Source organism: Oncorhynchus clarkii, chromosome 16 (assembly GCF_045791955.1).
Source record: "Oncorhynchus clarkii lewisi isolate Uvic-CL-2024 chromosome 16, UVic_Ocla_1.0, whole genome shotgun sequence".
Taxonomy (NCBI): domain Eukaryota; kingdom Metazoa; phylum Chordata; class Actinopteri; order Salmoniformes; family Salmonidae; genus Oncorhynchus; species Oncorhynchus clarkii.
This window is the reverse complement of record NC_092162.1, coordinates 56,692,415-56,936,207: the sequence shown is the minus strand read 5'-3', so window position 1 is coordinate 56,936,207 and position 243,793 is coordinate 56,692,415. Positions and strand designations below refer to the sequence as shown.

The 243,793-nt window shown below is 42.3% G+C and overlaps 10 protein-coding genes across 21 annotated transcripts in view; 3 read left to right on the top strand and 7 right to left on the bottom strand.

The window, feature by feature from the left end:
- Positions 1–15,788: 15,788 nt before the first annotated feature.
- LOC139368795 (haloacid dehalogenase-like hydrolase domain-containing 5) lies at positions 15,789–21,870 on the bottom strand. The gene is made up of 8 exons (XM_071108145.1): positions 21,607–21,870; positions 20,149–20,352; positions 19,730–19,842; positions 18,837–18,930; positions 18,709–18,742; positions 18,417–18,591; positions 17,998–18,186; positions 15,789–17,458 (listed from the first exon to the last, which is right to left on the bottom strand). Exons 1-8 carry the CDS (start codon positions 21,724–21,726, stop codon positions 17,062–17,064), a joined length of 1,326 nt encoding a protein of 441 aa, XP_070964246.1. The 5' UTR covers positions 21,727–21,870; the 3' UTR covers positions 15,789–17,061.
- An 884-nt stretch (positions 21,871–22,754) lies between these two features.
- On the bottom strand, positions 22,755–26,606 carry LOC139368796 (CCHC-type zinc finger nucleic acid binding protein-like). 2 transcript variants are annotated; one of them, XM_071108146.1, is made up of 5 exons: positions 26,499–26,606; positions 25,131–25,253; positions 24,674–24,739; positions 24,149–24,347; positions 22,755–23,767 (listed from the first exon to the last, which is right to left on the bottom strand). In XM_071108146.1, the coding sequence occupies exons 2-5, from the start codon at positions 25,249–25,251 to the stop codon at positions 23,650–23,652; spliced, it is 504 nt and encodes a 167-aa protein (XP_070964247.1). In that variant the 5' UTR covers positions 25,252–25,253; positions 26,499–26,606; the 3' UTR covers positions 22,755–23,649. The 2 variants fall into 2 exon arrangements, with proteins under 2 accessions (XP_070964247.1, XP_070964249.1); XM_071108148.1 differs by having other exon boundaries at positions 26,504–26,594.
- A 2,169-nt stretch (positions 26,607–28,775) lies between these two features.
- On the top strand, positions 28,776–53,516 carry LOC139368794 (RAF proto-oncogene serine/threonine-protein kinase-like). 3 transcript variants are annotated; one of them, XM_071108143.1, is made up of 18 exons: positions 28,776–28,864; positions 29,237–29,270; positions 35,257–35,483; positions 35,896–36,008; positions 36,369–36,471; positions 38,416–38,573; positions 40,390–40,482; positions 45,061–45,214; positions 45,963–46,005; positions 46,146–46,261; positions 46,652–46,769; positions 46,979–47,063; positions 47,554–47,730; positions 47,904–47,950; positions 48,115–48,233; positions 48,725–48,856; positions 51,557–51,691; positions 51,880–53,516. In XM_071108143.1, the coding sequence occupies exons 3-18, from the start codon at positions 35,283–35,285 to the stop codon at positions 52,018–52,020; spliced, it is 1,935 nt and encodes a 644-aa protein (XP_070964244.1). In that variant the 5' UTR covers positions 28,776–28,864; positions 29,237–29,270; positions 35,257–35,282; the 3' UTR covers positions 52,021–53,516. The 3 variants fall into 3 exon arrangements, with proteins under 3 accessions (XP_070964244.1, XP_070964245.1, XP_070964243.1); XM_071108142.1 differs by having other exon boundaries at positions 28,788–29,015; XM_071108144.1 differs by lacking the exon at positions 29,237–29,270 and having other exon boundaries at positions 28,783–28,864.
- A 3,376-nt stretch (positions 53,517–56,892) lies between these two features.
- Positions 56,893–71,425, bottom strand: LOC139368793 (peroxisome proliferator-activated receptor gamma-like). Of its 3 annotated transcripts, none has more exons than XM_071108139.1 (8): positions 71,287–71,425; positions 69,661–69,700; positions 67,883–68,426; positions 67,256–67,449; positions 66,810–66,948; positions 61,828–62,024; positions 60,841–61,318; positions 56,893–58,480 (listed from the first exon to the last, which is right to left on the bottom strand). In XM_071108139.1, the coding sequence occupies exons 3-8, from the start codon at positions 68,409–68,411 to the stop codon at positions 58,233–58,235; spliced, it is 1,785 nt and encodes a 594-aa protein (XP_070964240.1). In that variant the 5' UTR covers positions 68,412–68,426; positions 69,661–69,700; positions 71,287–71,425; the 3' UTR covers positions 56,893–58,232. The 3 variants fall into 3 exon arrangements, with proteins under 3 accessions (XP_070964240.1, XP_070964242.1, XP_070964241.1); XM_071108141.1 differs by having other exon boundaries at positions 67,895–68,426; positions 71,287–71,421; XM_071108140.1 differs by lacking the exon at positions 69,661–69,700 and having other exon boundaries at positions 58,098–58,480; positions 71,287–71,409.
- A 7,098-nt stretch (positions 71,426–78,523) lies between these two features.
- On the bottom strand, positions 78,524–94,299 carry LOC139368792 (synapsin-2-like). The gene is made up of 11 exons (XM_071108137.1): positions 93,638–94,299; positions 84,219–84,276; positions 83,927–84,018; positions 83,521–83,677; positions 83,329–83,418; positions 83,154–83,216; positions 82,930–83,072; positions 82,631–82,705; positions 82,199–82,301; positions 81,376–81,525; positions 78,524–81,050 (listed from the first exon to the last, which is right to left on the bottom strand). The coding sequence occupies exons 1-11, from the start codon at positions 93,988–93,990 to the stop codon at positions 80,922–80,924; spliced, it is 1,413 nt and encodes a 470-aa protein (XP_070964238.1). The 5' UTR covers positions 93,991–94,299; the 3' UTR covers positions 78,524–80,921.
- Positions 94,300–97,089: 2,790 nt separating this feature from the next.
- Positions 97,090–110,351, top strand: LOC139368791 (transcription cofactor vestigial-like protein 4). 2 transcript variants are annotated; one of them, XM_071108136.1, is made up of 6 exons: positions 97,090–97,382; positions 97,726–97,878; positions 105,314–105,479; positions 106,953–107,178; positions 107,280–107,391; positions 107,521–110,351. In XM_071108136.1, exons 2-6 carry the CDS (start codon positions 97,797–97,799, stop codon positions 107,724–107,726), a joined length of 792 nt encoding a protein of 263 aa, XP_070964237.1. In that variant the 5' UTR covers positions 97,090–97,382; positions 97,726–97,796; the 3' UTR covers positions 107,727–110,351. The 2 variants fall into 2 exon arrangements, with proteins under 2 accessions (XP_070964237.1, XP_070964236.1); XM_071108135.1 differs by having other exon boundaries at positions 105,296–105,479; positions 107,521–110,183.
- A 28,041-nt stretch (positions 110,352–138,392) lies between these two features.
- LOC139368790 (sodium- and chloride-dependent GABA transporter 1-like) lies at positions 138,393–153,535 on the bottom strand. Of its 2 annotated transcripts, XM_071108133.1 has the most exons (15): positions 153,271–153,535; positions 151,814–152,192; positions 151,409–151,540; positions 151,122–151,222; positions 149,727–149,836; positions 149,437–149,569; positions 148,652–148,786; positions 148,444–148,547; positions 146,936–147,060; positions 146,683–146,795; positions 142,376–142,507; positions 141,826–141,928; positions 141,321–141,421; positions 140,855–141,022; positions 138,393–140,649 (listed from the first exon to the last, which is right to left on the bottom strand). In XM_071108133.1, the coding sequence occupies exons 2-15, from the start codon at positions 152,040–152,042 to the stop codon at positions 140,128–140,130; spliced, it is 2,208 nt and encodes a 735-aa protein (XP_070964234.1). In that variant the 5' UTR covers positions 152,043–152,192; positions 153,271–153,535; the 3' UTR covers positions 138,393–140,127. The 2 variants fall into 2 exon arrangements, with proteins under 2 accessions (XP_070964234.1, XP_070964235.1); XM_071108134.1 differs by lacking the exons at positions 151,122–151,222; positions 151,409–151,540; positions 151,814–152,192; positions 153,271–153,535 and adding an exon at positions 150,022–150,034.
- A 28,668-nt stretch (positions 153,536–182,203) lies between these two features.
- On the top strand, positions 182,204–194,429 carry LOC139368789 (troponin C, slow skeletal and cardiac muscles-like). Its single transcript, XM_071108132.1, has 6 exons — positions 182,204–182,419; positions 188,436–188,466; positions 188,766–188,912; positions 191,210–191,324; positions 191,974–192,110; positions 192,366–194,429. Exons 1-6 carry the CDS (start codon positions 182,396–182,398, stop codon positions 192,395–192,397), a joined length of 486 nt encoding a protein of 161 aa, XP_070964233.1. The 5' UTR covers positions 182,204–182,395; the 3' UTR covers positions 192,398–194,429.
- A 22,982-nt stretch (positions 194,430–217,411) lies between these two features.
- Positions 217,412–225,703, bottom strand: LOC139368788 (dual specificity protein phosphatase 7-like). The gene is made up of 3 exons (XM_071108131.1): positions 224,982–225,703; positions 223,938–224,366; positions 217,412–220,236 (listed from the first exon to the last, which is right to left on the bottom strand). The coding sequence occupies exons 1-3, from the start codon at positions 225,346–225,348 to the stop codon at positions 219,926–219,928; spliced, it is 1,107 nt and encodes a 368-aa protein (XP_070964232.1). The 5' UTR covers positions 225,349–225,703; the 3' UTR covers positions 217,412–219,925.
- Positions 225,704–230,971: 5,268 nt separating this feature from the next.
- LOC139368786 (5-aminolevulinate synthase, non-specific, mitochondrial-like) overlaps positions 230,972–243,793 on the bottom strand; it is a 45,216-nt gene continuing 32,394 nt past the window's right edge. The window contains exons 1-13 of one of the 5 annotated variants that reach the window (XM_071108126.1): positions 241,056–241,091; positions 240,293–240,401; positions 239,820–239,949; positions 239,275–239,474; positions 238,709–238,885; positions 238,399–238,530; positions 236,121–236,343; positions 235,751–235,935; positions 235,398–235,577; positions 235,037–235,201; positions 234,567–234,835; positions 231,499–231,661; positions 230,972–231,258 (exon numbers count right to left, since the gene is read on the bottom strand). In XM_071108126.1, the coding sequence (XP_070964227.1) occupies positions 231,098–231,258; positions 231,499–231,661; positions 234,567–234,835; positions 235,037–235,201; positions 235,398–235,577; positions 235,751–235,935; positions 236,121–236,343; positions 238,399–238,530; positions 238,709–238,885; positions 239,275–239,458 (1,839 nt within the window). In that variant the 5' untranslated portion in view covers positions 239,459–239,474; positions 239,820–239,949; positions 240,293–240,401; positions 241,056–241,091 and the 3' untranslated portion in view covers positions 230,972–231,097. Of the gene's footprint in view, positions 231,259–231,498; positions 231,662–234,566; positions 234,836–235,036; positions 235,202–235,397; positions 235,578–235,750; positions 235,936–236,120; positions 236,344–238,398; positions 238,531–238,708; positions 238,886–239,274; positions 239,475–239,819; positions 239,950–240,205; positions 240,402–241,055; positions 241,092–241,509; positions 241,646–243,793 lie in introns of those variants that run through there. The other 4 variants (XM_071108127.1, XM_071108125.1, XM_071108124.1 and 1 more) reach the window with 4 other exon arrangements.

Below are 243,793 nucleotides of genomic sequence, written 5' to 3'. Positions count from 1 at the left end.
CAGATACTGACCATGGAGTCGTCCAGAGCCAAGGACCGGTGCTGATAGTTCAGACGAAAGATCTGAAGGAAGTGATTGAGGTGGGGTTATGGGGATTCCAACCTGTGGTTAGAATGGATTCAGTATACAGCCAGATCAGTAGCTAAAGAAGAATGTTATGCCTACGCCACAGCCAAACCTCAGTTGACCACCATCCCCTTTCCCCTTGAGGGAATTGATTCACCCAGGGGAATGGCCTGTATGGTAGAGCTGTTCGTGAAGGCAGGAAAGTCAGACAATGACAGTTGCATTGATCTGCATTATCTTTATCCCCATGTGCCCATTACATCTAGACTTCCCCCTTCCACAGTTACAGGAGGAAATTATTATTGTATGTCTCAATACATCACACACAAATGGGACGTAGGGGAAGTAAGAACATGCAATAGGACAGAGAATGTTACAACAGACAAGACAATGAGGGAGGTTGGTTGACCTCAACTGGGTGGTTGAGGTCCGAGGACTTTAGTACCCCTAAAAATTAAAAACATTTCTCATAAGAAACTAGCTCCCATATGTCATACAATAAAATGCAAATGAATTACTTAAAAATCATACAATGTGATTTTCTTGATTTTTGTTTTAGATTCCGTCTCTCACAGTTGAAGTGTACCTATGATAAAAATGACAGCCCTCTACATGCTTTGTAAGTGGGAAAACCTGCAAAATCGGCAGTGTATCAAATACTTGTTCTCCCCACTGTACATGTATTGGTTTGAATTAATCTTGGATACCATTTAAGTTTTCAGATAATACATGAGGTATCAGTGTGTATTATTTAGTCATTAAGGGTGGATTCATAATGGGATTTATATGTTCATATGAATGTTATTAGATTCCACCCTGAAACCATATGATTGTCTGAAATTGATTAGAATCATGAGATTATTCTAATGATGTGTGTGGTTTTAGTCAGTAGAATTATATATCCGTGTGTGTGTAGTTTATGTCAATTATAGTATCTTAAAAACAGTCTGATCAAGATTCGGTGCCGACCTTGGCTGGGGCCACTGAGAGTACTTCCCAGGGTCTCCCTATCTTGAGAGAGGATGGGGAGTAAGTCTCACGGATTCCCCTAATCTTTGTCGGCTGGGTAGCAGGACATTGTGTGCTAATGTTAGTGTGAATGTGTGTGCGTATGTTTGTGTGAATATGTGTGCGTATGTTTGTGTGAATATGTGCGTAAGTGGGCGTAAGAAGCCAGTATAAAATGAATGGTTTTGTACAACAGACCAGCGCTCTCGTGAATTAACCTTATTGACTATTTTAGCTGGGCCTCCGTCTGTCTCATTTCAATCAGTATCTTACAAATCCTGATTAGCAGACTGAGTAGTTTAATTGAATTGGTTTATGAACATTGAGAACATAATTCTCGTATCAGTGTGGCTGAAAGACTATGCAGAGTTAGTTCAACCGCTGCAGAATTGTATTTGTGGGAGAAAGATGAATGCGAGTGAAGTTGTGGTCTGGACCGATGAGGCTGAGATGGCATTGGTAAAATTGAAACAAACATTAATGTCTACATCTTGCTTGGGTTTGCCAGACCCTAATAAACCCTTCCATCTCTTTGTTTCGGAGACAAGTGGGTTTATGTCAGCAGTTTTGACACAGTATCATGGTGTGGGATATAGACCTGTTGGTTATTATTCTCAACGATTAGATAGTGTGATTAAGCTATTTTGGCATGTTCTGATATTGTGGCTATGTCTCCCCTAACCGTCCATGTGCCCCATGCTGTGCACGCAATTATTACACAGGCAAGAACGGCTCATTTGTGACTGCTAGATTATCAGAACATTATGTTGACAATGTCTCATGTTACTTTGAAACGATGTACATTTCTTAACCCCTCAACTCTTCTCCCTACAGCAGATGCCGGTGAAGATCATAACTGTGACGTAGCTTTTGAAATTGAAACTGTAGCCCTAGATTAGACTTGAGAGACACCCCCGTTAGGCAATCCAGACTTTGAGTATTTTGTAGATGGGTCTGCCCAGAGAAATGAGAAAGGGGATCTATTAGTTGGTTATGCTGTTGTGATTGTTTTGAAACTGTGGAGAGTGCTCGACTCTCTTCACACTTATCAGCCTAGGCGGCAGAACTTTTTGGCTTCACTAGAGCTTGTATTTTGGGAAAGGACAGCTCTGTTAACATTTACACTGATAGCAGATATGTGTTCGGTGTTGTGCATGATTTTGGAACATTGTGGAAGAATAGATGCTTATTGACCTTGTCTAGAAAACAGATTGCACACAGTAACCTCGTTTCGTCTCTCTTACAGGCTGTCTAGCTACCCTCCTCTGTTTCCATAATCAAGTGACAAGCACATTCTTCCTCTAACGACAACATTTCTCTGGGGAATGCTAAAGCTGACCGTGCAGCTAAATTGGCTGCTTCCTCTTCTGTTTCCGCCCTCCTACAGATGGCAGCAGTTTCAGCTCCCATCAACCCTTTCTCTGTTGATGACATGGTTGCTTTGCAGGCAACGGCTGATGAGTCAGAAACTTGCAAGTGGGCTGGGTGCTGTCGTAAAGACGCATCGGGTGTATGGCTGGATGAGAGGGGCAGACCTGCCATGCCCCGTTGTACTTTTCATGTGGTGGATCTTGTAAATAAATGTTGGTGTACAGTAGGTTTTACTGTGCTTGCAGAACATTTCTGCAAGAAATGTTTGATTTGCATGACTAATAATATTGGACGCGGCATTTTAGTATCCCCCACGTACCATCCAAGGCCTGAAGGATCTTTTGAGCACTTAATGATGGACTTCATTGAGTTGACCCATTGTGAGGGGTACAAGTATTGTTTGGTGATTGTTGACATGTTTTCTAAATGGATTGAAGCTTTCACTTGCAGGAGAGCCACAGCGGTTGCTGCGGCGAAAGCAGTTGTGCGAGAGATCATACCCAGAGAGATCATACCCAGAGAGATCATACCCAAAGAGACCATACCCAGGTATGGTCTGCCATCTAAAATCTCTACAACAATATTTTACATTTTGTGAATGAGTTTGTCCAGTCCCTGTCAGGGGCTTTGAAGTTTAATTTCATCTTCAACCTGCGGGTGCAGTCAAAAGGGCGAATCAATCTCTGAAAATGTAATTGGTTAAGCTAATTGGTGAAACAAGCCTGACATGGGTGAAAGTGCTTCCATTGGTACTGATGAGTATGAAGGCAGATCCCATATGGTCACTGGTCTCTCTCCACACAAGGTGCTGACTGGCCGTCCTATGCGAATGACAAATGCACCTTTCACCCAGAACAGGTTGTCCCTTCAAGGGATGGAGGAAGACATGGTTGAGTATTGTGTCACCCTTAGCAGTGTTCTCAAGACTCTCTTTCCTCAAATGAAGGCATCTTTGCCGAACCTGGCAGGTGGAGCTGAGCACTGTTTGAGCCCAGGGGATTTTGTGGTGGTCAAGGACTTCAGGAGAAAGAGTTGGAAGGACTCCCATTGGAGAGGGCCGTACCAAGTTATTCTGGGTTGCTGAGAGAGATGCCTGGATCCACGTGTCACACTGCAGACAAGTTCCTGATCTAGGAGAAGATAGGGCTTTGCCAGTTCCAGTGGTGCAGTATGGCCCTCCTCTGCATTAGTACAGGAGTGCTAATAAGAATAGTAGGTTGTCCTCTTGTGGGAAACCTGGCAGAGGGTGAGATGAGCCAAAGGGGAACCTGGCAGAGGGTCCAGAGCCAAAAGGGCTAACGCCGGTCCGGAGTAGTGGCCCAGAAGTAGATGGTCATCGTAGAAGGAGTCCTGAGCCAAAGGGGCCAATGCAGGTCCAGGGCATTGACCCAGAAGTAGGAGGAGAGCCCTGCTGGGCCCTCATAACCATGAGGACAATCTGTTCTTCTCTAGAGCAGAAATGTTTGCTAATCTTACATTTGGACAAAGAGTGTTGTTAAAAAAAACATTTATTGGTCTCATACACATGGTTAGGAGATGAAAGTGTAGCGTAATGCTTGGACTTCTAGTTCCGTCAGTGCAGTAAAATCTATCAAGTAATCTAACAAATTCACAACGACTACCTTATACACACAAATGCAATGGGATGAATATGTACATACATATAAATATATGGATGAGCGTTGGCCATGCAGCATAGGCAAGATGCAGTAGATGGTATAGAACACAGTATTAGATGAGTAATGTAGGATATGTAAACATTATATAAAGTTCCATTATTTAAAGTGACTAGTGATACATTTAAAGTTGAAGTCAGAAGTTTACATACACCTTAGCCAAATACAAGTTTTTCACAATTCCTGACATTTAATCCTAGTAAAAAATCCCTGTCTTAGGTCAGTTAGGATCACCACTTTATTTTAAGAATGTGAAATGTCAGAATAATAGTAGAGAGAGTGATTTATTTCAGCTTTTATTTATTTCATTCAATTCCCAGTGGGTCAGAAGTTAATATACACTCAATTAGTATGCGGTAGCATTGCCTTTAAATAGTTTAACTTGGGTCAAATGTTTCGGGTAGCCTTCCACAAGTTTCCCACAATAAGTTGGGTGAATTTTGGCCCATTCCTCCTGACAGAGCTGGTGTAACTGAGTCAGGTTTGTAGGCCTCCTTGCTTCCACACACCTTTTCAGTTCTGTCCACAAATGTTCTATAGGATTGAGGTCAGGGCTTTGTGATGGCCACTCCAATACCTTGACTTTGTTGTCCTTAACTTCTTGGATATAGGGGGCGCTATTTTAATTTTTGGATGAAAAACGTTCCCGTTTTAAACAAGATATTTTGTCACGACAAGATGCTCGACTATGCATATAATTGACAGCTTTGGAAAGAAAACACTCTGACGTTTCCAAAACTGCAAAGATATTGTCTGTGAGTGCCACAGAACAGATGTTACAGGCGAAACCCAGATAAAAATCCAATCAGGAAGTGCCACATTTTTTGAAACTGCCTCATGGCGATGACTCCTTATATGGCTGTGAAGGAGCTAGGAGTCAGCTTACGTTTTCCACGTTTTCCCCAAGGTGTCTGCAGCATTGTGACGTCTTTTTAGGCATTTCCATTGGAGAATGGCTGTAAGAGACCTTATAGGGCGAGTGGACGCATGGTGTCTCCCGGAGAAAACGTTGCGTAAAATACTGAGGTAGCCATTTTTCCAATAGTTTCTTTTGAGAAACCAACTGCCTCCACGGATATATTATTGAATACATATGTTAAAAACACTGAGGATGGATCCTAAACAACGTTTGCCGTGTTTCTGTCGATATTATGGAGCAAATTTTGAAAAAAGTTTGGCGTTATAGTTGAAGTGTTTTCGGTCGATTTCTCAGCCAAGCAGGATGAACAAACGTGACGTTTTTTGCCTACAAAAATATTCTTTTTTGGAAAAAAGGAATATTTGCTATCTAACTGGGAGTCTCCTGAGTGAAAGCATCTGAAGTTCTTCAAAGGTAAATGATTTAATTTGGTTGCTTTTCTTATTTTTGTGAAAATGTTGCCTGCTGCCAGCACAGCCTAGCATAGCATTATGCCATGCTAAACTTACACAAATGCTTGTCTAGCGTTGGCTGTAACGCATATTTTGAAAATCTGAGATGACAGTGTTGTTAACAAAAGGCTAATCTTGTGTTTCAATATATTTATTTCATTTCATTTGCGATTTTCATGAATAGGAAACGTTGCGTTATGGTAATGCGCTTGAGGCTATGATTACGCTCCCGGATATGGGATTGCTCGTCGCTAGAGGTTAAGCCATTTTGCCACAACTTTGGAAATATGCTTGGGGTCATTGTCCATTTGGAAGACACATTTACGACCAAACTTTAACTTGTCTGATGTCTTGAGATGTTGCTTCAATATAGCCACGTAATTTGCCATCCTTATGGTGCCATCTATTTTGTGAAGTGCACCAGTCCCTCCTGCAGCAAAGCACCCCCACAACATGATGCTGCCATCCCCGTGCTTCACGGTTGGAATGGTGTTTTTCGGCTTGCAAGCCTCCCACTTTTCCACCAAACCAGATGGTCATTATGGCCAAACAATCCTGTTTTTGTTTCATCAGACCAGAGGACATTTCTCCAAAAAGTACGATCTTCATCCCCATGTGCAGTTGCAAACCGTAGTCTGGCTTTTTTTATGGCGGTTTTGGAGCAGTGGCTTCTTCCTTGCTGAGCGGCCTTTCAGGTTATGTTGATATAGGACTTGTTTTACTGTGGATATAGATACTTTTGTACCTGTTTCCTCCAGCATCTTCACAGGGTCCTTTGCTGTTGTTCTGGGATTGATTTGCACTTTTCGCACCAAAGTACGTTAATCTCTAGGAGACAGAACGTGCTTCCTTCCTGAGCGGTATGACGGCTGCGTGGTCCCATGGTGTTTATACTTGCGTACTATTGTTTGTACAGATGAACGTGGTACCTTCAGGCGTTTGGAAATTCCTCCCAAGACTTGTGGAGGTCTACAATTTTTTTCCTGAGGTCTTGGCTGATTTCTTTTGATTTTCCCATGATGTCAAGCAAAGAGGCACTGAGTTTCATGCATAAAGTAGATGTCCTAACCGACTTGCCAAAACTATAGTTTGTTAACAAGACATTTGTGGAGTGGTTGAAAAACAAGTTTTAATGACTCCAACCTAAGTGTATGTAAACTTCTGACTTCAATTGTATTACATTCATTTATTAAAGTGGACAGAGATTTGAGTCTGTATGTTGGCAGCAGCCTCTCTATGTTAGTGATGGCTGTTTAACAGTCTGATGGCCTTGAGATAGAAGCTGTTTTTCAGTCTCTCAGTCCTAGCTTTGATACACCTGTACTGACCTCAGCTTCTGGATGATAGCGGGGTGGACAGGCAGTGGCTCGGGTGGTTGTTGTCCTTGAAGATCTTTTTGGCCTTCCTGTGACATCGGGTACTATAGGTGTCCTGGAGGGCAGGTAGTTTGCCCCCGGTGATGCGTTGTGCAGAACGCACTACCCTCTGGAGAGCCTTGTGGTTGTGGGCGGTGCAGTTGCTGTTCCAGGTGGTGATACAGCCTGACAGGATGCTCTTGAGTGTGCATCTGTAAAAGTTTGTGTTTTAGGTGACAAGCCAAATTTCTACAGCCACCTGAGGTTGAAGAGGCGCTGTTGCACCTTCTTCACCACGCTGTCTGTGTGGGCGGACCATTGCAGTTTGTCTGTGATGTGTATGCCGAGGAACTTAAAACTTTCCACCTTCTCCACTACTGTCCCGTCGATGTGGATGGGGGGATGCTCCCTCTGCTGTTTCCTGAAGTCCACGATCATCTCCTTTGTTTTGTTGACGTTGAGTGAGAGGTTATTTTCCTGACACCACACTCCGAGGGCCCTTACCTCCTCCCTGTAGGACGTCTCGTTGTTGTTAGGAATCAGGCCTACCACTGTAGTGCCGTCTGTAAACTTGATGATTGAGTTGGAGGCGTGCATGGCCATGCAGTCATGGGTGAACAGGGAGTACAGGAGAGCGGATAGAATGCACCCTTGTGGGGCCCCAGTGTTGAGGATCAGCGAGGTGGAGATGTTGTTTCCTACCCTCACCACCTGGGGGCGACCCATCAGAAAGTCCAGGACCCAGTTGCTCAGGGCTGGGTCGAGACCCAGGGTTTCGAGCTTAATGATGAGTTTGCATGGTACTATGGCGTTAACCTCTAGCGTCGAGCAATCCCGTATCCGGGAGCGTAATCATAGCCTCAAGCTCATTACCATAACGCAACGTTTCCTATACTCCGGATGTTTTCAATGACGAGACTCTTAGTTAGATAGCAAATGTTAATTTTTTCCAAAAATATTATTTGTGTAGACGAAATAGCTCCGTTTTGTTCATCACGTTTGGCAAAGAAAAAGACCGGAAAATGCAGTCACTTACAACGCCAAACTTTTTTCCAAATTAGCTCCATAATATCAACAGAAACATGGCAAACGTTGTTTAGAATCAATCCTCAAGGTGTTTTTCACATATCTATTCGATAATCTATCAGTGGTGGCAGTTGGCTTCTCATCAGAAGAAAACGGAAAAATACTGCAGCTGGAGATTACGCAATAATTGCAACGGAGGACACCAAGCGACCACCTGGTAGATGTAGTCTCTTATGGTCAATCTTCCAATGATATGCCTACAAATACGTCACAATGCTGCAGACACCTTGGGGAAAACGTGGAAAACGTAAGCTGACTCCTAGCTCCTTCACAGCCATATGAGGAGTCATTGGCATGAGGCAGTTTTAAAAAATGCGGCACTTCCTGATTGGATTTTTATCTGGGTTTTTTCTGTAACATCAGTTCTGTGGCACTCACAGACAATATCTTTGCAGTTTTGGAAACGTCAGAACATCTTTTCGTGACAAAATATCTTGTTTAAAACGGGAACGTTTTTCATCCAAAAATTTAAATAGCGCCCCCTATATCCAAGAAGTTAAATGCTGAGCTGTAGTCAATGAACAGTGTTCTTTCATAGGTATTCCTCTTGTCCAGATGGGATAAGGCAGTGTGCAGTGTGATGGCGATTGCGTCATCTGTGGATCTATTGTGGTGGTAAGCAAATTTGAGTGGGTCTGATGTATCAGGTAGGGTGGAGGTGATTTGATCCTTGATTAGTCTCTCAAACCACTTCATGATGACAGAGGTGAGTTGCCTTAGCTTTCTTGGGAACATGAACAATGGTGGCAGACTGGGATAGGGATTGATTGAATATGTCCGTAAACACACCAGCCAGCTGGTCTGCGCATGCTCTGAGGACTCGGCTAGGGATGCCGTCAAAGCCGGCAGCCCTGCGAGGGTTAACAGGTTTAAATGTTTTAATCACATTGGCCACGATGAAAGGGAACCCACAGGCTTTTGTAGCGGGATGTGTCAGTTTCACTGTATTTTTCTCAAAGCGAGCAAAGAAGTTGTTTAATTTGTCTGGGAGCAAGACGTCGATGTCAGTGACTGGGCTGGTTTTCTTTTTGTAATCCGTGATTGACTGTAGACCCTGCCACATACCTCTCGTGTCTGAGCCGTTGAATTGCGACTCTACTTTGTCTCTATACTGATGTTTTACTTGTTTGATTGCCTTGCAGATGGAATATCTACACTGTTTGTATTCTGTCATGTTTCCAGTCGCCTTGCCATGATTAAAAGCATTAGTTCGCGCTTTCAGTTTTGCGTGAATGCTGCCATCAATCCACGGTTTCTGGTTAGGGAAGGTTTTAATAGTCACTGTGGGTACAACATTACCGATACTCTTGCTAATAAACTCACTCACCGAGTCAGTTAATGTTGTTATCTGAGGCTACCCGGAACATATCCCATCCACGTGATCAAAGCAATCCTGAAGCGTGGAATCCAATTGGTCAGACCAGCGTTGGATAGACCTGAGCATGGGGGTTTCCTGTTTTAGTTTCTGTCTATAGGCTGGGAGAAACAAAATGGAGTTGTGGTGGGATTTCACGAATGGAGGGCGGGGGAGGGATTTGTATGCATTGCGGAAGTTAGAGTAGCAATGGTCCAGAATGCTACCAGCTCGTGTCGCACAGTCGATATGCTGATAAAATTTAGGAAGCCTTGTTCTCAGATTAGCTTTGTTAAAATCCCCAGCTACAATAAATGCAGCCTCAGGATATATGGTTTCAGTTTACATAGAGTCCATAATCGAAGAGAATTCTCTTGGTAGATAATGCGGTCGGCATTTGATTGTAAGGAATTCTAGATCAGGTGATCAAAAGGACTTGAGTTCTTGTATGTTGTTGATTACACCATGAGTCTTTAATCATAAGGTATACACTCCCACCCTTCTTCTTGCCGCGTGAAGAAACCGGGTGGCTGTACCGACTCTGACAACATATCCCGAGTGAGCCATGTTTCCGTGAAACAGAGAATGTTACAGAGATTGGTGAGTAATATGGTCAGAAACGGTGGATGGTGTGCTCGCCTTCTAAGTCTAACCAGTAGGCCGCTCCTGCGGCACCGCGTTGTTTTGGGTCGGCCTCTGGGATAAGATCACATGTCCATTGTGGAGGTCCGAACAAAGGATCCGCTTCGGGAAAGTTGTATTCCTGGTTGTAATGTTGGTAAGTTGACATCACTTTTATATCCAGTAGTTCGTCCTGGCTGTATGTAATAACACTTGAGATTTTGCTGGCTAACAATGTCAGAAATAATACATAAAAAACAAATTACTGCATAATTTCCCAAAGACCTGAAGAGAGGCGACCATCTCTGTCGGCGCCATTATTGCTGTCTTTTGAGCGTGAACTGACAGATACATTGAATTATGATGAAATCATCACCATATTCAACTCAAAGCCGTCTATGCCGTGATGTAGGTCACTCCTGTGTGGGTTGGGGCCAGTTAAAGTAAGAGCAGGTTTGTCACTTTGCCAAGTAAATCTGACTATGCAAGTTGACTAACCATTCCTAGTAGAGATGCCACGTAACCCTGACCCATGACGTTTTTTGCATTATACAACCACAGAGCCTTACCACTGTATATACTACTTTTATAGCCTCACTACTGTATATAGCCTTTTTACTGTTGTTTTATTTCTTTACCTACCTATTGTTCACCTAATACCTTTTTTGCACTATTGGTTAGAGCCTGTAAGTAAGCATTTCACTGTAAGGTCTACTCCTGTTGTATTCATCGCACATGACAAATAAACTTTGATTTGATTTGACATGGCCGAACTCCTAAATCCCCAAAATGGGAGAATGAAACAATATGTCCACTTGTGAGAATGGTCAGTGGACACTTAAGGGAGAGTTATGTTGAGTGTGCTTAATTTGGTGACCTCACGAAGGACAGGAAATGTGTACATTTCTCAATTATGGTGTTTGCATCTAATTCTTGTATGAAATGAATGAGTAAAGATGAAACTATTTGTGAAATTATGTAATGTGATGTTAACCTTTAATTTTGTGAGAATTGTATTCCCTGTAAAGTTTAACTAGTCAGCGGCCACACCCCCGTGAGCACAGACATGATCTGGCGTCATGGAACCGCCCTTTCTATTGTTACAAATTAAACTCCCCCTGAAGAAATCCTCTTCAGACTAAGCAAACCCACAGTGGAAGCTGTGATTATGAATAGTTGAGTACCAAGACTAGAGAACTATACCACGTGGAGCATTGGCTACATGGCTGAAAGAGGTTCAATCGATCCCTACAGAATAAGAGCAAATCTTAGATACTAATTACTAGTCTGCAGATAGAAATTATGTAAACCTGGGATGTGAATACCGACAGCCACGAAACATCTACTCTAAGAACAATGGACGCCTGACGTATCCATTACAACAGACACTATCAGGAGCAGACGATAGCTACAACCGTGAGAGACATTGTGACTTCTGGAGAAGTAACCAGAGACTCTCTGATGAACTGACTCTCCAGCAGACTGACCGACAATTCCAACAGAGAAGACAACAACGACATATGGGTGTAAATATATTGTTTGCAATTATTCCCGAATGAGCGAGCGTTTATGTGCAAAGGATTAGCATTCCAATTAATATAATTATCCACTGTGTGTAGTAAATCCATTTAGTCTTTCCCGCTCCTTTATCAGTCCACACCCCCTTTTCTTTGTATACCAAGCCATCATATCAGTTTAGCCCACTAGGGGTTCTTCCCTATCATTGTTTGTAACCAATATCTACTGTTTGTTATGCATTTCTGTGATTATTTAGTTAGTTAGTTAGTAGATAAATGATTAAGCCAATTGGTGTATGGATGATTCATGATTAAGGCTGGGTTCGTGTAGATAACCAAGAATTCTACGACGTTTGAAATGAGACTGACGTAAGGTAAAGAATAATTCATTAATAGAAGACTAATTGATCAGATATTAAAATATCTGAAGAGTTATATTCGGAAAAGTATAACTTTGTAATCTGAAGATTTTCCGTGGTGCCCCGACTTCCTAGTTAATGAAATGTACATGATTAGTTTAATCACGTAATAATAATTACAGAGAATTGATTTGATAAAAAAACAGTTTTCACCTTCAATGATACTAAAGACACGACACTGTACATAAGACAACTGTTGGGACCGCCCCAGCTGAGTTTTCTGATAGACCTGTACAGTGTGCAGTTTGTTGTTGTAACCTTTCCACTTCAGGTGTCCCTGGTGTTGAATTTCCACCACAGTAGGCCTCACTCTAGCCTTGTTGTCAATAACTTCACACTTAAAGGTAAGGCCTCACACTTTAACATTTATGGCTATGGCTATGATAAGCCTGATCAGCCCATAGGATACTGTATATGACATGACAGACATGTTTTCCCACCCAATGTGGGATAGATCCCTACATTTTATCAGCATATCGATTGCGCAACCAGGGGTGGAAAGACCTTGGATCATTGTTACTCTAACTTCCGCGACGCATATAAGGCCCTGCCCCGCCCCCCTTTCGGAAAAGCTGACCACGACTCCATTTTGTTGATCCCTGCCTACAGACAGAAACTAAAACAAGAGGCTCCCACGCTGAGGTCTGTCCAACGCTGGTCCGACCAAGCTGACTCCACACTCCAAGACTGCTTCCATCACGTGGACTGGGAGATGTTTCGTATTGCGTCAGATAACAACATTGACGAATACGCTGATTCGGTGTGCGAGTTCATTAGAACGTGCGTTGAAGATGTCGTTCCCATAGCAACGATTAAAACATTCCCTAACCAGAAACCGTGGATTGATGGCAGCATTCGTGTGAAACTGAAAGCGCGAACCACTGCTTTAATCAGGGCAAGGTGTCTGGTAACATGACCGAATACAAAACAGTGCAGCTATTCCCTCCACAAGGCTATCAAACAAGCTAAGCGCCAGTACAGAGACAAAGTAGAATCTCAATTCAACGGCTCAGACACAAGAGGCATGTGGCAGGGTCTACAGTCAATCACGGACTACAGGAAGAAATCCAGCCCAGTCACGGACCAGGATGTCTTGCTCCCAGGCAGACTAAATAACTTTTTTGCCCGCTTTGAGGACAATACAGTGCCACTGACACGGCCTGCAACGAAAACATGCGGTCTCTCCTTCACTGCAGCCGAGGTGAGTAAGACATTTAAACGTGTTAACCCTCGCAAGGCTGCAGGCCCAGACGGCATCCCCAGCCGCACCCTCAGAGCATGCGCAGACCAGCTGGCCGGTGTGTTTACGGACATATTCAATCAATCCCTATACCAGTCTGCTGTTCCCACATGCTTCAAGAGGGCCACCATTGTTCCTGTTCCCAAGAAAGCTAAGGTAACTGAGCTAAACGACTACCGCCCCGTAGCACTCACATCCGTCATCATGAAGTGCTTTGAGAGACTAGTCAAGGACCATATCACCTCCACCCTACCTGACACCCTAGACCCACTCCAATTTGCTTACCGCCCAAATAGGTCCACAGACGATGCAATCTCAACCACACTGCACACTGCCCTAACCCATCTGGACAAGAGGAATACCTATGTGAGAATGCTGTTCATCGACTACAGCTCGGCATTCAACACCATAGTACCCTCCAAGCTCGTCATCAAGCTCGAGACCCTGGGTCTCGACCCCGCCCTGTGCAACTGGGTACTGGACTTCCTGACGGGCCGCCCCCAGGTGGTGAGGGTAGGCAACAACATCTCCTCCCCGCTGATCCTCAACACTGGGGCCTCACAAGGGTGCGTTCTGAGCCCTCTCCTGTACTCCCTGTTCACCCACGACTGCATGGCCACACACACCTCCAACTCAATCATCAAGTTTGCGGACGACACAACAGTGGTAGGCTTGATTACCAACAACGACGAGACGGCCTACAGGGAGGAGGTGAGGGCCCTCAGAGTGTGGTGTCAGGAAAATAACCTCACACTCAACGTCAACAAAACTAAGGAGATGATTGTGGACTTCAGGAAACAGCAGAGGGAACACCCCCCTATCCACATCGATGGAACAGTAGTGGAGAGGGTAGCAAGTTTTAAGTTCCTCGGCATACACATCACAGACAAACTGAATTGGTCCACTCACACAGACAGCATCGTGAAGAAGGCGCAGCAGCGCCTCTTCAACCTCAGGAGGCTGAAGAAATTCGGCTTGTCACCAAAAGCACTCACAAACTTCTACAGATGCACAATCGAGAGCATCCTGGCGGGCTGTATCACCGCCTGGTATGGCAACTGCACCGCCCTCAACCGTAAGGCTCTCCAGAGGGTAGTGAGGTCTGCACAACGCATCACCGGGGGCAAACTACCTGCCCTCCAGGACACCTACACCACCCGATGTCACAGGAAGGCCATAAAGATCATCAAGGACATCAACCACCCGAGCCACTGCCTGTTCACCCCGCTATCATCCAGAAGGCGAGGTCAGTACAGGTGCATCAAAGCTGGGACCGAGAGACTGAAAAACAGCTTCTATCTCAAGGCCATCAGACTGTTAAACAGCCACCACTAACACTGAGTGGCTGCTGCCAACACACTGACACTGACTCAACTCCAGCCACTTTAATAATGGGAATTGATGGGAAATGATGTAAATATATCACTAGCCACTTTAAACAATGCTACCTTATATAATGTTACTTACCCTACATTATTCATCTCATATGCATACATATATACTGTACTCTATATCATCGACTGTATCCTTATGTAATACATGTATCACTAGCCACTTTAAACTATGCCACTTTGTTTACATACTCATCTCATTTGTACATACTGTACTCGATACCATCTACTGTATCTTGCCTATGCTGCTCTGTACCATCACTCATTCATATATCCTTATGTACATATTCTTTATCCCCTTACACTGTGTACAAGACAGTATTTTTGGAATTGTTAGTTAGATTACTTGTTATTACTGCATTGTCGGAACTAGAAGCACAAGCATTTCGCTACACTCGCATTAACATCTGCTAACCATGTGTATGTGACAAATAAAATTTGATTTGATTTGATCCAAAATGTACCCACATCACTATTATGTAAATAGATTGATAAATGTTACAGACACCCACATGTAATTGTATGCTGTAGCGTTAAGATGTCCCTTTTACTGGAACTAAGGGGCCTAGCCCGAACCATGGAAAACAGTCCCAGACCATTATTTCTCCTCCACCAAACTTTACAGTTGGCACAGATTTCCCTGAGACAAAGATTTCCCTACCGGCCAAACCTTCCCTAACCCGGACGATGCTAGGCCAATTGTGCGTCGCCCCACGGACCTCCCGGTCGCGGCCGGTTACGACAGAACCTGGGCGCGAACCCAAAGTCTCTGGTGGCGCAGCTGGCGCTGCAGTACAGCCCCCCTTAAGCACTGCGCCACCCGGGAGGCCGACATCGCGTCATTTTTGACCAATCGATGCTCACTATAGCTTCCAGCCCCTACTGGATTGGCTGTTGATACTTAGCACAACACATCTTGCTTGCTAGCACCCACATGAGGGTGAAGCTTTTTTTTTTTTTTGACCTTTATTTAACTAGGCAAGTCAGTTAAGAACAGATTCTTATTTACAATGACAGCCTACACCGGCCAAACCCGGACAACACTCGGCTAAATGTGCGCCGCCCTATGGAGTTGTGCTCCGCCCTATGGGACTTCCAATTACAGCCGGTTGTGATACAGCCTGGATTCGAACCAGGGTGTCTGTAGTGACGCCTCAAGCACTGAGATGCAATGCCTTATACAGCTGTGCAATTCGGGAGACATTTAGGTGTTGTACAATTTGCAAATATTGTTAACACTAGATAAGTGAGAATATTTATTTCTGAAACTGAAGATGTGTGCATGAGGACAGTAAAGAAGAAAACCGGTAGGATATATGACAAGAAGATAAGCATGTTTTATTTTCTATGGAGGCGTTTGTTTTCATGTTAACAAACCCATGCTATATCATCAGCACTGAAGAACTGGTAGCCAGCTTCTTTTTTAAGGCTACGCTATTTTCATATCTTATAAAATATGTAACGCATCAACTGAAATGCATGGTTAATACACCTATGATAAAATAGCTTCTCTTCTATTCCTATATTTTATAGAAATATAAGTGGCTAGATACAGTCTTTGCATCTGTGGTCAAAGTTTAAACACATACGACAAATGGTACATTTACAACAAAGGGCAGGTTTACTAGCTCGGCAAGATATGGTAACATTAAATGAGAATGAATCGTTTTGTTCTGTGCAAATACAGGTTACATGGTTTACATTGCTAGAAATAATGTAGACAGCACAGTTGAAGGACGGCATTGCACCCTAAATATCAAATAGGTATTCTTACAGTACAGGGCCCGGTTTCCCAAAAGCATCTTAAGGCTAAATGAATATTAGAACCATCTATGGTTCTAACGATAAAATTGCCTTAATATGCTTTTGGGAAACCGGGCTAAGTACAGTATAATGCATTCAATCTACCTTAATGAAATGCATGCATAGACGTAACAGACTAAATGTATGGTAGACAGTGATATGGTCAGTTTGAGAAGGAATTGAAAACATATGAATTACATAGAATTCATAAAAATATTTATAACTTATTGTAGTCGTTAAGATACATAAGACCACTTAAATCAAATTAACAATTTGAAAGATTGTCATAATCTTTGTACATAATCACAACTAAGAAAATACTTATTCATAATACTATTAAATAAGGCTTTCAATAAAAACAATTGCCATTACTTAAAAACGGGTAATTGTGCAGAACTTAAATCGTTTTAAGCCCACTATAGAACAATACAACAGAATGAATAACAGTTAAATCTCACTACAGTACTTTACACCGTTATGAGTTTGAATATGACCTATTAAGTTCCTTCAATGCACTGCCAAGTTGTAAACACTGTCCAACGTAACTCAGTAAGTGGTGTTTCCCAGTTAAGACTAATCTGGTCCATCGTATCATACAAAACAAATCTGCACAACACTGGATATTGATCAGGTCTGCTCTGTATCAATTTTTAGGAACCCCCTCCTTTTTAACCCAGAACCATAGAATTTGAATATAATCAATTCTAATTCTATGGCCGGCACAGGCAAACCTGAGACCTCTACTAAGGAGGTCTCCATGACGACACCAATCTGAAAACATTACTAAGGCACAAACTTCTCCTGCTCAAAGATGAGCTCCACGGCGTCAGCCACGTCCTGCACGATGTGCCCGGGCTCTACCAACGCCGGGTCGAAGCGGAAGTCGCGATGCCCGTGAAACACAGTCTCCTTGCTGCACTTGTTGGCATAAGTGGGCACCTCCGTGTGGGGGTTGTACACCCCAGTGCACACCAGGATGGACTTGCAGGAGGTGGCGGAGGGGGGTGCCAGCTCGCTCTCCCAGGCGTTCTCTACGTGGTCATTGTCCTGGGGAAGGGCTGCACTAGAGCCAGTGCCAGTGGCCATCTTGGCGACAGCTTTGGAGTTCTTCCTCCTGTTCCTCTCCTTCAGGTAACAACTGTAGAGGTTGGCCCCATAGATGTCAGTCATCAGGTTATCCCTGAGGGAGTAGAGAGGCAAAGGAAAGGAAATCAAGGAGAGGAATCAGGCAGTACAGAAATGACATCCCACATCATGGACATCAGCACATCCAGGTGCAGAATCTTAATTTGACCAGTATTGTCGCATCAATATAATCCTGTAACAACAAGATTTGAACATTCACATTTTTCCACCAATGTAATGTTTAATCTGTGGTTAGGCTATAATTAGGCTATATGAAAAGTGCAATACTGGTAATATAACTGTAGTGCGGGTTTCAGTGAATGTATCTAAATCTCAAAGCTCATCTGCATTTCCTGCGGTGCAGGAAAATTCTCAACCACAACAGTGATTAAATTAAGAGCCCACACTTATAACAACTACTTTAGCTTGAAGGTGAAATCTAGCTGTGCTTTGAATCCCAAAAAAACAAACAAGTAATTATAATGATATGTTATCATTATGCAATTACCCATGTTTTACCTAGTAGTATATTTGTTCACGTAAAATAAATGGCCACCATTTTTGCTGTCAACAGTGAGATGACAGGGGTCTTACCCAATAGCATAGAGGGAGGTGATGGGCTGTGTCCAGTTTCTCTCCACAGCCTGGCCTCTGATGAGGTACTCAGCAAAGTGGTAGGTCAGTTCACTGGGCTTCCCCATCAGAGCTTTGTACTTCACCTCTTTACCCGTTATCTTCTTGTAGATGTTCTCCAGGCACACCAGGAATGTCCCATGACCAAACCTGGAGTTGAGATCATATAAAGAAGCAAACATGTAATGAAAACATGATCCATTAAACTAATCAAACTCATTTCCGTTTTCTTGAAGGCCAGACTTCAATGAGCTTAGTCCCGTTTTGCATCCAGGACATTAATAGATTCTATGGTGAAAAAAACAAATGTCTTTCTTCCTATTCATATCTGCCTGCCTTTTCACCACATTTCAATAACAGCTCTGATTCACTGTGGTTACCGTGGAGACTGGGCCTCAGCCATCCACATGAGATCCATGTTGCAGGCCAGCAGGGGGAGGTGGGGAAGCTTTTGGGTCTGGTGGGCTCCGCTCAGGTTCCCATTGGTCAGAAGGATATCAATTATCAGCTGGAGGTTGGTCTCCCATCGGATGGGCTCCCCAAACAGAATAACAGCTGGACCGGGAAGAGAAAAGATGTGGAATATGATGGATATGATATACAATTGCGATTACGGTGACAGTTCAACAACAAGATCAATCAGAAGAAGAGAATCCATTTACAAGCCCTCACCTTCTACTGTGGGAAGGTTGGCAATAGGACTGGACTGAAAAGAAAATAAGAAATGGAAGGTGCTTAGGAAAGCCTCTGAAATATAGCCTGTCTATGGTTCTTGATGTATACATCGGCTCGAGTCTCACCGGCAGTTTGGGCCGTCTGTTGTGGTCCACCATGTCCAGCAGAGGAAAGGATTCTCTCAACATGTCGATACTGACCACATTCTGGAAGCCCAAGCTTATAATTTTAAGGATTACACCACCAATGTATAGCATGGTCATTATAATCTGTCATGTTTTACCTGTCATTGTGCTTATCTCCTTATAATTTTATAGATTACACCACCAATGTATAGCATGGTCATTATAATCTGTCATGTTTTACCTGTCATTGTGCTTATCTCCACCCCCTCCAGGTGTCACCCATCTTCCCCACTTATCCCCTGGGTATTTATACCTATGTTTTCTGTCTGTGCCAGTTTGTCTTGTTTGTTCAAGTCAACCAGAGTTCTCTCAGCTCCTGTTTTTCCCCAGTCTCTCTTTTTCTCGTCCTCCTGGTTTTGACCCTTGCCTGTCCTGACTCTGAGCCCGCCTGCCTGACCACTCTGCCTGCCCCTGACTCTGAGCCCGCCTGCCTGACCACTCTACCTGCCTTGACCTTTTGTTTGTCTGCCCCTGTTGTTGCAATACACATTGTAACTTCAACACGGTCTGCACTTGGGTATGATATACCTGATATAATCAGCTTGTTAATTCATTTCTAGGTCATTTTTATTTTTTATTTACCTAGGCAAGTCAGTTAAGAACAAATTCTTATTTACAATGACGGTCTAGGAACAGTGTTAACAGCCTTGTTCAGGGGCAGAATGACAGATTTTTACCTTGTCAGCTCGGGGATTCGATCTAGCAACCTTTCGGTTACTGGTCCAAAGCTCTAACCACTAGGCTACCTGATGCCCCGATATTCTCTTATCAAGCTAAGTCAAGTAGATGCTTTGATAATGTCTGACAATACATATTGTATTTCAAAAGGATACTTTTTGGCAATATCCAGGACGGGCCCTTGTCCTGACACCAGAACACACTTGTCATGGTATTTCTTGAACATCCTCAGTGGACTGTGTGACATCATCACCTGGTCCATGGTGATCTGGTAACAAAAACACCAGTCAGATAGGCTGAGCCAGACTTACAGCAAGCAATATCTTCAAGAGGACCTAATTGGTTTGATTTTCTGTGCAACGAGACACACATACAGTTGAATTTCATGTCAAAAGACCTCTGCTGGTCCTAATATTTAGCCATCATATGGCTGAGAACTCGATTAAAGTCAAAAGACAATGCACCACATTAACATGTACAGCATGAGTGGCTAACTGCCCACACAGGGACTAGAATTAAAGTATGTCTTAATCATTACAGATTGTGTGGCAGAAGAGAGCTGTGAGACACTTACAGGCACTCCCAGGATGTGCGAGAGCTGGTCTGCTTTCATCTGCCGCATACAATTCCCTGCGTTGGTGACAAAAACAACTGGTACCACAAATTGTCCCTGGGAGTTGACCAGTTTTTGGAAGGCCTTTTTTGCAGCAGGGATGGGTATCTTTCCCCGGACAAGCACGCCATCGATGTCAAACAGCAGGCCAAAGCATGGCTGTGGCTGGGATAGGAAGAGAGAATGATTCATATGCCACATTCTAGATCGCAACATTATGACACAAAACTGTAATGTTGACATCATGCATCATTAGAAATATTCCACTCAACAATATAAGACCCATCCCCAAAGCATGGGTCTGAGTTGACACACAAGACAGGATGCAGGACCATGCGTGTGGTTCTGTTTTAAATATGAATCTAGACTAGTAATGATTTAGTTTCTGTATGTTACAACACACAACTATTTCCAGGGTGTTGCTCAACAATCTTAACCTCATACGACCATCCTGAAGTCCCGTAAGTTTACAATCTGTTTTGCTATTGGTGTGGATCAGGCTACAACAGTCTGGCCTCTGGTAGATGTGGAAGGAAATGTGAATTGTGGAGGCAGCTCACATAAAGAGAAAATAAACATAATATGTGATGTGAGGGTAGAAATTCATAGGCCCTGTGATTATTGGGACTTTCCTCTTATCAAAGCCACTTTACTGACAGGCCCAATATGCCATATGGATATATATGCACCTCTGAGGCCTATTATTTAGAGAGAGAAAAAACCCTGATGTATTCAATTCATTGTAGCCAACATTACAGAAGGAGCTAATGATATGGGATTGTGATGGAACTGCAATCTCTTTTCCTATTCAAATGGCCCCTACCCACATTTAAACAAAACAACGTGGGGATGCAGAATTGACTGCTAAGAACAGTGCAACTGTGTGACTAAAGGCAGAAGAGCCCCCCTGTGAATGACACAGCAAAATGCAACATCAGAGGCTAAAGCATCCACATTATAGGCAAAATAATAGCCTAGGCTACTATAGGCCTATCGATTCAAGATCGCGATTTGGCATAAACAAATGAGACGATGTTTTGGCATATTATGGAAAATCTGATGTTTTTTTACTGCCCATGTTACAATTCAAATGTGCATTTGTCTATATTTTGTCAATCGTAGGTTTAATTCTCCAGAAAAAAATACGATAGGTTGTGGGTGTCTTTATTAATTTGTTTGTTTCAAGAAAATACCCACTCATCTTGAGCGATAACATTCGGAGACATAAAAATGTACCAGTTTGGATTTTGAAAACTGATTGGGAAAAAACATTTGGGGACCCAAAGCGCACATCCCCAAAAATACCAGTGCAATTCTACATTCTTTGGTATTCCTATTACAAGGAAACATTGGCTACAATGTATCAGCTGACAGTGCAGAATTCATTTGGAAGCAACAGCTTTGCAGTTCGAATCGTACCTTGCTAACAGACACGATTCCGCTAAACCCGCACTCAGAACCGGCAAATCCAGCTCTTCGCCTGACTTGTCGGTTACACAGGGCGCTCAGAGCTCGGTAAAACGGCAGGAGTCCCTTCATCTCCGCCTACTTTCACCGGCGACCGAAAAATAATGAAGCACCAAATAAAAAAGCCGGCTTGGACTGAGCTTGTTTTCTTCAGACTTTTTTTCTATGCACGGCGAAATGACGACATATGAGGACTTCCTTTTAGCGCTTTCAATACAACTGGGAACACCGGAAAAAAACGAGGTCAAATCATGACGTCAGTCGTGTTCAGGTCGCAGCTCTTGAAAGATGCTCGCGTTTCCGAACTTCCAAATTCCGAGTTGGATTATCGTTCGAAACGATTATTTCGAGTCGGTGCTTGTTTTTTCTCCACGTCAGTTGTCTTGACCGCACGGAAGTCGGAGATTTGAGTTTTTTTGAACGCGGCATTTTATTACGCACTGTTGAAAATCGTAAACAGCAGCAGAACTAGACTGCGGCCCCAGCTGCCATTTTGAACATCAGGTGGAGCAATAGAAATGCAGGGAAAAACAGCAGCAAGGATACTGGCCATTTTAGAAGTATAGATTGGTGCAGTGCAGTAGACAAAATTCCTCAAAGTAATACACATTAATTGACTTAATCCATGTTTTCAATTGATTTATTTCCATTTTCTGAGACCAAATAAGGGCCAAACTGACTGCAAAATCAACAACCGGAGAGCTGAAGCACAAGTGGGTCTTTATATATAGGTTGGCTAAATTTACACTGCAAGTGCCACCCAAGGGTAATTTGACATGGAAATCTGAGCTATGGGTTAGAGATGACAGGAGGATTCCCTATGGAGTTCACCACAACCTGTTCTATATTCTCTCTGGGAAGAAAAGTCTGCCTAGGTCTGTACTATAACTGTTGACAATGTGGGGCCACCCACAATCAATGAGTTTGTCAATTTGGAAAGAAAATGTTACATGACAGTTCTAGGGCAGGGTTTAAGTTGTTCTACAAACTCAGAACTGCTGACCAATACAGAATATATACACACACAACTACATTCAAGAAAGCAATACAAGACCTTGAAGAAATAAGCATTGAAATAAATGCAATCACAAGAACCTTCCTCCCCGTGCTCCTCCTGCTTTATTGATAGTTTAAAATTACATTTCTATGTTCTACGACTTCAGATGCGTTTTCCTTCCGACTTAAAAACTGAGTACAAGCAAATTTGATTTTTTTTTTTTACAGTAGTCTAAGTGATATTGTACAAAAATAACATTTGATTTCTGTGAAAACATTCTCCATTCCGAAATAACTGCTAATTCTGATGATCTGACAACTGTTTTTGTTGCTAATTGTTCCTCCAAGGTAAATGTTCCCAAAATAATTTTTGGGGGAAACACCTACCATGGTCTATTTACTGATACTCCTTTAAATTGTAAACAGATTTCTTTTTATAAAAGAACAGAAGATTCTTTAAATTCTTCCAAAATGTAATGGCATTTATCGATATAACATGCAGTTTGTTATCGCCCGGCACTTAGCTGCTTGTTGGGCCCAGATGCAAACAGCTCATATGTGTGAACTGTTTCCCATGTCATACTCTCTTGGCCAACTCATGTTATCCCACTAAAACAAACCAAAAATAACCATACATGGAAGTTCAGGTTTCTTTTTACTCCCTTCTTACTGAGACTCGCTTTCCACAAGCCCAGAGGTCCTCTCTATCCCATATATTTAGTCCCATTCATTCATCTCTGTTCACCAGTGGCTTGGAAAGGGGGATTCTTTAACAAAGCATTATACATAACACCGCTACCAAACTAAACAAACATTTTTTGTATTGAATGCAGAAAGATTTTTTTTCCCACCCCTTTCTTCATATTACATGTTGAGAGGCTCACTGGCCCGGGACTAGCCTCTGTCAGCCAACCTTTGGCCAGTGAAGAGGATTCAGAGAAAAATAATACAACCAACCATCAATCAGAAAAAAATAGGAGGGGCAACAAAGGGCACTGATTATGCGGTGGCTTCGATGGTGCACTCTTTCGCCAGGTGGCCGGTGTTGCCGCATTTGTAGCAGTTCACCTCACTGGCTTTGCTGCACTGCACAGCAACATGGCCAATCTCACCACACCTGGAGAGAAAACATTAGGATTTCAGTTGACCAAGCATAAGAGTTATCATTTACATGGCTTTGGCGGAGACGGGAACTAATCTGCAAACAAAAAGCGGAAGGACCACATACACAGCACAAACATATATCTTGATACACTGCATAACTACTGGAAAGCCTTTAAGACTACAGTAAACCCATTTATGTCCCCAAAAGAAGGGGGTACCAGAGGCTGCATGTCACCCTCGAGAAGACTTGTCGAAACACGTTGTGCGTTTGTGCTTTCAGCAGTTGTTAGTCAAGTTTGCTCTGTACATGGAAACATGCAAGTATGAGTCGTTACCATGTGTATTAATTATTTTATTTTTTTACAAAAAATATTTTTACTAAGTGGCCACTCACCTGTAACATTTGACTTTATCACAGAGTTTCTGGATGTGACCAAAGCCACCGCAGGAATAGCACTTCTGCTCGTTGGCATGGTCACAGTCACGGGCCACGTGGCCAGCCTTGCCACAGCTGTAGCAGCACTGCTCCCTCTCCTTTTTGGGCTCCTTGCAGTCCCGGGAAATATGGCCACTCCTGTGGCAGTTGTAGCAGGCTGACGAGAAAGAAAAAGTTATTACAAGATTTGTTCTTTAAATTAAAGTGTAACATGGCATTTTGTCAGAACTACTTCAAAGCAATTAACAGCATTGATATCATGTAATAAACATTCCAAAATACCACGTGCCCCCAGATCCTGAATAACAGTAGGACCTAGTACATAGTGACAGTCACAAGAAGGCTGCAACTATTGCTCACTGTAAAGCTGAACAAGTCCATATTGGAACGACAAGTTTAACGTTAAGAAAACTGGGAGTTGGGTTGACATAAAACCATTGGCATGTACTTAGCATTCAATAAAGGAAAGAAAAGTATTCTCACCATCCTCAGTCTGTTCACAGTCCCTGGCAATGTGACCTTGCTCTCCACAGCGATAGCAGAACAGATCTAGAAGAAGAAAGGTGACCGAGGTTTACTATATTCTCATCCGTGAAGAAAACTGACTACTAACTCGGAGGAACATGTATCGTTCTGCTGCTATGTCAGCTAAGTTCACATTGAACTATGCAATTGTGAACTAAACCAACAGAATCACGTAACAGATTGTGACTAAGACAACCATGCGTTGTCATTTTGATATCCCAGTGGCAACAAAGTGATAGGACTATGTGAAAACCCCGAAAGCAACCAACAGTGAGGTTATTCCCCATAGGAGAAGGCCTTTGTGCCCAGCAAACTTAAGGCAGCTGCTGATAATCGTTCATAGATCTCAGCTTGACAAGCCAGTCTCACACATGGTGTAGAATGTGTGAGGTGTCCCAAAAACCAAGAAAAGTACCCTTTCCTCTTCCTCTGCCCCTGCCGCGGCCACGCCCCCCACTCCCAGCTTCAGGACAGTTCTTGATCCAATGCCCAGGACGGCCACATCGAAAGCACTCACTGCTGCTGCTCATCTCCATATCTGCAAAGAAAACAGAAAATACTTAACTAAAACCACACTTTTGGCAAGTCACTTCCAAAGCTGCAGGAATTCTAGGGGTATGGGAAATTATGCATTCAACAGTGGAGTCAAAGGTAGGATTGGCCAATAAAAGTTGGGCCAATCCATGGCTTGTTCTGACCCAATCAAGTGACTGACCAACTCAATCAACTATGTGCTGTTAGCTTGATTATCAGCCCTGCCTACAGACGTTTCAACTTCTAGTTTTGTTTTTTACTTTGTCAAGTTGTTAACTAAAGTGAATTAAACAAAAAAAATGTATGTCACAATTGTGCACGCCTGTGCAGAAACGTTGATTTATTGTCATCACAATTGAGGCTGAAATGACTTGGAAACAACGTTGATTCAACCAGTAGATGGGATCAAGCTAGCTCGTGGCTACTATTTTAAAATGTAAAAAATAATGATCCGTATGCCACCTGAAATAAGCTACATTTCGTGGTTGTTTGGCCATGTCTACCCCTGCTTGAGCAAGCTGACATGCGGGCATTAACTATGAAAGGGCCTAACACGTTACCCTACAACGCTAGCGTAGATAGCTAGCCAACTAGCTAGCAACGTCGGTAGCTAATGAAACACATGTCACGTCTGGCCAATTGATTAACGTTAGCAATGCTAGCTACCTAGCAAACACAAACCTGATTAACTGCAAAATAAGGCTTATACTCCCTGACAATTTGATCTACCGAGGTACTTTCTATACAGATCCATTAAAAATGTAGTTATCCTCCGTAAAAACATGACCAGTGCAAAAGGCTTTCTGGCCTTGTCACGTTGAGATTGCATTTTGCTACAGCTAGAAACTGCTGCAAACACCACCTCTTGAATGTGGCATTGCTAGGCCGCGCAGCAGCCATTCAACGTTCTAAAAATTGCAGTTATCAAACACATTCACAAATACTTCGTTTCAATAGTATATTGCTAGACACATTAATCGGTCATATTTTAACGCGGAAAAATTATAATTTAATAGGGCTAATTTCCCGCGCATAACGAAAAAGTCGAAGTAGTAGTTAGGCCACGGACCCAATAACGTTAGAAAAGGCTAATGCTACCCGTTAGCTAACATCAGCGAGCCATTATCGCAATGAAAACACATGATTTCGGATATTTATTTTATGGCGCCTCTAAGTTTGACACTTTAACTAAGATCGAACATATTACAAATACTCCGATATTCTCTAATAAAACGTTTTTATTACTCACCTTACCTAGCTACGAGATTCTCTGCTGTTTACGCCTCCTCTCTCCGTTGCGCCACATGCGGTGTGAACACGAGTTTCTAGTGATCATTCACACTATCCAGTCAAAGCTAACGCAGCACTTGGGCATGGTCTTTTTCCAGGACCAATAGCAAACGAGCGCACTTGGACACCTCCTCCATGGATTGGCAAATCACTGAATAAGACAGCAATTATGTCCCGCCTCCCAAGTTTCTAGTTCCTGCTGTCTGCTGTCAAATCAAAGGTGATCTCATATTATGATGTTTCATTTGCCATATATTACACGTATAATTGCTAGAATTATAGCCTAATACAATCATGTATCCTAAGAACTTATCATCCCTCTATGGATATATTCTAATAGCTTTCCACCTCCAAATATCACATTAAAAGAGCTGTATGTAGGCTAAAATGCATATTATGCATCAGTGTTGACTGACACCAATCTTCTCGTGGGCATGCAGGTAATCAATCAAATGCAATTTTTTGGTATTCAGTATTGAGCATAGCCAATGACCTTGGATCATTTTGATATAAGGTTAAAGGGTCTATAAAGTGTAAGAATAATAGTGTATGGGATAAATGGATGCAAACTGACCCATCCCGTTCCACACAGAGGTTGCATCATAGATAGGTTATTTGAACACAGTGCTGGTCAGTGAGAAAGACATTACACTGAATCTTGGAGGCTAAGCATTGCAGCTCACTGCTCTGAGTGCATGGTCAGATCAATAAGTGGGAAAGATGTAATAATCCATATCTTAAGGTGGCCTGCACAGTCATGAACGTGGAAGGGATAGGCTGATTTCACTAGGGTGATGTGGGATATTGAAACCCTCAATACATTGTTTTTCAAAACTATAGATTCTCTAAATTGAGTTTCATAATTTTGGTTTAGTGAGTACCAGTGACTGGACACTTTCCCCCAAAATAATGGTTTTCTGTTTTCCTCCCAACACTGCAGCTGACGTTGCACTGGGATGGATGATTAGACTGCATCCTAATGGGATACCTTAAGATCGTACAGTGATAAAGCCCTGCCCTCTTCCTCTTAGGCTGCTTACAAAGTGCTTGCATTGGTATTTCCTGGTATTTGTTGCTGTCAGGATATGAATTAGGTAGTTGCTGGAATGGAGATTAAATCAGATATATGATCAGAAAATGGTGAGCATTTGACAGGAGAGAGAGGATATGATATGCAACTATAAAATTAGGATGATTATAGCTTTTTTTATAAGGATGTCATCTGCCCGTACATTCAATGTGTGCTAATAGCATTAAGGAGAGCAGGCTGCTGGTCTGTGCTGGTGAGGAGAGCCACATCACCAAAGCTCTGATCTTTCTCCACAATAGAACTCTGGGCTCTTTGATGTCGTAATCTACCTCAGGGGACCATTGGCTGGGGACCTGATCTTGAACACATGGTGAGTAGAAGGTTTGAAGGTAAGATAGGACCCTAAGATCCTATTTCTCCATTTAAGAGCAAACACTTTTAAGCTTGTTCTTTGCTATGAGAAAGGACTTTATTTCATGATGAGAACAGCATGTCTCAAATAAGATAGATGCAGTACATTTAAGTTAAAAAGATTTGCAGGTTTTATATATTTCAAGTCACCATGCAGGTTTTATCTATTTCAAGTCAACAAGCAGGTTTAATCTATATCAAGTAACCAAGATTTTAAAATCTCTTGTCAAAAATCTAATAGACAGGCCTGAAAAGATAGTGTAATTGTAGATGCTCACTGAACTAGGCTATGGGTAGTGCCTTCTTTTTACCAGATGATGGGGTGCTTTCTGTTCTTTTGATGGATTTCTCCTTCTGCAACTGAATATAAGCATATAGTCTACAAAAAATATAAAATCATATAATTGGCTGCATTTTATGCTGATTCACCATATATTGAGCAATGTCCTTTTTGTTTTGAAGTTTTGATATAATTACATATTTTGGTGTAGTCTGCCTATTGCAATCTCAACACATTTGAATCATCCTGAATGCCTACAGCTAGGCTAAATCTAGTCTAATTTGTGTGCTGTTTGTCAGTGCCCAACCTCCATCACACATTCAAAGTTCATTAATAACATAAGTGTGGTTGTTTTCTATTAACCTACACCTCCACTTTTTGGACTTTGTTTACTTTTCACTAGTTATTCACATAAAAAGTAAATATCATATTGTCAGAGTGGGTTGGCTGACTTAAATTTGTGTCCTCATTTTTGCGCAGTAAATCGTATGGCTGAAATTCGTGTTATGACTGTGGGGTCCTGTTTCAGTCACTGGCGTCAGGCAGGCGCACGACATGAACTCAAACTCTTTCACCTTCTGTTTATCGCCGTAAATATTGATTGGTATGTGAACAACATAACTACAACCACTTTTTTAAAGTTTTAATTTAGCATCAGGCAAATAGAAGCGGGCGGTTGTATAGTGTCATTCACATGTGACTTTGGGAAGGTGTCTGTTGGACTCGTAGGCTTGTATTTTTTTTTCTCACCCAGGGTAAGTAATGAAAGGAAGGCTAAAGATCTTTTTAGGGGTTGGTTGAGTAACACATCGGGGTTCCTTTCATGTGGGTTATTATTTCATGGTTTGATACTTTGATACATTGTTACTTTCTTTCCGGGCTAAACATTTTGGATTGATCATAACCCGCTACTTTTTTTTCTTTCTTGAATGCGTTGCAAATATGACGATGTCATCGACTCCACATTTTGCTCAAGTTATGGCGGAGCTGAAGTTTTCTAGCTTGTGTTGGTGAGTTTGCTCTGGCAGTGCCATTAATTCTGCACAAAATTGGATTGCAGCTGTCGTCTTTATCACTAGTCAGATCACTTTCAGTCTTGTTGGAGTCAGTAGAACAAATATGTGTATTTTAATGTGATAGGAAAATGGTGATAGATCTGTCTAAAGTTTCGGTTGATGAAGGAGTTTGGATCGTACGGAAAAGGGCCCTAGATAGGCTACTGTCATATTTTAGACAGCGTGGCATTGTTTATGCTATTTCAACCTATGTTTAGAGGAAAAGTTGAAAATAGACTCTAAACTTGTAAATTAGAGGACTGTGTTCAGCCATTTCTACCACTATTCTCCTGCACAAATATATTTACTTATTTTGTCAAATGTAAATGCATTGCATATAACACATTCTATTCTCATTCTATAACACATTGGCATTTGTAATCTCTACTTTTTTTGAAAGATGGAATATGTAGTTATAACCCACTGGGCACAAACTGGTTGAATCAACTTGTTTCGACATAATTTGTCAAGGTATTTTGACGTAGAGAATCTATGTGGACGATACACTGCATTTGCAAAAATTGTTTTGAGGGTGACATTTTAACCACAGTATTATGTCATCATGGTAACCAATTTTCAACATAGGCAAGCCTTGTATAACATACGTTGGATTTGTACCTTTGAAACAACGTCAGATCATCAACGTTATATCCACTATCAGAAGAAAAGAAAAAACAATAGGCTGGGCAGCACCTCCTACTGAGAATTGACCTTTTCTACAGCTACTTTTATCCATTTGATCTCTCATCAAGGTTTGATATTTGACACTGACTACTACCAATGTGCTGTCATGAGAATGATTATTGAGAGATCCCTTAATAGATTCACTGTTGCCATTAAAGTCATTCCAAAGGTTACGTTTTTAAAGAGCAAATTAAATGTAACCATACACTATAAATCATATATTACCAATGGTACTACACTGAACAAAACTATAAATGCAACATGCAGCCAATTTCAAAGATTTTACTCCGTTACAGTTCATAGAAGGAAATCAGTCAATTGAAATACATTCATTAGGCCCTAATCAATGGATTTCATGACTGAGAATACAAATATGCATCTGTTGGTCACAGACACACGATACAGTTGAAGTCGAAAGTTTACATACACTGAAGTACACACACTGGAGTCATTAAAACTCGTTTTTCAACCACTCCACAAATTTCTTGTTAATAAACTATAGTTTTGGCAAGTCGGTTAGAACATCTACTTTGTGCATGACACAAGTCATTTTTCCAACAATTGTTTACAGACAGATTATTTCACTTATAATTCATTGTATCACAATTCCAGTGAGTCAGAAGTTTACATACAATAAGTTGACTGTGCCTTTAAACAGCTTGGAAAAATATGTCATGGCTTTAGAAGCTTCTGATAGGCTAATTGACATAATTTGAGTCAATTGGAGGTGTACCTGTGGATGTTTTTCAAGGCCTACCTTCAAACTCACTGCCTCTTTGCCTGACATCAAGGGAAAATCAACAGAAATCAGCCAAGAACTCAGAAATAAAATTGTAGACCCCCACAAGTCTGGTTCATCCTTGGGAGCAATTTCCAAACACCTGAAGGAACCACGCTCATCTGTACAAACAATAGTATGCAAGTATAAACACCATGGGACCACGCAGCCATCATACCGCTCAGGAAGGAGGCACGTTCTGTCTCCTAGAGATGAACGTACTTTGGTGCGAAAAATGCAAATCAATCCCAGATCAACAAAAAAAGGACATTGTGAAGATGCTGGAGGAAACAGGTACAAAAGTATCTATATCCACAGTAAAATGAGTCCTATATCGACATAACATGAAAGGCCACTCAGCAAGGAAGAAGCCACTGCTCCAAAACCGCCATAAAAAAAGCTAGACTACGGTTTGCAACTGCACATGGGGACAAAGATTGTACTTTTTGGAGAAATGTCCTCTGGTCTGATGAAACAAAAATATAACTATTTGGCCATAATGACCATCGTTATGTTCAGAGGGAAAAGGGGGAGGCTTGCAAACCGAAGAACACCATCCCAACCATGAAGCACGGGGGTGGCAGCATCATGTTGTGGGGGTGCTTTGCTGCAGGAGGGACTGGTGCACTTCACAAAATAGATGGCATCATGAGGATGGAAAATTATGTGGATATGTTGAAGCAACATCTCAAGACATCAGTCAGGAAGTTAAAGCTTGGTTGCAAATGGGTCTTCCAAATGGACAATGACCCCAAGCATACTTCCAAAATTGTGGCAAAATGACTTAAGGACAACAAAGTCAAGGTATTCGAGTGGTCATCACAAAGCCCTGACATCAATCTCATAGAACATTTGTAGGCAGAACTGAAAAAGTGTGTGCGAGCAAGGAGGCCTACAAACTTGACTCAGTTTCACCAGTTTTGTCAGGTGGAATGGGTCAAAATTCACCCAACTTATTATGGGAAGCTTGTGGAAGGCTACCCCGAAACATTTGACCCAACTTAAACAATTTTAAAGCAAAGCTGCCAAATACTAATTGAGTGTATGTAAACTTCTGACCCACTGGGAATGTGATGAAAGAAATAAAAGCTGAAATAAATTATTCTCTCTACTATTATTCTGACATTTCACATTCTTAAAATAAAGAGGTGATTTTAACTGACCTAAGACAGGGAATTTTTATTAAGATTAAATGTCAGGAATTGTGAAAAACTGAGTTTAAATGTATTTGGCTAAGGTGTATTTAAACTTCCGACATCAACTGTATATACAAAAGTATGTCAACACCCCTTCAAGCTAGTGGATTCGGCTATTTCAGCCACACCGTTACTGACAGGTGTATAAAATCGAGCACGCAGCCATGCAATCGCCGTAGACAAACATTGACAGTAGAATGGCCTCACTGAAAAGCTCAGTGACTTTCAACATGGCACTGTCATAGGATGCTACCTTTCCAACAAGTCAGTTCGTCAAATTTCTTCCCTGCTTGAGCTGCCCCGGTCAACTGTAATTTCTGTTATTGTGAAGTGGAAACGTCTAGGAGCAACAACGGCTCGGCCACAAAGTTGTAGGCCACACAATCTCACAGAATAGGACCGGCAAGTGCTGAAGCGCGTAACACGTAAAAAATAATCTATTCTCGGTTGCAACACTCACTCGTACCAAACTTAGTACCAAACTGCCTATGGAAGCAACGTCAGGGCAATAACTTTTTGTCAGGAGCTTCAAAAAATGAGTTTCCATGGCCGAGCAGCTACACAAGTCTAAGATGACCATGCGCAATGCCAAGAGTTGGCTGGAGTGGTGTAAAGCTCGCCACCGTTGGACTCAGGAGCAGTGGGAACGCGTTCTCTGGAGTGAGGAATCACACTTCACCATCTGGCAGTCCGATAGACAAATCTGGGTTTGGTGTATGCCAGGAGAACGCTACCTGCCCGAATGCATAGTGCCAACTGTAATGTTTGGTGGATAAGGATTAATGGTCTGGGGCTGTTTTTCATGGTTCGGGCTAGGCCCCTTAGTTCCAGTGAAGGGAATTTGTAATGCTACAGCTTACAATTACATTCTCAACGATTCTGTGCTTCCAACTTTGTGGCAACAGTTTTGGGAAGGCCCTTTACCTTTTTCAGCATGACAATGCCCCAGTGCACAAAGCGAGGTCCATACAGAAATGGTTTGTCGAGATTGGTGTGGAAGAACTTGACTGGCCCGCACAGAGCCCTGACCTCAACCCCATCAAAAATCTTTGGAATAAATTGGAATGCCGGCTGTGAGCCAGGCCAAATCGCCCAATGTCAGTGCCCAACCTCACTAATGCTCTTGTGACTGAATGGAAGCAAGTCCCTGCAGCAATGTTCCAACATCTCGTGGAAGGGCCTTCCCAGAGGAAGGGAGGCTGTGATAGCAGCAAAGGGGGGAACAACTCCATATTAATGCCCATGATTTTGAAATGAGATCTTCGACGAGCAGGTGTCCACATAGAGTGGAGTGTATATTATCACTTGTGAATGATGCCCAGCTTGTATGCAGTATGGGCAGAAACAGCACATGGCTTTTTTTGTGAATTTTTCAAATCATAGTTGCACACCTCATGTAGACTAGCTCATAGACCTATATGTTTTGGTAAGGTTTGTATCACAAATAAAGTGGCCCAATAACATCTTAAAATTAAGCACATTAATCCACTTTACAACCGATGTAGAGCCTAACTGGCATACAATACATAGGCAATGCTTGAGTTTCAAGTTTGAGGAAGATAATTTCCCTTTATAATAAAGCATTACATGCATAATCACATTTGCGGTCACTTTTGAGAATGGTGTTTTCCCACTAGTTCATTGCATTTTGTAACATTTGCGGCTTAAAGCCTACTGCCGTGTGCTCATTGCTGTGCTTATGATGTGAAGAAATAGCCTAATAGGTTATCAACATTTTAAGCTAAATGTTCTGATCTGTTGCATCAGCCTTGTTGCTTTTAAACTTTTTTGATGAGAGTGGTTGCATTATTTTGGGATCTATCGCATCCCACAGCTGTCCCAGACTATGTTTGGAATATTTATTTCTCGCACAGAAGGACCGGGATATTCAAGGCATTATCAAGTGCTTGTGAAATTGTGAATGAGAGACTGATGAAGAGTGTACAGCCTTGCACAAAAAACAAAGCAGAGTTCATGCCTTTCATGCAACTTTTGTGAAATCATCATTAGAGTCGCATCATGCAGCCTTAGAATGTATGAAAAATCAAAACACATTGCCCAATGTTTGAATCACCGTTGCATAAATAACTCTAAATTAGGCATATAGGAGCACCAGTTTCTTTGTTAACCTCTCAACACAGAATAGCCTCAAGTGCGCGCTCCCTCAGAAATAGTTTGGAGAAAATATCCTTTCTATTTTTATTCAGCTATGTTCAATTGTATTCTTAATACTATAAAATAATATAAAATAATGCCACGGAATTCAAAGCAAATTGTGTCTGCTAAATGAACTAGTGTAGCCCACAGCCATATGGCATAGCCATATCAGGGCCTAAAGACATCTGAAATAGACTACATTTTCTTTGTATCATTTTAGACCTGTCTAAAATAAGTCATTGATTTATTGTGAAGGTGTAGGCTATATTACATGGATTTATTGTGAAAGTGTAGGCTATATTACATGGATTTATTGTGAAGGTGTAGGCTATATTACATGGATTTATTGTGATGGTGTAGGCTATATTACATGGATTTATTGTGATGGTGTAGGTTATATTACATGGATTTATTGTGAAGGTGTAGGTTATATTACATGGATTTATTGTGAAGGTGTAGGCTATATTACATGGATTTATTGTGATGGTGTAGGCTATATTACATGGATTTATTGTGATGGTGTAGGTTATATTACATGGATTTATTGTGAAGGTGTAGGTTATATTACATGGATTTATTGTGAAGGTGTAGGTTATATTACATGGATTTATTGTGAAGGTGTAGGCTATATTACATGGATTTATTGTGATGGTGTAGGTTATATTACATGGATTTATTGTGAAGGTGTAGGCTATATTACATGGATTTATTGTGAAGGTGTAGGTTATATTAAATGGATTTATTAGACTTTTTAAATGTTCTAAAGGTCTGCATCAGGGGCTTGTAGGCTGTGTGGAAACCAGGAGATGCCAAATGTGTTTATGTTAATTAACGGTCAATTACCGTGAGACCGGCAGTCATTTGCTTGACAATCACCGGCTGACAAAATGGCATGACCGCCACAGCCCTAATAGGACCAATAAAATCACAGAATGTTTTGGAGGACTGTCAAATCCTACTAGCTACTACCACTACTACTACCAGGTAGACTCCTTTCTAGTTTTCTCAGCTACTTTTCAGAATATGCAATGTATTGGGAGTTGTGAGGGAATGAAGACAGACACTGCATAAACATTGCTATATGATGAATTTCAACCCAACACTTTGACTCCCACTATGTCCCCAGAGCGCTGAGAGCACCAGTGTTTGCTGATGGAGCACCTCCAGGGAGCATGGAAGACCCTGAGCAACGGCTTTGGGATGAAGGACTCTGTGTTCGAGGGCCCTTGCCTTTCCCCGACCATAGTGCAGGGCTTCCCCTCCCAGCGCCGCTCCTCCGACGACAGTAAGATCTCCGACTCCAAGACCAGCAGCACCATCCGCGTCTACCTCCCCAACCAGCAGCGCACAGTGGTGAGTCCATTAGAACAATAATAATAATAGTACATTACTAATCATACATTTCATTTGAAGAGCCTTTCAAAACACCCAAGGACACAAAAAAAATGGAAGCAATGAAATACAGTAGTTTAGGGGACGGTGAGTGAGTGGGATTATGGAAACAACAATACACTGCTGTGCTAATGTTGTTTGAGTGGGGGCTTAATTAACTGAGTCACCTAAGTGCAGTGTGGCAGTCTGTTAGTGGAAAATTGCTACCTAAATTGATTGTCATCATCATACACAGACCAAAGGGCATACCATTATTCCAAATCATCCCATTATCCCAAAAGATAATATATTATACACATGCTTGTGTTTTCACTGGTCCCAGTAAGTGTTGTTGTTGTAGTTGTTGTTGAGTGTTTTAGTTGTGGTCCCTCAGGTGAATGTGAGGCCAGGTATGACCCTGCACAGCTGCCTGATCAAAGCGCTGAAGGTGCGGGGTCTGCAACCGGAGTGCTGTGCTGTCTTCAGACTGCACCCAGGACAGAGGAGGTATGCTCTGGGCGCTGGGGAACAGAGGGGTGTCACTGGATCTCTGCAGTGTAGGTGAAATGATCCCTAACCACTGATACAGGGTGAGGTATTATTTCACCCACCTAAGGTTAAAAGCTAGGATTTGGGGTGGGACAAGCTGATCCTAGATCTGTGGTTAGGGGCAACTTCTACCTTGAGGTAGGTCCATATGATGCTGTAAGAAAGTGTTTTATTTTTTGCAAAAAAAATAATTCTGCAGCTATACAACCTTTCAGGCTAAGACATGTTGAATGACCTTTTCTTGTAAAGGTTGGTTGTGTCAGTCTGCTCTCTAGTATTTGTTACTTTACTTAATGTGTCATGTTCCTTTTTTAACAGTAAAAAGTCACGTATGGATTGGAATACCGACTCTACCTCACTAATTGGGGAAGAACTGCTGGTGAAAGTCTTAGATCATGTCCCCTTGACGACGCACAACTTTGTAAGTAGCCCATAAAGCAGGGGTTTCAAATTAATTTTACCCCGCGGGCTGCATTCGGTCTTAACCGAGGTCCGAAGGGCCGCTTTTAAAATGTATTATATTTCCTTGTTGTACACATTTGCACAAAATAGTCCTCTATCCATCGCTTTTGTATTTTTGATGCTCCCTGACTGTCTAGCTTTCATTTTGATAACAGTTAGCAAGCTTGACAGAGTGAAAAGACTATACATTTGAAGTTGGAAATGTACATACACCTTAGCCAAATACATTTAAACTCAGTTTTTCACAATTCCTGACATTTAATCCTAGTAAAAAGAGAGAATGATTTCAGCTTTTATTTCTTTCATCACATTCCCAGTGGGTCAGAAGTTTACATACACTCAATTAGTATTTGGTAGCATTGCCTTTAAATTGTTTAACCTGGGTCAAATATTTTGGGTAGCCTTCCACAAGCTTCCCACAATAAGTTGGGTGAATTTTGGCCCATTCCTCCTGACAGAGCTGGTGGAACTTTGTAGTCCTCCTTGCTAGCACACGCTTTTTCAGTTCTGCCCACAAACTTTCTATAGGATTGAGGTCAGGGCTTTGTGATGACCACTCGAATACCTTGACTTTGTTGTCCTTAAGCCATTTTGCCACAACTTTGGAAGTATGCTTGGGGTCATTGTCCATTTGGAAGACCCATTTGTGAACAAGCTTTAACTTCCTGGCTGATGTCTTGAGATGTTGATTCAATATATCCACATAGTTTTCCATCCAGAGCCGCAATCCCTCCTGCAGCAAAGCACCCCCACAACATGATGCTGCCACACCCGTGCTTCACGGTTGGGATGGTGTTCTTCGGCTTGCAAGCCTCCCCCTTTTCCTCAAAACATAACCATGGTCATTATGGCCAAACAGTTCTATTTTTGTTTCATCAGACCAGAGGACATTTCTCAAAAGTACAATCTTTGTCCCCATGTGCAGTTGCAAACCGTAGTCTGGCTTTTTTATGGCAGTTTTGGAGCAGTGGCTTCTTCCTTGCTGAGCGGCCTTTCAGGTTATGTCGATATAGGTCATTTTACTGTGGATATAGATACTTTTGTACCTGTTTCCTCCAGCATCTTCACAGGGTCTTTTGCTGTTGTTCTGGGATTGATTTGCACTTTTCGCACCAAAGTACTTTCAGCTCTAGGAGTGTTTTTACTTGCGTACTATTGTTTGTACAGATGAACGTGGTACCTTCAGGCGTTTGGAAATTGCTCCCAAGGATGAACCAGACTTATGGAGGTCTTCAATTTTTTTCCTGAGGTCTTGGCTGATTTCTTTTGATTTTCCCATGATGTCAAGCAAAGAGGCACTGAGTTTGAAGGTAGGCCTTGAAATACATCCACAGATACACCTCCAATTGACTCAAATGATGTCAGTTAGCCTATCAGAAGCTTCTAAAGCCATTACATAATTTTCTGGAATTTTCCAAGCTGTTTGAAGGCACAGTCAACTTAGTGTATGTAAACTTCTGACCCACTGGAATTGTGATACAGTGAATTGTAAGTGAAATAATCTGTCTAAACAATAGTTGGAAAAATGACATGTGTCATGCACAAAGTAGATGTCCCAACCGACTTGCCAAAACTATAGTTTGTTAACAAGAAATTTGTGGAGTGGTTGAAAAACTAGTTTTAATGACTCCAACCTAAGTGTATGTAAACTTCCGACTTCAACTACAAATGTAAGGACTATACATTTCTATACAGTTTCGATCTGGTTCTAGTCATTTAAAGGTCAATTTAATATCTCCCCCCCCCCAAAAAAAAACAACATTGAAAAAACAAAAATCCGCGGGCTGGATTGAATGGCCATATGTTTGACACCCCTGCCATAAAGGATTTTACACTGTTTACCCAGGCCGTTAGCATCGGCTGGAAAATAATGAAATACTTAATTTTCCTCTTTAACTTTCAGGTTCGGAAAACATTTCTGAAGTTGGCCTTCTGCGATATATGCCAGAAGTTCCTTTTGAATGGTTTCCGTTGCCAAACATGCGGCTACAAATTCCATGAGCATTGCAGCACCAAAGTGCCCACGATGTGTGTGGATTGGAGCAACATCAGACAGCTCCTGTAAGTCTCCTCTCCTCTTCTGTGCAGCACAAATCAAAATGGTTGCTAACACCTAACTGTTTGTATTGAATAGCAAGAACACTTACAAAACAATATAAATCTTAACAGTACAAGTATACAGCAATGGGTGAATAAACAAAATAAGGAACATACTAACAAAAGAGCTAAGTAAGAAAAATAATAGTGGTGCTCTCACAGTCTGCATTGAAGATAGATATTTACATAGAGAATTGTTTTGCATGCAGGCTTTAGTTCTCCATATTTCAACAATAAGCATTTGCAGATGGCTATCACTGGCCATGAAGAGATACATTTGCAGATGGCTATCACTGGCCATGAAGAGATACATTTGTAGATGGCTATCACTAGCCATGAAGAGATACATTTGTAGATCGCTATCACTGGCCATGAAGAGATACATTTGTAGATGGCTATCACTGGCCATGAAGAGATACATTTGCAGATGGCTATCACTGGCCATGAAGAGATACATTTGTAGATCGCTATCACTGGCCATGAAGAGATATATTTGTAGATCGCTATCACTAGCCATGAAGAGATACATTTGTAGATGGCTATCACTAGCCATGAAGATATACATTTGTAGATCACTATCACTAGCCATAAAGAGATACATTTGTAGATGGCTATCACTGGCCATGAAGAGATATATTTGTAGATGGCTATCACTTTCCATAAAGAGATACATTTGTAGATTGCTATCATTAGCCATGAAGAGATACATTTGTAGATGGCTATCACTGGCCATGAAGAGATACATTTGTAGATGGCTATCACTGGCCATGAAGAGATACATTTGTAGATGGCTATCACTGGCCATGAAGAGATACATTTGTAGATCGCTATCACTGGCCATGAAGAGATACATTTGTAGATGGCTATCACTGGCCATGAAGAGATACATTTGTAGATCGCTATCACTGGCAATGAAGAGATACATTTGTAGATGGCTATCACTGGCCACGAAGAGATACATTTGTAGATGCTATCTCTGGCCATGAAGAGATACATTTGTAGATTGTTATCACTGGCCATGAAGAGATACATTTGTAGATGGCTATCACTGGCCATGAAGAGATACATTTGTAGGTCGCTATCACTGGCCATGAAGAGATACATTTGTAGATGGCTATCACTGGCCATGAAGAGATACATTTGTAGATGGCTATCACTGTCCACGAAGAGATACATTTGTAGATGGCTATCACTGGCCATGAAGACATACATTTGTAGATGGCTATCACTGGCCATGAAGAGATACATTTGTAGATGGCTATCACTGGCCATGAAGATATACATTTGTAGATGGCTATCACTGGCCATGAAGAGATACATTTGTAGATCGCTATCACTGGCCATGAAGAGATACATTTGTAGATGGATATCACAGGCCATGAAGAGATACATTTGTAGATGGCTATCACTAGCCATGAAGAGATACATTTGTAGATGGCTATCACTGGCCATGAAGAGATACATTTGTAGATGGCTATCGCTGGCCATGAAGAGACACATTTGTAGATCGCTATCACTAGCCATGAAGAGATACATTTGTAGATGGCTATCACTGGCCATGAAGAGATACATTTGTAGATCGCTATCACTAGCCATGAAGAGATACATTTGTAGATGGCTATCACTGGCCATGAAGAGATACATTTGTAGATTTTTTGTTTCTTATTTATGTTGGATTGTTGAGAAGGATCCTGCAAGTAAGCATTTCGTTGGACAGTGTATACCATGTGTATCCTGTACATATGACTAATAAAGCTTGAAACTCTCTCTCTCTCTCTAGGTTGTTCCCGACACCAGGTGAAAGTGGGGGTCCATCTCTTCCTCCTCTTACTTCTCGGCGAATGAGAGAATCGCTGTCCCGACTCCCCAGCAGGTAAAGCCACCCCTCCTGCTCTTGAACTCTGACCTATCACTTCCGACCCATGGGTGATACGGGTCCCATGGACCTCTTTCACCCTGGTACTGTGAGCAAGGCTATCTCCAGGCAGCAACAGAACATCAGCAATCAAATAACTACAGAAGTACAGCCAAAGTCTTCCTCTTGACTTAACATTTAATGACGGCTAAGGGTTGCGTGTGGTTGTAATTGATTTAACTACAGTACAGTAAGGTTTACTAAGTCTTTGGCTCTCAGAGGTAATGGTGGCCAAATGTTAAGGGTTCTTTGGTTGCCATGTTTGAATGGCCCTCAGCTGATGCAGCTGTAAGTTGTAAAGCACCTTAACCAAGGCTTCAAACCGAATCAATGCCTAATTCTGGCTCTAGCTTTATGATGTAACCAGAGGTGTGAAAAGAGGCTATTGTTTCAGAAGCATTTATTACAGTTTAAAAGCACTCAGATCATTGCCAAATTAGCTCGCACACAGTATCAAGTTGTTTGGTGCAGAACAATCTCAAATGCTCTTCGAAACAAAGTCCTGTTTTGGCCAAAAGGGGGATTTGTTCTCATAGAGTGCTTTACAGGGTTAGAGGTGTGGTCTAATACAGTATGAGTGCTGTTATGCTATGTCACTAGCATGGAGTGCCACTTTCACCAGCAACTGACAGTACAGTACAATATACTTTCCAGTCAGCAGTGAACCAAGACCAGAATCACACTAAGCATCACTGAATCAACAAGAACTTTAATGAGAGTGCAAGGAGAATTGTCACCTACCGCCATTCTGAAAGGCTAACTAGCAATCATGAGTTGCATAGGCTCCTAGAAAAGCATGGCATATGCAAGAAATGAAAAACCATATGCTTTCCCTCCAAGTTATTGTGAAATATGTACTACTCTGAGATTGGATCTTAATTTGATTACTCTGTTGTTGCTGAGAATTTTCTTGCGCTGCAGGAAATGCAGATGAGCGTCGATATTTACATAAATTCACAGACATATATGTAAATCTCCCGCACTAACAAACTGTTATACTAGCAGAATTGCACTTGTCATGTAGCCCAATTTTGGCCAGCTAATAGCCTAATTACAGATTAAACATTACATCGTCGGAAAAGTGTGAAAGTTAAAATCCTGTTGCTGTAGGATTCTTTTACTGCGACAATACTGTTCAAATTTAGATCCCACATCTGTGCCATGTGAATTGTTTTGGTAGGATTTGTGCTAACTTTGACTGGTGAGCTTTGTAGCGTAACATCATAGCAAATTCTTGGCAAAAACTGAGGTTGAAATACTTCCCCTAGTGAATGGGGTAGTATTTGTAGAATGGAAATCCTAATACCTAGAACATTTTCCTGTTATTGAATTTAGTAGAATCTCAATGTGTGCAGGACTGTGGTTGTTCAACTATCAAGAAAGTAGAGGATAGATTTTGAGATGTAGTGTCAAACGGTCACTGCCTGAAACAGAAATGGCCTTCTAACCATGTCACATAGTGACCATGTCACATAGTGACCATGTCACATAGTAACCATGTCACATAGTGACCATGTCACATAGTAACCATGTCACATAGTAACCATGTCACATAGTAACAATGTCACATAGTAACCATGTCACATAGTAACAATGTCACATAGTAACCATGTCACATAGTGACCATGTCACATAGTAACCATGTCACATAGTGACCATGTCACATAGTGACCATGTCACATAGTAACCATGTCACATAGTAACCATGTCACATAGTGACCATGTCACATAGTGACCATGCCACATAGTAACCATGTCACATAGTAACCATGTCACATAATAACCATGTCACATAGTGACATAGTGACCCTGTCACATAGTAACCATGTCACATAGTGACCCTGTCACATAGTGACCCTGTCACATAGTAACCATGTCACATAGTAACCATGTCACATAGTGACCATGTCACATAGTGACCATGTCACATAGTAACCATGTCACATAGTAACCATGTCACATAGTGACCATGTCACATAGTAACCATGTCACATAGTGACCATGTCACATAGTGACAATGTCACATAGTGACCATGTCACATAGTAACCATGTCACATAGTGACCATGTCACATAGTGACCATGTCACATAGTAACCATGTCACATAGTGAGGGTGTTCTAGGGTGTGCCTTCTAACCATGTCACATGTGACCATGTCACATAGTGACCATGTCACATAGTAACCATGTCACATAGTAACCATGTCACATAGTGACTATGTCACATAGTAACCATGTCACATAGTGACCATGTCACATAGTGACCATGTCACATAGTAACCATGTCACATAGTAACCATGTCACATAGTAACCATGTAGTAACCATGTCACATAGTAACCATGTCACATAGTAACCATGTAGTAACCATGTCACATAGTAACCATGTCACATAGTAACCATGTAGTAACCATGTCACATAGTGACCATGTCACATAGTAACCATGTCACATATTGACCATGTCACATAGTAACCATGTCACATAGTAACCATGTCACATAGTAACCATGTCACATAGTAACCATGTAGTAACCATGTCACATAGTAACCATGTCACATAGTAACCATGTCACATAGTAACCATGTAGTAACCATGTCACATAGTAACCATGTCACATAGTGACCATGTCACATAGTAACCATGTCACATAGTAACCATGTCACATAGTAACCATGTCACATAGTAACCATGTAGTAACCATGTCACATTGTAACCATGTCACATAGTAACCATGTAGTAACCATGTCACCTAGTAACCATGTCACATAGTAACCATGTCACATAGTAACCATGTAGTAACCATGTCACATAGTAACCATGTCACATAGTAACCATGTCACATAGTAACCATGTCACATAGTAACCATGTCACATAGTGACCATGTCACATAGTAATAACCCTGTCAAATAGTAACCATGTCACATAGTAACCATGTCACATAGTAACCATGTCACATAATAACCATGTCACATAGTGACCATGTCACATAGTAACCATGTCACATAGTGACCATGTCACATAGTGACCATGTCACATAGTCATGTCACATAGTGACCATGTCACATAGTAACCATGTCACATAGTGACCATGTCACATAGTAACCATGTCACATAGTAACCATGTCACATAGTAACCATGTCACATAGTAATCATGTCACATAGTGACCATGTCACATAGTGACCATGTCACATAGTAACCATGTCACATAGTGAGGGTGTTCTAGGGTGTGCCTTCTAACTATGTCACATAGTGAGGGTGTTCTAGGGTGTGCCTTCTAACCATGTCACATAGTGACCATGTCACATAGTAACCATGTCACATAGTGACCATGTCACATAGTAACCATGTCACATAGTAACCATGTCACATAGTGACCATGTCACATAGTAACCATGTCACATAGTAACCATTTCACATAGTAACCATGTCACATAGTGAGGGTGTTCTAGGGTGTGCCTTCTAACCATGTCACATGTGACCATGTCACATAGTAACCATGTCACATAGTGACCATGTCACATAGTAACCATGTCACATAGTAACCATGTCACATAGTGACCATGTCACATAGTAACCATGTCACATAGTAACCATGTCACATAGTAACCATGTCACATAGTAACCATGTCACATAGTGACCATGTCACATAGTAACCATGTCACATAGTAACCATGTCACATAGTGACCATGTCACATAGTAACCATGTCACATAGTGACCATGTCACATAGTAACCATGTCACATAGTAACCATGTCACATAGTGACCATGTCACATAGTGACCATGTCACATAGTAACCATGTCACATAGTAACCATGTCACATAGTAACCATGTCACATAGTGAGGGTGTTCTAGGGTGTGCCTTCTAACCATGTCACATGTGACCATGTCACATAGTGACCATGTCACATAGTAACCATGTCACATAGTAACCATGTCACATAGTGACCATGTCACATAGTAACCATGTCACATAGTGACCATGTCACATAGTAACTATGTCACATAGTAACCATGTCACATAGTAACCATGTCACATAGTAACCATGTCACATAGTGACCATGTCACATAGTAACCATGTCACATAGTAACCATGTCACATAGTAACCATGTCACATAGTGACCATGTCACATAGTGAGGGTGTTTTAGGGTGTGCCTTCTAACCATGTCACATAGTGAGGGTGTTCTAGGGTGTGCCTGAGAAAAATGTCACATAATGGCAGAAATGAAACTGACAAGCTGCCATCCACTACACCCCTGTGAGATTGATTGTAAGAAGTTGTAGAATTATCTCGTGTGTGAATTATTATTATTTTTTGCATTAGAAGAGCCACTCAATGGTATCTCAGACTAAGATAAACAAAAATAGTAATTATTCAATCATGGTAATAATATTTGATGCTTTTTTATCCAAACAATTGTCATGACAAAACCATGACACTATTATATCTTACTGATGCACTTAATGTGTTGTGTTCAGTGTCCCTACTTTTCCTAAGCCTGATGTTGCCCCTGTATTCACCCCTCAGCTCTCTTAACCGCTGCTCCACCCCTCACGCCTTCAACTACACGGCCCCCTACCCACCCACGGGGGGCGCTCTGTCCCAGAGGCAGCGCTCCACCTCCACGCCCAACGTCCACATGGTCAGCACCACCATGCCCGTCGACAGCAGCATGATGGAGGTAACAACACACCACGCGGGTCCCCAGGGGACTCTTGGAAGTCCAGGCAGCCCATCCTAAAATAACCTCCCTGCCCGATCTGGCCCTTCTTACACGCTCGGAATCTCAACCATCTTCTCCGTAACTTCTGTCATCCCTCCCTCCCCCTTACTGTTTCTACTAAGTAATGAATCTATAGCATGATTACAATTTACTTTAATATATAGCATGATTTCCTTGATTGTGTTCTATTATCTTTGTTTCATTTCACTTTTTATATGCTGCACTTTACTGTATTCCTTTCTGATTCATTAGTTTCCATACCCGTGTAATTTGAAAAATGATAACTTGATAGCTGTATCTAATATGCCCACAAAATGTAACACCTGGGTAGCACTCTATCTCTCCTCATCTCCCTTTCCTTCCCTGTCCCACTGTGTTGTGCCCTGATGGGGACTAGCTAGATGGTCTGAATACCTCCCCTAGCTCATGGTGCAGGTGTTTCTGGCTGAAGAGGAGAGTAGGTATTATTCGCTTCTCCAACTCTTTTGTTGAGGCGACGTCAGAGAGCCCAGACAAGGCTAGGAGGCAGAGTGTCAGAGTGTTGTGTGATAAATAACATGACATGCCTTTCAACAGACTACTATCCACATGCTTTTATAGTTTCTTTAACTGAATGATCTAACTGAATGATGAAACTGTTGAATGACTTGTGTTCATTTGATATGTGTAAAAATCTGAAAGAATATTTTGTTTTGTGTTTTCCTAGGAAGCAATGCGTAATCATGAAGCAATGCGTAATCATGACTCTGGTAAGATTGTAAAAGGTGGTTACCCCACATGAGTGGCACAGTTTCTGCTAAGCTAATGGAAACATGCACAACATCCCACAACAACACTTTCTGTCATAACCTGCCATTCTAAATACCATTGGTCCATCTTCCCTTCCTAGGCGGGAGTTCCCCCAGCCAGAGTCCCACAGGCTGGTCCCAGTCCCAGTCTAACACCCCAGCTCCAGACAGACGAGAGAGGGCTCCTTCATTCAACACTCAGGAGAAACACAAAATAGTAAGTTAGACAGCCCCTGTAGTTTGTACACTGACTGTGAATGAATAGCATCTCAATAGTACTTTTAATTCCTACATTCTTTTAAAAAAGGGTTTCAAAAGGGTTATTCAACTGTCCCAATAGAAGAACACTTTTTGGTTCCAGGTTGAACCATTCTGTGTTCCATGTAGAACCCTTTCCACAGAGGGTTCTACATGGAACTCAGAATGGTTGTATCTGGAACCAAAAAGGGTTCTTCAAAGGGTTCTCTTATGGGCCAGCCGAAGAACCCTTTTAGGTTCTAGATAGCACCTTTTTTTGTAAGAGTGTAGGAATAACTGTATAAGTGAATTGTATGTAAGATCTACTTTAGATGGAGAATGTGGCCTTCTATTGACTATCCCACTGCAGCGTCCGAGGGACAAGCGGGACTCCAGTTATTACTGGGAGATTGAGGCCAGTGAAGTGGTTCTTCACTCCTGTATCGGCTCAGGGTCCTTCGGAACGGTGTACAAAGGGAAATGGCACGGTGAGCACGCTTCTGGATGGCACCTGTTGGATAAACACAATGCTTGTAATGCTTGGTTATGCTGTTGCGAAGGTCTACAAAGGTTTGTGAGGAGTTCTGGATCTTCCAATCATGCCTATGAGTTGACTTGAACACTTGTCCTGAGCCTAGTCTACATGGTCACACAGCAGCGTAGACCGTTTCTGTACCACGTTGTTTGTCTGTTGTAGGTGACGTAGCAGTGAAGATCCTAAAGGTGATTGACCCCACGCCAGAGCAGTTCCAGGCCTTCAGAAACGAGGTGGCTGTCCTTAGGTAAGAGAGGGTGAGAGCAGTGAGAGAACTATAATAATAATAATTTGGTGGGTGCTTATATTTGTCCTATTGCATACATGTACAAGTGTGTATTTATTGGAAATGTGTTTTTTGCATATCCCAAATCCCACTGAAACACTCTCAGAGAGTGGGGTCATGACCTGGGTCTGCCATTATTAACAATGACCCCTATAGAGTTAAGTGTCTTGCTCAAGATTTTTCACCTTGTTTGACTAGCAACCCTTCGGTTACTGGCCAAACGCTCTAACCACTAGGCTTTCTGTTGCCCTATAGTGATATTCTTATTGTATTCATCACTTTAGAGAGAGCAATATATTGACCTTATGTGTTTATTGTTGGTAGATTATCTTCATGCAGCATTATCTCATCTTGTTTTGGTGATTTCCTCTTCCTGTGTTTCGCCCTCTCACTCTTGCTCTCCCTCTCTCTCTCGCTGTCTGTATGTCTCTCTCCTTCTTTTTGACCGCAGGAAAACGCGGCACGTCAACATCCTGTTGTTCATGGGCTACATGACGAAGGACAACCTGGCCATCGTGACCCAGTGGTGTGAGGGCAGCAGCCTCTACAAACACCTTCACGTCCAGGAGACCAACTTCCAGATGTTCCAGCTTATAGACATTGCCAGGCAGACAGCTCAGGGCATGGAGTGAGTCCACACAGCAGGGACAAGCTTAGGAATACTAGGTTTACAAGGGTGTTAGCTTTAGATTGACGCTATAAAAAGGCGATAGCTTTAGAAGGATATTATGTTTATTATTGTATTATTAACATGCAACTGAAATGTCGTAAATTCCCATTTTCACTGTATTTTACTTTCAGCTATTTGCACGCCAAAAACATCATCCACCGGGACATGAAGTCAAATAGTATCCTTTTCTTCACTGTTTTAAGCTCTGTCACTTTGTTGTGACAACTGAATAGAAAATAGTGTTGGCTTGAAATTAGACAAATTATGTATGAGTTCAAAGTCATAGTATTTTTCACAGATTCAGCAGTCTGCCACAGCTATGCTTCCTTGACAGTGGTACAGATATCTTCCTACATGAGGGCCTGACGGTGAAGATAGGAGACTTTGGTCTGGCCACGGTCAAGGCCAGGTGGAGTGGTTCTCACCAGGTGGAGCAACCCTCAGGGTCCATACTGTGGATGGTCAGTAAGCGGAAAATATCAATGTCACGCTAGAAGAAAAGTACCTTACTTTCGTTGCTGTTGAGATTGGGCCTGAGAGATGGGGTTCAGGCAGGGGTGGGCAACTCTAGTCCTCGGGGGCCTGATTGGTGTCACACTTTTTCCCCATCCCTAGCAAACACAGCTGATTAATCAAATTGCATTCTAAACTGAAGATCATGATTAGGTGATTATTGGAGTCAGGTGTGTTAGCTGAGGCTGGGGCAAAACTGTGACACCAATCAGGCCCCCGAGGACTGGAATTGCCCACCCCTGGGATAAGGGGAGCAGTTTCTTAATCTGGGAAAATGTGTTCGTTTTGGTGGCCGTGCACTCCAGCAATCGTTTGACTTGTCTCTTTTGAAAATGAAACTTAGAAGCCACACCTTTGAGATGTACTCATTATGGTTCCTGGAATTAAAAATGAAATCAATTTAAACAAGTTTGTCTGTTATTCTATCCTCTGTTCTCAGGCTCCTGAGGTTATCCGTATGCAGGACAACATGCCCTATAGTTTCCAGTCTGACGTGTACTCCTACGGTGTTGTCCTCCATGAGCTGATGACGGGAGAGCTGCCATACTCACAGATAGCCAACAGAGACCAGGTAAACCCAGCCTGCCACACAGCCATCTCTAAAACCATGGTAGTCTATATTTCAGTTGTGCTAAATGTAGGGACAGATACTGTCCTGCCTTGTTTGATTTTAACAAATCAAATATAACTAAGATTGTGTGACCCAGTTTCAGCCACGGGCATAAATGTACTTATTTTGATCTAGTATCTCTCTCTCTCTCTCTCTCTCTCTCTCTCTCTCTCTCTGTCTCGCTCTGTCTCTCTCTCTCTCTGTCTCTCTCAAATCAAATCAAAGTTTATTTGTCATGTGCGCCGAATACAACAGGTGTAGACCTTACAGTGAAATACTTACTTACAGACTCTAACCAATAGTGCAAAAAAGGTATTAGGTGAACAATGGGTAGGTAAAGAAATAAAACAACAGTAAAAAGACAGGCTATATACAGTAGCGAGGCTATAAAAGTAGTGAGGCTACATACAGACTCCGGTTAGTCAGGCTGATTGAGGTAGTATGTACATGTAGAATGGGTAAAGTGGCTATGCATATATGATGAACAGAGAGTAGCAGTAGCGTAAAAGAGGGGTTAGCGGGTGGTGGGTGGCGGGACACAATGCAGATAGCCCGGTTAGCCAATGTGTGGGAGCACTGGTTGGTCGGCCCAATTGAGGTAGTATGTACATGAATGTATAGTTAAAGTGACTATGCATATATGATACACAGAGAGGAGCAGCAGCGTAGAAGAGGGGTTGGGGGGGGCAGACAATGCAAATAGTCCAGGTAGCCATTTGATTACCTGTTCAGCAGTCTTATGCCTTGGGGGTAAAAACTGTTGAGAAGCCTTTTTGTCCTAGACTTGGCACTCCGGTACCGCTTGCCATGTGGTAGTAGAGAGAACAGTCTATGACTGGGGTGGCTGGTGTCTTTGACAATTTTTAGGGACTTCATCTGACACCGGCTGGTGTAGAGGTCCTGGATGGCAGGCAGCTTAGCCCCAGTGATGTACTGGGCCGTACACACTACCCTCTGAAGTGCCTTGTGGTCAGAGGCTGAGCAATTACCGTACCAGGCAGATGTTGCAGCTGTAGAACCTTTTGAGTATCTCAGGACCCATGCCAAATCTTTTCAATCTCCTGAGGGGGAATAAACTTTGTTGTGCCCTCTTCACGACTGTCTTGGTGTGCTTGGACCATTCTAGTTTGCTGTTGATGTGGACACCAAGGAACTTGAAGCTCTCAACCTGCTCCACTACAGCCCCGTCGATGAGAATGGGGGCGTGCTCGGTCCTCCTTTTCCTGTAGTCCACAATCATCTCCTTGGTCTTGGTTACGTTGAGGGATAGGTTGTTATTCTGGCACCACCCGGCCAGGTCTCTGACCTCCTCCCTATAGGCTGTCTCGTCGTTGTCGGTGATCAGGCCTACCACTGTTGTGTCGTCTGCGAACTTAATGATGGTGTTGGAGTCGTGCCTGGCCATGCAGTCGTGGGTGAACAGGGAGTACAGGAGGGGACTGAGCACACACCGTTGGGAGCTCCAGTGTTGAGGATCAGCATGGCAGATGTGTTGCTACCAACCTTCACCACCTGGGGGCGGCCTGTTCGGAAGTCCAGGATCCAGTTGCAGAGGGAGGTGTTTAGTCCCAGGATCCTTAGCTTAGTGATGAGCTTTGAGATTACTATGGTGTTGAACGCTGAGCTAGTCGCTGATCAATGAATAGCATTCTCACATAAGTGTTCCTTTTGTTCAGGTGGGAAAGGGCAGTGTGGAGTGCAATAGAGATTGCATCATCTGTGTATCTGTTTGGGCGGTATGCAAATTGGAGTGGGTCTAGGGTTTCTGGGATAATGGTGTTGATGTGAGCCATTACCAACCTTTCAAAGCACTTCATGGCTACGGACGTGAGTGCTACGCGTCTGTAGTCATTTAGGCAGGTTGCCTTTGTGTTCTTGTGCACAGGGACTATGATGGTCTGCTTGAAACATGTTGTATTACAGACTCAGTCAGGGACATGTTGAAAATGTCAGTGAAGACACCTGCCAGTTGGTCAGCACATGCCCGGAGCACACATCCTGGTAATCCGTCTGGCCCCGCAGCCTTGTGTATGTTGACCTGTTTAAAGGTCTTACTCACGTCGGCTACGGAGAGCATGATCACACAGTCGTCCGGAACAGCTGATGCTCTCATGCATGCCTCAGTGTTGCTTGCCTCGAAGCGAGCATAGAACTGATATAGCCCGTCTGGTAGGCTTGTGTCACTGGGCAGCTCGCAGCTGTGCTTCCCTTTGTAGTCTGTAAAAGTTTGCAAGCCCTGCCACACAAGACGAGCGTCGGAGCCGGTGTAGTATGATTCAATCTTAGCCCTGTATTGACGCTTTGCCTGTGTGATGGTTCGTCACAGGGCATGACATGATTTCTTGTAAGCTGTCTGTGATAGCAAAACAGTCCTGTAGCTTAGCATCTGCTTCATCTGACCACTTTTTTATAGACCGAGTCAATGGTGCTTCCTGCTTTAATTTTTGCTTGTAAGCAGGAATCAGGAAGATAGGGCCATAGTCAAGTTCTGTCATAAGGACTGTCTCATAGGTATTATTAGTGACTGGTTGTGACCTCCACAGAAAAGAACACCCTTATCTCTGTCTCCATTGTCAGATCATCTTCATGGTGGGCTGGGGGTACCTGTCTCAGACCTCTGTTCCTTACCCCTGACCTCTAACCCTTTTTCTCCCTCTATAGATCATCTTCATGGTGGGCCGGGGGTACCTGTCTCCAGATCTCAGTAAGCTTTATAAGAGCTGTCCTAAGGCCATGAAGAGGCTGGTGGCCGACTGCATCAAGAAGATCAAGGACGAGAGGCCACTGTTCCCCCAGGTACTAGCTAATGAGTTTTCTCTGTACATTATCTTGACACCTTTATTGACTGAAGTGGGTTGAAAGGTCTCTGGAGTTGAATGTAAATTACACTGTAGCAAAGGCCTCCAAATTTGATGGGAGCGCTGCCCGGTACTCATCCAATCTACCCCTCTTTCTCTCTCTCTTTTCCTCTCCCACTCTTCCAGATCCTGTCGTCAATTGAGCTGCTCCAGCACTCCCTGCCTAAGATCAACCGCAGTGCCTCAGAACCCTCCATGCACAGAGCCTCCCACACCGAGGATATTAACGTCTTCACTTCCACCTATAGCAGACTGCCTGTGTTCTGAACTACAATACTCAACCTGTCCCTCCTACCTGCTCCTGTTCTAAAACATACACGTGTGTGCATGAGAACACACACACACACACACACCCCAAATATCTACAGTGGGTTATGAAAGTATTCACCCCCCTTGGCATTTTTCCTATTTTGTTGCCTTACAACCTGGAATTAAATAGATTTTTGGGGGGTTTGTATCATTTGATTTACACAACATGTCTACCACTTTGAAGATGCAAAGTATTTTTTGTTGTGAAACAAACAAGAAATAAGACCAAAAAAATGAAAACTTGAGCGTGCATAACTATTCACCCCCCCCCCCCCCCCCCCCCCAAAGTCAATACGTTGTAAAGCCATCTTTTCATTAATTACAGCTGCAAGTCTCTTGGGGTATGTCTCTATAAGCTTGGCACATCTAGCCACTGGGATTTTTGCCCATTCTTCAAGGCAAAACTGCTCTTGCTTGGATGGGTTCCCCTGGCGTACAGCAATCTTTAAGTCATACCACAGAATCTCAATTGAATTGAGGTCTGGGCTTTGACCATTCCAAGACATTAAAATGTTTCCCCTTATACCACTCAGGTGTTGCTTTAGCAAAATGCCTAGGGTCATTGTCCTGCTGGAATGTGAACCTCTGTCCCAGTCTCAAATCTCTGGAAGACTGAAACAGGTTTCCCTCAAGAATTTCCCTGTATTTAGAGCCATCCATCATTCCTTCAATTCTGACCCAGTCCATGCCAATGAAAAACATCCCCACAGCATGATGCTGCCATCACCATGCTTCACTGTGAGGATGGTGTTCTCGGGGTGATGAGAGGTGTTAGGTTTGCGCCAGACATAGCGTTTTCCTTGATGGCCAAAAAGCTACATTTTAGTCTCATGTGACCAGATTACCTTCTTCCATATGTTTGGGGAGTCTCCCACATGCATTTTGGCGACCACCAAACATTTTTGCTTATTTTTTTCTTTAAGCAATGGCTTTTTTCTGGCCACTCTTCTGTAAAGCCCACCTCTGTGGAGTGTATGGCTTAAAGTAGTCCTATGGACAGATACTCCAATCTCCTCTGTGGAGCTTTGCAGCCCATTCAGGGTTATCTTTGGTCTCTTTGTTGCCTCTCTGATTAATGCCCTCCTTTCCTGGTCCTTGAGTTTTGGTGGGCAGCCCTCTCTTGGAAGGTTTGTTGTGGTGCGATATTCTTTCAATTTTTTTATAATGGATTAAATGGTGCTCTGTGGGATGTTCAAAGTTTCAGATATTTTTTTATAACCCAACCCTAATCTGTATTTCTCCACAACTTTGTCCCTGACCTGTTTGGAGAGCTCCTTGGTCTTCATGGTGCCGCTTGCTTAGTGGTGTTGCAGATTCTTGGGTTTTTCAGAACAGGTGTATGTATATATACTGAGATCATGTGACCGATCATGTGACACTTAGATTGCACACAGGTGGACTTTATTTAACAAATTATGTGACTTCTGAAGGTAATTGGTTGCACCAGTTTATTTTTTTTAAATATATAATAATTGAAGAAGTAATTTTTTTCATTTCACTTCACCAAATTTGGACTATTTTGTTTATTTCCATTATATGAAATCCAAACAAAAATCTATTTAAATTACAGGTTATAATGCAACAAAATAGGAAAAATGCCAAGGGGATGAATAATTTTGCAAGGCATTGTATGGCGTAGAAAAAGACGAGTGACTGGGGTTTAAAGGAACAGTGACGGTGGATGGGATCAATATGGGATTTCAGTCACTGACTGAGTTTTTCCAGTGACTGTTTTGGTATGGAGAGAAGAGAAAAATATTGACTACCCATTGGGTTGGAGAAGATGATTGATGGTGAATGAAATTCATGCAAAGTATAGGGTTAATCAGAGGCCTACTGTAATTTTCTCCATTGCTAAAATGGGTGCAATGGACAGTGGCAATGCAGTTAGTGGAACATGTAAATATGTGAAAGAAAGCACACCTACCTGGGGACAGAGAGGCAGAGACAGTGAAGGAAATGCCTGAGAGAGAGTGAAATAAGAGGCTCTCTATCTCTGAGCTGTGAAGCACACCTTTCTGTCTGACAGGACTGACTGCCCTAGTTTCTTATGAAGAAGATATTCTCTAAGCTGACCTGCCTGAAGAGGAGATGAAGCCTAGACCAACCACCTTCTAGGATGATTCTTATCAAAAACAGTGTGATCCATCTATTGGTTTTGCAGGGGTATTTGATTGTACATAGTCTTAAATCAGATAGAGATTTGAAATTATTATCAATGTCTTCATCTTCATGCTTTTATAATTGTTTTCCTTAATTCTGGAAAAAAATTATAACTTGTCAGACAGTCAAGCATGACTGATTGATTTTTATTTGGACGTTTTAACAAACGCAATGGCTATGTTTCTACGGTCCATGTGATTGGTTCATGGCTTTGCAGAGTGTTCTGCTCAGTAGTTACCCACACATTTTAATCAGCCTTCTCTTTGGGTAAACCATCATGAGCTGGATATTGGGCAATTGTCTTTAATATTAAAAAAATGATTTGAAATCTAATTTACATTTTGTCTGCCATGTCTCTTCCAGGAGGTACATTTCTTTTTTATTGTAAACGTGAGAATGTTGTTTATTTCATGTTATTTTAATAAAATGAAGTTAAACTAATGTGCGTAAGTGTTCAACACCTTCCATTCTTTGTTGCTACTAACTGGTAAAAGGACTGTGTTCACTCATAACAATAACTGTCAATCAAAGTGTATGTTGCCTGTGCACGAACAAGGGCATTGGTTGGCTATGAAAAATTGCGATGACACAGACTTTGGCCATCTACATTAAAATAAATATTAAAAAGATAGACATTCATATAACACAAAAATGATAACCCTGACACTGATTGTGTATGCCGTAAAGAGCTTCTTGTTTTAATGTGAATTGTCCCAGGCAGGTACAAAAGACGTTGAGACACTGATCTCCACCATTAGACTCACCTCAGTAGGATACATGTGCAAGACTTTGTAGCTGGGTACAATGTTTGCTGTTGCAGTAGCAGTGTGGTGCAATCTCACTGTGGATCCCATCTAGACAGGCCACTAGGGGATTCCACCATTGGGAAATGGCACTAGGTGCACCACAGCTATTGGCAGTGAGGATGGGACTAAATGATAACACAATCTCAACAAAGCTATTGGGTAACACATACGTTGAAGCTCCTTATGTTAAATTCACAACACCTTTTACAGTCATAGACCATTATGTTTTTGTGTTCTATAATGTCTGATGGCCCTGATTTTTTCCTTTCAGTTGGTCATCAGACCTAATTCGGGGACTGATGACAGGGCGTAAGTTTTAGCAATGTGTTTTCCTGTATCTTATGAATCATGTGTGTCTCAGAAAACTTCAGTGAAGGGAAAAATAGCCCTGGGGTCATCAAAAGTGGTGAAACACAAGACCAAAACCATCTCTGTCTTCTGACCTCTTGGCTTCTATTTCTGTGGAGTTTTGCTGCGTGTGTGTTTAACTGTTCTATTTCTGCTTTCTGACAGGCCATAGAGAGCGACTCCTTAAAATAAGACAAGCAATAGAATACAAAGATCTAATTCTGATCTGACCCTATGGTGACAAGAGCTCCACCTGGTGGGAATGCTGCGATCATGTTGCTGTCTACGTAGCTTTGACACATGCTTCCGATTCACCCTCCTTACACAGTGGTGGCTGTAGCAGATCCAGCGGACTCTAAGTGGGCTACACTATCCACGACCTACAAGCACACGCATGTACACAGCATCCTCTTGCACATACAACGAATCCATCTCTGCACCCCCCCCCCCCCCCCCCCTCTCAAAACAATAACTGTCAATCAAAGTGTATGTTCCCTGTGCATACAAGGCATGTTTGTCTATAAGAAATCACAATGACTCTGACTTTGGGCACCAACATTAAAATAAATATTCAAAAGATAGACACTTATACAACATATAAGATTATAACACTGTAGATAAGTGTACTGCAAGGCTACTTACTACCTGTGATGCACATTAATTCACTTTGGCAGAATAACTATTGTACCATTTCCCCAATTATGTTTGGAATAAACTAAAGAATTTGAACCATGCCATATCTCATTGTAGATAGAATACACTATGTATAGCAATAATCACAGCAACGAATCCCTTTGAGAACTGCCTATGTAGCATCAATATGAGTCAGAAACAGTTATTCTAGTGTCAAAATGTACTAAAGAGTAAATACGATAATTTTGGTCATAAAGTCAGTATTCGTCTAAAATGGATTTTGTATCATCCGTGCAACACAAAGGTTAAATTAATGTTGGGTTTTGATTTGACGATGTCCATTTGCCCACTAACATGGGGTGAACAGCTGCGGCGATTGTTCTTTATCCAATAGCATAGACAGTGAGACAGACCTGCCCAGCAGCTCCCACTGTTTATATAAGACAACGCGACTTTGTTTACATAAAACAACACACCGCACATTTATTAACTTGAGAAATACTGCACCAAACATCTTAGTTAGATGTAAAATTGAGCAACTAAAATATAATCAGCAAAAACGTTACCATTTATTACTGATATCTTGAGTTATCATAGATTCATTCTTAGGATTTTGAGGAAGTGAATACGATAATAGGCTTCTGCGTCTACAGTGGCTCATGGGGGACAAACATCATTAACCAAACGCGGAATCGGCCAGGAAACACCTCCAAGACTGAAATCTCGTTTTTCTAGTGAGCAACAGAAAAACACGTACCAATCGTTACCTTAACACGAGCACTGACACGTTTTGCCTCAGCAACAGTGGAATATCAAGACATTGCATAACATCATGAAGCGATGGCAGCATCTCTGACATATTCACCACTAGATGGCAACATTAAAATGTACTTTAAGTATTTATCAGGAAGGATATTAGTATTGTTTATACAGGTGATTTATACATAACACAGGATAGCATATTTCCATGGTAGTACATGTTACATTATACACTGAAATGTTTAGAGGGGGTGAAGTTGAGGAAATATAAACTAATAGACGTTTTCACACTCATCTAACCTCTCAAAAATTCTTCAAAGACATGGAAACTTACATTAAAAAAAGACATAATGAACAATGTATTACGATAACACACATTGTTTTTCACAGTATATAACACCTGTAGGTATCTGCTTATTTTATTTTAGGATGCCCCAATAAATGTCGTGTAATTAAAAGCAATTCTCCTTTCATCCCTTTAATTAAAAAGCATGGTAGAAGACATAATAGCTGCAGTTACAGCAAGATGGTAGGAAGCTCAGTAATGGATCATTCATAATGTATTATAAACTGGGTGGTTGGGCCCTGAATGCTGATTGGCTGAAAGCCGTGATATATCAGACCGTATACCACTGGTATGACAAAACATTTATATGTACTGTTCAAATTACGTTGGTAACCAGTTTATAATAGCAATAAGGGACCTCGGGGGTTTGTGGTTGTGGCCAATATGCCACGACTAATGGCTGTATCCAGGCAATCAGCGTTGCGTCGTGCATAAGAACAGCCTTTAGCCATGGTATATTGGTCATAAACCACACCCCTCGTGCCTTATTGTTTAAATAGAGTTCACAGATCCTTCTATTAAACAACAAGTCCCAAGAAAACAGACTTAACCCTCACTTGTCATGGAGGTCACTTGTGAAGCCAGACATTTGCTTTAACTGAGAGCCTGATGAAAACTAGCCTGGTCTCAGTGACTATTGCTGCTATGATATACATGACACAGAAGAGTTGACCAAAGCACCAACAGATCTGGCTAGATAAAGACCTATAAGGTTCTGCATATTGTTATAATAAACACACTAGTTGGATAAAACTGTACTGTATAGCACAGGATGTTGGTGGTACCACCAATATGGGCAGCAGGTTGCCTGGTGGGTAGGAGCATTGGGCCAGTAACCAAAAGGTTGCTGGATTGAATCCCAGAGCAGACAAGGTCAAATCTGTCGCTCTGCCCCTGAGCAAGGCAGTTAACCCACTGTTCCATCAGCACAGATGACGTGGATGTTGATTAATGCAGCCCTCCGCACCTCTCTGATTTAGAGGGTTGGGTTAAATGCAATTTCCATGTGTTTGATTCCATTTGCGCCATTATTATGAGCCGTCCTCCCCTCAGCAGCCTCCACTGCTGTATAGTCTTCTTTTCTTCATAGCTGTTAAACTGAGTCTCCCACTACTCTAGTACAGGTCCCTCATGATTTCCTGTAGTAGGGGGTGCAGACACATCTCCAGCTCCTGCTTCTTGAGCAGGTGGATGAGCCGGATGTGGTCAGCCACCAGCGGCCGCAGGTCGGTCATCTTCTGCAGCAGCCTGGCAAACAGCTGGGGGCAGTCTGGGTGGATGGTCTTCAACTGCAGCTCCAAGGCCTGCAGTACTGCCTCCTGGAGGTCCTCGATGGGCTTCACATTCACCAGGCCTGGACGGTCTAGAGTAGAGCACAACAAGGTCAAGGTTAGAGGTCACCAGAGAGTGGAAAGTGCAAGAGGAGAGAGGGAAATAGAGGAAGATTGGACATACAGTATACATCAAATGATCTGAAGTTGCAATGTCCTGATGAGCAAAGTCCAAGGTCAATTGAAATGATACAGCATAAAATTGGTCACCATTGTTTTATATCTGGTCTCAAGCCCAATCAAGCCATCTCAGAGCAATAAAACACCTAATCCTGCAGTTGAGGTCAATGGAAGGCAGACTGTTGGGGATAGAAGAAGGATGCCATATTGGCGCACAATCAACAAATCTGATCAAACAAAGTGGATTTTCGTCAAATCCGTCATGATTGATGTATTGTAACAGGCCCACAATGTGTTTTCTAAAGTCTGATTTTGATATATATGACTGTTTTTGCTGCATAACATTGAGAAGTTCCTTTTCAGGTTTAGAAAAAATGACTGCTAAATGCTAAATCCGGTTTGTATAAACTGGTAGAATAGCTAGCATACAAAAATTGGTGGTGGTAGCCAAAGTCATTTTGAACTGTAATGCAGTTGATTGGTGACGATAACATGAACATGTATTGGGGTTGACATGCATACAAGCAATATACTTTGATATTTACCTCAACATAGTGTGAAATACACATACTGTATAAACAATCGCCTTAAGGCAGGCTAATTTTGCTAGAGGGCAATGAGAAGAATCTGGACCTTTTCCCCAAAGCATCTTTCCCCCACGCGTTTGGGATGAGTTCCATTGACCTCTTTACCGCATCTATCTAACATACAGTTGAAGTCGGAAGTTTACATACACCTTAGCCAAATACATTTAAACTCAGTTTTTCACAATTCCTGACATTTAATCCTAGTAAAAATTACCTGTTTTAGGTCAGTTAGGATCACCACTTTATTTTAAGAATATGAAATGTCAGAATAATAGTAAAGAGAATGATTTATTTCAGCTTTTATTTCTTTCATCACATTCCCAGTGGGTCAGAAGTTTACATACACTCAATTAGTATTTGGTAGCATTGCCATTAAATGGTTTAATGTCTCCTTGATTGCACGCACTTTTTCAGTTCCGCCCACAGATTTTCTATAGGATTGAGGTCAGGGCTTTGTGATGGCCACTCCAATACCTTGACTTTGTTGTCCTTAAGCCATTTTGCCACAACTTTGGAAGTATGCTTGGGGTCATTGTCCATTTGGAAGACCCATTTGCGACCAAGCTTTAACTTCCTGACTGATGTCTTGAGATGTTGCTTCAATATATCCACATAATTTTCCATCATCATCATGCCATCTATTTTGTGAAGTGCACCAGTCCCTCCTGCAGAAAAGCACCCCCACAACATGATGCTGCCACCCCCGTGCTTTACGGTTGGGATGGTGTTCTTCGGCTTGCAAGCCTCCCCCTTTTCCACCAAACATAACGATGTCATTATGGCCAAACAGTTCTATTTTTGTTTCATCAGACCAGAGGACATTTCGCTAAAAAGTACTATCTTTGTCCCCATGTGCAGTTGCAAACTGTGGTCTGGCTTTTTTATGGCGGTTTTGGAGCAGTGGCTTCTTCCTTGCTGAGCGGCCTTTCAGGTTATGTCAATATAGGACTTGATTTACTGTGGCTATAGATACATTTGTACCTGTTTCCTCCAGCATCTTCACAAGGTCCTTTGCTGTTGTTCTGGGATTGATTTGCACTTATCACACCAAGTACGTTCATCTCTAGGAGACAGAACGTGTCTCCTTCCTGAGCGGTATGACGGCTGCGTGGTCCCGTGGTGTTTATACTTGCGTACTATTGTTTGTACAGATGAACGTGGTACCTTCAGGCGTTTGGAAATTGCTCACAAGGATGAACCAGACTTGTGGAGGTCTACAATTTTTTTCCTGAGGTCTTGGCTGATATCTTTTGATTTCCCCATGATGCCAAGCAAAGAGGCACTGAGTCTGAAGGTAGGCCTTGAAATACATCCACAGGTACATCTCCAATTGACTCAAATGATGTCAATTAGCCTATTTAGAAGCTTCTAAAGCCATGACATAATTTTCGGGAATTTTCCAAGCTGTTTGAAGGCACAGTCAACTTAGTGTTTGTAAACTTTTGACCCACTGGAATTGTGATACAGTGAATTGTAAGTGAAATAATCTGTCTGTAAACAATTGTTGGAAAAATTACTTGTGTCATGCACAAAGTAGATGTCCTAACCCGACTTGCCAAAACTATAGTTGATAACAATACATTTGTGGAGTGGTTGAAAAACAAGTTTGAATGACTCCAACTTATGTGTATGTAAACTTCTGACTTCAACTGTAAATGCATAAATGTAAAACGGAAAAACACCACCTCCACTGAGGATGATGACAGCGAGGAAGAGCGCCGTATCACTATCGTCCAGCTCCAGCACGTTGAATTTTACCGCAAACTCAAACTTTGGCTCCATCATCTCACAGAAGGGCTTCCTCAGACTCTTGAGGAACTCCCGGGTCATGAAGATCTGTCCGTAGGCGAACAGTGTGCCATCCTTGTTCATCAGCGGCGCCAGCATGATCAACATGACCTCGATGACCCCGTACTTCAGCAGGGTCACCTGGTCATTTATGTCCAGCTCTGTCAATCCAGGGATACTCTTGGCAAACTCTATGATTTCTCGTACAGCTTCGGCGGTGCGGAACTGAACCTGCCGGAAAAAGAAGAGCTCCAGCTCCCCGGCAGGCTCTTGAGGGGGCAGGACAGACCTCTGGTGCTCCAGGAAAGGGAACTGTCTACTGTTTATAAAGTCCTGACCCGCTGTCAGGGACTTCATGTCATGGATGACAAATGGCTGGAAGGAAAGAGAGACATCCCTTAAAAACAATGTATTATGAAGCATTGCCATCCATTGCCATTCATTCTATTGGCAATTTGTAGTGATTCAGTATTCGGCCCCTTGCTGATGCACAACGGGTTAATCTAACTAGGAAATAAAAGATCAAGTAAAATCCTGACTTTTAGTGAAAATATATCTGATTCTCTAAAGTATAAATAACTGTCTATTAGTTATTTCCTCTTAGACAAGCTGAGATGACCCAATATTACTGCTTCCTACTGTACACTGATATTTTGCTACCAGTTAATCAGGACAGAGTGCATTTTCCAAAAACTGTGATATTCAAATATACAGAACCAAATGTCTGGTGTGTGTGAGAGAGAAAGAGGTCAAGTGGCTTTCAATGGCTCTGTTCTGACTCATATTACAAATGTTCCATTGACATCAATGCAAAATTTATGCAAAACTTTAAATATTATGTGCATGTAGTTGTACAGTATCTCAAGTAACAATTGGGCCCTTACTGAGTTTCCGTGGGTCTTCCCAGACAGGATGGCTCTGGCCCTGCTCTTGGTCAGGGGGAAGTGTCTGTGATAGGACAGACACAGCTGTCTGGACAAGGCTCTCAAGTCCACTGACTCTGGGCTCCTGGGGGACACATCCATAAACTCAGCCAGCAGCTTCTCTCTCTCCTCCTGGGGCATCCGGCCGAAGCGGATGGCTGCGTGGGGACATCAAAATCATTATATTCTAGCCTGGGTGCCAGTCAGACTCTTTCTGTATTGAATAATGCTACACGTCACTGGCTGCCCAAACAAGACAATGACAAAGACGTTGGAGGAAGGAATGTACTTCATCCTGCTGTGTAGAAACCTTTCCAAAGACTTAAGGCCCGGTTTCAGACAGCATGACCTGCTGTTGAAACAGTTCACATTGAATATGTTTAACATCCTTGATTAAGCCTGTGACAGTCATGGAATTTTGGATGACGGTCATTGGTCAGCCAAATGACTGGGTCACCTTTATAACCGTTCGAATAGCAACAAAAAAATAAAGACGCACATTTTCTTCTCTACTCCGCTCCTGACTGTGCTGCCATAGAAATATAATTCATTAAACGGGTGTCCCTGTTCCAGTCAATAATGGCATAATGGGTGGACTGACAGCTATTGCGAGTGCACCCATAGGAGAAAAGCAGGAAGTAAAAGCAGAAAGTGTACCCATCAATATGTGCTGTGATTTGTTGATTCAACTCAACTTACATTAGAAAAAATACATTCCATTACATGAGCCACATCAGTTAACATCACCGAAGCAATCATTTGAATGAACATTCTACATTACCATGGAAATGATTGCTTAAGTGATAATGTCCGAGAAGCCGGTGTTTGGAGGATATATTGGCACGGATGTTGTTCGTTGAGGGCCAACAAACCGTGCCAAAATATCCTCCAAACATCGGCTTCAAGGGCATTATCACTTAAGCAATAATTTCCATGGTAATGTAGAATGTTCATTCAAATGATTGCTTAATTAAGTGATAATGCTAGAGAAGTCGATGTTTGGAGGATATATTGTTGTTAGGTCTGAGACAAAGTCAAAATGTTACATTTGTTTAAGCTGTCTTCTAGTGACAATTATTTGGATACATCCATAACAATGAGCTAATGAGGCACGACTTCGCCTGGCATAGAAAATGTGCTCACTCGTTAGGACAGTGTTGTTCAAAGGAGCTAGCCAACAACACAGCTACAGTAACATGATCACTTCAAACTGAAACTGGAAAGACCTCAAATTAGCTGTGTTTCATGTGAAATTCTTTCAACATTTAAAAAATATTTTTTGTATATCTCCATAAAAATGATGCCAGCTTATTCATGATTTCGACTGGCTGAGAAACGCTGCCTGCTTGTCCGTTTCGTCCTGACTCCCAACACGTTCATTACTATGGGACAGCTGGAGATCGAATTTTAATATTGTTTCAATTTTGCAAATGTCGGAGAGACAGACAGCTAGGTTTATACAAATCTCCGCTGTTGAAAACAAAATGTTAGTCTAAAATAAATGTGAGAATGTCTAGATGCTTTTTATAGTGGAGATCAAGTTTATATGTTGCTTGGCTGGGCTGATGAGACAGTGGATTACAGAGTCAGATGGAACAGAGAAAATAGGCATTTTAACATCATAGATTTAGCCAGTGGCAACTTGTGGAATAGAGATCGGCTGGAATGCAGTTTTACCTAACCAATCAGCATTCAGGATTAGACCCACCCATTGTATAAATCCCAATACCATGCAGACATTGCGAGTGTACCCATGAGTTTACCAGTCAAATTGCCATGATTAGAGGTTCCAAACCCATTCTATTCATTCTATTTCAATGCGTGCTGGTGCTGCAGGGAGGGGGACGTTGCCTAGGAGCAACAACGTTTCATAATGTTGTTAAGAGTCCATGTTATTGCAAATTAATAAAAAAGAAAACTGAAATATCACATTTAGACTTCCATTCAAAAGTTTGGGGTCACATAGAAATGTCCTTGTTTTTTAAATAAAAGCACATTTTTTGTCGATTAAAATAACATCAAATTGATCAAAAATACTGTGTAGACATTGTTAATGTTGTTGAAAACGGCAGGTTTTTTATGGAATATCTACATAGGCCTACAGAGGCCCATTATCAGCAACCATCACTCTTCTGTTCCAATGGCACCTTGTGTTAGCTAATTGATCATTAGAAAACCCTTTTGCAATTATGTTAGCACAGCTGAAAACTTTTGTTCTGATTAAAGAAGCAATAAAACTGGCCTTCTTTAAACTAGTTGAGTATCAGGAGTGTCAGCATTTGTGGGTTCGATTATAGGATCAACATGGCCAGAAACAAATAACTTTCTTCTGAAACTCGTCAGTCTATTCTTGATCTGAGAAATGAAGGCTATTCCATGTGAGAAATTGCCAAGAAACTGAAGATCTCGTACAACGCTGTGTACTACTACCTTCACAGAACAGCGCAAACTGTCTCTAACTAGAATAGGAAGAGGAGTGGGAGGCCCCGGTGCACAACTGAGCAAGAAGACAAGTACATTAGAGTGTCTAGTTTGAGAAACAGACGTCTCACAAGTCCTCAACTGGCAGCTTCATTAAATAGTACCCGCAAAACACCAGTCTCAACGTCAACAGTGAAGATGCAACCCCGGGATGCTGGCCTTCTAGGCAGAGTTGCAAAGAAAAATCCATATTGCAGACTGGCCAATAAAAATAAAAGATTAAGATGGGCAAAATAACACAGACACGGGACAGAGGAAGATAGGAAAAAAGTGTTATGGGCAGACTAATCTAAGTTTGAGGTGTTCGGATCACAAAGAAGAAAATTCATAAGACGCAGAAAAAATGAAAAGATGCTGGAGGAGTGCTTGACGCCATCTTTCAAGCATGGTGGAGGCAATGTGCTGGTCTGGGAGTGCTTTGGTGGTGGTAAAGTGGGAGATTTCTATAGGATAAAAGGGAAAGCTATCATTCCAATTCGCAAAACACCATGCCATACTCTGTGGATGGCACTTAATTGGAGCCAAGGTTCTACTACAACAGGACAATGACCCAAAGCACAGCTAAAAACTATGTAATAACTATTTAGAGAAGAAGCAGTCAGCTGGTATCTGTCTATAATGGAGTGGCCAGCACAGTCACCGGATCTCAACCCTATTGAGCTGTTGTGGGAGTAGCTTGACCATGTGGTACATAAGAAGTGTCCATCAAGCCAATCCAACTCGTGGGAGATGCTTCAGGAAGCATAGGGTGAAATATCTTCAGATTACCACAACAAATTGACATCTCGAATGCCAAAGGCCTGCAAGGATGTAATTGATGCAAATGATTCAATTAAAAATCATTATTTATAACCTTGTCAACATCTTGACTATATTTCCAATTCATTTTGCAACTTATTTCATGTGTGTTTTTATGGAAAACAAGGACATTTCTAAGTGACCCCAAACTTATTATTCAGACCTTTCACTCAGTACTTTGTTGAAGCACCTTTGGCAGCGATTACAGCCTCAAGTCTTCTTGGGTATAATTCTACAAGCTTGACACACCTGTATTTGGGGAGTTTCTCCCATTCTTCTCTGTAAATCCTCTCAATCTCTTGTCAGATTGGATGGGAAGCGTTGCTGCACATATATTTTCAGGTCTCTCCAGAGATTTTGGATCAGGTTCAAGTCTGGGCTCTGGCAGGGCCACTCAAGGAAATTCAGAGACTTGTCCCGAAAGCACTCCTGCGTTGTCTTGGCTGTGTGCTTCTGGTCATTGGCCTGTTATAAGGTGAACATTCGCCCCAGTCTGAGGACCTGAATGCTCTGGAGCAGGTTTTCATCAAGGATCTCTCTGTACTTTGCTCAGTTCATCTTTCCCCTGATCCTGACTAGTCTCCCAGTCCCTGCCACTGAAAACATCCCCACAGCATGATGCTGCCACCATCATGATTCACTGTAGGGATGGTGCCATATTTCCTCCAGATTTGACGCTTGGCATTCAGGCCAAGCGTCAAATCTGAGTTCAATCTTGGTTTCATCAGACCAGATAATCTTGTTTCTCATGGTCTGAGAGTCATTTAGGTGCCTTTTGGCAAACTCCAAGCGGGCTATCATGTGCCTTTTACTGAGGAGTGAATTCCGTCAGGCCACTCTACCATAAAGGCCTGATTGGTGGAGTGCTTTAGAGATGGTTGTCCTTCTGGAAGGCTTTCCCGTCTCCACAGAGGAACTCTGGAGCTCTGTCAGTGTGACCATCAGGTTCTTGTTCACCTTCCTGACCAAGGCCCTTCTCCCCCGATTGCTCAGTTATGCCGGGCGGACAGCTCTAGGAAGAGTCTTGGTGATTCCAAACTTCTTCAATTTAAGAATGACGGAGGCCACTGTGTTCTTGGGGACCTTTGATGCTGCAGAATGTTTTTGATATCCTTCCTCAGATCTGAGCCTCAACACAATCCTGTCTCAGAGCTCTACAGACAATTCCTTCATCCTCATGGTTTGGTTATTTCTCTGACATGCACTGTCAACTGTGGGACCTTATATAGACAGGTGTGTGCCTTTCCAAATCATGTCCAGTCAATTGAATTTACCACAGGCGGACTCCAATCAAGTTGTAGAACATCTCAAGGATGATCAATGGAAACAGGATGCACTTGAGCTTAATTTCCAGCATCATAGAAAAGGGTCTGAATACTTATTTAAATAAGGTATTTTAGTTTATTATTTGTAATACATGTGCTTACATTTCTATAAACCTGTTTTCACTTTGTCATTAAGGGGTATTGTCATTAAGGGGTATTGTGTGTAGACGAGGGAAAAAAAGAATTGAATCCACTTTAGAATAAGTCTGTAATGTAACAAAATGTGGAAAAAAAAGTCAAGGGATCTGAATACTTTCCGAATGCACTGTATATGACAAACCATGACTCTTAAAAATATTGGTAAGCAAATATACTTTTCACAACAATGTAGTGGCTTACCATCTTGTGACATGCCCACAAGCAGACATTTCTGAAAGCGACAGTACTGGCATTTATTCCGGCTCTTTTTGTGAATCCGACAATGCAGATCACAGTGGTCATACACCAGTTTTAACCTCATGGTTCTTCGGAAGAATCCCTAAGAGAAAGGCAGAGAACATGTAGATTGTAGAATCATAAAGCAGCAACAGACTATAATTATTTTACAGAATTTAAAAAAAGAAATGTGATCAATGGAAACAGTGGGCTTGATATGAATACAAGGTTTACGGTGAGTGTTTATGTGTCAGGGTTAAATCCTTACTAATACATGACCCCCTGGAGGTTAAATAGCAAGACGTTTGTTTTGTTTTTATGCTCAAATGTGTAACAATGCATTTGTGTAGCTTCAAGCAAACACATACTGTCAAGCCACCAGAACCTCATTTGGTAGGTCTCAGTCCTACCTTGCAGCCCTCACAGGCATGGACTCCATAGTGGAAGCCTGAGGCCGTGTCCCCACACACTCTGCAGTCAATGTAGAGCAGAGTGCTGGGGTCTGTGTAAGTGGGGGACTTGGAGTGAAGAGTGGGTCTGGACAGGCTGACAACGCTACAGTTGCTAGACCAAAGAGGGGACATGGACTCCTCTTTTAACGAACCTAAACAAAGACAAATGAGAACACAATGAGATACAGATGTAGGATCTTCATTTGAGCCTGTTTGCTACAGCTGGAAAATAATCCTGCAGCAACAGGAAATGTGAATTATTATGTGGATTATAATTAATGAACATTTTTGTAGGGGTTGATACATTTTTCGTAGGGGAATCAAGTCTGAAATGTCAAACTTTCAAACTTCAGAAGCCTTTTTAAACCTTAAATACACTGCATATTTTACATTTCCTGCATTGCTGGAAAGTTCTCTTGCAACAGGGTGATCAAATTAAGATCCTACATCTGTATACATAGCATCACAGGCAAGAGAAAAGACTGTGTGGCAATTGCTTTAACATAAGATTACCTTTATAGATCATTAAGTTATTACACTTTAGTAAATGCCAGATTTAGTAAAAGTCCCTTACAGTAGACTTACATTGGTACTCACTGTATGTGTAGTTGTATGGGTAGTTGAATGAGTGGTTTCTGTGTGGGCTGTGGTTGGATGAGTGATTTCTGTCTGGGCTGTGGTTGAATGAGTGGTTTCTGTGTGGGCTGTGGTTGAATGAGTGGTTTCTGTGTGGGCTGTGGTTAAATGAGTGGTTTATGTCGGAACTGTGGTTGAATGAGTGGTTTGTGTCTGGGCTGTGGTTGAATGAGTTGTTTATGTCTGAGCTGTGGTTGAATGAGTGGTTTATGTCTGGGCTGTGGTTAAATGAGTGGTTTCTGTGTGGGCTGTGGTTGAATGAGTGGTTTATGTCTGAGCTGTGGTTGAATGAGTTGTTTATGTCTGAGCTGTGGTTGAATGAGTGGTTTATGTCTGGGCTGTGGTGGTGGGGACTGTTGAGGCTGTGCTCTAGGGAGGAGAGGTAAAGGTGGTCCAGGGTTGACAGGGTCTTCATGTCAGAACTATTCATCCTGTTGTCCATCTCTGCCAGGTCCAATGTGCCCAGCTCAAAAGTCATTATAGGTCACCATCTCTGGATAAGAAGACAACAGTGAAGAGGTCAATTAACAGTATGAATCTCTCAATTTACTATAAATAAAGCTATCAAGGAGACCACAAAAGAGGCAAACCATTCATTACCAGTGCTACTATAAATTGGTGTAATTATTATAACTTCAGCCTGTTAAAACTAAGAAAAACAATTGGACTAATTCTACATTTGCACTAATTTGGGCAAACAAAGGAATGCACTTTCATTCAGCTTATTGAAATGTTTAAGAGATAAGAGAGCGACAACTAACTAAGCGGCCCGCTGGTAGGAACTCTCAGCCCCACAGTAAGTCAACACAACTTTCTGTACTGTACCATTTCAGAACATTTCTCCACTTTCTCACATTAGGTGAGAAAGGTGAACATAGCCACGTTCACTTCAACTCAAAGAAAGACCTTTAGAATTGACAGGTACAACTACCCCTCTCTCTGTCTCTGTCTCTGTCTCTGTCTCTGTCTCTGTCTCTGTCTCTGTCTCTGTCTCGCTCTCTCTCTCTCTCTCTCTCTCTCTCTCTCTCTCTCTCTCTCTCTCTCCCCCTCCCTCCCTCTGCAGAAATCAAGATAAGATTTTTTTTTGAGTGTAGGATGATAAATGGCCGCCTGTCATCTGTAGCTAATCTTTCAAAATTAATGAGAAAACTTTCATAGGCAGCATATGTGGGTGTGTTTGTGTGTGTGTTTGTGGGTGTGTTTGTGTGTGTGTGTGTGTGTGTGTGTGTGTGTGTGTGTGTGTGTGTGTGTGTGTGTGTGTGTGTGTGTGTGTGTGTGTGTGTGTGTGTGTGTGTGTGTGTGTGTGTGTGTGTGTGTGTGTGTGTGTGCGTGCGTGCATATCTGAGTGCGTACGTACATGTCTTGCATAATGTATAAAGGATATTTAATGCTGAAACCCTCATATTAAACACCAATGGTATTCACCAAGTTGATGGTTTATATTTAGGATAATGTTTTACTGCTTTGTCATCCTATTTTTGATTTGAAAATCTTCTTATCAAATATTTTACATATGATCAGGATACACAGAAGGCCAGAGCTAATTACAGACACCAGTAAAATGTTTAAGTACCCAAAGGGGCCACTAGATGTCTTCTGATAGATTACAAAAAATCCTTGTAAAATTCAACAATTCTAGTAGTTTATCAGTAAACTTGAAACGTTTCAGTAATATACCCTTCCTTTGCAACCCTAATGATGAGTGCTGACAAATCATCTACACATACCTTAACAGAAGACTGACGTCCTGTGGAACAGTCTTGTTACCTAAGTGGTATGATTGAAAAGGTTTGTGTGTTAGAAGTTGGTAAACAGGGAACACCGTAGAATTACGGTGATCATATTGAGGTCTGGATACTACATTGTAAAAAGTCATTAGTTCTGCTAACATTTTTTTTTTCTCGTGGACACCCGTTGCTTAGAACCACTCGAGTAACCTAATTTAAAGTATTTCAGTATTCAATACTTTATAGTAATACAGTGACATCTCCATCCATATGATTATCTTTTAAAGTTGTAAATACTTAATTGTTATGTGTTTTATGAGCTTTTTGCGACTAAATTAAATGATGTACGATTTAAGTTACTTGAAGAGGAAAATTTGTTGTAATGAACATACAAATGTAGGGTCCCTTCTACTTAAATTGTTAACCTTCATTTAAAAAAAAATCTCAAGTAGTAAGTAGTTCTGATTAGTCATTTTCAGTGGTCATGTCTTAGTGTTTAACATTGTTTTAGGTATTTGACCATTTGTAATTTGAACCCCCCTTAGCAGGCATTTTTGGGCACAGTGATCATTCCTCTAGCAGTAACTGGAGGTAGAGCTGTAAGCCTTACAGGATGCAGCATTATCCTCTGTCATTAAGACTGGTGAACATTACCGAGTTGATGGTGGGAATGGCTTGTCTCATTATTGAACGTCAATTTGATATCCGTTCATCGTGATCAACTACACCTCATAGCACAACAAACTGCTTAATACTATTTTAGAAATATACTTTTATTTCTTCAAACATTAATACAACATTGTGTAAAAGTACCATGAAGTCTAAACATTTTGAAATACCCACAATTCTTTAAAAAAGAGCCACGTGCCACTATTATGAATTAATAACTTGTAAAAACGTAATAATTCTATATCAGCACAACACAGATAATCAAGTGTTTTTTACGTAAATATCAATGTCTTATTACTACCTTATTATTTTAAGTAAAGACGTAAAACATAATAGAATCAGGTATGAACAATTTATTTAATACATGTTAGATTGACTTTAAAATATTAAACAATCATAACTGGTAAAACTCAATAACTAGATTATCAGAACACAAATAAATAAAGATGTATTTACTCAATAACCTAATAATTGTTAACAGTACTCAAAAATGACATATGAGTTAGTATCACTTTTATGATTTGAGTTCTACTGGCTGTTGGAGATGTTTGAGTAAACACTACACAATTTATTTAATGAGTTAGGCAGTTACTTTATAATAATAGAATAATAAAAATACAATTGTATAAATTGATAACTTGGGTGGAATAAAATAAACATTTATCAAACTGTCAAAAGTTGACAGTAGCATATATTCGAATTACAGACAAACTAGCATATAAATTGACAAAATAAATCCTTATTGTAATCCAAAAAGGTTTTGTATGTCCATGCAAATAGGTCAAGATAAATTGTCAAATGAAACAAAATAAAGCCTTTGATGGATTTAAAACCGCTATCAGTAGTGTTCATGAACAACCTTGACAGACAGTTGCACTTGTTCACCTTTTGAAACTAGATAGCAGTCTACAGTCTCACGCAATCAGAATTATTAAAGGAAGATGTAGCTTAGCCTACCTGTCTTGATCTGCAACACAAAATATCAACTCGTTCTTCACTATTCACATATTCAGCAATATGTCTTCCTTTTTCTTGATCACGGGGTTGCTTAATAATAGGACAGGTTACATGTGGGTCACGCAACCAGTGTTTGAATAGTTCCCTTCGCGAACTGCATGGCTTCCCATCTTCCGTCCCGCCTCCATTTACGGGTTGGACTTTGGAGTAATTCTTCACTGAACACTGGGCACAAACCTATTGCACTGAGGGATTATCGGATTTCATAGATAGTAGAATGGAATAGTAGAATGATGTAGGCTACTGTAGACTAGTTTATGAGATGTAGACTGTAGACTGTGTTCATGAATAGCCTTGACAGACAGTTGTACTTGTTCACCTTTCGAAATTAGATTGTCAGAGCACATTTTACATTCTCACGCAATCAGAATTATTCAAGACAGATGTAGTTCAGTTGGCCTGTCTTGATCTGCAACACAAAATATCAACTCGTTCTTCACTATTTAGTTGGAGTTGGACTTTGGAGTAATTCTTCACTGAACACTGGGCACAAACCTGTTGCACTGAGGGATTATCTGATTTCATAGGTAGACTGGAATAGTAGAATGATGTAGGCTACTGTAGACTAGTTTATGAGATTGTATAATTATCATATGAATATTGAAGTAAATAACTATTCAGAGCAGCAGTACATATAAATCCATAGGTTTACAGTAGACATAAACTCACAGGCCAGTTTTTTTAGGTACAACACCCGGTTCACAAAAATGGATCCTCCAGACAGTGAGTCACATGGTCGTGGCTTGCTATATAAAGCAGGCATCAGGCATTCAGGAAAAGGAGGACAGAGCATGCCTCCATTCTCATTGACAGGGCTGTAGTGGAGCAGGTTGAGAGCTTCAAGACCGTTTGTGTCCACCTCACCAACAAACGAACATGGTCCCAGCACACCAAGAGGAGACGATAAAACCTATTCCCCTCAGGAGACTGAAAAGATTTGGCATGGGTCCTCAGATCCTCAAAAGTTTCTACAGCTGCACCATCGAGAGCATCCTGACGGGTTGCACCACTGCATGGTATGGCAACTGCTTGGTATCCGACCACAAGGCTCTAAAGAGGGTAGTGCATACGGCCCAGTACATCACTGGGGCTACTGCACGGCAAGCGGTACCGGAGCGCCAAGTCTTGGTCCAAGAGGCTTCTAAACAGCTTCTACCCCCAAGCCACAATACTCCTGAACATCTAATCAAAAGGCTACACAGACTATTTGCATTGCACCCCCCCCCCCCCCCCCCTTTTACGCTGCTGCTACTCTCTGTTATTATCTATGCATAGTCACTTCAATAACTCTACCTACATGTACATATTACCTCAATCACCTTGACTAACCGGTGCCCCCGCACATTGACTCTGTAACGATACCCCCTGTATATAGCCTCGCTATTTTTTCTTAAAACTGCATTGTTGGTTAATAAGGGCTTGTAATGAAGCATTTCACTGTAAGGTCGACACCTGTTGTATTCGCCGCATGTGACAAATAACATTTGATTTGATATGATTATGTTTGATTGAATGTTAGAATGGGAAAAACTAGTGACCTAAGCAACTTTGAACGTGATATGATAGTTGGTGCCAGGCACGACACACCCGAAATGGTGTGACAAACAAAAAACATCCAGTCAGCGGATGAGAGAGGTTGAAGGAGAATGACAAGAATCATACAAGCTAAAAGGCGGGCCACAAATGTGGTGTGCAGAAGGCGACCACTCCGGGTTCCACTCCTGTCAGCTAAAAGGCGGGCCACAAACGTGGTGTGCAGAAGGCGACCACTCCGGGTTCCAATCCTGTCAGCTAAAAGGCGGGCCACAAACGTGGTGTGCAGAAGGCGACCACTCCGGGTTCCACTCCTGTCAGCTAAAAGGCGGGCCACAAACGTGGTGTGCAGAAGGCGACCACTCCGGGTTCCACTCCTGTCAGCTAAAAGGCGGGCCACAAACGTGGTGTGCAGAAGGCGACCACTCCGGGTTCCACTCCTGTCAGCTAAAAGGCGGGCCACAAACGTGGTGTGCAGAAGGCGACCACTCCGGGTTCCACTCCTGTCAGCTAAAAGGCGGGCCACAAACGTGGTGTGCAGAAGGCGACCACTCCGGGTTCCACTCCTGTCAGCTAAAAGGCGGGCCACAAACGTGGTGTGCAGAAGGCGACCACTCCGGGTTCCACTCCTGTCAGCTAAAAGGCGGGCCACAAACGTGGTGTGCAGAAGGCGACCACTCCGGGTTCCACTCCTGTCAGCTAAAAGGCGGGCCACAAACGTGGTGTGCAGAAGGCGACCACTCCGGGTTCCACTCCTGTCAGCTAAAAGGCGGGCCACAAACGTGGTGTGCAGAAGGCGACCACTCCGGGTTCCACTCCTGTCAGCTAAAAGCAAGAAAAAGCGGCCCCAGTGGGCACGTGATCACCAATACTGGACAATTGAGGAGTGGAAAAACATTGCCTGGAACATGACAGCGAGTTCAGTTTACTTGAGTGGCCTGCACAGTGGCCAGACCTCAACCCAATAGAGCATCTTTGGGATGAGATGGAAGTGATGCCATCGCGTCAGCATCGACCACCATCCCTGTTGAACGTTTCCGAACAACTTGTAGAATGCTGTTCTGGAGGAAAAGGGGGGTCCGACCTTGTACTTAATGGGTGTACCTAATAAACGGTCCGAATGTAGCTCTACATGTATAATCTATTGATTTTAAACTCACACGAAACAGCACTTTACATGGAATTCTATAGGTTGCTTCTGCATTTCTAATGCAGAGACCATAGGCCTTTAGAGAAACAAATCAGTGGATTTAATCATGCAAACAATACGGTTTACAATTTATTTAACCTTTATTTAACTAGGCAAGTCAGTTAAGAACAAATTCTTATTTACAATGACGGCCTACCCCAGGCAAACCCGGACAACGCTGGGCAAATCTGGCGCCGCCCAATGGGACTCCCAATCACGGCCGGTTGTGAAACAGTCTGGAATCGAGCCAGGGTTTGTAGTGACGCCTCTGGCACTGAGATGCAGTGCCTTAGACCACTGTGCCACTCGGGAGCCTGAAAGACAAATGTTTATTACTATTCCACTAAAATAGCCTATATTTAATATTCTGTATGATTAATAGTATCCCTTAATCATGTGTACTTACTATATAATATACTGTAGAATACTATGCTACACCCTGTAATATCTATTGTGTAGTGCTTACTACAGAATTTTGTATTATACTCGAGAATAATATGCTCCACATCATGTGGTGCTTAAAGGGATACTTCGGGATTTAATCTACTTCCCCAGAGCCAGATGAACTCGTGAATACCATTTTTATGTCTCTGTGTTCAGTATGAAGGGAGCCAATGTTAACTAGCATTAGCGCAATGTTGGTACAGTATCTGCTAGCATAATAAAGGGCCTCATTGCCAAAATCTCGAAGTATCCTTTTAATATAGAATTTTGTAGTATGCTGTAGAATACTATACTCCACACTGTAGTATCACTCAATCATGTATTAATTACTTTATAATTTGGTAGTGCACTGTAGAATACACTACACACTGTAGTATCCCTCGATCATGTGTAGTACTTACTGTAGTATTTTGTAGTATACTGTAGAATACTACAATTTTATCTACAAAAAATATTAGTGTTCACAAAAACACTACAGTTTTTAACTATAGTAATACTACAGTATTTCATTTGCATATACCTCCACCCATTCCCTTCCCGCATATCCCAATTGTTTGTGTGAAAAAAATATGTTGCGTAAAGCTTACTTCTTCATTTTTATCATTTTATTGTATCAGGAGTGTAACATACACAGACGTTTCTGCTTTTGCCTTCTTCAGTGTACAGATTCAAAGCTTACAATCAGAACAACATTTGTAAGATTCAGGTGAGCACAGTCCAGGTGCTTCTAATCAGGGTAATTGATCCTTTATCAATCAGGGATGGCCTCTGTGGTCTACCTGTACACGTGTTACAAGGTTATATAGAATTATAGACTATGGGAGCGGGTACGAAGGGGTTAATATCCATTGCGAGCCGTTCATGAAACAATTGCCTTAGGCGTCCGGTCACTTGGGTGCCACCCATGAGTGATAAACCTACATGCGAAGTATAGACCATATATTGTGCTCCCTACAGGTCATAGAAAAGAGCAGAAGCACTGAACTAGACTCCAGTCCTATCTACCTACAGGTCATAGAAAAGAGCAGCAGCACTGAACTAGACTCCAGTCCTATCTACCTACAGGTCATAGAACATTTGTTATTTTAGTGTTTGTCCAGTAGGTTTCCTCAAGGAGAAAGCAGCCACTTCTATGTCAAAGATAATAAAACAAAAACACTATTGTAAATACTACAGTATACTACAGTAATGTTTGCAAAAACACTATTGTAAATACTACAGTATACTACAGTAATGTCTGCAAAAACACTACAGGAAATACTACATTCATGTCCGCTAAAACACTACAGTGAATACTATAGTATATAAATATCAGGGGCACAACTTTGGTTTTAGAAGTGGGGGGGGAACATCATTTATTTATTCATACATTTTATTTTTCAGTCAGATAAACATTCCAAACAGTCTACCTGACCGCTTGGATGCATCTGCATGGTCCTAAAGCACACCGTTGCCTTGTTTTGTATCACATTCCAATGCAATTTCAGAATGTGGGGCAGCTTTATTAAATAAATAGTACCTGCAAAACACCAGTCTCAACAGTGAACAGGCGACTCCGGGATGCTGGCCTTCTAGGCAGAGTTGCAAAGAAAAAGCCATATCTCAGACTGGCCAATAAAAAGAAAAGATTAAGATGGGCAAAAGAACACAGACACTGGACAGAGGAACTCTGCCTAGAAGGCCAGCATCCCGGAGTCGCCTCTTCACTGTTGACATTGAGACTGGTGTTTTGCGAGTATTATTTAATGAAGCTGCTAGTTGAAGACTTGTGAGGCATCTCAAACTAGACACTCTAATGTACTTGTCCTCTTGCTCAGTTGTGCACCGGGGCCTTCCACTTCTCTCTCTATTCTGATTTGAGCCAGTTTGCGCTGTTCTGTGAAGGAAGTAGTACACAGCGTTGTACCAGATCTTCAGTTTCTTGGCAATTTCTCGCATGGAATAGCCTTCATTTCTCAGAACAAGAGTAGACTGACAAGTTTTAGAATAAAGTTATTTGTTTCTGGCCATTTTGAGCCTGTAATCAAACCCACAAATTCTGATGCTCCAGATACTCAAATAGTCTAAAGAAGGCAAGTTTTATTGCTTCTTTAAATTGAGACAACAGTTTTCACCTGTGCTAACATAATGGCAAAGGGGTTTTCTAATGATCAATTAGACTTTTAAAATGATAAACTTGGATTAGCTAACACAAGGTGCCATTGGAACACAGGAGTGATGGTTGCTGATAATGGGCCTCTGTAGGCTTCTGTAGGCCATAACAAATCAGCTGTTTCCAGCTACAATAGTCATTTACAACATTAACAATGTCTACACTGTATTTCTGATCAATTTGATGTTATTTTAATGGACAAGAAATGTGCTTTTCTTTCAAAAACAAGGACATTTCTAAGTGACCCCAAACTTTTGAACGGTAGTGTACATCTCAGGACAAATATAAGCACCCCTTAAATCATGTCATTGATTGTAGCCTTAGCCTGCATCACTATGTTGTTTAACCTTACCTCTGAGCACACTCAATATTCCTATAATGAAATAGCACATATGTATCTAGATAAACAGGAAGAAGGTTATTGTAACACTTTGTGATACAGAGGTCAATGAAACAGAGACTGGTTTCGTTACACCACTTTTCATACCCTCTGTTTCAGGGTTAGTCAACCTGCACTGTGTCTAGTCAGAGAGCCAGACCTGCAAAAGACTTCCTCAAGTTGCGTATGGTCTCGGCCTTGGCCACGTCTTCACTGGCTGTGCAAAAGAAGGATGTTTCCTTCAGGCCGAAGGCATTGGTCAGGGACTGAGATTTACTGAAAATGTTTTTGTAGTGATTATAATCAGAAGAAGTAGTAAGCCAAAGGCCAAATAACATCACCAATTGACTGTAGAGTATTATAGTTATTAGATACAGGCTATTATGTTTGGTTTAACCTTGTAATTACGTCAAAACAAGGTATATTCAAAGTGTTGCTGCCAATGTACTCTTACTTCAGCGGTGGATGTGCCTGTGCCTTTTCCTCTACTGTTGGCTGTTCTACCACTGGAGGCTGGTTCTTCTCAGGACTGGTGGCCTTTACTTGTGCCTGAGTCAGTGATTCATTTTGGGGTTGGGCCTGTGGCTCAGGCTGGGGTTGGACTGAGGCCTGTGGAGGAGCCTGGGACTCGGGTTGGACCTGAGGTGCTGAGTTGAGCTGTCTTGGTTGTGCAGGCTTGTCAGGCTGTGCTGGAGGTGGTAGTGGTTGTTGAGCATCCAGTCCTCCTGGTCTGGGCTTGGCCTGACTCGCTGACTGGGGATGGGGCTGCTGTGTGGTTGAGGTAGGCCTCTGGCTTGAGTCTTTAGCAGAAGCTTTAGGCGATGACTTTGGAGCAGGCCTGGGACTTTGTAATAGGGATCCTTGGGGTTTCAGACAGCCCTCTAATTTTAGTACAAGAAATACTTAATGATATGATCACACTTTTGCAGTGGAGAGAGTATATTGAATCATGTACCAAAGGCTTTGAATTTTAGTCTGTACCCTTTTCACATTTGTATTGGTCATTTTGTCCCTAAAACCATGTGACAATAACAGTAGACAGTCTAGAATCAACACTGGTCAATGGAGGAGGTAAAAGTTACAAGATAAAGAAACACAAAGCAGGGAGGATGGGATGTTACAATAATGCAGATATCTGTCATGCATGAGAAGCAATGCAATGTGGGGTGCACATGCTTCATGAGGGTATAGATGGAGGGGTTTTGACAAACCAATATGTTTGCTCATTTATTTGGTTTTCCAAACTTTAATAATATGATATGATAAATACATACTTTGACTACCATTAGTAGGCCTTTCTTCACCTGTGTTTGTTGGTCTTCTTGCTCCACATATCTTTCTATAAACTGACATTTTAAAGGAGTCTCTCTTTCCAATATATATACTGTACATAGTGACACAATATAGGCTGATTTGCTCGTTGATATAGGCCTAGTATTTTTTATACAACCATAACAAATACGGCAACACAGACTGAACATATATTGCAAAGGAAGCTTTATTGCCAGTGACAGGGGGAAAATATCAATGTGGGGTCTGTTTCTATAATATATTGTTATCTGTACTGGACTTTTTCAAACAGTTCAACACTAGTTCCAAGAGTGCACACTTAACAGGTAGTAGCAACCCTGGTCCCAAATAGCTGCAACCCAGCAGGTATGAAAATCTCAACTAGCAAAGGATTTTCACCTGGGCAGGATGGCTGATTTTGAATTTCCCCCGACAATAACTCCTTTAAATCAATCAATTACACAACAACTATGTCACTATGCAACTATTAAGGACCTTGGTGGCGCCGCTCTATCCTCACTTTTGTAGATGGATAGAGCGTCATGGCATTTTACTCCACAAATGAAAACACAAAACCATAAAGCCACAGGCAAGGCTTTTACAGGGTTACTCACTGGGTTAGGCTATCTGCACAGACACAATGTTATTTCATACACCTAGGAAAAGAACTTGCACACTGAGCTTGACAAACATAGTTTGTTTGTACAATTCTGTTAGTAACAAAGTGTTTTAGAATGGGACACACATTTACAATTATCTTGATGTAGATGTATTCTTAGTTTCACCAAATAGGACACATGCATGGCTTCTAATAACTACTACTTAATGCAAGTGTTTTTCATTTACAACCGTGTTAGCTATGGGAAAATGTTTGCATCCCACTTGTGAATATAGCTCTATGAATAGATTATGGTAGAAGATCTGGTACTAAAAATATAAAGAATATAAAGTTAAAAACATATATATATTGCACTCTCCATTAACTCAGTATGAGTATGATAAGGCAAATATGTCAAAGAATCTTTAAATGGCAGTAACATAAGCATAACTCCACGCATATCATCACTGCAATACACAGCAGCATCACCATCATCATGGCCACGCCACTACAGTCATTGATATTAAGCCTGGACGGTATGTGTATGGAGATATCAGAAACCTTATACCTAGTCATTTAAATATATTGTGTAAAACCTTGACTATTTTACTGAAGCACAATTTAGTTTTTCTACTTGACAACATAATTGAAAGTGACAGGACTAATTGGATTACTTCACTTCCTGAAATATCACAAACACATGCATCATAGGCCTAAGAGGAAATGGTTATTACTGTAATCTTATTAGATAATGGACACAACTCTAGAGTCATTCTGTTAACAAATCTTAATGAGAGCATTCTACTATCACAGTTACTCTCTAACTCTACCACAAGCTCTCCTCTTTCCTGATCCAACTGCAGCTGCCACAAACCAATCCCATATATTTACAGTGGGGGACTGTGATTATAAGTGCTGAGTGATAACAAAAGTCAAATATTTATTTTCTCACAAAAGCTAGAGTGGTCTATTGTAATTTTGTAAGTTATCTAATATGTTTGTCCTCATACACATGAAGACATATATGGCTGTGTTCTGTGCATAGAGACAGTTTATAGAACTGTCAAAGAACTGTCTTGCTAGGAGTCGGTTGAATAGCAACCTTCACTGAGCGTAGTATGGGTAGTCTATCTGCTAATCATGGATAAAGGAACAGCAACTACGTTTCATGTCTCCAACCTCCTAATCAATAAAGGTCTACTTAGATGTGATCTGGCTGTATGTATTGGTGTGCTCATCAGCTTTCTTGGCACTAACACTTGGTTGTTTATGTAGAACTTATACAATATGTATTCCATATTATGACACATTCACAATGCATAAATCACAGGGACAGTAGTTTGGAACTATACCAGTGATGTCACTAAAGAAACATCCTGATTGATCATCTGACATTTAAAAACATACTGTTACCTTCCTTCGTATCATTCATGCAAAACCAAAAAGAAATACCTATTATATTAGTAAATGTATGAAAATAATCACCAATACAGTCATACGCACACACATTTACATATTGACATATACACAAACGTCAAACTGCACGATAAACCAGTTTGACAATATCTAAAAGTACACACCAAAATGGAGAAATAAACAGGGGGGTTTAGAGGGAGGTCAGATTATGAATAAGGACTGAATTAAACATTGGGCACACACAGCAGCACTGGACTCAGTGTAGGCACAATCTGCTTATTACACCGTCAACAACAGCCCCAAAGAAAACCACGGCTACAGAGATACAGAGGCGACCGTTACAAGCACACTAAATCAACAGGGAAACAAGTGGACAGTACATCTTGACACTGCATAGAGGAAAAACACTGTCCATGCCAGCAGTACATTCTGGACCAAACTAGCACCAGCCAGATCTCAGTCCGTCTACCATCTCTCCACTCCCCAACCCCCTCCCCTCCTCTCTGCTTTGTGTTCAGCTAATGTACGTCATCATCATTTCAATATTACATAGACTTCCTCTCTGGCGGGCTAATTAGTTGGCCTGGACGGGTTTTGGTCCCACTGCAACGCCATTACAGTCGAGAATGTACTGCAGACAACCTTGAGGAGGGCGTGTAGCGCCAGTCTTGGGATCAACCACCAGGTCCTTCTGGCCACCACTCTGCAAACACATAAAACTAAGTGATACTCCCAGAGACACTACAGTTAAATGTCCTTATGACACAGTTCTGTTTTCATACTGCTTTAAACAATGTACTTTTCAAACAAGAATATGGATCCAATGTTGGTTTTATACAAATCTGGTAACACACAAAGGCTATAAACAAAATGTAGCTATACACTAGTTACTAAGACACAGTAATATGGATGTTATACACTGAACTGTAATACAGGTGAAGGCTCTCAAACAGGATTTCCTAAAAGCCTGTGAGACTATGACTGATCATATTCCCATACAGTGGTGTATGTAGCCTACTGCACCATACCTGTGATGGCTGCATGGTGGTTGGTCTGTTAGAGGACCCCGCGGGTGTCCGTCCTACTGCCTGGTTCATCTTGGATATCACCATGTCAGTGATGAGCTGCCTGTCCTCTGCCTGATGCTCTCCTACCAGCGACATGGACGACCCCACCACCTGACACACACGGAAGATGGTAATACTACCAGAGGAAAATAATGGATGGACGTGGAGTAGGTTATGGAGGAAGGACAGTAGATTGTGAATCACATTTGGTTAAAGTGAAGGTTTAACTGAATGGTTCGGAACTATGTTTGGATACCATCAAATCAAATCAAATCAAATTTATTTTATATAGCCCTTGGTACATCAGCTGATATCTCAAAGTGCTGTACAGAAACCCAGCCTAAAACCCCAAACAGCAAGCAATGCAGGTGTAGAAGCACGGTGGCTAGGAAAAACTCCCTAGAAAGGCCAAAACCTAGGAAGAAACCTAGAGAGGAACCAGGCTATGTGGGGTGGCCAGTCCTCTTCTGGCTGTGCCGGGTGGAGATTATAACAAAACATGGTCAAGATGTTCAAATGCCATCCCATGTTCTCAACAGTTGTGCCATCTGTGAAACATGTCTAGGCTGCTGTTCCCATAACAACCAGATAGCCACCTAACAAGGATATGGAATACATCAATACATTGGTTAACAAAGATGTTGAATATTTCAAAATATTTAATAAGAGAACTGCCTCAGTGTGTTGAGAGCAGCTGAATAATTAAATAATTAAATAATTAATCATAAAAATTCCTGCAATATTTCAGGCGCTGTGAATTTTACTCTTACTAGGGAACACCTACCTCAGTGATGTAATCTTTCGCATCCTTTCCATGAATGGCTTTGACAGCACAGATATCCAACCCTCCGAAGATCTCTGAGCAGGTGTCAACCCACAGCTTGTACCTGAACACAGGCCAAGGAGTACAGATCTGACACTAAGTGGTCTTACATAGTGTCACATACAAGGAGAAGTGTGATGCTATTTAATAGAGATAATTTGCATGTAGGAGTGTAATTACTCAAATGGCTTATTAATTTAGTATCATTCAGAGAGAACACAGTACAGAGTGCTAACTTGTATCAATACAGCCATTTACATTGTAGCATAATGAGCTACATGAATGATAATTGACTTTGGTAATGAGACAGGCCATTGTCTGAGATTCCCTTGTCTTGTCCTTTTAGAAAGGAAGCATTGTCAGTGATGCTGTACTGCTGTTAAGGACTCATACCTGTCAGTCATGGCCACTTGTTCCAACATGGCTGAGCCTGTGTTGCTCTTCCAGTTGCCAGAGATTGAGGTCCTCCTATAACGTATGAGACATTATACAAATGGTAAACATCCCTGTTGATTGTTAATTCAAGGATTCACAAATTCAATAGTCTTGGATTAATTCGATTACACTTCTGGATTATTGGAAAAAAAGTCAGATCCTTATGCTAAATGTAGAACATTTAAAGGTTCCCAGATGTTTACATTTGCTTACAACAGAGGAATAATCATGAATACAAAATGAGGAATAGTACGTACATGTAAGCCTTGTAGTCACTGCCAATCTTCTGAATTCTGATGTCGTACTTGGAGTCGATGAGGGGCTCTGTGGTGGTGTAGGTCTGGGTGAGAGCCACCACACTGACTATGTCCTGGAACTTACTGTGGTTATCCACCTTCACCTGGACACAACACACACCACCTTCCACTAGCAGCCCCACAGTCTACAGAATAACAACATCAAGCCTTAATAACATCATTACCTTTCCTACTCCCGAGTGAGCGTGTCCAATTTTCACAACTACAGGAAACGTTGGCATGGTAACCTGAGTGATAAACCGTCAGACATGATTGTTTTATGCCTGGTTTCATGATACAATGAAGAAAAACAAGTCCACATTAACGGCTATATTTCAGAAGACATGATTACGTTCTCACCATCTCCTTGTAGTTGGGATAGAAGGTCTGTTCGATCAGAGGGAACTTCTCTGCACCAAGCTTCCTGTAGGTGCTTATTAGCTGTGCAAACTAGAGACAAACAGACATCCATTAGTGAAGTTATGCCACTGACTTAAGACACAAATAAACAAGTCTCACGCATTGCACGCAGCCAGCCTTCTGTCTGCCTACCGCCCAGGGCTTGTCACACAGGTTGTAGATGGACTCCAGGGAGTTGATACTGGGGATGCCCCCATACTGCAGACCAATGATCATGTTACGGAAGTCCTCATTCTGGGTCATACTGAAGGCGTGTTGGCGGATGAGGACAAAGTCAGGCTTGAATGACCTGTAAAACATAAATACACAGATGCGTCAGAGAGAAATTAAAACTGGGTTGACCTTCACATGTAAAGTGAACCATGGCACATTTTCAGATTCCATGTTGGAGTATTGAGTGTGTTGCTTATGAAAAATTGTCTATGTGGTGTGTGTCTTGTGGTGTGTGTGTGTGTGTGTGTGTGTGTGTGTGTGTGTGTGTGTGTGTGTGTGTGTGTGTGTGTGTGTGCGTGCATGCGCACATCTGCACGTGTCTCACCTGGCCACCCTGGTACCGTTCCTCAGAACCTGCATGTCCACATTACAGGACCCGTTGGAGTGAGCTATGACGTTGATCTCACTGAACTCAGCCTGCATGGTAGAAAAACATACAGATACATCTGATTAACTGAACGTATATCAATAGTTATGAATACGGCACAGATCAGAGGAGGCTGGTGGGTGGAGCTATATATGTATTGGCTGGAATGGAATAAAAGTTTCTATGTAGACAACTCTATCTGAGACAGGTGCCAAAAGTAAATGGATGCAGTTTGCCAAATGAGGCTTACCTGTTCGACTTTGATGTCATAATCTCTGTGTACTTTCTTCCCTCTGAAGAGTTTGGCCCTAGGCAACAGGGAAGATAATTGATGAACCTTTAGAGGACATGATGAGATAACACTGATAGATCCTTCTGCTATTGAGTCCTTGTGATCACATTTCTCTGTGAACGCCTTCCATCAATTTACAATCACAAATATTGAATAAGACACTTCATTGACTTTAAAATGTATCAATATGGATTTTATGGAGCAAAGACTTTAAATACACACCACACCATTACCCAAACATTCTGTCTTGTGACACATTCCCCTCAGATAAACATGTCATGGAGAATTGTTAAAGTGATAAAGTCAAGATATTCACTACTAATCACTTTATGTTTTGATTTGTTTTTGTCCTTTATGATATGTAAGTAGTCCCCCGTGTTGCAGCGTTTGCTTCCATCTAGTGGATCGTTACTGAATGGTGCATTGTAGTCAAAAGCCCTCGGAACGAGATACATTTTATAATTCCATAAAATGATCTGGTTCAATAGCTATGGTCTTTGTCCAAGAAAAAAGTGTTTGTTTGGTGGATCTTAGTCTACTGAATGCATCCAGTGTTAATATCTGCTTAGCATCGAGCTATGTCTATACAGAGGTACTGGCACTCATTCCCTGCAGACAGGCAGGCTGGCCATTATTGAACCCACACACAGTGCATTTATTGATTTTTTATTTAGTTAAGTCAGTTAAGAACAAATTCTTATTTTCAATGACGGCCTAGGAACAGTGGGTTTACTGCCTGTTCAGGGGCAGAACGACAGATTTGTACCTTGTCAGCTCGGGGGTTTGTACTTGCAACCTTCCGGTTACTAGTCCAACGCTCTAACCACTAGGCTACCCTGCCACCCCATGGACAAAGAGAGGAGACCTTCGTCATGCTCTTAAAGTAATGAGCGACGGGAAGGGAGATTAATCAATGGAGACAAACTTAGTGACCTGAAACAAACTAGGTGTCAGGGGACTGTTGAAAGCATTGCCTCTCCTCAATGTTGCCACGGTGTTGCTCCTAGCCAATGAACTATGTCAAGCTTTTCAACGGCCAAAACCTCAACTGGAACCGTGCTGTAGAGTAGTGTACAGATTTCAATGGGATATTCCTCCACTAAAGATTACAAAATGGCTGTTCTCTATGGAGGTCTAAAAACCCAAATAGTCCTATGACAAACCTTCTCTAAAATGTTGCTGTATAGTTCAATGGCCAAAGTAATCTAAATGTGATGCAATTAGGCCTACAGTAGAGCCATACAAGGTTTCAATGACCAGCATATTTTCCACTTTCTATTGAAATGACACATAGCAGTGTGCAGCAAAGTCTACTAGCAGAAGAAAAATACAATGGGAAAAATTATTTGATATATCTGCTACTTGTTTGTTTCACGTCAGTACCGTATGTCAAACACACCCTAGTGAGGACTGGCTGAATAATTTATTGCTGATCTAATTTGAGTCGGGGATTTATCTGTGGCTGTGGAGGAAAACAATCATCTGAATACGAGTCACAGCAGCAGAGACACAGGGAATGAAAAGCCTGTAGATGATCTGTGTTATGATACATGGATATATGTGGTGCAGCCTAAGACACGACTCAGAGACAGAACCACAATGACAATGTCTGACATTTTAGATAGGTCCGTGTTGGTGTAAGGAATGGGTGTCACGACTGTCTCCCTGATTCAGTTCCTACTTGTGGAGGATGAATGTATGTGTATAGCGGAGGGGGTTCAGAATCACACTCACATGATGAGTAACCGTCGCTGACTCCTGAATACCTGCATTAGTTTCCCTAGCTAATGCTTTGGATTTAGCGCAGCAAGTTAACACAGTTTTATTGCGACCAGGAGGCCCGAGTTCAAACAGCAGCTGGCTACTTTACATAGGCCTATGCATTGACAGAGATGATTAAACCCTGACCACCCGGACCACTGCACATGCGAATAACACCTTCCAGCATTGAATGAAGTACATGCCACTTGTGTAGGGCCATAATGTGTCTATCAATAACAGCAATACAGTGGCTAGATATTTCAAAGTGATCCATGTAAAATGTCTGGAAAACGACCTGTGCTCAGAACAACAGGTGCTCTGTAGGTAGAGACATGTTTACATGATTTATAAATCAGTGTGGTTCCCATAGTGATGAGTAGTTAGAGATCTAGATAGAGGGAGGAGGCTGATATTGTGATGAAGGTTGAGGTTTGTCCTCTAGAAGAGGACAGTCTGATGCAGCTACTGACGAGTATTAGTTCACTCCAGTTAGAGGAGTACAGCTCAAGTAATGCCTCCTGTCTCTGTGAGAGCTTTTATCCAGCCATCCATTATAGTCCTATGAATGTATAATTACAATCTACCCTTTAAATATTAAGGAACATATTATGTGAAGAAGCATTCGTAAGGAGAAAAAAACAAATGGTGCATACCAATGTCCTGTAATAGCTCTAATACTCAAATGATCTATGCCCAAGTCCAAGACGGGACAGAAAAGACTGAGTGAGTGAGTGGGGGGGTAGCAGCTACTAAGCTAACATATGGAATTATTTTAAGATGGTCATACCATGGATCATAGCTATTTGATGTAGAATTTTAGGACCCCTGTAGTTATATAAAAATAAATATTGATTTGATGAAATATTGAATGTGGCCTTTACTACTAAGGCCCATAGAAACACATTGAATAACACATTCAGAAATGGCAAAATAGACAGTCAAAAAATTAATCATAAGGAATAAGGTTTTGAAGTCTCTTTCCTGAAAGCTCAGGATATGTTATCTTTTTTGGACACATATTTAACCCCTTTTTTTGTTGGTACAAAACTACCTCCATACACAGATCTGTGGTACCGGCTTCAGACGGGTCCTGTTGAGCTTGTGGGGGTCGTGGAGCAAAACGGAGAAGCAGCATCGCGTTCGTGTAAGTATCATCTTTTCATTGAGTGGTCATATGAGTTCAGACGCTACAGATGTTTTCGTGAAAAGACCCATTTTCGGGATGTCTCCTGGTCTTACAAACAGCGCTGTAGCTCTGTCACGTTCCACCCCAGATGCGGAAGGCCGACACAGACGCATACTGTGGATTGAGAGCAGCTCATGCAAAAAAACATATCTCTGTCTTGAATTGACAGATTTTTATGGGGATTTTTGTGTTATGTTAATTAGATAGACTTTTAACGATTATGAGTGTGAGAGAGAAAGAGAGAGAGGGCTGGGCAGGACGACAGAGCGGCTGGGACTAACTGCCTTTGTTGATTAGCTGTTTTAGATTAATATGTCAAACAAAGGCAAACTGACTAACAGGCCTATTTTGTCTTAATTTTCCTAGTCAGTATGTGACCTCCACTTTACGACACTGAGTGAATGAGTAATGGCTATCGCTGTCTCTCTACTGTAAGAGGCAAGAGCAAACCTCTGACACTTGTCTGATAAGTGAGACAGTTCCATCTGTCCCTGTATAGCACAGCATTCCTGTCACAAGACAGACCCAATCCTAACTGTAACCATCTGATCCTTTATCAAAGGTTAGGGGAAGCTTCTATTCCTGATTGCCACTCGAATTGAGCAATAAGGTCTGAGTGAGTGTGGTATATGGAAAATATACCACGGCTAAGGGCTGATCTTATGTACGACCCAACGCGGAGTGCCTAGATACATCACTTAGCCGTGGTATATTGACCATATACTTTAAACCCCTGAGTTGCCATATTGCTATTATAAACTGGTTACCAACGTAATTAGACCAGTAAAAATACGTGTTTTATCATACCCATGGTAAACGGTCTGATATATCCCGGCTTTCAGCCAATCAGCATTCAGGGCTCGAACAACCCAGTTTATAATCTCCTATATATCGGTGTTTATTTCTGACTTCAGGAAATTACTTTTATTCTACGTTATCTCCAAACCTCTGAAACAGAGAAGCTCAAGCAGTAGTCCAACTCATCTCACCATGCTAGTATATCAATAAGATCTGAAGAGGCATCTTCAGCATGCCATATTTGTGATACTTCCAGCATAATGGTAATGGTGATCTCGCCTACATGCTTCATTCCTACAACGCACAAAGTCAATATAGAACCACTAGTGAGTATGCAATCTTAAAGCTATTTGAAAGTCTGTCAGTCGAGGGGAAATTGCCATGCCACTTCCAACAGGTAGCAGGCAAAGAGCAGCTAGGGAATAGAAGTGCTGCTTTATTTGATGTTTCCTTCTGAGGCAGGATGATATTGCACTGAGCAGCCATTCTGTGAGTGAGTGCTGTCCCATTTCTGTCAGGGTTTCACAAAGGAAGACTGTTCCCTAGATAACACTTTAATAACAGATAATGTGTTGTCCTGGGCCCTTGGCTGTAGTGCATCTTAGACAGATCAACTCCAGCTCGACAACCTCTGACACCACGGTACTGCCTTCATACACAGTCGTTCACGGAGTCATGCTAAATGTGTAGAAGGCAGATGCAGATATACATATTTGGACAAGGGAATTGTACACTTTGTGGCGTACATGGAAAGAGGAGTTCATGTAAATGTAAAGCTAGCATAAGAGGCATTTGAAGGCAGCAGTGTCAGACGGTCGATCTGATATACAGGCCTAGGGTCAGTCCTAGAGCCATGATCTCTCCTACAAGGACAGCATAATATATATGTGGTACACAGTGGGAGAGTGTCATCATGCTGAAAAAAATGCCCTTTCATATGAGTACAGGAGCCAGGATGTATTCACAAAAAAGCTAGAATATCACAGTTGCTATGCCCCAGAAAGACAAATGGCATTTCCACAGAGAACCTGACACTGTGAATTATTTTACCCATTCTTAGAGCAATTACTTCGAAATCAATTTTCATTAGATTAGCTAAATATATAATCACACTAATGGAGGGATGATTTGGCACAATCACTGTCACTGAGGCTAGCTTTGGTCATTATACTAGTGTGCTATTCTCCAGTTTATCACATTTTCAGAACATTCTGTTTTCATCTCTGTTTGGTTTCTAGCAAGTTAATTTGTCCATAGCAACAACTAATCAACAGTCTTATTAAGATAGTTGAGTAGGAGAAAAGGTTTCTTAAATCCCTGAAGTAATAATGCCAAGAAACAAGGACTGTTAGCAACAACATTCATAACTATAATAATAAGGACATAAACTGTGAAAGATGTTTTAGCGCATTGATACCATAATAATCAGCAGCAGGTTTGTGTTGAGGCCTGAAACCAGTGATCATAGCCTAGCTTAGCCTTCTGTTGTGTGAGTCTGAAGTATTCCTGTCAGATTCCATTTCAGTCTCTGTCCTAAGGCTACTATACTGCGGCTTGTCAGCCTCTGTCTTTATCTCTTGCACAGGGCACAACATTTCTGACCCAGATCAGCCCATCTCACTCTGAAACACAACCCTCAAACCCCCTTTAGCCAATAGTTCAGAGCTGATACCACATGAGGTTGGCCTACAGACTAAAAACGATCAGATCTGAAAAGAGAGGAGATGCTGGAAACACTAAAGTTGTAATATATTGTCTGACGTAGATATCTGATCATTTTATGGGTTGAATACTATTCTTGTTCAAACAGAATATCCTGTATTCCAGAATTCTAGACTCAAAGACAATTACGTGATTATATATTCATCACGTCCATATCTGTAATTGGGCCTATGCTCTTCATGGTGACATCCGTAAACTAAATGAACAATGAATCACCACCAGACATGCTAATACATATATTTTATTGGGCGCTGAAAGACAAGCTAATGTCGACACAAAAGTACAACCCTACAGTCAGAAACAGCTCACCCTTATGAAATACAACCGCAAGCTAAAAGGCCAAAGTGTAACGAGAAATGACACAATCAATGGAGCAATCAGACAGAGGCAAACGTTCCCTAGCTAGCTCTCCTATTGTTTAACACATTGCTGTTGTCACCAATCCCAAAGAGTATAAAAGTTGAGAGGGCCTCAGAACTGACTCACTGTTATTGTAGACACATGTAATGTAGCCGTGATGCTGAGCCTGAGGCAGGCATTGGGAGCTAGTGGCAGGTCTCTCTAGTGGCGGAAACATGAAACAGGGAGACAGCCAACGATGCCAGGAGAGGCTTCAAATCAAATCAAAAACAATCAAATCAAATTGTATTATTCGTCGCACGCTTAATAAATAACAAGTGTAGACTAACAATGAAATGCTTAGCTGGAGAGATCTTTCAGATGATTTGTGAAAGGTAACATAATTTACTCAGATGTCTTCAATGTTTCCATAACTGTTGACCTTTTGATAAATTCCAGTCTTTTGATGTCAAATCAAATGCTATTTGTCACATGCGGTGAATACAACAGGTGTAGTAGACCTTACAGGGAAATGCTTACTTACAAGCTCTTTCCCAACGATGCGGTGTTCAAAATAATTGAGTAAAGACACAAGAGAAATAAAAACATGCAAGAATGGTGCTATATACAGGGAGTACCAATACCATACCAATGTGTCAGGGTATGAGGTATTTGAGGTAGGTACTGTATATGAATGCAGGGGTAAAGTGACTAGGCATCAGGATAGATAATAATAATAGTTATTATAATAATATTTAAAAAACAAATTAGCAGCAGTGTATATGATGAGTGAATGTGTACATGTGTGAAAGTGTGTGTGTGTGTGTGTGGCATCTGTATGCGTGTGTATATGTGTGTGGGTTATGTGTGTGTGTGTGTGTATGTAAGTGTATGTGTGTATGTTAGTGTAAGTATGTCTGAGTGTGTGGATAGTCCTGTGAGTGTGCATAGAGTCAGTGCAAAATGGAGTCAGTGCAGATAGTCCGGTCATGATTCGCATTACTGTATGTGGTATTAGACCGAAAACAATCCAGGTACATTTAATGATTATAGATGCATTCCCATATCCCATAAGAAAACAATGATTACGTTTCTTCTCAGGTTGTTGACTGTCTGCTGTTATGTGGAGCCAAAAGACATGGCATCATTTAAAATGACATGAGTATGATCTTACTAGGATTTATCTGGGTTTCTATTACCTTAATGGGCACCCTCAGACGTGATACAATGTGACGTGTATTCAAATATCTAGCATTACTTAGGCTATATCCGCAGTGCAAGCATAGCAATCATTATTGTTAAAAGGAGCTTGCAATGATTCAACATACACATCAATATCACAAATGCATCTGAGGTATGCCATATGCCAATAAACAGAATCTGTCCACTCTGCCTTTGTTATTGTGATAGCAGCCATTTTGCATGGTGAGATGAATCATACATACACACAGGACTCCTAGAATAGCCACTCTCCAGAAAGCAACATGTCATCCAAATGCAGATGTGTCCCTCAGGCTACAGTTTCCATCTGCATATAGACCACTGTATATAGAACACTGTATATAGACCACTGTATATAGCCTACTGCACATTGACCACTGTATACAGACCACTGTATATAGCTGCACATGTCTGAGGAAAATCAGCTGATGCAAATATATCTAGTTAATTTGAATTCACAAGACAAAACACATAGCAAGAATCACAAAATCTAAAAACATCTTCATGCTACCTTCTTCAGGACTCTGCTATGTGATAATGTAGGCCCACTATCTACAATATATCTCGCAATTACCTCTTCAAAGCAGGATATGCGATATGAAGAAGGATGTCTGGCGTGGGATGCTGTGCAGACAGTTATGTAAGTTTGTGTCTGTCACTGAAAGGTTCTGTAGAATTCCTTACTGCATAAATCCGCCTTGCCACCATATAGTATATAATAAGTAAATCCTCTCACTCACAACACTGCAGTTGCTATACATTTTACGGAACATTGGAAAAAGAGGCTTGATGTAAAGTAGCTCTTATAGGTGAGGCAATAGCTACCTGTCAGTGCTGCTGTGCCATCCCTTTAAAGGCCCAGTGCAGAATTCAGTTTTCCTGTGTTTTGTATCATATTGTACAACAGCTGATGAAACATACTTCTAAATCTGCAGGGCTGCCTGGTGACATCACCAGGCAGTATAAGTTTATATAAACCAATAACAAAGAGAGCTCCAAACCTCTCTGCCAATAACAGCTAGTTTTCTGATTACATATCACTCCCCCTCCTTACTCAGACCACTCCCAGACCATCCTAGCTAAATTCTTACTTGAGAAACAGTTATTTTGCTTAGAAGCTATTTCTGTTTCTTTTTGACCATTTTAATGCAAAACTATTACAGCAAGGTACTTAATTGTTGTCCAGAAATGATTTGATATTGACACAAAAAACAGCTGCATTAGGCCTTTAATATATGCTATTTGCTCTTTGGATTCATGTCATGATCTGCCTTCTCTCCTGCCTGCCTCCTCAACACACAGCATTAAAGAGAGGTGTCCGTCTGAACTAGCATTGTAACGCAGAGCACACACATACCATCCCTTTTAGCTCCATTTCTATTGCTACTACTAGCCTATGTGTATCACCTATTCCTACAATGATGCCATGTGTTGTCTTTGCATGATTGGCCAAAGATAAATTCTGTGGATTGACTCTCTGTAATTGTGGACAGGTGGTCATGTGACCAGGGATCCTATCATTGAGCGGGAAGGGAAAGGAAACCTCACTGATGACTGGAAAGCACTGCAGTCTTTACTCAATAGCGAAAACACACATGCATTTTCCCATGCTCTCACTGGCTGTTGAATATCATGAAATTGCCTTTCTCAACAATGATGCAAAGCCGTGTTAGAGTACATTGGGTTGATCAGACTCATCAATTAAATGGGTTTAAGTCTGGCGCATGCTCACAGGTGGTTGCAAGAAACTGACCTAATATTAAAAATAGCAGCAGAATTCACATGGGTTTCTTGGAATACCAAGTCAAACATCCTCAAAACATATAGAATTTTCCTCCTGCTGCAATGCCAATCTGTAATTTTGAAATTTCAATCATGTCGAAAAGGGCATAAACCCCTGAATGCCTGTCAATTACTGCAGGAAACCACCGTATTTGGATGAGGCAAGCCATAAAAAGACTCCCTGATGCTGTAATGTCATTAACATGGTGAGTCAGTGGACTTTGTTTCCTCGTCTCCTCCTGAGTAGCTGCATCTGTGTTTTGTTATTAGAGCGACCTGCACTGGCATCAGACCATCCACAGCAGTAACCTGTTCAAATCTTATAAGCGGAGTTGGACGCCATACTTGTTGGCTGACAGGTTGTTTTAACCTTTTCTTTACCACAAGCCAGGACCATCTGAGAGCTCCTCTTTTCAAGAAGGAACCTGAGCAGATGATCAGTTTCACACCAGTGACCTGGCCAAGAGCGGCTCCAATGTTACAGAACACAAACAACACATACATCAACACAATAATTCACATAATTACATTACATCATTTTGCAGCAAGACACAGCATGTTGCCTCACCATTCCTGTTGTGGTTCGTCGATGACCAGGAGGATCTTAAACTTCTTGGGTGTCGTGACCGTGGTCTGCTCCACCAGTCCTGCTGAGGCCGCAGTCTGCTTGACTACGTTGGTGATGGAGCTGAAGAAACCTGCCCCACTGGACTGGGACTGCTGGGGTTTCCTCTCTGGGGCAGGGGAGGGGGTAGGGGAGGTGGCGGGCGGCGTGGTCCCAGCCGTGGGAGACTTGGCTGGGCCTGCTGTAGCTGGGGGTGGAGGCTGAGCAGGGTCAGGCCTCTGGAGGTCTGTCATGTAGCCATTAGGCAGGTTGGAGATGAAGGTGCTGTCAGAGAGGCGTCGGCGCAGGTAGTTCATGGCTGGAGAAGATGGAGGGCTGTTAGAGCAGACAGAACAGACGAATCAACGAGGGCTGGATGTGAAGAGTCCTTAGGGGAACGGTAGAGGCCAAATGATGTCACCTGAGGGACTGATTAATTTGCAGAAGCCGCCACTTCCCAGGGTGCAGCTGATTGAAGGCTCAGCTCTTCTCCATGCAAACTCCCAGTGAATGTAATGTTTCCTCCCAGCTCAGCCGTGCATCCTCAGAGCTCCCCTCACTGTGGCCGTGACGCTATTCTCCCCCTCAGCCAATCGCATGCCTCTCTGCTAGCCTGAACGACTGCAAGAAATGCTCACTCTCTCCCTCCCTCTTCTCTCCTCCCTACTCCCACTCATTCGTATTGTGTCGTGTCTGCCTCCTCTACCCCTCCCCCATTATGTACTGCCTCACAGGCATCACGTCTTTTCATACCACTGCAAAAAAAAGGGGAAGAGAGGTTTCTAAAGGAAATGCACGAGGTAGTAATATAGAGGAAACCTCCAACACAGCCTGACCCTCTCTCTTCTTATGTTATCTCTGTGTCCGCAGTTGCCTATGCCTAATACAAGCTATGAGAATGGAGAGAGAAAATGGCTGTTTGGTCTGCTCTCAGTGTGGCTTGCAGAAGGAGAGGCAGGCAAGTGGCAGCAGCAGAGGACACCAGCGCATGCTGTAGTGTTAACCCCCTCCTTCATGTTGCCATGTGATGGATTCCTCCCCATGCCTGTTAAGCAGCTAATTTAGCTGAGGAAAGATCCCATGCAGACATTCTGATTCATCCATGTGGATTTCCCACTAGAGGTGTTTTAAACACAGTATTTTTGGAAATATTTACCTATCTTTACTATTGCACATGACGAGCATGGTTTTTAATGTGGGTGTGTAGAGGTCTGCACAATGTATGATTGCCGGAGATTTGCTCTTGCTGCCATTAGATTAATTTGCATAATACCATGCTCTCTAATTCTTTTTTTCAGACAGGCTACTGATCATCAGTCTTTTCTATGGCTTTGATGGTGTAAAATAATATGAATTAGTATAGTCAAATAGTATACAATATACTGCAGCACTGTTTAATATTTGGGGGAGTATTTGTAATAGTATTTGACAAAAGTTAATAAAAAATACAAATGGTTCGCATACACAAATTAAAAAGACTTAGATTCCAATAAAAAATGTGTATGGTATTGCTGTATTAGCTGGTAACCCATTTTGTCAATTGTACATATTGTGGTGTCAATATTTATAAAATGCATTACTCTTGGAATTGATCAACGAATTCACTAGAAAATATAGACTTAAGACATTAAATGCAAAACCTTAACATGGGTTAAATGCTGTATGTCACTGTGCCTATTGCCAATTTGTATGTAGGCTTCTTGTTCACTTGAGATATCATAATGAATTCCCTGCTCTGTCTTGAGTGTTTGATAACGTCCTTAAAAGCCATTGTCAGACAAATTATGTACTGTGAAATACGAAGGAAAACACTAGACTAATGATGACGCTGTACTGTATTTTACGTCACTATTATAGTAGGGCATGAATCTTGTTCTCACACCTAACACATTGGCCTCAGAGGTGCTCTTTCCCTCAGGCAATGTCATTAAATGTCATGCTGCTCCTCCACAGCTCTAAGCTATATGCTGCACCAAGTGTAGAACGCATTGTAACAAGTGGCAGAAAATGTATCTCCATGGAAACTGGCCTTAGAAATCTGCTATTCTCTCGGGTAGGGTGATAATTGTAGAGATTGTGGTCAGACCTAATTTATCCAGAAAGGAAGGACACAAGTCTTAATGAGTAGGAGGAACACAGTGGTTGATGTGAGGGTAGAGACTTCTACAAACAACACTAGTAAATGATTATGATCATCCCAGCCCAATAAACACATAGCCTACAAACACATTATACAACATATTGTAGCAAATTCAGGGGGTAGCCCCGACCGGGACTTGAACCTGCGTCCAGTGACTGTCAAGCCAAAACCTTAACAGTTATGCAAAGAGGTTACGAACCTCTTGACAAAGTCGCTACATTACCCCTTTCCTTCAGAACTGCATGTCCCAAAGCGTCTCTATACCAATTCCCTCACATGAACACGCCTCTCTGATGGCCTCACAGGCACTATCCCACCTCTGATACCAACAGCGAATTTGTGGGGTAGCCCTAAACGGGACTCAAAACCAGGTCCAGCGACTGTCAACAATTACGCCAAGAGGTCCGAACCTCTTGACAAGGTCGCTAGGTTTTGTCTCTAAATTAATGTCTTCATTATAAACCCGCTCATTAAGACATAATCCCGTCATCTTTATGCAACATCTCTAGTTAAACATACAATATCATTAGGCCTAATGACCCATAGGCCTGTGGTATCATATTTCACCTGCCGTTTATTTTGTAGCAAGGATCCCATTCCCATAGGATTATAATGGGTTTAGATAATGAGTTGCATACCATCCATAGTGCAGACCCCTCTGAGTCTGGTTCCTCTCAAGGTGCTATCCTTCCAGAGAATATGATCCTTCCTATGTGCTTGGGGAGTCTAGGCCAGGTTACTGTCCAAAAAAAACAAGTTGACCTACAAAAAATGTACATGGACACTATTAAATATGTAAATCATGTTAAGTAGCCTAATAATGAACCCATGTATTGATGTGAAAACAGATGTGTAATTATATGGTTGAACCTATTATGTTTGTAAAATGTTAAAAATTGCTTTAATAAAGATGATTTTAAACAAAAAAATAAAGGTTCAAGCAGAGGTTTTTAACATTTTCCATTGCGAAATGTTTGAAACACCAAAAAATTATGGGAACTCCCTATATCAGAAATTACATTTTTAAGAGTAAAATGTGTGCTCAATATTCACTGTAAACACTCAACATAGAAAATGACACAATGTTTTAAAACAGCCCCCCCCCCCCAGATGTCGAAACTTAACAATCACTAGGTTTATCACTAATCTAAATACAAAAAACAATCATCTCTCAGGGGAAAAAAAGATTTGCTTCAAGTGAAAAATATTCTATTTGCTTTAAGTGAAGCGTTACGGAAGATTGTACATCTCTCTTGCTTGTCAAAGTCCTCCCTTTGTGTGGCCCCTTGGTTCAGTCGGGCCTGACGCACAGAACCTTGCAGTAAATTGAACGGGGTCGTGGGAGAGAAGATAGTCAGTCACCAGGGGTAGTTGGCTAGCTAACTAGCTTGGTTAGCAGCTTCACTGTGTAGCTAGGCTGAGTCTGAGATGTGGCGCAACATCCCTTTTGTCTGAAAACTGTTTGCGGAAAAATATATAATACCGATGGAGCCAGCCAACTGATTTTCAGAACATCTATCTACAGTTCGTTTTGACTATCGGTCATCTGATCTGGACCTCGAACACATTGTAAGTTTGTATTTTTTGGTTTTTACCAACTTTGAAAAAGTGAGTTAGCTTCTTAGCTAACTTTAGCTGCTTGTACTAGTTTAGTTTCTTAGTAGCTTACTACCACGGTAGTTAGCTAGCTAGCCTAGCCAGTTATCCAATGTTTACAGGCGAAGAGGGCCATTTGACATGGATGCATTGGCTAGCTAGTTCATAGAGGTTGCTAAACTATTAGCTATAACGTTAGCTAGCCAATGGTGTGTATTTGGTACAACAACGCGTGTAATCGAACGTTGTCTTTACCTAGCTAGCTAGTTGGTTAACCTTAGCTAGCTACTAGCTAATATTTTATATTCTATTCTAGGACGGACACTTACTGGCTAGCTGGCTAGCTGGCTGCTAACTTTGATGTTAGCAAGTAGCCAGTACGAGTAAATGGTTTTCACGAGAATGGACCTGTTGAACTATCAGTTCCTGGACAAAATGAACAACAATATCGGGAGACTACACTACGAAGGTAAGATACTAATTTTCAATAGCTAGCTAAATCTGTTATCGGCCTAATCCTAGCTGATGGTTAGTCACTAACGTTAATTTTATTATTTCACCTTTATTTAACCAGGTAGGCCAGTTGAGAACAAGTTCTCATATACAACTGCGACCTGGCCAAAGCAATGCGAAAAAAACAACAGTTACACATGGGATGAACAATCGTAGTCAATAACACAATAGAAAAATATATACAGTGTGTGCAAATGAAGTAAGGAGGTAAGGCAATAAATAGGCCAATAGTGGCAAACTAACTACAGTAGCCAACGATCCGTATATTAAGCATACCAGACGGCACTCTTTTAATGTATTTTTTAATTTACGGATAGCCGGGGGCACACTCGAACACCCAGACATTATTTACAAAGGAAGCATTTGTGTTTAGTGAGTCCGCCAGATCAGAGGCAGTAGGGGTGTTCTCCTGTCCTGCTAAGCATTCAAAATGTAACGAGTGCTTTTGGATATCAGGAAAATGTTAAAAAGTACATTAAAAAGTTACTTAAAAAGTACATTATTTTCTTTAGGAATGTAGTGAAGTAACATTTGTGAAAATAATGTAATAATAGTACAGATATCCCCCAAAAACGACTTAAGTAACTTAGTACTTTAAAGTATTTATTATTTAAGTAGGCTACTTTACACCACTGCTAGCTAACGTTAGCCAGCTATCTATGCTATGGCTTCCCCCATTATTTGTTGATCAATCCATTATCACCATAACAAACCATACCGTGTGTTTAGTTAACTAGCATTAAAAGCACAATTGAATGTGTTGGATTAGTTTGGTAACCACTAAAAAATTCTAACCAGGTCTCCATCCAACCTTCTTATTCGAGTAAAGTACATGTCGGATAAAACATGTAAAGACAGGCCTGATGATTGAAACAGCAAATTTGTCGGTAAAACAAAATACGCATGACAATGTGGGATCTTATTGTCTGTAAAATTAATTATGTGAGAAATGGCGGTGAAAATGTTGATATAATAACCATCATATCGAAGTAAACTTGGAGTCACGCGATGGCATGTTGTGTGGTCCTACAACACGGGAACACATGCAGTTTATTAGGATACAGATAAAATAAATTCTGATGAACTTTTATGTAAAAACATTTATTTAATCTTTTTATTTAACTAGGCAAGTCAGTTAACAACAAATTCTCAACTTCAATGGATGGTGAAAGTGTAAGGTGATAATCTTTATTCTCCTTTCCAATAAAGGAGCGGGTCTTATTGTGGTGAACATGATCGATGCTTAGCAGCCATTTGACAAATTAAAATAATGTCGTTATTTTGTCCATAATAATCTCACGTAGGCTATACCCGCACTGTATCAGCGTATGGAACGCCGTTTGGGTCTTTGCGTGTCAAAAAAAGATACACGTCAAATTGTGTTTGACGTTTCAAACAACACTATTTGACGTGCCAGATAAGCTTATTGACCAATCAGGATCTGAATATGACTGCACGTCACATAATAATTTCATACATTTTTTACGTAGTTATTACACATTGATTACACTGACTCGTATTTCATATGTCACAAGGATTCACCAATACCTATGCTATGACGCTGGTAAAGTTGTCTCGCGCGCACCTACAGTGCTGGTCATAAAAAAGCTAGCTAGCTGATGGGTGAAAACAATGTTCTTCCCCAAACACATAGCAACACGACATCTGTTTCAGTAGCAATAGTTAGCTTGCTAACTATATAGCTAGTTGTCATCATTTAAAATAACCATAATTTACAAGACAGTTTTTATTTGATTAATGGTGGTCGGTCCCATCTATGTGAAGCTAGCCATAATAAGGATTAGCCACAATAGTGGACTTTGCGGTTAGCCTTCAAAATAAAAGTATGTCATTGACAGTGATGCAAATGAATTCAAAATAGTAGAATTATGCCATAATTGAATAGATCATGCTAAACGAGGTTGGAATGTTGTTATATAAAATCAGTAAAAGACAATTTGTTAAATTTGACAAATCTGCTGAAATCACACTGGATGTATTAGACTTTAGCATTGCATTGGGGGGCATACTTATTTCACTGTACAGCCTTACCTATGGATTGTGGATCAATGACATGGGGTATCAGTCTACTCTGACACCCAGATAGCATTAGCGTCTTGGCTCTTATTGCGGGAATATGAAGATCTGTGATTTGAACCACATTTATTGTCAACCTACTATTCCTGAGGAAAAATAATACTGAGTTTTGGAGTCTGATAACTCTGAGGAGGACCTTGGGAAAAAATATCTTGTGTAAAGATGTACATTGCAAAATGAATGTCAATACACACAATAGGCTGACTGGGGAGGTGATTTCACACAGTCACAGTCCCACGATTAGCGCTACAAAGTTAATATTTGCATAAACTCTTCACAGTTGTGTTCTGTGGGTGTCACCGAGTAGACTGATACCCCATTTCATTGCTTCACATTCCAACCTTGTTTAATATTATCTAGTCTAAATATGTCACGATTCCACCAATTGTAACCTTCTGCGTCACTTTCAAAGAGCTACTTTTAATTTGAAGGTAAACCTCAAATTATACTTTTGTGCCTAATCCTTATTGTGGCTAGCTTCACACCACAACCCGGTCCGGTCGAGCCTCACTAGCCAGATGAAGCTAGCTGGCTGCTTATAACGTTAGCTTTGGGCAACAGGGTTAAGTAGCTGGCTAGCTAAACTCAGCAAAAAAAGAAACGTCCTCTCACTGTCAACTGTGTTTATTTTCAGCAAACTTAATGTGTGAGTACTTGTTTGAACATAACAAGATTCAACAACTGAGAGATAAGCTGAACAAGTTCCACAGACATGTGACTAACAGAAATTGAGTAATGTGTCCCTGAACAAAAGGGCGTTCAAAATCAAAAGTAACAGTCAGCATCTGGTGTGGCCACCAGCTGCATTAACCTTTTGTGACTAGGGGTCAGTATTTTCATTTTTGGAAATAAAACGTTCCCGTAGTAAACAGGATATTTTGTCAGGACAAGATGCTAGAATATGCATATAATTGACAGCTTAGGATAGAAAACACTCTAAAGTTTCCAAAACTGTAAAAATATTGTCTGTGAGTATAACAGAACTGATGTTGCAGGTGAAAGCCTGAGAAAAATCCAATCCGGATGTGCCTCGTGTTATGAAAGCGCTGCGTTCCAATGTGTAGTGAATGGGCTATCAACCAGATTACTTTTTCTCTGTATTCCCGAAGGTGTCTACAGCATTGTGACGTAGTTTTACGCATTTATGTTGAAGAATACCCGTAGGTGGCTACATTGCGCAAGTGGTCACCTGATGCTCCCAGAGAGATTCTCGCGTAAAATACAGAGGTAGCCATTACTCCAATCTGTCCTACTGGAAAAACAAATTGTCCTGATGGATATATTATCAAATAGATATTTGAAAAACACCTTGAGGATTGATTATGAACTACGTTTGCCATGTTTCTGTCGATATTATGGAGCTAATTTGGAATATTTTTCGCCGTTTTCGTGACTGCAATTTCTGGGCGATTCCTCAGCCAAACGTGAAGAACAAACAGAGCTATTTCGCCTACAAAAATAATATTTTTGGAAAAAAGGAACATTTGCTATCTAACTGGGAGTCTCGTGAGTGAAAACATCCGAAGCTCATTTGACTGCTTTTCTGATTTCCGTGACCAAGTTACCTGCTGCTAGCTGGACAAAATGCTATGCTAGGCTATCGATAAACTTACACAAATGCTTGTCTAGCTTTGGCTGTAAAGCATATTTTGAAAATCTGAGATGACAGGGTGATTAACAAAAGTTTAAGCTGTGTCTCAGTATATTTCACTTGTGATTTTCATGAATAGGAATATTTTCTAGTAATATTTATGTCTGTTGCGTTATGCTAATTGGTGTCAGATGATGACAACGGTCCCGTTCACAGGATGAGGTGTCACTAGAGGTTAAGTTCTGCAGTGCATCTCCTCCTCGTGGACTGCACCAGATTTGCCAGTTCCCAGACATTTCTGGGGGGAATGGCCCTAGCCCTCTCCCTTTCCTTTCCATCAGGTCCCAGACGTGCTCAATGGGATTGAGATCCGGGCTCTTCACTGGCCATTGCAGAACACTGACATTCCTGTCTTGCAGGAAATCACGCACAGAACGAGCAGTATGGCTGGTGGCATTGTCATGCTGGAGGGACATGTCGGAAAGAGCCTGCAGGAAGGCTACCACAAGAGGGAGGAGGATGTCTTCCCTGTAACGCACAGCGTTGAGATGGCCTGTAATGACACAAGCTCAGTTCGATGATGCTGTGACACACCGCCCCAGACCATGACGGACCCTCCAAATCGATCCAGAGTACAGGCCTCGGTGTAACGCTCATTCCTTTGACGATAAACGCGAATCCGACCATCACCCCTGGTGAGACAAAACCGCGACTCGTCAGTGAAGAGCACATTTTGCCAGTCCTGTCTGGTCCAGCGACGGTGGGTTTGTGCCCATAGGCGACGTTGTTGCCGATGATGTCTGGTGAGGACCTGCCTTACAACAGGCCTACAAGCCAAGCCCTCAGTCCAGCCACTCTCAGCCTATTGCAGACAGTCTGAGCACTGATGGAGGGATTGTGCATTCCTGGTGTAACACAGTTGTTGTTGCCATCCTGTACCTGTCCTGCAGGTGTGATGTTAGGATCTACCGATCCTGTGCAGGTGTTAACACGTGGTCTGCCACTGTGAGGACGATCAGCTGTCCTTCCTGTCTCCCTGTATGGCTGTCTTAGGCATCTCACAGTACGGACTTTGCAATTTATTGCCCTGGCCACATCTGCAGTCCTCATGCCTCCTTGCAGCATGCCTAAGGAACGTTCACGCCGATGAGCTGGGACCCGGGGCATCTTTCTTTTTCAAAGTCAGCAGAAAGGCCTCTAGTGTCCTAAGTTTTCATAACTGTGACCTTAATTGCCTATCGTCTGTAAGCTGCTAGTGTCTTAACGACCGTTCCACAGGTGCATGTTCATTAATTGTTTATGGTCCATTGAACAAGCATGGGAAACAGTGTTTAAACGCTTTACAATGAAGATCTGTGAAGTTATTTGGATTTTAATGAATTATCTTTGAAAGACAGGGTCCTGAAAAGGGGACCTTTTATGTATTTCCATGAACTGAAGTTCAGTTTTAGTAGGTGAACAACAAGTAGCTACCTAGCTATTACTTCCTCACAAGGATGCCTAAATCATTTCTAAGATTAATGAAAATGACTGCAGTTTCTACTGCTCATTGTTTTCAGGCTAGTTGTGTTGGTGCTATATGGGTACCAAGCTAAAGCGGTCGAACAAATGCCTTATTACCAACGTGGTATTGTAAACACATCGTTCGTGTATGGTGTGTGTTCGTTTACAGACTTCTTATGTACAGCTTTGACAGTGCTACTGATAGTAGTGGTGGCGCTTGGCTTGCACGTGCAAATTCAGCACACACAACATTCTCTAATAGAAGTGTGTTATTTCACGTGTCAAATTAAAAGCTTATTTAACGCGTCAAATAGTGTTATTTGACGTGTATATATTCTTTGACACGCAAAGACCCACTCGGCGTTCCATATCTGCAAGCTGTTGGCTAGAGCCAATACTAGAGTGGGCACATTTGATATACACTGAGTATACAAAACATTAAGAACACTTGCTGGTTTCCATGACATAGCCATGATCCCTTATTGATGTCACTTGTTAAATCCTCTTTAATCAGTGTAGATGAAGGGGAGGAGACAGGTTAAAGAAGGATTTTTAAGCCTTGAGACGGATTGTGTATGTGTGTAATTTCAGAGTGGGCAAGGCAATAGATTTAAGTGCGGGGTATGGTAGTAGGTGCCAGGCGTCACCGGTTTGTCAAGAACTGCGACGCTGCTGGGTTTTTCATGCTCAACAGTTTCCTGTGTGTATCAAGAATTGTCCAAAACCCAAAGGACATCCAACAAACTTGATCCAACTGTAGTAAGCATTGGAGTCAACATGGGCCAGCATCCCCGTGGAACACTTTCGACACGTTGTTGAGTCCATACCCCAGCGAATGGAGGTTTTGAGGGCAAAAGGTAGGGGTGCAACTCAATATTAGGAAGATGTTCCTAATATTTGGTATACTCTGTGTATAACCACATTTTAATTTTGTGACAAAACCATCAGTAAGGTTAAAATGAGATGGAAACCCAGGGCCTCCCGGGTGGTGCAGTGGTCTAGTGCACTGCATCGCAGCGCTAGCTGTGCCACCAGAGACTCTGGGTTAGCAGCCAGCCGCAACCGGGAGGTCTGTGGGGCGACGCACAATTGGCCTAGCGTCGTCCGGGTTAGGGAGGGTTTGGCCGGTAGGGATATCCTTGTCTCATCGCACACCAGCGACTCCTGTAGCGGGCCGGGCGCAGTGCACGCTAACCAAGGTTGCAAGGTGCACGGTGTTTCCTCCGACACATTGGTGAGGCTGGCTTCCGGGTTGGATGCGCTCTGTGTTAAGAAGCAGTGCGGCTTGGTTGTGTTTTGGAAGACGCATGACTTTCAACCTTCGTATCTCCCGAGCCCGTTATGGGAGTTGTAGCGATGAGACAAGATAGTAACTACTAACAATTGGATACCACGAAATTTGGGGTAAAATATATATATATATATATATATATATATATATATATATATTTTTTTTTAAATGAGATGGAAACCCATTTAACTTGTATTCGGTGCATAGCAATTTAAGCTCAGAACATTTTTACGTGTCATCACGTCATCCGCAAGAAGTCATTTTGATGGAAACACATCTCTGGTAGGAGAATTTGCACATTTTATTAATGCATTTTTTAGAATATTTGCATGAATCTGTCACCAATTGGATGGAAACCTAGCTAGTTTGACTGCAAGGCTTGACAGACAAGGTAAAGCTAAACCTTGTCTAGCCGACTAAACTCAATTCCAGGATTTACAATGGATTTGAGTGGCGACTACTGTGGGTGGACTGGAGCTCCAATGTCACATTTATTGAAGATTTTTATCAAAAACTAGCTACTGATTTCAGCACCTAAAGAATATCCCGTGATTACACAGAACAATGTGTGTAATTGTGGGCTATTCTTTGGGTGCGTAAATCAGCCGTTTCTGATTAAAAACTACGTCGGAGCTCCAGTCCCCCCACACTAGTTGCCGCTCAACTCCATCGTAAAATCGTGGATTTGAGTTTAATCGACTAAACCTTTTCTAGTCCCCATTTCTCAGGTAATGGTCACAGCAGGTAACTAGATCACGTGGGGGAGCATGGCAAACTCCTATTATTACTGATTTAGTGTTTTAAAATGTTCTGAATACTCGGTAGTTCTACATTATTGAGACATGACCACCTTGGTTTGCATGCAAAGTATAAACAGAGTGTTCTCTACAGCTGGATCTTCTCTCACAGGTGAGTCCAGGATGCCGTCGCTGCCCTCTCCAATGACCAACATGAGGACCGGTCCTCCCCCCATCTGCCCCAGCAAAAGGAAGTATGGCGAGGAGCAAGTAGACGACTGCGTTGACTGTGACAACAACCACATGACCAAAATGAGTCGACTGTTTGCTGCTCAACTGTAAGTATAAACATGTCTGTCTTAATCTATCGTTACGTACTTTGAAATATATTTTTTTACATTACAATATTTGAATGTCAAATGCATCCAAACATTTGCTGGCATGAAAATCAGATAAATATTGTACACACGAGGAGTGTGCATGCGTTTCTATTTTTGTCCAGCATACAACATGCAAACATTTCAAAGATTTTACCGAGTTACAGTTCATATAAGGAAATCAGTCAATTTAAATTCATTAGGCCCTGATCTATGGAATCCACATGACTGGGAGTACAGATATGCATCTGTAGGGGCGTGGATCAGAAAACCAGTCAGTATCTGGTGTGGCCACCATTTGCCTCATGCAGCGCGACATCTCCTTCACATAGAGTTGATCAGGCTGTTGATTGTGACCTGTGGAATGTTGTCCCACTTCTCTTCAATGGCTGTACGAAGTTGCTGGATATTGGTGGGAACTCGAACATGCCAGTCCAGAGCATCCCAAACATGCTCAATGGGTGACATGTCTGAGTATGCAGGCCATGGAATAACTGGGACATTTTCAGCTTCAGCTCATGCTGAAACATGAGATGATGGCTGCGGATGAATGGCATGTCAATGGGCCTCAGGATCTCGTCACGGTATCTCTGTATCTCTGTGCATTCAAATTGCCATCGATAAAATGCAATTTCGTTCGTTGTCCGTAGCTTATGCCTGCCGCCCATAACCCCACCGCCACCATGCGGCACTCTGTTCACAACGTTGACATCAGCAAACGGCTCGCACACACAACACTATACACGTGATCTGTGATTGTGAGTCTGGGTGGACGTACAGCCAAGTTCCCTAATTTGGCGTTCTTATGGTAGCGAAATGAACATTAATTTCTCTGGCAACAGCTCTGGTGGGCATTCCTGCAGTCAGCATGCCAATTGCATGCTCCCTCAAAAGTTGAGACATCTGTGGCATTGTGTTGTGACAAAATTGCACATTTTAGAGTGGCCTTTTATTGTCTCCAGTACAAGGTGCACCTTTGTAATGATCACGCTGTTAAATCAGCTTGGTATGCCACACCTGTCAGGTGGATGGATTATCTTGGCAATGGAGAAAGGCTCATTGACAGGGATGTAAACAAATGTGTGTACAATTTGAGAGGAATAAGCTTTTTGTGCGTCTGGAAAATTTCTGGGATCTTTTATTTCAGTTCATGAAACATGGGACCAACACGTTACATGTTGCCGTTTATATTTCTTGTTCAGCGTAGTTACATGTCCCGAAGAGACAAGCGTGTCGTAAGTAAACACTGTCTACTGCTCTTTAAAAATTCCATGCACTGAATCCCTGCACCCTCATTAAGTGACAGTCTGTAAGGCCCAATCTCCTGACTTTTAAGGCGGGGTTGATTTAAAGTGGCCTATGAATAACTGGAGCAGTTGGTGGTCTGTGTCTGGCTGTCGGGGGTAATCTGCCACTTGTCCTCTCTTTAACAAGGGGACAGCCTGCCGGCGGAGACAACCGCAACGACCCTTGGATCCTCGGCCACAGCCCCGTGGAGTGCATCACTTCCTCCTCCAACGGCCTCCATGGCAACCACTTGTATGACTCCATCCCCTCCTATGCGATGGACCAGCCTCTGGCTCTGACTAAAAACAGCATAGACTCTGGATTGGGTGGCACAGAGAGGCCTACCATGCCCGGCCCTGTGGACAGACCACAGGTAATTCTGACAATTCCGAAATACATTCATGCATTGGTCAGTTGCGCCTTACATACAGTCTCGTATTGTGTGTCGCTAACGTGTTTGTTTATATCTTATAGAATCGTCCCTCTGTGATCACCTGTGCTCCTGCAAGCAATCGCAATTGCAACCTGTCTCACTGCCACAAGTCTCACAGCCCCAGCCCACCCATGGATCAGAGGAGGGCTGATGGTAAATGTTTATCACCACATTACCTTACTAACGTGATAAATCTGTGCATAAATTTGATATAATTTTAATCTTTGTTACCATGCCACACTTTAAAATGTTGATTTATTCTCCGTTCCTCTGTAATCCCAGATAACACTGCGGTCGACCCTGTGATCGAGGAGCACTTCCGCCGCAGCCTGGGGAAGAACTACAAGGAGCCCGAGCCCGTCTCCAACTCTGTGTCCATCACAGGCTCGGTGGACGACCACTTTGCCAAGGCCCTGGGGAAGACCTGGCTCCAGATCAAGTCCAAGGGGCCGGGGGGACACCCCCACAGTCCAGAGGCCAACTCCTGAAACACTGGCCGGACCTCCCTCACTGTTGAATGGTGAACCACAGCTATTTCTTTGTCTGTGGCATCAGACAAGTGCACCGATTGACCTCCCTATACCATTCATTGTCAAGCTTGACTTCCCTGAGCTCAGAACAACGCTAGACAAGACAATGAATTTCCAGTTTGAATACTGTATTATACACCAAAGCTGGCCTTTTACAGACCTTGGGGGGTTCTCCCTGCTCTTATTGTTTGACTGACACTCCGATCTGGGAGGATTTGATACATTTGTTCAGATAGGGTAGTTTTGGTTTGAGTCCAAGTGTTCAAATTCTTCATTTTGAAAGCAGAAATATCAATTTGAGGAGCTCTCTAGGACCCGTATTGTCAGCTTGTTTTTATTTGAGGTGTATCATTTTATATATTTTTAACACTTACCCTGACAGAGATTCCCAAAATGACCAATTCATTTGGCCTTTGAGAAGGCATACTGTTCGGTCTTAACTCCCTCATGCCTTTCTTATTAACCAAAGAACTTGCCTGCTGCTTCAAACAAAAAGCCATTATCTGCTTTGCTTCTCTTCTGTTTTCATCCTCCTGCCATCTCCGTTAACTCTCCACGTGACCCTGTGTGTGTGTTTTTACTTGGAAAGGAAGGCCAGCTCTGATTTGCACTCTTATGTGTTAGATTGAGGTAGTGGTAACAGCATACCTGTTTCATTTGGAGCATACAGTACATTTGTAAGAGTGCGTTTTTTGTTTGTTTTAACAATACTAACAGTTGTAATGCTATCAAGGCTCTCGTCTCCCTCTGGTCACAATGTTTCTCTCTCTTTTTTTCTCCAACTATTCAGAACTGGACTAACTTTCTCTTTTGTGAACTTTACATTTTTGTTTTTATCTTTTTGTTCTTCTAGTACTCACTAGTTTATTTCGTAGATACAGTTAGTAATAATTATAGTATTCTGCTTACCGAGATGCATGTTTCAAATAGCTGGTATCTATTATAATAAGCCTTGTTATTCTATTCTATTTACCCTCAGAATTTATTTTTTGTCAGTAACCATTTTAGAAATACTTACTGCTGGTACAGTCGTACTCAATATATTTTTTTGTATATGATTTTCATTAGTATATGTATACACTAGCATCCATCTACAAATCGCAGCCTCTGGCAAGGCTGTCTGAATGCAGTATAATAGTCTACGTTGTTATTATGTGGTTGGTACGGGATGCTTTGGCATAGACGCATGACTGAATAGTCAACATTTAACATGTAGACCAGTCCTGTCTTAGAGTTGACTATCTTCACCATAATGCCGTTTAGTTGTGGTTTTATTTATTCCAATCTCATGTTTAGTTGAATACTGTTGACTACATTTTGACTAACTTTTCTTTTGTTAAATTGACTCTCAATGAGCATGTCTACTTGACATTCTTCACTTTGGAAATGTAATGTTTATTTCCCCTAAATGAAAATGCTGATGACTTCACCCACATGTGTCATGGCTGGCCTTGAACGAAAGCCTTGGCATGAACATTCCACCATCACTACCCAGCTTAATACTTTTGTTGTTGTCTAAAATAAGATCTAGTAAGAGTAAGCTTTGAGGAAAGAGGGATAGGTTCTCCTACATTTGTGGTGTTTCTATAGTGTAAACTGTATGGGACTTTAAAAAACATTTAACAGAATCAAGGGGAGTAGCAACATCTAAAGTACTTTATAGAGGCAGTTTGAGGATGAATGACCTTTCTGTAGTGTTTTCCATTTCCTTTAGTAAACAAATGAGTTAACACTGATAGAAAATTGTATAGTGCATTGAGATTGTTTTAGTCAGCTCTTTGTGAAAAAATTACATATTTACTTGCATCCTATATTCTACACTGTTTTGAAAATGACTATATAAACTCATATTCCCGTTTTATTTTTTACTTTGATATCGAAAGACTATCATTGCGCCGTGCGTAATGATCCTAGAGAAATTTTTTTAACAGAACAATGTACTCATGATATGTAGCCATTGGATATTCATGATCCTCTAACCATACATTTGTATCTATCAAAAAAGTTGATCTTTTTCCAGAGTTCTGAGGTTTGATAAGTGCAGGAACACCAGTCGTTCTAAGAATAAGGCTCTCTTGGCATGATGTCAGGGTGACATTACTGCTGCAGGTTCTCTGCTTGTTTCTGTACCACAGTGGAACTGTAAGGGTTTATCACAAGTTGAATCTCAGTGATATGTTGGGGTTTAATGTTCCAACGTTATTTAATTGGTATTTGACTGCTTGTGCCTCTAAACAACAAGTTGCAGGAACTAACTCCTCCACTTGTCTCTTAACATGGGAAACTGCATTGCCTTAGATGGTTTGTTAATCTGTATTTTGTTCATTTTTGGTCTTATTTCTCCAGAAGAATATACCACTTTTTTTTTTAACTTGATTTGTCCTAAATAAACTTTAAATGCTCTATCACAGTCCAGTATGTGAATGTTTTTTTGTTTTGGGTCACCAAACCTTGTCCAACAATGTGATTCAGACTTGAGGCCATTTATACATATTGCACAGGACCCAGCCCATTGCCATGAAACCAGCCACAGAGGCAGCTCTGGGTTGACTTTTTATAAATAAAGTTGTATTTGGCCTCATGGGTGTGGTGGTAACATACAGTAACTAGTTACAGCTGTGCTGTGTGATTGTTGTTTCTCAGTGCTGTCAGGGAGGGATGATCATTCTGTCTTAAACACTATCTCTGTCTAAACAAGAGACCCCCATCATTTTAAAAGCCTCTTCAGTGAAATAATGTTAGGAAGTTGAACATAAATCTCCAAAGCAAGTCCCTTGTCTGAACATCAAGAAGAAGAAAAATGTGTCTAATTCACATGAATAATTGGGCCAGTGGGATGGGGCAGTTGAAGGCAGCAGTTTCTAGGGTGTTTTAGGCCTGTTTGGTCCACAACAGTATTACCGAGTAGAATCAGCCCATGGTGAAGTCTGGAGGCTGATGCTGGTCCAATCACAACCCTGTCATTTGACCATCAGCGTGTTGGCAAACTTCATAATGCTGCTGCTTATTTAGAAATGTCAGAGGAGAACTGCGTTGGGGGAGCTGTGGTCAGTCAGTGGAAAGTGAAAGGCCACAGAGGAAGCCAGAGTATGAGGGAGCTCAACAAACACTGTCCTCTAAGAGGGGTGGGTTTTTTCAGGAGAATATATTATTCAAACTGCAAGAACATAGAATTGTGTCCTCTTTTGGCAAACTGATTTGAATTGAAGTTAATTTACTCTGCCTGGTGAACCAAATTGTTGTTGAATATTTATTTGAGCCTTTATATCGTGATGTTATGAACTATATTATTTTTGTGTAATTACAATTTGTGGTGTGTAACTAACCTCTTTTCAAATGCTAGTAGGGATCACAGAGACATACGTCATGAAATAGACTACATTTTACATCTCAGGAGTGTTATGTATAACTGTAGGCTTTGGCTGAAAGGCCAAAACAGCGTGTCACACAACCACAACATCTGTTTTGTATTATCCTCTTGCTGTTGGTGGGGTTACACCCTCCCTTTTAATGGTTCCGTCTTTTGCAATTGTTTGGAGAAGCTACTCTGGGGGATTTTTCCCAGTAAAAAGGGTCAAATTGGCTAATAAGTTTTCCCTGTGAGGTCGCTGACTCGGGTGGCAATCGTAGTAAAACTGTTTTATAGGGTTTCCATGACTGCTTCTAAATGATGGTATCTTTATTCCTGACTCAATCATATAAATGGTGTTGACTTGAGCAAACGCACATTCTATCTTCACCCACCAGATGGCAGTAATTAACCACGATACAGACGTCACCATGAAACTCCTTCCACTCCCCAGAGATTAAACGAAGAAAATGTACATCACTCTGGGAAGGCTGATTTGAATGAAACATCTCTCATCTCTCATATTATTTATTCTTACATGTGGTTTCCACTGAAACAAATGCAGGTGACAAAGCATAATTGCATGAGAGATAGGTAAAGTACTGAAGGTGTCATTCTCCCAGCTCTGGGGTTGTGTTTGATACTGCTGCTGCTGGAGAGATAGTTTAATTTTGCTCTTTATCGTAGCTGATGTTTTTGTCAAACAACAAGCAAGCGTGCAGTGGGAAAATGTATAGGATTAACACATTTATTGTTCGATTTTATCATTCAAGCGGCATCTTTCTGATGGCCTCGTTTTTTGGGGGGCAATGGATTTAAGACAGTTCTATGTAGCCTAGAAACCAAAGCCCCTCTAGTTATGGCAATTTTGAATTCGCCCAACACCCCTCGTTGTAACCCACATCTTCTTACTGGGAGAGGGAGAAGATCCCTGGGATTTCTGTGCTCTCGCCCCTCAGGCTCAAAGCTGCTCTAAAGCCCCTCAAACAATAAAAAAATAAATAAAAAAATAGACCCCTGCCTCCACGAGATTAGACCCAACCATAGAAACAACACAATGTCACCGCAGTGCTCCCACTACACCAAGCCTTCCAAGGAAGCCCGCTCCCCAGGGATTACTGCGACAAGAGGAGAGGAAGAAGAGGAACATTTCTCCTCTGTATGTAAAAACCCAAATGGCAGACACACAGAGTATGGCAAATCCCCTGCATGGTGGCACAGCCATCAGGCCACATTGGTAGCAGACACAGAGAATAGGGTCTAAATCAGAACGACACTTCAGGGTCAAGCCAAACCCAGGCCTGGCTGCTTCAGTGTGCAAAGGCTGCATAGTGTGTGACATCTGCAGTAGAGACAAAGAGGACCCTGTGTCTCCTACTATCGTTGCACCACCATGGACTCCCGCTCTCAGACATGGTCAAGACATACATCAGTTGAAATTCTAAAGGTTAAAATGACTCGTTGGCATATGTGTAGCCTACATGTTGGCGTGTGCAAAGGGCTGATAGAGATCTCGCTCGTTTGCATAATTAAACATTTGCTGTGGCTGATGAGGAAGTAGGGCTGCTCTGCTATCTACATCCCTGAGTGCACCACAGACGGGGAATTTGCATGATTGCCTGTAGATGATTTGAACATTATCTACCCCCCCTACCCCTCTTTTTTCCTTGGCTATCTGCTGTTAGGATGCACACACATCCTTGGGCTAGAGAATCTAAAATAGATCATACAAGCAACTGAAGTAGATGCACAAGCGCAGGAAGCGGCTCACGGGCAGACTTGAGTCATGCTGGCAAGATCATGCACCCTGAGCTGACAGCCCAACACACCCGATTACAAGGCATGTCATCTTCCAAACGCAGTGGCCACAGAAGCGGTCCCTATGGGTCACAAATGAATGGGGAAATATATGGAGATCTAACCCTGTGATTTACCGCCATCCCAACCCCACGTGACTGGGATGTGTGATGAGTGATGTGTGTATAGGTCCAGTACAGGGGGGTTGAGAGGACTTGTGAATTACCTTCAGTAGGCTGACCTGATGAGGGTCTCTCTGTGCCTCTGCCTGTCCCCAGCCAACCATGTAGGAGACTCATTCATTGTGTCATGTGGACTGCTGGCAATAGCATAACCTCGGTGGAGGGAAAGGAAGACAACGCGGTCACTCCGGATAACAGTCCTCCAATGAGCAGAAACAGAACCTGTCAGGCTGTCTCAGTGTCGGTGGGCCGCACACCACCTCACACCACAGTACACAACCATACACCACAACCATACAACACCACTGTACACCACCACTGTACACACCATACACCACCGCACACCACTGTACACCACCACACACCACCACATCTGTACATCACCGTACACCACCACCCCACTGTAAATCACCATAAACCACCAATGTACACCACCATACACCACCACAATCGTACACCACCAACAACCACCACCACTGTATACCACTGTACACCACCTTACACCACTACCATACACCACCACTGTACACCCCCTCCATACACCACCACCATACCCAACCATACACCCACACCCCCACCGTATACCACTGTACATCACCGTACACCACCGTACACCACCACCCCACCATACACCACCATACACCACCCCCACCATACACCACCACCATAAACCACCATACACCACCACTGTACACCACCACCATACACCACCACCATACCCAACCGTACACCCACACCCCCACCATACACCACTGTACACCACCATACACCACCACCGTACACCACCACCGTACACCACTGTACACCACCATACACCCCCACCGTACACCCCCACCATACACCACTGTACACCTCCTTACACCACCACCATACCCAACCGTACACCCACACCCCCACCATACACCACTGTACACCACCATACACCACCACCGTACACCACCACCGTACACCACTGTACACCACCATACACCCCCACCGTACACCACCGTACACCGTCACCCCAACCATACACCACCATTCACCACCACCACCGTACACCACCATACACCACCACCCTCACCATACACCACCATACCCAACCGTACACCCACACCCCCACCGTCACCCCAACCGTACACCACCATTCACCACCACCACCGTACACCACCATACACCACCACCCTCACCATACACCACCATACACCACCACCCTCACCATACACCACCATACACCACCGGACACCACCATACACCACCACGTACACCACCATACACCACCACCGGACACCACCATACACCACCACTATACACCACCATACACCACCACTGTACACCACCATTCACCACCACCCCAACCGTACACCACTATACACCACCACCCTCACCATACACTACCATACACCACCGTACACCACCACCGCCACCGTACACCACCACCCCCACCGTACACCACCACCGTACACCACCATACACCACCACCGTACACCAACATACACCACCACCCCCACCGTACCCCACCATACAGCATACACCACCACCGTACACCTCCATACATCACCACCCCCACCGTACCCCACCATACAGCATACACCACCACCGTACACCTCCATACACCACCACCCCCACCGTACCTCACCATACAGCATACACCACCACCGTACACCTCCATACACCACCACCCCCACTGTACACCACCATACACCACCCCAACCATATGCCACCACCGTACACCACCATACACCCCCATCGTACACCACCATACACCACCCCAACCATATACCACCACCGTACACCACCATACACCCCCACTGTACACCACCATACACCACCCCAACCATATACCACCACCGTGCACCACCATACACCCCCACTGTACACCACCATACACCACCCCAACCATATACCACCACCGTACACCACCATACACCCCCACTGTACACCACCATACACCACCACCCCCACTGTACACCACCATACACCACCCCAACCATATACCACCACCGTACACCACCATACACCCCCATCGTACACCACCATACACCACCCCAACCATATACCACCACCGTGCACCACCATACACCACCATACACCACCACCACACTCTGCCAATCGCTCCTTCCCTCCCTCATTTCGTTCCTCCATCAGTGAAGACAGCTTCCCTTTGTTATCCTCTCTGTATGGTGAGAGTGTAACATTGATTTGTCAGGATCTATTAATACCTTTGTAATTTCCAACCCGAGAGAAGAAGCTTAATGTAAAGTCTTACTGTGTCAGCTTGGTTCAGTTCAGCACTTGTGTACTGTACATCTCTGTCCTCCTTTGTGGTGTACATTAGACAAGACAATTAGCAGCCTATATTGATAGAGGTTTATGGACAATATGGTGTTTGGGAAAGGCCATTTCCAAAGGATAAAAGTGACACACAATTTTCCGATTTAGAATGATTCATTATTATTGAATAATTGATTACGAAACCCATCTGCTATACAATAGCATGATTTGGCCTTTACCGTTTGCCTCTCTCCAAGATAATGAATTGTCCCCAATTAAGATGAACAAATCATCATGATCAGTCAGTATGTTTTTGTCATTAGCCAGAAACCATATATTTTTTTATATCTTACAAGATCAGCACTCCCCTGTAATTCTACGATCTTTTATTATTTGGTAAAGACTGCCTCAGAAAGGGATGCTGTATCGAGACAGCGGAACTTAACGTTGAACCATCACTAAGGGGCATTCTGATGTCTCATTATCAGGCTCATTAGGGGCCATGTTACAGCTGCTCCACTAAACAACCTTAATAAGGAAAGTGACCCAACGCCAATATGAGCAGAAATGTTGCTCCTCTCATGTCTTCCATCTTCCTCTGCCTCACTGTCGGTCTCTCTGTCTTTCCATCTCTCTCACTATTTCTCTCTCTATTTCTCTTTCTCTCTCACTCTCTCTCTCTCTCTCTCTCTCTCTGTTTGGCAGTCACACACTCAGCCATGTGTGTGCTGAAGACGGTTACATAATGACCTCCTTTCACTGCACTCCAGATCAAAGAGAACAATCTTCCCCATTTCTTCCTTTCCTCTCCTCTTCCAGGGCTACATTGTTTTATCAGACTCCAGAATCCTGAGACGATACAGTACGCTGCTCCAGTAAATGCTCTATCATTCCCCTTCATGTTGCAAACCAAACAGAACAAAAGGGAAACGATCAGAGGTTGACTATAGCAAACAGCCAGCCAGGTTGAGACGTGATGGACAGGATGAGATGTAATAAAGAGGCCTAGGAGGCTGAGATCTTAAACCTCCTCATGTGGTATTTTTCTCCCATTGATTTACATGTACTTATACTGTATGTTCAAATGAAGGGATGGTCTCTGGAGATTGTAGAGGAGTTACCTTGTGTGACTCAACGTGCAAACACTCTTACCTACCTAAATAAACAGGTCTGACATTTTCTCCAAAAGGGGACATTGTGTATGAGCCAAGAGAGACATTCAGTTTAGTTTTGATGCACAACAAAAGCCTTTTTTGCTGCTGCTCTATTTCCCCCCCCCCCCCTGGCTATTTCTACAGGTTTTTATCATCAAGAGAACAGAAGAAAGGGGAGGGGAGGGGAGAAAAAGAGAGGGAATGAAGGAGAGAGAAATAAAGAAAAATAGAGCGAGAGGAGAGAAAGGGATGGGGAAAAACAGAAAAGAGAGGGAGAAAGAAAAAGAGATGCGAAAGAGAGAAATAGAAAAATAGAGGAGAGATAGAAGAGAGAGAAAAGAGATATCAAAGAGAGCGAGAAGAGAGAGAGAAGAGAGATAGAAGAGAGATAGAAGAGAGAGAGAAGAGAGAGAAGAGAGCGAGGAGAGATAGAAGAGAGAGAAGAGAGATAGAAGAGAGAGAGAAGAGAGAAGAGAGAGAAGCGAGAAGAGAGAGAAGAGAGAACAGAGAAGAGAGAGAAGAGAGAGAGAAGAGAGAGAAGAGAGAGAGCGAGGAGAAAGAGAGAAGAGAGAAGAGAGCGAGGAGAGATAGAAGAGAGAAGAGAGAGAAACAGCATCAAACGCTGTCAGGGAGGCTGTGCCTGTCCGCAGGCTCATGAGGATTGAAATAATGATTATGTGCAAGGGAATATTACCCCCAATGGCAAATGTAGGCAGCACATATTTGGGACCAAGGGGCATGGAGGACGCCAGAGGACATAGAATCAAAAAATAATAATTCCACTCCAGGAAGCAGGTCCTCTGGCATGGAGCGGAATACTTATACAGGAAATATACAGTGCACTACAGGACCGTTACATTCAGTTAAACCAATTAACCTTGTTCTAAACACCTCCAAAATAAAGGTCATGTGGTTTGGTAAAAAGAATGCCCCTCTCCCCACAGGTGTGATTACTACCTCTGAGGGTTTGAGCTTGAGGTAGTCACCTCATGCAAGTACTTGGCTAGATGGTACACTGTGCTTCTCTCAGCACATATCAAAGCTGCAGGCTAAGGTTAAATCTAGACTTGGTTTCCTCTATCGTAATCACTCCTCTTTCACCACAGCTGCCAAACTAACCCTGTATCAGATGACCATCCTACCCATGCTAGATTACGGAGACATAATTTATAGATCGGCAGGTAAGGGTGCTCTCGAGCTGCTAGATGTTCTTTACAATTCAGCCATCAGATTTGCCACCAATGCTCCTTATAGGACACATCACTGCACTCTATACTTCTCTGTAAACTGGGAATCTCTGTATACCCATCACATTCTGTTAAAGGTCCCCAAAGCACACACATCCCTGGGTTGCTCCTCTTCTCAGTTCACTGCAGCTAGCGACTGGAACGAGCTGCAATAAAAAACTCAAACTGGACAGTTTTATCTCCATCTCCTCATTGAAAGACTCAATCATGGACACTCTTACTAACAGTTGTGGCTGCTTTGCGTGATGTATTGTTGTCTCTACCTTCATGCCATTTGTGCTGTTGTCTGTGCCCAATAATGTTTGTACTTTGTTTTGTGCTGTTGCCATGTTGTGTTGCTACCATGTTGTTATTTTATTGTGTTGCTACCATGCTGTGTTGTCATGTGTTGCTGCCTTGCTATATTGTTGTCTTAAGTCTCTCTTTATGTAGTGTTGTGGTATCTCTCTCTTTTCTTTTTTTTATGTCCCAGCGCCCATCCCCGCAGGAGGCCTTTTACCTTTTGTTAGGCCGTCATAGCAAATAAGAATTTGTCCTTAAAACTTCTTATGGCTGCAGGGGCAGTATTGAGTAGCTTGGATGAAAGGTACCCAGAGGTGCCCAGAGTAAACTGCCTGCTCCTCAGTCCCAGTTGCTAATATATGCATATTATTATTAGTATTGGATAGAAAACACTCTGAAGTTTCTAAAACTGTTTGAATGATGTCTGTGAGTATAACAGAACTCATATGGCAGGCAATAACCAGAGAAGAAATCCAAACAGGAAGTGGGAAATCTGAGGTTGGTCGACCCAGCCCCTATTGAATGCACAGTGGGATATTGGTTATGTTGCACATCCTAAGGCTTCCACTTGATGTGAACCATCTTTAGAAACTTGTTTGAGGATTCTACTGTGAAGTGGGACCGAATGAGAGAGGAATGAGTCAGAGGTCTGCCAGCAGTCACGCACTGGTCATACGCATTTCACATGAGAGGTAGCTGCGTTCCTTTGCTTTTCTGAAGACAAAGGAATTCTCCGGTTGGAATATTATTGAAGTTTTATGTTAAAAACATCCTAAAGATTGATTCCATACATAGTTTGACATGTTTCTACGGACAGTAACGGAACTTTTTGACATTTCATCTGAAACTAGGGAACGCGCTTCATGACTTTGGATTTGTTTAACAAACGTGCTAACAAAAGTAGCTCTTTGGACAAAAATGATGGACATTATCAAACAAATCAAACATTAAATGTGGAACTGAGATTCCTGGGAGTGCATTCTGATGAAGATCCTCAAAGGTAAGTAAATATTTATAATGCTATTTATGATTAATGTTGACTACCCAATATGGCAAATATCTTTTTGACTGCTTTGTTGTCTGAAAGCTGTACTCAGATTATTGCATTGTTAGCTTTTTCCGTAAAGCTTTTTTGAAATCTGACACAGCGGTTGCATTAAGGAGAAGTGTATCTATATTTCCATGTCTAACAATTGTATTTTCATCGACATTTATAATGAGTATTTCTGTAAAATGATGTGGCTCTCTGCAATATCACCGGATGTTTTTGGAACTAGTGAACATAACGTGCCAAGGTATACTATATTATTTTATACAAATATGCACTTTATCGAACAAAAAATACATGTATTGTGTAACATGAAGTCCTATGAGTGTCATCTGATGAAGATCATCAAAGGTTAGTGATTTATTTTATCTCTATTTGTGCTTTTTGTGACTCCTCTCTTTGGCTGGAAAAATGGCTGTGTTTTTCTGTGGCTTGGCACTGACCTAACATAATTGTTTGTGGTGATTTTGCTGTAAAGCCTATTTGAAATCGGACACTTTGGTGGGATTAACAACAAGATTACCTTTAAAATGAAATAAGATACATGTATGTTTGAGGAATTTTAAGTATGAGATTTCTGTTGTTTGAATTTGGCGCTCTGCACTTTCACTGGCTGTTGTCATATCAATCCCGTTAACGGGATTGCAACCCTAAGAAGTTTTTAACTTACTTGCCTAGTTAAATAAAGGTTAAATAAAAAATATAACAAATAAGCTGCATATACAGTCAACCATTAACCTTTGGGTAGTCGTTTTTTTAATGACATACTGCACATTATGCATTCAGCTTAAAATTGGTGTGCTCCAGTATCCTCACAGTGAACCTTGCATATGCGATAAGGAGAGGAAAGGTATTTGATCCCTCCACAGAACAGTGGTATCGTAGCAGTTCTAATCTCTCCTAAAACCCCCATGTGGAGGTAGAGTCTCTCCTCTAATGGCGCGGTAATGGTCCAGTTGAATGGAGTAAAGCAGGGTTGTCTTTGGGCCTCAGCAAGGGGGGCTGTTCCTCAGTGTACCTACAGGTGAACCAGGAAAAGTTTTTTCAGGACCCGGCACTCAAAGTGGTGCATTGTGGTCCGTGGGATGTGCAGCAGCATCAAACCGGTTGTGGGGAAATGGGGGAGGGCAGGGTTTCAGAGTTGGACCTGTTATCCCACCTCACAGTGTCTGTTTTGGCATCCAGTGGTGCACACAGCATACATAAGTGGCTGGTCAGTGGCAAGGCAGAGTGATAGGGTCTGACGCGTCACACTCCGCATTACGCCCGCAGAGGGGATGTGTTTGACAGCCCACAGGAACTTGATGGCCCTGCTTCCACCGCACAGGGAGATGTACACTTAGGTCCAAAAGTATTTGTACAGATGAGCAAAAAAGACTGTATAAAATAAATAATACAAATACTGAGTTACCTATTGTATGCTCCAAAAAAATTGAAAATTGTATTATTTTGTTTAACAAATAATGTTTTTTCTCAAAAATATAGGGGTCAAAATTATTGCCACCTCTGTTTTCAATACCTTTCAATACCTCACCTTGTGAGGATAATGGCACGGAATGTTTTATGGGATTGGAAAAGACATTGGGAGACCATTCCCCATACAGAATCTTTCCAGATCCTTAATATCCTGCCAACACTGTTATTTTCTGCTTATGCATACTTAGTTTGACTCCAAACCTAACACTGATGTACGTGGCTAAAGAGCTCTATTTTCATGTCATCCTTCAAATGTAAATGCCTGGAGTTTGCTAAACGACATTGGCACCTGGATTAGAACCGTGCTATGTTCAAATGACATGAAAATAGAGCTCTTTAGCCACGTACATCAGTGGTGGGTTTGGTATCTATATAAGGATGCATAAGAAGAAAATAACCCAATACCTACTGTAAAATATGGTTATGGGGCTATTTATCTTCCACTTGTACTGAGGCCTTTGTTAAGGTTAACGGCATCATGAACTTTACCCCCAAAAACAGGACATGTTAGCCAAAAACCTTGTAGTCTCTGCCAGGAGACTGAAACTTGTCCCCAAGCACACATCAAAATGCACAGAGAAATGGTTAATTGACCTCAAAAGCAATATTTTACAATGGACATTTTAGTTTCCGGACTGTAGTTTGAATTGGGCCTGTCCATAAGCACAGACAAAGGATATCAAGGATCTGGAAGGAACGGTCTAAGAACCCTCCCAATGTCTTTTCCAATTTCATAAAACATTTTAGTCAAAGGCTCAGTTATCCTCGCAAGGTGAGATATTGAAAACAGGGGTGCCAATATTTTTCCCTTATCTTTTTGAGAATAATAAAAAATATATAATCTTTGTCTGAACAATTGTGTTAGTATAAAATAATATAATTTCCCCCTTTATTTGTATATGATATACAGTCAATTCATAAAGTATTCATACCCCTTGACTTATTGCACATTTTGTTGTGTTACATCTTAAATTAAAAATTGATTAATACCCCATAATGACAAAGTGAAAACATGTTTTTTTGAAAAAATGTCATATTTATTGAAAATTAAATATAGAAATATCTCATTTCCATAAGTAATTTCACCCCTGAGTGAATACTTTGTAGAAGCACCTTTGGTGGCGATTACTGCTTTGTGGTTGAATCTGTACTTGAAATTCACTACTCGTTTGAGGGACTTTACCTTGAGGGACCTTGGGGTAGTCATAAAAAAAATAATGTTAACCATTTTTATTGAACATGGAATGAGTCCATGCAACTTATTATGCAATTTCTTAAAGCACATTTCTACTTCTGAACTTATTTAGGCCGGCCATGTCACGCCCTGGTCGAGGTATTTTGTGTTTATCTTCATTTATTTGGTCAGGCCAGGGTGTGGCATGGGTTTTTGTATGTGGTGTGTTTTGTCCTGGGGTTTTGTTAGGTATTGGGTTTGTGGTTTAGTGGGGTTCTCTAGCAAAGTCTATGGCTGTCTGAATTGGTTCTCAATCAGAGGCAGGTGATTATCGTTGTCTCTGATTGGGAGCCATATTTAGTCAGCCATATTCTTTGAGTGTTTCGTGGATGATTGTCCTTTGTGTCAGTTTGCACCAGTTTAGGCTGTTTCGGTTTTCACATTACGTTTATTGTTTTTGTATTGATTCGTGTTTACGTTGTTAAATAAACATGGATCGCAATAGCCACGCTGCATTTTGGTCCGACTCTCCTTCTACCGAAGAAAGCCGCTACAGAATCACTCACCACACCAGGACCAAGCAGCGTGGTGACAGGCAGCGACAGCAGACGCAACAAAGAGAGGAATGGACATGGGAGGATGAATTGTTCGGAGAAGGACCCTGGGATCAGCCTGGAGAATATCGCCGCCCCAAAGAAGAACTGGAGGCGGCGAGAGCTGAGAGGCGCTGGTATGAGGAGGCAGCACGGCGACGCGGATGGAAGCCCGAGAGTCAGCCCCAAAAATTTATTGGGGGGGGGCTAACAGGGAGTATGACTACGCCAGGTAGGAGACCTGCGCAAACTCCCTGTGCTTACCAGGGGGCTAGAGAGACCGGGCAGGCACCGTGTTATGAGCCCGGTGCGGTACATTCCAGCTCCGCGTATCGGCCGGGCTAGAGTGAGCATCGAGCCAAGTGCCATGAAGCCGGCTCTACGCATCTGGTCCCCAGTGCGTCTCCTTGGGCCGGCTTACATGGCACCAGCCTTGCGCTCGGTGTCTCCGGTTCGCCTGCATAGCCCAGTGCGGGCTATTCCACCTCGCCGCACTGGCAGGGCGACCGAGAGCATTCAACCAGGTAAGGTTGGGCAGGCTCGGTGCTCAAGAGCTCCAGTGCGCCTGCACGGTCCGGTCTTTCCAGTACCACCTCCACACCCCAGCCCTCCGGTAGCAGCTCCCCGCACCAGGCTTCCTGTGCGTGTCCTCGGCCCAGTACCACCAGTGCCAGCACCACGCATCAGGCCTACAGTGCGCCTCGCCTGTCCAGCGCTGCCAGAGCCTTCCTCCTCTTCAGCGCTGCTGGAGTCTCCCGCCTTTTTAGCGCTGCCAGAGCCTTCCGCCTCTACAGCGCTGCCGGAGTCTCCCGCCTGTTCAGAGCTGCCAGTCTGCAAGGAGCTGCCAGTCTGCAAGGAGCTGCCAGTCTGCAAGGAGCTGCCAGTCTGCAAGGAGCTGCCAGTCTGCAAGGAGCTGCCAGTCTGCATAGAGCTGCCAGTCTGCAAGGAGCTGCCAGTCTGTAAGGAGCCGCTAGAGCTGCCAGTCTGCAGGATGCCACCAGAGCTGCCAGTCTGCAGGATGCCACCAGAGCTGCCAGTCTGCAAGGAGCCGCCAGAGCTGCCAGTCTGCAAGGAGCCGCCAGAGCTGCCAGTCTGTATGAAGCAGCCAGGGCCGCCAGTCAGCATGGAGCAGCCAGGGCCGCCAGTCAGCATGGAGCAGCCAGAGCCGCCAGTCAGCATGGAGCAGCCAGAGCCGCCAGTCAGCATGGAGCAGCCAGTCAGCATGGAGCAGCCAGAGCAGCCAGTCAGCATGGAGCAGCCAGAGCTGCCAGTCAGCATGGAGCAGCCAGTCAGCATGGAGCAGCCAGAACTGCCAGTCAGCCAGACTCTTCCAGATCTGCCAGTCAGCCAGACTCTTCCAGATCTGCCAGTCAGCCAGACTCTTCCAGATCTGCCAGTCAGCCAGACTCTTCCAGATCTTCCAGTCAACCAGACTCTTCCAGATCTGCCAGTGAGCTTCTTTTCAGTGCTGAGCTTCCTCTCAGTGCTGAGCTTCTTCTCAGTCCCGAGCTACCCCTCAGTCCCGAGCTACCCCTCAGTCCCGAGCTGTCCCTCAGTCCCGAGCTGTCCCTCAGTCCCGAGCTGCCCCTCAGTCCAGTGTGGTTTTGGGTGAGGACTACTAGGCCATGGTTGGCGGCAAGGGTGGACTATCCAGGGACGCGAGGAGGAGGGACTAAGACATTGATAGAGTGGGGTCCACGTCCCGCGCCGGAGCCGCCCTATTTTTTTGATGTGCGATGTGCACCTTAGGGGGGGGGGGTTCTGTCACGCCCTGGTCGAGGTATTTTGTGTTTATCTTCATTTATTTGGTCAGGCCAGGGTGTGGCATGGGTTTTTGTATGTGGTGTGTTTTGTCCTGGGGTTTTGTTAGGTATTATTGGGTTTGTGGTTTAGTGGGGTTCTCTAGCAAAGTCTATGGCTGTCTGAATTGGTTCTCAATCAGAGGCAGGTGATTATGGTTGTCTCTGATTGGGAGCCATATTTAGTCAGCCATATTCTTTGAGTGTTTCGTGGGTGATTGTCCTTTTGTGTCCTCTGTGTCAGTTTGCACCAGTTTAGGCTGTTTCGGTTTTCACATTACGTTTATTGTTTTTGTATTGATTCGTGTTTACGTTGTTAAATAAACATGGATCGCAATAGCCACGCTGCATTTTGGTCCGACTCTCCTTCTACCGAAGAAAGCCGTTACAGGCCATAACAAAGGGGTTGAATACTTACTGACTCAAGAGATTTCAGCTTTTATTTTTATACAAACACAATTCCACTTTGAGATTATGGGGTACTGTGTGTAGGCCAGTGACAACAACACCTCTATTTAATCCATTTAAAATTCAGATTGTAACACAACAAAATGTGGAGAAAGTGACGGGTGTGAATATTTTCTGATTGCACTGCAGCTCAGTAGAATATACCGTCTTTTTTGGACCTGACTCTACATACTGTCGGAGTGGCTTTTATATATATTTGTAACTTTTTTTATAGTTTACACTTTATATATTTTTATGAAACTCCATCCTTGGTTACAAAGAATCAATTAACGTCTGTCTGTATGTTGCAATACTTTTTGTATACTTTGGGGCACTACACTATTACGGAAGAGTGTTATAAAATCAAATTTTGCCATGCCGTAGTCCTCTACCCTTCCAACCAAGGGGGATCCTACCTCGGGTTCAGATCTTCCTTAGCTCCCCCCTCGGACCGCAACGGTGTCTGAGACTTAAAAACAAAAAATATTTTATTTATTTATTATATATTTTTTTAAACATGGCACCGACAGAGATGGTTGCCTCGCTTCAGGTCCTTAGAAAACTATGCAGTTACTCGTTTCTTACACTGATAACCCAGAAAATCTCAAGTGTTATTAAATACAGCTTGGATGAACTTTTGGAGATAAAAGCGATCTCAACTAACCAACATTACGACCAGGAATACAACTTTCCCAAAGCAGATCCTTTGTTCGGACCTCAACCCTGGACATGTGATCTTATCCCAGAGGCCGACCCAAAACAACGCGGTCGCCGCAGGAGAGGCAGACGGAGCGGCCTACTGGTCAGACCATCCACCGCTTCCGACCATATTACTCGCCAATGTCCAATCTCTAGATAACAAGGTGAACAAAATTAGGGCACGAGTTGAGTTCCAGAGGGACATCAGAGATTGTAACATTCTGTTTCACGGAAACATGGCTCACTCGGAATATGTTGTCAGAGTCAGTACAGCCACCAGGTTTCTCCATGCATCGCGCCGACAGAAACAAACATCTCTTTGGTAAGAAGAAGGGCGGGGGTGTATGCCTTATGATTAACGACTTTTTGTATAATCACAACAACATACAGGAACTCAAGTCCTTTGCTCACCTGACCTAGAATTCCTTACAATCAAATGCCGACCGCATTAGAGAAGAGAATTCTCCTCGATTTATAGTCACAGCCATGTATATCCTCCCCAAGCAGATACCTCGTCGGCCCTGAAAGAACATCACTGGACTCTATGTAAACCGGAAACCATACATCCTGAGGCTACATTTATTGTAGCTGGGGATTTTAACAAAGCTAACCTGAGAACAAGAGTTCCTAAACTCTATTAGCAAATCAAATGTGCGACATAGTTGGTAGCATTCTGGACCATTGTTATACTCTAACTTCTGCGATGCATACAAAGCCCTGCCTTCGGCAAATCTGACCATGACTCCGTTTTGTTGCTCCCAGCATATAGACAGAAACTAAAACAGGAAGCGCCTGTGCTCAGGTCTGTACAACGCTGGTCTGACCAATCGGATTCCACGCTTCAAGATTGCTGGGATATGTTCTGGATAGCAAGTGTGTCGGAGATGTCGTACCCACTGTGACTATTAAAACCTTTCCTAACCAGAAACTGTGGATTGATGGCAGCATTCGCGAAAAACTGAAAGTACAAACCACCGATTGTAATCATGGGAAGGCGACTGGAAACAAGACCGAATACAATCAGTGCAGCTATTGCCTCCGCAAGGCAATCAAACAAGCAAAGCATCAGTATAGAGAGAACTTAGAGTCGCAATTCAATGGCTCAAACATGAGACGTATGTGGCAGGGCCTACAGTCAATTACGAATTACAAAAAGAAAACCAGCCCCGTCGCGGACATCGACGTCTTGCTCACAGATAAATGTAAAATATTTTTTGCTCGCTTTGAGGACAATACAGTGCCACTGAAACGGCCCGCTACCAAAGCCTGTGGGCTCTCCATATCCGTGGCCAACGTGAGTAAAACATTTAAACTTCCTCAGAGCATGCGCAGACCAGCTGGCTGGAGTGTTTACAGACATATTTCTTTGTTATTTTTTTTATTTCAGCTTTATTTAACCAGGTAGGCCAGTTGAGAACAAGTTCTCATTTACAAATGCGACCTGGCCAAGATAAAGCAAACCAGTGCGACAAAAAACAACAACACAGAGTCACACATGGGATAAACAAAAGTACAGTCAATAACAATAGAAAAATCTATATACAGTGTGTGCAAATGGAGTAAGGAGGTAAGACAATAAATAGGCCATAGTAGCGAAGTGAACTGGAAGGAAAGGTGGCCAAAGAGGTGTTGGCTTTGGGGATGACCAGTGAGATACTGTATACCTGCTGGAGCGCGTGCTATGGGTGGGTGTTGTTATGGTGGCCAGTGAGCTGAGATAAGGCAGAGCTTTACCTAGCAAAGACTTATAGATGACCTGGAGCCAGTGGGTCAGGCGACGAATATGTAGCGAAGGCCAGCCGACAAGAGTATACAGGTCGCAGTGGTGGGTGGTATATGGGGCTTTGGTGACAAAACGGATGGCACTGTGATAGACTGCATCCAGTTTGCTGAGTAGAGAGTTGGAGGCTATTTTGTAAATGACATCGCCGAAGTCGAGGATCGGTAGAATAGTCAGTTTTGCGAGGGTATGTTTGGCAGTGTGAGTGAAGGAGTCCTTATTCCGAAATAGGAAGCCGATTCTATATTTAATTTTAGATTGGAGATGCTTAATATAAGTCTGGAAGGAGAGTTTACAGTCTACACACCTAGGTATATGTAGTTGTCCACATATTCTAAGTCAGAACCGTCCAGAGTAGTGGTGCTAGTAGAGCGGGCAGGTGCTGGCAGCAATCGGTTGAAGAGCATGCATTTAGTTTTACTAGCTATTAAGAGCATTTGTTGGCCACGGAAGGAGTGTTGTATGGCATTGAAGCTCGTTTGGAGGTTTGTTAACTCAGTGTCCAAAGAAAGGCCAGATGCCCTATACAGAATGGTGTCGTCTGCGTAGAGGTGGATCAAGGAATCACCTGCAGCAAGAGCGACATCATTGATATATACAGAGAAAAGGGTCGCCTCATAATTGAACTCTGTTGTACCTCCATAGAGACTGCCAGAGGTCTGGACAACAGACCCTCCGATTTGGTACACTGAACTCTATCTGAGAAGTAGTTGGTGAATCAGGCAAGGCACTAATTTGAGAAACCAAGGCTGTTGAGTCTGTTGATAAGAATACAGTGATTGACAGAGTCGAAAGCCTTGGCCAGGTCGATGAAGACGGCTGCACAGTACTGTCTTTTATCGATGGCGGTTTTGATATCGTTTAGGACCTTGAGCGTGGCTGAGGTGCACCCGTGACCAGCTCGGAAACCGGATTGCACAGCGTAGAAGGTACGGTGTGATTCAAAATGGTCAGTGATCTGTTAAGTTGGCTTTCGTAGACTTTGGAAAGGCAGAGCAGGGCAGGATGGATATAGGGCTGTAAAAGTTTGGGTCTAGAGTGTCACCCCCTTTGAAGAGGGGGATGACCGCGGCAGCTTTCCAATCTTTAGGAATCTCGGACGATACGAAAGAGAGGTTGAACAGACTAGAGTTCAGGGGTTGCAACAATTACGGGGGATCATTTTAGAAAGAGAGGGTCCAGATTGCCTAGCCCAGCTGAATTGTACAGGTCCAGGTTTTGCAGCTCTATCAGAACATCAGCTATCTGGATTTGGGTGAAGGAGAAGCTGGGGAGGCTTGGACAAGTAGCTGCGTGGGGTGCGGAGCTGTTGGCCGGGGTAGCCACAAAGAAAGCATGGCTGGCCATAGAGAAATGCTTATTGAAATTCTCGATTATCGTGGATTTTGTTAGGCGGAGCAGAACAGGGGACAGGAAACAGGGATGAATGAACCAAGATATTTATTGTAACACAGGGAGAGATCTGGTGCATCTGGTGGGGAACTGCTCTGACTCGAGAGAGAGAGAGAGAGAGAGAGAGAGAGAGAGAGAGAGAGAGAGAGAGAGAGAGAGAGAGAGAGAGAGAGAGAGAGAGAGAGAGAGAGAGAGAGAGAGAGAGAGAGAGAGAGAGAGAGAGAGAGAGAGAGAGAGAGAGAGAGAGAGAGAGAGAGAGAGAGAGAGAGAGAGAGAGAGAGAGAGAGAGAGAAAAAACAGCTTCAGGTCAAGGAGACACCGGATGTCCACTAGGAGGTGTGGCAGGAACATACGTGACACATTTATTGGTGGTGACAGTGTTTCCTAGCCTCAGTGCAGTGGACAGCTGGGAGGACAGCTGGGTGCTCTTATTCTCCATGGACTTTACAGTGTCCCAGAACTTTTTGGAGTCAGAGCTGCAGGACTTTCCTAACTCACTGGGTGTATTGGTTCCTGATTTCCCTGAAAAGTTGCATATTGCTGGGACTATTCGATGCTAGTGCTGTACGCAACAGGATGTTTTTTGTGCTGGTGGAGGGCAGTCAGGTCTGGAGTGAACCAAGGGCTATATCTGTTCTTAGTTCTACATTTTATGAAAGGGGCATGCTTATTTAAGATGGTGATGAAATTACTTTTAAAGAACAACCAGGCATCCTCTACTGACATGATGAGGTCAATATCCTTCCAGGATACCCGGGCCAGGTTGATTAGAAAGGCCTGTTTGCAGAAGTGTTTTAGGGAACGTTTGACAGTGATGAGGGGTGGTTGTTTGACTGCTGACCCATAACGGATGCAGGCAATGAGGCAGTGATGGCTGAGATCCTGATTGAAAACAGCAGAGGTGTATTTGGAGGGCAAGTTGGTCAGGATAATATCCATGATGGTGCCCATTTCACGGATTTAGGGTTGTACCTGGTTGGTTCCTTGATAATTTGTGTGAGATTGAAGGCATCTAGCTTAGATTGTAGGAAGGCTGGGGTGTTAAGCATATCCCAGTTTATGTCACTTAGCAGAACGAACTCTGAAGATAGATGGGGGGCAATCAATTCACATATGGTGTCCAGGGCACAGCTGGGAGATGAGAGGGGTCTATAACAGACGGCAACAGTGAGAGACTTATTTCTGGAGAGATTCATTTTTCAAATTAGAAGCTCGAACTGTTTGGGCATAGACCTGGAAAGTATGAAATCCCCAAATTTTTGGTGGCCTTCCTAAGCCAGGATTCAGACACAGCAAGGACATCAGGGTTGACGGAGTGTGCTAAAGCAGTGAGTAAAACAAACTTAGGGAGGAGGCTTCTGATATTAACATGCATGAAACAAAGGCTTTTACGGTTACAGAAGTCAACAAATGAGAGCGCCTGCGGACACACAGGGCCTGGGTTAACCTCCACATCACCCGAGGAACAGAGGAGGAGTAGGATGAGGGTACGGCTAAAGGCTATCAAAACTGGTCGTCTAGTGCTTGGGGACAGAGAATAAAAGGAGCAGATTTCTGGGCGTGGTAGAATAGATTCAGGGCATAATGTACAGACAAGGGTATGGTAGGGTGCGGGTACAGTGGAGGTAAGCCCAGGCATTGAGTGACGATGAGAGAGGTTGCATCTCTGGAGGCACTAGTTATGCTAGGTGAGGTCACCCCATGTGTGGGAGGTGGGACAGATAAACAAAATAAACAGAATTGAGTACTGTGATTAATGAACAGTCCAGCAGGCATCAGCTATGTAGCCAGGTGATCATAGGGTCCGTTGAACAACAATACATGAAACAGGGAAGCCGTTAGGTAGTCGTTACTACGCTAGCAAGCGGGAGACACGGCATACATAAAGATAGCAGGCCGGGGGTAGCAGAAGCGTCTTCACAACGCCCTCTTTACTGTCTAAAACAGCCGACCAATCAGCCTGCTACCAACCCTGAGTAAACTTTTCGGAAAAATGGTGTTTGACCAGATGTAATGCTACTTCACAGTAAACAAATGATCAACAGACTTTCAGCACGCTTATAGGGAAGGGCACTCAACATGTACGGCAGTTACACAAATGCCTGATGATTTGGAGCTGTTTTGTTAGACTTCAGTACAGCTGATGACATTATCAATGATAATCTGCTGCTGGACAAACTCATGTGTTATGGCTTTACATTCCCTGCTATAGCGCGGATCGAGTGTGACCAGAGGGTGTGTTTTAGTGCCAGCACACATAAAGCCTCTCCAACATAATCCAGGTAGAGTCGGGCATTCCCCAGGGCAGCTGCCTGTTACTTTTTTCAATCTTTACTAATGACCTGCCACTGGCACTGAGTTAAGCCTGTGTATCTCTGTATGCTGATGACTCAACGTTATACACATCAGCTACTACAGCAAGTGAAATCACTGCAACACTTAACAAAGAGCTGCAGTCAGTTCAGAATGGGTGGCAAGTAATAAGCTAGTCCTAAATAAAACAAAAGACAAAAGAGCTAACATCAATGACATGCATGGCAATGTCTCCTGGCTCTAAGTAGAGGAGAGATTGATTGCATCATAACTAGTCTTTTTGAGAGCTATTGACGACATGTAACGAGCTGTCTGTTTAAATGACTAATACACAGCTCAGTCACCTATGCATACCCTACAAGACATGCCACCAGTGGTCTCTTCACAGTCCCCAAGTCCAGAATGAACTCACAGTGCTACACAGAGCCATGACTACATGGAACTCTATTCCACATCAAGTAACTGATGCAAGCAGTAAAGATTTTAAAAAACTGATACTACACCTTATGGAACAATGCGGACTGTGAGGAAACACAGAGACACAGGAACACACCCATGCATACACACACACACACACACACACACACACACACACACACACACACACACACACACACACACACACACACACACACACACACACACAGCACACGCACTCTACACACACGTATCTATGGTGGTATTAAAAGTGTTGTGTGTACTGTTTTATTTGATTGTATGTTTTGCCTAGTTTGGACCCCAGGAAGAGTAGCTGCTGCTCTGGCAACAGATAATAGGGATCCTTAATAAATACAAATATAAACATTGTCTTGGCTTCCCATTCCCCACTTTGGAGTGGGTCCAGTTATCCTGCAGTTTCCAGTGTGCTCCTGAATTAGAGTCTTGGCTCCTGCGTAGCTCTAGGAGAGGCTTGGGCTGGCGCTGATCTGCCCCTGGAGAGGAGGCTTGGTCTGGGGAGACTGCCTGCTGTGGCCCTGCCTGCCCTTCCTGGTCCTACTCAATCATCCATTGACTTGGGGATTGTGAATGGGCAGGGCCCTGAGCCTCTCTGACAGATAGGAATATAACGCATCGGCCACATCAGAGCTCTGATTCACTGCAGCCCCCAGTCCAAGCCTGTCCTGAAGGCCCTCCTAGTTACTGAAAGATGGCACTTGTAGGTTTTGTCATCTTACCGTATGACTACATATTTCCCAAACATACAAATACCTCTGCTACCACACAATGTGATTTTATACATAATAGGAAATTAAAAAACACAATACATTTACATCGCCACAAAAGTGAAACTATTGCTTTGCTATTCCAGATAGCAGGAGGAGAACACAATACCAATCCGTAAAGTCATTTAGCTGTTCTTTCATCCCAGGAATTAACCTGCGCCCAGAGCCCTGCTTTCCTCTGCATTTTTGTTCAGTTCGCCTGGTTGTTGTTGTGCCTCATTTGCATGCGGCATTTGACCCAAGCCATAATCTACAGTGACTCTTCGATAAGCCCCTGGCACATTGGGGAGATGTCATAAGCTGTGACAAAAGACACGACGAGCTAGAACAAACTGAAGGTCACTGGGGACAACCTTCTGATTAATAAAAATGTTCATTTTTTTGTGTATTTAAATTCCCCTTCTCTGATATAGACTAATTCTAAACCATCTGCAGAGGGTTCGATACCTACCAAGTATCTTCCTGGGCTCAGCTAACAGTCAGGTTATTTATTGAGAAAACATGTTTTAGGTTTTATCAACTGGGAGACAGATGGTAACATATTCACCAGAGAGTTATCCAAACAATACCAATATTTTTACACATATAGAAGAAGCTAGTCTAGGGCAGGGGTGTCAAACATGCAGCCGGGGGCTATTTTTGGCCCAGGAATTGATTTTATGTGGCCCCTATTTATGCTCCAAACATTAATCAAGTGCTTCAAACAGGGACAATATTTGAGTATACCTTCCCCTGTAGTAAGAGCTGGTCTGAGGCAACCAATTTCCAGTGGGGTGGGGGATGGGTAGATTCCATTCCTCCCTCATTTCTGGAGGATGCATAATCTTCAGAAGTGGAGGATTCGTTAAAAAGGACCTTTGCATGTTCTTAAGGCCCGTGTGTTAACTTCCCATGAGTTGTAGTGGATGACTGGGTTACCTACTTGGCATGGCTGCTATAAGCCTCTGATACCTCTGTGCTGAAGAATACATTGGCTGCCTCTGAGCCCTGGAGCCTAAAGTAACCACAGCATGCTGTATCTGCTGCATCATGATAATATCTGATCAAACAGGTTTCAGACGTTCCCCTGAGCCTCCACTGATTTCCAAAGCCAGACACCACTGTGCTGAGTAAATGCATATCGACACAGCATTAGTACAGATTCAGTGAAGGTGCTGAAATCAGCTAAGATTCTAGGGTTTTAATACATTTTTTATAAACAAGTTTATTTCAGCTTGGTTCTTATTGAGATTGGAAGCAAAGGTTGATGTATGCAGAGGCTTAGCATGCTTGAAATGATCTCAGCCCCTCTGCTGAAAAAATCCAAGAGCACAACATCTTCTGATTACATTAACGTGTAGATTCATGCATCTGTAAAGATGAGTTATTCATTCATGTATTTTTGCTCAGTCAGACGGAAGTCAGGGGCAAACACAACACAAGCCTAGAAGAAGAATAGGAACCATCACAACAACAAAAAAGAGCCCACATCAGAAATCTGATGACCCGACCAGAAATCTTAGGAGCCATCTTGGATATGTCCTGGATGGCAGGAAGCTTGGCCCCAGTGATGTACTGGGCCGTTCACACTACCCTCTGTATCGCCTTACGGTCAGATGCCGAGCAGTTGCCATACCAGGCGGTGATGCAACCGGTCAGGATGCTCTTGATGGTATAGCTATAGAACCTTTTGAGGATCTGGTGACCCATGCCAAATCAAGTCTCCTAAGGGGGAAAAGGTTTTGTTGTGCCCTCTTCACGACTGTCTTGGTATGTTTGGACCATGATAGTTTGTTGGTGATGTGGACACCAAGGAACTTGAAACTCTCGACCCGCTCCATTACAGGCCCGCCGATGTTAATGTTGGCCTGTTTGGCCCGCCTTCTCATGTAGTCCACGATCAGCTTCTTTGTCTTGCTCACATTGAGGGAGAGGCTGTTGTCCAGGCACCACACTGCAAGTTTTCTGACCTCCTCCCTATAGTCCGTCTCATCATTGTCGGTGATCAGGCCTACCACTGTTGTGTTGTCAGCAAACTTAATGATGGTGTTGGAGTCATGTTTGGCCACGCAGTCGTGGGTGAAAAGGGAATACAGGACGGGGACTAAGTACACCCCCCTGAGGGGCCCCAGTGTTAAGGATCAGCGTGGAAGATGTGTTGTTGCCTTCCGGTACCACCTGGGGGCGTCCCGTCAGGAAGTCCAGGATCCAGTTGCAGAGGGAGGAGTTTAGTCCCAGAGTCCTTAGCTTAGTGATGAGCTTCGTGGGTTGTATGGTGTTGAACGCTGAGCTGTAGTCAATGAAAAGCATTCTCACATAGGTGTTCCTTTTGTTCAGGTGAGAAAGGGCAGTGTGGAGTGCGATTGAGATTGCATCATCTGTGCATCTGTTGGGGCGGTACGCAAATTGGAGTGGGTCTAGGGTTTCTGGGAGGATGCTGATGATGTGAGTCATGACCAGCCTTTCAAAGCACTTCATGGCTGCCGACATGAGTGCAACGGGGCGGTAATCATTTAGACAGGTTACCTTCGCTTCCTTGGGCACAGGGACTATGGTGGTCTTCTTGAAACATGTAGGTAATACAGACTCGGTCAGGGAGAGGTTGAAAATGTCAGTGAAGACACTGGACAGTTGGTCCGCGCATGCTTTGAGTACACGTCCTGGTAATTCGTCTGGCCCAGCTGCTTTGTGAATGCTGACCTGTTTAAGGGTTTTGTTCACATTGGCTACAGAGAGGGTTATCACACAGTCATCCACAATAGCTGGTGCTCTCATGCATGCTTCAGTGTTGCTTACTTCGAAGCCAGCCAAGGCATTTAGCTCGTCTGGTATGCTCGCATCACTGGGCAGCTCGTGTCTGGGTTTCCCTTTGTAATCCGTAATAGTTTTCAGGCCCTTCCACATCCGACGAGCGTAAGAGCCTGTGTAGTAGGATTCAATCTTAATCCTGTATTGACGCTTTGCCTGTTTGATGGTTCGTCTGAGGGCATAGCGGGATTTCTTATAAGAAAGCCTTTAGCTCGATGCGGATGTTGCCTGAAATCCATGGCTTCTGGTTGGGATATGTACGTACAGTCACTGTGGGGACGACGTCGTTGATGCACTTACTGATGAAGCCGATGACTGAGGTGGTGTACTCCTCAATGCCATTAGATGAATCCCGGAAGATATTCCAGTCTGTGGTAGCAAAACAGTCCTGTAGTGTAGCATTCGCGTCATCTGACCACTTCCGTATAGATATGTTCAAGAACAGAGGCTGCTTCTGATTTGTGTATGCTGTACTGTAAAAGGAAAACCTCATAATTATCAGTCTTTTGATCCTAGCAGCAGAATGATTTTTCCTCTTCTAAGTGGGCTATGAGGATTAATCATAGTGGCCTGTGTGAGTTTCTAAAACCCAGCGTTCTGTCATCCTTTCATAAAAGCATCATGGATCACCAGTTTGCTCATACAGTGTCCTCTCCTGCGGCCACACTCCTAGCACTTTTTCACATTTTAAAATAGTCTCACCATCGACTGTGCCAAGAAATGCTAAACACCAACCAATTTTTTTTACCCCTTCTCACCTGTCCTTGTCTCAATCCCTTGATGTCCAAGCAGAGGACACATACACCATTTTTTTGTCTGGATGAATGTCCAATGGGGTCCTATGGTCCTCAGTGTGGTATTTTTTATGTGGAGCTATAAGTCATATCTGTCACAAGTGTACAGTGCCTTCGGGACGTATTCAGACCCCTTGACTTTTTCCACAATGGTTGTTTTCCCTCATCAATCTACACACAATACCCCATAATGACAGAGCAAAAACATGTTTTTAGAAATGTTTGCTAATTTGTAGACATTTTTGCTAATTTCTTAAAACATAAAAAAACTGAAATATCACATTTACATAAGTATTCAGATCCTTTACTCAGTACTTTGTTGAAGCACCTTTGACAGCGCTTACAGCCTCGAATCTTCTTGGGTATGACGCAACAAGCTTGGCTCACCTGTATTTGGGGAGTTTCTCCCATTCTTCACTGCAGATCCTCTCAAGTTCTGTCAGGTTGGATGGGGAGCGTTGTTGCACAGCTATTTTCAGGTCTCTCCAGAGATGTTCAATCCAGTTCAAGTCTGGGCTCTGGCTGGGTCACTCAAGGACATTCATACTGTCATGTGCCTTTTACTGAGGAGTGGCTTCCGTCTGGCCACTCTACCATAAAGGCCTGATTGGTGGAGGGTCTGAATACTTACGTAAATAAGGTATTTCTGTTTTTATTTGTAATACATGTGCTACAATTTCCAAAAAGCTGTTTTTACTTTATCATTATGGGGTATTCTGTGTCGATTGCTGAGAGAAAAAAAAATCAATTTCATAATAAGGCTGTAACGTAAAAAATGTGGAAAAAGTCAAGGGGTCTAAATACTTTCTGAAGCCACTGTTTGTATCAATGGAGGTTGCTGAGGGGAGAGCGACTCATACAAATGGCTGGAATGGAGTGAATGGAACGGCTTCAAACACATGCAAACCAAAGAAAAACATGTGTTTGATACCATTCCGTTGACTCCATCCCAGCCATTATTATGAGACGTCCTCCCCTCAGCACCCTCCACTGGTATTTATGGTAAAATATATGCTGTATTAACAGTCAATGTATGTACATTTATGGGTCTCTATATGGAGAAAGACTTGTATTTCCAATGAAAATTGTGTTATATTTATCACAATTTGATGCTGCAATGCTGAATTTTGATTTCGGAACAGAAGAATAACTGTGTTCTGCTAGATTGCTTCCAACTAATCAAGAGCTTCCTTCTTGTGTCCTCCCCAGCTGAGAACGATGATCCATTGTCTTTGTGGACATAAGACATCATCTTCAGTGACCTCAGCGGTGACTGGTTTTCATGGGTAATGATGCTAAATTACACTACTGGGAATAGGGAGGCTTCTAAGCCATCCATCATCGGCAAGTTTATATGTACTGCCATTATGGGCATTATTCAACCCCCAATTTGATATGAAGTTACACACACACACACACACACGCACGTACACACACAAGCATGCACGCCCACACACACACACAATTTGCCACAAGCTACTAGAGGGTATGTCTCATTGTTTGCGAGTCATTGTTGTGGTGTCAGCTGGTGCAGTCTCGTTTATCACACTGGAAGCTAATGGATGCAGCAACTGCAGGAGGTTGGGGAGAATGAAGGAAGACACACACACAGCTGTAAAAGGTTGGAGAGATGAGGCGGGTCGGCTCGCCAGGTCCCGGGGCCAGAGCTGTTTTCTGGTGATGTTTTTCTAGCCTGCTGAGGCTTCGCATTCAGACTGGGTTTCTGAAACACTACTGTACATCACAAGGGAAGCTTTCAGACATTTTGCTCTCATTGTCTTTTCATGGTTGTTCTAAACTCTCCAAAAGCCAAATGTTTTGGTTAGAAATGATTTATTGTAGTGAAAACATTGGCCTGGGCTACTGTTACCTTTGGCAGGATTTTGTTCCCCGGTATACTGAACAATGGATTTATATTGCATTTCTAGTCTCCCACCTGGTTCTATAGTACACCTCCAAGGTAATAGTAATTAACAATTGCCTTCATATGCTTTTCCGTTCTTGCTATATATTTGCTACAAATCCTTACACATTTCTTTCTAGATAGCATTTTCTTAAGTGTGTAAATCTATTAATTACAAATATCATGACAAATATCTAGTCTCTCTTTTTAGAGATTCAAAACACTTGGCAATTACTACTCAGAGGTTTGATGCAGACTGAGCATACAAAACATTAGGAACACCTTGCTAATATTGAGTTCAACCACCTTTTGCCCTCAGAACAGCCTCAATTCGTCGGGGCTTGGACAATGTGTTGAAAGTGTTCCACATGGATGCTGGCACATTTTGACTCCAATGCTTCCCATAGTTGTATTAAGTTGGCTAGATGTCCTTTGGGTGGTGGACCTTTCTTGATACACATGGGAAACTATTGAGCGTGAAAAACCCAGCAGCTTTGCAGTTCTTGACACACTCAAACCGGTGCGCCTGACACCCTACTACCATAACCTGTTCAAAGGCACTTAAATATTTTGTTTTTCCCCATTCACCCTCTGAATGGCACACGTACACAATCCACGTCTCAATTCTCTCAAGGCTTAAACATCTTTCTCTATCCTGTCTCCTCCCCTTCATCTACACTGATTGAAGTGTATTTAACAAGTGACATCAATAAGGGATCATAGCTTTCACCTGGATTCACCTGATCAGTCTATGTCATGGAGAGAGCAGGTGTTCCTGATGTTTTCTGTTTAGTATTTGAGAGATCTATTATGGTGACCTAATTTCACAACATCAAAAGCTACTGTACAGCAAACACTACATTTTGCTTGAGCACAGTAATAAACAAATGCAGGACAGTTATTCATATTTTCTATAATTCTTTATTTTTTCAGCTTTTTTCTTTTTTTATAACATGACAATCGTGCTTTATCATATGACACCATTTAAATACATATCATGTTTATATTTTGTTGTACATTAGGCAGTGAGACTGTTAAAAATATACAAAACAATATCATTTTTTACTAGACATAGTTTCTATTTTTATTATAATCGTCAATGTCTTCATTGTCATCATCATTTTGTATACTTCTGTAAGATATGTGCTTTAGTTTCTGTGAAAATATTATTGCAGAAAACAGCAACTCCTTTCAAATTTTTTCAACATTTAGACAATAACTTCCAATGTATTACAAACATTCACAGTTACATGTTTTACACAGTACAGTTTTACAACAAGGTTCCAGAGAAAACTGTGGTAGAGTAACTTTATACAAAAGTGACAGGACATGAACTGTAGCCATTTCACATTTTCACTTAGCTGTTTTGCTTTTCAAAGTAAACTTGTTTTGCTGGACCAAATGCTTTTCACTATAGCTGCCATAGAAGCAAACTAGCATTGTCTTAACATGCCAAGGCAAAAGTTAAAGCTTTGTGCTTTTCACTAGTAAAGCAAAGACAACGAAAAGACAATTAGAAACAGACCACTCTTCTACTGGCCTGCCTACATCTACATATGTATTGCTGAATACATACTGATCAAACTATAATTGATCATACACATAAGAGTGAACAAAAAAGGACTATCTTTAAACATAGAGTTGGTCCAATATTGTTTTCTAGCATACAAAGTGATTTTCTGGAGATCAGCCGAGTCATGCAAACAGACTATGGCTTGGCATAAATTGGTTGATAACTGGCTTAAAGCCTTCTCTGTTTTCGTTTTGGATCTGTCAGAAGACATTTTGGAATTGTATCTGATGTTACTGAGGAAAGCATGCAAAAAAGTAAACAGGATTGACTGTCAGCATTAAGGGATAGTCAATGTTTTGTAAATCACTTTTCTATACCCTGTGCTTTTGCATTTTATGTACGTTTTTGATACCCTGTGCTTCGCAAACTGAACACTGCATGGCATAGATAGTTCTTGCTTTCGTCTGCCTACATTTTTGGTCCTCGGTCACAACACTGATAGTAGAAAACATCCTAAAAATAATTCAAAAAATGTTTCAATCACATAAAAGTACAAACAAAAATATACAAAAAATGGGGATAAAATAACAGTCTCTCTCACACAGAAAATATTTTGCAACATTAATACTGGATAAATCCAGGGTTCATAGACTTTAAACTTCTTATTGGCATTGTGCTTCTTCATCAGAGTTCCCCCATTGCCATGTGGCCTGTAATCAGCCCCACAGAGTGCAAGTAAGGCTTAGTAAACCACCACAATAATTTGATCCCGACCATTTTGTTCACCAGAACTTCATCTCTACTATAGTCACACTGTATTTACTTGGTTCATGAAGATATTCAACAAATTGCTATTCTACATTTTCAATAGTTTTTTTTCTCTCACAGTATTACACAGTATGCTTACATATTTTTTGTTACCCAGATTACAGTAGATTTTGTGAACACTAACAGTCTTTGATTGTTGTATTTGTAATGCATACCAATAAAAAAAACATCAGCGTGTTGGCTTTACAAATGCAGAAAAATTAAACATGATTTTTAAATCCGGTTTGATCAGATATTGCCCATGGAGGTAGGTGAATCAATTAAAATCTTGGAAGTCCTTGGTAATGTTCGACGTTGACTGCACTTTCTCCATGAGGGTTCTGCCTTGTCTAGACATTGGCCTCTGCGTTGGTTAGGTTGGTAAGGTTGGTTGAGTTGGTTGAGCTCGCTATATTGAGTGGTGGGATGGCTGGCTCAGTTGGCGTTGCGCTAACTGGATTGGGTGGTGGGCTGGTAGGGCTGGTTGGGTTGGCTGGAGTGATAGGGACGGTAGGGACGGTAGGGACGGTTGGGACGGTAGGGACGGTTGGGACGGTCAGACTGGTTGGGTTCACAGGGCTAGCCAGAGTAACTGGAATGGCTGGAGGTGTTGGGCTGGCCGGGGCTGCAGCAACCGGGCTTGTAGCAGATGGGTTGGCATGACTAGCTGGGTTGCCAGAACTAGCCGGGTTGCCAGAACTAGCTGGGTTGCCAGGGCTTGCTGGGTTGGCAGGGCTAACTGGGTTGGCCAGGTTAGCTATGTTGGCCGGGTTAGAAGGACTAGCTATGTTGGTCTCCGCAACCACTGCCTCAGGCCCATTCTCCTGTGGCCGTCGAACCACTGCAGGCGGCTGAAACATTATCTGCAGGCGCTGAGAAAAATTCACAACAAAACAGTTCATTAGGTAACACAATGAGTGCAACTCCAACATGTCCAGAGAGGAGAACCTGACTGAAATGATATTTTTACTAGATCTTAAACATGTTTGTTTTTTATCATTAAGGTTACATATCAATCATCACCAAATTGAATTGAAACGGGAGAACTATATCCATAATCATTATCGTGTCACTTACCTCTTTCCAAGTGCCCTTGAGTCCGAGATACATGTAGACCATGTAACCAGGAATGAGGACCATGGAGGACAGAGCCATGAGCCAGCCCACTCCCTGGCCCCAGGCGGGGAACACGTAGTTGTTCAAGGTGAGAGGAACCATTTGGACTGCACTGAACAGGAACACCCCCTGTGGGAGACATGGTACGATCCTTATTAATCCTGACACCACAGCTTCTTAGGCACTTTCTGTCTCTGTCTCAGAATTGCTTGAGGCAGGTCAGTGACTGATTGATTTATTTTATTTGACAGTAAAAAATAATAGATATATACACACAGTACAAAGCTTCTTCTTTTTTTTAAGTGACAGCACAATACAGTTGGCCGTTATTTCCATTATGGTCCCTATTATCATTATTGATGTTATTGGTTATTTTCATTTTTCATGTCATGATGTTGTATTGGATGTGTATGGTTGTACTACTTACAGCCACGATGAGAGGAGTGAAACAGACCCAGCACAGCTTCCACCATATACAGGGCTTGTAGCCAATCATCTCCTGGATGTTGTCATAGAACTTGTTCACACCTGTGAGCCAAATGAATGCATGATCAAAGTATTCAAATTCAATTGCTTCCAATTTACTGCTAGTCTGCCGTGAATTGTGATGAGGAAGGAGAGTTGGTGTAGTGTAGCACACGTTAGCAGAGTTGAAGTCCCAGGGGTTGAAGTTGGACTGATGTCTTTGGACAGGTGTGAGGTTATTCTATCATTCAACTGTACCTAGACCATCTAGTTCATTCATTGTTCATCCCATCACTTTAGGAACAGTGAGAAAACGCTTTAAAATCTTTTTCACAAATCTTACCTGAGGATATATCACTGTAACAGGTAATTTTGTCATGTTGAAATAGGGTGTTTCTGATGTATACTATTCACTGCAATAATGTAGCTACTGTGTGTATCTGATGTTGCCTTGAGATTCTACCTACCATAGAACCAGGATATGGAGATGCACTCAAAGAAGACCAGGAAGAGGAGACACATCCCACTGGCAGAGTAGTAGTCGAAGAGCTTGAACACGTACAGGCCTCCCTAGTGACACAACACAGATGGATGAGTCACAGTACCAAAAGAACCCATATGCAGTGGTCTTTGGTCTCTACATTATATCAATGTCCTTATCTCAGATGGAAAAATGAGTGTTGGGATCCGATTTCAACAGCATGTGTAATCAAACAAACAGAATGGTCTAAACAAATCTTTTTTTTCCATAAATTAAATTAAACAGCAATAGTGTTATCCAATGTAATTCACATTTTCTATCAACTACTGTATCATTGAGCTTGGAGGTTTAATTGGTTGGTCAATGGCATTAGTGGAATTGACACAGTGACGTGAGAAAGAGAGAGAATGAGAGAGAGAGAGAGAGAGAGAGAGAGAGAGAGAGAGAGAGAGAGAGAGAGAGAGAGAGAGAGAGAGAGAGAGAGAGAGAGAGAGAGAGAGATAGCGTGTTATGTGGTGTGCTGTGGTGTGTTGTACCTGTGTGATGTTGGACAGGCCGATCAGGTAGGAGACCAGGCAGACAGCAGCGATGAAGAGCTCTCTCCTGCCCCTCAGTGCCCTGGGAAACTCATCCACCAGAGCTGTTATAAAGCCCTCCACTGTGCAGAACTACAAACACACACACAAAATGTGGGACACTCAGCTAAAAAGGGGAGATATTTACAGTACTTTCCTTAGTATCTATGCAAGGCATCACTTCATGTTTCATCTATAATTGATAATCTTGTTCCTATTTGTAATTTTTTTCACAATAAATACATTTTTATCAACTGCATAATTTGTTAAATTGTTATTTATTTATTTTTCACTAAAAAATAACCAAAAAAGTGCACTGGTAATTGGAAATTACAGGGACATGGATCCCTAGAAGGATAGTACATATCCTTCTAATATACATTTGTTTATTTATAACATGGTGGTCCATGTATGGTATGATAACCATGTAACCAAGATGACGGATATTCATGGATTATATTGAATTAATTCAGATCATGGAAAGCATACATTGTAATAACCAACATATTATCCAGAAATAACTATATAAATGGTAGAATATATATATATATACATTTAATTTTGTAAATATATACATGGACCACCATGTTATATATATATATATATACAGTGTTATATATATACAGTGCATCCCCCCCACTTGGCATTCTCTCAACCAGCTTCATGAGATAATCATTGAGAGAATGCCAAGAGTGTGCAAAGCTGTCATCAAGGCAAAGGGTAGCTATTTGAAGAATCTGAAATATAAAATATATTTTGATTAGTGTAACATTTTTTTTGTTACTACATGATTCCACATGTGCTATTTCATAGTCTTCACTATTATTCTACAATGTAGAAAATAGTAGAAATAAAGAAATCCCTTATATCAGGTTCAAGTCAGGCTCTGGCTGTACTACTCAAGGACATTCAGAGACTTGTCCTGAAGCCACTCCTGCATTGTCTTGTCTGTGTGCTTAGGGTCGTTGTCCTGTTAGAAGGTGAACCTTCCCCCCAGTCTGAGGTTCTGAGTGCCCTGGAGTAGGTTTTCCTCAAGGATCTCTACTTTCCTCTGTTCATCTTTCCCTCGAACCTGACTAGTCTCCCAGTCCCTGCCACTGAGAAACATCCCCACAGCATTATGTTGCCACCACCATGTTTCACTGTAGGGATGGTATTGGCCAGGTAATGAGCGGATTCTGGTTTCCTCCAGATGTGACGCTTGGCATTCAGGCCAAAGAGTTCAATCTTGGTTTCATCAGACCGGGGATAATCTTGTTTCTCATGTCTGAGAGTCCTTTAGGTGCCTTTTGGCAAACTCCAAGTGGGCTATCATGTGCCTTTTTCTGAGGAGGCTTCCGTCTTGCCACTCTACCATAAAGGCCTGATTGGTGGAGTGCTGAAGAGATAGTTGTCCTTCTGGAAGGTTCTCCCATCTCCAAAGAGGAACTCTGTAGCTCTGTCAGAGAGACCATCAGGTTCTTAGTCACCTCCCTGACCAAGACCCTTCTCCCCCGATTGCTCAGTTTGGCCAGCTCTAGGAAGAGTCCTGGTGGTTCCAAACGTTTTCCATTTAAGAATGATGGAGGCCACTGTGTTCTTGGGGACCTTCAGCGCTGCAGAAATGTTTTGGTACCCTTCCCCAGATCTGTGCCTCGATTCAATTCTGTCATCGGAGCTCTACGGACAATTCTTTAAACCTCATGGCTTGGTTTTTGCTCTGACATGCTTTGGGATCTTATATAGACACGTGTGTGCCTTCCCAAATCATGTCCAATCAATTGAATTTACCACAGGTGGACTCTAATCAAGTTGTAGAAACATGTCTAGGATGATCAATGGAAACAGAATGCACCTGAGCTCAATTTCGAGTCTCATAGCAAAGGGTCTGAATATTTATGTAAATATAATAAGTAATAATAATAATAAGTATTTCTGATTTTTATTTAGAATTAATTTGCAAAAATAATTAAAAACCTGCTTTCACTTTGCCCTTGTGGGGCAAAATGTAACAAAGTGTGAATAAAGTCAAGAGGTCTGAGTACACTATCTGAGTACACTATCTGATAGTGAGTACACTATCTTTTAATTTCACCTTGATTTAACTTGGCAAGTCAGCTAAGAACAAATTCTTATTTACATTGATGGCCTACCTGCCTTTTTCAGGGGCAGAATGACAGATTTTTACCTTGTCAGATCAGGGATTTGATCTAGCAACCTTTCGGTTACTGGCCCAACGCGCTAACAACTAGGCTACCTGCCGCCCCATGACCAAAAGTATGTGTACACCTGCTGAACATCTCACTCCAAAATCATGGGCATTAATATGGAGTTGGTTCCCCCTTTGCTGCTATAACAGCCTCCAATCTTCTGGGAAGGCATTCCGCTAAATGCTGGAACATTGCTGCATGGATTTGCTTCCATTCAGCCACAAGAGCAATTTAAGGTCGGGCACTGATGTTGGGTGATTAGGCATGGTTCACAGTCGGCATTCCAATTCATCCCAAAAGTGTTCGATGGGGCTCTGTGCTGGGCAGTCAAGTTCTTCCACACCGATCTCAAAAAAACTTTTCTGTATTGACATCACTTTGTGCACGAGGGCATTTCCATGCTGAAACAGGAAAGAGCCTTCCCCAAACCTTTGCCACAAAGTTGGAAGCACACAATCGTCTATAATGTCATTGTATGCTGTAGAGTTAAAATTTCCCTTCACTGGAACTGAGGGGCCTAGCCTGAACCATGAAAAACAGCCCCAGACCATTATTCCTCCTCCACCAAACTTTACAGTTGGCACTCTGCATTCGGGCAGGTAGTGTTCTGGCATCTGCCAAACCCAGATTCGTCCATCAGACTGCAAGATGGTGAAGCATGATTCATCACTCCAGAAAACAAGTTTCCACTGCTCCAGAGTTCAATTGGCGGTGAGCTTTACACCACTCCAGCCGACGCTTGGCATTGCGCATGGTGATCTTAGGCTTGTGTGCAGCTGCTCGGCCATGGACACCCATTTCATGAAGCTCCTGGCAAACAGTTATCCAATCAATCAAATGTATTTATAAAGCCCTTTTTACATCAGCTGATGTCACAAAGTGCTATACAGAAACCCAGCCTAAAATCCCAAACAGCAAGCAATGCAGCTCCCTAGAAAGGCAGGAACCTAGGAAGAAACCTAGAGAGGAACCAGGCTCTGAGGGGTGGCCAGTCCTCTTCTGGCTGTGCCGGGTAGAGATTATAACAGTACATGGCCAAGTTGTTCAAATTGACTTATTGTGCTGAGGTTGCTTCCAGAGGCAGTTTGGAACTTGGTAGTGAGTGTTGCAACTGAGGAAAGACTACTTTTATTCACTACAAGCTTCAGAAATCTGTGGTTCTGTTCTGTGAGCATGTGTGGCCTACCACTGCACGGCTGAGCCGTTTTTGCTCCTAGACATTTCCACTTCACAATAACAGCACTTACAGTTGACCGGGGCAGCTCTAGCAGGGCAGACATTTGACAAACTGACTTGTCCGAAAGGTGGCATTCTATGACGATACCATGTTGAAGATCACTGAGCTCTTCAGTAAGGCCATTTTACTGCCAATGTTTTTCTATGGAGATTGCATGGCTGTGTGCTCGATTTTATACACATGCCAGCAACGGGTGTGGCTGAAATAGCCTAATCCACTAATTGGAAGGGGTGTCCACATACTTTTGTATATATAGTGTATTTCCATTAGTTTTTAAGCACTAGCAACCCCATTTTGGCAGCGACCTTGAAAATATAACTCTAACATGTCATATAGCCATTTATCTTGCTGAACCATTACATTTCCATTACAAAAATAGTCAGAGCGCAAGTGTGCAATGTTATGATTGATCTATTTTGTGTAAACGGGAGTAGCAGCATTTAGCATAATTGCTAGCAGACTCAGTGGCCTTAGAGTTAGGCTACCCAAATATCATACACAAGCTGAAAGCATGAGAACAGAGCACCCGGGGGCAGAGAGAGAGAGGTGATATAGTTGCATTAAAAGGAGTTGACAGTAAAAGTCAAGGCTCAGCTACAGTGTATCTGTCCACTAGGGGAAAAAATCTATTAGCCAGTGTGCTTCTCCTGTGGAGAGACCAGAGAAAACCAGTGTCATATATACCTGTGCTAACACATTTACAGTAGGTCAGGACCTAAGTAGCCTGGTCCCAGATCTGTAGGTGCTTTAGCCAGCTCCCCTGACAAGGCATGACAACAATAGTGAGAGGATTGGGCTAAAGCTCCAACAGATCTGGGAGCAGTCAATGAAAACAGCCTTACCTGACTGTCAATCCCCAGCATCAGCAGCATGGAGAAGAACAGGATAGCCCAGAGAGGAGAAATAGGCAGCTGGGTCACAGCCTCGGGGTATGCCAGAAAAGCCAGGCCTGGACCTGCATACCAAACACACAACACAACGCATTAGCTCGCTGTTCTCCGGGCTACATTTCTCTTTGTGGATTGAGGCAGTGAGCAGGAGTCAGAATAGACAACATTACTCCCCTATTGTGCTCTGAGGGAGTATTGAGTTTACCTGAAGCTGCGACTTCTTGTATTGGTCTGTTAGTCACATTCGCCATGAAGCCCACAATAGAGAAGATGACCAGGCCCGCAAACATGCTGGTGAAGGAGTTGATGCAGCACACTATGATAGAGTCTCTGGGGAAAGGAAACATGACAACGTCCTGTTGTCAGAGCTTAAGGTGATCTGGGATCTCTTTTGTAACATCATCATGGATTCCTAAAAAGGCCCTTCTCAGGAGAGAGAGAGTTGATTCCTTATTATTGCTGAGTGGAAAACATATCCCCGCTTAGTAACATATTTATATTGGCCACATAAGGTGTGCACTGAGATTGTAAAAATATGTGCAATTTACTTTTTGTATAGCATTCCAATGGGGAACAATGTTATTTTTTCCAAAGAAGTTCAATGTCACAGTAATACCTAAATATGAATTAATGCAATGTCCATTTCTAATGAATGTCAAGCCCCTATTTGCAAAGAAGAGTTTTCCAAAATCAATCCTTATTTACAAAACTAATTGCATCATATAAAGTGTGGCCTGTTGCTAAATAATATTTGGTCGCTAATAAACAACAAGTAAATTGAAATAAACGCAAGCTGAGTCTGCATCATTATATAACTGATGAGCAATTTGTGCGACCTAGAACCATGGATGTGCTGTTTGGGGAAGAGGTTGTGAAATTGTTGGCTAATTTTATTTGATGTATACTACCACATCCAAAGCCATATGAAGGGCCCCATATGAGACTGAATTATAGTATACCGAACAAAAATATGAACACAACATGTAAAGTGTTGTTCCCATGTTTCAAGAGTTGAAATAAAAGATCCCAGAAATGTTCCATACGCACAAAAAGCTTATTTCTCTCAAATGTTGTGCACAAATTTGTTTACATCCCTGTTAGTGAGCATTTCTCTTTAGTCAAGATAATACATCCACCTGACAGGTGTGGCATATCAAGAAGTTGATTAAACAGCATGATCATTACCCAGGTGCACCTTGTGCTGGGGACAATAAAAGGCCATGTTTAACCACACCAGCCCAGGACCTCCACAGCTGACTTCTTCACCTGTGGGATCGTCTGAGACCAACCACTCAGACAACCGATGAAACTGAAAAGTATTTCTGTCTATAATAAAGCCCTTTTGTGGGAAAACTCATGATTGGCTGGGCCTGGCTCCCCAGTGGGTGAGCCTATGCCCTCACAGGCCCACCCATGGCTGTGCCCCTGCCCAGTCATGTGAAATCCATAGATTAGGGCCTAATGAATTCATTTAAATTGACTGATTTCCTTATATGAACTGCAACTCAGTAAAATAATTACATGTACATTTTTGTTCAGTATACTTTATCAATTGTAACAACATTGATTTAGGCTTCTCATTGTACATGGCTGATAGTAAGGTCCACTTTACAGTCACATTTACTGTTAAGGTATACTAGTCGAATTGTTGCCTTTTCAGGTCTTGTCTGATACATTATATTTCCATTTAATAGAAGCCTACCTCCAACTTACCTGTAAACATTATTATTAAAAGGGTTATAGCTGCCAAGAGCTATCAGTGAGCCCAGTCCCAAACCGTAGGAGAAAAATATCTGAGTGGCAGCATCCAGCCATACCTGACAAGGGGAGAGAACCATTTAGCCGTTTGACAAAGGGGCTGAAAATGAATGACTCCCATACAGGTATTTGTCTTACAAAGAATTATAAATTAATTCAGTACCTCAGATTCTTTTAGTTTTTCAAAGTTAGGGGTGATATAGAAGAGAATTCCATCCATAGCTCCAGGTAGAGTCACTCCACGGCAGAACAGAATGAAAAGCATGAAATAAGGGTACGTGGCCGAGAAGTACACAACCTAGAAAGTTAAATAAATTAGTCACCATCAGCAGGAAATTAATGCATGTTAACACTGTCAAGTGCAGATGAGCTATACGCCATTGAATTAACACATTTGCAATTCAGTCTCTTCTTAAACAAAGGCCTTTTCTTTAGAGAGGAATGCCAATGGATTTATTGTCCTCCAATCTCTCACACAGAGAACAGAAAAAAAGAGAAGAAAATAAATAGCAGAAATCCAGTCAAGAAATGTTGTGGTTTTGTGACCACAACAAATGTTATTTTCTATGATCACATGACACATTCGATTTACAAATCGTAGCAACACCAGGGAGTAACATTGTTCCAACTGAGGGAGAGAGAAATGGGAAACAAACTGATTTTAGAGGGCTTGTTCACTCCTCCTCCTCATCATCAAATTTCTCCCCAATTTTCTGTATCAGGAGAATTGGAATTAGAGAAGGGCCCATGAGCCTGAATATGATTACTGAACATGAGGGTTTGATGTCTCTCCTCTCATTCTAAACGTCTATCTGGGCAATAGTCAGTGCAATATAAATGATTGATTAAGGTGATATGACAACGATTAATATTGCATCACTGTCACACATTGGATGACAGAGAGCTTTTGCATACACCTAAATCCGCCATGAGAAACCAATCTCTTACCTTGCCAGTCCAGCTCACCCCTTTCCAGATACAGAAGTACACTAGGACCCAAGCGATGGCCAGTGTTATTGCCAGTGGAGCTCGGATCTGCCCTGGTTTTTCCAAGCCATCGGTCATTTGATGCATGTTGCGCCTATGAGATCAGAGAGAGTAACAATAAGACTATTATACAGACTGGGAGAATGCTTTGCAGCAAAGGAAATGTCCTTTTATACTTCTCAAGCAGTCATGCAGGGTACTGTAATGCTGTGCTGAAGCAAACATTTTTTTAAAAGCAGCTAGTGTCTTACTCCCAAAACTCCATCACCGCGCTGGTAAGATTGGTGTTATCAACTATACTGTAGTTTGAGTAACACTTTTCTGTGTTCCATGGATTGCCACATGAGCTCCATGGAAGTTCCTGAAAAACAGAAGGATAACGTAAAAAAACGGAAGGATAATGTATGCTTTCCTCCTTGACACAATGAGAAATCTCACATGGCATCAACAAGCATGTTACAATCCTCAGAGAGCATAGAGCAAAGCTGGAACACATGTTTGTCTCATCCCCATGTGGTTTGTAGGTGGTAAAGGTGTGGTACTTACAGTGGTAAAGGAGTTGTAGGAGGTAAAGGTGTTGTACTTACAATGGTAAAGGAGTTGTAGGTGGTAAAGGTGTTGTACTTACAGTGGTAAAGGAGTTGTAGGAGGTAAAGGTGTGGTACTTACAGTGGTAAAGGAGTTGTAGGTGGTAAAGGTGTTGTACTTACAGTGGTAAAGGAGTTGTAGGAGGTAAAGGTGTGGTACTTACAGTGGTAAAGGAGTTGTAGGTGGTAAAGGTGTTGTACTTACAGTGGTAAAGGAGTTGTAGGAGGTAAAGGTGTGGTACTTACAGTGGTAAAGGAGTTGTAGGTGGTAAAGGTGTTGTACTTACAGTGGTAAAGGAGTTGTAGGAGGTAAAGGTGTGGTACTTACAGTGGTAAAGGAGTTGTAGGTGGTAGAGGTGTGGTACTTACAGTGGTAAATGAGTTGTAGGAGGTAAATGTGTGGTACTTACAGTGGTAAATGAGTTGTAGGAGGTAAAGGTGTGGTACTTACAGTGGTAAAGGAGTTGTAAGAGGTAAAGGTGTGGTACTTACAGTGGTAAAGGAGTTGCAGGAGGTAAAGGTGTGGTACTTACAGTGGTAAAGGAGTTGTAGGAGGTAAAGGTGTGGTACTTACAGTGGTAAAGGAGTTGTAGGTGGTAAAGGTGTTGTACTTACAGTGGTAAAAGAGTTGTGAAGGTGTGGTACTTACATTGGTAAAGGAGTTGTAGGAGGTAAAGGTGTGGTACTTACAGTGGTAAATGAGTTGTAGGAGGTAAAGGTGTGGTACTTACAGTGGTAAAGGAGTTGTAGGTGGTAAAGGTGTGGTACTTACAGTGGTAAAGGAGTTGTTGGTGGTAAAGGTGTGGTACTTACAGTGGTAAAGGAGTTGTTGGTGGTAAAGGTGTGGTACTTACAGTGGTAAAGGAGTTGTTGGTGGTAAAGGTGTGGTACTTACAGTGGTAAAGGAGTTGTAGGAGGTAAAGGTGTGGTACTTACAGTGGTAAAGGAGTTGTAGGAGGTAAAGGTGTGGTACTTACAGTGGTAAAGGAGTTGTAGGAGGTAAAGGTGTGGTACTTACAGTGGTAAAGGAGTTGTAGGAGGTAAAGGTGTGATACTTACAGTGGTAAAGGAGTTGTAGAGATAGTAAATGGCCCAGGCAATGATGACAATGTAATAAATGTTAAGCCAGAAGGCCAGGACAGCTGCTGCAAGGCCAACACCTATGAGATGGAAATTGATGACATTTTTTGTGCATGCTCCTAATGCTCCAACATATTCATAGAGACTTACAGAAGAACATAAAGATCGGTGCACAAGGGACCACCTGACTACTAGGAATTTGATTTGATACAAAAAAAAATGCTTTTAGACATACAGTAAGAGCATTGCATGAGTAGAATGTATACCTTTGAATACGGGAGCCAGTTTCCAGACTCCAAGCCCACCAATTGAGGTGTATTGACCAAGAGCCGTCTCCAGCAGGAACAGGGGCATCCCAGCAAATATGAGTGTCAAAAAATAGGGGATCAAGAAGGCTCCTGCATAGACACAAGTAAATCAAACCAAATATAAATGTTCCAAATAAAATGAGACATACGCAATTGAATGTTACTTACAGCCCACTGTGGAAGCTAATTGGATTCTTATTCAATTAGGAAATGAAAAATGCGCTCTTACACAAGGGACATTGTGGTAATCACTTTTCATAATAATTAGGGTTCTCAATATTGACTAAGCACTTAGGCCTACTTAAGAGTGAAATGAGCTTAGGTTATATGTAGGTGATATGACTTTTTTAAAATCGTGTTTACCTCCACCGTTTTTTCCACAGAGATATGGAAATCTCCATACGTTGCCCAGTCCAATTGCATAACCTACACACGACAGAAGGAAATCGAATCGCCCTCCCCATGTTTCTCTTTCGGGAAGATCCTTTTTCGTATTTTCCCCTTTCACGTCCAGTGACTTGGGTTTGTCATTAGTTGCCACTTCGTTAAGTTCTGTTACTTGTCCATCTGCTTTGGTGCCGTTGGTAGCCATGTCTTTCGATGTGTCAGTGGTCCTGGCCTTTGAAAGGGGAGCTTCAGCACCAGTCCACGCAGACAGCAGCTTCGCGGTTTTTGGCCAAAACCTCTGAACCAAATGTTTGAAAGCAGGTGAAGGCTATAGGGACAGTCTGTTGCCGTTAACCTGGAATTGGTGAATACAGTGATTGGTCGGTTTTTGTGTGCGCACTCAAATTGGGGAAATTGATTAAACAACATGATTACGTTTACAATAGATTTGCTACAGAATGGGACTGTTCAATACACACCTTGGCTTTTGTAAATTACTGAAAATGAAATGCATTTTGAAAGTTATATTTTTTCGATCGACTCCACTCTAGACACCAATAAACGTCTGACCAAATATATGCAATGCAGAGTCTAAAACACAAGAATGCTATAAAAAAACAATAATGGCACATTAATGATGGCACAGGACTTTTCCACCCATATAACAACGCATACGATAGGTTTGTATAGGTTTGTACGTAGATTGTTTATTGGCTATGAAGCCTACTTCTCCCACCCACAATATTCTTACAATCAAACCAACACAATTTGCAAATGAATACAGTCCAATGTCGAGAATGCACATCACCGAATGCATCATTACTTGCAAAGAAAACAACTTTCAGACATTGTTATTATCCAAGCCACCGAGCTCACGCGCAAAATGCAACACAGCAACATAACACTCGACAATTACATATGCACATCCAATCTGAGAGAGCAACAATTACGCCGTGCAACTGACACATGCAGATACGCTTACTAATTACCTATGCACTACCTATGCACTGATTTAAGTGGACAGAAAAACCGACAGCAATATCTCAACCAAACTGGATCACAATTGCATTGGGGAGACAAAGGAATGCCCAAAGCGTAAAGCTTTACGCACCAGGCTGCACAAATGACATTCGAGGAATAGAGAACCAAACACACTCCTATATGACAAAAACATGTACACAGTTATATGAACCATTCAATCAACCAAGAGCCATCTATTCTGCATTTAATTGGCTATAAAACAAGGTGTATTTTCTTCATTACCTAAAGTCATTATGGTTACAACAGTTCCATACTGTCACGTTAAACTACGAGTTAAATCATCGTCTTGCTTGTTGCTTTATCCCTGACTATAAACGATTCACGCAATTGTAACACCGGGAGACGGATTGGTAGGGAATTCACACACACATCAAATCATCTAATTTACTCACAATGAAGCTGCGCTCTCTGCCACCGAGGATGTGCTGCCTGCCACAAATCTCGAAACGAGGTATCCGTAGATTCCCTCTGAAGTTGTAAACTTCCAGTTTTACTTGGAACATAAAGATATTGTTTTTCCATTAAAAGACTTGGAACAAGCGCCACAAGTGTCCTAAGAGGAGAGCGCACACGTCTCCCGCTGCCAGGAGCTGTCCAGCGGCGCGAGGTGCTGACGAGGTGGCTAAATCAACACGAGAAGCAGCCGCTTCGCCTTGTGCGACTGTCTAACGTCAACAACCAGAAACGTTGGGGGGGGGGGGGGGGGGGGGGGGGGGGGGGGGGGCGAGCACAATTCTCAATTCCCATCTACATAGCGTCAATGTCATCTGAAAGTCGACCCCCCCCCCCCCCCCTGTACACATCCAACACTGACATCGCAATGGAGCATGTTTTCTCAATATTTCATGACTTTTTGTTTTCTCTGTTTTACTAATGGGCAAATTCTGACAAATTCTAAAGCAGTGGTCAGATTTAGTTGACTTGAGATTCACCACTAGGCTAACAAACAAGGTAATCCGACGATATCGCACCTTTTAAGTAGAAGTGGTCAATAACCTATTGACCACCTTATTTGACACTACATTTACAATGTCACGACCTTCAAATTGAGGAAAATTCGAAAACACCTTATTCCCAGCCTCCAACCCCCAAATATGTCACCCCAACACAGCCCAACCCTACTCAAATGAACTGTAATCTCGGAGTGTAAAATGCAAACATGTCGAGGGCAGTGTTTGCACGATAAGCATATTTGGAAGCTGAGGCCAGTCGGTGGATGTCTGCTTTCTGGCAAGTGTGAAAAGCGAGCCCGTCAATAAAGGGAGGGCTGTAATCGATTTAGCCTACCGTCTCCAGAAATGAACGGAGGATGTAAGAGGAATAACCTTACCCAATGAAGAATAATTTAACTCACAAATTCAAATAAATGTGAGGCTTCAAGCTGTACAATTGAAACTGCAAGACATTTTACAGATGTGGTTGTCCTAAACGTGAATACAGCAAGCCAAACGGAGTTTGAGCTGAAGTATCTGGTTTTGAAATATTTTTTGTAACCATAGAAATAAATAAGGCAAAAGGAAAACAACATTAGCCTCTGTGGACTTCTTCACAAAAACAAGTTTTGACTTCAGTGGTAAGTCCTATATTGCAATATTATTGTACCCTGATGCAGGTCAAGAATCAACTGCATTGAAAGTATTCTGAAAGAGGAAGAATACTTTATCATCATACATAGATCAAGTTTTTTTTACATACATATATATAATATTTTTTCCCCACATCAGGTCAGTGACAAAAGTTTTGGGGGTAAAAAAGAAACACTGCATAATTGATGAGATTGTGGTTGACAGCTATTTCTTATTATTGCCTGAATTCTGTTGAAGCATACCAGGTTAAGTAATTTTTGTCGGCAATCCCTGCAAAATATTTTTTACAAAACAAAGAAGCAAGAGTTCTCACTTTGTTGTTATTTTATTTTGTCATAATACTACCTTGAGTAGTTTAAAATGTCAGTATTTTATCCATATAAAAAAATGGTGAGACAAATTTGTGAGACAGTTTCTATTGAAAGACATTTAACTCATTTTACTAAGTTGTGTAAAATGTGGTGAATGTAGTCCATTGCTAGAAGTGAGTCCCCAGTAAGATCAGGGGCATTATGGTGGTAGAGTAGAGTACAGTGGAGTATGAATGTTCCCATCCTATTCAGATAGTGAAAACAGAGTGGCTGAGAGGGCAGCAGATGGTAAACCAATGAGGGGTGAACTAACCCACTAAATGATAACACATGAAATGTAGCATTTAAAATCCCATCTGGGTTGCCTGCCCTCCTGACATGGAGTGTGAAACATGACACGTATTTATACTACTGCTGGTACAACACAAAGACATGTCAACGACTGGTGACACTGGTGACATGCCTGCTCTCTCTATTGACCTCTGAACCCTTTGGTTTTTTATGCCTCTCAACTCTGGGTTCCATTCTAAGAGCCCTGAGGGTTCCACTTTGACTAGGCAGTATGGCTGTGTGGTTCCACTCCATGAATCCCCCTGCATGTTCCATTATGCATGTTCCATTAGCTGGAGATTATATGCAGTGCCCTTACATGTATTGGCATTATGTGATCATCTTCGGTGATTGATCATTACCAACATCATGAGGTCTTCTGTCCCCCTCTTATTCACAAAGACATACTGAACAAGTCTATGATCAGTGTGTGCCAGGTCAATTATTTCAATAACGGAATATGTGAAAATGACAAAATTGTATATGCCAAAATTGTATATTTTCTATTCTATAGTTTATCCTATTAAATGATCTGTGATTACTAATTGCATTTTACAACAAGCAAATATATCAATGTTTGAACCTACTGTATGAACCTGTGAAAATGGCTAATGCCAATAAAATCCCACCAAATAATAATAAATAATTAAACACAAAGATGGAGGATTTGGAAATGTAGAGAAGCTTTCTCTCATTTTAATACATTGAATAAGTCAATAATGAGACCATTCAACTGACAAAGATAACCTCTGTAAATGAATCAATAAGAAAAACTAAGGCATATTGAATGTTAATATTGACACATCGGAAAGGGTTTTTCTATAATCTTGGAAATAAAATGATCAGCGTCTAAAATTGAAGCTTGTTGAAAATTATTTTATTTTTGATTGAAATGCAAATGTTAGATTTGAACCCGCCATTGTCAACATCCATATAACTCCAATGATGTTACATCATTCCTTCACCCATGATGATGCCAACAGTGTAACAAATGCATTTTATTGATATTTGTTCCTTCATATTTCTAAACAACCTTACATTCACATCTGTGTTGTATTGTTCTGTAGAGTGCTTGATGTGAGATCAGAGCATCTCTCACTCAGTCTTCAGTTAGATTTTTCTGTCCCAATACTTCCTTCCAACAATCAGCAATTTGAGGTCACAAACAAGCTGATTACCATGATGATGAGTCATTAGTATGCTAATCATAAGCATTCCACATATTTTATTCATATTGTTACAGACTTGTTTATCTCTATACTGCCAAAAATGTACACAGATCTCAGTTTTTTATGCTTTTGAAAGTTAAGGTAGAAGAGCTTAACCCTGGAAAACCCCTGCTAAGGAGAATCTTCCATTGAACAAGTCTCAGCATATACAACACGGCTAGTAACATAATATATACACTGTGTGACATCGTCACTATTTACCATTAGTGATAATAAGCAATGATTAAATATAAACATCCCTTCAAACGCAAAATGAACTCCCTGCTAGTGGTGATATACCTCAGTAAACATGCTAAGAAATTAAATATTCTCAAACAAATAATGCATTCTCCCATTCGTCTGTGCCTCCTCCAGTACCATTTGTTTAGCATGACCTAAATTGGTGCGAAGTGGATGCCTCAGCAGCTCTGTCTCGCCACACACAAACGCACCCACACACACACACACACACACACACACACACACACACACACACACACACACACACACACACACACACACACACACACACACACACACACACACACACACACAAACACACATAGAGCTGCTGAGGGCAGTTTTATGCAAACAAAAAAGCTTTCTTATATACCATAGCTTAAAATAGTCTTGAACTCTGTGTTCAAGCCGCAAGGAGTAGGTTGACCAATCATATTCAGGGAGTATGGAGGGAAGCGTCAATCAGATTTGTTTCTTGGCTCCGATTTCACCTTAAATGCAAATTAGCCAAATCCCTCTGCTACAAAAAGACTGTCTGCTCGTCTCTGATGATAAGCATTTTGATGCAACATTTGTCATTCAACAAAAAGGAAACATCATACCTGCCTCCACAAATCTGTTAAGTAAGACAGTTTAAAGGGAGCACAAAGTTGTGGTCATTGACGTACTGTAAAAATGTCCACAGTAGTAGCCTAGCAATGAGACACAGCCCTGAGTGTAGAATTACCCACAATCCTATCTAATAGCCAGCACACATTTATGTGGGTTTAGGAAACATATGACCTCCACGGTAAACCAGTATGGGGGCACTATATCGCTTCACATTTTGTACATGTGTTGCTAGGCAACAGCATAATGGTTTCAGTCTCCCTCTTTTTATATGTCTCTCTCTTGTGGGATTGCTGTGCTGCTACAATTGAACATGTTTAATTAAGTTCTACAAAAACTCCAATGATGTTCAAGATTAGAGTTCTGAGGTTGAGGAATAATATAGGCTCACAGAAATACATCAAAATACAAATCTGTGTCAAAGATTGAATGGATCATGTAACTGAGTTTACCGCCCAATGAAATCCTACTAATACTAGACTAACAATATCATTAATAATACTTGTGTTGATGCTGACTTACTAATCGTTGCAACTATTTATAAAGCTGTGTTACTGCAACTACTAAAATCACTCCAGCTGTCGTCACTACTACAACTACTACTACTACTACTACTACTACTACTACCACCACCACTCGGGGCTCCCGAGTGGTGCAACGGTCTAAGGCACTGCATTTCAGTGCTTGAGGCGTCACTACAGACACTCTGGTTCGAATCCAGGCTGTATCACAACCAACCGTGATTGGGAGCCCCACAATTGGGTTTGGCCGGTGTATGCCGTCATTGTAAAAAAGAATTTGTTCTTAACTGACTTGCCTAGTTTAATAACTGCTAAAACGAAAAAAACACTAGTACTACTTCTTCTACCAATGCCATGACTACTACTTCTACTACTCATACTCATAATACTACTACTAGTATTACACGTACAACTATTCATGCTCATAATACTACTACTACTAATACACATACTACTACTGCTACTACCCATACTCAAAATAATACTACTACTACTACTACTCATACTCAAAATACTAGTACTACTATTAATACACATACTACTAGTACTACATAGCACTACTACTACGACTGCTACTGTTACTACTGCTACTGCTACTACTACTATACTGCTACTGCTTCTGCTACTACTACCACTACTACTACTACTACTACTACTATTACTACTACTACTATTACTGATACTGCTACTGCTACTGTTACACTTACTACTACTACTACTACTACTACTATACCGCTACTGCTACTTCTACTAGTACTATTACTACTACTACAACTACTACTGCTACTGCTGCTACTGCTACTGTTACTGCTACTGCTACTGCTACTGCTACTACTACCTTTTCTGATAGTACTTGATCTTCTGTTTCTTACCTAATTTGTCTGATAATGCGTTTCTACTACCGTTTACCCCCCTGCGAAAACAACAAAATATGGTTGAAGACAACAATCAGGAGGCAGGAAAAGGGAGGGGGGAGAGCAGGGAGTAGGACTGGGGAGAGGGGAGAGGAGGTAGAGGGAGAGGGGGGAGAGCAGGAGAAGTAGAAAGGGGAGAGCAAAGAGAGGGAGAGAGAGGAGAGCAAGGGAGAGGGAGAGAAGGGAGAGCAGGGAAAGGGAGATGGAGAAGAGCAGGGAGAGGGACAAGGGGGGAGAGCAGGGAGAGGGAGAGGGGGAGAGTAGGGAGAAGGGGAGAGCAGGGGAGGGAGAGGGGGAGGGAGAGGGGGAGAGCATGTTGGGGGAGAGGGGGAAGAGCAGGGAGATGGGGAGAGAGCAGGGAGAGGGAGAGGGGGAGAGTAGGGAGAAATGGAGAGCAGGGGGAGAGCTGGAAGAGGGGGTGAGCTGGGATCGGACAAGGGGGAAGAGGTGAGGGGGGCGAGGGGTTAGCATCACCTCCAAGTAAGAGCTACATGGAGGAGCAGAGACATGGAGCTGTCTGAAAAGGAATTTTAACAGTCTCCAATGTCTCCGCTCCACACTGCCCCTGCAAATCTCCCCTATTCACCCTCATCACTATGGAAACTGACTAACTGACTGACTGGAAGGCTCGCTCTTGCAGCCTGCCTGCCTGACTTGTGCCATGCATCAATGTCTGGGGCTCGGACTTACACACAGGTTGCGCAGCAAATATGTTCTGAACCTTGTCAATCGCAACGCCAAACAAGCGTGTTTTTGGCAGCCATGTTGGTTTTTGGTGGCTGCCATCTTGTTGCTGTCAGGACCAGGGACTCGATGGGCTCCTGCCTAACAGATGTAATACTGCGTGTGTGTTGATGTTATGACCTCACCCATGAGAACTGCAGACCTACAGTATCATCTAATGATTATGCTAATTAATAACATAAAGGACTAGGGAACCTCTATGTCTACATTATTTGAGTTATTTGGCAACGTAATAGTAAACAGTCATAAGAACATTCGTGTGACCTCATATTATGGCTGTTGAAATCATTTTTGTAGTTTTACGATTGGCACATTTTCTTTGCCTTTCCTCTGGCGAAATAGTGAGGAATATATATTGGTCATGGTTTTAAAAGGTTTATCAGCTTCAAAGCTGAGTGTGCTGGTCCACCAGCCCATCAGTGAGACCACGCAATCCTCCCAGCGCTGACAACAATGAGCCGGAGCATGTGGACAAATTCCCCAGCTAAGCTTCCAATTCAGGGCTTTTACATAAAGCTTGGAGAATCACATTTACATGTGCTGTTGACGTCAACCCTAATCCATCACAACCCACCCCTCAACCCCCCCACCCCTCCCCACCCCGCAACCCCCCCCTCCACATCTCCTTGGAGAAGAGATAGAGTCAATCATATTTACTCCCAATATTAGACTGCAGCAGGCACAATAACGGATCTGCATCGTTAGGGTTATCATTACAGTTTTTCCCAATTGTTTACACACTTCAACTGGCCCAATGACCCAAACCTGTAACTCATTTAGCACCAAATCTGCAATACTACTGGCACATGTTTTGCTTTACACTCAGATTGTAATTCTATAACTAACATTTAGCTAAACACAACACACAATTCTCTACCTTTGGCACAACCTTATCAACTAAAACCTATTGTGTGCAAATGAAAGCATTTGTGTGTTCAACAAGCTAAGCTCAATTACCAATTGAATACTTTCAATCTTCACATGTGCAAACACTAGTGGCGTAAATGTTCACTTTGTAATCAGACCTTTGGTATGGATAAAAAGGCCACAGGTGATTACTCCTGTGTTTGGAGAACAAAGGAAGCAAACTTGGCAGAGAGAGATAGAGGTAGAGGTGGACATGGGGGTGCAGGCGGGGTAGAGGTAGAGGTAGAGATGGAGGTAGGAGTAGAGGTAGAGGAAGAGGTGGAGAGGGAGGTAGAGAGGGAGGTAGGGTTAGAGGTAGAGGTAGAGGTAGAGATGGAGGTAGAGGTGGAGATGGGGGTGCAGGCGGGGGTAGAGGTAGAAGTAGAGATGGAGGTAGGGGTAGAGGTAGAGGAAGAGGTGGAGAGGGAGGTAGGATTAGAGGTAGAGGTAGAGGTAGGGGTAGAGGTAGAGGTAGAGGTGGAGATGGGGTGCAGGCGGGGGTAGAGGTAGAGGTAGAGGTAGAGCTGGAGGTAGGGGTAGAGGTAGAGGAAGAGGTGGAGAGGGAGGTAGAGAGGGAGGTAGAGGTAGAGGTAAAGGTAGAGGTAGAGGTAGAGGTAGAGGTGGAGATGGAGATGGAGGTAGAGATGGAGGTAGAGGTAGAACTGGAGGTAGAGGTAGAGGTGGAGGTAGGGGTAGGGGTAGAGGTGGAGGTGGAGGTAGAGGTAGAGGTAGAGGTAGAGGTGGAGGAAGAGGTAGAGGTAGAGGTGGAGGTAGGGGTAGAGATAGAGGTGGAGATGGAGGTAGAGGTAGAGGTAGAGATGGGGTAGAGGTAGGGGTAGAGGTGGAGGTGGAGATGGAGGTGGAGGTAGAGGTAGAGGTAGAGGTGGAGCTGGAGGTGGGGTAGAGGTAGGGGTAGAGGTAAAGGTGGAGATGGAGGTAGAGGTAGAGGTAGAGGAGGAGAGGGAGGTAGAGGTGGAGGTAGGGGTAGAGGTAGAGGTGGAGATGGAGGTAGAGGTAGAGGTAGAGATGGAGGTGGGGTAGAGGTAGCGGTAGAGGTAGAGGTGGAGGTGGAGATGGAGATGAAGGTGGGGTAGAGGTAGGGGTAGAGGTAGAGGTGGAGATGGAGGTAGAGTTAGAGGTAGAGGTGGAGATGGAGGTGGAGTAGAGGTAGGGGTAGAGGTAAAGGTGGAGATGGAGGTAGAGGTAGAAGTAGAGAAGGAGGTGGGGTAGAGGTAGGGGTAGAGGTAGAGGTGGAGGTGGAGGTGGAGATGGAGATGGAGATGGAGGTGGGGTAGAGGTAGAGGTAGAGGTAGAGGTAGGGGCAGAGGTAAAGGTAGAGATGGAGGTAGAGGTAGAGGTAGAGGTGGAGTTGGAGTTGGAGGTAGGGGTAGGGGTAGGAGTAGACGTAGAGGTAGAGGTGAAGTTGGAGGTAGAGGTAGAGGTGGAGTTGGAGGTAGGAGTAGAGGTAGAGGTAGAGGTGGAGTTGGAGATAGAAGTGGAGTTGGAGGTGGGGGTAGAGGTAGAGGTAGAGTTGGAGGTAGAGGTAGATGTAGGGGTAGAGGTAGAGATGGAGGTAGGGGTAGAGGTAGAGGTGGAGATGGAGGTGGGGATAGAGGTAGGGGTAGAGGTGGAGGTGGAGGTAGAGGTAGAGATGGAGGTAGAGGTAGATGTAGGGGTAGAGGTAAAGATGGAGGTAGGGGTAGAGGTAGAGGTGGAGATGGAGGTGGGGATAGAGGTAGGGGTAGAAGTGGAGGTGGAGGTAGAGGTAGAGATGGAGGTAGGGGTAGAGGTATAGGTGGAGATAGAGGTAGGGGTAGAGGTGGAGGTGGAGGTAGAGGTAGAGATGGAGGTAGAGGTAGATGTAGGGGTAGAGGTAAAGATGGAGGTAGGGGTAGAGGTAGAGGTGGAGATGGAGGTGGGGATAGAGGTAGGGGTAGAAGTGGAGGTGGAGGTAGAGGTGGAGTTGGAGGTAGGGGTAGAGGTAGAGGTAGAGGTGGAGTTGGAGGTGGGGGTAGAGGTAGAGGTAGAGGTAGAGGTGGAGTTGGAGGTAGAGGTAGAGGTAGGGGTAGAGGTAGAGATGGAGGTAGGGGTAAAGGTAGGGGTGGAGATGGAGGTGGGGATAGAGGTAGGGGTAGAGGTGGAGGTGGAGGTAGAGATGGAGGTAGGGGATAGAGGTAGGGGTAGAGGTAAAGGTAGAGATAGAGGTAGGGTGGAGGTGGAGGTGGAGGTAGAGGTAGAGGTGGAGGTGGAGGAAGACCAAGAACAAGGATGAAAGTCAGGTGACTCTGGTGGACCATGATTTGAGCTTCAGAGAGGCTAAGCCGCTTCACCGTAGTTTCCATCATCCGGACATTCCAACATTAGAATAGGTATATACTGCAGATATTGGGCCTGTCTAGTACTTTTACTACTTCACAGTAACACAACATAAAGCACAGTAAAAACTGTAGATTCCAATACATACTGTAAGGAGAAACAAAGTACATGTTTCATGTATTACTGTATGCATGGAATTGGGAGCTATACTACTTTGTAACATGTGTATCTTGTATACTGTATTACTGTTGTGTTTACTGTACTGTATGCTATTTTGTTTTTGTGCAATTGTGCAAATCCCTGCCATCTTCCATAACATCAATAGCCAGAACTCCTTAAGAAACACCATCTCCGGATGAAGCACATCTACATTTGAAACTAATTCCCAAAAAGTGAAAGATAACCGGTACAAATATGTGAAAGTAAGTAATGTACCAGTATTACACTCTTGAACCATTAGAAACTCATTGATGTTGCCAGTGAACTTTACTATACAACAATTTTCTGTGATTTCAGAGAATCATGGAATTGGATGCAAGTTCGATCCCCTAGGAACATATTCATAGATGAGGCTGGATTCAAGTTAGAGAAGACGAGGAGGAAAGGAAGGAACATCATTGGTCAACACGCCATCATTGAGAAAGTGTACCTGGCCAGCATAGGAGAAATGTCACCATATGCCCAGCTATGAGTCACAACGGGGTCCTCCACCACCATGCCCCCCTTGGACCATACAACACTGCCCATCTCCTTCATTTCCTGAACACCTTACATGACAATCTTTTTTAGCCAGAGCAGAGAGGGCCAGGTGATCCTAAGCAGAAAATGTAGGTGCTAATTTGGGACAATGTGAATTTCCATCGGGCTGCTCAGGTCTGCAACTGGTTCCATGACCATCTCATTTTTACAATTCTCTATCTCCCACCATATTCCCCATTTCTCAACCCCATTGAGGAGTTCATTTCAACATGGCGGTGGAAGATGTATGATCGCAAACCCCATGAACGTATGATTCTTCTCCAGGCCATGGAGGAGGCCTGTGGTGACATTCCAGCAGAGTCCTGTCAGGGGTGGATGCGTCATGCCAGAAGATATTTCCCCCGTTGTCTGGCCAAGGAGAATATCGCCAGTGATGTTGATGAAAATCTGTGGCCGGACCAAAACAACAGACATGACTGATTTTGTTTTCGCAATTTGTCATTTGTATTTTTGATTTGACTGTATTTTGACAGTGTCTTTATCTATTCCGCACAATTGATCTAACATACAGTACAGACGTAGAAAAAGGCCTATTTTTCTTCCTTTGCATATGCACAATATATTTACTTTATGTTTGTATTTTTACTATATGTGTGCTTACAGTGTAGTGTTTGACATGTCATGTTGAAATATAAAACAAACATTTTGGCATTTGTGTTCCTTTATTGTTTCGGGGCGGGTTAAGAGGGTAGATGAAACCATAAACAGTGCACAGTCGAGTACATCGTACACAGTAATGTATTCACTGACATACCATTCACACGTCAGACATGCTTTGGCATGAACACTGACTGCTACATGGCTGATGGGACTCACATGTAACATCGTCCTGATTCGCGGCCTTTACAAACAGATGAGTCTGCCCGCAAGAAAACCACCATTCCTCCTCTTGTGGCTTTCACCATAGATCTGTTCCTAACAGTGCAGAAAGTGTGGCCAGCATTAGAATGATCTGGCTGAGTGGAATCTCTGGCCACAGTGGGGCATGCAGAGCATAAGCAGTTGAATGATAGAGAGGGCAAAATTTAGATTTACGCATAAATAGACATACCCAAACATAATTACTTTAAACAATAACTGAAAATGTTTCATAGTTTTAGAAAGGTCTGGAACCCACCTTTCTGGAGAAAAAAAATACATTGTTGAGGTGTACTCACCTTTGAGCACACAAGCTCAAGAACAGAGTACAAATAGTATGAAATTGTTCCCCTGTTCAAAAGTGAAACGTGATAATCTAGCCGATGCAACAATAGTAGTTTCATCTCTGTTATATTCTTATCCGGATTTATTATAAACGACTTACTCAAAGATTTCACATTTCTTATAACTGTAAAATAAATATGATCATAATTATTAACAGTACAATAATGGCTGTCACGTTCGTCATAAGGTTCGGACCAAGGCGCAGCGTGGTATACGTACATTCTCTTTTTAATGAATGAACAAAAACAACAAACAACCAAACGAACCGTGAAGCTATACAAACTAGTGCTGACAGGCAACTTAACATAGACAAGATCACACCACACAAATGAGGAAAATGGCTACCTAAATATGATCCCCAATCAGAGACAACAATAAACAGCTGTCTCTGATTGGGAACCATATCAGGCCAACATAGACATACAAAAACCCTAGACATACAAAAACTAGAGTACCCACCCTAGTCACACCCTGACCTAACCAAAATATATAGAAAAACAGAGATATCTAAGGTCAGGGCGTGACAGTACCCCCCCCCCCCCCCAAAAAAAAAAAAAGGTGCGGACTCCCTGAACCTATATGGGAGGGACTGGGAACTGTCGTCAGAAGCTCTGGACTGGGAACTGTCGCCGGAAGCTCTGGACTAGGAACTGTCGCCGAAAGCTCTGGACTGGGAACTGTCGCCGGAAGCTCTGGACTGGGAAAGATCTGGACTGTGGAGGCGCACTGGAGGCCTGATGCGCGGTGACGGCACCGGCACCTCAGGGCGAGTGTGGGGAAGAGGCACAGGACGTACTGGACTGTGGAGGTGCACTGGAAGTCTGATGCGTGGTGCCGGCACTAGTGGTACCGGGCTGATGACACGCACCTCAGGGCGAGTGCGGGGAGGAGGCACAGGACATACTGGACTGTGGAGGTGCACTGGAGGTCTGATGCGTGGGACCGGTACAGGTGGCACCGGGCTGATGACACGCACCTCAGGGCGAGTGCGGGGAGGAGGCACAGGACATACTGGACTGTGGAGGTGCACTGGAGGTCTGATGCGTGGTGCCGGCACTGGTGGTATCAGGCTGATGACACGCACCTCAGGGCTAGTGTGGAGAAGAGGCACAGGACGTACTGGACTGTGGAGGCGCACTGGAGGTCTATAGCGCAGAGTTGGCACAACCCTTCCTGACTGGATGCTTACTCCAGCCCAGCAAGTGCGGGAAGCTGGCACAGGACGCACTGGGCTGTCAAAGCGCACTGGAGACCTGATGCGTCCGCTCTGCAGCGCTCTCAATGCCAGAACCTCTCTCCGGAATCTTGCGTCGAGCTCCTCACTCGACTCCCTGACTGGCTCCATGTGCCCCCCCCAAAATATTTTCTCAGGGTAGTCACACTCTGACCTAACCAAAATATATAGAAAAACAGAGATATCTAAGGTCAGGGCGTGACAATGGCACTATTTCATATACAGTTGATGCCGGAAGTTTACATACACTTATGATTAAAACTCGTTTTTCAATCACTCCACAAATGTATTGTTAACAAACTATAGTTTTGGCAAGTCGGTTAGGACATCTACTTTGTGCATGACACAAGTCATTTTTCAAACAATTGTTTACAGACAGATTATTTCACTTATAATTCACTGTATCACAATTCCAGTCGGTCAGAAGTTTAGACACTAAGTTGACTGTGCCTTTAAACAGCTTGGAGAATTCCAGAAGATAATGTCATGGCTTTAGAAGTGTCTGATAGGCTAATTGACATAATTTGAGTCAATTGGAGGTGTTCCTGTGGATGTATTTCAAGGCCTACCTTCAAACTCAGTGCCTCTTTGCGTGACATGAAGGGAAAATCAACAGAAATCAGCCAAGAACTCAGAAATAAAATTGTAGACCTCCACAAGTCTGGTTCATCCTTGGGAGCAATTACCAAACGCCTGAAGGTACAACCTTCATCTGTACAAACAATAGTACGCAAGTATAAACAGGAAGGAGATCTGTCTCCTAGAGATGAACATACTTTTGTGAGAAAAGTGCAAATCAATCCCCGAAAAGCAGCAAAGGACCGTGCTGAAGGAAACAGGTTTTTTCAATTACATTTTTATTTCACCTTTATTTAACCAGGTAGGCCAGTTAGAACTGCGACCTGGCCAAGATAAAGCAAAGCAAAGCAGTGCAACAAAAACAACAACACAGAGTTACACATAAACAAACGTAGTCAATAACACACACACACAAAAAAATAGAAAGATCTATGTACAGCGTGTGCAAATGTAGAAGAGCAGGGAGGTAGGCAATAAATAGGCCATAGAGGAGAAAATAATTACAATTTAGCATTAATACTGGAGTGATAGATGTGCAGATGATGATGTGCAAGTAGAGATACTGGGGTGCAAAAGAGCAAGAGGTAAGTAATAAGTAATAATATGTGGATGAGTGTTATGAGAATTTTGTTATCAATATTCATAAACTTCAATTAATCTACTCAGTCTGCAACCCAGAGTTTGTACGATTCTGGTTAAATGAAACAGACAGATTTCCAAGCTTACAATATTCACGAGAACGTTCTAAAGTCAAGAACGCACAGTCTTTAAAACACACTCAAACAAGTTCAAATCTTAAGCTACGCCTTGCTCAGACAGTCAGTGTTTTTCCACTGCACAGATACATTGTTTAATCTGCAACATGTTTCATAATTTTCTGCAAGCCTAACAATTTCTCCCCTCCACGGGTCGATAGCGCCTCTTATCATTTGTTTCACACTTGCACCCTGCTTACATACGAAAAAGGAACAAAAGGACCTTGTTCTAATTCTGACTAAAACTACACACATCATCAGATTTTAGTTTTATGATTCTAATAAATTTCATACAATTACATGGTTTCAGAGTGGAATTATTTAATCATTATCTTTAACATATAAATTATTTTATCAATGAGGTAGTTGGGTGTGCTATTTACAGATTGGCTGTGTACAGGTACAGTGATCGGTAAGCTGCTCTGACAGCTGATACTTAAAGTTAGAGAGTGAGATATAAGACTCCAGCTTCAGAGATTTTTGCAATTCGTTCCAGTCATTGACAGCAGAGAACTGGAAGGAAAGGAGACCAAAGGATGTGTTGGCTTTGAGGATGACCGGTGCAATATATCTGCTGGAGCGCATGCTATGGGTGGGTGCTGCTATGGTAACCAGTGAGCTGAGATAAGATGGGGCTTTACCTAGAAAGGACTTGTAGATGACCTGGAGCCAGTGGGTTTGGCAACCCGAGAATTGAACCATGTGGCACCCCCATAGAGACTGCCAGAGGTCTGGACAACAGGCCCTACGATTTGACACAATGAACTCAGAACTATCTGAGAAGTAGTTGGTGAACCAGGCGAGGCAGTCCTTTGAGAAGCCAAGACTATTGAGTCTGCTGATAAAAACGCTGTGATTGACAGAGTTGAAAGCCTTGGCCAGGTCGATGAAGATGGCTGCACAGTACTGTCTTTTATCCAAGGCGGTTATGATATTGTTTAAGACCTTGAGCATGGCTTGGGTGCACAAGCTAAGAAACCAGATCGCATTGTAGAGAAGGTACGGTGGGATTCAAAATGGTAGGTGATCTGTTTATTAACTTGGCTTTCGAAGATTTTCGAAAGGCAGGGCAGGGTGGATATAAGTGTCACGCCCTGACCGTAGATTGCTTTGTATGTTTCTATTTTTGTTTGGTCAGGGTGTGATTTGGGTGGGCATTCTATGTTTGTATGTCTAGGTTTGTGTATTTCTATGTTTCGGCCGGGTATGGTTCTCAGTCAGGGACAGCTGTCTATCGTTGTCTCTGATTGGGAATCATACTTAGGTAGCCTGTGTTGCCATCTTAGGTTGTGGGTAGTTAATTTCTGTTTAGTGTTTTTCACCTTGCAGGACTGTTTCAGGTTTTCCCTTTGTTGTTTTTGTTTATTCAGTGTTCAGTTTAATAAAGAAATTTGAACACTTACCACGCTGCGTTTCGGTCCGACTACTCTTCCTCATCCGATGACGAAAGCCGTTACAATAGGTGTATAACAGTTTGGGTCTAGTGTCTCCCCCTTTGAAGAGGGGGATGACCGAGGCAGCTTTACATTCTTTGGGGATCTCAGACGAGACGAAAGAGAGGTTGAATAGGCTAGTAATAGGGGTTGCAACAATTTCGGCAGATAATTTTAGAAAGAGATGGTCCAGATTGTCTAGCCCAGCTGATTTATAGGGATCCAGATTTTGCAGCTCTTTCATAACATCAGGTGTCTGGATTTAGGTGAAGGAGAAGGGGGGGGGGGGGGGGGGGGTTGGACAAGTTGCTGCAGGGGGTGCTGAGATGTTGGCCGGGGTAGGGGTAGCCAGGTGGAAAGCATGGCCGGCCGTGGAAAAATGCTTATTGAAATGATTGATTATCGTAGATTTATCAATGGTGACAGTGTTTCCTATTCTCAGTGCAGTGGGCAGCTGGGAGGAGGTGCTCTTATTCTCCATGGACTTTAGTGTCCCAAAACTTTTTGGAAATAGTGCTACAGGAAGTACATTTCTATTTGAAAAATCTAGCCTTAGCTTTCCTAACTGACTGAGCATATTGGTTCCTGACTTCCCTGAAAAGTTGCATAGGTACAATAGTATCTATATCCACATTAAAACAAGTCCTATATCGACATAACCTGAAAGGTCGCTCAGCAAGGAAGAAGCCACTGCTCCAAAACTGCCATAAAAATGCCAGACTACGGTTTGCAACTGCACATGGGGACAAAGATTGTACTTTTTGGAGAAATGTCCTCTGTTCTGATGAAACAAAAATAGAACTGTTTGGCCATAATGTTATGTTTAGAGGAAAAAGGGGGATGCTTCAAGCCGAAGAACACCATCCCAACCGTGAAGCACAGGGATGGCAGCATCATGTTGTGGGGGTGCTTTGCTGCAGGAGGGACTGGGGCACTTCACAAAATAGATGGCATCATGAGGATGGAAAATTATGTGGATATATTGAAGCAACATCTCAAGACATCAGTCAGGTTAAGTTAAAGCTTGGTCGCAAATGCGTCTTCCAAATGGACAATGACCTGTTGGGGTTCGTTTCCTTGTTCCTTGTCAATCATTGGCTCATTGGTGAAATTAGCATTATGACAATATCTTTAATTAATCCTGCTGCAATTACAGGTGCATGATTTAATTTGACCAATATTGTTATAGAAAAGAAATCCTGCAGCAACAGGATTTGAACGTTTAGTCGATAATGTTGCTTGATCGTGGTTAGACTATTAGCTGGGCAAAAGTAGGCTACATGTAAAGTGCAATACAACCTTGTGTTAGTGTGGGTTGCAGTGAATTTATGTAACTCACGAAGCTCACCTGCGGCACAGGAAAATTTTCAGCAACAAAAGATTGATCAAATTAAGATCCAACATCTGTAGGTTGTTGGAGCTGGGCCAGATGTCTATCAGTCAATCTTCACAGTCCGTCTCAGGACTTAATCAGCTGGGCCACTGAGGTAAGAGCTCTCCTGTCTGCTGCTAGACTAGAGCACTGCTCTCTGTGCTCTATTCTTCTACAGAGCTCAGATGGGGATGGTTAATCTTACTAATCAAAAAATACTAAATCATTTAATTCTTTGTCCCTTTGGATGTTAGCTGTATGTACAAGAATTGTCTCTTTGTCATGGTGATCTACCTTCTGATCCACCTGTTTTCAAATACGTTTTTTTTATTTCCATAAGTGGGTTCTCTGGTTCATCTCATGTTTTCAAATTGTTTTGAGAGAGTTATGCAAACATTTGTAAACAGCGACAGCTCCATACAAATCACAACTATCTGATTAAAGTGATCAATTATCCCCTCTAATTAATATTAGATTGAGCCAATGGTGCATATGGACACAAAAAAAAAACATATACGAAGTATACCAAACATTAGGAACACCTTTTGTAATATTGAGTTGCACCCCCGGGGCATGGACTCTACAAGGTGTTGAAGGCATTCCACAGGGATGCTGGCCCATGTTGACTCCACTGCTTCTCACAGTTGTGTCAAGTTGACGTGATTTACTTTGGGTTGTGGACCATTCTTGATACAAACAGGAAAATGTTGAGTGTGAAAAACCCAGCAGCATTGCAGTTCTTGACACAAACCGGTGCACCTGGCACCTACTACCATACCCAATCAAAGGATCTTTTGCCTTTCCCATTCACCCTCTGAATGGCACACATACACAATCCATGTCTCAATTGTATCACATATTAAATATCCTGCTTTAACCTGTCTCCTCCCCTTCATCTATACTGATTGAAGTGGATTTAACAGGCGACATCAATAAGGGATCATAGCTTTCACCTGGATTCACCTGGTCAGTCTATGTGATGGAAAGAGCAGGTGTTTTGTCTACTCAGTATATTTCACATGACATTCATGGAAACCAAATTAGCTAGCGATGGACCTTCACCAACAGAATTTTGTTCTCCATAAAATGAGGAATTACAATGGTAGTTTCACAAAGCATTTTGAGGCCTGAGCAATAATCAATATCAAAGACTGGATTCATCTGCAGTTTGATAACGCTGTTAGACATAATCAGATAAATACATCCATTTGTGTTGTGTGCGTTAGGAATACAATTACTCTTATTATTATCAGTATCACAGGTCTGAATACTTCAAATGAGATGCTGTTCGTGTGTGGTTCAGTCTCTGATGGGTCAACCCAAATGGTCAGTGAAAGGTTAACACTATTGAGGATAATGAGTTAAAACAAGTATTATTCAATTGCAGTATGCCTTGGCTATGGAAACGTGTGAGTAAGAAGGCAATTTTGTCTTTATAGTTTAGCTATTATTTGTATTATTTTATATCTATGTATAAATATCCCTTTGATATAGAAACCCAAAACTTTTAATTTCATTGCATTGAATCTTTTATTGTATTTTTTTTACGCTCTGTCATGAGCATCAGTTGGATTAAAGGGTTGTAGATGTTTACGAGTGTGTTATTTCTCTGAGGACATGGAAAGACCAATGGCTTGATTTAAAGATACCATTTCAGTGGCTCTCACTAAAAAGGATGCTGTAGCCCCAGTCTATCTTCCTCCAGTTTTTGGATTCCAAAATGCTAGTCTGAAATGAGAGTCTTAGTAATGGGGAAATACAATTTTGTAATCCTATTCACAAAATGTGTTCGTTTTTTTCCCCTTCTTCTGCACATGTAGCCCAAATCCAGTTACTCCATTTATCACGTCACACTACACTGTGAATGTGAATCATCATTTGTTTCGTGTGAAGCATCATGGAGACACGTACTGTATGTTCAGCGACTTTTGTCATGGTCAGACATGATGTGCATGATGAGATGGACCCAGAGGCTGTTAGTGCATGCCATGTGCCTTCTTGTGTGTGTGATGAAGACAGAGATGGCAAGGGGTGTGTCTTTGTGTGAGCGTGTATGTGTTTTTGTGTGTGTGTGTGTGTGTGTGTGTGTGTGTGTGTGTGTGTGTGTGTGTGTGTGTGTGTGTGTGTGTGTGTGTGTGTGTGTGTGTGTGTGTGTGTGCCTACGTGCATATGGTGTGCTCCTGTAGGAGGCAGAATGAGCAGTGTAGTGTGTGAGTGCCATACAACACCTTTGATAATAAACAATGCGGAATCCATCCAGCCCATAAAATAGGACAGATGTATGAGCAGGGATGGAGTCACTTAATTTAGTTGTTGGCAATGGCATCAGGAAACATTGACCTTCAGTGGATTCCTTGAGGCCAAGCAGTGAATCACATGAGGGGCCGGATATTTACAGTGTCTCTCATCATCAGCCTTGTCAAATCACAGCACACTCCACTGAAGCCTGGGCGGCCCCAGGCACAACTTAAGCCACACAGACGGATGCATAGGTGTTTTCTTCCTCTTTAAGCCAGAATGCGCTGTAGACTCAATTTGGCACAAAATAATGGGGAGACAAAACGGTGGTAAGTGTGTGTGTGTGTGTGAGCGTGCTGGCGTGTGTGTGCGTTCGTGCTCACTTGGGTGTGTGTGGAATACTTGTGTACCAATGTGTGTCCTAAGTCCCACAAATCCAGGGCCAATTCCTCTTCTAAATGGGCTTCTTCCATGCATTTAATCCCCAGTGGGTCTCATGAATTGTATTAGCACTGGGCATGTGCAAGTGACCTCACACAGCAGATAATGCTGACATTTTCTACGGTACAGGTTGTTGGAGCCTGACATTCCTTCTACTAGAGCTTATATCAACAGGAAATTACCTTGATCTGTAGTACATTCCTTCATGATAACAGCTGACATCGATCAAAGCACAGCAACATTTCAATCTAATGTTGTGTTATTTCACTTATTTGTGCAGTGGTGATAACTGGATGATAGACTAACCAGCCACAGTCACTGATTTCCTATACAAGCTCCTGAGGTAACGGTTTGCTTTTCACTGTTCTTACGACTGAGTAATTATTCTTGTGAGAATAATTGTTTTTTGTAGGTAGGAGTGTAACAAGTATCCCCTACGACTCAAACTGAGTGATAACAATACTTGTTACACTGCACTTACTAGAATGGTTACACAATTACAGGAAAAAAACTGAGCACTATTATCAGAGGCTTATCTTGAGGTACTATCAGAAATGTGTGTTTTGTAGTAAATTATCATCTATTTGCTTCTATTGCTTTTGTAGCTGCCAAAGCCAAAGCGTTGTTACTTCGAAGCTGTGTTCTTTCAACTGATTTGATTTTGTCTGTCTGGAAGATTTGTTGCCGCAGACATGAAAGTATTCCTGTTATGTAAGAAACCCATGCTGCACATGTTCCTCTTTATAATAATATGCTTGGTTGGGATGTCGGGATTTTAAAATAAAGTGATTGGCAGTGAAAGGCATCAAGTTTTAGGAGGAGGAGCATACATATTCATTTTTTTCTTGTGTCTATGAGTACGTTTCCTCAATGCTGTCTTTCTGGTAAAGGCTTCTTCCCCTGAGTGCTGTCTGTCTGGTAAAGACTTCTACCTCTGAGTGCTGTCTGTCTGGTAAAGACTTCTACTTCTGAGTGCTGTCTGTCTGGTAAAGACTTCTACCTCTGAGAGCTGTCTGTCTGGTAAAGACTTCTACCTCTGAGTGCTGTCTGTCTGGTAAAGACTTCTACCTCTGAGTGCTGTCTGTCTGGTAAAGACTTCTACCTCTGAGTGCTGTCTGTCTGGTAAAGACTTCTTCTGCAATCTCACCTGACTGCATGAGGAAGACCATTTGTGAAGGCTACTTAGTTTTTAGTACACAGCTTAGTCATTAGTTGTGAGAGAGAGAGAGAGAGAGAGAGAGAGTGTGTGTGTGTGTGTGTGTGTGTGTGTGTGTGTGTGTGTGTGTGTGTGTATGTGTGTGTGTGTGTGTGTGTGTGTGTGTGTGTGTGTGTGTGTGTGTGTGTGTGTGTGTGTGTGTGTGTGTGTGCATACTTGCATACATTTGTAAGTGTGTACGTTTGTGTGTGAGTGAACAAGAGTGAAAGTGAGACAGAGAGGGAGAGAGAGAGGGCCAGAGAGAGAGAGAGTTGTCTTTTTACCAAATTACTGTACGACAGACCACATATTCACCCTGCACACCGAATCTGCTAATGTCCAATCTCTGGATAATAAAGTTGATGAGCTCAAGGTAAGAGTTGCTTTTCAGAGAGTCACCAGGAATTGTAACACACTCTGCTTCACGGAAATATGGCTCTCTCGAGATACACTGTCTGACTCTGTAAAGCCAGTTGTGTTCTCAGTACATCGCGCCGACAGGAACAAACATCTCTCCGGGAAGCAGACGGGTGAAAAAATATATTTTATGGTTAATGACTTATGGTGTAATTGTGATAACATACAGGAACTCAAGTCCTTCTATTCACTCAACATAGAATATCTCACAATCAAATGCAGACCGTACTATCTCCCGAAATAATTTTCATCAATAATAGCCACACCCCCCCCAAAGAGTCAATATTTGCAGTGTTGACCCTTCTTTTTCAAGACCTCTGCAATCCACCCTGGCATGCTGTCAATTAACTTCTGGGCCACATCCTGACTGATGGCAGCCCATTCTGCATAATCAATGCTTGGAGTTTGTCTGAATTTGTGGGTTTTTGTTTGTCCACCCAATCCTGGTCCAGGATTGACCACAAGTTCTCAATGGGATTAATGTCTGGGGAGTTTCCTGGCCATGGACCCAAAATATCGATGTTTTGTTCCCCAAGCTTCTTAGTTATCACTTTTGCCTTATGGCAAGGTGCTCCATCATGCTGGAAAAGGCATTGTTTGTCACCAAACTGTTCCTGGATGGTTGGGAGAAGTTGCTCTCGGAGGATGTGTTGGTACCGTTCTTTATTCATGGCTGTGTTCTTAGGAAAAATTATGAGTGAGCCCACTCCCTTGGCTGAGAAGCAACCCCACACATGAATGGTCTCATGATGCTTTACTGTTGGCATGACACAGGACTGATGGTAGCGCTCACCTTGTCTTCTCCGGACAAACTTTTTTCCGGATGCCCCAAACAATCGGAAAGGGGATTCATCAGAGAAAGTTACTTTACCCCAGTTCTCAGCAGTCCAATCCCTGTACCTTTTGCAGAATATCAGTCTGTCCCTGATGTTTTTCCTGGAGAGAAGTGGCTTCTTTGCTGCCCTTCTTGACACCAGGCCATCCTCCAAAAGTCTTCGCCTCACTGTACGTGCAGATGCACTCACACCTGCCTGCTGCCATTCCTGAGCAAGCTCTGTACTGGTGGTGCCCCGATCCCGCAGCTGAATCAACTTTAGGAGACGGTCCTGGCACATGCTGGACTTTCTTGGGCACCCTGAAGACTTTTTCACAATAATTGAACCGCTCTCCTTGAAGTTCTTGATGATTGGATAATTGGTTGATTTAGGTGCAATCTTACTGGCAGCAGTATCCTTGCCTGTGAAGCCCTTTTTGTGCAAGCAATGATGACGGCACGTGTTTCCTTGCAGGTAACCATGTTTGACAGAGGAAGAACAATGATTCCAAGCACCACCCTCCTTTTGAAGCTTCCAGTCTGTTATTCGAACTCAATCAGCATGACAGAGAGATCTCCAGCCTTGTCCTCGTCAACACTCACACCTGTGTTAACGAGAGAATCACTGACGTGATGTCAGCTGGTCCTTTTGTGGCAGTGCTGAAATGCAGTGGAAATGTTTTTTGGGGATTCAGTTAATTTGCATGGCAAAGAGGGACTTTGCAATTAATTGCAATTCATCTGATCACTCTTCATAACATTATGGAGTATATGCAAATTGCCATCATACAAACTGAGGCAGCAGACTTTGTGAAAATTAATATTTGTGTCGTTCTCAAAACTTTTGGCCAACTCAATCATCAAGTTTGCAGTCGACAAAACAGTAGTACGCTTGATTACCAACGATGACGTGACAGCCTACAGGGAGGAGGTGAGGGCTCTGGGAGTGTTGAGCCAAGAAAATAACCTCTCACTCAACGTCAACAAATCAAAGGAGATGATCGTGGACCTCAGGAAACAGCAGAGGGAGCACCCCCTATCCACATCGATGGGACCGCAGTTGGATAAGGTGGAATGCTTCAAGATCCTCGGCATACACATCACTGACAAACTGAAATAGTCCACCCACACAGACAATGTGGCGAAGAAGGCGCAACAGCGCCTTGCTATTCAGAAAGACCGCCAATGTGCACACTGCCCACAAAATGAGATGGAAACTGAGGTGTACTTCCTAACCTTTTGCCAAATGTACTGTATGACCATATTAGAGACACATACTTCTCTCAGATTACACAGACCCACAAAGAATTTGAAAAACAATCCAAGTTTGATAAACTCCCATATCTATTGGGTGAAATATAACAGTGTGCCATCACAGCAGCAAGATTTGTAACCTGTTTCCACAAGAAAAGGGCAACCAGTGAAGAACAAACATATATATTTATGTTTATTTCTATTCCCTTTTGTACTTGAACTATTTGCACATCACTACAACACTGTACATAGACATAATTTGAAATGCCTTTATTGTTTTGAAACTTCTGTATGTGTAATGTTTACTGTTCATTTTTTATTGTTTATTTTACTTCTGTTTATGATCTATTTCACTTGCTTTGGCAGTGTAAACATATGTTTCCCATGCCAATAAAGCCCCTTAAATTGAAATTGAGAGAGGGAGAGAGCGAGATGTGGACTTTACTCTCAGAGAGATGAGAGGCGGTTGATAAGGTGTTAAGTCTGTAACTGGGGGGCAGTGGTGTACTGAACCCACCGTCATGACGATGACGCACAACACTCGCATGACTGTGAAGACCACTGATTACTGAAAAAAGAGCATGTCATCCTTGTTCAGACCTATATTTATCCAAACTCATTAGTCAGTCACATACATACTACCTATATGTACACACACAGGCACAAACACACACAGGCAAAGAGCTCACTGAGGAAAACACATCTTTGATATATTTATCAACATTCAGTACATTGAAGAAAGAGAGATGTATCGTTTATTAGGTCCTTATCACACAAATATTTGTATATTTTTTACATTTTTAAATGTAACCTTTATTTATCACACAAATATCAACAAAGACAGTTTAGAGCAAGAAGCCCTCTGGAGACAATGCTTCTGACACTGGTTCATTAGAATACTACATCTGATGATTATAACATTCATATTAAAAAGTTACTGTTTCAGTAGTGTTTCATTTCCCTATAAAGACACTCACATGGACATAATCTGAAGCTGCTGTCTGTCTGCTGTCTTTGCTGGTTGTCTCACCAAAGCAGAGGAGAGGGTGGGTTAGGGACTTGGTGGTCCGCTGGACTGGAAAACCAGGCAGGGGAGACAGTGAGTGGCTTTGTCAGTCTGGGTAATGACAGGTTGACGTTTATTGTCCTAGAGGCAGAGCTGAGCGATTTTCCAAATTGGGCCAGCTGCAAAGTCCAAATCGGTTAAGTATCGTAAAAATGTATGAAAACAAGTTTAGGGTTAGGCACAAGATTAGCAGGGTGGTTAAGGTTAGGGTTAAGGTTACGGATACGGGATACGTTTAAAATCAGATTTTATGACTTTTTGGCTGTGCCAGCTAGTGACTACCATGCAGAGTTGTCTCCAGTGCATGAGTCATCTGAATAAATGCCAACCTGCGGGGTAATGCGGCCATTGCCTCATTAGAGAGCCAATGGAAAAAATGCATGACAGTAAGCCCCTCAATGCAAACCTTGTAACCATGAGCCATCAAACAGCAATGGGAAAGATAATGAGACAGAGAGTGAGAGAGAGATATACCCCCTCTCCTCTAAAGCCAAATCCCTTCATCTGAGGCTAATGTTTGCCACTGTTTGAGAGCGAAGAGAGTACAGGCTCCCCTCTGAGTGGTAAATGCTGGCTAGAGGAGCGCTCGCCGTACAGAGATATATAAGTGCCCCAAGCCACTCCTCCTTTAGTCCTTCACTCTGAATACACCACAGAGAGAAAGGGGAGTGAGGGAGAGAGAAAGAGATATATATGAGAGAGAGACGGATGGACTCAGAGTAACCCTTCAACCAAGGAGACAGAGATAGAGGAGAGTGAAGGAGAGAGAAAGAGATATATATGAGAGAGAGACGGATGGACTCAGTGTAACCCTTCAACCAAGGAGACAGAGATAGAGGAGAGTGAGGGAGAGAGAAAGAGATATATATGATAGAGAGACGGATGGACTCAGAGTAACCCTTCAACCAAGGAGACAGAGATAGAGGAGAGACAGAGACAGGGAGGAAGATACGTGGCCTGCATGACTTCAAAACAACAGTATGTCATTGAGAACCCTTTATGAAATCAAATTGATTGAATATCACCAACTCGGTGATGAAGATGAAGATGATATATTTTGCACCTTTTTCCAACAGAAAGAGGTTTAACCTAGCAAAATGGAGAATTCAACCTATTTTGAAGCAACCATACGATTTACCATACGACAACCGATTTGCCGTCTAGGCTAATGTAGACCCTGAATACTATTCCTATCCTGATCCGACCTAAGCCAAGGCACCCAATGAAGTTCATCCTTATCTTCACTATGACGCATGAAATATAATCATTTGGACATGTGTATTAAGTCATCCATAACATCTGCATAAATGGTTCTCATTAAGGTTACGAGGGAACAAATAATGACTGCAAAACCTGTGTGTGTCTGCGTGTGTGCGTGCATCGGGACTGTGCATGCGTGTGCATTTGTGTGCGTGTGTGCATTTGTCTGTGCTAATGACGTGTGTGTGTGTGTGTGTGTGTGTGTGTGTGTGTGTGTGTAAGTGTGCGGGTGCGTGTGCGCGTGTGCGTGTGCGTGTGTGTGTGTGTGTGTGTGTGTGTGTGTGTGTGCGTGTGTGCATTTACACATATGTATGTGTGTACAAAAGGGGGAGGAATAGCCCCACTCATCTCTCATTTTCTGCCCGCTACAACCCAGCAGAGTTTCTATGGCAACCTCTCAAAAAGCGGTGTGCAGTGAATTTTGGATTTGAGATGTGCTGTCTGATTATGGTGTGTGGAGAGATGGCTAGCTCTTTCGTCAGCAGCCCCTTCCTCTGTAAGAGGAAACTGGTGGAGTGCTCCAGTGAAAACGGCCCTCCATATGCTCTTTTTGAAGTGGGCTTCTCCAGGCTCTGTCAGCATGCCAACCCACTGTAGATAGATTTCCTTCTTTCTCTGTGTTTCTGGTTCAGTCAGAGAGAGAGATAGGCTTTACATTAGAATCTACTGCCCCCTGTAGAGATGCTCATTAATACTGGAACAACATACGCTCAGGTCATCTGTCTGGTGGATACTGTAGACTCATCAGCATGCTTTGAGGGGAGATGATAACAAACAGGAGAGGAAACCAACCTCACCAATGAGGACACACAGCTTACCTTGCATGTCAATGGCGGGAGGTGCAGCAGGTAAAATGGGGACTTCTTGCATCGTATCACTGTGAAAATTGTCATGATGCGTTTTGAGGGCAAATAGGAAAGACTGAAGAGATAGGAATGACAGCATCCCCTTCTTCAATCTCCCATAATCCTTTATGCTAGTTAGCCTTGAGTTTAGTCTTATTACACACATAACCACAATATTATCTTCTCTCTATAGAAATATATGTTGAGATTCCGTTCCTTGTTTGCTTCATATCGATGTTGTGAATTGTCACACTAGAAAGTGTGATGGCTGTTGGACTCAGTTCCCACAGGGAGACCCTGCCTATCTGTCTGTGAGAGGCATGGATACATATATCACTGATGTTTTTCAGATCAGTCTCTCTCTCTGTGAAGTTTCTTTGTTGGTGAGGGTCTTTCTCCCTCTGTGCAACCTGGTCTCAGAGCATTTAATTTAATTTATTATGTTACGTTTCGTATGCTATGTATTAATTTGTGGATGTCCATCAATGTCCATCAATAATATAGTATGGTATGTTACAAATTACAATCCGTATTAAATGGAACAAATTTGCAAAACATTCTGTATGTTCCGAATTCGCAAAACATACTACATTTTATGAATTTGCTAAACTTATGATATGTTACAAATTCTAGCTAGGTGGCTAACATTAGCTAGCTGGCTAATGTTAGCTAGGCTAGGTGTTAGGGCTAGGGTTAGGGGAAGGGTTAGCTAACCTGCTAAGTAGTTGCAATGTAGCTAAAAAGTAGTAAGTAGTTGAAAAGTTGCTAATTAGCTAAAATTGTCCTTGATGAGATTCAAATTTGCAACCTGTGGGTTGCTAGACGTTCGCGTTACATGCCCATCCAGCAACCCGACCAACCACCCTACTTTCGTTTTTGTCTTAAGTAGCCATACCAAATGTAACATATCATACTACTTCGAGTGATTCAGATTTACTTTACTATGTTACGTAAAGTCAATGCAACCAGGCTGCTCTATCTCTACGAAAGCTGTAGATGTCAGTGATAATGTTAGTTCAGTGCAGGCTCTCTGTATGTGACTGAGGCTAGTCTTCATGAGTGATGATGATGTTTCCAACCTGACTCTCACTGTGTGAATGCTCTGTAGGTGAGTGATGTTTCTAGAGTGTGGGGTCCGGCTATGAAACATCTATAAAAAGTGAACGATGGTGATGCTTCAGTGTGGCCTCTGTCTCTGTGAATGTTGTGCGAGGAGAGATGCGTCAAGCTCTCTCTCTCTGGGCTGCTGTTGTGTTGTTGTGCTACGATGTTCATAAACTGTGCCAGTCCCCATTAGCATCCCATTAGAACACAGCAGGATCACCAATAACTCAAAGTCCCTGTCTCAGCACTATACCTTCATTAATACGGTCACACTTTGTGGGTCTTAGAGCCATCACGCATGGCAAGATTATGAGGGAATGCTGATGGTCATATTCATTATCTCTGAATAATATTCCTGTGTAGAAGAAATGGTGTATGCATACAAATGGATGATATTGACAAGGCACATGTGGTACATGTATGATGCCTTTGGAGTGACTGTCCTTTCCTATCCAACACAGTGGCATAGCAGGGAGAGTGCAGCACAGTAGCAGGAATATATAGGATATTTTGTGGCTAAAATGGTTGGCTCTGTTGTGGTTCAGATGTGCCCAGAGGGGTGAGCTGAGGTGCTACTGTTTCATTCCACATCCACAATAGGCTTGTCTGTAGACCTACCCATGATATACAATGCACAAAGGAATGATTTTCCTTAGTCTATTATAAGGTGTTTATTTCATTCATATTTTCACATGGTTTTAGGCAAATTCACGTTCTTGTATTTGACCCAGATTTCTGACTTGAGCCCCCTGTTGATAAATGGAATATTCTGTTGCACACCTACCTGCATAACAACATCTCTATTGAAACAAGACAGTCAACACTGCCCTCTGCTGACTGACTGTATGTAGTTTATATAGGCCCACAATCACATGCATGATATAATTCAATATATTGTTAACTCTATATTTTTCTACGTTTTTTTCTTTCCTTTTTTTCTTCAAAATGCTATTTGGTAAAATGCTGTTAGTCAATGAGTAGGACAATGTATACATTCATCCATTAGAGTACATTGACATTTAACTGTACAATTTGGAGGGAGTTAGCTGACATTTTGAATAGACCGTGTCAGATAAGATAATATACAATTGGACAAAACCCTTGTCAGTTAAATGTGTATTAGTGACACACACAGACATACACATGCACATGCTCACTCACAAACACATGCACAACAGTGGAGGCTGCTGAGAGGAGGATGACTCATAATAGTGTCTGGAACTGAATAAACGGAATGGCATCCAACACATGGAATCCAGCCATTCCCGTGAGCCGATCCTCCCCAATTAACCTCCTATGATGCACACGTCTATATCCCGCAGACCCCTCCCACTCCACAACACACAAACACACACCTGTGTGAATTACCCTGCCTCCCACTCGTGCCCCCGCCCCATTTCACCTCCCTGAACCCCATGCTCTGTTCAGTTACCCACCCTCTGCCCACTCCTGTCCAAATCCCCCTTTTGCTCTGGTCTGCCTTCCCTGGCCCTCTCCTTTGCCCCTCTGGTCACAGTTTAATGGTGGAATGTTGAGTGTCTCTAGCCTCCTCCCTGGAGATTAGGGTTTGCCATGCATTCCCCTTCACTTCATTCCATTCCAAAGTGTGCCCCCTAAGAGTGGGCTCATTTTTATCTGAGCCTGGTTATTGTTACACACACGCATACACACACAGATGCACGTGAGACACCAAGAGGGCTGGACAGGCAAGCAGGGTAGGGAGGGACCAGGCCCTGCCAGGCTCCAGTTATAAAACCCTCCCAGCATGGGGCCAGTGTCCTGCTCCTAGCTGTGGTCTAACTCCCTCCTCTCTGCCACTACACCCCACGGACAGACGGGCAGCGGCCAAGTCAAGCCGCCACCATGAACGACATCTACAAAGCAGCGGTATGTCCCCCTTCACTCCTATAACAGTGCACATTGTTTAGGGAGACAGTGAAAGTGTTTGTATTTGGTACGGAGCCTCATAATATAAGAATTGATTGAAATATGTTCAATTTGGGATTTTCAGTGATAGGTGAGACAAGTTTTTGGTTATGTGGTCTCTGCCAAGTTAAGTCAAAATTGTTGTCAGATTTCTGTGTAAAGTTTGGTTACTATTTCAAATGAACACTTCAGGATTCACCATTGATTTTAATGAAAGGTACCTGTAATAGTTAGTTTTTATAGAGGGTAAAAATGTTTAGATAAACAATTATTTCAAATGATATACAGTGGGGCAAAAAAGTATTTAGTTAGCCACCAATTGTGCAAGTTCTCCCACTTAAAAAGATGAGAGAGGCCTGTAATTTTCATCATAGGTACACTTCAACTATGACAGACAAAATGAGAAAAAATATCCAGAAAATCACATTGTAGGATTTTTAATGAATTTATTTGCAAATTATGGTGGAAAATAAGTATTTGGTCAATAACAAAAGTTTATCTCAATACTTTGTTATATACCCTTTGTTGGCAATGACAGAGGTCATCTCTGTAAGTCTTCACAAGGTTTTCACACACTGTTGCTGGTATTTTGGCCCATTCCTCCATGCAGATCTCCTCTAGAGCAGTGATGTTTTGGGGCTGTTGCTGGGCAACACGGACTTTCAACTCCCTCCAAAGATTTTCTATGGGGTTGAGATCTGGAGACTGGCTAGGCCACTCCAGGACCTTGAAATGCTTTTTACAAAGCCACTCCTTCGTTGCCCGGGCGGTGTGTTTGGGATCGTTGTCATGCTGAAAGACCCAGCCACGTTTCATCTTCAATGCCCTTGCTGATGGAAGGAGGTTTTCACTCAAAATCTCACGATACATGGCCCCATTCATTCTTTCCTTTACACGGATCAGTCGTCCTGGTCCCTTTGCAGAAAAACAGCCCCAAAGCATGATATTTCCACCCCCATGCTTCACAGTAGGTATGGTGTTCTTTGGATGCAACTCAGCATGCTTTGTCCTCCAAACACGATGAGTTGAGTTTTTACCAAAAAGTTATATTTTGGTTTCATCTGACCATATGACATTCTCCCAATCTTCTTCTGGATCATCCAAATGCTCTCTAGCAAACTTCAGACGGGCCTGGACATGTACTGGCTTAAGCAGGGGGACACGTCTGGCACTGCAGGATTTGAGTCCCTGGCGGCGTAGTGTGTTACTGAAAGTAGGCTTTGTTACTTTGGTCCCAGCTCTCTGCAGGTCATTCACTAGGTCCCCCCGTGTGGTTCTGGGATTTTTGCTCACCGTTCTTGTGATCATTTTGACCCCACGGGGTGAGATCTTGCGTGGAGCCCCAGATCGAGGGAGATTATCAGTGGTCTTGTATGTCTTCCATTTCCTAATAATTGCTCCCACAGTTGATTTCTTCAAACCAAGCTGCTTACCTATTGCAGATTCAGTCTTCCCCGCCTGGTGCAGGTCTACAATTTTGTTTCTGGTGTCCTTTGACAGCTCTTTGGTCTTGGCCATAGTGGAGTTTGGAGTGTGACTGATTGAGGTTGTGGACAGGTGTCTTTTATACTGATAACAAATTCAAACAAATTTAAATTCCTTAAAAATCCTACAATGTGATTTTCTGGATTTTTTTCCTCATTTTGTCTGTCATAGTTGAAATGTACCTACAGTGCCTTGCGAAAGTATTCGGCCCCCTTGAACTTTGCGACCTTTTGCCACATTTCAGGCTTCAAACATAAAGATATAAAACTGTATTTTTTTGTGAAGAATCAACAACAAGTGGGACACAATCATGAAGTGGAACGACATTTATTGGATATTTCAAACTTTCTTAACAAATCAAAAACTGAAAAATTGGGCGTGCAAAATTATTCAGCCCCTTTACTTTCAGTGCAGCAAACTCTCTCCAGAAGTTCAGTGAGGATCTCTGAATGATCCAATGTTGACCTAAATGACTAATGATGATAAATACAATCCACCTGTGTGTAATCAAGTCTCCGTATAAATGCACCTGCACTGTGATAGTCTCAGAGGTCCGTCAAAAGCGCAGAGAGCATCATGAAGAACAAGGAACACACCAGGCAGGTCCGAGATACTGTTGTGAAGAAGTTTAAAGCCGGATTTGGATACAAAAAGATTTCCCAAGCTTTAAACATCCCAAGGAGCACTGTGCAAGCGATAATATTGAAATGGGAGGAGTATCAGACCACTGCAAATCTACCAAGACCTGGCCGTCCCTCTAAACTTTCAGCTCATACAAGGAGAAGACTGATCAGAGATGCAGCCAAGAGGCCCATGATCACTCTGGATGAACTGCAGAGATCTACAGCTGAGGTGGGAGACTCTGTCCATAGGACAACAATCAGTCGTATATTGCACAAATCTGGCCTTTATGGAAGAGTGGCAAGAAGAAAGCCATTTCTTAAAGATATCCATAAAAGGTGTCGTTTAAAGTTTGCCACAAGCCACCTGGGAGACACACCAAACATGTGGAAGAAGGTGCTCTGGTCAGGTGAAACCAAAATTGAACTTTTTGACATCAATGCAAAACGTTATGTTTGGCTTAAAAGCAACACAGCTCATCACCCTGAACACACCATCCCCACTGTCAAACATGGTGGTGGCAGCATCATGGTTTGGGCCTGCTTTTCTTCAGCAGGGACAGGGAAGATGGTTAAAATTGATGGGAAGATGGATGGAGCCAAATACAGGACCATTCTGGAAGAAAACCTGATGGAGTCTGCAAAAGACCTGAGACTGGGACGGAGATTTGTCTTCCAACAAGACAATGATCCAAAACATAAAGCAAAATCTACAATGGAATGGTTCAAAAATAAACATATCCAGGTATTAGAATGGCCAAGTCAAAGTCCAGACCTGAATCCAATCTGAAAGAACTGAAAACTGCTGTTCACAAATGCTCTCCATCCAACCTCACTGAGCTCGAGCTGTTTTGCAAGGAGGAATGGGAAAAAATTTCAGTCTCTCGGTGTGCAAAACTGATAGAGACATACCCCAAGCGACTTACAGCTGTAATCGCAGCAAAAGGTGGTTTCTACAAAGTATTAACTTAATGGGGCTGAATAATTTTGCACGCTCAATTTTTCAGTTTTTGATTTGTTAAAAACGTTTGAAATATCCAATAAATGTCGTTCCACTTCATGATTGTGTCCCACTTGTTGTTGATTCTTCACAAAAAAATACAGTTTTATATCTTTATGTTTGAAGCCTGAAATGTGGCAAAAGGTCGCAAAGTTCAAGGGGGCCGAATACTTTCGCAAGGCACTGTATGTAAGAGTTCATTGTCTGTCGTCCACCACAAATGAAACACACACTCTGAACAATGTCCATCCAAACATCGATACACACACACACATTCCAGTGTGTTTTACTTAAGTTCGACTCCTCTAGCTGTAATTTCCAGCTGAGACATGCGTAGTAGTCCAGCCCACCAGCCACCAGGCAACAGGCAGGGATAGCTAGGCAGATAAACATACAGCCCTGCCAGCGGCTCACACAGATAATGGGGGGGGGGGGGGTATCTAGACCTGAAGTCCTCCTCTGACATCACAGAAACACACATGGAGGAGGCTCTGAGCAACTGGCCTAAATTAGCCTATGAGATGTGGGACTGCTCCATTTGTAGTCATGAGTGAACCCACAGTGTGGACCAAGGTCTTGTCCTGCTTCTGGCCCTGGAGTGCTCCTATCAACCCTGTTAGGCTTCAAGAGGCACGGCATCTAGATGTATGGCGTCTTGTCTCACTCCTCAAAAGCTGGTGTTGTGTGTGTTCGCTTGACAGACACAGTTTGTTATGGAAGTTGAATTATCTGAGCAATGTCAGAATTACAAATTGCAAAAAGACAATTAACTCTTACATACAGTGCCTTGCGAAAGTATTCGGCCCCCTTGAACTTTGCGACCTTTTGCCACATTTCAGGCTTTAAACATAAAGATATAAAACTGTATTTTTTTGTGAAGAATCAACAACAAGTGGGACACAATCATGAAGTGGAACGACACAAACTTTCTTAACAAATCAAAAACTGAAAAATTGGGCGTGCAAAATTATTCAGCCCCTTAAGTTAATACTTTGTAGCGCCACCTTTTGCTGCGATTACAGCTGTAAGTCGCTTGGGGTATGTCTCTATGAGTTTTGCACATCGAGAGACTGACATTTTTTCCCATTCCTCCTTGCAAAACAGCTCGAGCTCAGTGAGGTTGGATGGAGAGCATTTGTGAACAGCAGTTTTCAGTTCTTTCCACAGATTCTCGATTGGATTCAGGTCTGGACTTTGACTTGGCCATTCTAACACCTGGATATGTTTATTTTTGAACCATTCCATTGTAGATTTTGCTTTATGTTTTGGATCATTGTCTTGTTGGAAGACAAATCTCCGTCCCAGTCTCAGGTCTTTTGCAGACTCCATCAGGTTTTCTTCCAGAATGGTCCTGTATTTGGCTCCATCCATCTTCCCATCAATTTTAACCTTCTTCCCTGTCCCTGCTGAAGAAAAGCAGGCCCAAACCATGATGCTGCCACCCCCATGTTTGACAGTGGGGATGGTGTGTTCAGGGTGATGAGCTGTGTTGCTTTTACGCCAAACATAACGTTTTGCATTGTTGCCAAAAAGTTCAATTTTGGTTTCATCTGACCAGAGCACCTTCTTCCACATGTTTGGTGTGTCTCCCAGGTGGCTTGTGGCAAACTTTAAACGACACCTTTTATGGATATCTTTAAGAAATGGCTTTCTTCTTGTCACTCTTCCATAAAGGCCAGATTTGTGCAATATACGACTGATTGTTGTCCTATGGACAGAGTCTCCCACCTCAGCTTTAGATCTCTGCAGTTCATCCAGAGTGATCATGGGCCTCTTGGCTGCATCTCTGATCAGTCTTCTCCTTGTATGAGCTGAAAGTTTAGAGGGACGGCCAGGTCTTGGTAGATTTGCAGTGGTCTGATACTCCTCCCATTTCAATATTATCGCTTGCACAGTGCTCCTTGGGATGTTTAAAGCTTGGGAAATCTTTTTGTATCCAAATCCGGCTTTAAACTTCTTCACAACAGTATCTCGGACCTGCCTGGCGTGTTCCTTGTTCTTCATGATGCTCTCTGCGCTTTTGACGGACCTCTGAGACTATCACAGTGCAGGTGCATTTATACGGAGACTTGATTACACACAGGTGGATTGTATTTATCATCATTAGTCATTTAGGTCAACATTGGATCATTCAGAGATCCTCACTGAACTTCTGGAGAGAGTTTGCTGCACTGAAAGTAAAGGGGCTGAATAATTTTGCACGCCCAATTTTTCAGTTTTTGATTTGTTAAAAAAGTTTGAAATTTCCAATAAATGTCGTTCCACTTCATGATTGTTGTTGATTCTTCACAAAAAAATACAGTTTTATATATTTATGTTTGAAGCCTGAAATGTGGCAAAAGGTCGCAAAGTTCAAGGGGGCCGAATACTTTCGCAAGGCACTGTAAGCAGCTGTCGCCCTCTCACATTTGTGGTAGCTTTTCCAGGATGGATGACCAAGTGTGAAGGACCAAACATAACTGTACCTTTGGTGTGTGAATAAGCTATGTGTAAACTAAAGAAACATTTGAGGTGAACTGTTCCAGAGAATGGGTTCCGCGTTCTGGAGTTTACTGTAAGTCCTCTGAAGGATTCTTTTCATACACTAGATTTCTCTATCAACTGTTTATGATTTAGGACGGGACCTTTCTCACAGAGTAATCTGAAAACTCTGAAAACAAAAACATTGAAATGAATGGAAGAAGATAGGTAATAGAGGTAGCATATACATGTTATTGCAAGAATGAAAAATAAGACATTATGCAGTAAAAAAAACAGTAAATCGACGTTATGATTTGGGGTTGTAAAAGTAATGTACAACTGTAGTTAAAGAATGGATTCCATAAAATACATTGATTCAATTGCTTCTGAAAACGTTCCATTTCTTAAATAGGTAGAGCAGCTGACAGACGAGCAGAAAAACGGTATGTAAAATGTATTCATTTGTATTTCATTATTGTTTGCTAATCTATGTGGGATATATCCTCAAGTTTCGCTCAATTGAATCACATCTAAAACAATATTAAGCTTAAACATGTGCACCATTCTCTCCTTCAGGCCAAAATTAAAAGTAAACGTTAGATTTCTCAGGAGGATTAAATAAGATGATTGACAGAAACAATTTTTTACACTACAGTAGCCCACACATAGAACTGGCCATGGAAAAAGAGGGGAAGTGGAAAAGAATTAGAAATATGGTCCTGTGCTGTGCTGTGTGTTCCAGAGTTCAAAGCGGCCTTTGACATCTTTATCCAGGATGCGGAGGACGGCTGCATCAGTACCAAGGAGCTGGGCAAGGTGATGAGGATGCTGGGGCAGAACCCCACCCCCGAGGAGCTGCAGGAGATGATCGATGAGGTGGATGAAGATGGTAAACACACACACATGAAAGAGAGACTCAAATGATCACAATAGGCACATTTATTTCCCATCAATAGTTCCCGTAATGATTCACGTATGAGAGTATTTGGTGAGCTCATCAGACATGGACAAGAATGGTACACAACAAAGACAAGCACTAGTGGTCTGCTCATCAAAAGGCCAATTCATGGCTCAGCAGGGACAGTTGTACACTGTTCTTTGTAAGACCGTAAACACACGAATGAAAAACATCACATGGCTGAGTAGAGTATCTCGTGACATGTAACTGCTACAGATGTAGGATCTTAATTTGACCTATTTTGTCACAGCAAAATAATCAAAAGTCAAATCAAATCAAATGTTATTAGTCAAATGCGCCGAATACAACAGGTGTAGTAGACCTTACAGTGAAACGCTTTCTTACGAGCCCCTAAACGAACAAGAATAAAATACAAAAGTAACAAGTAATTAAAAGGAGCAGTAAAAAAATAATACATACAGGGGGGTGCCGGTACAGAGTCAATGTGCTGGGGCACCGGTTAGTTGAGGTAGTATGTACATGTAGGTAGAGTTAATTAAAGTGACTATGCATAGATGACAACAGAGAGTAGCAGTGGTGTGGAGAAGGGAGGAGGGGGGGGCAATGTGAATAGTCTGGGTAGCCATTTGACTAGATGTTCAGGAGTCTTATGGCTTGGGGGTAGAAGCTGTTTAGAAGCTTCTTGGAACTAGACTTGGCGCTCCATTACCGCTTGCCGTGTGGTAGCAGAGTGAGCGGTTTATGACTGGGGTGGCTGGAGTCTTTAACAATTTTCAGGGCCTTCCTCTGACACCGCCTGGTATAGAGGTCCTGGATGGCAGGAAGCTTGATGTACTGGGCCGTTTGCACTACCCTCTGTAGTGCCTTGCGGTCGGGGGCCGAGCAGTTGCCATATCAGGCAGTGATGCAACCAGTCGGGATACTCTCGATGGTGCAGCTGTAGAAAGTTTTGAGGATCTGAGGACTTTTGTCGTGCCCTCTTCAAGACTGTCATGGTGTACTTGGACCATGTTAGTTTGTTGGTAATGTGGACACCAAATAACTTGAAGCTCTCAACCTGCTCCACTGCAGCCCAGTCGATGAGAATGTGAGTGTGCTCGGTCCTCGTTTTCCTGTAGTCCACAATAATCTCCTTTTGTCTTGATAACATTGAGGGAGAGTTTGTCGTCCTGGCATCACATGGCCAGGCCTCTGACCTCCTCCCTATAGGCTGTCTCATTATTGTCGGTGATCAGGCCTACCACTGTTGTGTCATCGGCAAATTTAATGATGGAGTTGTGCCTGGCCGTGCAGTCATGAGTGAACAGGGAGTACAGGAGGGGGCTAGGCAAGCACCCCTTAGGGGCGCCTGTGTTGAGGATCAGCGTGGTGGATGTGTTGTTACCTACCCTTACCAACTGGGGGCGGCCCGTCAGGAAGTCCAGGATCCCGTTGCAGAGGGAGGTGTTTAGTCCCGGGGTCCTTAGCTTATTGATGAGCTTTGAGGGCACTATGGTGTTGAACGCTGTCAATGAATAGCATTCTCACATAGGTGTTCCTTCTGTCCAGATGGGAAAGGGTAGTGTGGAGTGCAATAGAGACTGCATCATCTGTGGATCTGTTGGGGCGGTATGCAAATTGTAGTGGGTCTAGGGTCGCTGGGATGATGGTGTTGAGGTGAGACATGACCAGCCTTTCAAACCACTTCAAAGCACGTGAATGCTACGGGTCGGTAGTCATTTAGGCAGGTTACCTTAGTGTTCTTGGGCACAGGCACTATGGTGGTCTGCTTGAAACATGTTGGTATTACAGACTCGGACAACTTGCTAGTTGGTCAGCGCATGCTCACAGTACACATCCTGGTAATCGTCTGGCACTCACTCACATCGGCTGCGGAGAGCGTGATCACACAGTCTTCCGGTACAGCTGATGCTCTCATGCATGTTTCAGTGTTATTTGCTTCGAAGCGAGCATAGAAGTAGTTTGGCTCATACGGTAGGCTCCTAGTCCTGCAGCAACAGGATTATAACGTTTAGTCCATAATATTGCTTGATCAGTGGTTAGGCTATTAGCTGGCCAAAAGTAGGCTACATGAAAAGTGCAATACGGTTAACATAACCATGTGTTGGTGAGTGAATTCATGTAAATCCCAAAGCTCATATGCATTTCCTGCGGTGCAGGAAAATTCTCAGCAAAAAAAGAGTAATCAAATGAAGGTCTATATATCAAAGACAGGCTCCTTGACCCAAAACGTTGTGCGACATCATCCTGTTGCTGTGTCTTTGCAGGCAGTGGAACTGTGGACTTTGATGAGTTCCTGGTGATGATGGTGAGGTGCATGAAGGACGACAGCAAAGGGAAGACAGAGGAGGAACTGGCAGATCTCTTCTGCATGTTTGACAAGTATGTTTATCCTCATAAGTACATGAGGAGACTCATAAGGGGGATGAACTCTGGAAAAGTAACTCTTCGTAGTCTTACCCAACTAACCCACAGTTTATGGATGGATTATAGCGTATTAGATTTATACAGTGCTTTTCACCAGGACTGACATGTTCAACACTCTATAGGAGTACCTTACCCTGCTATCACCAATGTGCAGAACCCACATGGTTGATATATGACAGCACTCACTACACCGACCCCAGCTGAACGTTTAGGATTTTTATATTCAAAAAAGAGAAATTTTGCCTTAGATGGTTCTTGATAACTACATTTTTTGTAAAACAGATTTATTGGATCAGTTGGTGCAATTCTACCACCAGGATAGAGATACACAGGAATGTACACTATAGTTGTAGCTTGTTGTGACAGTTAGTTTCTCTTTTAGCCTACTTGTCATTGACAACTATGAAGCCTTTTTAAATACAGAAACAGTCATGTAGCCAGGTAAATAAATATATAATAATAATAATAATAATTTGTGCCATTTAGCAGACACTTGTATCCAAAGTGACTTACATTCATGCATGCATGCATTTTTGTATGGGTGGTCCCAGCAGGAACTAATTTGTAAAGCAGTATAAATAATCCTCTTCTCCTATGCCCCCAGGAATGCGGACGGCTATATAGACCTGCAGGAGCTGAAGGTAATGCTGGAGGCCACAGGGGAGGCCATCACTGAGGACGACATTGAGGAGCTCATGAAGGACGGAGACAAGAACAACGATGGGAAAATCGATTACGACGGTGAGGTTTTGACAATGACACACTATGGAGACAGAAGCATTCCTTCCTCTGATCTTGTATTCATGATAATGATGCAATTTAAAATATGGATATTTCACTGCTGGAAAGGAAATTGTCAATATAAATGATGCATGGTAACATATTATTCACAAGTAAAGCAGTGCAGTGACCAAAGTGAGTAAATCGTTTTTTCTTTGTGTTCAATTAAGATTGTAGTTGACTAAATGATTCCCCTTCTCCTCCCCTTCATTTCAGAGTTTTTAGAGTTCATGAAAGGAGTAGAATAAAGAACATCAATAGACGACAGAGTCCCCTGGCTCTTGATGATATTTTTGTGTTTCACATCAACATCACAGACATCTATGGACAACCGGAGGCTGACTTTTGGGTGTCATCGGCAGAACTTCTGAACGACTTGCACGATTTAGTTGAATAATCAATCTATCTAATTGCTTACGTATTTTTAGAACGACCATTTCTTGCATTGTTTTAAATACAGTTTGTAACTCGTTTTGGTGTCCATAGACTGCGTTTGTTTAAATGTAAGCAGCCGAAAATAATCACATAACTCGCATATCACTTCAGTTTGGCTACTTGAACTATGTATTACTGTTTTATTTCAAATGTCATGTGTACAGTTTACACATCTCTTCTTTTTCAAAGTTGCTGACGTTGTGTTGCCGGAACGAATGCTGTTTGAAATGCATCCTATTAGTGATAGGACAGTGCATCTGTTCGTAGAAGTCCCTGTAAATAGACTCAGCCCATTAGTAGTCTAAGCCTTCATTTAAATGTACATTTATGTAGTTCTGTCCTTGAGCTGTTCTTGTCTATTAATGTTCTGTATTATGTCATGTTTTGTGTGGACCCCAGGACGAGTAGCTGCCGCTATCGCAACTACTAATGGGGATCCTATCAAATACATCAATACCGATACCAAATGTGACGTAGCCACAGTGCAGACAAGGTATAACGCAATGGTTGTATGTTTAACATATTCTCTCAGGGCTAGTTACTCTGCTGGAAAGCCTGTGTTGGATGTACCTACCATACGTATGCCTAGAATGTACACTCAAGTAATAAATGAGTTAGCCAAAGCAACATCTGGTTTGTCTGATGTCATATTAGTTTGAAAGTGTTTGTTTCAATGGAGAGTTTTGGGCTGTCCTGCTTTACTTTAAAAAGTATACAATGGGCTAACGCTCAATAAGGTCATATATTTAGTTGGTAAGAATCTTTCATCATAACCTGTGAACTTTTTACTCCAACACATCCCTTCTGATGTATTCACATTGCTCTTCAATTGATTTCACTGTACATGTTGATGCCACACATAGGATCTTCTCTGCAGGGTTTATGTGGCAGGTTGAACATATTCCAGCAGTCATATGGTCGGAGGGCCAGTATCTAGTTACACAACGTAACAATACACGCTATTTGTGTCTGTTCACAATACACTATCAAACAGCTCCTTACCTGCAGCTCTTCTGATGTCATATACCTCCTCTCTTGTCCATGCAATAAGCAGAATCTGGACAAAACCAGTCGCCCGATAAGAACACGTGTTATAGAACAAAGGACTGCTGTAAGGAGGAATGACCCTAAGTCCCCTAACGCACGTCATTTCTCCGAGGCCGGTCACCCCGTCTCCTCCATATCCTTCTGTGCTATACAGCAGATAAAAAGGTTCACGCAGGGGTGTTCATCTTGAATGAAGTCTTCTCCAGACAGAATGTAGGTGGATGTTCTATTTAAAAACTCTCCACCCATCAGGCATGAATGAAGAATGGTTATTGAAGTGTTTTCTGTAACTGGTATCTTGCCTCGTATTTGTGTTTGATACACCCACCTAGTGGTGTTGTGTATATATATATATTTTCATATATAATCTAGATCAGGCATTCTATTTGGGTGTTTATATGAGTTGATGAAGGGGAAGCTCCAGAGACCCCAGAAGAAACTGATCAGGGTAGTATTAAAGCTGAGCCCACTTACTCACATAGGCAGGAGCTGCTTTCAGAAGCTCAACTGGCTGCCTGTAGAGGCTAGGGTGTCCCAGATTAGACTGGGTTTGGTTTACAGGAGTATTTACGGTTCTGCGCAAAGACAACGGATTACTTTCCCCATGTTAGGGATGCACACAATCACAGCACCAGATCAGGTGTAGCTAATTGTGTGCTTATACAGGTTCAGGAGTAATACTGGGAAAGGTACTATCTTGTATACTGAAGCCTCAGAGTGGAATGATTTGCCTTTGCCCATAAAAACAACGTCCTCTCTGGGCAGCTTTAAAATAAAGAAAAACTGATGTCTGCTGTGCCCATATGAATGTCCCCTATGATGTAACCGCAATGATGAGATATATGTTCTTCTTCTATGTTTGTGTTTTATTACCTCGCTGTCATACTGTCTTCTCCGTGTTCGATCTTGCCTAGCCATCTTATTTCAAGAAGACCACAATGTAAATAAGTCCAAACACTTAAAAGACTATCCCCTCAGCCCTCAAATTAAGTGGGCACTTCTGATGACGTATCATGATGTCTGACGAGTATAAACTTGCAGGGCAAGGGACGAGGAAGGAAGGAATGATTGTGGACCACGCTTGGCCGGAAATTCGTCACTCGTTCATCCTGCAATGATTGTGTTTTCAGACACCCATAGCTTGTGGGTGCTTTATATTTGCTACAGTTAATTACGAGTGCATGTCTACTTACAGTAGCTTGCGAAAGTATTCACCCACCTTGGCATTCCCCTATTTTGTTGCCTTACAAAATTTAAATAGATTTTTGGGGGGTTTGTATCATTTGATTTACACAACATGCTTACCACTTTGAAGATGCTAAATATTTTTTCTTGTGAAACAAACAAGAAATAAGACACAAAACAGAAAACTTGAGCATGCATAACTATCCCCCCCGCCACCCACCCCCCACAGAGTCAATAATTTGTAGAGCCACCTTTTGCAGCAATTACAGCTGCAAATCTGGGGTATGTCTCTATAAGCTTGGCGCTTTTTGCCCATTATTCAAGGCAAAACTGTTCCAGCTCCTTCAAGTTGGATGGGTTCTACTGGTGTACAGCAATCTTTAAGTCATACCACGTATTCTCAATTGGATTGAGGTCTGGTCTTTGACTAGGCCATTCCAAGACAATTAAATGTTTCCCCTTAAACCACTTGAGTGTTGCTTTAGCAGTATTCTTAGGGTCATTGTCCACAGCATGATGCTGCCACCACCATGCTTCACTGTGGGGATGGTATTCTCAGGGTGATGAGAGGTGTTGAGTTTGCACCAGACATAGCATTTTCCCTGATGGCCAAAAAGCTCAATTTTAGTCTCATCTGAACAGAGTACCTTCTTCTATATGTTTGGGGAGTCTCCCACATGGCTTTTGGTGAAAACCAAATGTGTTTGCTTATTTTTTTCTTTAAGCAATGACTTTTTTCTGGACACTCTTCCGTAAAGTCCAGCTCTGTGGATTGTAAGGCTTAAAGTGGCCCTATGGACAGATACTCCAATCTCCGCTGTGGAGGTTTGCAGCTCCGTTAGGGTTATCTTTGGTCTCTTTGTTGCCTCTCTGATTAATGCCCTCCTTGCTTGGTCCATGAGTTTTAGTGGGACGGCCCTCACTTGACAGGTTTGTTGTGGTGCCATATTCTTTCCATTTTTTAATAATGGATTTAATGGTGCTCCGTGGGATGTTCAAAATATCGGATATATTGTTTTATAACTCAACCCTGATCTGTACTTATCCACAACTTTGTCCCTGACCTGTTTGGAGAGCTCCTTGGTCTTCATGGTTCCGCTTGCTTGGTGGTGCCCCTTGCTTAGTGGTGTTGCAGACTCTGGGGCCTTTCAGAACATGTGTATATATACTGAGATCATGTGACACTTAAATAAAGTCCACCTGTGTGCAATCTAACTAATTATGTGACTTCTGAAGGTAATTGGTTGCACCAGATCTTATTTAGGGGCTTCATAACAAAGGGGGTTAAAACAGACGCAGCAGCACTTTTCAGATGTACATTTTTTTGTTGTTTTTGAAATAAGTAATTTTTTACATTTCACTTCACCAATTTGGAATATTTTGTGTATGTCCATTACATGAAATCCAAGTAAAAATCAATTTAAATTACAGGTTGTAATTAACTAAATAAACTAACATTAAACTAAACGAAAACGACAATTGTACTAGGTACTGATTTATATATTTTCTGATGTATTTTCTTGCCCGATCATGTGACACATGCAATTATCATTGGCATAGAAACCAATTAACACTATCAAGTTAACAATCAAATGCCTTTAGCCCTTATGAGGCAGAGGACCAGTCCAGAGAAGAAGATGCTCTATACTTAAGCCTGTGAGACATTGTGTTAGTGTACTATACTGACATCAAGTGTTCTCATTGTCTTGGATTGGATATTTCAGTTCCATGGAGTGTTGAAAATATTGGGGTACTGTTTAAGGAGCAAGGAATTTCCTTTTCAGAAAATGTAAGACCCTACTAATTAAATAACTATAAATAGATTTTCAGATTGCTGTAGTCACAATCATTGACATGCACTAACTTCAAATTCATCTACAGATATTGCCTCTCTAATTTGTATTAATTGTGGACAAAACCTGTCCTGGTGAATACACATGCGACAGACATGCTTTTTAAATGCTCAGAAGATCAACATCGTGCAGTTATCTTTCTTACCACTAAGTGTCAGTAGAAAGACATTCAATCACTGAGAGGCCATAATCATCATTGATGGAAGACTCAGTCCCCGAGTGTAATGATATCCAATTACTATATCATAATACACAATTATGTTATTTGACTTTGTTAAAAACAAGTGTAACCGCTCTAGAACTGTAATACAAACCTCAAACACGAACATATGAGCTACGATGAAGTCAAGGTGTAGGCCCTACTTTCAAAGAAAAGGATAGTAATTTCAAACACTTTAATAGAATATTAACGACAAAAAAATTATATAAAATGATCCATCTGTTTAAAGAGAAGAGAAGATTAAAACAAAGCCAGACTCAGGTCAGACTGAAGTCAATAAGATAGAGAATGTGAAGAATGATTGGATGGCGAGTCCGACAGACAGAAGGAAGTCATACAGACAGACATGCTCTTACAATAGGTCTAAATTACTAAGATCTTACATTGACTTGAAGGCTGGATGAATGAAAGGCCCTAAGAAAGCTGTTTGGCAGCAGTAACCACTGGGAACATTTTCTTTCTGATATTACTGTAACTGTGGAGTATTCATACAAGGCCTGTGAGTAAGTCAGGGTGTGTGTGTGTTTGTTTGTGTGTGTGTGTGTGTGTGTGTGTTTAGAGTACAATAAAACTCATCGAAGCAGGAGGAATATGTGAAATACATTTCCGTTGCAATTTGTTTTTAAAAGCTCTGCTTTTTCACAGATTTTGCAATTTATAGAAACACAGCATTTGTATCTGAGGACCCTTGGCCATGCTGGTCGTGTGTGACTGTGAATGAATGGGTCTGGGTGTGGTGTAGAGGCAGTTGGCAGGGTTGGGGAGTGACTCAGACAGGCCCGATGACTCATTGAGACACACTGCAGTGTGGTTATATGTCTTAAAGAGCCATGTTGGGTAATATATCTGTGTTTCAGAGACACAGAGGATGTGTATGACCTGTTTTTCTATTGTGTATGCTGTGCCTGATGCTTACACCCCTGTAACAATGACCTCTGACAGTGATCGATCAACATTATGTAATGTGTGTGCGTGTGTGTGTGTGTGGAATGCTGTTATCCAATTGGCTGTCATGGAGCTAGAGACTGACAGTGGTTGTGTCCAGAGTGTGTGCACACCATTGATCCACTGATTGATCCAATATCAATGATGATGATGCACGTCATCACATGGCACGTGTACGATCTAGGGAAAGGGTAACTAAATGATGGATCTATGAAAGCAATCCACATGACAAGATATAACAACTGTTTTATACAGATAGCTTTTTATTGCTAAAAATGTTCCTGCAAAACAGGAAATGCAAACTTGTAGTGTATTTTAGTTTTAAAAAGTCTTCTAAGGTTTGTAATTTCCTCCTTGAAATTTTAGACTTAATTTGCCCTAATGAAAAATGGATCAATCCGTACATAAATGTCAATTAATTATAAGCCATATAATAATTCAAATTTCCTGTTGGAGCATAATTTTTTCCCTGGTGTATCAAAACTGGCTCAAGTTGTATATTTTATGATTTATTTCACAATGAATGAATTCATTTTCATTTCAAGAATGACTTGGCATTTACATGTACAGTTGAAATCAGAAGTTTACATACACCTTAGCCAAATACATTTAAACTCAGTTTTTCACAATTCATGACATTTAATCCTAGTAAAAAAATCCTGTTTTAGGTCAGTTAGGATCACCACTTTATTTTAAGAATGTGAAATTTCAGAATAATAGTAGAGAGAATAATTTATTTCAGCTTTTATTTTTTTCATCACATCCCCAGAGGGTCAGAAGTTTAAATACACTCAATTAGGATTTCGTAGCATTGCCTTTAAATTGTTTAACTTGGGTCAAACGTTTTGGGTAGCCTTCCACAAGCTTCCCACAATAAGTTGGGTGAATTTTGGCCCATTCCTCCTGACAGAGCTGCTGTAACTGAGTCAGGTTTGTAGGCCTCCTTGCTCGCACATGCTTTTTCAGTTCTGCCCACAAATCTTCTATAGGATTGAGGTCAGGGCTATATGATGGCCACTCCAATACCTTGACTTTGTTGTCCTTAAGCCATTTTGCCACAACTTTGGAAGTATGCTTGGGGCCATTGTCCATTTGGAAGATCCATTTGTGACCAAGCTTTAACCTCCTAACTGATGTCTTGAGATGTTGCTTCAATATTTCCACATAATTTTCCATCCTCATGATGCCACCTATTTTGTGAAGTGCACCAGTTCCTCCTGTAGGAAAGGACCCCCACAACATGATGCTGCCACTCCCGTGCTTCACAGTTGGGATGGTGTTCTTCGGCTTGCAAGCATCCCCCTGTAACGAGTTTCGTCTTCATACGAAGGAGAGTCGGACCAAAATGCAGCGTGTGGTTTACGATCCATGTTTATTAATAATACGAAACACGAATCTCCAATACAATACTACAAAACAAAAACGTAACGAACGTAACGAAAACCTAAACAGCCTATCTGGTGAAAAACACATAGACAGGAACAATCACCCACAAACACACAGTGAAACCCAGGCTACCTAAATATGGTTCCCAATCAGAGACAATGACGAACACCTGCCTCTGACTGAGAACCATATCAGGCTGAACATAGAAATAGACAAACAAGACATGAAACATAGAATGCCCACTCAGATCACACCCTGACCAATCAAAACATAGAAAATACAAAGTAAACTATGGTCAGGGCGTGACAGTACCCCCCCCCCCCAAGGTGCGGACTCCGGCCGCAAAACCTGAACCTATAGGGGAGGGTCTGGGTGGGCATCTGTCCGCGGTGGCGGCTCTGGCGCTGGACGTGGACCCCACTCCATGACAGTTTTAATCCCCCTCCTAAACGTCCCTAAATAGGTTACCCACCACAATGATAACATGGGACAGAGGGACAGCTCGGGACAGAGGTAACTCGGGACCGATAGGTAGCTCAGCACTGAGAGGAAGCTCAGCACTGAGAAGAAGCTCAGCACTGAGAGGAAGCCCAGGCAGGTAGTAGAAACTACCAGAACCTGGCTGGCTGGCGGTTTCAGCAGATCCTGGTCGACTAGCAGATCTGGGAGAATCTGGTCGACTGGCGGATCTGGGAGAATCTGGTCGACTGGCGGATCTGGGAGAATCTGGTCGACTGGCGGATCTGGGAGAATCTGGTCGACTGGCGGATCTGGAAGAGTCTGGTCGACTGGCAGATCTGGAAGAGTCTGGTCGACTGGCAGATCTGGAAGAGTCTGGACGACTGGCAGATCTGGAAGAGTCTGGACGACTGGCAGATCTGGAAGAGTCTGGACGACTGGCAGATCTGGAAGAGTCTGGACGACTGGCAGATCTGGAAGAGTCTGGACGACTGGCAGATCTGGAAGAGTCTGGACGACTGGCAGATCTGGAAGAGTCTGGTCGACTGGCAGCTCTGTCTGCTCCATGCTGACTGGCTGCTCCATGCTGACTGGCAGCTCTGGCTGCTCCATGCTGACTGGCTGCTCCATGCTGACTGGCAGCTCTGGCTGCTCCATGCTGACTGGCTGCTCTGGCTGCTCCATGCTGACTGGCTGCTCTGGCTGCTCCATGCTGACTGGCTGCTCCATGCTGACTGGCTGCTCCATGCTGACTGGCGGCCCTGGCTGCTCCATGCTGACTGGCGGCCCTGGCTGCTCCATGCTGACTGGCGGCCCTGGCTGCTCCATACTGACTGGCGGCCCTGGCTGCTCCATGCTAACTGGCAGCTCTGGCGGCTCCTTGCAGACTGGCAGCTCTGGCGGCTCCTTGCAGACTGGCAGCTTTGGCGGCATCCTGCAGAAAGGCAGCTCTGGCGGCTCCTTGCAGACTGGCAGCTCCTTGCAGACTGGCAGCTCTATGCAGACTGGCAGCTCCTTGCAGACTGGCAGCTCTATGCAGACTGGCAGCTCCATGCAGACTGGCAGCTCTATGCAGACTGGCAGCTCCTTGCAGACTGGCAGCTCTATGCAGACTGGCAGCTCCTTGCTAACTGGCAGCTCTAAGCTAACTGGCAGCTCTATGCTAACTGGCAGCTCTATGCTAACTGGCAGTTCTGAACAGGCGGGAGACTCCGGCAGCGCTGTAGAGGCGGAAAGCTCTGACAGCGCTAAACAGGCGGGAGACTCCGACAGCGCTGGAGAGGAGGAGGGCTCCGACAGCGCTGGACAGGCGAGGCGCACTGTAGGCCTGATGCGTGGTACTGGCACTGGTGGTACTGGGCCAAGGACACGCACAGGAAGCCTGGTGCGGGGAGCTGCTACCGGAGGGCTGGGGTGTGGAGGTGGTACTGGAAAAACCGGACCGTGCAGGCGCACTGGAGCTCTTGAGCACCGAGCCTGCCCAACCTTTCCTGGTTGAATGCTCACGGTCGCCCTGCCAGTGCGGCGAGGTGGAATAGCCCGCACTGGGCTATGCAGGCGAACCGGAGACACCGAGCGCAAGGCTGGTGCCATGTAAGCCGGCCCAAGGAGACGCACTGGGGACCAGCTGCGTAGAGCCGGCTTCATGGCATTAGGCTCGACGCTCAATCTAGCCCGGCAGACACGCGGAGCTGGAATATACCGCATAGGGCTATGCACCCGCACTGGAGACACCGTGCGCACCACTGCATAACACGGTGCCTGTCCGGTCTCTCTAGCCCCCCGGTAAGCACAGGGAGTCTGCTCAGGTCTCCTACCTGGCATAGCCATACTCCCTGTTAGCCCCCCCCCCAAGAAATTTTTGGGGCTGCCTCTCAGGCTTCCATCCGCGTCGCCGTGCTGCCTTCTCATACCAGCGCCTCTCTGCTTTCACCGCCTCCATTCTACGGTAACCCTCCTCGCACTGCTCCAGCGAATCCCAGGCGGGCTCCGGCACTCTCCCTGGGTCGGCCGCCCACCTGTCGATCTCCTCCCAAGTAGTATACTCCATACTGTACTCCTCCTTGGGCTGTTCCTGTTGTTTCTTCTCCCGCTGCACCTTAGTGCGGCTACACTCCCCTGGTTTAGCCCAGGGTCCTCTCCCGTCGAGGATTTCCTCCCATGTCCAGAAATCCTTATTGCGCTTCTCCTCGCGCTGCTCCTGCCTGTTGACACGCTGCTTGGTCCGTTGGTGGTGGGTGATTCTGTAACGAGTTTCGTCTTCATACGAAGGAGAGTCGGACCAAAATGCAGCGTGTGGTTTACGATCCATGTTTATTAATAATACGAAACACGAATCTCCAATACAATACTACAAAACAAAAACGTAACGAACGTAACGAAAACCTAAACAGCCTATCTGGTGAAAAACACATAGACAGGAACAATCACCCACAAACACACAGTGAAACCCAGGCTACCTAAATATGGTTCCCAATCAGAGACAATGACGAACACCTGCCTCTGACTGAGAACCATATCAGGCTGAACATAGAAATAGACAAACAAGACATGAAACATAGAATGCCCACTCAGATCACACCCTGACCAATCAAAACATAGAAAATACAAAGTAAACTATGGTCAGGGCGTGACACCCCCTTTTTCCTCCAAACATAACGATGGTCATTATAGCCAAACAGTTCTATTTTTGTTTCATCAGACCAGAGGACATTTCTCCAAAAAGTATGATCTTTGTCCCCATGTGTAGTTGCAAACTGTAGTCTAGTTTTTTAATGGTGGTTTTGGAGCAGTGGCTTCTTCTTTCAGGTTATGTCGATATAGGACTCGTTTTACTGTGGATGTAAATACTTTTGTACCTGTTTCCTCCAGCATCTTCACAAGGTCTTTTGCTGTTGTTCTTGGATTGATTTGCACTTTTCGCACCAAAGTACGTTCATCTCTAGGAGACAGAACGCGTTTCCTTCCTGAGCGGTATGACGGCTGCGTGGTCCCATGGTGTTTATACTTGGTACTACTGTTTGTTACAGATGAACGTGGTACCTTCAGGCAATTGGAAATTGCTCCCAAGGATGAACCAGACCTGTGTTGGTTCATCTACAATTGTTTTTCTGAGGTCTTGGTTGAATTCTTTGGATTTTCCCATTATGTCAAGCAAAGAGGCACTGAGTTTGAAGGTAGGCCTTGAAATACATCCACAGGTATACCTCCAATTGACTCAAATTATGTCACTTTGCCTATCAGAAGCTTCTCAAACCATGACATGATTTTTTGGAATATTCCAAGCTGTTTAAAGGCACAGTCAACTTAGTGTATGTAAACTTCTGACCCACTGGAATTGTGATACAGTGAATTATAAGTGAAAAATGACTTGTGTCATGCACAAAGTAGATTCCCTAACCGACTTGCCAAAACTATAGCTTGTTAACAAGAAATTTGTGGAGTGGTTAAAAAACAAGTTTTAATGACTCCAACCTAAGTGTATGTAAACTTCTGACTTCAACTGTAGTTCAGTTGTTTATAGTGTACTTCTGAGGAGATAACTAATCATACAATGTCACTATCTCCCACATGGAAATGGAGCTTAGTTGAAAGTAGCAGGCCTTTGGTATTATAGGAGTCCTGTTTTACCCTCTCGACTACATGGTACTGTCTTGGAAGTGTTCCAAAGGACAAAGGCACAAAAATATAAGAGTATCACGTCTGGATATTCAAAAAATGTTGGTGAGGTGGTGATCCTTTTTAGGTAAAGGTAGGATAATTTCTGTAATATGACAATCATTGTCTGTCTTTGATGTGAGCACACACTATTAATAATCAAGTAAGAACACCTTAGGTTGCGAAAACAATGTCATGCAGAAAGTTGAGAATAATACCCTAAAAAGATTAAGAGGCAGAAGAAGATCATTATTGCAGATGATCTAAAAGCCAAACAATTTACTCCTAGGAAGAAGATGCATAACAGATCCCAAATAGTATGTGGCATCTCAAACCATTTATTTTTCATGAGGAAACGAAATGAGTAGTTTGGTCCTTGTTACTGTAAATGCACAATGAAGGAGTGGAAAGCTGACACAAAGAGAGAGTGGAAAGACTGTAAATCAGACTGGAACAGACAGAATATTGTGTTATGATGCTCCATCCCACTTCTCTTCTCTAGAGAACACTGAAGTACTGTTTGACTGAACTAACCACAATGGGCCATGGAAGAGTAAGGATTCGAGAAACAGAAATCTCAAGATTCCACTGTTCTATTCATCCATTCACATCAATGAGAGCAATTGTTTTTGTTTTTATGTATCGTTACATTAAATAAAACGCTTTGTCTATTTTTACATTATAAAAACAAATATAGCATTATTATAGTGTTTGTAATTTCTCGCTCACAACACTGTTCTAAATGCAACCATGTTAGGGACTCTGGCAACTCTCCTGATGTATGTGCTATTAATGTAATCTCTATAGTGTAGGGATAGAGACGAAGTGACAAAAACAGAACGCCCTGTCCGAGGACTAACACTCACACCCAGTGATATAATTGTTATGGTAACCTGTGTGCTGGGATTCCAAGGCCCGAAGCATGGCTCTGATTGGCTTAGCCAGCTATTCCATACTGTAAGCACCATATGGCCTCGCATGAGTGGGATACCAGCCAGAGAGACAGTGTTCCGTTCCCACGAAAGATCCTTCTCTGTGGTCTGGGTTTACATACAGGAGAGATAGTGTTTTGTGTCGGGTCTGTCTATGACTGAGGAATGCCCCCTTACAGTGTACGGACCTACCCTGCCTTGTAAACTCGCTTTTCAAGAAGTCTCCACTGTCCCACTGAACTTTGCCACGTTCATTTGACTAGATAACTCAGTTTTGCCCCTCTTTGTAAGTACAGAGTTAGTGTACATGTCCCAAGCCGGATGGTGGAGTTGGCCATGGAAACAGTGGCTTCTGGTCTTAGCAGATGGCATCCTCTCCCCTCCTCTCGTACTCCATGTGGCTCTACTTTACACATGACCCACTATTCTCAGTGCCAACACGCAGACTCCTATTCCTTCTACATTGATACGTACTTCTCAGAAACAAGTTAGTGTTTGCGTTGGCAGATAATACATTGAGTGTACAAAACATTAAGAACACCTTCCTAATATTGACTTGCACCCCCACAAAGGGATGCTGGCCCATGTTGACTCCAATGCTTCCCACAATTGTGTCAAGTTGGCTGGATATCTTTTTGGTGGCGGACCATTCTTGATACACACAGGAAACTGTTGAGCGTGAAAAACCAAGCAGCATGCAGTTCTTGACACAACCCGCTGTAGTACCCACTGTGACTATTAAAACCTACCCTAACCAGAAACCGTGGATAGATGGTAACATTCGTGCGAAACTGAAAGCGTGAACCACCGTATTTAACTATGGCAAGGTGACTGGGAATATGGCAGAATATAAACAGTGTAGTTATTCACTCCAAGGCAATCAAACAAGCTAAACGTCAGTATAGAGATAAAGTGGAGTCGCAATTCAACGGCTTAAACGCGAGACGTATGGGGCAGGGTCTACAGTCAATCACGGACTACAAAAGGAAAACCAGCCACGTCACCGAGACCGACGTCTTGCTTCCGGACAGGCTGAACACCTTCTTTACACGTTTTGAGGATAACACAGTGCCACCGACGCGGCCCGCTATTAAGGATTGTGGGCACTCTTTCGCCGTGGCGAGGACTGACGGCCCAGATGGCATCCCTAGCCGCGTCCTCAGAGCATGCGCAAACCAGCTGGCTGGTGTGTTTACGACCATATTCAATCTCTCCCTATCCCAGTCTGTTGTCCCCACATGCTTCAAGATGGCCACCATTGTTCCTGTACCCAAGAAGGAAAAAGTAACTGAACTTAATGACTATCGCCGCGTAGCACTCACCTCTGTCATCATGAAGTGCTTTGAGAGACTAGTCAAGGGTCAAATTACCTCTACCTTACCTGCCATTCTAGGCCCACTTCAATTAGCTTACCTCCCCAATAGATCCACAGACGATGCAATCACCATCACTCTGCACACTGCCCTATCCCATCTGGACAAGAGGAATACCTACAATATGTAAGAATGCTGTTTATTGACTATAGCTCAGAATTCAACACCATAGTACCCTCCAAGCTCATCATTAAGCTCGAGGCCCTGGGTCTGAACCCCGCCCTGTGCAATTGTGTCCTGGACCTCCTGACGGGCCGCCCCCAGGTGGTGAAGGTAGGAAACATCCACTCTGCTGATCCTCAGCACTGGGACCCCACAAAGGTGCGTGCTCAGCCCCCTCCTGTACTCCCTGTTCACCCATGACTGCTTGGCCAAGCACACCTCCAACTAAATCATCAAGTTTTCAGACGACACAACAGTAGTAGGCTTGATTACCAACGATGACGAGACAGCCTACAGGGAGGAGGTGAGGGCTGTTAAACAACTAGCACATTAGAGACTGCTGCCTATAGGCATAGACTATAAATCACTGGCCACTTTAAGGAATGGAATACTAGTCACTTTAATAATGTTTACATATCTGGCATTACTCATCTTGTCACGTTCTGACCTTAGTTCCTTTGTTTTGTCTTTTGTTTTAGTATGGTCAGGGTGTGAGTTGGGTGGGTTGTCCATGTTAGTTTGTCTATGATTTTCTATTTCTGTGTTTGGCCTGGTATGGTTCTCAATCAGAGGCAGCTGTCAATCGTTGTCCCTGATTGAGAACCATATTTAGGTAGCCTGTTTTCCATTGTGTTTTGTGGGTGGTTATTTTCCTTTTAGTGTTGTGTTGCACCTTACAGGACTGTTTGTTGGTTGTTTATTGTTTTGTTTTCAGTGTTTATTAAAATATTTAAAATACGAACACTTACCACGCTGCACCTTGGTCCTCCTCTCCTTCCCCAGATGACAAGCGTTACACATCTCATATGTATATACTGTATTCTATGCTATTCTACAGTATCTTAGTTACTTAATAATGTTTACATATTTAGCATTACTCATCTCATATGTGTATATACTGTATTCTATACTATTCTACAGTATCTTAGTTACTTAATAATGTTTACATATTTAGCATTACTCATCTCATGTGTATATACTGTTTTCTATACTTCTACGGTATCTTAGTCACTTAATAATGTTTACATATCTGGCATTACTCATCTCATATGTATATACTGTTTTCTAATCTATTCTACTGTATCTTAGTCTATGCCGCTCTGACATCGCTCATCCATATATGTATATAGTCTTAATTAATTCCTACTTAGATTTGTGTGTATTGGGTATATGTTGTGTAATTTGTTAGATATTACTGCACTGTCGGAGCTAGAAGCACAAGCATTTCGCTACACCTGCAATAACATCTGCTAATCACGTGTATGTGACCAATAACATCTGCTAACCATGTGTATGTGACCAATAAACCTATTACCATACCCCATTCAAATGTTCATCAATATTTTGACTTGCCCATTCACCCTCTGAATGGCACACATACACAATCCATGTCTCAATTGTCTGAAGGCTTAAAAATCCTTCTTTCACCTGGCTCTTCCCCTTCATCTACACTGATTGAAGTGTATTTAACAAGTGGCATTAATAAGGGTTTATAGCTTTCACCTGGATTCCCCTGGTCAGTCTGTCATGGAAAAAACAGGTGTTCTTACTGTTTTGTATACTCAGATATGAGTCCATTGCTAAGGGGTTATCTCTCTTGGAAAGGAGATGTTTTCTTTTCTCAAGACACGTCCTGGAAGCATACGACACTTCTCGATTAGATAAGGAGGTAGAAAGAGCCACACAATTTCCACCAATGTTGATACAGTAGCTACATCATTGATGTGACAACAAGACAATCATACGACACTACAAGCTAAGTATAGAGTAGTAGGCCTAACTCAAACTGTTAGGCTACTGAACAACATGCAAACTGGACTCATTACGTTACTAAGCTTTAGGTGAATAACTGTATGTACAGATATTACATTATTTAAGCAATTTAATCTCACCATATGCTGATGAAAACCTTATACCACTATACCTTGCTCTAAGAGTATGCATAATATCATTACTGCACCATCAAAACACATACAGTAACTTTCCCATGGTTGATTTGACTGAAGGCTTTTGTTGATGTATCTATACAGTATTGTGTCCTTGTTATGAATGTTATTAAGCTTGCTTCCAAAATACATCAGCTGATTATCAATGGAGAGTGTCTCAGAGATTCTACTAGAAAAACATTGAGATAAAAATAAAAATATGTGACAGCAATTGACCGTAGCATATTTTTTTTTAAATTACTAGGCAAGTCAGTTAAGAACAAATTCTTCATTTTCAATGACGGCCTAAGAACAGTGGGTTTACTGCCTTGTTCAGGGGCAGGAAGACAGATTTTTACCTTGTCAGCTCAGGGATTTGATCTTGCAACCATTTCAGTTACTAGTCCAATGCTCTAACCACTAGGCTACCTGCCGCCCCAATATACACAATGAGTTCAGACTAGTCCTGAATATGTTGATTATGTCTTCACACGAATTACACAACTTTTTATCACAAGTATTTGTGAAACAACCTATGTTTATGTAACTTTTCAACAGCTCTCGGATGTTACACAAAACACTAGCATGATACTGTGTGTAGGCGTCCATGTACCCTACTTCTACCATCCCCTTCTTCAAACATCCTCCTCCATCTCTGTGTGGGAGAGTCCATGTACCCTACTTCTACCATCCCCTTCTTCAAACACACTCCTCCATCTCTGTGTGGGAGAGTCCATGCTAACGTTACAGCTAGAGATCATTCCATTACAGAGTTGAGGGTGGAGAAAGCAATGCTAATTGCCTTAAATGTGATTCAGGGGGTTGTATTTATTAAGGATCCCCATTGGCAGCAGATCCTCATCCTGGGGTCCAGCAAAACGTAGGCAGTTACAGTGCATTCGGAAAGTATTCAGACCCCTTTTTCCACATTTTGTTATGTTACAGCCTTTACCCCCCAAAAATTATGTTTTTTTACCTCATCAATACACAATACCTCATAATGACAAAGTAAAAAACTGAAATATCACATTTACATAAGTATTCAGACCCATTACTCAGTACTTTGTTGAAGCACCTTTGGCAGCGATTACAGCATCGAGTCTTCTTGGGTAGGATGCTACAAACTTGGCACACCTGTATATGGGGAGGTTCTCCCATTCTTCTCTGCAGATCCTCTCACGCTCTGTCAGGTTGGATGGGGAGCGTCACTGCACAGCTATTTTCAGGTGTCTCCAGAGATATTTGATTGGGTTCAAGTCCGAGCTCAGGCTTGGCCTCTCAAGGACATTCAGAGACTTGTCCCGAAGCCACTCCTGCGATGTCTTGGCTGTGTGCTTCGGGTCGTTGTCCTGTTGGAAGATTAACCTTCGCCCCAGTCTGAGGTCCTGAGCACTGGAGCAGGTTTTCATCAAGGATCTCCATGTACTTTTCTCTGTTCATCTTTCCCTAGATCCTGACGAGTCTCCCTGCTGCTGATAAACTTCCCCACAGCATGATGCTGCCTCCACCATGCTTCACCGTAGGGATCGTGCCAGGTTTCCTGCAGACGTGACGCTTGGCATTCAGGCCAAAGAGTTAAATCATGGTTTCATCAGAGCAGAGAATCTTGTTTCTCATGGTCCTGAGTCCTTTAGGTGCCTTTTGGCAAACTCCAAGTGGGCTGTGATGTGCCTTTTACTGAGGAGTGGCTTTCATCTGGTCACTGTACCATAAAGGCCTGATTGGTGCTGCAGAGATGGTTGTCCTTCAGGAAGGTTGTCCCAGCTCCACAGAGGAATGCTGAAGCTCTGTCAGAGTGACCATCAGATTCTTGGTCACCTCCCTGCCTCTCTAGGGAGAGCTGGGAGGCCAGCTCTAGAGAGAGTCTTGGTGGTTCCAAACTTCGTCCATTTAAGAATGATGTAGGCCACTGGGATCTTGGGGACCTTCAATGCTGCGGAATTATTTTGTTACCCTTCCCCAGATCTGTGCCTCTGAGCTTTATGGACAATTTCTTTGACCTCATGGCTTGGTTTTTTCTCAAAAGCTGCACTGAAGTCTAACAAATCCACTCCCACAATGTTTTTATTATCAAATTCTGTCTGCCAATCATCAGTCATTTGTATAAGTGCAGTACATGTTGAATGCCCTTCCCTTTAAGCATGTTGAACATCTGTTGTTCATTTGTTTACTGTGAAATAGCTTTGTATCTGGTCAAACAAGCCTGAGGTCACACACCTTCATGTATGCTTAGATTGAAGAGATGGAAAACAGTGGAAGCTGCTGAGGGGAGAACGGCTCATAATAATGGCTTTAACGGAACGAATGGAATGGCATCAAACCATGTGTTTGATGTATTAGATACCATTCCACTGATTCCGCTCCATCCGTTACCACGAACCCGTCCTCCCCAATTAATGTGCCACCAACCTCCTGTGATGGCAAATAGGAGTGGCAATATTGTCCGCTATCATCCTCAGTCATTTTCCATCCAAGTTGTCAGACCCAGGTGGCTTGTCACTGTTGATAGACAACAACAAAAAACTCACCTCTTCCACACTCACTTCACAGAATTCAAAATTACAATGCTTGTCTTTCATTATTTGGTCAGTTTGCCTGGATGTGTAGATTCAGAATTAGTTGTTGGCTTGTCATGACTAAGTTTGCTAATCTAGCCAATGAAAAAAATGTTTATGTAGTTGGCAATATCTGTGGGTTTTGTGATGAATGAGCCATCTGATTCAATGAATGATGGAGCCAAGTTTAATTTAAGGTTCTTCAAAGCTTTTTACTATAATTATTTCTATAATTTATCTTTGTTTCATAGTACAGTTCTTCTTCTTTTCGTTCAGTTTGGTGTGCAGCCAGAATTTCCAAAGTGGATAATAATAAAAATATATATATACTTAAATTATACATCATTAACATATTTTAATATATTTAAGTATATCTGTGATAAATATACTTAAGCATGTTAATAATGGTCTAAATTGGAACAATTATAAATACATTTAATGCATTTAATGTCAATTTAATTTGTATTTTACTAGCATTGAAGTATATTGAATACATTTAAAATGATCTAAATTGTGGCACTTGTTTTGAACCCTTCCTTTTTCCCAAATGTTTTTACGTATCAGCCTTATTCTAAAATGGATTAAATGTATTTATTTCTTCATCAGTTGACACACAACACCCCATAATGTCAAAGTGAAAACAGGTTTTCAGAAGTGTTCGCAAATGTATAAAAAATATAAAACATAAATACTTTATTTACATAAGTATTCAGACCCTATTAAAATATACTTGCCATTCCTTTTGCCTCCTCCCTCTCAACCATACCATTTTTTAATTCCTCATCAATCCATGGGGATTAAACTGTTTTTACAGTCATTTTCTTAATGGGTGCGTGCTTATTAGTAACTGGGATAAACTATTTCGTAAATGTGTCAAGTGCAGTGTCCGGTGACTCCTCATTACACACCACAGACCAGCAAATATTCAACATAGGAATCACTACAAAACTTATTTTATGAGCTCTTATACACTATTAGGCCCAGCCTTTGGAGCTTTGGTTTTCCTAGATATGGCTATTATATTATGATCAACATATCGGATGGATTTAGAAACTGCTTTAGAGCAGATTTCTGCAGCATTAGTAAAGACGTGATCAATACATGTGGAAGATTTAATTCCTGTGCTGTTTGTAAATGCCCTGAGGTTGACTGATAACCTGAACCAGGTTGCAGGCGCTGGTTAGTTTTATGCTTTTTCTTGAGTGGGCATCTTGATAAAAGTCAGTCAATATTTAGGTCACCTTTGTTCATTTCACATAGAGTACAAGTCAGTACCAGTTTGGACACACCTACTCATTCAACAGTTATTCTTTATTTGTACTATTTTATACATTATAGAATAATAGTTAAGACATCAAAACTATGAAATAACACATATGGAATCATGTAGTAACCAAAAAAGTGTTAAACAAATACAAATCTATTTTATATTTTTCAAAGTAGCCACGCTTTGCCTTGATGAAAGCTTTGCACACTCTTGAATGAGTAGGTGTGTCCAAACATTTGACTGGTACCGCACATTATCAAGCATTACAGCCATACACTATATATACAAAAGTGTGTGGACATCCCTTCAAATGTATGGATTTGGCTATTTCAGCCACAGCCACTGCTGACAGGTATATCAAAGCACACAGCTATGCAATCTCCATAGACAAACATTGACAGTAGAATGACCTTACTAAAGAGCTAAGTGACTTTCAACGTGGCACCGTCATGCCACTTTTGAATGAGTCAGTTTGTCAAATATATGCCCTGCTACAGATAAGTGCTGTTATTGTGAAGTGGAAACGTTGAGGAGAAACAACAGCTCAGCCGCGAAGTGGTAGGCCACACAAGCTCATATAACGGGACTGTCGAGTGCTGAAACGCGTAGCACGTAAAAATCATCTGTCATCGGTAGCAACACTCACTACCGAGCTCCAAACCCCCTCTGGAAGCAACGTCAGCACAAGAATGTTCGTCGGGAGCTTCATGGTCGAGCAGCTGCACACAAGCCTAAGATCCCATGCGCAATGCCAAGTGTCGGCTGGAGTGGCCATTGGACTCAGTTTAAGCAATTGGAGCAGTTGAAATGTGTTTTCTGGAGTGATGAATCACGCTTCACCGTCTGGCAGTCCGACGGACAAATCTGGGTTTGGTGGATGCCAGGATAACGCTACCTACCCCAATGCATAGTGCCAACTGTAAAGTTTGGTGGAGGAGGAATAATGGTCTGGAGCTGTTTTTCATGGTTCGGGCTAGATCCCTTAGTTCCAGGGAAGGGAAATCTCAATGATACAGCATGCAATGACATTCTTTGCATAAAGTGAACAGAAATGGTTTGTCGAGATCGGTGTGGAAGAACTTGACTGGCCTGCACAAAGCCCTAAACTCAACCCCATCGAACACCTTTGGGACGAATTGAAACATCGACTGCAAGCCAGGCCTATTCGTCCAACATCAGTGCCCGACCTCACTAATTCTATTGTGGCTGAATGGAAGCAAGTCCCCGCAACAATGTTCCAACATCTAGTGGAAAGCCTTCCCAGAAGAGTGGAGGCTGGTACAGCAGCAAAGGGGGGAACAACTCCATATTGGAATGATATGTTTGACAAGCAGTCCACTTACTTTTGATCATGTAGTGTATTTTTCAAATAATGACATATCACTTGGTGGTCTATAGCAGCTTCCCACAAGAATGGGCTTTAGGTGAGGCTGGTGAAACTGTAGCCATAATACATAAACAGAATTTGACATGAGATCCTCTCTAAACTTTACAGGAATATGACTCTGAACATAAATGTCAACACATCCACCTTTGGCATTCCTGTCTGTTTTTGAAACTAAGTATTGCTACCACTGTATCATTTAAGGTTTTATTGGGGCTTCAGAGATTGTCAGTTAATGAATGTTCTCTGTTACTAGAAAGTAATAATGAACGATTTCATGTTTCTTAGGCTACATATGTAAAAGTGGGCCATTTTTAAGCACTTTTCTGAGATTCTTGATTGTTTTTATTGCTTTACTGGGAGGCTTATCAGAGGTAGGCATGACAGTGATCGTTGCAAGGTGAGCTGCACACAGTAAACTTTCTACTAGGGCAAACCGCCTAAGTGCTAACAGTATAACTCAGGTTCATATATATATTACTTACATTATGATTGTCAAAGCTCCTGGGATAATGTACATTTGCCGCAGCACTAAACCAACTCAGCGACACAACGGTAGGGATGATCTAAGCAGGGTTTGGGTCACTGATAGATCATTGTCTCAATGCAAATGCTCAGACATGGTCCAGGAGCCAAGACGATTTGGATGGAATCCCTCATTTCTGTAGAGCATCTTCTGTTTCCCAAAGGTGTCATAGTTCTCTATCAAAGTTACACCAACAGAGCTACAGTAGTCTTTTAGCCAGGTGTATAATGCCCGTAGTCTGCTGAATCTTTCACAGGCGCGGGCCAGCGATGGTCCCGGGCCTGAAATAATTGCCGGCTTTTAAAAATCTTTCTGTAATCACCCCAAGAACAGGAAATAACATAGTGACGACAGTGTTACATTCCAATGTGGTGCATGTATAATTCTGTGAAATGATCGCTAAAGAATGTAAACATGATGTCCATATAAACGATGTGACCTCAGTGGCAGCAGAAAGGTGACTTCAACTCCTTGTTGCTTTTATCTTGTTTGACCACTATTATTATTTCCTCACTGGCAGTGCAGAGACAATTGATGAGCATTATTTGTATTGTCTGACACTACCATGTCCTCACTAGCGTAAAACAGATTACAACAAATTCCCTGGTATCTAGTACATGCGGATTGGTTCAGATCAATAAGACCCAGTTCATCACGTATTGTATGTAAATATGATTACATCCAGATCACATCCAGCTATGAGGCTTAATTCAGCCTCTATCTCTCTATGCTGGCTAACTAAGGTAGGACAAATCAACATGAGACAGGGAAAAACAACATGATGTCATTCCTGCACGTTTTGCCAAATTGTGAGATTAGGATTATTCTACACGACCATCCCTGAGAACATCTCCCTTCCACAGACAAAGCGTGACCAGGGAAAAATCCTCCCAGCGATGATAATATTGATTCAGATGAGATTCTCTTTCACACTGGAAAAGCTCAATGGTCTGACAAAGAACTGGGAATGAACAGAGCCAGCAACTGTAGATAGTACTTCATTCAATATTTTAATCTAATTTATTTTCATGATTGAAGTGAATATTGGATCATTGTTGTACTAGTGTAGAGTTGTTATTTCTAAAATGAATGGGCTTTAGGAGTACTTTATAATGTCAGCCTTGGAGGAACTTTTGAAAGTTATACAGTAAGTTAACACATACTATTATCCCATTAGTCAGACCTCTCTTTAAAATGTGATTAATCTCTCAGAAACTCTCCAGGTTCAATGAAGGATAAATAAATAAGTAAATTATTCCAGACATATTTGTGCCATTGAGTCAGTGGTAGCTGTGAGATTCTCTTACTGTCATGCAATGTGCTGAATGTGAGGCCTGGGGATGTGCTTAACCACAGCAGGTGTGGAGCAGTTTCTTCTCTCTTTTTCTTTCAAACAAACACACAAAAACATTGTCTCTCCTAACACCCTCTCTCTCTCTCTCTCTCTCCCTCTTCACCCTCCCGCTCTCTTCCTAAAACCCTGTCAGTCTCAGGGAACATCTGCTTCCCTTGCCACCACTGCTGAGCAAGCAGTGACTTAACCTCTGCTTCCTCTCGCTAGTGGTTACAACAACAGGACAAAAATACCCCACTAATCTCTTTCAGAGTACATTGACTGAGACATAGGGCTGGAAAGAGGCTATATGCCTTCTTAAGAATGTTAAATGTGCCACGATGGATAATGAATAAATCAATGATGTCATGTTACCCAGAAGTAAATAACGTTTCTGTTTTCTAAGGTTCACTTTAAATGCTCTCACACAAAGGCTAGTACCCTAGCAGATTACACTCCCATACTCTTTGTTCTCTCACGTTTAATCCAATTGTACAAATATGAGTCGAACGTGAATGATTCAACAGGAATTCCTTGAAAACATATGGTTGAACATAATGCTCTGGAGAATTCCATAGCAACTGTAAGAGCAGAAGGCAATGGGTTGAAGGGGAATTATGCGATACCACAGATGAGGTCTGCCTCAAAAGATAAGGTGGTATATGATTCTATAATGGAGGCATACCTTTTACACATCAAAGGTCTTGGAATTTACACATAGGAAGTGTTATAGTATCTACTAATTAACACTGAATGTTTTGCTGTAGGGAGATTCTATCACCTCAAACTTGGAAGGGTGAAAACTCTCATTTTTTGCCCCACTATTCTTCTTGATCAGGGCAGGGTACTTCCCCTTATTCCCTTGCAGTGTTAAGTTGCCGTGGGAGCTATCTCAATCATCATTATATCACTCTGGATGTGCCTCAGTCCTAAACCTCATTGGCCAGTCTATTGAGCCTACATTGTCTGTCCCATTAACAGCCCAGAGCGTCAGACGTCTGCTCTTTTATCTGGCACGCAAGGCTGCCATGGCAGGCCGGGGACTGCAGGTAGGAAACCATGACCTCTGCCTGGCCTAGCCCTAGCCGTGGGTGGGTGGCTCTGAGACATAATCACAGGTGTTTCCCTGCAGGTATGCAGCCAGCCAGGTTCAGTCATGCTGGGAAACCTGCCAGACACCGGGAGTTTTATTGTCGTAACTGCAAGGTGTTGCTAGGCAAGTCTGGTCTTGCGCTGTTGTGCTTCTTTCAAAGAAAGACAGTGGTGGGGGAGAAGGAGATTTTTGTCTTGACATTGGGGAATAAACTTGAAAGAAACGAACGTTCTTTCATTTAGTTATTTTAAGAACTTTTTAGTACTCCACTTACAAAGATGGAACTGGACAAGAAACAACCCATGCCTAGCCTACTCCGTTTTAAAACCACATTCATAGTAAGCTCTGATCCTCTGCTGTCATTAGTTCATGAGCAGGCTATACTGTAATGTAACTAAGCCCTGCAGCAGTCCTCAACAGGACTTTTCACACTTCATTTTCTTCAGCTTAGCTCCGGGCTACGATTATTGGAAGCCTCATTTCATAACCGGTTCTTCTTAGATAGAGGGATTAGATTGCCTGAGAATCATGTCTGTTTTGGCACAGGTCAGAAGTGGGAGGAATGTAGAAATCTGCTAAAACAAGTGCATCAGGCCAGGGTTTGGAGGAGCTGAGGCTTGCAGAGGGCTAGTCTCAGGCTAATCATAGGTCATTGGTAATGAAACCCTTGAGGTAGGGATATTTCTATGATAAGGGGACATCATTTTTGCCAATAATTAACATCAAGTTAAGTATGCTACTCAATATGTTGTTATGAGATGTGAGTTTCTGTGTGCGCTAATGTCAACATATCCATTATTTCATACTCTGAGAACATTCTATTCTCAACATATTTCATGGATATCCTAACCCCTACTCTCAATGTGCTTTAGCTAGTGGGTTACAAGACCCCCACATCACCCTCCCAAAATGTCCAACAGGAACCGAGGATGTAGTGGCAAGCTTTCATTTCCTTTTTTCAAATGAGACAAAGCAGCTTTTGGATATGAGAAAAACAGGAAATTACTGAATTTACCCAACAAACACTGAAACGTTCAGTCTGAGAATGAGACACCAGCTCAACATCCATTAAAAAAAGTTATTCTTAGCAAGGATATTAGTCATCAAGTAGAACGGGCCTTAATTGTCACGAAATGCACATATTCCAGCTCTATGCTGTCTCATCTTCCTATTCTCTCCAAGTAGGGTGACTCTGAGTGAGTGACTGGGAGGGGAAGTGACTGTGTTGTGGTTTCAGAGACCCGTCCATCTCTGCATCTGACGTCCTGCATGGCCACAACAGACAGTGTGAATATCTCACCACACCTACAGCCTTGGGCATTGTGCTACACAACACAACACAGACAGACAGAGGCTATCCCACAGCCTACTGAAATAAAGCACCTGGCTGACTCTGCACTGGACTTGATATTCTTCATTGTGGATGTTGAGTCATTGAGTGTTGACTGAAAGTAGCCTAAGCTTTAGCACGGCAGTAGACCTGAATAACAATAAGACAGTAATAATAACACAAGAATACATAGCATTTAAAGGTAAAAAATATACAATATATTTGTTGTATAAACTTGTACATAAATGTATTGTACATTTAGTTTTACATACACTATACATACTGTAATTGGGTCAATTTAACTTCACATCCTTCATGATTCAGAGAAAAGGTCCCCCGTTACCAAGCAAATCTTATGTACATATTTTACAAACACATGCCAAATAAATACAGCCCTTTGATGTATTTCAGAGGCTGTAACAAAATACAAATATGTTATATAAAATCCCTGAAAATGTCTCTCCATGAGGTAAGAACACATTTAGCATCATCTTCAATCGGTTCATTTCATTCCCTCTCTCTCATTCACTAAACCATTCAACTTTGAGCCGACTCGTTCCGAGACATTACTGGCAAAAACAGAACGGATCAAAACACACTGCATGCATCCCTTAACATGGTTCTGCTAAAGGAAGAGTAGCTGCAGGCTGAAGATTGTGTCTATACATGACTTATCCATGACTTAATAAACAAGGTCCAAATGTCCATTATGGATCATAACTACAAGTCGTGAATTTCAAGCATGGCATATGACAATCCTATACTATATCCAGGTTAAGACAGTTAAGTGTTATGTTAACTTAGAAGGTGTGATAAAGGCCACAGGAACAACAGGCAGAAGAGGTACAGAACAGAAATTCAACTTGATTACATGCAGACAATGAAATGCTATTATAATTATTACAATTTACATGAGCTTTACAAAACAAAACTATAGGTGTTTCATCTTTAACATTTTGCAGAGGGTCTCAGTTCAACAAAGATAAAAGGGTAATGCTCTGACATACTGTATTGCATTCCTACATGATCAAATGTTTACTCTGAAGATGACACAAAAGTAGGGAAAATAGCATAGCACTTGTCAACTACTGTTTTCCAAGATCACTCCATTCTGATGTTAAGAGAGAGAGCTGCAAATGAAGACGTTTAGAACAGTCATCAACGGGAACGTTACAGTCATCAATTGGAACGTTACAGTCATCAACGGGAACGTTACAGTCATCAACGGGAACGTTACAGTCATCAATTGGAACGTTACAGTCATCAACGGGAACGTTACAGCCATCAACGGGAACGTTACAGTCATCAACGGGAACGTTACAGTCATCAACGGGAACGTTACAGTCATCAACGGGAACGTTACAGTCATCAACGGGAGCGTTACAGTCATCAACGGGAGCGTTACAGTCATCAACAGGAATGTTAGTCATCAACGGGAACGTTAGTCATCAACGGGAACGTCACAGTCATCAACAGGAACGTTAGTCATCAACGGGAACGTTACAGTCATCAACGGGAACGTTACAGTCATCAACGGGAACGTTACAGTCATCAACGGGAACGTTACAGCCATCAACGGGAACGTTACAGTCATCAACGGGAACGTTACAGCCATCAACGGGAACGTTACAGTCATCAACGGGAACGTTACGGTCATCAAAAGGAACGTTACAGCCATCAACGGGAACGTTACAGCCATCAACGGGAACGTTACAGCCATCAACGGGAACGTTACAGCCATCAACAGGAACGTTACAGTCATCAACAGGAATGTTAGTCATCAACAGGAACGTTAGTCATCAACATGAACGTTACAGCCATCAACAGGAACGTTACAGCCATCAACAGGAATGTTACAGCCATCAACAGGAATGTTACAGTCATCAACAGGAATGTTAGTCATCAACAGGAACGTTACAGCCATCAACAGGAATGTTACAGTCATCAACAGGAACGTTACAGCCATCAACAGGAACGTTAAAACCATCAAAAGGAACGTTACAGTCATCAAAAGGAACGTTACAGTCATCAAAAGGAACGTTACAGGCATCAAAAGGAACGTTAGTCATCAAAAGGAACGTTACAGTCATCAACAGGAACGTTACAGCCATCAACAGGAACGTTACAGCCATCAAAAGGAACGTTACAGCCATCAACAGGAACGTTACAGCCATCAAAAGGAACGTTACATTCATCAAAAGGAATGTTACAGTCATTCAAGGCCAACTTAAAGTAGCCCCATCTCCTCAGCAAAAGTACCATTCAAAATAATCTCTGTTTGGTCCCAGAAAACATTGATTCACATTCTCCATGGCCAACCTCTTCCTTCAGACCAACGCATTAGCCACATTTGTTAGGAAAACAACTGACACATCCACATTACAGCTGGAGAATATGAAATAACAGTTAAACCATCTCAGAGTTAGCTCATAATAATGACATTTCCTGCAATAACCATACCATTATTCACTATTATAGACGATAAGGCATCAGAGCGTGGACCAAACAAAGTATGTACTTTTTTAAAGCATACTGGGGAGCCTCCAGTAAAAATCCATACTTAAATCACTTGCACGACAGGTGAGCCTCCTCAGTCTCTCTCTACCAGCTGCAGTTCCAGGACTCTTTTCCTTTTCCTGACAGGCTACAAAAGACCATGTAGACACCGATGAAGCAACATGGCCGCTAAACCCTGCCTTCTCCGTCTCCTCACGTCGACTCCAGAGTGTCCAACTGGAACACGTTGTGATTGGTCGGCGTGGTGAAGTAGAGCTGCTCATTGGAGGAGGAGCGGTTGTCACACAGGCTGTGCAGCCCCAGTGTCCTCTCGAAGTCCAGCAGTTGGCCCATGAAGTTGAAGTTGGGGGAGATGTTGGACTTCTTCCTCTTGACAAAGTCATAGGCGTCATTGAGAGACAGGTTGAGCCTCTGCATCAAGTAGGCCACGGTCACGGTCACAGAGCGGCTGATACCAGCCAGACAGTGTACCAGGACGCCACACTGCTTGGACCGAGCCTCATCTACAAGTGAGGAAGAAGGTCAACATGAGTCACATAAGACTGGTTTTATGATCAGATCCCACATAGACTTCAGACTCTCAGGGCTTGATAGTGTGTTCATAAGGTTCAACACACAATAGCTAACATGTAGGCCTTGCTTCTTATTGTTTTCTCATGAGGATCAAGGTGAGACAGTAAGTAGACCTTTATCTTTGTTGAATGACATCTCCATTTGTCAAAGGAAATATAATTTATAGTGAGTTAATCCCAGCAGGGTGAAACGCCCTGGACTCCACCACAACCAGGATACATCAGAGTTAGACTCATGACCTGATAACCAAACACAGGCAGCCATAGAGAGTGGAAGCCATGTTTCTTTCCTCTACCACTAACCCCATCGACAAACTGGTGGACAACAAGCCTGGAATCACCACTTGTACAAACATACATAACCTAGAAGGTTTCCGGTGCTGTTGTGGGTTTCTGTAAATTAGGGTTCCCCAACTTGGCCCTCCCAAGTTATCTGAGCAAAAAAATTAATTATTATTTACATTTTGGGGGGACATAAAAGACTAAAAACACCAGTAAATCAGCTCCAGGTTTAACGTTGGAAATCTGCTCAAAAGTATTTCCATGCATAATAAAGAGATAACGTAAACTCACCCCATTCTGTACAAATGTGCACAACCGCGACATTCAAACGAGGCTGCAAAGAAAACTAACGGGACTGTAGCGACTGTGTGGACTTCAAAATCTGGGGTGTGAACTACGTTTCTATTTAAGCGTTGATCGACATGGCTCTATAGTATTGGAGAAAGTTAAAAAAACGGACTATTTCTCAACTATTTCTGTCTTACGATCTCTCTCCACCAGGTGTAGCACTTCTCTCATCCTTTAAAAACAAGAAAGGGACAGGGTAAGGGGGGGATACCTAGTCATATTTTGCGTTGTCACTGCAAGCTATCATGACTCTCAAAAGACAATGTTTACTTCTGAAGATCACTTTAGCACCGCCCTAAAAACCCGATTCAAATTCGACACAAACCTTCAAATAGGTATGTAAGGACACATTATATAAACTCTTTATAATGTTTTATTTACATTTTAGAAGAGATACGGTGATAAGTTGGACAGATCGAGTGAAAAAATGCCATTTTTCCACACGACATCTCTCCTTCTCACTATCACGTTTTAGTTTTGCATCCCCACCCGCCATTTTTAAAAAGACCCGACGGAGCTCATTGCCTTCTTGAATCATGCAGAAACGGACAGCGTTTAGGTCATGTTATTGATTCTGTTGGAAAGGGGAGAAATTGTGCTTTACAATGGTATTGATAATACAGTTGATCTGGAAGTATTACGTTTTTGGGGCACTAAAATAAGGTCAATTGTATGGACCAAGGCGATGTACAAGAGTGAGTTTACATTATACCTTCAGCAAGTATTCATACCCCTTGACTTATTCCACATTTTGTTGTGTAACAGCCTGTATTCATATTGGATGAAATAAGATTTTTTACCTCACCCATCTACACACAATACCCCATAATGTTGCAAATGTATTAAAAATGAAAGTATTCACACCCCTGAGTCAATACTTAGTAGAAGTACCTTCGGCAGCGATTACAGATGTGAATATAATTTGGTAAGAACTTTTCCACGATTTTTCTTTTCAAAACTTATTCAAGCTCTGTCAAATTGGTTGTTGATGATTGCTAGACAACCATTTTCAGGTCATGCCATAGATTTTCAAATAGATTTAAGTCAAAACTGTAACTCGGTCACTCAGGAACATTCACTGTCTTCTTAATAAGCAACTCGTGTAGATTTGGCCTTGTGTTCTAGGCTATTGTCCTGCTGAAAGGTGAATTAATTTCCCAGTGTCTGGTGGAAAGCAGACTCAACAAGGTTTTCCTCTAGGATTTTGCCTGTGCTTAGTTACATTCTGTTTATTTTTTTATCCTGAAAACTCCCCTGCCCTTAATGATTACAAGCAAGCATACCGATAACAATTACAAGCAAGCATACCCATAACATGATGCAGCCCCCGCTATGCTTGAAAATATGGAGTGTGGTACTCAGTAATGTGTTGTTTGGATTTGCCCCAACATAACACTTTATATTCAGGAAAAAAAATTTAATTGCCTTGCCACATTTTTTACAATTACTTTAGAGCCTTGTTGCAAACAAGATGCATGTTTTGGAATATCTTTATTCTGTACAGACTTCCTTCTTTTCATTAGTAATGTGGAGTAACTACAATGTTGTTGATCCATCCCCAGTCTTCTCCTATCACAGCCATTAAAATCTGTAAAGTCACCATTGGCCTCATGGTGAAATACCTGAGCGGTTTCCTTCCTCTCCGGCAACTGAGTTACGAAGGACGCCTGTATCTTTGTAGTGACTGGGTGTATTGATACACCATGAAAAGTATCATTACCAACTTCACCATGCTCAAAGGGATATTCAGTATCTGCTTTTTTATTTATTTAAATCTACCAATAGGTGCCCTTCTTTGTGAGGCATTGGAAAACCTTCCTGGTCTTTGTGGTTGAATCAGTGTTCGAAATTCACTGCTTGGCTGAGGGACCTTACAGATAATTTTGTGTGTGGGGTAGAGATGAGGTAGTCATTCAAAAGTCATGTTAAACACTATCATTGCACACAGAGTGAGCCCAGAGTGAGCCCATGCAACTTGTGAAGAACATGTTTACTCCTGAACTTATTTAGGCTTGCTATAACATAGGGGTTGAATACATATTGACTCAAGGCATTTCAGCTTTTAATTTTTAATTAATTAGTACAAATTTAGAAAAACATAATTCCACTTTGACAATACCCCATTTGTAGGCCTGCGACAAAACATCTCAATTCAATTAATTTTAAATTCAGGCTGTAACACAACAAAATGAGGAAAAAGTCAAGGGGTGTGAATACTTTCTGAAGGCATTGTATGTGACCTTATACAAACGTAAGTAAGGTTTGGGCTAATTGCAGTCTATTTGTAGACTACAAATGATTTGCAATCATGTTCTGGCCCCCTGTCCATATGCTCAAGAAACAAATCACCCCCCCAGCTGAATGTAGCTGATCCCTGCTGTAAGTTCTGCTGTAAGTTCTGCTGTAAGTTCTGCTGTAAGTTCTGCTGTAAGTTCTTTTTTAAAGATTTGTTTTCCATCCTTAAATAACAGACATACTGTATGACAATAACAATGATCCAGGAAGTTTATCAGAAGCACAGGCATTGTCCCTTGTGACGAGCAACTGCGACTTCAGTCCAGCTCTCTTTTTGACCAATACATACCCGAAGAGAGGTGGTGGTGGACCAATATATTGATTTTTTGTTTATAGAGAGAAAACAATTAAAAAGAAGACACCAATAGGCAGTTATGTTGACATTTGTAACCAGATGTGAAAATAAAAGTAAAAGCCATAGCTTCATCACACAAGGGGGTTTCAGTGATGAGCAATACCACTGGGTATACCAGGAACTTAGCGGTAACAATGATTCAAATCATAATACAAATATGACTAAAATACACCAAGAACATTAGGTGGAGAGCAAACCACTTCCTCTTTCTCACTGTAATTCACAGAAGTGTATCATATACTAGGTATGCCTGTGTGTCTTTTCCTACAGGCTTTGTTCTCCACAGATAGATCACATTGTGTTCCAAAAATGACTATCATGTTCTCCCCCACACAGTAAGTCAGCTACTCACCGATGAAGGATATGGCCTCTGGAAAGAACTGGGACAAGTTCTGACTCCAGTGGTCCGAGATGGGGATCTGCTTGTACGTAAAGAGGCCGTCATGTTCAAACATGTTGGGGAGATTGGGCGTGACGTTCAGGATGTACTTGATGTTGTACTGGCCCAGCACGTCCAGGTTGGTGGAGTCTTTGGCACAGCCCAGGTAAAGGAAGGGGAGGATCTGGACTGGGAAGGCAGGTTGGATGTTGGGAAGGGGGCTCTCCTCAGACTCTGTGGCGCTGCTCGGCTCACGGTCCGATTCACCATCTGAGAGGTCGGAACTGATCCGGAGACTTCCGAAGCCTAGGACAGAGAGAGGGGGAGAGGAGCTGGGACAGGAGCTGTCCAGGAGGGTTTCACAGTGCTCTGGGTACTCGGTCTGAAACTTCCCAAATCCCCCTGAGATCAAAATAACCAAGGAGTTATAAAATTGTGTATGTGTTGTCCTGTGTATGACAGCCAAGCATTATATTCATATAATTATTATTATTATTAAATCTGTAACAGAACAGAGATTGGGGTCAAATATTATTTGTTAGAGTTTAAATATAATGACTGACAAGTGGTCAAATTAAGTAATAGGCTGTGTACTACGTTTTGTTTACTATGAATAACATGTTAATAACATGTGAATAGGACTGACTCAATAACAATTGTATGCTATCTATACCATTACTGAAAACTGTATGGGCAATAGTTATTTCCTACACAGCAGAACATTCATGAAATGCATGCCCTTTTCCAACAGTAGCAAAACATGGCGTAGCCATTTTGGAATTTTAAGTGAGATTCTCAGTCACACTACTTCTCAAAGTTTGAGAGACAATAGAAGTGGGCTACCTTCAAAACTATGCTGTATTGTATATACTATCTATATAATTAAAATGGATTGATTTGAGTTGTTTGTCTAAAGTATATTTTAAACCTACTTTATATACAGTGCACGGAAAGTTAGATATGGAACAATCTACATATCCTATTAAAAAACAATATAAAGGCAAAAATGTAACTTGCCTTCCAGGTAATATGCTTTACGTCCGTCGTCCCATAGTTTCTGAAGAAGTAGTCCCAGAACCGAGCCAGTGGCCCCATCCTGCCAGTCCACAGTGCACTCATCATATAGAATCACTGTATCTGTACTGCAACGTCTAACGAATTTCTCCTTGTCTTCGTGGTTCGGTATGATAGTTCGGATGGGTATGTTGCCCTTCTTAAACCTTCGCAGCATCAATGCTGGAATTGCCAAATTGATCGCCGTTTCTATGTGGGATGATTCGTAAAGCTCGTGCGATCGGCAGTCCAACAAAAGCAGCGAACTTCCCCCGGATTCCAACTCGAGTTGAAGCCATTCTACGCTTTTACTTTCAGTCACATTAGTCATATCGAACTAAATATCATGTTACATTCATGCAGGTAGGCTAATACACAAATGACGCTACATTGTACACCAAGAGACGAATTACTATTTCGAGGAGAAACACTGGAACATGTAAACTCAAACATCAAAGCTCAAATGTTTTTAAAACATGTATCAAATTACCGGTTTGAGCGGGAGCGTTGATTTCCCTCTAACCACATATACACGCCCAGGTAAGCAACTCCTGCATTTGTTCCTATGCAATAATAACACCAAACATTAACACGAACTATTCGACACTGACAGTCGCACTACTTGGATAACGTTCTCCCTTTGCCATTCCGATGCAGAGGAAATGTACTTGACAGTGGAGCAACTCAAGAGAGGGAGGTGCTTGCTTCAGGATTTAAAGACATAGATGGAGATTGCAAAATTTAGTTTGTAATCCCTCCTCTAGGCTATTACTGTGTAATAAATAACCTATTTGAAAGTGTATTATAATTGTATTATTATTTTAATGTTATTTTTTTTATTAAATTAGGTATACAGAAAATGCATTATTCTATCAATCTTTGAATGATCAAAATATATATTTTCTCACTCGTTAATTATGTTTAATATGTAGGCTATGCAACATAAACCTGCTCTTTTCTTATTTGTATGCAGTGATGTTTTTTTTTTGTTGGTCATGTGTGGTCATATCATTGTAAATATTTGCATATGATAATAAACACTGAGGACCACAGGTTAGCCTATTGACCTTTTTTACATGGATGCTGGCCAAAACAAAATATTTGAGATGCTATCATCCTGTAATGCCATTGAGCCTCATCCTCTCCAGTCTCATAGCATGGCATGCTGGGGTAACACTATTTGGATAGTCCCAAGTAGATGTTCTGTAAATGTTCGATAACTGTCAACAACATTTCAACTATCCACTAAAACTAAACCCCCTAACCTTAGCCCTGATCCTAACCATAACCCCTACGCTTATTCTAAACCTAACTTAGTAAGCAGTTGCTTATCAACATATAGTTTGTTGATAGTATAACCATCTGTAGATCATCTATATGGGAATATCCAAATAAAGTGTGACCCATGCGGGTTCTGAAAAGGGGTTGTTGGTGGGGGAAAAATCCCCTAAATTGGCTGCTTTCCTTTGATCATTTTTAATAGAATTCCACCCAATTATCTGTGTGCAGTATGCTGTCTGCGGATGTTCCTTCCTCTCGCTCTCCCTCGAAACATAGCCTGCACCCACCCGTCCCCTACCCTCTGATTTTACCCCGTCATTATGGCATTCATCATCTGTGATCAGAGACATAGTGTAGTGAATGTTACATTCATATAATGCTAAGGCCCTGATTATCTTAGCCACTAACCTTTTCAGAAACACTGGCCTGGCCAACATGTTTGTCCTGCCAGAAGACATCTCTGGCTCTCTTTCTTTCTGAAAAGGAAGCACAGGATGTCTTTTGTTATAATCACAGAGGCTTACAAAGACGATGATTGCAGTGGAACAAATCCCCAGGACCACCACTGATGAGTGTGTACTTGTGCTTGAGATAACGAGCGTGTGTGTGTGCACGTGAGTGGGAGAGACACGGAGTTCTCTCCTCAGAGTGCAGTGCAGAGCCGTGGGCCGCTGATATTCCCTGATAAGGAACTGCAGGGTGTGCATTTACACTATGACGAATGATGTGAGTGTAAGAAAATGAGGTCAAATACAATACAGAATGTAGTGTACAGAAGGCTCTGCCAAGTGCACTAAGGTGGAAAGTTTATTCTGTGAATTACATTCTGGAGGACGAAATTAGAGCCTGGGATTGGGTTTGCGTTTTGGGATTGAGACATTTACTTGATTCAGCAGCTTTGATTCACCAGCTTTTGAGCCCATATCATAAAAAAACATGGTAATTACTAGGGAAATGCCATACATGCATATTTCAAAGTAACCCCATTTAAAAACATTGTTCCACCACACAACATTAGCAGCCACATGCATACGTTTTCATTTTAAATGCATATCATATTTACATTTACATTTGTCATTTAGCAGACACTCTTATCCAGAGTGATTTACAGTTAGTGCATTCATCCTGATGGCTAGGTGGGACAACCACATATCACAGGCATAGAAAGTACAGTTTTCCTCAACAATGTAGCCATCGGGGGTCAACTGCTAATTAAATGCACTCTGAATAATGCTATGTGTACCTTTGCCAGATGACTGCTCTCTTGCATCCAACTACATACAAGAAACAATAATATATTATACGAACATATCTGAACTCAAAATTACTTAAAAAGAGGGTATAAACAGTCTCTCAATGCTGCAGTGGCATGAGACTCTCACTATGATCAATTAGGCCTGGCTTTGCATGAGTGGTGCTGGTCACCGGACTAGTGCACTCGGAGAAGCATTTCAATTACATAATACTCTCAGAACGTGAGCTCATGGTAATACTCTGTCGCTCTCTCGCTTTCTTAGGAACAGCAGGATATACAGTGCCTTGCGAAAGTATTCGGCCCCCTTGAACTTTGCGACCTTTTGCCACATTTCAGGCTTCAAACATAAAGATATAAAACTGTATTTTTTTGTGAAGAATCAACAACAAGTGGGACACAATCATGAAGTGGAACGACATTTATTCGATTTTTCAAACTTTTTTAACATATCAAAAACTGAAAAATTGGGCGTGCAAAATTATTCAGCCCCCTTAAGTTAATACTTTGTAGCGCCACCTTTTGCTGCGATTACAGCTGTAAGTCGCTTGGGGTATGTCTCTATCATCTTTGACATGGCCATTCTAACACCTGGATATGTTTATTTTTGAACCATTCCATTGTAGATTTTGCTTTATGTTTTGGATTATTGTCTTGTTGGAAGACAAATCTCCGTCCCAGTCTCAGGTCTTTTGCAGACTCCATCAGGTTTTCTTCCAGAATGGTCCTGTATTTGGCTCCATCCATCTTCCCATCAATTTTAACCATCTTCCCTGTCCCTGCTGAAGAAAAGCAGGCCCAAACCATGATGCTGCCACCACCATGTTTGACAGTGGGGATGGTGTGTTCAGGGTGATGAGCTGTGTTGCTTTTACGCCAAACATAACGTCTTGCATTGTTGCCAAAAAGTTCCATTTTGGTTTCATCTGACCAGAGCACCTTCTTCCACATGTTTGGTGTGTCTCCCAGGTGGCTTGTGGCAAACTTTAAACAACACTTTTTATGGATATCTTTAAGAAATGGCTTTCTTCTTTCCACTCTTCCATAAAGGCCAGATTTGTGCAATATACGACTGATTGTTGTCCTATGGACAGAGTCTCCCACCTCAGCTGTAGATCTCTGCAGTTCATCCAGAGTGATCATGGGCCTCTTGGCTGCATCTCTGATCAGTCTTCTCCTTGTATGAGCTGAAAGTTTAGAGGGACGGCCAGGTCTTGGTAGATTTGCAGTGGTCTGATACTCCTTCCATTTCAATATTATCGCTTGCACAGTGCTCCTTGGGATGTTTAAAGCTTGGGAAATCTTTTTGTATCCAAATCCGGCTTTAAACTTCTTCACAACAGTATCTCGGACCTGCCTGGTGTGTTCCTTGTTCTTTATGATGCTCTCTGCGCTTTTAACGGACCTCTGAGACTATCACAGTGCAGGTGCATTTATACGGAGACTTGATTACACACAGGTGGATTGTATTTATCATCATTAGTCATTTAGGTCAACATTGGATCATTCAGAGATCCTCACTGAACTTCTGGAGAGAGTTTGCTGCACTGAAAGTAAAGGGGCTGAATAATTTTGCACGCCCAATTTTTCAGTTTTTGATTTGTTAAAAAAGTTTGAAATATCCAATAAATGTCGTTCCACTTCATGATTGTGTCCCACTTGTTGTTGATTCTTCACAAAAAAATACAGTTTTATATCTTTATGTTTAAAGCCTGAAATGTGGCAAAAGGTCGCAAAGTTCAAGGGGGCCGAATACTTTCGCAAGGCACTGTATCTTTGATTTGCCTGGATACTGACTTTGCATGTTTGAGATCGCTGCTTTGAACCATCTCACGCACCCCATTCGGGCACAAACTCTTTTCTTGTGCAGATGTTAAGTGTGTAGCTAACCCTCGTAAATAACAGAGATGTGTTTTTTCTCCTCATAAATGTAAAATATTGGAAATTATGAAGGCCTTTGGCTCATGGTGCCTACCAGTTAACCATCACGTTGTTAAACAGCTTCCACCATACACTAGAAAATGTGGTCACCTGATGAGACATTATTTCTTTAACATTTATATCCTGAAAAATTGACATGATCAATTTGGAACTATTGAGAAGAAAACAGTCTATATGTTATGGTATGCCTTCAAAACATTGACATAGCTTCAAAACCAAGTTAAGAAAAAAGTCATAATATCCTGTTGTATTACCCCATCTAGTGGCACATTGCAGTTGCTGCACACACAGTAGATGAGAGGAATAATTGTAGTTTGAGAGACAACACAACTCTAGGAAATAAGATGCACTGCTATTCCCTCTGGTGGAAAGAAAGGCATGTTGAAGGTACTGATCAGTTAGTTATACACCTCAATGACTGACCTACAAGGCAATAGTAATATGCTACTACTTTCACAATGGTATTCAAACTTTGATAGCATGTCAAATAGGACCCAAGTAATACAACATTCAAAAGGCACTCACACATCTGAGCAATCTCTTTGCAGGTGCATGGCAACAGTTGAACAAGATGAAGGAAAAAGGAAACCACACACTGCTCTTGGTAGGATCACTGATATTTAATAAGCTTACGTTTCGGCCTCACAGCCTTCGTGATAAAAGGGACTCATGACCAAGTTGCCTTATGAATATGATGTGCAAAAGTACTAAGGAACAAATCAATATTTCATAATGTCACGTTTACCGTTTGAAAAAGACCCTATGGGGTTTTGAAAGAAGACAAACAGTGAACGATGTGTAATGTTCTGTAGTGTTGACTCTCCATTTGAAGTCCTCTAAACCCAGATTAGTTAGAATGAAAACAGTTCAAACAGAGTATAGTAAATCCAAGCATAGTAAATGTATAGTAAATCCAAGCACAGTAAATATATAGTAAATCCAAGCATAGTAAATGTATAGTAAATGTTCTGCTCCATCTGGGAGCCTTTAGCTTATGCTAAATGAGCAAATATTGAAGAAACAAAGCAGAATGAGTGTATGAGGGGGCACAATGCCACATTTTTCAGTATGTTAAAACACAGTTAAGGCGGCAATCGTACTCAAATTGGAGTAATGGCTCAATGGAATTATTGGGGGAATAGGAACACCCCATGGTTAACATCGACCAGGACTAACTAGCAACTTCTGAAAAACATTGGATATCATCCATTTCTGACTAAAATGCAGAGAAAATAGTTCTCAAAAGTGTGTTCTGACAGTGGTTTCAGATTTGCTCAATCACTCTGGTGATGTGTGTTAGAGCAAAGGGCATGTTTAACGTTTGTCAAGGCTGACATTTGGTTGAGAGACAATGTTACATCATTTCCACATTGCCAAAGTGATAATAAAGATAATTTTCCCTGTCAACCCTGACCTTATCTTTTCAAAAAATAAATTGTAGTAACAGAACGGTTGCTCAAGAAATACAATAGCAAAAGTATAACTTTCCGCAAACATTTATTTGTAATGAATAATATTTCATACATGGTGATGGAGTTGTACATTGATAAGATAATAAATATCTTAAATAGAGATTTGATATGGGGAAGGGGTATATAGTTAACTTTTAGGCTCTGGCTGATATCATGTGACTCATGCCGGTGAAGAAAGACCGCTCTCTCTCAGTCATCAGCTCAAAGTGGAGAGGCTGCTGGCAGAAGTTACACTCTCCTGACGAGTGAGGTTTTAGCTCCAGACCCACCTCCTTCCAGGCCTTCACCAGACGTTCTGTGGCCAGGAACACATTCACATGTAATGGATCACATTTTAGTTGTACTTTATTTAAAAAAAATAACATATAAGAAACACTATAGCAGATTCTTACTTGAGTTCTGAATGCAGTCAGCATGGACAGATTTATCCCACCAAATGGAGGCCATTTTAGCAACATTGAATAAGTTAAAATCATACAAATCCAAAACTATTACATGTTAAAAACCACAAAAACTCATTGGGGCGTGTGCTTACCGACAAAGTACTGCATCATCTGGGGAGTGTGGTGTGGGGTGGGGGCGATGCGGAGGACCTCCTCTCCCTGAGCCACAGTGGGGTAGTTGATGGCCTGCACATAGATGTAGTAGCGAGACATCATGATGTCACACACCTCTGTGTTCTTGGCTGCGTCCGCCACCTGCAACCAGGGGTCAAAGATGAATCCTCAGGTGATAAATTATAAAACATTTTCTTTAAGCATGAAATATAACAGCCACTGTTGATAGAATGTCCCTTCTATTGTTTCCATGGTTTAAAACTTGATTAACTTCTTGGTGACAGGGGGGCAGTATTGAGTAGCTTGGATGAATAAGGTGTCCAGAGTAAACTGCCTACTACTCTGTCCTAGATGCTAATATATGCATATTATTAGTAGTATTGGATAGAAAACACTGAAGTTTCTAAAACTGTTTGAATGATGTCTGTGAGTATAACATGAGTATAACAGAACTCATATGGCAGGCAAAAATCCAACCAGGAAGTGGGAAATCTGAGGCTTGTAGTTTAACTCAGACCCTATTGTAGATACAGTGGGATATTGGTTATGTTGCACTTCTTAAGGCTTCCACTAGATGTCAACAGTCTTTAGAACTTTGTTTGAGGCTTCTACTGTGACGTGGCACCGAATGAAAGGAATGAGCCAGGTGTCTGGCAGAGTGCCACAGGCTCTGAGGCGCGGTCACGAGAGAGTTAGCTCTTGTTCCATTGCTTTTCTACAGACACAGGAAATCTCCGGTTGGAACATTATTGAAGATTTATGATAAAAACATCCTAAAGATTGATTCTATACTTAGTTTGATAAGTTTCTACGGGCTGTAACGGAACATTTTTAACTTTTCGTCTGACGTTCGGCGCGACCTGAACGCGCTTTTGGATTTGTTTACCAAACGCCTTAACAAAAGAAGCTATTTGGACATAAATGGACATTATCGAACAAAACAAACATTTATTGTGGAACTGCGATTCCTGGGAGTGCATTCTGATGAAGATCAAAGGTAAGTGAATATTTATAATGCTATTTCTGACTAATGTTGACTACCCAATATGGCGGATATCTTTTTGGCTGCTTTGTTGTCTGAACGCTGTACTCAGATTATTGCATGGTTTGCTTTTTCCGTGAAGTTTTTTTTAAATCTGACACAGCGGTTGCATGAACCTTTTTAGGATAGGGGGCAGCATTTTCACTTTTGGATGAATAGCGTGCACAGAGTGAACTGCCTCCTACTCTGTCCCAGATGCTAATATATGCATATTATTATTAGTATTGGATAGAAAACGCTCTGAAATTTCTAAAAAACTGTTTGAATGATGTCTGTGTATAACAGAACTCATATGGCAGGCAAAAACCTGATAAAAATCCAACCAGGAAGTGGGAAATCTGAGGTTTGTAGTTTTTCAAAGCTTGGCCTACCGAATACACAGTGTCTATGGGGTCAAGTTGCACTTCCTAAGGCTTCCACTAGATGTCAACCGTCTTTAGCTTCCGACAGAGTTACCCCTTGTTCCAGTGCTTTTCTTCAGACATAGGAATTCTCCGGTTGGAAGCTTATTGATGTTTTATGTTAAAAACATCCTAAAGATTGATTCCATACATCGTTTGACTTGTTTCTACAACCTGTAACGGAACGTTTCGAGTTTTTGTCTGGACGAAGTGCTTGCGCCTCATGAAGATGGATTACTGGGCTGAACACGCTAACAACAAGTGGCTATTTGGATATAAATTATGGACTTTATGGAACAAATCACTCATTTATTGTCGAACTGGGAGTGCCTTCTGATGAAGATCAAAGGTAAGTTAATATTTATGGTGTTCTCTCTAACTTCTGTTGACTCCAAAATGGCGGATATCTCTGGCTGGATCGTGCTCTGAGTGCCGTTCTCAGATTATGCTTTTTCCGTAAAGTTCTTTTGAAATCTGACACAGCGGTTGCATTAAGGAGAAGTCTGTCTTTAATTCTGTGAATAACAATTGTATCTTTTATAAATGTTTATTATGAGTATTTCTGCAAAATCACCGGATGTTTTGGAATCAAAACATTACTGCACGTAATGCACCAATGTAAACTGAGATTTTTGGATATAAATATCACATTATCGAACAAAACATACATGTATTGTGTAACATGATGTCCTATGAGTGTCATCTGATGAAGATCAAAGGTTAGTGATTCATTTTATCTATATTTCTGCTTTTTGTGACTCCTATCTTTGGCTGGAAAAATGGCTGTGTGTTTTTCTGACTTGGCGAGGACTTAAGCAGAACATATGATTATGTTTCGCTGTAAAGCATTTTTGAAATCCGACACGATGGGTAGATTAACACGATGTTTATCTTTCATTTGCTGTATTGGACTTATGTGTGAAATGTGTTAATGTGTGAAAGTTACATATTTCAAAAAATATATTTTTGAATTTCGCGCACTGCCTTTTCAGCGGAATGTTGTCGATCGGTTCCACTAGCGGAACGCCTGCGCTAGAAAGGTTATGGATAAGTATATCTCTAATTCAATGTATAACACGTGTATTTTCATCAACATCTATAATGAGTATTTCTGTAAATAGATGTGGCTCTCTGCACAATCACCGCATGTTTTAGAACTACTGAACGTAACGCGCCAATGTAAAATGAGATTTTTTTATATAAATATGCACTTTATCGAACAAAACATACATGTATTGTGTAACATAAAGTCCTATGAGTGTCATCTGATGAAGATCAAAGGTTAGTGATTAATTTTCTCTCTATTTGTGCTTTTTGTGACTCCTCTCTTTGGCTGGAAAAATGGCTGTGTTTTTCTGTGAGTTGGTGGTGACCTAACAATCATTTGTGGTGCTGTCGCTGTAAAGCATTTTTGAAATCAGACACTGTCGCTGGATTAACGAGAAATGTATCTTTTAAAATGGTGTAAAATACTTGTATGCTTGAGGAATTTGAATTATGAGATTTTTGTTTTGAATTTGGCGCCCTGCACTTTCACTGGCTGTTGGCGAGGTGGGACGCTGCCGTCCCACATATCCCAGAGAGGTTAACAGGCCTGTCTTACACGGACAGGGATGATGTGGCTGGGGCAGTAGACAACGGGCAGGCCCGAATCCATCAGCATCTGGCGAAGCAGCTTGACGCTCCTCTGGTGTTTCCTGCGCAGCACACGGCCCTCCTCCCCCTTCAGGGTGTGGATGGACTCCCGGGCCCCAGCCAGCAGCATGGGTGGCAGGGAGGTAGTGAAAATGAAGCCTGCTGCGTAGGAGCGCACCGTGTCTACCAGGGCATTGGTACCAGCGATGTAGCCGCCCACACAGCCAAATGCCTTACCTGGATGGGGGAATGAATATACGAGGTAAGGTATAAACCAGGTAAAGATCTTTTAAATTGATCTGATGGTCTGGGTGAGTTAAATATTTGATCATAACAATATTAATTTGAAGGGGGTGGGGGGAGTGTAAGACAAATACCTACGAAGGTGCTATAGCAATGACATCTTATAATTTATAAGCTAGCCCCAAGTCATCTTACCGAGAGTTCCTGAGATTATGTCCATTTTGTGCATGACGCCGTCCCTGTCGCCGATGCCGCCTCCCCTAGCCCCATACAAGCCAACAGCATGTACCTCGTCCACAAACGTAATGGCCCCAAACTCATGGGACACGTCACACATCTCATCCAGAGGACACACTGCGCCTAGAAAACAACCACAATACAACCTCCTTTAGATTCCCACAATCAGATTTGATAACAGGCAAGTTTTGCATATGCAGTACACATCAGGAAAAGTGCTTTCTTTATATATTTTTGGTTCTAATTCTGTCTCTATGATTTGTTTAAATTTAAAAATAATAATATTGATTTTTTTAAATGCAACAAATCGTAAACCCACCATCCATGGAGTGCACGGTCTCAAAGGCCACAATCTTGGGGGTGGCAGGGTCAGATTTCTGCAGCAGCTCTCGTAAATGGTTGACATCGTTGTGACGGAAGATGAACTTCTTGGCCCCGCTGTTCCTTATACCCTGGATCATCGATGCATGGTTCCCTGCATCGGAGTAGATCTCACAACCTGGGAACAGGAACATTTGTTGTTGTTTTTATACAGATCATTTTGTCCATTAGCATGTAATATAATGTAAAGTGGAGAATCAGTCATTTTTTAGCTACTATAGAACATGGAATGAAGAAGTGTATGAAAAACTACTAGGTTTGAGTCCGTTGTTTCAGAATCCGTATCAGTACCTGGGAGAATCTTAGCCAGAGTGAATAGCGTGGAGTCATTGGCCACGAAGCAGGAAGTGAAGAGCAGCGCAGCGTCTTTGCCATGCAGGTCGGCCAGCTCGTACTCCAGGTCCACATGGAACTTACTGGTCCCTGAGATGTTCCGTGTTCCTCCAGCTCCTGCCCCATGCTTCTGTAATGTATCCCTAAAGAAAGAGAAGAGGCCTTTGATAAGAAATTGTCTTCTTTGGAAAACTACAAGTGGAACTCCACATTTCTAAGATAGTGTTATAACTGCATGCCTATGGCTAGGATCTGACGCCCATCTAGTCAACCTCCATCCATCTTAAACAACCATCTACATTTACTGTGACCTGCATGACCCACACACATGATGGCTTGGTTGACGCGGGGGTGTCGGCTCATGCCCAGGTAGTCGTTACTGCACCACACAGAAACGTCTCTCTTGATGAGGAGCGACTCAGAGTAGTCGTCTGCCATGGGAAAGGACGTGGCACGCCGGTTCACTGTCTTAAACACCCGGTAGCTGTGATCCTTCTTTCTGGCATCGATCTTTTTCTCAAAGAACTTGTCGTAGTGGAAGTTGGCAGATGCTGCAAAATAAATACGATGTGTAAGGTTTTGTGACTGTAGTTTGGATGCAGCCTCTAAAATCAGGGGTACCCAAACAATTGTTACACAAAAATATAATATGTAGCCCCAAGAAATGTTCCCTCTAATTCTGCTGAGCGCAAACTTCAATGTTGTGAAAATTCTGTGCAACTTCCGGCGCATGTTTACTGTTAACACTGGAGGGTGTGCCAGCTTTAAGTTACAGTTTTAACAGTGACGAAGTAGGCTACCGTGGCTATTTGATCATAATGTAGGCTTACCAGAGTGGCCTACCAAAAAAAACTATGGCGAAAATGCATCACATAACATTTGAACATGAAAATAGCAGTTCTATCGTTCAGCCTACAGTAACAGCCAATGTGTGGTGTTTAAAGATGTAGGGCTTGACATTAACCTGTTTCTCCACTTGTCCTTGAGACAAGGAGGTGACTGAACATTTTGTTGTGTTGTTTGATTCAAGAAACGACTTTACACATTGTTACGGATACCATTATCCTGTGTGTGTATCCTGTGTGTGTGTGTGTTTCTTTTCTCTCCTTCTCCCCTCACAGGTGAAAATCATCACTCCCCAATCAGTCAACAATCAACCCATCAATCAGAAGACACACCTCCTCCTGTTTCCTACCCTATCACAGTTCCTTCCCCATGGTTTAAAAACCCCATCATTTGTTTGCTCTAGAGCTCAATCTCTTTGTAAATCCCATGTTGGTAGATCTCTGTTCTTCATAGATTTCAGTAGCTCAATCTCTTTGTAAATGCCATGTTTGTAGACCTCGGTTTTGCACGCGCTCTCTCTGTATTAATTAACCTCTTTTGTTTGAGCACCTCCAAATCACTTTGTCATCTCCTGTGAGTATTGTTTTTGCTTATGGTGTTTTGCTGGTGAGAAAAGGGGAAACCAAGACAAGTCGCCCATGGGCATACACTACCCGTAGGTAAACTTTGTTAAAAACACTAGTTAGAACTGGGCGGACCACCCACTGTATTTTTGGTTAGTTAGCTGTTGTTAAAGTAGGCTAGTCTAGCTTAGGGGTGTTTTTGCATATTTGTTTCTTTCCTTGGGTCCAGCTCAGCCCCTTTTCCTGCTCCCCCCATTACCGTGTGTTTATCAAATAAACCTTGAGTTTGACGGTAGATTTCAGTTGTCCTGGTTATTACGTTCCCACTTTTACTTTGTCACAATTATAATTTACATGAGTTATGTTACGCGTCTCATTACCATCCCCCCTAGACTGTCGGGCCAAAAGGGATTCGTAACACACATACAAATAAAATGAATTATTATTCCCATGCCATTATTACAAAGAATCAGACAAATTGACACCCTCTGCCTATTGGCTACGTAGCTTATTCAAATCTGTCTCAAAATACAACTTTCCCTTTAAGACATAAAAAAATATCTTTACATGACTCGCTTTTCAAAGACAGCTAGAAATGTACACATTTTGTGCTCTTGTAGGAAGCAGTAACTCCCACATTGCGGACTACAAATGAGCTTTAATTGGGCTAATAACTCACTAACTAGCAAAGAATATGAACAAATGTGCACTTGTGGCTACAATACATGCAGCTTTCGCTTTGATCTCAAAACAAGCGCAACCGCTCATGCTGTAAAACAGTCCAGTTCAAAGTGAATGGCCAACATTTGTTGGCAATGGTCTATTTGCATATAGGCGTACTGCAGCTCTGATTGGTTATGGCGCAGCGAATTGTGTAGAGTATGGGCCTGAGTAGTGCCTGTCAATGCAATAGAATCATAGTCTCCGCTGCATTCTGCCTACAACAAAATATCTTGCAGTTAGTTTTGCATACTAAGTCTTGTATAGTTTGTTTTCTTTCAGTATGTTGCATTGAAAGTGGCTAATATTGTGTTGATTCCATCACAATTCCCACAGTAAAGGGAAAGTTGACAGTGTTAAGTAACAGGGAAAATGCTAGAAAGTTGAAGGAAGTAGAATCTCGTGCTTCTCTACGCACGCAGCTTAGAAGAAACATTTGCCCCAAGTGTAAGAGGATACATGTGAGCAGGTGCTTACCTTTGGGTAGGTTGTCTAGCAGTAAGTGAGAAACCTTGGGGGAGCGCTGTTTCAGCATGTTTTTCAGGGTGCCTAGGTCAGCCCTGTCAGCGTTGATCAGGTCCACCACAGTGGGATCCAATTGGGACTTCTCTGTATCAATAAAGGGGGATAAACACTGTTAAAGAGTGATCAACTAGACTCCATCTATGACACATTTTCACTATGACAAATTCCTTGAAAGGTGACTATCCATAACAAGCTTTATTAACACACTGACCTATGCTTACACAACTGAGTGGAGAAGGTCAAAGACAGGTCACATGTTTACCTGTGTGGACGGTGCCCCTGTCCTGTACGTCCTCTGACAGCTCGATGCAGGCCTCCCTCACCACGCTGGTGTTCTTCTGCACCATCTCAGCCACCAGGAAGGGGCATTTGGAGCCCACAGGCTGGCCAGCAAGGGGCATGGGGTGGCCCAGGGGCAGCTGGACCCCCTTCTCTGACTCTACAGTGACAACAAGAGGAGGATTTATATTTGATTAACTTAAATACATTAATTTATCTTTTATTGAATTATTTAGGCCTATTTGGGCACTGAGGAAAATATGAAAATAAAATAAATGCTGTTGAGCATAAATGCTGTTGAGTGTAAGATTCTTCACAGCCCTAATAGGTAACATTTATGACTATTTGTATGGGTGAGTTACCAGTCACATTTGCACAGTAATTTGATTAAGAACAATTTTTTACAAAGAAGCATTGAGCCCTACCATAAGCAAGCCTCAAGCAAGATTAGTAAAATAGCACAACATTGCATCTCTATGCAATAAATCCATAATGTAGCCCATCTAAAACCATTTATAGTAAGTGACTATGGGGAACTAATGTGCTCACCATCGTTTGTTGGTGTGGACACTGAGACTGAAGAGGAGAGAGCTCTGGCCAGAGGGCGTGAGGCCAGGTCCATCATCACAGGGCACTTCAGGGCATAGCCAACCAGGGATGACTTCCCTGCCAGCTGCAGGAACACCCGGGGCACCATAGTCAGGAAGGGGCATCGGCGGATAACAGTGTCCATCTTAGACCCTCTGAATCTGGGAAGGAGAAAGGAAGAGATGTTGGTCTAGCCTATCACCGGAATCAAAAAATATTTCCTTTCTGGTCCCAGATTGACAGCGGATCAGATGGATGGTAGAGCTTGGTGCATATGGTGAGGCGGTGAAATATGATCAGGGGAGATCTATTTATATAAGCTGGGGGGGGGGGGGGGGGCTACCACACTAAGCTCTGTCTGTGTAGGCTACTTTTGACTATCATCACAGTTTGTTTTTTCACCTTTATTTAATTAGGCAGGTCAGTTAAGAACAAATTCTTATTTTCAATGACAGCCTAGGAACAGTGGGTTAACTGCCTTGTTCATGGGCAGAACAGATTTTTACCTTGTCAGCTCGGGGATTCGATCTTGCAAACTTTCCGTTACTAGTCCAACGTTCTAACCACTAGGCTACCTGCCGCCCCACATGAGGTCAAATTAGAGTCACCAGGCTTTCATCTCTAGTTGCGCGCCAACTTCAAACAAAACATGAAAATGAAGAGCAGGAAATTAAAATTAATATTCTAATGAAACAAAAACTTTGTCCAAAAACAATTAGTCCTCAAGAGATCTAAAAAGAGACCAGACATTTAGACAAGACAAGGCTATATTGTATTATGAATATGAACAACCAAAATAAAGCCTATCATGAGCATAAAGATCAATGCCAAGATGTTGAAATTCAAAAGTCCAAATAGTCTCAGCCATTAAAAACGAACAAACATTCCTTACCTGAAAAAATCCCATTCCACTTTGACCGAACAGAAGGAAAATAACTTTCTAAACATGACTGAACAGATACTAAGCTAACCAACATACAGAGAAGAGTAGATGTAAAATGCTCATAGCCCGAGGCATCACTTTCGTTCAGCTTGTAGTCAGCTGCCCTTGACATGAGGAAAAACAGGAGGGCCACTCAAGAGCCTGCCTGAAACCATGGACAACAACACATAAGACTACAACAGCTGAGAGGATACTTACCAAACAAGACAGCACAACCATCTGTCTGTTCAAGTGAATCATTGTAATATAACCTAGGACTACCATCCCATCTATATTTTCCCTCTTTATCAAACCAGGGGCTGAGGGTGGGTCCATGTTGCATCACAGCTCATGTAATGCAAAGATCCACTGACACTGTATGCACAGCCACAGCCATTGCCAGTCTTTGTTAAATAGTAACTATGGTCTGACTATCTAGCAACAAGTCAGCCCCCCCCCCCCCCAGGAATCAAGTAACTATGGTCTGACTATCTAGCAACAAGTCAGCCCCCCCCCCCCCCCCAGGAATCAAGTAACTATGGTCTGACTATCTAGCAACAAGTCAGCCCCCCCCCCCCAGGAATCATAGCTATACTATAGACCTAGTCACTGCTATAAGCAGTCACTGTAAATGTCATAAGCCAATTAGCTGGGTGCTATATGGCATGATTAGTTACCCTATCTAAATTTGATAGAGGTCTCTTAGACATACCTACATGAATCAACATTTACCAATGGTCAAAACAAACTCGGTGATAAAATATTATCTGTGAGCTTCAACATTGATATGATTTAATTGACAAAACTATAGCTTACTTACTTTCAACAATACTTACTGCAACAGTTTGTAGGCTTCCTTCAAAAAGCAATGCAATTTTGTGGTTAGACAACTTTCTGATTGAACACTAGAAGGTAGCTAGAACCAATCGTCACCATACTCAGAGCAGAAACAACATTTACACACAAACAAAAATCGGAGCCATGCTCTACTTCTAATACCCTTCTATTTGGCAGCGTCCACAACGTGATAACGTCTCTACTTTCTCTCTGATTAGCAGCGAAAAGAGATCAAGGTCAAACTTGTCTGATTATTATCCAGACTGTCTGTGGCTAGCTAACCAGCTAACGTTAGTTGTGGATAACTGATGGAGGATGCGCATGCTACAACAGTCCAGCGAAGCCACTACCTGGCATAAGCAAGCTGGCTAGCTAGCTACCTAGTTAAACGGTGCACATTCCGTGCAGTTATTGGTTTTCAAATATCGTTTGTTTACCAATTGAAGTTTCTCTGGTCTCGTTCTCACACTCTGCCTGGGTTTCAACAACACTCTGTCTGATGACGTCGGCGCTGTTTTAAACGCAAGGAGCCACGCCTGCCAAAGGGTCGTCAATAGCTGCTATAGCCATTAAATCATAAACCCCGAACATTTCAATTTATCTTCTTAACATTTTATTTGAAACCTAACCCTAACCACACTGCCAACCGTATACCTAACCTTAAATGAATACCAAAAAGCAAACGTTTTTTGTTTGGGTGCCAATTTTGACTTTGTAACTCTGAAATCTGACTTTGTAGTTAAGTGTTTCATAATGAAAATTATGTTTCATAAGCACCAATGATCACTGTCTCCATCTGGTGGCACATACTAGTCATTATATGGTGTTACATATTATTGTTTAAAAACTTTTTCATGACCACATTACAATAGCATAAATGGTATAGAAAAATGGTACTCACAGAAGGAAACGGGTGGAGGCATTACCTTTGACTAGTGGCCACAAGAATCTGGGTGCACAATTACTAGCAGCTAGTGTCTGTATATCACAGTGCCTAAATACACCGACAGGATTTGTTTGATGATATCATAGCATTGTCCTCTATGGAAAGTAAAGTCTGCAACGCCTCCCTAGAACTAGACCAGTCAATACTTCCATGAGACCAAAACAACTTTAGACAATACTTCACCCCAACCTACAGTTGAAGTCGGAAGATTACATACACTTAGGTTGGAGTCATTAAAACTCATTTTTCAACCACTCCACAAATTTCTTGATAACAAACTATAGTTTTTGCAAGTCGGTTAGGACATCTACTTTGTGCATGACACATGGTATTTTTCCAACAATTGTTTACAGATTATTTCACTTATAACTCACTGTATCACAATTCCAGTGGGTCAGAAGTTAACATACACTAAATTGACTGTGCCTTCAGCTTGGAAAATTCCAGAAAATTATGTCCATCACTATGGCCATCACAAAGCCTTGACCTCAATCCCAAATAAATTTGTGGGCAGAACTGAATAAGCGTGTGCGAGCAAGGAGGCCAACAAACCTGACTCCGTTACACCAGCTCTGTCAGGAGGAATGGGCCAAAATTCACCCAAATTGTGGGAAGCTTGTGGAAGGCTACCCAAAATGTTTGACCCAAGTTAAACAATTTAAAGGCAATGCTACCAAATACTAATTGAGTGTATGTAAACTTCTGACCCACTGGGAATGTGATGAAGGAAATAAAAGCTGAAATGAATCATTCTCACATTTCACATTCTTAAAATAAAGTGGTGATCCTAACTGACCTAAGACAGGGATTTTTTTACTAGGATTAAATGGCATGAATTGTGACAAACTGAGTTTAAATGTATTTGGCTAAGGTGTATGGAAACTTCCGACTTCAACTGTATATGTACACTACCGTTTAAAAGTTTGGGGTCACTTAGAAATGTCCTTGTTTTTGAATGAAAATCACTTTTTTGTCCATTAAAAAAACATCAAATTGATCAGAAAAACAGTGTAGACATTGTTAATGTTGTAAATGACTATTGTAGCTGGAAACAGCTGATTAAAAAAAATAATGAATATCTACATAGGTGTACAGAGGCCCATTATCAGCAACCATCATTCCTGTGTTCCAATGGCACGTTGTGTTAGCTAATCCAAGTTTATAATTTTAAAAGGCTAATTGATCATTAGAAAACCCTTTTGCAATTATGTTAGCACAGATGAAAACTGTTATTCTGATTAGTGGCATTAAAACTGGCCTTTAGACTCGTTGAGTATCTGGAGCATCAGCATTTGTTGGTTCGATTACAGGCTCAAAATGGCCAGAAACAAATAACTTTCTTCTGAAACTCAGTCTATTCTTGTTCTGAGAAATGAAGGCTTTTTCCATGTGAGAAATTGCCAAGATCTACAACGCTGTGTACTACTCCCTTCACAGAACAGAGCAAACTGGCTCTAACACAAATAGAAAGAGGATTGGGGGGCCTCGGTGCACAACTGAGCAAGAATACATTAGAGGGTCTAATTTGAGAAACAGATGCCTCACAAGTCCTCAACTGGCAGCTTCATTAAATAGTACACGCAAAACACCAGTCTCAATGTGAACAGTGAAAGGTGACTCCGCGGGATGCTGGCCTTCTAGGCAGAGTTGCAAAGAAAAATCCATATCTCAGACTGGCCAATAAAAAGAAAAGATTAAGATGGGAAGAAGAACAATGACACTGGACAGAGGAACTCTGCCTATAAAGCCAGCATCCCCGAGTCATCTCTTCACTG

Bases quoted from the DNA above. Each gene is read 5' to 3' on its own strand.
- LOC139368795 (XM_071108145.1), bottom strand. From the start codon at position 21,726: ATGAAGGGACTCCTGCCGTTTTACCGAGCTCTGAGCGCCCTGTGTAAC. The intron at 18,931-19,729 runs GTATCCTTTTGA...TAAAATTATAAG, and splicing joins GTCCTGGATATTGCCAAAAA to CTTGGGCTTCCAGAATGTGG. The intron at 18,592-18,708 runs GTGAGGGCTTGT...TTCCCGGTCCAG, and splicing joins CAACCTTCCCACAGTAGAAG to CTGTTATTCTGTTTGGGGAG.
- LOC139368796 (XM_071108146.1), bottom strand. From the start codon at position 25,251: ATGGAGATGAGCAGCAGCAGTGAGTGCTTTCGATGTGGCCGTCCTGGG. The intron at 24,740-25,130 runs GTACTTTTCTTG...TTCTTCTTCTAG, and splicing joins GGGCAGAGGAAGAGGAAAGG to ATCTGTTCTGCTATCGCTGT. The intron at 24,348-24,673 runs GTGAGAATACTT...CTTTCTCGTCAG, and splicing joins CTGTGAACAGACTGAGGATG to CCTGCTACAACTGCCACAGG.
- LOC139368794 (XM_071108143.1), top strand. From the start codon at position 35,283: ATGGAGCACCTCCAGGGAGCATGGAAGACCCTGAGCAACGGCTTTGGG. The intron at 46,006-46,145 runs GTAAGATTGTAA...TTCCCTTCCTAG, and splicing joins AATGCGTAATCATGACTCTG to GCGGGAGTTCCCCCAGCCAG. The intron at 48,857-51,556 runs GTAAACCCAGCC...CTCCCTCTATAG, and splicing joins AGATAGCCAACAGAGACCAG to ATCATCTTCATGGTGGGCCG.
- LOC139368793 (XM_071108139.1), bottom strand. From the start codon at position 68,411: ATGACTTTTGAGCTGGGCACATTGGACCTGGCAGAGATGGACAACAGG. The intron at 62,025-66,809 runs GTAAGCCACTAC...GTCCCCACGCAG, and splicing joins TGTGGGCATGTCACAAGATG to CCATCCGCTTCGGCCGGATG. The intron at 58,481-60,840 runs GTGGTGTTTTTC...GCTCTACTCTAG, and splicing joins TGTCATCATCCTCAGTGGAG to ACCGTCCAGGCCTGGTGAAT.
- LOC139368792 (XM_071108137.1), bottom strand. From the start codon at position 93,990: ATGAACTACCTGCGCCGACGCCTCTCTGACAGCACCTTCATCTCCAAC. The intron at 82,706-82,929 runs GTACGTACTATT...CATACGTTATAG, and splicing joins AGTGACTACAAGGCTTACAT to GAGGACCTCAATCTCTGGCA. The intron at 82,302-82,630 runs GTATGAGTCCTT...GCCTGTGTTCAG, and splicing joins CAAGTGGCCATGACTGACAG to GTACAAGCTGTGGGTTGACA.
- LOC139368791 (XM_071108135.1), top strand. From the start codon at position 97,797: ATGGTTTTCACGAGAATGGACCTGTTGAACTATCAGTTCCTGGACAAA. The intron at 97,879-105,295 runs GTAAGATACTAA...TGTTCTCTACAG, and splicing joins CGGGAGACTACACTACGAAG to CTGGATCTTCTCTCACAGGT. The intron at 107,392-107,520 runs GTAAATGTTTAT...CTGTAATCCCAG, and splicing joins GGATCAGAGGAGGGCTGATG to ATAACACTGCGGTCGACCCT.
- LOC139368790 (XM_071108133.1), bottom strand. From the start codon at position 152,042: ATGGCTACCAACGGCACCAAAGCAGATGGACAAGTAACAGAACTTAAC. The intron at 148,787-149,436 runs GTAAGAGATTGG...TTAACTTTCTAG, and splicing joins GGGTGAGCTGGACTGGCAAG to GTTGTGTACTTCTCGGCCAC. The intron at 141,929-142,375 runs GTACAACACACC...TTGTGTCACTAG, and splicing joins GCCTGTCCAACATCACACAG to GGAGGCCTGTACGTGTTCAA.
- LOC139368789 (XM_071108132.1), top strand. From the start codon at position 182,396: ATGAACGACATCTACAAAGCAGCG. The intron at 188,467-188,765 runs GTATGTAAAATG...TGTGTGTTCCAG, and splicing joins GACAGACGAGCAGAAAAACG to AGTTCAAAGCGGCCTTTGAC. The intron at 191,325-191,973 runs GTATGTTTATCC...CTATGCCCCCAG, and splicing joins CTCTTCTGCATGTTTGACAA to GAATGCGGACGGCTATATAG.
- LOC139368788 (XM_071108131.1), bottom strand. From the start codon at position 225,348: ATGACTAATGTGACTGAAAGTAAAAGCGTAGAATGGCTTCAACTCGAG. The intron at 224,367-224,981 runs GCAAGTTACATT...TTTTGATCTCAG, and splicing joins TAAAGCATATTACCTGGAAG to GGGGATTTGGGAAGTTTCAG. The intron at 220,237-223,937 runs GTGAGTAGCTGA...CCTCACTTGTAG, and splicing joins AGAGGCCATATCCTTCATCG to ATGAGGCTCGGTCCAAGCAG.